The following is a 260,178-nucleotide window of genomic DNA, read 5'->3' as shown; positions in this document are numbered from 1 at the left end:
CCTTTTGTAAAAAGCCATGCTGCATAAATTTACTCCATATTTGTGGAGGCAAAGATTTATTTTTTCATATTTATGCTGTGTTTATCTAATTGAAACACTGAAGTTACCTGTTTAAGAAATAGCAGTCTGACAGAGCTAAAAAAAAAAAAAAAAAAATTACAAGGCCCATGACATAATATTTATGCATGAGAACAGTACAGAAAAATTATTATTAGCAACTGTTTAAACAATATAAGTACTGTGTATACTTCATCTCTCTTCTTTGTGTTGTTAGAACACTTGAACACCTGTAAGGGGATTTTCACCTAGAGGACCTACAGGACCTGTGTGGGAATTTCCTGACACCCATAACACAGGTTACATGAAAGCGCGCGCACACACACACACACACACACACACACACACACACACACACACACACACACACACACACACACACACACACACACACACACACCTGTATTCTTGTTTTTCCTCATTACAGGAAGCTAATGCTAATGATTGTTTTGTCCCTGATCGCCTCTGTCTGTTTGCAGCCGTGCAGACAGGGTTTACTGGAGTCTTAACCCACAGACACCATCAGCCATACTGTCTCCACACTTCTACTCCTGATTAACTTTCTATGTAGTCATCACTTCAAGCACTAATTAACCACTGCAGCTGTAATAGCTAAATAAATAGGCAACAGATGCACAAGAGTTGGTTCAGTTATGCAGCTGCTCATCAGACACTGATAACAGTGATTTCAACTCTGTCTTTTTGGTTGCTGTGCTGACAGAACATAGAATCATCACATGTTTTGCAAATGGTCTCTGTTGCTACTTTTCAGACTTTGCAAAAAATCTGTTTTACTGTAACAGGACAAAGCAAAAAGCTATGTGACTTGGATATCAGTCTACAGTAAAAAAAAAAAAAAGATGGGTGTGAATATCACTGGACAAGCAGTAGTGGAGGAGGTGGAGAAAAACAGAAAGCCTTAAGGCAGCCAGACAGTACTTAAGTGTGTTTTCTTAGTTTTATGGCACTTTTGACTCATAAACACTTGAACACTTGGCTTGTTTTCTTGGGACAGACAGGCGTGTACTCGGGTGCAGCAAGCCTCCCTGTCTGTAGTATCTTTTAGTGACCTTGTCATTTGCTATTCTCAGTTAGTAAGCATTCTGCCATAGCATATTTTTTTATCTGTTTGTGAGGGTGGATTTGTATAATTTTGGATGACATACACTATCAGCTGGTGATCAGTGGTTAGAATAGCCTCCCACTGTGCTAACAAGACTGAGTGAATTGTTAACTGGTCTGGTCTGTCTTTAAGCCAGACTGTCCACAGAAAAGGACTAGAAGCCATACAGCCTCGACTTGTAATTACCCCATGGAGGGCAATAGTTCTCTTTCCCTCCATCTCTTCGGGGCCCCTTTGAAGACACTCCATAGGGAGCTGGTTGTAATCAGGACACATGACTCATTGATTATTTCTTTGCGGTCTTCCAGGAACACAGCACAAGGAGTGGACAAATCCTGGGGGGAGGGAAGCCCCCTCAGACTGTGTAGACACTGCAGATAGACTGGAGGTAAAGATGCAGGATGGACAGTATGGCTTGGGCCTTAGGCACAAATTAGATCCTATCAGCAGCTGAATGTGAATTTATTTACGTGGCTATTCATTACTGATTCACACAAGGATGTGGAATCATGTGTCCAGAAAGCCCATGACTGCAGGTTTTCTCTCCAGCCACACTGATAAGTACAACACTAGCCAGGGAGAGAAGGTACTAACTGCTGCAGATTGTAATAAATCTATATAGTTGCATGTCCCTAAAGAATGTGATGTGCTCATCTCTCTTTACCACATTTCTTACATCATTTTCCAGTATTTTAACTGACAATGGTTGTGTGACAGAGCAAACATTTTTAATTTTTTAAAGCTAAAGAGCTCCACAAAGCTTCAAGAAATTCTTAGATGATACTTCAGTTAACATTTAGAGCGACATCTCTGGTAAACAGACGGGCAAACTCAGTAGATCATAAAAATGGCCGTAAAAGATGTCTTTTGATGTTTCTCGGCTCGCAGCCTGGACACCTGTGGGGTTGAACCCGGTGACTGGCTGTCCTATGTGAACATGGCGAACACGGGTAACTGGGTCATTACACAGCAAGAAATAAAGCTTGAGGTAATGCTTAAGGCAGTGGAAATTTGTTTTAATTGCTCTGTGCATGAAAAAGTGATTAGTGTGATGCGGTGCAGGGTAGTTAGTGTAAGTGGAGATTTACCAAAAGTCTCACAGTCCATTCATTTCATGTTTTGTTAAAATTAAAAAAAAAAAATGTTAAAAATGAATTTGATCATTTGCTTGTGCAACATATCCGCTGAAAACCTACTATCATCACAGCGCCCAGCGATACTGTTTCAGTTAGCTGTCATAAGTGATATATGCTGTGTGGTTTCTATTTGTATTGGATTGTCCTTTGCCAGTCAAGCATTGTGGATGTCTGTAGCTGATCCACTCTCCTGCCTTCTCTGAGAGAGCGTTAGTGATGTGGGGTGTGTCATTCCGGCCTGTGCTGATTGCAAAACAAGAATCAAGGGAGCGTGAAGCTGCAGACAAGCTACATACACACCCATTTCATTGTTGATGACCACACCGGAACAACTTAGAGGCCTGCGGCAAAGAAAGTCAATCAAGGACTGCAGACTTGTAGAGGCTCATTGATCATTTTGTGTCTTTATCTCGACAGATATGAGAACCTTATGTAGTGCAGATGGCATGTTGGCACACTTTCTCTACTTGTTTGTTCTCATTCATTTCGTGCTCTCTGGATGATACCATGCAACCTTTCAAAGTCAGATTTTCTGGGTAAAAACGAACCACACATAAGACAGCTGTCATCACACAGATAGTTCTGTACGCTCGACTTGTGCATTTTGTGCGTTTGCAGCATTTCTGCCAAGAGGCAAACATTTAAATGTCTATAATTCTTTATTTGCCCGTGTTTAGCATCTTCCTGCCTCCCACCCTTTATAAAGAGAATGGTCTGAATAATCTCCTTTGCGGGGTAGGCTAGGCTTATTTGCCAGTTGACATTTGGTGAAAGGGTGTTAGATGAAAAAAAGCACTTCACACCATGGGGTAGTACCCTCGCACCAAAGCTCATTCAGACATGTTGTGTTTGTGTGTAAAGAGGAGCTCGTTTTACCGCTCTCTTCTCGGAGCTGTGGTAAGTGTGTTGATCCTTGTCCAGAGACTCTTCTTTTTGTGCAAATAAATAAATATAGGTTGAATAAATTTGCCTGCTTCCCTCTTTTCATTGTTTTGACAGCATAATGGATGTAATTGCATGCTGATAACCGGTTTTTCGGACTTGTTATCTTTGCATTATCATTAGAGTAGTACCAGTTAATTACATTACTCACCCTATAATTACTTTAGTGGGACAAGATGAGGGCAATTGTGCAAGACTGGTACAGGTCAGGTTCATTTTCAGAAGTTAAAATCTGTATCTGTATCGAAAGGGAAAGACTTAAAAGTTTTGGGAATTGATAAATTAACATGATTTATTTATTTTTTTATATTATGCTGAAGGAAAGTGTGCTTATTCATCCTCCAGTTCAGGCACATTTACATATACTGATGGCAAATCAAGTCAAATCAGGAATTCAACTACTCCTAAGCTATTACTGTATGGCCAGGGGCTAATAAAGATAATAATCCTTTAAAGATTCAACAATGCTCAATAACGGCTGGCCAATTTTAAAGATTCACCCACTGCAGGACTGATGAGCCTTTCACAGCCTTGATTTTGCGTGCACCCTTTACTTTATCTACACCAGAAAGAAAGTTTTGCCTGCACTCAGTTCACACAGCGAACACTTTTCATACCACTTTGAACAATAAAGCAGAACGAGGTCAAGTCCAGTAAGGCTGAACAACATGATAGGAAAGACAGGCCCTGGACAGTGATAAAGTAATGGGTCAGAATTTAAGCCCCTCATTAGGCAGGAGGCTCATTCAGGGATGAAGGAAACTGCAGGGGGTTGCAATGTTAGATTTACTATAAAGAAATGGCAGAGTGCTCAGAATGTGTAGTGAAGTATGAGTCAGCTGACTTCTCTTTGAACTTACTCTGTTTCTCTTTCTCTTCAGTAACTATGCATCTCTTTATTTTCCTCTTCTGGCTCGGCTTTTATGCATTATATCAAACAGAGACGTCAACATTTTTACTCTCACCTGGTGGACCTTTGCTGGATCTGATTCCCTTCTTTTCCTCCCAACTTCTCCTGCCTGTGTTAGCATGCTAACATTTTATTAATGCAAAGTACAGCAAAGGAGCCTGAATATCATTAGTTTTAAAATATTACTATTATATAAATGTATTGGAACTGCAATATATTGATGAACTTTGGAGGATCGCAAAGGTTAGTGCATTTCCTTCATCCTCAGGGTGACAATGACTGAACCTGTAATCAGTCGAGTAGTTGTTGAAACATCTCACTCAAAACCAAGACAAGTCGAGTCGAGTCAAGTTCCTTTTCTTTATGTGGCACATTTAAAAAAACAAGAGTTGACCCGAAGTGAATTCCTGCTGAGACAAACACATTAACATTCCAGTTCTCCAAAAACCAGAGTACAAAACACAAAGACTCACATAAACAACACGACTGAAACTAAAAGCAAAGCCAAAATTACAATATTAATAAAAATGTGAACAGTAAATAAAACAGTAAAAAAAAAGTCAAAATGAGTCAAATGAAAATAAAAATATAACAACAGAAAGCAAAACCATGCGGCTAATGACTATAAGCAAGTGAAAATGGGTCTTTAGAACTGATTTGAACAGGTCCTTGTAGGGGTATAGCAGACTTTTCCAGGGCTTTGGAGCAAAAACAGAGAAAGCATGAATATCTGTACAAAATATTATTACAACCCAGTGCACTGAACCACCATTAGACAGACTACACCTGCAGGCTGCAGCGCTAGCTTGGCTAAAATGGATCCAAATGATCACGTCGGTTTCTCCAGCTCCAGAGTGTGTCTGTGTCTGCGCTGAAGTCAAATACTGATTTAAAATGCAGAAAGAAAAACAAACAAATAAAAAAAATAAAAAAACACTAGAGGAAAATATGCCACATTAATACAAGTAATTAGAACAGTAATCTTTCAACATTCGAACAATCAGTGCTCTCCAGTGAAATCAGCTCCACAGTGCTGACTCCTGCATGTGTTAGGAAACAGCCCCTACAGTAAAGAGCTTTTGTCAGCAGGGCAGCAGCTTGCTCTGTCATTATGCAACACCAGCACACATCACTTCTTAACTGAGCTGTTTACATTAGGTGATTGATGACAATTATTCCCCTGACACCTCTCCAGCAGGTTCAGAGGTGCATTTACTGTAGTCCATTACTGGTGCATATGCATTCCTAGTTAAGAGGGAACACTGTCTGAGGAAACACACACACGGATGTGCCGCTTAGACTTCCAGCCCTGATTGTAGATGGCTATTTTTGCTGATGTCAAGTTAAAACAAGGTCAGATTACTGCCCTCTGACCCTTACTTAGAATCTCCTATAAATACAACCCGATTTCCTGGTTGCCAAATCCACTTATGGCACAGAGATGTCTTGTCTTCTGTGTCAGAATGTGCCATATGTTGACGTCCTGCCCACTGATGAGATGTAAGGAATGATGAGGATGGCGAATAAGAAAAGAGAAGGTGTCTGCCATTAGCACTCTACCCAGTCTGATGGCAAAGTGATGCAACAGCTCAATTCTTACACTATTGTCACCTCAGATTAGCTTCCCTTCTGTGCCTGTGTGTTTTTCCTCCACAGAGGATCCACAGACTTCACTGCTGCTGCTGTGGTGACCAGCATCCTGTGTCCCACTGCAGGACTGCCCAAGACGCTCGGTAAACACAGGAAACACAAAGCCCCTAAATACATCCCTACTGTGTTTGGAGGACTGCCATGACAACACATAGTGGATCTCCTGGAGAGCTGGGGTGTTTGTTAGGTGGATACACACTGAGATATGCCCAAGCGTTGCCCTTCTGTGCTGGGGCATGTAGCCTTGGGTTATGTGCTGTCTGTCATTCCAAGAAGCTCTCTGGCTGCAGGGACACGGGTTTGTTTGAGACAGGAATCCATTCTTGGCTCTCACACATGCTTAACTCTACTGGAATGTTGGGATAAAAATCTCAGCCCTAATCTGCTCCTTGAATCTTTATGCTGGAGTTATGAGATATAGCTAGGGTTCCTCAGCCGTGCACTATAAAAGGTCAGAGCAGGTATGGTCTGACCTTTTATAGTGCATGGCTGAGGATCGCCAGACAGCTTTAGATTAGCCCCTCTCTCTGCAGAAACAACTGTCAAGGCTAATGTGCTCTGTAAGCACGAGTCAGCTGGAGGATCAAAGCTGGACCTTCTTTCCCAAATGGTCCCTGCCTTATTGTCGTCTCCCCCCCCCCCCCCCCCCCCCCCCCATCTCTTTTCTTTAAGGTTTGATCGCTTTCCTCACTAAACAGCAGGAAATCCAAATCTGCGCGCACATCCTGCAGAGGATGTCTTTGCTATCATCGATCTCACTGAGGAAGGATACGCTTTTGGTGCAGCTTGTAAAATGCAGTGAAAGGGGATAGGCATTGATCAAACTAAAGCACACCCAGCACCAATCAATAAAATAGATGGGCGAGGGAGCCACGAGTGTTAGGGCATGAAATTAAACTGAATGAGGTCTGAAGGCTGCTGGAGAGCAGTCTGACAGGAGCCACTAAGGCTGTGCGTCACCCTGTCTGTCATCGTTTACCTTATTTATTTAATGACTGTGGCATTTGTTAGGTGGCGCCAAAAGGTAGCGTGACTACCTAAGCCTACCTGAGGCCATAGTATGCAGAGTTCCCACAGAATATACTGTAATTGTTGTTTTGACATGGAACTCCCCACCACCTAAACGTACAAGAACCACAGACCTATATTGTTTAAAATGAACATTTCTGCAAAAGGAAAAATGCTTTTGGTCTCAGTTTGTTTAATGTGTTTGAATGCTTTGCCACCCAAACACTTGCTGTACTTCGCATGAACAAAGTGACACATGGTTCATTGGACTTAAAAACTCCATTTTTCTGCTTTTAGAAAAAAGAAATCATATAATGTACATTTTTATGAGTCACCCTGACATGTTGCTACTGATTCATCTGTTGGATTTGTGCCATTAGTCAAGCCGTATCACTGCCAAATATTCATAAGGATAAATGAAATTACACAGGATTTCAAGGATGCTTTGATGTTCTTCAGCATCTTCATGTAAAAACACCTTCAAAAGCTCCAAGGGAGTTATGGTTTTGATACAGGTGAACCCCAGCTGCTCTTATTGTAATGAATGACACAAAAAAAGATAAGGGATCTTACTTGCATTCCTCCTTTCCTTCATGTGCAAATCCCTCAACAAACTGGCATAGTGTGTCCCCCTGGGTTGTCCTGTTCAAAGGAACTGTGGGGTCAATCTTGCCAGGTCAATCTCAGAGTGCCAGAGTTTACCCCAAACTATCCCCCCATCCCTCTAAAAACACAAGGGCCCCCAGATAGACTATCATCCTTCCTTACATCGCAGGCCTGTGTTGATTTACTGCCTTAGTACACACCCCATATAAACATATCATCCTCATGTCATCATCCAGGCCTGCTTCACAGAGCTGCAGACCAGATTTGGATGAATTATCTGCTTCTCTGCAGTTAACACCATGAAACATTAGTCATAACCAATACGTATCCTTCAAAAGTCCCTTCATCTTTGCCACCAGAGCATAAATCAAACACTAATCCTGGTTTTATCTGAAAGCACATTCACTCTCAGGTGTTAATGTTTATCTTAAGAGCCATAAAGGGAAGTTCATTTGCCACCCTTTTAACATATTTATGCCAGGAAGCGGTGGCGCTAACAGCCCAAAGCCTTTTCACATGTTGCCTTTCACTGTGAAAAAAAACAGTTAAAATTAAGACAATTCATGAAATCATTTTTCCTTTATTTTGAGAGATCCTTTTAGAGTACCTCCCACCCCATTTCCTCTTGTAATTCTTCCCTTCAACTTTCCCTGATCCCACAGTAAAAAGGGGTTAAGGCCAGCCCTCCCCCATCAGTTGCTTTTGTGTCATGTTTCAAAGACCCATTCCTCAGTACAACATAAATAAATTACACTCTCGTGCATTCAGACAAACTTTTGCCCTCTTGAGCTTGAAATGATTTGTTTTCATGTTAAGTGTTGACATAAACGCGTAAACTGTCCATCTCTTATGGCTATACCTGCGCGTGCATTTTTACGGGTTAAAACAAAGCCTAATTTGTTTTCTTTACCAGCCTATAAACTAAACCACGAGAGATATTCTAACCTGTGTGCCATCTCTGTGTTTCCTGAAGGTGAAGTGACTTGATACCACATGGTCTGTTCCCTGCATGACCCCTGACCCCAGCGATGAGAGCGGGGCCTGTCCAAATCAGCTCAGTGACAAGACCTCAGGGTGTCCTGCAGTTTGTTAGTGGAGCCAGATGAAATTACATTTGTCTGCGCCACAATTTTTTTGTTTATTTGCATTTTGCCTTGAGACATGCTGGGAAAAAAAAAAAAAGAAAAACAAACAAAAGCACATAAAGGAAGTTCTGAGTTAGGGTGTGTAAAGAAAAGCGCCTTATTATTTCCCGCAGTTTCTTTAGTGTTGGATCTTTTCCACTGCACCTGCGAGCTGGGACCTGTCTCACATGGGGGGGTGTGCGAGCTAACCACTGTACCTTGGAGACAGAGGCAAACAAACGAAACAGCAAGATACTGACCCCAAGGAAATGCGGCATTTTCCACCATAACAAGCAGTTTCCCCCAGCTGAATCAAATTTAATTGGATGGTCTCAGATGCTTTTGAGAAAGTAAAGTGTGTGTTGTTTTTATTTCCACACTGATTGTGCTTTTCCTATTTTTACATTTTTTTTTTAAATTGCTTAAATGAATGAGGAGCATATGAAGGGGGGGGGGGGTCATAAAACTGTGACAAACAAACAGTTTAGTGCTCATAAAATTAACTGAATATTGACTTGCTTAAAACATGCCGGCTGAGCCCATCTTTAACTGGAACATGTGGGCTGGAAAGAGACAAATGGGAGTCCTTGCTCAAAGTCTAAAATATTTTTACAGGTGTCAGGCTAGAGTCCATTAGGTTTGGAGCTGTAGAAGGCCACGGCTTTCAAGTGGTCAGTTGCGAACACTCCCAATGGGTTTATGGCATCTTGTGGAAGGAGAGCAGTCACATGTGAAGGACAGACAAACAGTGTAGAGGTGATAGCTAGAGATATCTAGAGGACAAAGATAAAATGCCTGCAGCTTGGTGGCTGAAGGAATAAATACATTCTTTCAATAGAAATATGATTTGTATGCACTGATGTGCCTGAAGTCTGTATTCACAGAAGAATTGATATGTTGGTAGGTGAGAGTCTTGTTAGTAGCCATATGGGAGCAGTAAGGAGGGTGATGGGGCGTGAGGGAGGTACCTGTTGGGTCTCATGTACTCCTGTCACTCTGATCTTATCAGGGGGCCAGACCAAGAGGAGGACCAGCTGTCACTCTCCCCACTCTTTTGATGTCCTCCTTCAGAGCTCTCACACAACACTTCAGAGGAGTCGAGGCTTGTTTTTGTTCATGATGAGAATTGGTGGCTTTGTTGATGAGCCAGTTGACAAACCCAGCAGTAGGGGGAAAAAAAAAAATGCAAGATAAAGCAAGCTAGTTACTGCTCTCTGAGGATATATGAGGCCCGGGTGGTTCACTTTAGTAGTTTAGAGCCTGAGGCTTGACAAAAGAGAAGCAATTCCTCGAGCTGACGCAGGACATCCTGCTCATAAAAACGCCAGGACATCCTCACAGAGGCACTGAAACTGATAAAACAAAAACAAAAAGGGGAAACATTACCAAATTCTTCACATGTACACATGCCATTTTCCATAATGAGCCTATGACTTTTTTTTTTTTAATTGCACACTTTAAGTAGAATCCCAGTAAGTTACAGGGAGACTACTCAAGCTGGACTCTTTTTTATAAAGTTTGAGATTCAGCCAGCACCAACACGTTTGAGCTAAATAAACATAAACTGACAGGTTTCAAGCATTACCGGATTAAAAGTCAATTTTCCATATCCCACTGATTTATATATTCTCAGCTGTTTTTAGTTGCGAGTGCATGTTTGCCTCTTGCTTTCCTCATTCCCTACTTCAACATTTTAACCATTAATATATTAATAAAATAACAGCAGTTTTTAGCCAAGCAGGGAAGGCATTTTGTCTGCCTGCTTAGTTAAAAAAATGATCCGATACAAAACTGAAAGTAACAAAGTTTTGTGCAGACATTTGTCGTCTTCGCAGATGAACCCGATTATTTACATTTACAAGAAATTTCTCTGTTGAATTACAGTAAACGTCAGTAAAGTAAGGGAAGTAATACTGTTAGATTTGGCAGCACAAAAATCTTATTTTGCAGTGAAATCTACAACAACAGTTTGTTTTTGTGTAAAAAAAAGAATAGAAAAAAGAGGGCTGTGCTACACAGATTATGGTAAAACACTGTGGCCCACTTTAACCTCACAAATAATTTATTACTGTAAAATGTAATTACATACGCATATGCACCCCAAATTAAATTTCTATTCTTGAGCAATGACAAGATATCAACTTTTATCCCAATTCCCTGACACCATACGCCTTACAGTTATGGGAATACTGCTGTACCCTAGAGATGAGCGCTGGGCGGACATGATTAATTTCAACAGCTTCTGGTCATGGTGGCCCGCTGGGCACTGCTCTCTGTCACACAATAACTGGAAGCCACAGCAGTCAAAGTCCGAACACAGCAATACTGAAATACAATAACAGTCACAACACTTCTAAATTATTGAATTGAAACATGTACAATATTCTTACTATCTATGCTCACCAAGATTAAAAAAAAAAAAATCGCTGCAGTAAACGGCAAACTTTACAAAATTCTCGGATCAAAAGTTTTCCACTTGCACATTCTTCAGTTTGAGTTTTGTGGTTTAGATTAAAATGTCTCAGCAACACCTGGATGGATTGCCTTGAAGTTTGGTACAGATGTTAATTTCCCCCATTCAGATGTAATTTTAATAACTGAAATAACTTTAATCTCCTGGCTTTTACTTTTAGCACATCCATTCAAAACTGTAATTTGTTTGGTTAATGACCAAATACCTGAAAACTAATAACTGTGTTAACTGCAAAAATTTGTCATATATTATCATTAATATTTTGCTCACGTGTACTCTCACAAATCTCTACCTTTCTGATATGTATATTATTCTATCTTTACATCATTTGGTAACACAGTGTGTGATGTAGTGCACTGTAGTCTAATTATGTGGCAATGGTTTCTTCATGTAAAAAATAAGAAGACCTGATAATGTTGGCTTCAAAAGCTAGAACCCCACGACTCCTTCACTCGCATGCACAGTCTTTGTCTCAGACAATTGCTTGGCAGGAGTGAACATACTGACAAAGCCCTCGGTTACTGTGAGTGCGTGTCCTCCACACACTGCGAACTTTTGAACCAGCTCTTGACCACAGCTTGAAGGGAGTAGAGACAATGGTTAGTAAACATGCTGGAATGAATGAAGGGATTAGGTATTAAATGACAGGATGTGCTTAAAGAGGAACAGGTGGTAGCTGAGAAAGGGCCAGCTAAGTCTAGCAGGAGTGGAACATCATGCATCTCCCTGTGGCTTTTTCTCCATTTTCTTCATTTTCATGCTCTGTCTCTACTGCTCTCCATCTTTCACACTTTTCTCTGGTTGCTCATCTCTTCCTGTTCATATCCCTGCTTTTCTAAAGCACTGTCTCTCCGTTCTCTATCTCTATTGTCCACTTCCACACAACCAGAGAAGCCTGCTCCTTAACTCAAGTCACCGTCTATTGACATTCATTAGATTGGACATTCCGGTCCAGCCCCATTCATATGTACAGTAAGCAAAGGGACAAAAGCCTCCCCACATACTACAGAGCCCAACCCCCATGCAAAGTATTGCAGAGGTGCTGGATGAATCAGTGGTTTTACTAAAAGCAAAGAGGCTACATTTAAAAACCCAATTAACTTTGGAACTCGCCACAAAATATCTGGTGACATTTCATTATGCAACCCACAATTTCCACTAAGATGTCACGCTGATCAGCTGTATCATTGCATTTTGCACTTTTGCATCATCTAACATTATTCTCTGTGTCAATTCAATTTTATTTATATGGTGCCAAATCACAACAAACAGTCACCTGTATCAATTTTCAAATCTAATCTGTGACATAATTTTCAGCTGATTTTAAGTTCTCATAGCAGCCAAACGTGCAATCGTCCTTCAGAATTCGGCCCATCATACTTTTGACTAAGTATGGCTGTAACGTGGCTATGGCTATTCTCATGAGTAAATCTGATTTGGCGCCGTTATCTAGCATGTTAAACTAAAGCTAATCCTTCTTGTTTTCTTGCAGGATCCTGGAAAATCGTGTGACCCCCCGTGGGCTTCCGGGGTTGCATTTTGGGTAGGAGAGGAAAGCTCCTCTCATCGGGGTGGTAATGAGTTTCTGAGCTCACATTTGTCAACATAGTAAATCCACATCTTGTGTCTGAAGCCCAGCTCCCTCTCACACGAGTCAAGCAACACAGTCTCAAATAAATCCTGTAAAAAAATATAAAAGACTACAGGATAGAAATACACAGGGAAGAAATGAAGTAAAAGATAAGCAGTGCAAATGAAAAAAGGAGTATTACATGCTCTAAGGAACATACTGGAATAAATGTGATGAAGAGATAAAACAGATGGGGTATTTTGCGCTGTGAACACAGATTGGGAAGGGATAGTGTGGACTGGGTTTTGGGATTACCTCATGCATGCATTAAAAAGGGAACCCCTCCTCCATGCGTGACCCAATGTGAACCAAGCCAAAATGTAATTACACTAGTACCTGTCTGTGGCACGCCCTAGGTTGTTCTCTTTCTGCTCTCAGTCACGTTTGTTTGCAATGTTTGCCTCGTTTCACAGACATTACATTTGTTACAAAATTGTATATAATTGTAGTATAAAAAAAAAAAAAAATCTGAATTTGAAGTTTTTTGTGATCTCTTCTTTGGAACATTACAGAGATGGAGATGTGAATGGACTATTAATCAGATGAGATGCATGTTAGGAGAAGAAAGAAGACATGCAGTTACTTAATGTGTAATAAGATCAGTGTAACTGCCAAAGGCAGCTCAGTGGCATGCGTTCTCTGCACCGTTTACCTGTCCCAGTACTGAGAGTAGATCAGCATTACACATGCATGCACCTATTTATATCTCCCTGAACACTGACAAGCCTGTCCTGTGTGTGTGTATGAGGAACGCTAATCTGCTATTTTAACTTTTCTACTTACTTTAAGTACCAGCATCGCTTTGATACTATTTCTATCGAGACTTTGACAAAAGGATGTTATTAAAAAAACTAAACTAAAACACCTTTGTACACACCCTTTACTGGCAGGTGTGGTTCAGGATGACCTTAATTAAATGTGATCATTTGTCCATGTGTTCACACGTGTATATGATGTTAGAGTCAGGGCAGAGTCGCTGTAATGAGATCCCACACGACATCTGCAGTCCTTCAGTATGACTTGACCCCTCTCCACTGGGACTTCTTCTCCTATGCGTACTCAACTTTAAACCCTATAAAATATCGTGTGTAGACCCTGTTTGCAGGTGTTTCCCTGTACACCTGCTGCTCACCTTGCTGCTTTCAATTTAACTCACAGTGGTTTCATCACCTCTGTGAATTATTTCCACCCAGTATCGAAGTATAATATGTATTCACAGTTAAGATACTGATTCTGCAAAACTACGCTGTGTATTTATTTTGAAAGTACAAGCGCTTGCAGGAAGGGGGCTTGCAGCACACAGCCTGTCAAGATCCTGAGTCGTTTAGTTTGGGACTTTTTGATTCTTAGTTTATTGTAGTTTTTGCAGTTTTCAGTTTTGTTCATTTCCTTAGTGTTTCAATTTTGAGTGTTTAGCTTAGTATCACTGTGTTTATTGTATTGTGTGTGCCTGCCCTTCCTGTGTTGTCAGGTCTGCGTTTCTGTGTGTCGTTACTTACTGTTTTATTTTGCCAGTCCCTTGTATCGTGTGTGTTATGTTCAGTTTTGTTTCCTCTTGTCTTGTTAGTTTGACTCTGGTCGCCTGTGTCTTCTTTTCCCCAGCTGTGTCCTCTTTCTCTAATGATCGCTTGGTGTGTGTGTGTGTGTGTGTGTGTGTGTGTGTGTGTGTGTGTGTGTGTGTGTGTGTGTGTGTGTGTGTGTGTGTGTGTGTGTGTGTGTTTAAGCCCTCAGTTTTCCTCAGTTCCTTGTCGCATCCTCCCTCACGGTTGTGTGTTTCTCAGGTGCATGTCTCCACTTTGTGCCTGCCTCTGTGTATGATTTGGTTTATATTTGCAGTTTAGCAGCCAATAAAGCTGAGATTTTGAAATTAGCTTTTGCCTCTGGAACCCTGCATTTGGGTCCACAGTCTGCCTGCCACACAACCAACTCATGACACAGCCAGGCCTGCCCTCTTGCCACAGACTCAAACAGTGAGTTAAAAGAAAGTAACCAGCTGACATGTTGGCCAGGGAGAAACACAATAAAGAAAGCCCAGAGACGGCAAGCAGAAAACATGACCCCTGACCTCTTTATTATGAGGAGATGCTCCCTCAGAGATGAGCTGGCCCTACAGCTGGAAAGGTCAGCGAACACACAAGGTCAAGCCGACGCGATCCCGCAATACTCAACATCAAAGACAAGTCCAGCTCCTGTCATGCTCTCTCTGAGCTGGGCTGAAAACAACAGCGTTAATCCCACTGACCACTTGCTGATACTCTTACAAAGAGGACAGAGGTTATTTGGATGTGCAAACCCTAATAAGCTTGTCTGATTGTTGCAACTTTCTGAACTTAAAGTGCTTACTTTGATCAGCATGTTTTTGTGGTAAATGAATAGAAGAAACGTGCTGCTGCTCTTTATCGAGCATTTTCTTTTTCTTAAAGTGTATTTTTCTCTCTGAAGGTAAAGTGAATATTTTTAGTTAAAGGAGAATCAGAGTCTTACTAAATAAATGATTCATGAGCTAAAATAACCATCGTCATAAGGAGTGGATTTGCAGGCAATACATCAAAGTAAAATTTGAAAATGTTTGTCAGGCCTGTAAGCTTCTTAGTTGTGAACTTTAAGGTCACAGTGGCCTCCTGATGGGAGAAAACATTATCAAATATGACCACAGTAGAGAGGGCTGATGTTTGGAAATGCTGCCTACCTTCAATCGTGCCCTTTTACTCACCCCGCCTCTGAAAGAATTTTAATGGAAAGATACTGAGGCAGGTTTTAGAAATGAGATTATTGGGCAACTTTGTGCAGCTGCCCTCTGCCTAAGCTTCTCATGACAGCACAGAAATGAGGAGCCTCTTATCATCTGTCATTACTTCTAAATCCCATGTGCCCCTTGCTATATACACCAACTGCTTCAAGGCTGCACGTCTCTCCACAGAAACCTGAACCTCTGCAGCTACCATCATCTAAATGCCTGTTTGTGAAATTCCAGGAGTGGGAGTGTGTGTTTTTGTATTTCATTGCAAGTATTTACTTACATTTAAACGAATGCGGCTGATGGGTTTCACCCTGTAATTAAACATGACCGGCCGGTTTGATTGTTGGAGCTGCGACTTATTAAACCAACAGCTGGGCAGAATCAGGAAAGCAGATAAGGAGCTATCTATGCTAAACCGGGTGGCCACAGTGGGATGTATGTGAGGATTAAGTGGAGACTTTTCCAACATGATGATAAAGAGCCAGCAGAAGAAGAAGGAAGTTGCTAGATAAGACACTGGCAACACTCTTTGCTCACTGGTTAATTTTAATACCGCAGCTAGAACTAATAGGCTAATGGTGCACACTTGGTGGTATTGTTAGTTGTGTAAATATATGAGAAAAAAATAAGATGCAAAATCTCCCGGTGTACATTAAATATCAGTTTATTCGAATAAGATAAAGCTGGACAAGCAAAGTGAATGTAATACAGAAAATAAATGAGATTTATTTATTGAGTACAGGCAGTTACATGAGTGGGAAATGAAATTGTTCGATGCAGCCACAAGCTATGAGAAAATTTAATTACAGCAATATGTATTTAAAAAAATTAAGTCTAAGAGTGATATTTTTATACATGCTTTTTTACATTTTCAGGTTCAACCATTGTTTTTACTTATGTTTTTCTCCTTGTAACTAAGCAGTCAGTGCACAAATGCAATCCAGCTTGAATTATGGGTTTTCTTACAAAAGACTACATTAGATCTTAACAATTTTGGGAGGCATTTCCTACAGCTCTCTGTGTTTTCCACAGGAATTCTCATTGTGCCTGGGGGAACTCTTCTACACCAGGGTCATGACCTTTAAGGAGGCTGGCTGGAACCGACGAATTTTCTTCTTCAGGGCTCTGGAAGCTTTGATGCGGCAGGTTGTGGGCTCGGGGCGGGGTGGGAGCAGCTTGAGGGGCCTTCCAGCTGCGGTGGGTCCCAGTGCAGCCTCAGCCCACACCATAACTCCCTCCTCTTCATGGCTGTCTGCCTGGTCTCCCTCACACAGGGACAGGCTGCTGTCAGAGTCTGAGAAGGATTGGAAGCTTTGGCTGGACTCGCTATCTCCAAAGCGATTGGTGGTGTTATCACTCATCTCTCCCTCGCTGCTTTCAGCAATGGTGGAGTGAAACAATGATGCGCATTCAGCTGAATACTCAGAATCACATCTGGGAGGATAGTGACTGGTCACATGAAAGGGTGCTGGAGGGTATTTGGCATTAAGACTGTGGAGGAAGGAACTAGAAGACATGGAAGACTGGAAGGGGCGTGGAGGTCTTATCCACTGGCCTGGCTTGGCACTCATACTCCGGACCATCTGCATGCTCCCCGGTGCCAGAACATGGGGCTCTTTTGACCTCAGACGCTGAACACACGAGCCCTGGAACATGTCCACATCAGAGGGCCATTTGGCAGTCATCTGCCGTTTCTTCCTCTGCTCTACAGGCTGCTCATACTGCAGGCTTTGCAGTCTGGGGCTTTTGCTGGACTTCATAACAGCATGGCCGGGATGAGGCTTTGGGTGGGCCTTGTGGGTGCACATGACTCCAGGACTGTGGAGGCTGGAGTCGGAGCCTGAACCCTGTCTGTGTTGCTCTGTGTGACAGGTGGTATTTTTCTGGATCACTTTTCCTTTTCCTGCTCTTCTCTGCTCTCCCTTTTTTCCGGTGCTCATCTCTCTGGTCCTCTCACAGAAGGAGTCACAGTTTTGGAGCCTCACAGCTCGAGGTTTCTCATTGGTTTTTCGTTTCAGTTTCACAGCTTTGGTTTTACGGTCTGCCTGCCTAACCTTGACCTTCTGAGATCCAGCAGGGACAAATTTGGCATGGACAAACTCAGGTGAAGCTGTGTGACTACAGTGAACCTCAAAGCCTTGACTCTCCTCTGTGCTGGAGCTATTGGCCATCACTGGTCTTTGCCTGTGACCCTTCTTATCTTGTGGCCTTGACTCTGGATTATCGCCACATCGTTTGTCAGAAAGGTTCTTTGCTACACTGCCACACTCTCCTTGTGGTTTATAATTTTTCTTCAGTGATGAATAGGTGACCTCATCAGAGCTGTACTCCTTCATAGCAGCAGGAGAGGAGTACTGCTGTGGCACCTGTGGGCCTCTCACGGACTGTTTGTGGTCTGAGTTATCAGCTAGCTCTTGGCTAGAGTATGTCATACAGTATCTCTTCTGGGTGCTATCTAGTGGGATGATGTTTGTGGTCTTAGCTGGAGGAGGCTGCAGCAGAGGCACCTCTTTCTGAGATGCTTCAGAAAACACACTTTTAACTTCAGTGGGATTCCTGCAATAGTCACTGTGTTTCTCCAGAGTTTGAGTTTCTGTGTCACTCTGAATTTTGCTCAGACTACGTTGGAGAAGGTTGCCAATGTAGTGTGTCAATGTCTTGGTCTCATAACTCATTTCAAGGATATTGTAGGTGTTTAATGGGGGGCGTTGGCCCTCTAGTAGTCCATGCATGCTTGTTTCACCCCCGTAGGAAAAGATCGGGCTCTGGAGAGCCACAGCGTGCAGGGGGCTGGGGTAGTGGTACTTTTCAGTCCCAGTGCGGGACTCCAGATTGCGCTGAAACTTGGGGTCCACTGTGGAGGTCTTAAGGTTTGGGCACATTGGAGGTTTCCTTGCATCCACAGATTTGTAGTAGCCTGGAACCTGAGCCAGCATTCTATCAAGATCACCTGATGAAAACAAAAACAGTTATTAACTTTTCACAGTCCTGGCTCATTTTACAACAAGAAAGACTACCTTAATAAAAAATTGAGCGATGCCATTACCAGTTGACACAGGTCTCGGCCGTGCCTGTTCAGTGCCTGCGGTGCTTGCTCGGATCCTGCTGCTGCCCAAATGGAGGCCCGTGCCCCGTGGAGGGTTAGGCTGGGTAGTGCTCTCATCAGCAGAACGTCGGCGAGATACATTAACTTGTGGTGGAGGGCTTAGGTGACAATTAGGTGGGCTCATGGGAGTGAGAAGGAGGCTTGTTTGAGAAGATGAGAGGCTCTCGCTGTACACAGAATTGCAGGAGTTGGACAGGGAGCAAGAGCCGGCATCACTGAGCTCATAGAAACCTTGAAAGAGAAGGAGCAATTGTATGAGTATCTTCTCCATATTTAAGGTTCTGTGGAATAGGTTGGGTGTATGCTTTAATATAGTATGCTGCCACACCAGAACTTGGCCTGCTGTCACTCTCCAGCTGCTCCGTGGAGGCCTTGCTCACATCCAGCTTCAGCTCACTGATCTGCTGGTCCAGCTGTTGCAAGTGAGTCTTCAGGCCTACGTCCTGTTTCCGAAGACGAGACTGAAAAACAGGCGACACGTACAATTTTGGTCAAGACCCCAAAGTGTGAGTGGTACAACCTACAACAAAGGGCATGTCTTATCAGATTTCCTCAGAAAGGTAGGACTTCAAGATTTGGAAGTTGCACAGTAATGCTCTCCATGCAAACACACTATCACAAAGAATTTCTTTATGCAAGTCTGTGAAAGGGGAAATTGGTCATAAAGGTCAAAATACATGTCAGTAATGCTATAATTCCATTAAGATTAGGTATGTTATTTAGATAAAAGAAGCTCTAATGTAGTGCCATCAGAAAAAACAAAAGCGACTCAGCTGTGGCTGATGATTAACCCCAGCAGGACATGGGGGAGCATGGAAGAAGCAGTGGTGGGTAACTCATTTCTCCCCCACAGCGAGGGGCTGGCCATTGTGTAAACTACTACAGGAGGAAAGCTTGGGGGTTGGGGCACTGCTTACTTTGCAGCTTGTGTAGGGTATTTACTGTTACAGTGGTTCTTAAGTCTTTTGGGTCAGTGCCTGCAAATGCACTCTTTCATGAATGCAATATTCTCTTGTGAGATTATGTTAGATCATTTGGTTTCTATTTAACCATTTTTAGAAAACTGTTAGTTGCTATCAGCACAACACAATTTAAACCTTATGTTGTCGGATGCATTTGAGCAGTATGTAAAGCGTGGCACCCTAATCCCTGCACTTCCTCTAAATGCCTATAAGAGCAGCATGCATAGAAAACAGTTTGTCATGGAAAACTCCGCAGAGCCTGCTGTCTCTACAACTCCTCTGAGGAAGGAGACTCTCACCGATTCTTATTCACAGCAAAATTTCCATTTTTTATTTCCTAGCATTAGTGGTTAATGATTGAGGTTTGACCCCCTGCAGTCCGCGTGCACTAAGTGCGCGCATACACACAACTCAAAAAAGTCCTCCGGGTCCTGCAGTGAACCTTGATTTATGACACCCATCCTACTTCCTACCCCCAGCTGAGGGAATAAAAGTGTATCTGGTAATAATTGAAGGCGGGTTGCGCATGAGCATCAGCTGAGGGAAACATTCACACAGACGATTTTATTCTATAAAAATGACTGTTTATGAAAAAAAAAAAAAAAAGTAAATGTGAGCCCAAAGCAGCTCTGTAACACTAAATGAGAACTGCAATAAAACATCACAGCATCAAATTGAAATTGTTGTGTAACCATAATGTCATAAATTATTCCTATTTATGGCTTACGAATTAAATTATTTCTTACCAGCTGCTGCTTCAAAGCTGTCAGGGTCGCCTCCAGTCGCTGCTCCTCGGCCCCCATGAGCCTTGGATCCTCTGGGTCTGCGTTGACTGAAGTAACCGGTTCCTCTCGGTCCACTCTCAGCGCCCAGTTCACCATATCGCTCTGTCTGTCCCTGAGAAGCTGCAGCTCCTGCAGCCCTGCCAGCGCAGCCTGCAATCTCTCCCCGACCCTGCTGCGGTCCGCTACGGCTGCCGCGCTCATCATCCCCGTACAAGAGCCCTTCCTGCTCAGCATGCTGAATGAAGAGCGCCACCCGGGCTCATCCAGAAACACAGAGCTCTTAAGGAAACCTCCTCGCAGGAAAACCGCTTCCCTTCTGTTGTTGTCCTGTTTGGATTTTAAACTACCTGTTAGAATAAATTTTGAGTACAGAATCAAGACTGAGCTCCTCCCACAGACCAAACGGCCCTCCTCCTTATTGGCTGGCACCTTGGTCCCAATGAACATCTGGTTCTAATCCTCCCCATTCAAGTCCTCACTGAAGCTGCCCAGGCATGCGCAAAGTTCATTTGCCTGATACCACAAAATACGAGCACTTTATTTTTCTGTTTCCCTCATTCTTCTGTTGTTATGAATCTCTCCAGTAGCAGGCTACACAAAGAACCGGGATCATCATTGTGAACATCTGCAAGTGATTTCAAGGAAAACAGATGTGTGAATAAATACGGCAAGTCTTCCTGTAGTCATCAACCCCACCCCCCCGCCTCCCCTCCCCTCCCCTCCCCAAGGGAAAAAAAGAAGCATTTAATCCTGTCAGAGGCATGAAATTCAACAGATTCCAGGCAGGAAGTCCATATAATTTCTACAAAGACTAATTTTGTAGCTGTAATTTCAAGCGAAGCTTTAAATTGGGTAGAGACTGTTAAAAAATACTTTTTTTTTTTTTTTAAAGTCTTCTTCAGTGAAATAAAAACCGTCAATCTGTAACTTCTAAAGAGACTTGTTCAGTATCAGTTTTCTGTTTTGGGAACGGAGACCTGCAAAAAAAAAAAAAATACAAAAAAAGACTTTCCTGGAAATATGGACACATGAAAGATAAACAGCTCCCTCATGTGGTTGAATAGAATCATACAGTTTATTAACATGCGCATGGACGCTGGGTAAGGGGATGGGGCGGGTGGGAGTCCCGTGATCTCGGTTTGAGCCATATACACCTGCCTTTTTTAAGCCAGCTACCTATATGATGAATTAAGAAAATAGCCAGTCCAACTTTAGGTCTTTAGAAATTAAACAGCATTTTATTATGGTATCATAAGTCCTATTCACAGAAAAGTTAAGAACCATCTCGGCAGGAAATGCTGCAATAATGCACCTTGGAATGACTTTTGTTGTGCATTGATGATATAGAAATAATATTCAATTGAAATGATTTGAATGGCAGGGGCCTGAAAGATAGCCAGATACAAATATTTTTAATAGTTGTTCTCCTTAAAGCCAAGTGAGTAGAGTCAAAGACTAGACAAGTCAACATATTTGAATGTTGTACCCTATCTGATAAACGAATCAAGCTACAAAGGTGACATTTGCAGTTATGGCATAAAGAAAGTGGACCCTCTTTCAATATGTTACACCCAGTGACGTGCAGTCAGGGGAGGCAGGTGAGGCACGGCCTCACCTGTCATCGTGGAAATATAAAATTAAAAAATAAATTAAATGGTTATATTCATTCAGTGATTTGTATTTTAAAGTTCTTTTCCATTTAACTACACCATTTTTAGATTAGTTTTTTCAAAATCGCTGAATTTTCGCATTTGCCGGTCAAATACTAAGAGACGAACGGTGAGGCACCAGCCCGGCGAGCCGCACCACGGATTGCGCAATCCGTGGTGCGGCTCAGTATAGTCATTGCCAATGACTACTAACTGTGCTGGCATGCTATGCAGTGAGACCGGATTACTTTCCCTTGCATGTGGCTATTAAAATGTTCTAACACTTTTACTATATGAACTAAATTTCTATATTTTAGCTGGTGTATATAATGCACAGTTTTTTTTTGTTGTTTTTTTCATTAACAACTGTATGTGTGTGTAATGCATTCTTGTGTTGAGCGATCATGAAACTGCTGCGAAGAGACACTAGGTGAGGCACGCAGTTCTCGTGCCTCATGGTAGGGGGCGCTGGTGATCCCAGGGACTCTACGACTCCTCGGCGGCAAGCTACCATAAACAGTTTAGCAAGGCCAGTTAGTTTTTCCTGTTGCTTGGCCTTATGTTCAACATGGAAGATTACATAACTCAACTGAAAGAATTTTCTAAACTGGACTTTCAATCGAAGTAGAAGATAATAATTAAAGGAAGACCAACACCGGAGCTAAAAGGTTTGCTTCAGACTATGTTAATGTTAAACAAAACAACTGTTGCCAATCAAATGGTGAATAAGCTATATGTTTGTAAATCTGATGTGATGACGTCAGTGCCTCACCAGTCACGACCCTCACCGCACGTCACTGGTTACACCTTTATTTAACAAAAACTAAGCCCAAATGCAGAAGCAGTGTGTGAGTACACCTCATGGTTCACTAGCTTGTAAAACCACCTTTAACAGCAATAACTTAAAGTAACCATTTTTGGTCTTCATTCACACAAGCACTGAATTTTTTCTATCTAACCTTCACAGTCCAATGAATGCATCAGAGAGCAACTTACTATGGAGTGCAGAGTAGAGCAGCCAGGGATTGAACCACCAGCCTTCTAAATAGTAGATGACATGCTCTTCCTCCTGAGCTACAACTATCCCTAAATACTTTGCTAAATACTTTGGGCTACAGATGACTGCAAGGTGCTCAGGTCCTGTGGCTGCAAAAAAAATCCTAAATCATCACCCCTCCACCATCGTGCTGACAGTTGGTATGAGGTGTTTGTGCTGATGTCCCGTGAAACATGTCACTGTGCATTGTAGCCAAACATCTCCACTTTGGTCTTTTTTGTCCAAAGGACATTGTTCCACAAGTCTTGTGGTTTGTTCAGATGGAACTGTGCAAATCTAAACTATGCTGCCATGTTTTTTGTTTTGTTTTGTTTTGTTTTTTTAGAAAAAAAAAAAAAGAGACTTTCTCCTGGTGACCCTTCCAAACAAGCCACACTTGTTCAGTCTTTTTTAATTGTACTGTCCTGAACGTTAACATTTAACATGCTAACCGAGGCCTGTAGATTCAGAGATGGAGCTCTTTGCAGTTTCTTCGACCTTAGGGCGAATTTGCTGGGAAAATTGGCAACCACCTTGAATGTTTTCCACTTGTGAATAATCTTCCTCACTGCAGAATGCTGGAATTAGGATTTTTGGAAATGGCTCTATAACTCTTCTCAGACTGATGGGTAGCAACAATTGCTTCTTTAAGCTCATTGCTGATGCCTTTCCTCCGTGGTACCCACTTACCCTCTTAAGTCCTATGGAAGCCGTGAGCGTGTACTTATTATTACACACACCGCTTCTTTATGTGTTAAATAAATAATGACACTGTAATTTGTCATGTTTAGTAGTTCATCTAAGGTTGTATGTACATAATTTTAAGACCAGCTAAGGCCCATATGATTTTTACTATTACACAAATCGAAATCTTGTCCAGCAGCATTCACAAGCAGAATCATGATCTGGATCCTCTATTGTGCCAAACACATTTGCTTTGCCAAGAGGAGCTCTATAAACTCTCTATAGGCTCCTCTTCTTAGTTTTTTTTTTTAACCTTTTTTGTTTTCTTTTTCTTCATAAAACATACTTGATAATGAGGGTAAGAAGCTGCAACAGCACCGCTGAAGAGTGGCATGTTTTCTTTTTTACAGTGACTGTATCTATTATTGTACAGGGTCCTGAGTGAGGGAAGCTAAAGGTACAGTAAAAAGTCACACTATCTTCTGCTAACAAAATAAGCCTCAGTATGATAGCAAAATATAATGAGGGCAGCTAATTAGTTCTTGGCCTTTGCGCTCTCATTTAACCATTAATTGCTCCATAAAGTCTTTAGTGTTCCTCTTTTAAAATTAAATGCAACAAATGTTGGTAGACTCACAACACTATGACTCATAGAACAAACATTTGAGCTTTTTTCCAACTCAGCTGCTGTTTCTCTAACTTAGAAAAGTGACGCACTTGTTCTCATTGTCAGTTATCTGATAAGAAATAAATGAGGGAAAACGATTGAGCCATCGTCTCATGCTGCGGGGGGCATCTGTAGACCGTTCACCTCCAATCATGGCAAAAATTAAGTGCACCCTGTTTCACTTCTATGATTTTACATGTCAGGTCATAATAGAAATCATCTGGTCCTTAAAATTAGGTAAATACAGCCTGAAATGAAGCACAACACATGAGATATCACACACTATCATTATTTATTTAACAAAAATTCTGCCAAAATCCAGAAGCAGGGTGGGAAAAACTAAATACCCCCTCACTGCCTCCATGGGAATTAAGAGAATTAAGAGGGTACGTAACAGTCAGGTGCTGATAATCAAATGCACTTGATTAACTCATCATCAGCAAGTGTGAGCACCTTTATCAAGGCAGACACTTTGGCAGTTTTGGTCTGGAGCACTGAGGTGTTAACACAATGCCAAGGAGGAAAGACATCAGCTGTGATATTAAAGAAACAGTTGTTGCTGCCCATCAGTCTGGGGCGGGTTCAAAGGCCTTTTCCAAACAAATTTAAGTCCATCATTCTGCAGTGAAGACGATTATTCACAAGTGGAAAACATTCAAGACAGCAGCCAGTCTTTGCATTGATGTTGCTAAAGGTGCTTCTGTGAGCCACTGAAACACGGGGTGTACTTAGTTTTTCACACACTGCTTCTGCTGTTTGGTTTAGTTTTTGTTAAATTATTAACGACACAGTGTAACATGTCATGAGCTGCTGTTCATAAACTAATTTTAAACGATCAACAATTAGACACTAGAGGGTGGTGTTACACAGTTTCTCAATTTTGTGAGACTTCTTTTGACACTGTGATATATTGTTGGTGGATACTGCTTTACGTTTTACGGACGCGCCGTTATCTCTCGCACCTGGAATTCTGATCCTGGGTGCAAAATAAAGCCATGTCACTCCTTCACTATGTAGCAGATCATGAAACGTGAAGATCTTTTTTTTAGATACAAAGCTAAAATTGTTTGTTTACCCACCTGTGATTGCACAAACACATCCACATCACTTTGTTAGCCCACTTTGGTAGGCCCCCCTCATCAAGATGCTCACATTATAGCAAATATACAGTGCATTGTGAAGCCCACTCCTGACAGGGATAGCGTCATGTCCTTGTGATGGTGCTGGCATAAAACACTGCATTGTGATGCCTGGATGTCCCTATGCCCCCATCGCCTTCAAAGCACTTCCTTCAATGTGACATCACTTGGGGTACTGCTCCATAAAGGTGCCCTCTCTTGAGCAGTCAAGTGTGTGCCTGGTTTCTTATCCTCATCCACCCCGACTCCTCAAAAACCTATTTAACCACTTTTGCCAGGCTCTCTTTGTGTGGCGTCTTTTTTGTGTGCTGCATTTATCAGCATATTTTCCATCCTCCCTCTTTTTCCACTCACTTAAGGTATGATAAAGCAGACAAAAGCACATGGGCAGGGATTCCTTTCACGGTATCTGCGACACTTCTTGAAAACAGCCACAGAAGGAGCGTTTTGTGCGTGCTCAGGTAGATTACAGAAGCAAACAGTGGAAGATGCTGCCACAAACAGGATGCGCCGGATGGAAGTCAGAGGGGTAAACATGAGGTGTTGTCATATGTGGGACAAGGTGAGAGAAGGAGCACAGGAGTGAATGTGTTGTCAGCTCTGCGTACATGGAAAAAAAAAAAAAAAGCAAAGCTTTTCACATGTAGGCATTTTGACCTTTCAACTTCAAAGGAAGAAAATCTGATATCACACACAAGACACTCGCTTAGAAAGAAGCAGAATTCCTCTGAAGGGAGTTGCTGATTTTAAGTTATTTCCTGGGTTCGTGTATTTCTGTGCACTGTTGATCTTGTCAGGGGATCCCCATGCAGGTTCACTAATTGAAAATCCAGGTAACAAAGGCACAGATAGTGACTTTCAGAGATCAAAGTGGCCTCTCGTGTCTGACAACAGGACCTCCCTTGCTTTGCCACCTCCGCAACACCGCAGCACAGGTATTACTCATTGCACTGAATGAATGCGCCTCGTAGAATCTCACACACCGAAATCTGCTTTGTCACGTTAATACGCGGCCGCTCACCACTCGTCTTCCTCCACTTGAGTTACTTAGAGTTATTATGGCATTAGATTTTATGTCCAAGTGAGTTTTACTGGCAAAGTCAGTGCATCTGTTCTTTATCTGCAGCTTCTCACACAGATACATGGTTTTAAAAGAAAGACTGGCGGTGAAATTGCTCTCTGTGGTTTTGTATGTTATGAAACTGTTGACTTACTTTTAATGCCTCAAGTGATTTTCAATCTAAAGAGATCCAACTCTATCTCACCCGTGAGACATGTCAGAGATTCCAGCAGGCTGCCTGGGAATAGTTTGCTCTTAAAGTCCCAAAACAGAAAGCAGAACTGACATTTGTTGATCCAATTTCTGTTACTGACCACACTCATAACAGTTCCCAGGGATTTTTCTTTCTTTTTTTTTACAAGGTATTTGAGATATGTGCTGGTTGCGCCTACACTTACTGTCAAGCTGACTTGAGAGCAAAGATCAGACAGTCACTACGCAATCCACCATATCAGCTTCCAATTCATTGCCAGTGGAGCAGATCCAGGACTTTTTCTCCTGATGAAATCCCAGATTAGAATTTAGCTTTTTAGGTGCGAGTTAACCATGATAAAAAATGTTGAATGGCTTGTCTAATATTGTTAGAATTCTCCTTTGGGTTACTTTCATTATTCAATAGGGACATTTATTTAAATAATAAAGAGGGATATTCATTAAAATGATCATAAAAGAGGGTTCCTCAGGTAGGCCAGTTAAATCTCGAGAAGCTTATATAAGGTTTGTAAAGTTGTAATAGTTTAAGAAGACCCAGTGGATAATATAATTTTGAAGGGTACAAAACAAATTTTTTGGGCACATGGGCCTATCTCCAGCGGTGGAGCGGATTGGCTGTATCGCCCTCTATAATCTTGTCCACTGTGTGTTGAGCTAACTCTTTAGACTTTCATTTGATTTGCCCTCTGAGTGCAGAAACCCTGCACATGAGAGAGACCTTTATGCTGTAGGCTCGCAAAATTATCTCCTCATCAAATTTTATTTGGGTTGAGCAAATTTTTGTTTATTCAGCAAGTGAAGGAGACTGGCTTCCACGCTGTACTCCTGCAAATCATAAAGACATCAGCCTAAATTAACTGATTTAGTATTGCCTTACCTTTGAATGCAGCGTGCTGCTTTCAGCCAAGTTCCACTAGATGGTCTATACCTCTTGTGTGACAAGCTGGGAGAGCTGTTTGGAAAAAGTCTTTTTTCCCCCCTTATGTATCCTCAACGGGATTTGTCAAGGGGCACAGTGTGTTAGGTACAATCGGCACAAATGTGATGTGAATTTTTTTTTTAAAATCATAAAAAAAAAAATCATATTTATATGTTTACACCTGCTTCACCCTCACATATTTTATAGAGATTTGAGATAACTTATGTGTGTACAGTATACATGTCTGTTTGGGCTTCAGAAGGAGAAAAACAGAATGAACAAGACGTTAGCCTGAAAGACATCATTTACCTGGGGACGGTTACATTTCATGAATGTAAAAGTGTCAGAGCCCGTACAAGGGACACTTATCATAGAGAGTCTCAAATGGCCTGTATCTTTTCATATTCATGGAGTCATACATCTGAGCAGTGGAAGGCTTGGACATCGTACTTAGCTAACCCCGTCTGCAGTGCCCTGGAGACCCATGCTACTTCACAGACTGCAGCACAGGGAATAAACTGAATTCCACATCTGCTAATAAAAGGGAGAATTTTATTATTGATAATTAGATTGAAATTAAACAGTTTCAGATAGACCACCAATTTCCTTGCTGTCATCTCAGCATTGTTTCTACTCAAAGATGGCAGTAAACATAAACTGTATATAAAAGACAGATGCAGCCTCCGGGTCTGGAAAGTGATATGAATGCAGAAGTGACTTGAACTTTCAATCTTTCTACAGGCCAGCAGGGGGGCAACTCCTCCAGCAGTGGAAAAAAAAAGAAAAAGAAAGAAGTTATAGAAGTCTATGGTGAAAAGGCCTTACAATGCCTCAGTAATGAGTCTCTCAATTGCTAGTTTCAAGTCTTATTTAATAGAGCCTGATGTTCATTTAGTGTCACAGTCTGTGAAAGCAGACCATGTGGCCTGTGTGGAGGGTGAGGATTCAACTGCAGGACTCAGAGGCAGGAAGATGGAGTTAAACAGAATGCAAGCCTTTATTGTGGCTGATTAAGCAAATGAATAAAACAAGGCGGGTTACATAACTAAAGAAAAACCAAACTGAGGAACAACTAGCTAAGGAACAGACACAGCCACGAGACTGAAGACTGAGACAATAAACACACACAAACCAGGTAATCAGGGAGAGTGAGGCAGCTGGGGAGGATGAGGCACAGGTGAACAGAATCACAACAAATGACACTCAAAGCAAAGCACACAGACTGGCGCACAGAATAAAACAGGAAGTGATAACAAAACGGGGACGACACAGACGAGACTTAAACGCAGAGGCTTGACACAAAGGGGAGGAAAAACTCTAACACAACTGGGAAACCTGACTAAGAACACATAAGAACACAAGAAACAGTAACAAAACTTCCATCCATCCATCCATTTTCTTCCGCTTATCCGGGGCCGGGTCGCGGGGGCAGAAGCCTAAGCAGAGAAGCCCAAGCTTCCCTCTCCCCAGCCACCTCCTCCAGCTCATCCGGAGGGACCCCAAGGCGTTCCCAGGCCAGCCGAGATACATAATCTCTCCAGCGTGTCCTGGGTCTACCACGGGGCCTCTTCCCGGTGGGACATGCCCGGAACACCTCACCCAGGAGGCGGCCAGGAGGCATCCTAATCAGATGCCCGAGCCACCTCAACTGGCTCCTTTCGATGTGGAGGAGTAACAAAACTTCAAAACCCCCAAAACACGAAACACTGGGCTAAAGGCCCAGGACCAGGACAATTTAGTAAATTATGGTCCCATTTACAGAAAAACAGAAGATAAAGCAGGGTGTTATTTCGGGCATGACAACCTTGTGATTAACAAGTTGCTATGATCTGAGTGTGCAGTGTTCCTTGGTTTCTCAGTCAGATCCATCACCTGAATTTACATCAGAAAGATTACAACAAAATCCTTAAAATAAGGCTTCACAACAGGAGTAAACAAATCAAAAGGTGATGACATGGTGTCAGGTGCATTTTCTTTTTGTCAACAAAGTTTATTGTACAGCAGTGGCTAAAACAGCAACTTGGTCCTCTTGTCCAACTCTTGTCCAGAATAAAATGTACCAACAACGTTTAATTAGAAACGTCTCAGAGTGATGCTGAAAAGCTAATTCATGCAATTATTACTTCTAGGCTCAACTACTGTAATTCATTATTATCAGGCAGTCCTAAAAGCTCCCTGAAAAGCTTTCAGCTGATCCAAAATGCTGCAGCTAAGTACTGACAGGGACTAGAAAGAGAGAGCAGATTTCTCCCATATTTGCTTCTCTTCATTGGCTCCCTGTTGAATCTAGAATAGAATTTAAAATCTTTCTCCTCAAATACAAGGTCTTGAATAATCAGGCCCCGTCTTATCTTAAAGGCCTCATAGTATCATATCACCCCAAGAGAGCACTTCACTCAGACTGCTGGCTTACTTGTGGTTCCTAGGATTCTTAAGAGTAAAATGGGAGGCAGAGCCTTCAGCTTTCAGGCCTCTCTCTTTGGATTCAGGACACAGACACCCTCTCTACAGTTAACATTAGGCTTAAAACTTTCCTTTTTGATAAAGCTTATAGTTAGGGCTGGATCAGGTAACCCTGAACCATCCCTTAGTTATGCTGCAATAGGCTTAGGCTGAAGGGGGGGGGGGTTCCCATGATGCACTGAGTGTTTCTTTTTCACTCACCTCTTTTCACTCGCTATGTGTTTAAACACCACTCTGCATTTAATCAATAGTTATTAATCTCAGGACAAAAGACATGCTGTGGAAGAGAGCCAGTCTCCCTCACCCCCATCCGGTCACGGCAGATGGCTGCAACTTCCTGATCCTGGTTCTGCCGGAGGTTTCTTCCTTTTAAAAGGGAGTTTTTCCTTCCCACTGTCACCAAATGCTTGCTCATAGGGAGTTGTTTTGATTGTTGGATTTTCTCTGCATTATTGTATAAAGAGCCTTGAGATGACTGTTTGTTGTGATTTGGCACTATATAAATAAAAAGAAAGAAAGAAAGAAAGAAAGAAAGAAAGGGTGCTTGTCATTAAAATTGCAACAGATGTTTATGTAGTGAGTTGATGTTTATGTATGTTACTGACTGAAAACTGACTGTGTAGTTACAAATGTACTGGAGCCCAACCGATTTATTAGTATTATTGCCCGATATTATCCAATTGCCAATTTATCAGTATCAGCATTTATAATGGCTGATGAATGAAAATTAAAAAAGGGAAATAATAGAAAGTAGAAACACCCTTCAACCATGATATGAGTGTTGATGTTGTCCACCAGAGGGCACTCTGTAACTTTAACAACATCAACATCGTGTTAGGAATGCCGAAAACACAACTTTAAACCAAAAAATCTGTATCAATCCTAAAAATCCTATTTTGGTTGGACTCTAAAATGAATATTTGAAGCAGTTTTATGAACAAATTTAGAACAGATTCTGACTAAAACAAACCTCTATCTTTAGTCAGAATATCAGCCACATTAGCAGCAAATTTGAAAGATTATGTTCTGTTAAGACATCCAGACAGTCTAGGAAAATAGCTGCGGGGGACTGATAGCAACAAGAAATTACTACCTATGGGTAACACAATAAGCCAAGAGTCACAAAAGTTCCTATAGAGCTATTTTCCACTGTAAACTGTCTGCAAGTTGTTCCAAGTTGTTTGAGTTGTCCACATTGGTTAGAGTAGGGTTTCACTGTTTTTGCTTGGCTTTTGAATGTAATCTGTCTGTGATTCCATGCAGTATACAGTGATTCATTTAGTGTATGAAGCTGTAATGACTGGGGGCTGCACAGATGATAGGAAAAGAGCAGTGCAGACCAGCTAATTTAAGAAACTAGAAATGAATGCGAGCTACTTACATTTTGAAGTCATAAACTTACTTCAGAATTATAAATTGTGAATTTTGAATGGCAGCGAACCATTTTAATCTGTATGAAATTGACTTTTCTTGCAATGTGTGAAGTTGCACAACACTGACCATGACACACATTTGTGATTTTGAGTTAAAAAATGCTAAATTAAATTGATGATACTTGTGAAAAGTGTAAATACAGTCCTCTATCCACCATCTCTCTATCACACAAGAGCTCATGTAGGGAGGAAGTTTGTTTTCCAGCCAGCTTCTGTTATCACCTTCCAGTGAAGAGAAGTTCTGTTGTCAAAGAGAACTACGTGTCATTTGTTGTGTCCTTTGTCCTGCATTCACTGTTTATGTATGTTTATCACGATGGTGGCAGGGACATAGAAGCCTCTTTTAGCTACAACAACTAAATCTCCTCTCCTCCTTTAGGGGGGACGGAGCATGTTGCTTCTTGTACACAGGAACACCAGCAGACACTGCTTTAGACATCCGCTAAGCCATCACAATGAAGTTGCAAGACAAACTCGGGAGAACCAAACTTGCCTCATCTTAACCTCCCACATGTCCGATCGGCATCTGATTTTGGCATCAAATCTGGGTGAGATGAGTTTGTGCTGAGGTCTGTTGTTGGGTTGATAGGAAAATAACCACAGGCTATACAGGCTGAGTGCTGAAATGCTGCAGCATGCAGGTGTGCAGTTTTAAGGGGCCTCTTTGTGTAGAATCCCCTTCTGTGGGAAGTGTGACAGAATTGCTTGCGCCCCTAGGCTAACGTTACAATATATCTGTCCACACAAAATTGTCAAATTCATCAAATGTGCCCCCAACTACCCCCAACTGCCCCACTCCCCTTCCCCTTGTACACAAACAGAAAAATGTGAGTCTGTGTTTCAGCTCTCTGCTTTTGAGACATGAGAACCTTGCTGTTCACAATGACAAATCGATGTGCTGTGTGATTTGTAACCGCAACCCCCAATAAATCAGCTAAAACCGAGGCAAACTGCGGCTCTCTCCTTGATTGTAGTCAACAGGAAAACAGCAGACTCAGGTGATCCTGTGCCCCACAGACACGCAGACTCCTCAGTGTGAGCCTGGATGTGAGAAAATTACACTTGATAGGTGGACGAACTGAGGTGGATATCGGCGCAAGCAGGCTCAATCAAAATAATACATCACGGCACATTAATTGAGGAGATCAAATCTAAAACCCCAGCCTGACCCCAAAACACTTGATCCTAAACCCTTTCCCTCCTCTGGTGTGCTAATCCTCCCAGAGCCCTCCATGGGAACTCATGTGGCCCAGAGGAGATGGACCAGAGCCCAATGAGGCTGACAGCACCAACACAGCTGGCCTGTTGAATCAAGGGTTGGGACTGGGACCCGCTTTGGATGTTCTTTCACACAAGTGATGATTGCCAAGGAGAATCAAAACCTCTGCTGCCCCATGCCCACCATGCACTGGCCCCTTCAGAAACCACACTCCATAGTTAACATTATGTGCTAGCTAGTGATCTGATGGCCACGAGAGGCATACGTGAGTGTGTTTCATTAGACAAGGGACCACACAAGACTGTTGTTCGGTATTTCCATAAACATTCGAAATAAAAGGCAAGATCTATCAAGAGCACCAGATTAAAGTTTGATTTAGCACAAACAAAGGCTCAGGGCTGCTTTCCCAGAGCCATCATAGAGTGAAAGTCCACTGAAAAATGTACCTTTTGTTTTTGAGGTGTTTGCCTGCAACCTCTGCAACTTGCATGTCTTTAAAATTATGAGCAGACTTTTACTGAGGCCCGTACAGGGAGGACAGAACCATTCTAGAGCATCTTGTTTCCCAGGACTTTAATTTTATTGTATTCTCATTCCAGAAGCCAACTCGCAAACACTAAATCAACAAATTTGTCTGCCATTTAAGGTACAACGAATCTAACAAACAGAGCTCAGCAAAGTAAGAAAAACAATCGCTGTGATTCGCTCTGAGGTGGAGCAATTATGTTTCCCTCCTATCAGGAAAACAGTAAGGATTAGCAGTGTTTGTAACAAGATAATGTGCAGCAAATGTTTGAAAATTCCTCAGCATTGCTCCTCACATATCTAAAGAATGAGCGCTCTAAACTGTACCGGCAGACCGTTACTCAGACCTTATATGCTGAATGATATCCTCCTTTGACCAGGGCTTGACACCTAATATAGAGGAAGCCAAAGGTCAAACTGTGGAGCACATGGAGCCATTTATAAAATGTCAGAGATCGGTTGTTGGAGGCTGTGGGAAAGTATTATCTGTTGGATGGCTTAAATGCTCCATCCTGGCTTGTCCTTTCTGCTCTGAAGATTCGGCTCACATTATGTTCATGGAAGCTGGGAGGAAAACAAAATCAAGGCCATTCTGGTGTAGCAGGCAGACATGAAAGATGCTGGAGCTGCACTTTTTTTTTATACTTATTACATATTAGTAATTAATTTAGTTTATTTATTGTTCATGTATTTCTCCTGACAAGGCCTAGAAATCATTAGATCCTTCTAGTATCGCGTATCAGGGAGCATATTTAAAATGGAACAGCCAGGCAACTATTTAAATAAGTGTTCAAGCTCTGAATTAATTTATCACTGTGTTTGGTTGGCAAATAGATTTTGATGGAGTGGCTGATAGCACAGACGTGTTCCTGGACGAGGCCGAGTGCTGAGTTCTCCAGCTTCTCGAGCCAAGAGCTAAAACACGCGAGTAGAAAAGGAAAATTTGGGGCAGAAATAAAAAAAACTCCATCCCTGACATTTTCTTGTGGTGAAAAAGTTGTGAACTACAGGGGAGAAGCAGGGGCCAAGGTGCCATAATATAGCCCTTCTCTCCAAGGCCAGGTCTGACGCAGGGAGTCCGACGCTGTGCAGGTTGGGACAGAGCAGGTCTGTGTGGTGAGCCAACCACAGAAACTCTGTCACCTCTCTGTGCCGCATGGAAACCCCTGTGTGCCGTCGCTGACAGCATCCCACAACAGCCACATATTGATTCTGGTGATTTGTGAAGCATCAGCTGCATTTTGTTTCCTGCATAAAGGTACTTAACAAAAGCTCCTGGTTTAAGAAACTGTACTGTACTCACCTGATTAGCTGAAACATCTGGAAAACATATATTCCTGGGTTCAAATCCACCTTGGCCTGGGCCTTTGTGTTTGGAGTTTGCATGTTCTCCCCGTGTCTGCTTTAGGTACTCCGGTTTCCTCCCACAGTCCAAAGACATGCAATTAGTGGGGTTGGGTTAATTGGGGATTCTAAAGTGCCCATAGGTCTGAGTGGTTGTCTGTCTTTCTGTGTTAGCCCTGCAACAGGCTGGTGACCTATACAGGCTGTACCCTGCCTCTCACCCTATGATAGGTGGGATAGGCTACAAAACAGAAAGCAGAACTGACATTTGTTGATCCAATTTCTGCTACTGACCACACTCACAGCTAATTATGTCTGGAAACTGAGGAGACCACTCGCTGAACTCTTGGAAGAGGTTGCTTAACAGACCTGGGTCTTTGTCATAATTTTTGCTTTATGATACATCAAATGCTGTCAACTGGTGAAAGGTCTGCAGGCAATGCCATGCTGCTGTAATGGTTGCAGTATGCAGTTTAGCATTATCTTGCTGAAACCCTTCACTAGATGATTGATAATGACTTTCCAGATGTGCCAGATGCCAAATCCATAGCCCTCCCAATGCCATCAGAGATGCAGGCTTTTGAACTGAGCACTGATAACAAGCTGGATGGTTCCTCTCTTCTTTATTCTGGTGGATGGAGCATCCGTGTTTTACAAAAAGAATTTCAAGTTTCAATTTGTCTGACCACAGAACTGTTTTCCACTTTGTCTCAGACCATTTTAAATGAGCTTTGGCCCAGAGAAGACAGCAGTGTTTCTGGATCTTGTTCACATATGGCGTCTTCTTTGCATGATAGAGCTTTAACCTGCATTTGTGGATGGCACGGTGACCTGTGCTCACAGACAGTGATTTCTGGACGTGTTGCTGGAAGTATGGTGCAGGTGGCCTTTGTTTGTGTCTGACCTGTGGCTTTTTATTGTGTCTTCCCCATCTCTTTCTCCCTGCACTTTCCTATCTGTCTTCACTGTTCACTATCCAAAAAAGGCCAAAAAAATTAGACACTGTTCATTTCTTTCTAAGTGAGCAACCTTACAAATTCAGCAGGGGCTCAAATACCCAATCATGCTACTGACCTGTTGCCATGTAACCTTATTAGTTGCACAATGTTCCTCCAGCTGTTTCTTTTTAGTGCTACTTTCTTCTGTCCTTTTGTTCCACCATCCCACTTTTTCGAGATGTATTGCTGCAATTAAACTCAAAATGAGCTAATATTTTTCTTAAAATGGTAGACTTTCTCACTTTAAACATTTAATATATTTTCTGTGTTCTATTGTGAATAAAATATGGGTTTATGAGATTTGCAAATTGTTGCATTCTGTTTTTATGTAAATTTCACACAGTGTCCCAACTTTTTCTCTACAGAAAGCCATCTGTAAAACTTGGTGGAGGTTCTGTCATGGTTTGGAGCTGCATTTCAGCCACTGGTTTTGGGGAACTCGTCAAAACTGATGAACGTAGAAAATTACTGTTCAATTTTGATCCACCACGCAATACCATCTGGAAAGCATCTGATTGGCATCAGCTTCATTTTTCAGCATGATAATTCCAAAACACACTGCCAGTGCAGTAAAAGCATACCTGGACAGAAAAACACACAATGAAACACTATCAGTCATGGATTGGCCTCCCCAGAGCCCGAACCTCAACATTACTGAAGCAGCGTGGGATCATCTTGACAGAGAACGGAACAAAAAGCAGCCAACATCCAAAGAAGAGCTTCGAATGTGCTTCAAGAAACCTGGAGAACTATTCCTGAAGACCACTTATAGAAATGGCAAGAAAGCTGCATCAGAGAGTTCAGGCTGTGTTGAAGAATAAATGTGGTCACATCAAATATTAACGTTCAAGCTCATTAGAATTGTAAAAATTCCACATATGTATTGCCACTTATGTTTTGCACATGTTTCAGTAAATGGCTGTACCTATCTCCCATTGTCCTAGCAAAGTACAAAGGATCTAGGGGTGGCTCAAGACACAATTTGCACAGTGTAAATTCATAACCAGCTAATATTGAGATTTTATATAGAAAAGATCAGGGTCAAAATGGACCTGAATAAAATCTGGAGTTTGAAAATCTAAGTTAGATGTCAGTTATAATGGATGTTTGGCTATTTTAGAAAAACTTAAAATTATATACAGTTTTTATACAAAACATGTCGCTGAAAATAACTGAAAATGCATGAAAAAAACACCCAATGTCCAAAGAAAAACTTTGAATGATCTTTAGAAAAAATGCCATACATTTCTGTTTATGACCAATTCCAAACTTGCCATCAAGTCTAAACGAGTGTTTCTCAAGCTCTGGGGCGTGCCCCACTGGTGGGGCGCAAAAGACGTGGGAGAAAAATCATGCGGAACAAATGTTGTATATCGGATCAATTCTCATGATAGAACAAGGACCATTAGGAGGTACGTTAGCACAGCGACTAGTGAAACTTTCCACCATCACGGTCTGCTGTGTATATAGAGCCGTCGCCACCGCTTCTCCATTGAGGGGGGACCGCGCTTCGTGTGAAAAGATTTCATCCGGTGAAGTTGGGCATGATGGGAAAAGTTTGAGAACCACTAACCTAAACTAACTTTTAATGTTAGTGCTAATTAGCAAATGTTAGCAAACCAAGATAGGGAACATGGGAAATATAATACATTAAAAACATCAAATATGTTAGCACTGTTATTATAGACATTTTAGCATTCAAATGTTAGCATTATCTCAGCGTTTATTCAGGAGTAGTCAAAATACAAATTGATCAATTTCTAGCCTATATAACAAGATTGATGTTTTTTTTTTTTTTTAATAAATGCCTGGTGTTGTAAATGTACCACAAGAAATGATTGTTAAAGGCAGCCTTCACACAGAGGGAGAGAGCGTGTTTTGTGGTGATAGAATCTGTCTCCGCTTCCGACAGCATGGCGGAGATCCTGTGAGGTCCAGCTCACGTCAGATCCTCCTGCCAGTTAAAACTGCATTTACTGATTAGTTCTTATCAGTCCTCTGTGTGATACGAATGTGCACGGCAAAAGGCCAGAGTATCTCTTTGAGTATCTGAGCTATGTAAACTCACCACTGCTGGTCATGGCGCAACAATTCCTTCCCCCACAGATCTGCTCCAAGAGACAATGGCAAAGGTAAAGAACAACATGACTCTATTTTGCAGGATGACTCACAGATATTGTCATCGCGGCGATGAGACGAAGAGGAAAGTGCCAGGGTGCCATGTGTTTATCGTGGCTGCTCATCTCTCGCCCAGCTCCGTGAAGATGCATGAAAGGTTGATGATAATTTAGTGTGATCAAAAATATGGGTAAAGATTGCTTCATTACCTGACAGCAGGTTCTAAGAAATGTATGCTCCTGTTGCAACTCGATAAAATTTATTAACCCTGATTTTGTGTTAGATAAGCTGAGCACAGACTACAGCTGTGTGAAATGGTCCATGCAGATTATTCTGGCCCAGAGCACTTTGCAATATCACAACGACTTTCACCACAGTTTAAACTCTAGTGCTGTGTTTGTGTTTAAGCTACATTTATGGGGTTGGGCTTGTTGACTCTATGCCGCGCTGCTCAAAGTTACCAACATGCCACACACTCCGTGCCCCGTGGCACTGAATGGTTACATCACTCAGTTACACTGACTTGGCTCTAACAGAGAGATGTTATTTTAAAAGTGAGTTTATGTGCGTGGAAGAGATATCCATGACTACAATCAAGAGCATGCAATGGGGGCTTTGCATATGGGAATATGGGCTTGTGTTGCCTGCGGCTGAATGGAGTCTGGAAGGTAGGTCGCAGTGGGTAAAATGAAGAAGTAAATTTAAAATCTAATGAAAAAGTATTAATGATATGCAAAGAAAAATATCAGGATTGGAAGCAGTGCGGCGAGCCACACACAACTAAGTCACATATAAAAAGCCAATAAAAACTTCATGCAAAATCAGGCATGAACACTTTCTTGTGCCACCAAGTAATCCTTTCACTTAGTGATGGCTTGGAGTTTTAGAAGGCACCGAAGGCCAAGTCGCGTCAAGCCATCAACTCCTTTCGCCAGCTCGTCCCCACTGTTTGTGATTAATGACTACAGCTTGTACATGACCTAACACAGTGAGGAGCCTCTCGAGCACTGACCAACACTGAACACTACAGGGTTTCACTCACTTTAGATCATGGTGAATACAGCCATAACCCTGTTTCCTGTAAACACGTGCACACTCTTGATATCCTGTCTGTAAGAACTCATAAACTGTATGTTTGAATTTAGTGCAGACTTTGAACTACAGCATGGAATAACACACCTTTGGTTGCTGCCTTGTTTTCTGGTTTTGATTTCAGCTGTATTTTTTTTTTAATTTTTGCCAGATAGTCATCAGAGTTGCAACATAACCTACATGTTGATATTTTCATGGAGAAAAACCTTCATTTTGCTGGGCTCAAACCCAGCATGGCAACAACTCCACGTGCAGGTGCCAACTGTGAACGTCACACCACATTTTATTGACAGCTACAATGATTGCGTTTCATATATACTGTAATTACCACAGTCAAAATATTGTCTCAAGGCATGAGAAATGCTAAGGAGTGAGAATCTAAACAAAATACACACACAGCCAAGGGTTTTAATTTTTTTTTTTTTTTTTTGTGAAACATCCTGTTTCCTTCCACTGCAAATGTTGGCTTTTCAGTGAATTTCAGTGAAACCTGCGCCATGCCACTCATTTTGGAATTGTTCATGTGGAATCATTTTAAGATGACAAATTACTGAGGGACAGATATGGAGACAGTGAGATAACAGAGTGGTGGTATGAGAGTGTGGGAAGGGAAGACAAAGTGAGAGTGGGTAGTGCCTTGCGTTCTTTGGAGTGCATGTAGACTCTTTGTGCAGAGGAGGGAAGTCTGAGCTCTGAATTATCTGCATTGTTTAAAGTCCCCATCCTTCTTGTGTCTTGGCAGCCAGCGGCCAGGGTGTCCATGTTGGTGATTGTACATGAAACATTCCCCGCTGGGTTCAGGACGGGGTTCCTCTTGACTCGTCGTCCGTCAATGCATAAAGCTTTGTCTCGGCTGTGGAGAAGCCAGTTCTTTTGTTAATGGTGAGGTGGGCAGTAAATTATCAGGATGCTCACTCACCGTTGAAAGCTCCATCACCTCCCTTTATGCCTGTCTCCATAATCCACCTCTTGTGAACATCTGCACTGATGGCCCACAGTCTCATGTCAGAACTATTGTGCACCACACACAGCTGTGGCTGAAGCATCTGTCTTCACCTCAGTGACATTACAGACAAACTAAAAAAGATAATCTCTAAAAAAACAAAAAAAAAAAACCGTGCATGTTTTTTTTAACCAGTGATTCAGAACCAGCCTCTTTCTGCTCTGCTGAAACTGAAGGCAAACTTGGACAGAATCAACCAAAAGCCATTTAGACGCAGACAAACGCCTCATTAAAAAAATATATTCGTTGGAAAGTTGCTGAGCAGGCACGTTATTTAAAAAAAATATGCACATTCACACCTGGGCGCGTTCCTGTACAAACATTGCCATTGCTCAGCAGAATTTCCCTGCCTTGCTCAATTGCATCTCAAAGAGGAAGTCACTGAGAAGTATTCCTCTCTGCAGTGAAGCTGGAGATGCGCTGAATATTTTGGTAAGACGTGCTCTCCCGAAGCCTGTATCTGCGGTGTGTCTGAGTCTCACTCTTAATTTGCATGTGTTTATGTGGCTAATTCTTCATAATGCTTTTTGGAGAGGAGTGAAAAGCTCTCCTCAGGGAGTGAACAGGCCCAGGTAGCCCTCACATCTGAAGAGTGGCCTAATGGGAAAGCAAACACAGTGATTACCAAGGCCCCTTTACAAGGAGCAGCCTGCAGTGAGAGTGCAGTGCTGCACCTGAACAAGCATGTGTGTGTGTGTGTGTGTGTGTGATTCCATGTTCATGTAGTGTATGTAGTTGGAGCTGACTGAACCTTGTGGCTTCCGTCATTTAGTTTGAGCATGACTGCGAAAGTACATTATTTATGATCAACCACAGTCCTGCCAACACTGTCACATTTCTTCAAGGAAACCTTTTTAGCATTTTATGATATAGTTTTGTTTATTTCATTGTGTGAAAATTGCGATTGTCCTGGATCCTCCTAGATTACTTTTGTTTCATATTTAAAGGATATTCATATATGTAACTGAGATGAATGCAGTCACATAAAATAAATGTGACATCAGTATCAGGACTGCACATTTTAAAAGCCTTGTGTGTTAGCATTTTGGTAGTTGCCTTAAGTCTGTTGTTTTTTTATAATCCTGTAATGACTACATTTGGATGAGATTGTGGAGTTATCAACTAGCAAGCTTGATTAGAAAGCTGCATCAATAAACTTAATGGGTCTATGGGGATCGACTCGCCTGTGGAGCGAGCCTCAAGGGGCAACTCCAGGAATGGAAATTTTCAGCTTCTTCTTCTTTTTAGCTCCCAAAGTTCCCACGCTTGAAGAAAATGCATAAACCTGACTCGCTTAACCCTTTAACGCAAAGTGCACCATATTTGATACACGATGTTTCTGAGTTTTTGAGACTTCTACATCATCAATTTAACCCCCCCCAAAGGAAAAAAAAAAGCTTAAATAAATTGCACAATACATTTTTTTTTACAACACATTTAAAAAAAAAAAAAATACAGAAAATATGATACAAATTAAAACTCATACATAAAAATGAATATTTAATGAATACTCAGTTTATATTGCATATGATTTATGCAACATCCTAAATCCTAAATGGACAGGCCTGACCTTTCACCTCACGTTTGATGACCTTTGGTTAAAAATGACACTTTAAAGGGGAACAAAAATCGAAGTACTTGTGCACGTGGTGGTGACATGGTGGTGTGATATTGCAGCATTTAGCTTCAGCTCCATTCAGATTCCTGGCCATGCAGGTGAAAGTGCAGGATAGAGAATGTTATCCCTCCTCTCTCTCCCCCCTGCCATCTCTACTGCCATCGACGCAGGCAAAAAAATATCATAAGGAAACTCTAAAATATTATCATCATCAAGTGCAATCTAAATAAGATGAAAGAACTAAAAAAAAAGTAGCTCACATACAGTAGAAAATACGAATTTGGGCACAGTATGTTTACAGATAGTAGATAATATTAAGTACAACAAATCTTTTTATATTAAAGCTTATAAATGTGGCAGACTCATTCAATTACTAACAAGTAAAAAGACTAACGAATGATGATGAGCCAATACATACCAACACTGGTGACAGTTCTTTGTATTATACACACATATGATGGAAATTATAAACACACATAACTCAAACAAATAGAAATGTGGCCCTGGATGTAATTACCACCAGAAAAAAAAGTTTTTCATAAACCACTTGTGTACTTTAATAAATATTTTAAACATATACTATAACACATATTTATCTTCTATTTACACTTTTCCTCTTTTTTTTTTTAACGATTCCCAGCATGGAAGCCTGGTGGTGCGGTGTGCCATGTCTCCTCGTGGACTGAGGCTGGTGCATATAGAGGGGCTTTCTTTAAAAGCACACGGGCCCTCTTCACTCTGTATTGACTTAGTAAATTACTTGGGATGTCAGGGCCCAACCACAACTTATCCTCGGGGTGGGGTGCAGGAGGAGTGGGGGTTGGGGCAGCGTGGCTGTGGAAAACAAGGGAGTGTGAGAGAGATGGAGAGAAATCATTGTAGAGGGCTGGAGGGCAAAAATGAAACACTTAATGAGACAACTAGGAGCTAAAGTGTGTATTTAGGAACAGAAGGCGTGACTAAAAACCAACAAAACAAATTTCTCTGCAACACAGAATATTAAGCGTGTGCACATTACACTATATATAAGAGATAAGATAAGATAGTGTTTATTTGTCACATGCACAGTTATACACAGTACAATGCACAGTGAAATGTATTTTGTACCTGCAACCTTATATACACACACATATAAATAAGAAGAATAAAAATAAAAAAAAAGTAATTCACACTATACACTATACTCTATATACTATACACTATACACACTTTTTAAATTATAATATTTACACTGTGCAATAATGGTCCAGTTAGGGCTCAGAGTTGAGCAGACGGATGGCTTGTGGGTAAAAACTCTTCTTCAACCTTTCAGTCTTAGTCCTCAGGCAGCGGTAACGCCGGCCTGATGGGAGCAGGGAGAAGAGAGAGTGTCCGGGGTGGCTGGGCTGTTTTAGGATCTTCATGGCCCTCAGCCTGCACTGCTTGGTGTAAATGTCCTGCAGGTTGGGGAGGGTGGTTCTGATGGTCCGTTCAGCTGAACGAACCACCCTTTTTAGGGCCATGAATATATATATATATATATATATATATATATATATATATATATATATATATATATATATATATATATATATATATATATATATATATATATATATATATATATATATATATATATATATAGTGGTTAGCACTGCTACCTCACAGTTAGAATACCATCTGGAAGGCCTGAGCTTGCCCCATTGTTCAGGAACATCTTCAACTCCTCACTGGAGGCTTGCCACGTGCCTGTCTGCTTTAAAACCGCTACCATTGTTCCTGTCCCCAAGAAGCCAAGGATCACTGGACTAAATGACTACAGACCTGTGGCACTGACTTCTGTGGTCATGAAGTCATTTGAGCGTCTGGTGCTGTCCCACCTCAAGTCCCTCACAGCCCCCCTTCTGGACCCCCTGAAGTTTGCCTACAGAGCCAACAGGTCTGTGGACGATGCCATCAACCTGACTCTGCACTTCATCCTACAGCATCTGGACTCCCAGGGAACCTACACCAGGATCCTGTTTGTGGACTTCAGCTCTGCCTTCAACACCATCATCCCTGATCTCCTCCAAGACAAGCTGTCCCAGATGAACGTGCCTGATCACATCTGCAGGTGGATCATTGACTTCCTGATGAACAGGAAGCAGCACGTGAGGCTGGGGAAGAATGTCTCGGACTCCCGGACCATCAGCACTGGCACTCCTCAGGGCTGTGTCCTCTCTCCTCTGCTCTTCTCCCTGTACACCAACTGCTGCACCTCTGACCACCAGTCTGTCAAGCTTATTAAGTTTGCAGATGACACGACTCTCATCGGACTCATCTCAGACGGGGACGAGTCGGCCTACAGGATGGAGGTCAAACGTCTGGCGTCCTGGTGCAGCCACAATAACCTGGTACTGAACGCCCAGAAGACAGTGGAGATTATAGTGGACTTTAGGAAGCACACAGCCCCTCTACCCTCCATCATCCTGACTGACACCCCCATCACCACAGTGGACTCATTTCGCTTCCTGGGAACTACCATCACCCAGGACCTCAAGTGGGAGCCCACCATCACCTCTGTCTTCAAAAAGGCCCAGCAGAGGATGTACTTCCTGCAGCAGTTGAAGAAATTCAACTTGCCAGCAAGGACCATGGTGCAGTTCTATACTGCCATCATTGAGTCCATCCTCACCTCCTCCATCACTGTGTGGTACGCTGGAGCCACCACTAGGGACAAACAGAGACTACAGCGCGTTGTGCACTCTGCTGAGAAGGTGATTGGCTGTAACCTCCCATCTCTCCAGGACCTGTACACCTCCAGGACACTGGGGCGTGCAGGTCGGATCACAGCCGACCACTCTCACCCTGGGCACAGACTTTTTGACCCTCTCCCCTCAGGCAGGAGGCTACGGTCCATACGGACCAGAACCTCCCGCCATAAGAACAGTTTCTTCCCCTCTGCTGTTGGACTCATGAACAATAACCCTAAGACTGTTACCACCACCCTCCACAAACACTGATGACCCTATGTTTATGCACCTGTCTGATTGCACTGATGTACATATTACTGGAATATAGTTTACATTCTTTTATCTTTTAATTAGTCTTAGTTCTAATATCTCTGTATATTTGCAATTTGTATACTTGTATATTGTCTTATAGTTTTTATACTTATTTGTTTTTTCTGTAAGCACGAAGTACCGCAGCAATTTCCTAATGCTGTGAACCTGTTCACCCATATGGCAATAAAAACCTTCTGATTCTGATTCTGATTCTGATTCTGGGTTTGATTCCACCTTGGCCCAGGCCCCTCCCTCTCTCTCTGTGTGGAGTTTGCATGTTCGCCCTGTGTCTGCGTAGGCTTTCTGCAGGTACTCCGGTTTCCTCCCACAGTCCAAAGACATGCACTTACTGGGGTTAGGTTAATTGTAAATCGCTCATAGGTGTGAATGTGAGTGTGGATGTTGTCTGTCTCTCTGTGTTGGCCCTGCGACAGGCTGGCGACCTGTACAGGGTGTACCCTGCCTCTCACCCCATGTCAGCTGGGATAGGCTCCAGCCCCCCCCCCGCGACCCTGAACAGGATAAGCGGAAGTGAATGGATGGATGGACATTACACACTATTTGACCAGTTAACTGATAGTGTGTTGATTTTTGGACACAAGCTATTTCACAAAATTAATTTTGTGTAGTGTTTGAAGGTGCACAAAAATCTTTTTTTAATAGGGGCCAAATAACACAAAATATGCATACTGGTACTCTTTAATCACATCATTACATTCACAAAATAAGTCCTATGTTAACAGAAAGAGGCACAGCACCTTTATTTCCTGTCTTGTAATGGGTCATTTTTAGAGTGCTGAACTTCTTGTGCAGCCATCAAGGTGGATGGAGGCGGTCAGTCAAAGAGGATCTGGCAGGACACGCTGCTGATGCTCTGCATGCTGGGTGCCTGGAGCTGTCTGTAGTCTGTACTCAGGTGAGCAGGCTGCACACCTGTGGCCGCTTTATCCTGTTTGCTTTGACACCTCGTATGCTGTCTCCTTCAACAACATATCTGTCATCTTCACCATCGACCTCACTCCCACCTACACACACACACACACACACACACACACACACTGTTTATCTGATATATGTGGTTAACTTGGAAAATACCAGTTATGCCTCATCACTGATTATTTTCTTGTTGGTTTTGGCAGAAAAAAAATATAAAAAAGATTCATTCCAGATATATTTTACCTCAAGCAAACTTCTGTGACAGTATAATTTCTTTTCTCACAGCGTAGTGTGCTGCTCTGCATAAAATGTGTTGAATTATGGACTGAAACAGGCTTTCTGTTTGATAATGGCCCGCTTCCATCAACACTTGAGCTGAGTCCTATGATCCGTTCCCTTACACTTCACTGGCTTCTTACATTTTTTTTTCCTTTTCCTAACTTTTTTTTTCAAGATCACATTTTCTCCTTCATCTGTCCACAGATCACGCTAAGCCTTTGATAGAGATGGCGGTAGAGGGGGCATGGGAGCGACGGGGGTGGAGGGTGATGTGCGATTGTGGGTCGGGGTGTCAGTGGCTCCCCAGGACCCACTATGAAAGGATGTGTCTGAATCCCTGGCCAAGTGAAGACCAAAAAAAAAAAAAAAAGCTCTCAAAGAAGAAGAAAGAAGGGCTTTGTGTGTAACCATCTAGCCATGATTGTGCTACAATCAGCGTTTCTAATTTGTCATAACATGTTTTGCTATTTGTTGACATCCCTCATCCACCTTTACAGAGAAGTTTCAGCATTTGGCCACACCCTATTTGGATCACAATAAAATGCTGAAACTATTCTTAAGATTTAAGTCGACATGTCAATTTAACCTTGTCATCATGTGTTTATCCCTTACAAGAGAAAAATATGATCATTTATGTATGCAGATGAAAAAAAAATGATTGGAAATTGATTGCAATACTCTATATCACAGTATCAGGTGCAATAAATCTGCTGTTAAGTGCACTGCAAATATGTACATACAGTACATATGGTATGAATATGATTTTAACAGGAAAACATTAAACGTGCAATATGCAGATTTTTTTGAAGAAAAAGAAAAGAAACTTGATAAAGACATGAAGTGTCACTGTGGGATCATAAAACACTGGCTGGTCTCAGGTGACCTGAAAGGTCTGAATGGTTCATAGTAGCAGATCAGGTATTTTGGCTGTAAATCATTTAGTCTAAAGCAGTTGTAGCATTTTTTAAATAAATGTTATGATGGATGGTGGTAGTCAGTGACGTGCAGTCAGGGGAGGCAGGTGAGGCACGGCCTCACCTGTCATCGTGGAAATATAAAATTAAAAAATAAATTAAATGGTTATATTCATTCAGTGATTTGTATTTTAAAGTTCTTTTCCATTTAACTACACCATTTTTAGATTAGTTTTTTCAAAATCGCTGAATTTTTGCATTTGCCGGTCAAATACTAAGAGACGAACGGTGAGGCACCAGCCCGGCGAGCCGCACCACGGATTGCGCAATCCGTGGTTCGGCTCAGTATAGTCATTGCCAATGACTACTAACTGTGCTGGCATGCTATGCAGTGAGACCGGATTACTTTCCCTTTGCATGTGGCAATTAAAATGTTCTAACACTTTTACTATATGAACTAAATTTCTATATTTTAGCTGGTGTATATAATGCACAGTTTTTTTTGTTGTTTTTTTCATTAACAACTGTATGTGTGTAATGCATTCTTGTGTTGAGCGATCATGAAACTGCTGCGAAGAGACACTAGGTGAGGCACGCAGTTCTCGTGCCTCATGGTAGGGGGCGCTGGTGATCCCAGGGACTCTACGACTTCTCGGCGGCAAGCTACCATAAACAGTTAGCAAGGCCAGTTAGTTTTTCCTGTTGCTTGGCCTTATGTTCAACATGGAAGATTACATAACTCAACTGAAAGAATTTTCTAAACTGGACTTTCAATCGAAGCAGAAGATAATAATTAAAGGAAGACCAACACCGGAGCTAAAAGGTTTGCTTCAGACTATGTTAATGTTAAACAAAACAACTGTTGCCAATCAAATGGTGAATAAGCTATATGTTTGTAAATCTGATGTGATGACGTCAGTGCCTCACCAGTCACGACCCTCACCGCACGTCACTGGTGGTAGTGATGGATGAGTGTGGGGTTCTGAATCAGCTGCAGTCTTCTGATCTTTCAGAGATCCGTGACGACACCTGCACAGCACAACTAAAGATGAATGAATGGAGATTTTTTTTTTTTGACTCGCTGTGTTTTTGTCTTCAGCTTTCTGTCTAAAACTTCACCAGCCCTGCACAGAGCAACAGTATTTCTTCATCTAATCCCAGTCCCATTCTCTGGCCTACAGATCTGAAGCAGCTTCACTAGAATGTCTGCTCTGATATAAACATTCAAAACTAATGCCATAAAAGCAGCCCTCTGACACTGGATATTCACATAACCTGACTTCTAAGTTTTCCAGCGGCTAGAGGGGAGGGAAGGCAGCAACAAGAACCTCTTTCAGGGGCATTTCAGCGTGGATTACAGCGGCTGACTGCTCCCCACGTTTGAACAATGTGACCACGAGGCCTTCATGATTTGTAGCTTTGCTGGATTCTTCAGTTCTAATAAATCATTAAATCACCTTATTCTCTATTGAAAAAACAAGGAGGTAGAAAGATTAAACCAGCACGAGAACCATATGTAGACATAAGGAGGAAAAAAGGGTGTACAGAAAGCGATACGCTCAGTGTGTCACTCATAAATATTAAATTCAGGATTTATGTTCTTGTAGAATTTAACTTCAGTCCAAATTTATAAAGCAGTCTTTTAATAGACAGCTCTGTACTTCGGTTACAAACATGGAGTTAGTCAGAGCATGCAGGATTAATGAGGGAAAGAATCATGAGACATGTTTACCGTTGGCCTGTCGAGTCGCTTTCCTGTTGCCTCTGGCTTGTTTGTGAGTCGTGTGATTTAGTGATCTATTAATCTACCTCTATGTTATTCTGGATGTGTGCATTGAGTGACTGGTGGAGGGTTTATGTGAGGTGTACCTCCTCCATCCTGGACTTGTTTAAAGCTAGAGCTCAGACTCTCAGACAGGGAAAGTACAAAGCCTTGCCTGGTGGTCTGCACATATGCCTAGATGATCTGCCCAAAACAGCCTGGATGGTGGTGTGGCAAAGACACACCTGCTTTGTCAACACCATCTTCCTCACTACTGCGGCCAACTGAAAATCCATCCTGTATAATTGCAAAGACTGTAAGGCACCATAGATTTGAAGTAGATTTGATATGATACTGAATACTGGAGTTTGAGCCATGTGTGGAGATCCTTTGTTTCCTGCTGTTTGCGATTAACAAGTGAAGGTATAAAGGAATTGGATTAGCATTTAGATATTTATTTATTGGGGGAAATTTGAGAGTTGTATCACAAGAAGGAGTTTAGGTTATTTTTTAAGATGAAGACAAATTATGGAATTACAAAGAGACTAAAGCTGTCATTTACAGTCATGTGAAAAAGAAACTTTTCACAGGACCTTTATGCAGCCCTGTGAAAAACTAAGTACACTTCATGATTCAATAGCTTGCAGAGCCATCTTTAACAGCAATAATTTCAAGTAATTGGTTTCTCTTTGACTTTATCGGTCTCTCACATCGCCGTGCAGGAATTTTGACCCACTCTTCTTAACAAGCCTTTGGAGCTTGAAAAAAAAAAAAACCAGACTGGACCACTTTTTGTTTCTTGAAGATGTTTCACCTCTCATCCCAAAGGCTTCTTCAGCTCTCAAACCAAAAGGTGGAGAGACCCATTTAAACCCCAGTGGGCGTCATCCCCTGGAGGTGGTGGTGACCCACTTTTGCTAACGTGCATAATCACATGCACCAAGGTGTGAAAGACGGTGTGGGTCATTACAATCAAAATTGGTTTTGGGTGAAACCAATGTGGCACTTTGCCCCCTTCTATGAAGTGACCTGTTGAGATCACCTGAAGAAAGGTGTGAATGGGGGTTGAGGCGCCTGAGGAGGGAGCTCAGGACAGCATTGCAGACTGGGGAAAGTTGGTGGTGTAGTCCACCTCCTCTGTTACCTGATGATTGTTCACAGTGGACATAGATTCTCTCTTGCCGATCCAAAATGTGAACATGTGCATCCTCGAAAGAGTGACCTTTGACCTTTAGATGCAGATGTACAGCTGAGTCTTGTCCTGTGGAGGTGGCTCTTCTATGTTGAGCCATGTGTTTGTGAGAGAAGCGGGCGGGCTTCTCAAATGTTGAGGTCCGAGCAGTCTTCACGGCACTGGACAGCAAACACTGTGCTGTTTATCTTGTGTTTGGGAGTTTTGTCCTCGCCATGGACCAGCTTTTGCCTTAGACTGTGACTAGGTTTGAAGTATACTGGGATGTCATGCTTGGAGAATATTCTTCTGAGTTTCTCTGACAAGCCCGCCACATAAGGGATGACAATGTTATTCTGCTTGTCATTCTCAGTCTGTCTTCTTCTTTACAACATTTCTTCAGTTCTTTGAGGTTTGCAGATATTCATTTATGCACAGCTCTCTTAGGGTCCCACCGCAGTTTTTCAGTCAGGTTGAGGTCTAGACTTTGGGCCATTGCAGCACCTTGAGTCTTTCCTATTTCAGCCATCCCGCTGTAGGTTTGTTGCTGTGCTTTGGATCATCGTCCAGTTGAATGACGCAGTTTTGGCCAAGTTTTAGCTGTCAAACAGACGGCCTCGCTTTTGACTTTGCTTGACAGTTGGGATTGTGCTGATATGCTGTGTTTGGGTTTCACCAAACATGGCGCTTTGCATTGTGGCCAAACATCTCCACTTTGTTCTCATATGTCCAAAGGACATTGCTCTAGAAGTCTTGCTGTTTGTTCAGATGCAACTTTGCAAACCTGAGTTGCCCTGTAATATTCTTTTTACAGAGGAGATGCTTTCTCCTGGCAACCCTTCCAAACCATCCATACTTGTTCAGTCTTTTTCTAATTGTGCTCTTATGAACTTTAACATGCAAACTGAGGCCTTTAGAGTCTGAGATGGAGCTCTTCGGTTTTTGCAATTTCTCTGAGCGTTGCACAGTCTGACCTTGGGGTAAATTACGTCCATTCCTGGGAACATTGTGACATTGTGTCAGCACATACATGAGTATTTCTGGCTAGCAAACTGCCAAAATGTCTACAATGAATAAAATGATGAAAGATTAAATTGGTACACTGACACTGAAAGCTGTGCAGCCCTATTAGAATAATAAAAGCACTGTACACTGTACTTACAGTGTAAATCCCTTGAGCAGAAGTTAATAACAAATATATGAATTCCATTTAAAAAAATAAATTCCCATTTTTTTTTTATTTTAAGTGGAAGTACAAATCTTTTACACTTCGCCCACATCCAGTGTTTATTTTCTTCACCAACTAACAAACCAGAAGTCTGTGATGTTCCTCTAAACCTGCTACCCAAATAACAAAGTGACCCCTGGTTCATCACCTTTGACCTCACAGTCCCACCACCTGAGCGTTGTCCCCCCAGCATTCACCTGATGTTTGGATAGACTACCTGGTTCTCGAAACAGGGGAGGCATGACAGGGCAGGTCACCAGAGAGAGAGCAAAACAAAGAGTCAGATTTCACAGACCCTCTATCAATCAAACATCTTAGAAGCACAGTCCCACTACCTTCAGGAATCCCACTGGCTTCAAAGGGAAATGTGTGAGGGATTTTTCCTCGCTTCTGAACACGGGATTGTTGCAGATCTGCAGCAGTGTTTATTGTCCTTTGTTGTAACATCCTCAGGCACAACCTGAGGATGTTACTAAAACCCTTTTGTATTTACCCATATGGTAATAATACAACATTGAAATAATGCAGCAAAAAAAAAAAAAAAAATCCTTTGTTTCCCATATTTGCAAAGTAATACTCAAAGCTGCGCAGCAAGCAGGGGCAAGATCTCGTACATTCCCAAACACAAATTAAGGCTTGACAAATGAATTCACTTACGCTGTTGTGTGTGTTGCTAGATGCCAAGTCTGCTTTGTATACAGCTTGATGAAATGACTGGACTGAGACAAATGGGCATTGTTTTTGTGTGAACAGCAACCCAGAGGTTTGGGTTGATTTTTTAGATTTGTCACAGAATAAGCTCAGGAAGGTGACTATAAGCATTTACGCTCTGATTCCTGAATTGTTTGTGAAGTGTGTAAACCTCTGCCTCTATGTCCTTGATTGTTTTTAACTGTGTCTTTATTAATGGTTGGGACAGATACCTGTTTTCAGGTGCTCTATAGGCTGATGCGTGGTGTGCTTTAAAATGCTCCGAAGTGGAGTTTACTGATTATACTCATAAGGAAGTTTTTTTTCCTCCTTACCACCTTAGGCGCCCCGTCTCCTTCACACATCCACCCACCTCCCGCCTCGCTTTTGCCGTGCACCTGTCTGGTGCAGGCAGCTGTGGGTGGGCGGGCCTTAGCTGTCAGTGGAACATTCCAGAGGAGAAGTCACCCCGTTAATCCCTTGGGTTTAGGCCAGACAGCTCCCCACCTCCTTCCCTCCCACCTTCATTACCTCCAGTACCCTCCATTGCCTCCCTCTCTCAGTCTCCCACCGTTGTCCTTTGCACACGGTTCCCCCTCTCAGCCCCGGTCAGGCTCAAATGGAGTACTGTTTTATCAAAGGTGGACACTGTGAGAATGAGATTAGAGGACGAGTACCCCCCACATGCACACCAACTCTCTTCAGCTCCCAGGCCCAGAGGTTTTAATCCCCCGAAATATTCAAGAGTGGAAGAAAATATCATGTCCAGATCTGTAGGCTTATTTTTTTGGGAAGGAAAGAGGCTTAACGGACACAAAACCTACAGTTCCAATGACTGTGCATTTTAAGTTTTTACGAAATATTACTATGACATTATCAATTTGGAATCAATAATTTATGATTTGAACACACATTTTCAGATATCTGCTGTCCATTCCCTCTGTTCTCCGAATGTGTGCCTGTGTGTGCAATTAGTGGGTGTCTGTAGGTGTGAAGACCATGTGTATCAGTCTCGTCTTTTGTCTAGTGGAATTTTCAGTCTAATTGCCCATATCACTCTCTCAGTATCACAGCCCCCCCCCCCCCCCCCCCCCCCCCCCCCCCCCCCCTTAAAACAAGAGTCTCTTTATCACCCTGGGAAATTCTGATGTCAGGCCAGATCCTGAACTTGGCAGCCTCCCCGTTCAGCTGGAACACATAAATGAGAAAAGCATCACAATTCACCCTAAAAGCACAGAAGATGACGTTCCTTTCAGTTCTCCTTCGACTCTGCCGGCACTCTATCTCTAGCAGAACATTTTATCTCGCTCGGTCGGCTGTTTGGAAGGGGTGACTAATGCTGTATCTGTCCATGTCAAGCGAGGAAGGCTGAAATAGCTGCGCAGCAGTTCTGGACCGCAGCAGCAGCAGTTATATTTTGGTGCAGCAAGTTTATGGGCTACAGATGACTGATTGAAGCAGAAACTTCATTGCATCATTTTCATTTTTAGCTGATTAAATAAAGCCACATTAAATGTTTTGCAAACCAGTCTGGTGTGTGTATAAGAAGTATGACAGAAAGCTGCAAGAAGGGGAAAGAGACGGTCTGTCTTTGTATGAAGCTCATATTTACCTGGAAGACGTGATCGCATCTGAACTGTAACAAGAAAGCAAACAACCACTAAAAAAAGCTGCATTAATTACTTCACTTCAACAAAGAGAATAATTCTGAGGGGAGATAAAGTGTAAAAAGGCCCCTTGTGTGAGTTCACCTGGTCCTTTACAATGCTGCTTATTTTTCTTTTTGCACCCCATCCATTAAAAAGTCACACCTCCTCAAGCAATTCATTTTCTGTGTAATGTCAAACTATGTCCTGTTATATTGGCTGGACTGCTGGGGTGTTTGGGCCGTGCTTGGGGAAACAGTAAGAGAGAGGCTCCCAGGGTGCACGCTGTCCTCATGCTATTTACCCACAGACCAGAACCCCTCTGAAGGCCAGGGGGAAGCCATGGCTCGGCCAGAGGCTATTAAAGCCCTGATGGCTTTTGACAGTAATTTCTTCATGAGTCCACAGCCCGCAGGGCCTGCCAGCAGTGAGATCGGGTGCCTCCTTTTGCCCATTAAAGCACACAAACTGCGCCCACAAATCACGCTCAATGGTATCTCTGTACTCAGGGAGTGTGTTTGTGCATATGTGAGAGAGAGAGAAGAGAGGAAGCACGACTAAAGGAGAGGGGGAAGGGGGGGGGGGGGGTGCTCGGCAATCGTGAGGTCCTGGTAACTGGGCCAAAAGGTTTGGATGCTTTTCTTCAGCTACTCCATCAGTTCAGGCATACGTCCAAGCCATCAGGGAAACATATTCGGAAAACCACACCTTGACATGAAACCAAATCATAAACTGTGTTTACATGCATCTAAGCCCAGGGGAGTAGAAATTACACATGACAAGGCTTTAGCATTGTGTTGGGTAGAGGATTGAGCTTCAGTAGCAGACATCTGGCTCGCTATAGGTTGATGAATTTGCTGGTACACCTGTAACCAGCATGGTGATATTAACAGATCACATGGATGTTCGGGGAAAGCAAATGTTTTTGTGGGCACGGTGCTAACATCACCTTCAGGTTGACAGGCCAGGAACATGGTTGGAAATTGGGTATTTTGTGAATTTATAATTAGTAGACTTTATTATGGAGCAACACAGGTGGCTGGAGCCAATTAAAGAGAGGGGATTTCTGGATTTATAGACAGGTTTGGTTGGATCTTTGTTTCTGGGAAACAAAAGCTTACATATCCTCGCTGCTTTAGGTTTGTTGATCCAGATATAACTTTTCCTTTGCTGTGGATGGAGAAGGGTCTTAAAAAGGCCATAGGTTATCCATAGCTAATCCGCTGTCAGTCATAATCTCTCCTCTGGTTCCCCTGTGGTGTTAAAACCAGACTATTGGATTGGATTATATCAAAGAAAGGAGACCGGTGTGTTAATCATAAATTAGAGGCTAAACCTGAGTGAGCAGGTCAGCCTGAGGTCAGTCCCTGAGCCCTATGGGGGGGAATGCATGTGTGAAAAGCCGCAACATAATAAATAATGAGATGGGAACAATGTACAGTAGTGTGAAGTGTCACGGCTGGTCTGAGCTGAGTGCTGCTTCTTAACAAAGAATCTATTCAAACTTTATTTTGACTGTTCAAGTTTAGATTGACGGTACACATTTAAATGTACCCTATGGAAGTATACACATGCGCGTACACACACACACACACACACACACACACACAAAAGCTCATATAATGCCCTTCTAATGGGCACTCACACTGTACACAGCCGAGAGTGGTCCATTTATCTGTCTTCAGTCAATATGAGAAAACTCTAAAATAAGTACCATCCATTTTTTTCAAGTCTCAAATGTTGCCTTGGGGGAATTGGCAAACTGTCTTTAAATGGAATGATATATGACCTCTGCTATGTATGACTAATACTTGGCTCTTAAACACTGTGTCAACAAGGTGTTCTATTAAAGACGCAGCAAGAAAAGAGAAAATGGCAAAGACATTACAAGATTTATATAATGAGAGAAAACACATAAGACTAATTGGATTAGTGAGAACCAAAGACATTTGCTGGCCTAATTCATCTTCTTTGACACATTAGGCAGACCCAAGGAACAAAAATATATAAAAGAGTTCTTTATTTCTAATAATCATGAATACATGTGAACATGTTGGATGTTTTTACGATGTATGTTCCAAACATTCTTGCAAACTGCTTTACAAAGTACAGGAAAAGATGAAACAGGTCAGTATGTGAGAGAAGGTAAGGTTATTGTAGCCGTGTAAGAAACTATCCACTTAACCAATTTAATGTCATCAACACAAGAAGAAAAGTAAACTGGGGAAACGGGCACAGAAACGTAACATCAAACATGAAAACTTAGACAACTTTCAAAAGTACACTTTTTAGACACAAAAGGACACATACATTGTATGTGTTAAATATTTTTTTGTTTTGTCAGGACATAAAAAGCTACCTACATCATTCACAGATTCAGCAGTCTGTTGTTTAAATACCTCATTTCTACAAAGTGAATTTACATTTTTTTTTTTTAAAGTACAAAGTGCAAATACTATGGTTTCCGTTTGCCGATTGGTGAGGGCGGATTCTCCACACGAGAGGTGAAATCTTTGTTGCAGGGCTTAGCCTTGCTTCTTTGAAGGATTCTGAGGAGAGGAAATTGAAATGACTTCACTTGGACACATGGCTTTGTTTCAAAAATATACATTTCAACAACTGCTACAGTCAACACTAACAGATAAAATAACATTTCAATTAAACTGTGGACTTTAAACTTACTAGTTTACTGGTTAAGCCTTCTCCTGGTATGGACCCTTTAGGACACAAAGAGTGACATAAGTTTCAAGTAATATGAGGAATACTGAAGGTCAGTGCTGAAGAAATGCTTGCCTCCACAGAGCACAAACCCCTCCGAGCTGCTACACTTCTTATGCTGTCTGTGCAAGAGCCACAGTTGTAGTTGTTGTAGATTTATTATACAAATAACTTTTGAAACATTGACCTTGATTTAAACCAGATGTACACCAAAGCAGGCTTCTCATGTTTAGCCGGTGAGCATCAATTTTTCCAGCTGAACTGACAACTGCTGCTAGTGGACTGTATTAGCTGTAGGTAGCTGCCTGCTAGCTATCTAATTATGGCTTCTATCTTTGGTTTTTAAAAGTGAAAATGCAAAGCTCCATCCAAAAAAGTCAGGATTTTACCTGCCAATTGTGCATCACTTGGATAAACCCCCAAATTTTTCATAGGGTCTTATTTAAGAGGCAGTAATAATAATATTTAGGGGGCAGGGGTTTAGCAAATAGCCAACTGTCAGAAAACCAAACAAAAATCCTGTAACTCAGATTTTCTCTCTGACCGCTGTAATTATCAGATTTTATCCATTAATAATAAAATTTGAGTTTACCTTCTTCCTTGGTCACCCCAAGACATCCCATCAACTCCTGCAGAGACAGTGCCTTGTCATTGCTGATGTCGCAGTACTCTACGAACTTCTTAACACACTTCTTTGGCTTGGACTTCTTGCGCAGGAAGCGTTTGAAAGGCTTGATCTCCTTCTTTCCAATGTCCCCACTGGAGTTTTTGTCCAGCTGACTGAAATACCAGTGGACAACCCTCTCCTCCAGTGTGTGACTGGGGTCCGGCTCAGCCACCCTAAAGGTCAAGTATCAATCAGATTACCAGCCAGTAATCACATCTCCCTTCATAAAGCAACCTGAGACAAGTCCAATCGCTTGCTTTTGAGGTCAACAACTTCCCTTAGTTTTCAGTGCATTCAGAATTGTTGAGTGGCATACATTTGTGCATTTGCGGTAAATGACTGAACCCACTGATATCCCATAACTAATCATAACACAAACATACCCACTTTGAAATGTCATACCTTCCTGCAGATGCTGGATCTGTGACAGCGTGCACCATGTCTGTCGACAGCGCGTCAAGAACACTTGTCAGGAACTCTGTTTTCTTAGCCCCGGGACAGCCTGGAAAATCAACCACAGATACGTGAATGTGTGAAAGCAGGAATTATGCAGTTCTTATGCAAGTGAGCGCGCAAACAAAGAGATTGTCAGGTTAAAAAAAAGCTTCACAACAATGTGAAATGCTGTCGTCATAGGTGGCCTAATAAATGTTTGGGGAGGGACGCCATCTAACAGCCAGCGTAGTTTTAATGTGCACATCACATAAAAACAGCAAGAGGAGAAATGAAACCCGGGACTCTTGCTCTCATAAAGTATCAGACCTCCCCTCAGCTTGAGGAGCAGAGGAAACATGTCGGTCATTCTGGAGGCCTCTTTCAGGTATAGGCATAAAGGATGTTGCTAAATATTTTATGTTTAGACATGATACATACAGCACCTAGGACACCCCTGAGGTAGAAAAATAACCAAACATATTTAGGATTTTAAAGGCATTCATACAGAGACCAACAGACAAAACTTAAAACCTGATCTTCAGTGTGTGATTGGGTTACTTGATTAAATGACTGACAGAGAAGGGTGACATAATAAGACTGTAAACCTATGAGGTGAAATCTGTCATTAACCACCCAATAGAAACTAACACTAAAATGTTACTACATGCAGACTGATGGGGAAATAAATTAAAATGAAGAAAAACAGTGGCGGAATGACCTTAAAGACAGTAATTGTCTGTGTGCCCATTTTAAGGTTGAGGAGACCAAAGTTATTCCTTTAGAGCTGAAGGCTACAGAGACCTGAGGGATTCCTGAATTCCGAACTCTTCTCTGCTTTCTCACAATCTGCTTTCCCTGTGCTAATGTGCCGTTGGAGAAGAAGAAATTCTCCAAAGTTTGCTGCTCTTTTTATGGCCCAGGCCTGCGGGGCCTGATTCTCCTGTGTTGGAGATAATAGTATGCTTTGTGTCTTGAACAGGTGGCGACCAGCATCGCCATAAACATGCAGCCTCCATTCCACCTTTCAGGGCTTTAGCAGCTTGCACCAAGCTCAGGGTTGAAAAATTCACACCCAAACTGTTCCACAGTCTCCTTCACACGTTAAACAGACTTGTACTTAACTTTTAGTAGGCTCTCCCTGGCTCTCACCCAGTAAAATATCTGACCCACCTGTTAATCACCAAAATGGTGCCTTGTGGAGCTTCTTGTGGTAAATTAGTCTAGACAGTCAAATAAATGAACCGTCAGAAGGAGAAGTGTTTTTATCTGGCTTCTACATGAACAGAGATTTGTGGGATGCAGTCGGACTTGTTTGAGACTCGGTGTTTTTCATGGAGAGCACCCGCGCTCTCGGTAATGCTGCAGGAATCTTAGCACGACTGCAATTCATTCAAAAGGGAAGCCATCAGGTAATGCTTCAGTCGTTTCCTCTTAGCAGCAATGGCTTCTCTATGGGGGTGGGACAGATCGGCTTCTGTAATGTCTGCACACTGTTTAGCTGAAGGGAAGGACACGAATGTGCCTGCTGTCATTTGAAGGAAATTGTGTCTGGCCATTTTCCGTTCATGTCAAGGCTCATGTCTGCTGTCTTATTCCATAATAATTAGAATTATGTAATACCAAAGTTTGACAGATGTGGGACAGAATCAAGTTGAGAAAGCCTTCATAATTTTTTTTTTTTTTCTTTTTGAAAAGCAAAGAGCTGCTCCACCATTCATGGCCCTCCATATATCTGCTGCCTGTAAAAAAGTTGGCCTGTAAGTGCATGTTTACATGTGTGTGCCTGTGTGTTACTGTCAGTAAGAAGCAATGTTTTTCTATGGAGCCACATGGGGCAGAGCCCTGTCAGCACTCGCAGCCGCAGCTCCCAGTGCCTGCCCCAATGCTGTCCCATGAGCCTGCTGTGGGGATAGAGTTAGCCAAATACTCAGCTTTACTTTCCTGGCCCTTCCAGGGCAAGTTGCTCCTTTCTCACATCTCGCCCCATAAACCTCTCAACACCAGTGCTTCAACAGCAAATGGGTTGCAGCAATGTGAAGGCAACGTTTATAATTATACCTGGTTTGTACAGTAACAGGGTTTATAGCCATTGACGCAATTGCTCATAAAGAAAACAAGATGCTACTTTTTTCTTTTTTTCAGCATCCCAGTATACTTTATAGTGGGAGAGCTGGCTGATAAGGTGCAGATTTCTTTGAAAGGTTTAAAAGGACATCTATATCTCTGCCATCTAACACGCTGCGTTAGGTGAGCGTATGGCTGAATAAATATATTGCGTTCTGTTCATTCAGAAAATTCAGGTGTTTAGTTAGTCTTCAGGTCTTTCTCATGGGTTGGGAGCAAAGATGAGTAGCATTTCCTGGTCTACCAAAGCATTTATCTGTGGCTGTCTATCTGTTTTGTATAACTGTACAAGAGTCCTTGATGCTTGAGCAGAGACAGAGCGCTGGTCTCCTGCTAAACGCAGCACCTGTGAGCAGAGACCTCAGCTCTGGCCTGGCACACTGTTACATAAACAGTCGTGGATAGGACAGGAACAGTGGTGGCTCTGTTCATACGCTGCTGGATTATTAACATATTTACCAAACTACCAAAAAAAAAAAAAAATTGCAATTTTGCCAAGCACCATTCAACTTAAAACTGTGATTTGGTTGTAGGCTTACAGCTGAAAGCTGTAACTCAACTTCACCTATGATTGGTTTCATGACAGGTACAAGTTGTGCAGCTACATGATGAGTACAAAAGTGAATGCAGGCGAATGAAAGCTAGATCATATTTTAAAATGGTTCAGTTATCCCAGTGTGGGTTCCACTGGTCAGGATGAATGTAACTTCTGTCAAAGAGCAGGAAGACCATTATAAGAGCCACATGTATACAACAAGTTTTTATTATAACTTGATTTTTTTTTTTTTTTAATTTTGGGTTGACTATCTCCTGTGCTTTAGGAAAACTGGATGTGAGACAGTTTTCCTAACTGTACTAGCCTAAAAAAAAAGTCTTTTAAATTACACGGTAAAATACAGCTGCATTTCCCTTCCAAAGTGACACATGTAAGTCAGATACCTTTGGCAGGATACTGAGCCCTTATCCTTTGTCACAAAGACTGATTCTGTTCAGGCTCCCCACCACAGAAAGTTGTTAGTCACGGTCTTTCTTCCAGCATGAAGAGAAAGTCAGCAAGAACCAAATTATGGTTTACTTTGTTCACATATAGCAATAATTTAGCTTTTGTTGTGTGGGTGTCCAGGCTTGAATACACAGGGAAAGACTTTTATTAACTTGTCATCACTAATGTTTTTAAAATGTAAAGAGTAAAACCTAAATTATTTTCTAAAAGCTATGAATGGATGATCCATGTTCATTTTTTTTTAATTCTTTCTCTAATAATCATATTTCTGTTTTTGTATCAGAGTGTTGCGTAGGACCCTGTTACACTGCACATCTCCTGGGAATATTCCTGATTAAGTGTTTCTAGTTACAGTCTCACCTGTAACTAAGCCCACCCCGTGACCTCCATCCCACAAGTGATCTTCTGCCCTCAATTTAGTTATCTACACTGTTATCAATCCCATGATCACCGCCTATCTCTGGCATCCTATTATCCATTATCTCCTGCTCACCTTCCTGCTGTTTCACCTCTTTGCTTTCATCCCACTGCACTCCATCTCACATGTCAGTTGAAGATTAATTCTCCCGCACTGCATCTCTGTCTCCCTGCTTATTGACCAGTGAAGGGCAGTATCTGGCAATCCTCAACTCTTTAACAAGCATTTCCTTGACCAACAGCACCAAGGATGGCAACACACACACTTAAATTGTTATCACAACCTTGGGATCGAGGCAGCAGTTACAGGCCGACTGCTGAGGAACGTGAGCGTGTGGTCTGAACACAGAGAAAAAACAGAGACTGATTCCAGTTTTGAAAGATTTACCTTGGAGATGTCTGCTTTTATAATGGTCCTTAGGTTTAGCTGGGTGGGCTCTAGCATTGCCATCGCATTTTGGCTGTTCATACCTGTAACAGAAAATGCATCACGTAAAAAACAAACAAAAAAAAACAACCAAAAAAAAAAAACGGGTGAAAGAGATTACCAATAACAGTAAAGCTATCTTTACTGTAAAGTCAGGGAGGGCTCTTATGCTTTCCAATTACCCTGTGCAGTTAAATCTTAGGGATAGAAATTGTTTTGTGGCAAATCCAGTGACTGTGAAACACATCCAAAGAGGGGGGAAGGATTTGGAGCTGGTATGAGGACATAAATGGGAAGGGAAGGCAAGAAAGAGAGAGATAGAAGAGTGGGAGACAGGGAGCGTGGGACACAAGGAAGCTTTCACAGTCTCCCTCGGAGAGACGGCAGAGCCCCGATTGCTGCTGTGCAACTGGGCCAAAAGCTGGCCTTGGACAAGGAAGAAAATCCATGCTTCCATATGTGTGCTAATGTGCTGTCTGGCACTCTGCCTAGAGCCTTGTTAATCTGATACCCAGCCATGCTGCTCAATAAGACTGTACCAGCTCTCCAGTCTGCCAGGCTGACTGACCTCTGACCTGCCACTCACCAGACCACCGAGTCACTCTGCGTCATCAGCAAAAGAGATGTCCGTGTGCATGCTTAGACATGCAGTGTCTAAGCAAGTCTGAGAAAACGGAAAATGTGTTTATTTCTACTAAAATACTTTTCAGTATTTCCAAAGTTTGCATGTGTTGCAGGCCTGCAGATGTTCAGACCTGTGGTAAGAAAATTTAACCAAGGTCACCTAGATGATAATTTAAGCAAGGTCACCTAGATGGGCAGATTCTCTTTCTTGTGATCTCTCTGCTTGGTTTGGCTAATGATCACTTACCTGCTTTGTGTAATGACTTTTTAGTTTGTTCTTCACACAGAACTAGGCAATAAATGCCAAGAATATTTGTAAAGGCTAATTAAGTACGTACATAAACCTCCAAATATCCATATAACATGAGTTTTGTTTTTTTTTTTTTTTTTTTTTTGTAGGTGGTTTGTTGCCTACCTTGTAGAGGTCCCAGGTATGGGCCGTCCAGTATCCACAAGGACACACCAGCAGTAGCCAGTAGAGGGGTGGCACTGGACAGGCTTGTAAAGTCCCTCTTGGGCACAGTCTGGTACGAATACAGCATCATTCTTGTGCTGCCTCGCCTCTTCCTGGGCAGACAGCTTCTCCTGATCACATGATGAGGCTGGAAAGAGGGGTTAGAGGTTATACAGGAATCAGCAAAGGCATTAGCATATTGGTCACAAGAACACACACACGTGCATACAGCCTATAACCTGAGCATTCATTTAGGCGGTCTGGGTTGTGTGACTTGGCAAATACACACTCCACAGAGGCACATTCGATATGAACAAGAGGGTATGTTTGAAGTTTAAATTTGGAGTTACTCCTAACCAGATCTGGCAAACACATTTGGAATTATAATACATGCACTATGGTTGAATTAATTTCTGTATAAAAGCAAAACACATGCAGCTGCTCTTTCATTCCATTCTAACCATTGCTGCAAATCCCTGAGGAGGAAGAGAAGGAGGAGGAAGACAAAGGGGTGGAGGACGAGTGCTTGGAGACAGGGTGTGTAGACTGCTATATCAGCCCCCCATGGCACTGTTTACGGACATTAACGGGCTAATGACTAAGTACAGCTCCCTATGCCCCAAGTTAAGTAAATATTTGGACACTCAACTGCCCTTTGTGGATGTGTGTGACAGCGAGAGAAACAGACAGGACAAAGGCAGCACCGTGGTCAGTTGGGCCTATGCTGTCAAACACCCACACAGACTGACACATAGCTGTAGGATACTGTAAAGTACCAGAGACCTACATGTTTGCATGTTCAAAAAGTGTGTGTTCCTGCCTTTTATCCATACATATGGAAAATGAAGTGGTCTTGATGGGATTTTGCAGAGCCTCAGCAGGATCTAATCAGACTTTTTTTTTCTGAACAGTGGCTGTATTAAACTGAGGAATTGAAGGAGAGCTCTTCTGGCCATGAGGGATTTTTATCTCTTCCTCTTTTTGGTGCTTGCCTTAAGGCACACAAGCTTCTGCAGGATTATGGATATCCCTTTTCTTTGTTTATTTTCATTAGAGATCTTTACCCACACAAAAGAGACCAAATGAAATGCCTCCCCGCTTTCTCAACCAACTTTCTTCGCTCCAGTTCCTCCGTATGGGCTCTCTTTGTTGGGGCGGGAGTTTTTTTTTTCACCCCAATACCCCAAAGAGCATGTGGTAATCAAAACCATCAATGCTGCATTTCTCAAGCTTTTTATTGGTTGTAAATTATGATAATGGGATTCACACACAAATGCGCACAAGCACAGATGAGGGTTCTCATCTCGAGGCTAGCCTAAAATACTATTGTGTTACATGAAAAGCAAGATATTTTCAAGGCAACTGATGAAGAAGATTAACACGCGTGTTTGTAAAGGGAGAGCGGGATGGACCAGCCTGATCAATAGAAGATCCTATGTCTGTGCCATGTGAGGATAATTACAGAAATGCTGCATAAGAGGAACCGCAGAGAAGCAGATCCTCAAAGCCTGACGCACTCCAACACCAAGATGTATTGGTTTCACAACCCACCATCTGTCCTTAAAAGACAGGAACAGCCTCAAACCATGATTGCTCACACAAGCTGGAAAAACACAGCGGGCTTTTAGTTGAGGTTTGCAAACACCCGCTCGCCATCATTAAATAAAAAGGGGTCTTTGAAACTCACATGGTGCTCTGGTTCTATTGTTCTGTCGACTGCGAACCTGCTCCGTCCACAGAGTGGGGTACTGGGAATTGCTATCTGAAAGAAAGCACCAAGGCAGCTTCATTAGCTTCAGTCGAACACATGCTCGTAAATCAGCTGAACCAAAGCTGGTGGTTCCAAAACTCACAGACTGTAAAATGCACATGAAGGTTATCATATCTCAAACTGCTGCAGTGGATGCGGATAATAAACTGCATATGACACCAAAGAAGGGTAGGCAGACTATAATCTATTACTTATCAAATGATCACATTAGCATGAAGTCATAAAACGTTACTTTGTTTGAAATATATAAACTAGTAATAAAAGTGCTCAAATGCAGCTGCTTTCCATCCCCACCGATGTGATACTGTCATGGATATGTGGAAAGCAGTTTTTCTACATATATAAATACAATGTTATAAATATTCTCCAGCTACATACTTGCTGGCTGACATGGCCTTATATGATGACTCCTAGGATATAGTGACCAGGTGGCTGATGTTAACTGACAAATTCAATATTGCTGTAAATGGTAGATTGTTTGGACTATACTTTAGCATTAAATATCACTTGAGGCCTCAATGGCCACTATTATAGAAAATATATAACAGAAAAAACACAATTTATGCAGTTTCCTTTGTGCTTTAATCATATCTAAATATTACAAAAAAAAATGTTTTACTATAAAGTTTTCCCCAGTGACCTTTTTGAGCATGATGCTGTAACTGCCTCGGACGGACTCTTCTGTCCTTTTAAGGATGTTTTTCTTTTGAGTCAGTGAGCGGTATGTCAGTAAACACCGGCGCAGTATCAAACTTTTTTTTTTTTACTCACAGTCTGATGAATAACAGCTCACCTTCTTCGTGTTCAGGAGGCTGAGGATCAATCACTAGCCCAGTGTCATCTGCATTTAGAATGGAGAATATTTGCAAGGAGACTACAATTACGAGAGTAAGCTAGATTAGAGGACACTTAAATTATGAGAGATTTGCACGTTGCCCGGTCAAGAGGGATGAAGACAGAGTTAGGGGTGAGAAAAATGACAAACAGAGGCCGCACGTGTGTTGAAACTGGAAAGATGTGACTTGCAATAAGAGGAAAGAAAAGCTAGAAACATAGTGGTCACATATTCCGATGGTGTCACGTCATGCAACAGAGGGAGATCACAGCGCTGCAGAGGACAGATTGATTATAGTAAATTAGGAGAGAATTAGGACTAATTATCTCTGATGTTCTTCTCCAATCTTTCATTTCCTGTACTTGGATTATGAAAGCTGTGTGAAGGTGGGAGAGACAGAAGAGAGTTAAAATGCAGTAGCCAAGTTTCAGATGAACCAATTAACAGTGGGAGAAGTGAGCATGTTTGTCTGGTCTCCGTTTGTTTGATTTGTGGCAGGATAGAGACAGGGATGGAGGTTTTGGAGCGCTTCGGGTGAAACCATGGCTGTAGGTGTGGTTAACCTCAGAATTGGTCACTCCTCCTGCTTAAAGTAAAGCCTCATTAATGTGTGAGTCAGAGAATCTCTAATGGTTGGCTCCACAAACAGGGATTAAGCTCAGACCCCTTTTCTTTAACAATGACTTTCCATGGCAAAGTCAAATATGGTTATGCCAGCCATTCATCTTCTGAAACACGTAAGGTGGATAAAAATACATAGAGTCAGTGTGCAGTGTAAATAACTGAGACGGACATGTTATTACTCTGCTCACTTCAAGGATGGAAATGCCATTTCAAAAAGTGTATTTATGATTTGGATTTACGATAAACCACTAATGGCCTATCTTTACTTTGTGGCCTTTTACATGACTGTAACACCTCTTTAAGCATGTGCCAGGAAACCCCCGTGCTATTTGTGGTCATACTGCATTAGTTTTACTGCTGTTTGTCAGTCGTCAGCTGCATATGATTCCAGCATGTGAATTTGTTAAGTCGAGCAGCAGAAATGGCTTTATTGCAAAATGTTAAGTGCATATCTTTAGCTACTTTATGAAAATAAAAATGCTGCAAAGGCAGCTGTGAAATGCGTTGGTACCGATGGGCTTCTGCTGAATCAAAATATTGATGCAATCACTGCTATTTTGAGCGCTGGCACACCACAAACCTACAGTTTATTCTGCTTTTCACCACCCTGTTTATCCAACCCGTTCAGATTGAACCACAACCAACCCCTCCACCTCTTTTCCTCCCTCTTTCCTTCTCCCACAATCCCACCTCCTCTCTCAAATTTTGCATTCCCACTTGATCTATGTGTAATGACTTGGCCGGGCTCAGACAGATGCTATACCCAAGACTGTTTACACAGCGAGAGAGAGGCACAGGCATAAATGTCACACTGACAGGAATAACCCATGTGACAAACACAAGTGGATGTACACACACTTTCTTTCTCTCATGCAGACATGCACAGTCACATACAATCACATAAGGGATCGATCTGAATCAACCCAGACTGCACTCTTTGTGAGTCCTCAAATCACATCAGTGAAACAAATTGTTTCTTAAAAGATGAGAAGAAGATATACAATTTCTGGAGCGAAGTCACGGGAAAGCTTGGTGGTTCTATATCTGGAAGAGGGAAGATGCTTGATGAGAGACACACAGAAAGTAGATTGGAGTGTGAACATTTTGGAAGTATCTTATGACACTGTGGCTGAAAAAAGAACCAAAATGATGAGAGATAACGTTATAAAGTCAGTGAAGAAGAAATTAAGATAAGCCATTCGTCCTCCAGTCTGGCTGCTCCTGCTTGCCTGGTAAAAACAGGCACTTATAGGCACCAAAGCTTACCACACAGTCTAACTCAGACTGCTTTTATATCAGCCTTCAGGCAGCTCGAACTTTCTTGAATTGACAAAATATTAGCGAGGCAAGCCTAAACAGGCAACCTGTCTTGAACATCTCTGACACAGATGAAGACAAATACAGATACAAAGGAACACACACACACATTCCCCATGCCAGCTGTGATAGGTACATACATGCACATGAACAAACACAAAAGCAAACATGCATTGCCAAGGAGCCAATGTGCCTCTGAGCACGAACCTTTCTTGAATTCTCACCTGATTTACCTGGCTCTCTTGTGGTTGTCTTCTCCTGCTTTGGTCCTGACAAGCAACAGGCTCAAATTAATTAAAAATTCCTGACCATACTCCTGATTTTTCATTTTTGACAAAGGACAGCAGAATAGAAATCTTTTGCATACTTCAAGAATAAAATAGCAACTAGGTTGAAGAAAGGACACCCCCCCCCTTAAAACTAACATGCTGCAAGTCAATTGACATGTATTTTATGAAGTGTTTAAACTTGATATACACAGCTGTGATGGAAGTACACCTGGCAGTTGCAGCAGAAACACTGCTGCTGCTAATATGGCTACTGCTACCTCTGCAGCCTTCTTGTTACTGAGACAGCAACAAACTACAAGGCAGCCCCAGAGACGGAAAGGGAAACCATATGGCATTAGTTATTTGATTGTTTGGCAGATGCTACCCTCTAAGAGCATTTACATTCCTTACACTTGAACTTTGTTTCTCAATTCTGCAGCCCAGATTTTCTGCTAGGCTTATTTAAACTAATGCCCTGTGCCTTGAGCAACACTCCGTCCTCGGGTGGCCCTCAAACCTTCTGGCCGTCTGTCCACTCGCTGACCACTTTCCCACAGGACTGAATGTTACACCCCCCACAAACATAAAATACCATTCTTTGCTGTGTTGACTTTGATTTATCATCATTGCTACACTGAATTACCTAAACCAAATGTCACATGTCAAGCTTATTACAAAATAAGATGCCAAGAGCTGAGAACTGCAAATATTGAAAGACTTGGGTTTTACTGACCTTGGCATCGAGGTTTCTTATTGGCCACTGCTGAGCCACTGATTGGCCGGCCGTTGGGGGTGACACACCAGCAGTATCCAGTGTAGCTATGGCACTGAACCTGCAATCAAAACAGCATGCACACACAGAGTCAGTACAAGCTACACGTGGAAATCCATCTGTTAGAATGAAATTTAAAGGAACAGTTATACTTGTGCCGAAGAAATGAGAGGTTTTAGCAAAAAAAGGTTGACTGTTGGTATGGTTTTCAGCTTAGGCCTTTGCAGTAAAGTTACTCAGAATTCAAAACATATAATTTATGAAGCGTTTTTTGTTACCTCGCTGTACGTGCCATCGGGGTTGCAAACGGGCACAAAGACCTGTGGGAAAAGCTTCTTGGCCTGCTGTTCTGTATACTTCTTCTCTGCTACACATCTGGATGTATCTGAGGAACATCACAAATCAGCAAAATCACTAAACATGCTATTTTCTTATGGTCCGCAACTATGTAACCAACATACTTAAAAAGTCAGAAGAAGATGTTGAATTTCACAAATGATGAAGAATAGAAGAAAAATGTAGGGAGAGAGCAGCGGCGGAGGGGAAACAATTCAAGACATTTCGGAAGCGGCAGATACTTGTGTGGCTGGGAATAGAACCAACACCCCCAGTGTTATTAGGACAAGTCAGGCAAGCCTGCACACCGCCTGGTGGTAAAGCCATTACTGAGCGAGACAGCTCATGCTGCTCTTGTAGAACATTCCAGTCACCCAAGAAAAGGGCTGATGCACAGGGAAAACCTGACCCTTCCTTAATGTCTGAGTCTGTCTCACTCTCCTCTAAAAACCTCGACCGTCTGAGAGGTTCAGCCCAGGCCGTCCCCTCAAACTCAGCAACTTTTCACCCAGGTGTGCCTCCAGTCTTTTCACATCTCTCAGCTGGAAACATGGTCCATCCCATCCTTCCACAGCTGCTTTATCTCACCTGGCCAGCAGCACCAGCTGTGCAAATTCTCAGGACACGTTGGACATGGATGAGCCTGATGGTAACTCAGTGTGATGCAGTAGCTGCCACACAGCGCTCGTCTGGCTGCTCTTCAAATCATATTAAAACAATAATTCATGCTAAGTTTAAAAGCATTCACCAGTTTGGTTGCAGTCTTATTGCTTGCATAGCTTATAGTAGATTAGCCATTTGACACATGCAGGGGGGAAGTGCACTGCTTTCTCTTAATTTAGTGCGTGTGTGTATGTGTGTTTCATTGACAATGGTGAGGAGCAAGATGCTGGATGTTCGGGAGTGAGGAAAACTGTGAATTGAAGAGATCTAAAGTTAGCTGCAGTGGAAAAACCCAAAACCCATCATCCTTCTCTAGGGGGCTCTGACCAAAAAGCTGACTGGAAAAAATGACAGGACACTTGAATCATCGTAGCACAGTGATAGAAAACAAATGTGGTGCCACACTCACCATCCGCACAATCCCATCTCTGTGCTTTTAGGCCAGGCTAGACCTCTGGTTTATTTCGGGTGCTGTTGCTGTGTCTGTACCCCCCACCCCACACACACACCCCACTTCACCCCCACATCCAGAAGCGGGGAGTTCAAACTCTTATAGACTCGATGTTATTGACGCATACAATACGACTTTCATGGACTCCTCGTCCCTTTCAGCTTCCTGGCTGGAATCCTCTATTCTGTGTCTCGGCGCTGTCCGCCACATCCAGATGTCCGCTTGGAGACGTTGCCATGGAAACCCAGCACGGGCATAAAATCGTGCAATGCTTTTCCATCATATGACACTTCTTTTTAAGCAAATTTTTTTGCTTACATTCCCTGAATCAGTGGTCTAATGTAATGTGGTAAGAATGGGACATTGTCCCCAGTCTACAGAGCGATGCACTACCAGTATAGGGTTAGCTAGTAGGGCAGGGGTGAGAGGGTTTGGGGCTGAAGCATTGGGGTGTATGGGTTGTTCTTCCTTCCAACAATGACTAACAGTGAGAGAGTCTGTGAGCTGCCTGACCTCAGAGGCTCTCCTTCCCTTTTGCCATTCATCCCCCTGTCCTCGACGAGTCACATATATGAAACTTTCCATTAAGTACGATGAAAAGCTTTATTGAGGTTTGTCAGATAATTACGCGTATTAATTTCCCTTCACTGAGCTAAAGACATTTCATATAAATGAGGGAATCATTGGTCCCGTGATGCTATTTCTTATATGGACACAATTTCCTCTGTAATCCAATTAATTTAAAATTTGACATATTAATGACACGTCCCTAATCACACACATGGTGGTAAATTATAAAACCAGCCAGGCAGCAGTGAACCCCCACTCCTACAGTGTCAAACCCACTTGTCCTCCCACCACTCAAAGAATCAATTATGCTGAAATGAATTTAACCCACAAGTTTCTACTGTGACCCCCCCCCCCCGTGCATTTGAGAGCATCAGGCGGCGATGAAGCGCGACTCATGACCTGACCTTTGCATGGCCCTCTGCTGACCTCCAGCTGGGGGTCACGGCACTTGGCTCGTTGGAACTCGCAGCGAGATGTGAAGGTCCTGCCATCGGAGGCGCACAGGGACTTGCGAGTAGCTCCGGTGCAATCCATGTTGCAATCGTTATCCTGATCCACCCGCAGGAACTGAAGAAGTGAGAAGGTAGGAGATAAGCAGAGGAAATCAGTTGCTAAATGAGCCATTTCTGGGAATAAGCGTACTCTGCACTGTAATCTCCACAACAAAGGGTAGGATTCTTGAGGAATTTAGGAAGCCTAGGACCTGGTGCTGGTGGAGGGAAAATGCATTTTTGTGAAAACAAGCTATGACACAAGAAAGACTATAATTAACAATCGAGTACAAGAAAACACTGATAAACAGTACAATGCACAGACACAAAGATGAGGCTGTGTTGCTCCAAGCCTGCGAGGGTGCAGCTATGATTTGTCTTTGTCTAAAGGGCTGAAGAAGACTTGACTGACACTTCCTCTTTTCTTTGTCTGTGCCAACACCTGCACAGGTATTCACCTGGAATCACTGCTAAGGATGTTTTACTCAGCCATGAAAAGAGAAACAAGGACGGAGAGTCCTGGCTGAACGCATCGGATCACCTGTGTCAATGCCGCCATTGTATTTGCCACCATGGTATGAAACTCCCTCGCCAGGCCACACAATGGGGCCGTGGTGGTGGTGGTGGTAAGGGGGGGGTGGGGGGGTGGCAACAAGCTGTGACTGCTACAATGAATGAAAAGACAGTGAATGAGTACCTGAATAAACTAGATGTCAGTGAGTTTTGTGTGGCTACAGTGTGAGCGGTAATATTTGCATGATTCATTCACTTTGGTGGAATAATGACCCGGACAGACTCAAAACAAAAAACAAACAAACTTGCTACTCGTGCAGATGCAGGTGCAGTTTTGGTCGGTCCTATCCACAGAGAAATACCTCTGTGAACCTTTTTCTTCTCCAATAATTCTCCTAGTTTTCCTTTTTCTTTGTAAAGTGTTTGCTCAGTTTTCAGCACATCCAAAAAACATCCAAAAATCTCTTTATGTTATGGCAGACAGACAGGCATGAACTTTCATCCACTCCCACTTATCAATCAGTGGCAAAAACCAGAAAAGAAAACGTGCACTTCCATAAGGAGGGTGTGATGATCCCCAGTGGAAAAATTTGTTGTGTCTGACACCTTACAAATATACTGGGGAGTGGGAGGCCCACCCCTCCCTCCCCTTATCCTCTGTATTCTGACAGACAGAGCTGCAGGGCTGCATGCACCTGGAAGAGGGTTGACAGGGAAGGTAAAGTTGCCCTGGGCCAGTGGGGGGAGATACAGATACACTCTGTCAACCATGCTCATAAATCTCCCATTGGGGAGATCAGAGATGGTAGGCCCGTTCAAACGCATTAGAACAAGGAGCTGCGACGGGGTTGATGAGTATTTTGGAGTGAATGAAATTTTTCAGCAGATAAGTATAACGCTGCCATGAGGAGGACAAGTAGCTTTAAAAACTGTCCCAACACAGTAACGATGAACTGATTTCTGGGGCTACATTCATGTAGATTCTGTTGTTCTGAAAATGAGGAAGATTACTCTTCTTCATCTGGATGAAGGATTGGCATATTAAGGACATAATCCGTAATGACATGATACAGTTATATTACTTTAGATTAAAGGGTTACAAGCTCAAAAAGTTAGCAGCCCATCTGACATTTGTGATGTTAAGACAGAATTGGGAAAATGATCAATGATATGTTTGCTCCCTCTGAGCTCTATACTTTATATTTATTTACTTTGTTCTCTTAATAAATACAAGATCTTAGGTGTCCTGCTCCTGCCAGCTGCTTGAAATGTTTGCATCATTGCATTTAACTGGTACAAATCGGCACAGTCCTCCCTCTTCCTCTTCTCTCCACTGCTAACTGCCTTCACACACAGGTTAGGAAGGACATGCTTCTTCAGCAGTCACCCACGACTCCCAAGCCAGTAACTACACCGATAGTGTCTGAACACATCCAGCCCTGCTCGGTGGTGACGGGGCCAGCACTTGCCACAGCCAATGTACTCACACTACACCGGCATCAGCCACTGCCAGCCAGCAGACTGACATCGCAAACAGAGTCATTCAGCAGCCCAGCATCCTGCTAGAAGTCCACTCTACAGCACACACAGCAGAGTGCCAAGCACCAGCAAGTTTACAATAAAGCTCCAAGAACGCAGCATGGAAAAACACAGTTAGCTATGAAATCAGCCACCCATGAAATCAACCACCCAGATTCACTATCAGAGATACGAATATTTATTTCAAAGTCACAGCTGGCCACGCTGAAGGTAGGATAAATAAATAAGATGTGAATGTGAAGGAGGAGAAGAAGCTTCAGAGACTAATGGTGTTTCCTTCTGTGTACACCTAATTGTGGTTAGCTCTCTGCTGCAGATCTTTGTGTGTTTTTGCCTGTGGTGATGGATGGCTGAGGCTGAGGCAGAGCCCCGACACTCCCCTGATGTCTCATTCCAGCCTCTCCAAGTCGACACCATCATCATGCACAGGAACATGGTGGAGAGTGATGGATGGCCTCTGCTTCAGCTACATGCGGCACAGACTTCCACACTGAATTATCATAAAAGGAGACTCGTACAAGTCTGAACACGTATTTTGACTCAAATCAATTTATTGCTCAAATCCTTTTCTTGTCTACTTGCAGGCATCTGGCGCTCGCTTTCTCTGTTTATCTTTCTCTTTATTTGGCCCTTATTCATGATTTTTTTCTTTTGTTCTCTGTGTGATCTCTCTTGGAAGATGCTTTTTGCATCTGCTCAAATAATACAGGAGGTTGGCAAAGGAACAAGAGACATGCAAGAGAAGGCGAGACAGGCGGAGGGTAAGGGAAATTTTTTTTTTTTCCAAGATCAACCAGCATACAAATCAAATCCTATTACCTCCCCCTGGCTCGACGGCATTGTGGGATTGAATGGAGTATGGAGGAGGCGAACCTCCAGCAGAGAGCGCATTGTAGGCTGATAAGAGCCTTCTGGGCTGGGAGGCCCCTGCTTCCAGTGCCTTGAGAGGCCCCTCACACCACAGCCTCACAGGGTCAATGGGGGCCCCAGCTGAGAGCTATGGCAAATGTGTTAAATGCCCTTGCCGGGGAGTTTCCTGCGTGGATGCTAGGATGCAAAGGGGATCATTAGTTTCCAGCGTGGTGGAAAGGGAATAAAGTGTCAGGCTTTAACCAGCCTACTAACTCAATCAAAGGAAAAGGCATTTAATTGCTTTAAAAGATGTTTAAAAGAAATGGGGGGTGTGGCAAAAGGCCAGTGGTAGTCATGTGAAAATGAAAACTGCCTCTTTGGGCAGGTGCAAAATTTTAGGAAAGCACAGGGGACAATAGGGCACTAAAATCTCTAAGAAAAGATTTTAAAAAGTGGCAGCCACTATTCTGTGTGCCCTCATCTTCTCACACACTATTTTATATTTCCATAAACAATGGAAACAATCAGCCTCATGAATAACCTGGGCAACTGCCTGTTTGACCTCAAACATGCACAAAATATTACATTAGGGCATTTTCTTTAAAGCAGTAATGGCCTCTCCTGTATCTGTTAGACAATAAGCAAACAGAACTCACGTAGTTCTGTAAAAGAAAACCCAGTGGTCCATATGCTATTCCACTAAAGACAGTCAAATAAACCAGTGTGGAGAGGCATGAAACACAATATGAAACAAAATTACACTGAAGCGTGCAATGAAGCAGAGACATTTCTCATTCTTACAGTCCTGTCCAGAGCACAGCAGATAATGTGTCATATCCAAACACACCACAAACACAGCTATACCTGTGTAACCTTCTCATTAACTGCCAGGTAAATAGACTCAAGCATGTCACACACAGAGAAATACTCCTCACACACATTATGTGTAGCCTTGGTGTGTATGTGTGCGTGCGTGTGTGTGTGTGTGTGTGCGTGCGTGCGTGCGTGCTCGTGTTCATATGTGTATCAATTCAGTGAAGCATCCACTCAGTACAACACTTTCTCCCACATTCCACAACTCCACAGTGCCGTCAGGGAGAAAGGATCTCCGACCCTTCACCTGAAGGTTAACAACTCATGGCCATTTGTTTCCAATTGGATACTGAGGCATCTTCTCCAGAACCATAAATACTGGTGCTGGGAGAGGTGGTTGTCACATCAGCCTCTAAATCAAGAGGGGGAGCCTCTGACAATGCACATTCCACTCCCTATTAAACGTCCTTTAGCAGTGTACCTGCACTTGATCATGGCCATGAAATTCACCCAAAGGTGCACTTTCTGTCAGAGTTTAATGTAAAATGGAGAGGATGCTGCTGCCCTGCTGCTGTAAACAATGCCATGCGCTTTAATGCAGAAGACCCCAGCAGCTCAGCTTCTGAAGCGCTACTGGAACAACAAGCAAAAACCAGAGAGGCAGCTGAGCCGAGAAGCTGGCAGGCAGGTTACAGCAGTAAAACCAAACTGCAAAGGTACTGCTGCACACCAGTCGACTCCTTTCAAACCTATAGCCTTCCCTTACCATGACAGACACACTGTGCCAACACTCTGAAAAGCTGTCGCAAAACATTCAACTAATACAACCCACTTCTTTTAGTTTGAGATTACCTATAGAGGCTAAGCAAACTGTATGTAAAAATAGAGTAGTAAATGACTTCAAATACTTCTTTATACTGATTCAATATTTCATGATTTTAGATTAAAAAACTCACAAGAAGCTCGACTGCTTTAGAACTACCTCTCTTATATTAAAAGACATATGTTTTCAAGATTGTGATCTTTGTAAGGCATAGAAAACACAAGCACATCCTTCCCCCCTTTTAAAGAATCTTTTAATGAATGACATTCATTCAGGGAGTTAAGTGCCTCTTCATACCTTGAGAGCGGAGAACTTTTGAGCGCGTCCAGCGCACAGTAGGCAGAGGAAGACCAGCAGCGGACAGATGCGCATCTTGACGCAGCGTGGTAATAAACTCTCCAAATTACGCACGGTCCAAAATTATGTTGGCAGGACTTCACCTGGGTGCAAAACTGTCTATAGAAGAAGTCAAAAATAGTTTAAAATCCGCACCAGTCCTTCTGAAAAAATCAGTGGGGGTTCGGTGGTGTATTTCACGTCGTTTCCTTGGTTTCGTCTGCCAACCCGTTTGTGTAGACACTCTCCTTATTTCTGGCAGTGCGATAAACCCCCCCTTGTCCCTGACCTTTTCCCCTCCCTCGGTGTCTCTTTCTCCCTCTCTTTAACTCAACTTCGTTTCTCCACACCCCTTTCTGCCACACTTGATTTTGTGGACTAGGTCCCTTATCGGATGCAGGCGGTTCCCCAGCCGGTAGTCAGTCAGGTAGGCGTAGGTTTTCGCGGACTCCGTCAGCTGCTGGTAGGTGAGCCAAACACGCCAGGTATTCTTCTCTTTCACCTCGTTCGCCTTCAAAAGCACAAGTCAGAAAGTCTTGCCAGGATGCTCAACCGGCAAATAGAAAAAGAGGAAGGGGTCAGACAGGCTTCTGTCTGCTGGTTGAGTCAGGAAGAAAAAAAAAAAATCTGTCTGCCCTTAAATGTTCTGGCTGGTGGACACACGCACAATCACATACATTCTGATTATTAAAATTCTCAAAAAATAAAGTAAGACAGGTCCTTCAGTTTCTCACAATACACAGAAAACAGGGGTAGCCTAAAATCTTAACCATTCTTATAAAAGTAAAATAATAGAACATGTTCCGTTGATCACACATTGTAGACAATGTAGCACATTTATTGGTGAAATGGTATTAAGCCATTCACAGCGCTATAACTAGATATGAACATGAGTCCGCGGCCGTTGGAGGAGTTTTTCTTTCATAACGCAGAGCGGCTCATTACGACTATAACGCCACCTAATGGTAGTCGACAATCATCACAGACTGCCCGAAACACCCCATACGGTCTAATCACTGCCGAAGATTTTGTCATTCCGCACATCTATTATGACTTTGTGAAAATTCAGCGTACGGCACTAACCCACACTCTGGGTTTATACTGCGTTAATCCTAAGAGGCACTGGCTTTTTAAACATAGATAGATAGATAGATAGATAGATAGATAGATAGATAGATAGATAGATAGATAGATAGATAGATAGATAGATAGATAGATAGATAGATAGATAGATAGATAGATAGATAGATAGATAGATAGATAGATAGATAGATAGATAGATTTGTTTATTTATTTTTGTTTATCTTATTTTTTTCAAGATCTGCACCCGGAGCCCTTGAGCAGAAAGGCCTCTTTACATAAAGGCTCCACTTATTTACCAAATAACCAAATTTGGTCAAAACTGGTGTATCCTAATGAGTAGCATTATTCATCCTTACACTGCATTATAATAAGTACAAAGCACAGAGGTAACAAATACATATATTCCAGTTGGGTATACAAGTTTCACTGAAACTGAGCAGAGCCACTGTTAATACTGGTAGCCGTAGCTATCCATGTTCAGCCGAGCATGCATCATTCAGAATAGAAAGAATAGAAACAACAGTGAGGCTCATCAAACTCATTAATGAAACCCTGGTATGAAGAGACCCACCTTGCTCTTGCTCTCAGAGTTTTGCCTTTTTATTTTGTTTGTTTTGTTTTCTGTTTTTTGTTTCACTAAGCGAAATTTTAGAAAAAAAGGCGTGAAAAGAAAACGTTATTCATCAGGCTATTTTTAATTCACCGTTTCCTTATATCTGTTTTGTTCAAAAATACCTTTTGAACAGGTCATTAAATTTGAGAATCGACGTTTTGCTCCGTCAAAAAGAAAACTCAATTTCCCATAGTGCTCCAATAACACTGCGTATCACTCATACGTCACAGCTCCTTCCTTCCGCTTCTCTTCGTCTCTCCAGCGCCAGCTGCGTGGTTTAGCGGCGGTAGCTAACCGAGCACACACTCTCTTTTCACTCCAGCATCTAAGGAGCTTTGACTAATAGTTAATACCATGTCATACCACGAAGAAGAAGAAGTAAGTGCATATTTGTTTTTCCAGACATACGTACGCTGTTACTACAATAACAATGGCATACTAGTTAACTGTAGCCGGTTAGCTAGGTAGCTGTAGCTAGCTTGATTCCACCGGCACAGTACAACAGTGGCTTAAATGAGCCAGCGTGATATTAAATACCAGTTAACCCCTGTTTTAAGAAAAAGCAATTATAACACGTAGCTAACTGCCTGCAATGTTTTGTATTTATTTTTCAGCGGTTGATATGATCGATCAGGTGATCGCTTCTCGTTGTTAACGTTGCATCACTAACAAAAGTCTCGCTGCTTTGTTTTCTTACAGTACGATCCTTACGCCTACACAAACGACTACGACCTGCACACTGGTTCGTATACACATAACAATCCCTTTTATAAAAATATGCCATCTCTTATCATACATAAACTCCTTGTTTATAGTCAGTATGAAACACACAAACTAAAAAAAGTACACAAATAACTCTTAGAGCAGATTAAAGTATATTCTTGTCATTCTCCCATATCCTTGTAGGTGACCCTAAAGCAGACCTGGCGTATGAGAGGCAGTATGAGCAGCAGACCTACCATGTCATCCCAGAGGTGATCAAGAACTTCCTGCAGTATTTCCACAAAACCATCTCTGACTTGATTGACCAGAAGGTTTATGAGCTGCAGTCCAACCGGGTGTCCAGTGAGAGCATTGAGCAGAAGATCTATGAGATCCAGGATGTCTATGAGAACAGGTAAACTTAACTCTGTGTGCATAACTCTCACACCATGTGCGCATGATCAGTGGGTTGACTTTCTCACTTTTGTACCCGTTCAGCTGGAACAAGTTGACTGACCGTTTCTTCAAGACTTCTCCCTGGCCAGAGGCTGAGGCCATCGCATCACTTGTTGGCAATGGTGAGAGTGTCTTCCATTACCTGTTCTGCTTTTGGTTTTGCACAGACAAAAATATATAAACTTGCACCTCTTAAGATTATTATTATTTATTTTATATATTTAAGATCTGAGTTTAGGTTTAAGGCCTTAGTGGAGATGTTTTATGTTGTTTTTGTTATGTTTTCCAGATGCTGTGTTTCTCATTCTCTATAAGGAACTCTATTACAGACACATCTACGCCAAAGTCAGCGTGAGTAGCTGCTAAATGTGAACAGTCGTCAGGTCTTTTTGATTACTGTGTGGAAACTTCTCCAGAATTTGGTTGAATGAATAATATTCTGTATAATCAGGGTGGACCAACTTTGGACCAGAGGTTTGAGTCCTACTACAATTACTGCAACCTCTTCAACTACATTCTCAGTAAGTAGCACAAGCGGTCCTCACATTTTTCTCTTGCCTGTTGGTATTAGTGTAAAAACAGCAGCCATATGACAACGTTGTTGACTCTAAACAGATGCTGATGGCCCGGCCCCCTTGGAGCTGCCAAACCAGTGGCTCTGGGACATCATTGATGAGTTTATCTACCAGGTACGTCGCATGCTTTTTAGAATGCAATAACGATCAATAAGACACAAATATAAGTTATCAAAATAAAGAGATGGGCTGGTAGTGCCATCATTGCTTTAAGCTCCAGATGGGTGGCATATTAAACAAGACATTCACACTTTAAGGATTACTTTGTTTAGTTCTTACACAAATAGCCCACATGACAAGAAAGTATATTTAAAATCTACTAACTGATATCTGGGAATTACACTCTTCCACCCTCAGTTCCAGTCATTCAGTCAGTACCGCTGTAAGACAGCCAAAAAGTCAGAGGAGGAAATTGAATTCCTGAGGAGCAACCCGAAGATCTGGAACGTCCACAGTGTCCTCAATGTTCTCCACTCCCTGGTCGACAAGAGCAACATCAACCGTCAACTTGAGGTCTACACCAGTGGAGGTAAAGAAGAATGTGTTCAAGATATTTATAGAAAGGAGAGAGTATCCAGAGAAATGTAATGATTTTAAAATCTTGCATTATGTCAGTTTAAGGCTTTAAAATTCAGAAGTGTGCAGACTGTAAACATGTTATGTGTTCTTGTAATGCAGGAGACCCAGAGAGCGTGGCTGGAGAATATGGACGTCACTCCCTGTACAAGATGTTGGGTTACTTCAGCTTGGTCGGGCTCCTAAGGCTTCACTCTCTGCTCGGTGATTATTACCAGGCCATAAAAGTCCTGGAGAACATTGAGCTCAACAAGAAGGTGAGACCTTATGCAGAGAGCCACAGGCTGTACACCCACTAATGATGATTAGTGTTGGGACAGAGTATCAAAAGTTCTCCTGCAGCATCGAGTGGCACCTTCGGTCAAATAGTTAACTTTAGACTTTTGAGTTGAAATTAACTTTATATTGAAATAACCTTTGTAGCAAGAAATGGAAAAGTCTGTTGATCTGTTGAAATGACATATTTAAAAAAAATAAACTTGTTTTATTTTGTTTCCTGTCTTTCAGAGTATGTACTCACGTGTTCCCGAGTGCCAGATCACCACCTATTACTATGTGGGTTTTGCCTACCTTATGATGAGGCGCTACCAGGATGCCATTCGAGTTTTTGCCAATATCCTGCTTTATATCCAGAGAACAAGAAACATGTTCCAGAGGTCAACGTATAAATATGAGATGGTTAGTAATAGCAGGATTCTTCCACCTGTCTGTGTACAGGACGTGGTCAGAAAACTGCAGACCACAGTAACTGGGATGTGTTGATTCGCTTTAAAATGCTGTGACACATGAATAATAAACAGGCACTCTCATAACATTGTTTGTTACAGTGTTATGTTTGGAATACATGCAGTAATACCTGGATGATGTTTTCTTTAGATTAACAAACAAAACGAGCAGATGCACGGCCTGCTGGCTATCGCTCTGACCATGTACCCGATGCGCATTGACGAGAGCATCCACACCCAGCTGAGGGAGAAGTATGGAGACAAGATGCTGCGCATGCAAAAAGGGTAAGACCTGCACTCATCTTGTTTTGCCACATTCTTCCTTCAGTTGTGTGCCAGTCTTTTTCTGATGTTTATGATTTTGTATTTATAGCAAAATGTGGAACTTTGCTTGTGGGCTTTTTGTGCCATCAATAGTGTATGACATCAGCAGGGGTTGTGTCCGTAGCCTCTATAGGTTTTGTGACACAAATGTTTCCTTTTCCATCTCAAGAGATCTGCAGGTGTTCGAGGAGCTGTTCAGCTTCGCCTGTCCCAAGTTTTTGTCACCTGTAGTGCCAAACTACGACAACGTCCACCCCAACTACCACAAAGAACCTTTTCAACAGCAGTTGAAGGTCTTTGCTGAGGAGGTGCAGCAGCAGGCTCAGCTCTCCACCATTCGAAGGTCAGCCTGCGCGTGTGTGTAAAATCTGGAATAAAGCATAAAGATATTCTGAATGTAGTTTTTCTTTTTAAAATCTCAGATTCTCCTTCAGCCTTTTTGCTATACGCAGTTTAAATTCTTCATAGAAACAGTACACTAGTGTCTGGGTGCCTGTATTCATCTCTGTTGCAATGTGTCATTGAAGCTTCTTGAAGCTGTACACCACCATGCCAGTAGCCAAGCTGGCTGGATTCCTGGACATGACAGAGCAGGAGTTTCGTATTCAGCTGCTCGTCTTCAAACACAAGATGAAGAATCTGGTGTGGACCAGTGGCATCTCAGCCCTGGACGGGGAGTTCCAGTCTGCTTCTGAGGTCGACTTTTACATTGACAAGGTGAACAGAAGTGCCTTCTATGCTGCAGTTTAAATGGCATGTCAGAGGGCTGGATGGCTCTGTTAGTTTGGGTAAAATGAACCAGTGTTTATGTGGCTTGTTGTACTTTGTATTTGATGGCATTTCTTTCCCCATATTCTTTCCACAGGACATGATCCACATTGCCGACACTAAAGTCGCTCGTCGGTATGGAGACTTTTTCATCAGACAGATCCACAAGTTTGAGGAGGTAAGTAATCATCCATCATGCCTCTGAATTGGAAAATATGTAATGTTTGAGTTGCTAACTATTGCTAGATGTCATGGTTTTGTGTAAAAATTCCATCGCTCTATTTTGGAGAGGAAAAAGTTTGGAAATTAAACAGTTGTCCCCAATGTTAAAATGAAAACCATCACCTGCTTTAATTTGCTTTGCACTGAAAAGATTTTGATTACAGGACTAATCGTCACTTCGTGTGTGTCTGAAAACGAAATCCTTTTATCACCCTACAGCTGAACAGGACTCTGAAGAAGATGTCAACCACTGGTACCACTGTGACATCATCAGGAACCGCTACAGGCCGATGAGTGAAGATCGACCTGGTGGACAAAATCTTCTACCACCTCCTTCCAGTTTTTTGAGAGCTATTATTGAGAAAACTTTTCTATGTAATCTAATAACAATAAAGGGATGGAGTGGAGTGCTTAAAGTCGTGACTTCTCTTTCCTTCTGAACTGGTGTACTCTTAAAAACCACTAGAAGGCAGTATTTCGCCACCGACCACAGTAGCAAAGTCTTTTGGTAGCTCCAAGGCGTTACACAATTCAGTATTATTCTGGTATTTTCTCTTTAATTCCCACTTAAGCTTTTGTTTGTGAGTAGAGCAGAAGTCAGCTGTGAGGTAACTGGAGGTCAAACATTTAGGGTCATTAATGTTGTTCAGATTCCCAGGCTTTTTGTTCCTCCTTGAGCGCATCAGTTGCTGTTATCACAACATTTACTGAGGTCAGAGGCCGTTGCATAAGTCTTTTTATTACCACAGATCATCCCACAACATTTCCCAACACAGATCTCAGGGCTGGTGATAAAAATGACAAAGAAATAAAAACTTACAAAATGGGAATATAAAAAATTAATTTTTTTTTTTAAAACACACCACTCATCAGAAACAGCATTAGTTATCCTGCAAAGGAAAACGACAACATGTCAACATAGCACAAAATACACATACTCCAAACATCCAAAGTTGTTCCCTACCGATTTTGGTAAGCCAGCATTTTAATTCTTCAAAAATATCTTTTAATTCCATCACATTTTCTAGAAAATAAAAAAATAAAGAAACATTGCTCATTTGAGCATGACTTTTACTCCCTCAGGTGGCAGTGTAAAGTCTCTGTGGGCACAATGCCTTCTTTATATCTATAAAAGTGGGATAATTCATATTTTTCCCCTTCTGTAAGTCTTTATCGAGGCTTTAACTGCTTTTTCTCATAAAGGATTTTTCTCTCCCTGTAGTCCCAGTCCCAGATTAACAGTCATCCTTCATCTACCATCTTCAACATTTGAGAAGTCTTCCAATTATGCAGGGATGAGACTTAACACAGTTATGCTCAAAATAGTGAGCTGGACCAGGGTCTGAATGACCTTTTTGTAACCATCAAAAAGAGGTCAGGCCCTGCATCCTTTAGTGTCAGCTCTATGAGCATCACTGGGATAATACAGAAGTTCCTCCGTATGCTTTAAATGTCCATCAATGAATTCCCAACAACAATATCTAATATCTCATTCAACACTGACACAGGCATCTTTCAAGAAAGGAAAAATATCAGAGTAATAAAGAATTGTGTCATTTTCTCAGCGTCCCATTGACGGCCATCCGCTGGTCTGAGTGTGAAGCTTCATCTCTTCTTCTTTTTTTTTTTTTTTTTTTTTTTTTTTTTTTAGTGTGTGTTTGTGGTGGTGTGAGTGTCTGCAGTCCAGGTATGACTTCAAAAAGATTAGCGAGAATGAGGCACCTTATGACGATTTTAAGGTTGTGGTTCAACAAGCTTCTCCCACAGGGAGGCTTAGTCCCTCTTTTCCACTCAGCTCTTCAAATGAAAGTTGATGACACCAGCTGTTTTTTGTCTCGCTGAAGAATTATTACGTTTTTAATAAACTATCTCTCGACATACCCAACATGGGACCATTTCCAATGTAAGATCTTCTAAAACTGACCCAGAAAACTGCATTAGTCTTTTTTCAGGATGTCTCACTGATGCACTGACATTGGCTGATGATGTTCCCTAGACTACACACACTCCTCCTCCAGTCCTTCCCAAACTTACCGGGGTAACGGTGTGGAGGCACAAGACACACACATGAGTCACGGTTGCGCTCAGACCAGCGAGGCCTCGGCTAGTCATAACTCTGTGATCTCCAGCGGACTCTGAGACAGGGTTTCTCCATCCTTGTGGCGGTGCATCGGGGTGGACTTTGCTGACTCTGTGCGGGCGTTGCGCTCAGAATACAAAACCCCATCAGCGTTCAGTGCCTCCAGAGAACGTGCCAGGGCCCGCTGGTCATCCTCAGGCAGGCTGTTGAGGTCAGACGTCAGGAGTGTGCCCGTGCTGCCGTGGACCACATGCACACCTTCAGGCCCTTTCAGCTCCACAGGAAGCTTGTGCTTGAAACGAAGAGTGCCACGACCTCCACCCATGCCCAGATGCTCGTCATCCTCGTCATCCAAATCACTCTGGATCAGCTGTTAAAGGAGGACAGAAGAGGAGAGGGAGAATGAATGAATGAAGCTGCTCATTAGTAATGCTGAAATTACTGAAATTCAAATGCATTAGCTGTGACAAGGTTCTGGAAAGAGGTAAATCAGCAGAATGAAACATTTCAGAAGATAAATGAGTAGATCACTGGAAGAAAAAGGCTTAGAAATGTCCTGAGACAATTGATCAGCAAATTTCTAGCGCAAACTCTGGTTGACCCGAAGTCAGTTTGCAGTACAAGAGAAAGCAGAAGCAGTAAGAAGGTGTCACGTCAGCGCAGCAAACAAGATGTCAGAAAGAGAACTGAAAGAAATAGAAGATCATTTTCCAGCTGTGGCAGACAGGAACACCGTCAGCAGGTACAGATAGATCATCCGCTATTTTTAGCCCACCTCAGTGACAGATGAGAGATCTTGCTCGGTTGTGGATGCCGTGACAAGCCGTGCTGCAAAGAGCTTTTTCAGTCTCAGGTAGTCGTCCAGGACCACATTGAGCAGGGAACCCTGACAGGATGGCAGTTATGATCAAACAAAGTCTGTAACACCATCCGCCTTCACACACCCTCACTGCCACAGGAGAGATACATAAGAATCCAGAGCAGGAAGACTTAGCCCCAAAACACATTAACAGCCCATATTAAAGTCCTCAGGCTCTCTCTCTTTTCTCTCTATTTTCTTCTTAGGACCCCCTCCGCTTCAAGAATGGAGGAAGTCTTGAGTTCTTGACCATGAACCTGCATCCCACTTCAAGATGGATGGAGGAAAAAAACAAAAGACACTTCAGTAATTCCATGTGTGTGCATTACTAGGTCTCCTGGTCTCACCTTGATAGGCCCCTCCCTCATGATGTGGCCCAGTTTAGCAATGTTGTCGTACTCCTGAATTGCTGCTCTCAAGTAACGATCATCCTCAGGTTTAGCTTGAGGCTCTCGACCAAACGTGCCCTGTGTGGACCACAGGCAAATGCTTAAATAGTAAAAAAGTTATGAGAGAGTAGTTCATGGTAAAAGATACAAACTGAGGATTGCTATATTCTGTATCTCTGATGGGTTTTAATAGCCATAGTAAAATTCTATCTATTAAGCTCCTTGCAGTGTTGTTGAGAAATATGAATGAATGTTGGTACTGACATGAGTGCGCGCAGGGCTGTTCCACAGGTCAGTTATCTCGCTCAGGTTCTCAGGCAGGTCATCCTCATGGTCCGCCTGAGCAGCCAGCTCCAGGTTGCGACAGAATGGGTCCAGCCACACCGGATTAGCCCTGCAGAGGCATTACGTACATCGGTGGGAGGTTACATAAAGGGTCTTGCTTACTTAAAGGCATCAAAAGAGGCTGCAAATGAAAATGTTTCATTCAGACAAATTTCCTGATCTATGGAGAAAGGAAAGAAATGAGGGGATTGTTTTCTCCTTTTCTCAGAACTTTTGGGTCTACAGACAAACTCAGGACACCTCATTATGGTGCAAGCAATTAAACAAGTCATCTCAGGGCACTTAACTATGATTTCTGCCACTCTTATATCTGTAAGCTAAATATAAAGTTTCACATAAAGACATTGGCTCCCCTATGTTAAGTTCTACATTTCTCCATTTAGGTATGGTTCTCACTTTATTCTGATAGTTTGTTGGCTCTAGTGCCTTGTGTTTACTTCCCCTACTACTTCTACTTGTCCTCTGCTGCAGTGTCTGTTAACCTCCCCTGTGCGTTTCCATCTAGTTTTGGGTTCTGGTTACTTTTCTGATGGACTTTGCTTTATGGACTTTTCATCAGCCAAAATAAATACAGTGATAAACAAATATACTTATTAACAAATAAACAGTTAGTGTTTCTTCAAGCATCCCTGCCAAAAATTGGACTTGCAGAACAACAACCAAGATCAAGATGATGAGAACGTCTTGTAAATATTGTTTGCCAGGAAAGTGTAATAATAAGGCTATTATCTCACCCCTCAAAAGAGTACTTGTTAGTGTTGGGCATGTCCAGGATATCCATTAGACCCTGGTTTCCTGTATGATAGGGGAAAGTTTGATGTAATAGAAAAACAGCTTTGCGTTAGCTGACATTTTGTGCTTTACATCAGGAGACAGCAAAGCCTGATTAACAGATAAAGGGACCGTCCCATCAGTGAATTTACTTCTCACCTGTTGATCCTGCAACAATTGCTTTTAACTTCCTCTCGTGTCTGCAGCAGACAAAAACACCCATTATGAGAAGATAAACATGTTGATTAGCTGCTCATGTTGACTGACAGCTTAAAATGGGTTGCGTGACCCAGCAGGTTTCAGATAACTTAAATGATCTACATCAATACAAATTTCTTACACTCTCCGATAGTGCCAGTTCATTGTGACAAACAAAATTCCTGCAAAGCACAGCAGCACAGCCAAGATGATGATGACCAGCTGTGAAAGAGGAAAAGAAAGAGAGCTTAAAAGCACCGAAAACTAGATAACATCTGCAGCAGTCTGTAGGCTTCCAGAGGTTACAGCTTTGCGCACCTGCAGAGTGGTGATGTCGTCGGGCAGTTTGTCACCAACAGCAGGTTGAATGTCCACAACGTTGTATGTCCTGAACAGGTTTCTCAGCTGCTCTTTATTTTCATCGATCACCTGGATAACTCTGCAAAGCAGGAAAAACAGGAACTCGGTTCAGTGCAGTGCTTATGCATGAGAGATGTCTGGCCTTATTGCACTGGCCTCATTAGGCGCAACATATGCGGCTCAAATAAGCAATACACAACCTTTCAACATCTAGGATGGTGTTGGTCTGACTGTTGACAACGTGGATGAGCATATCAGTCTGAACATAGTTCACTTTGCCCTTCTTGTCCACATGAAACTGAAAAAAAAAAAGAGAAAATATGTCAAATATTTACACAGTGCAAACAAATGCAAGCATTTCTCCAAGAAAGCCTGACCTGTATGTCGTCTAAGTTGACAATAGCGCCAGTGATGTTGGACAGCAGGCTGATGAACTCTTCCTGGTTTTTACGAACCAAATCCGGAATCTCATTGAAGACTATCTTGACCCTCTGGTCGTCCCGGAGAATATAGATATGCACATTAGTGGTTGTGGAGTGCCCAGCAATATCACACGCCAAAATCTCAAGCCAGAAGTAGCCTGGGTTAAAGGCCGTGAAAAGATCATAAGTGCGGATGATTCCATCTGTCAAACCTGTGGAAACGAAGGATGTTGTAGTTTCTGTTTTGTTTCGCTCAATAGCAAAACAAACTTTTAAAACTCTGCATATGGAAGTACAACCGAAACCATATGGAGAAGATTTGAAAATTGCCACTTGTTTAAGTGACTTTCTCTGTGTGGGAAACTGGCAACAGGAAGCAAAGTATTCACGTGTGAGGACTCGGTTTCTATTTGTTAAGTCAGCTTTAATAAAGCCAGTTCAATTCCTGTAATTTTCATACTGTTTCTCTCTCCCACAGTTGTCAGTGTTGCAGGGAGACTGCACTTTCACTGGACAAGGCTCGCATGCCCCAGGAATACATTTTGGTATGTCTGGTATGTTGAGCTAATGCCTGTAAAATGTGCTTCAAAACAGCCGGAACACTGAAATTAGGGACACTCACCAATGGTGAACACAGTGCCAACATCCTCACTGCCGTTGCTTTGTGAGTGGAAGTAGCGTATTGTAACAATGTGGTACTGCACCATGCTGTTGTTGCCTATATCATTATCTATAGCCACAACCTTGATAAGCTCTGAGCCCACTTTGGCATTTGCTACAACTCCTGAAACAAGAAAGAAAATAATGAAGTAAAAAAACTGCAAGTTTAATGTCAGCTACACACAGACCATGATACACATACACGCAAGAAAACACATCACCTGCAGTGTAATTTGCTTTCATGAAGCGTGGTGTCTGGTCATTGATGTCTTCCAATTCAATGCGAACTTCCAGCAGACTGGGGTCTTGAGCCGGATCCAGAGCTTTGGCCCGTAATGACCTCTGACCCCTGGGAGGAGTCCAGCTCTTGTTGCTGGAAGCCTTGATTATGATGTAGTAGACTGGGATCTCCTCCCGGTCCAGATCCTTGCACACTTTCAACTCTCCCTCTGTACTCAAGTTAAAGTTTCCATCACTGTTTCCCCCTTCAGGAAGAGACAGAAAAGAAGGAACCAGCTTTAAACAGAGAACAAAGACAGCTGGATCTATACAAATGTCTTCATTATTCTCAAGCTTGTGAAGTACAAAGGCATTCATATGACCATACAATGGAGACAGAATAAATTGGGAGGAACTTGTTTACACTCTTCTTAAATCCAAGACCTTACTTTGGCTAGACTGACACTAATTATTTAACTAACTGGGGGGGAAGAAAAAAAAAAATCATAATTAACAACAAAAAAACATTCCTTGTGCATGAGGGACGATGAATGACCTGCAATAAAATAGTAGACCATTGCATTGGAGCCCTCATCGGCATCCACGGCTCTGGTTACGTTCCCCACAGTGGATCCTGGAGGGGAGTGCTCAGGCACTGTCAGCTTCTGGTAAGGCAAGCCGCCACGCTGCAGTGTGCACACACACACAGACCATGAGAAAAATATTACACACAAACACTTATATACAGCTAGCCCCATTATGTTGCATTTCTATATCTGTATACCCACAGGCGGTTTGAGGAAGACAGGTTCATTGTCGTCAATGTCCGACAGCGCCACCTGCAGAGGCTGTGTGGTCTCATAAGGCACTGGCTGGCCCATGTCACGGGCCACAATAATAAGCTGAGATAATAGTGTACAGCGGTTAGAGTCGCAGACATACAATTACACTGATTGCAAACATAAGCACACACAGATGACTCACGCTAAAGAGGGCCTGTTTCTCTCGGTCCAGTTTTGTAGCAGTAGTGATGAGTCCTGTCACGTTATTGATGCTAAAGTTTTCCCAGTCTTTGTTACCTGGTCCCGTATCCAAGAAGGAATAGTAGACTTCTCCATTGAGCCCTTCATCAGAGTCTGTAGCATGCACCTCATACACTGAAAGTCCTGGAGGTTTCTCCTATATAGAGAGCAAAGACCAGCAGTGAGTGCTTGTGTGACATGAACTAACTAAACTACCGATATTAGGCCTACATATATTACTAGAAATTACTAGAGGTTTCTCTGTTGTGGTTTGCAGTCTCTATATCTAGCAGCTGGCAGATAAACAGTCCTAAAAAGACCACAACCAAACCACATGGTTTCTTTTTTTAATTAGAGCCACATGTGATACGAATACATTCTATTATCAAAGTCTTTAAAAAGCAATAAAGGTATAAGTTACATTCAGCTAGTTACAATAAACCACTGACTCATTGCTTTAGCATCATAGTACTTAGTAGTACTAGATTTAAAAATCAGCACACATACATGCCTGCACATTTTCTACTAACATAAAGGAATGACATCATTTGAAAAAATGCTGTAATTGCACAAAGAAGACAAGCACGCCAGGGGTGGGAAGTAACGAAGTACAAATACTTTGTTACTGCACTTAAGTAGATTTTTCAGATATCTGCACTTTCAAAACAAATTGAGGTATTGAGGTGTTATTCAAAGGTTGCACGAAAATACTTGGAATTTTAGTGCAGGGTAAACAGGTCAGCTCGCTGTACTGTGGTGAATTTAAGGTAAAGCTCTGTGTCGGACTGGTGCAGAGTGGCTGGGGTGTTCATGGTCAGTGTTAGTTCACATCAAGTGTAGCAGAGCTGATTCATTCACTGAATTCAACCAACTGTATACTGTCAGTATGAAGACAATATAAACAGCATACTGTCAGTGTAGGGGATGGAAATCAGTCCAGATAGCTCCTGAAATACTTGGTTACATCTTGTTGAATTCAATTGAGTAAATCCACAACGAGCAGTAAACCTCAGAGAAGCAGTACAGGTCCGCTGATCACTGCCTGCACACAAAGAAAATCTACTAGAGGTCACAATAGAAATTATTGTGAGTTGTGATTCTTTTCCCCACTCTGAGCCACTATAATCAATCTTAGTGTTCACTTGCTGAATCCCACTGTAACCCTTGACTGTACTTATTATTCTGGTTAGGTGGGGAGGCAAAGTAAAAAAAGTTTGTATTTCCATGTACTCATTTTATTATTACATTAACATAGCACAAGGTTCAATTAGCTTTGCACAAAAATAGCTGGTAGAAATGTCCCCCAGTGGGCTTCTTTCTTACTCTGAGTACATTTCAGAGCCTGTACTTTTTCACTTTTACTTGAGTTAAGCAGTTGAATCAGTACTTCAGCTTTTAACAGAGCATTTTTTTTAACACAGGTATCTGTACTTCTACTTAAGTAAAGAATGTCTGTACTTTTGCCACCTCTGAAGCACACAAACACATACCGACAATGGCCACCTAAAGAGGGCTCTGAATGCAGATTCTACCTCTAGGATATTAATGATGGTTCCATTGGCTGGCCTGACAAACACAGGTCTGTTGTCATTGACATCAATGACTGTGATGATCAGGTTTGCAGTGCCCCACAGGGGAGGACGTCCCTGGTCTGTAGCCACCACAGTGAAGTTGAAGCGTTCCGATGACTGAAGCAGACGCCGAGAACGCACCAGTCCTGTGTTCGGATCCAGAGAGAATGCATCTAAAAAGCCACAGTGAAGACAAAGTTGGAATACTATTCTTTCCACCAGCAGTAGAAAACTTTCAAGTAAGACAGTAAATGTAAATTCAGCGAGTAGTTCATTCAAAAGATTTTAGTCATGTGACCCTATTGAAGCTTTTACTGTATTTTGTATGTTCATACCTGCATGGGGTCCCAGCATTCTGTACAGTACCACACCATTCGATCCTTCATCCAGGTCAGTAGCCTTTATTGTTATCACAGAACTACCACTGGGCTCATTCTCAAACACACTGGTGTTGTACACTTGCTCTGAGAAGCGTGGACGATAATCGTTGATATCAAGAACAATCACCAGGACCTGATTTGACACGTTATATCACAGAAGGATACATAGTGAAGCCCAAGGCAGTAATATCTGCAGAGCTTAGCTAATCCCTTAAATACATTTGTCTAAAAAAAAAAAAAAAAAAGAATTTAATCTCTAAAATACTGAGATCAGCACCTGCATTTAAATTTATAGATTCAAAGATGTTTATAATATTGTTTGGTTATGAACGCAAACCCTCAGCCACAAAGATCTGTGCCACTATAGCCTTGGATTTCTACCTGGACAGAGTTCTCTCGTCTTTTGTTCGGGCTGCCGCCGGGATTGTCTCGGGCCACAGCTGTTAAAGTGTAGCGATCCTTTATCTCTCTGTCTAGAGGGGACTGGATGTAGATCTCTCCCTATCACAGAAGAGAAACAACGATGAAGAAAGAAGTACAAGTGTTGACTGGGAGAGACGGTTCTATCATAATATTTAATTGAGCCTGTGTTTATGACAGAAATGCAGCACTGAGGTCAAATATGTAGAGCAGACAGTGTTTAGGTTGGGTTTCCCGGTAGTTATGCTGCTTAGTCCTGCCAGCAGAGATAACACAGTAAAACACTCCTCAACACTCATCAAATGTTTATTTTTTCCCCCAAATCCCACGTTTTTAGTGAACTGTAGTTCAGAAGGTTATGGCATGCTTTGCTTTAACCTTTCTCCTAAAATCTCACACAGTGGAATTGTACATTTACTCTAACTACTCTAAGATGTTCTTCTATACTTCAAGTAGTTACAAATAAATATTAAAGGCACTGTGATTTTTGGATTTTCCAAGAAATGTCAAAACAAAACTCAAATTACAACAAAAATACAGTAAATATGAGAGCATTGTGTAGCTGCCTTTATGTCAGATCTGGCTGTGCTGGTATAACTTACAGTGGATGGTCTGATTGCAAACTTGCCCTCCCCGTCAACCAGGCTGTACTCAAGCACAGCAAAGAGTCCAGAATCAGAATCTGTGGCCTGGACCCGAACTATGGTGGTGCCCAAGGCCACGTTCTCAAACACTTGCTCCTACAAATAAGAACAAAAAGAAAAGCACTCATACAGTACGTTCCTCGAGGACACTGCGGAGAAAACTAATCTTTACACCTTGGTGGCAGTTGTGCTGGCGATTTAATTTCATGAATTTTGTGTGCACTGTTAATAACTCATTCATAATTTAATAATCATTATTTCCCTGTTTGGTGTGTATTGTTCTTTTCAGCCTCATGGTGTGCTGGCACTTGCCAAAACATAGGTGTAAATAATGACACTAATAACTGACATTCCCGAGGCTGTCCTCCATGTTATTAGTTTCATCTGTATGTCTCCTGCAAAGACAGGCAAAAATGTTCTATGTAGGGTCTTAAAATTTCCACAAATCTCAAATTTAAGTGGTAACCACCTAGAATGGACACATTTTTAAGCAACAAATCTGCTCGAGTGAAGTTCCTGTCTAATACCTGATAGGATAGTTGCACAAAGACAGGGTTGTTGTCATTGACATCCACGATGTGCAGATAAACTGGCAGCTCAGCAAACCTGGGAGGAGTGCCGTTGTCCCGAGCACGAATTGTAAAATTCAGCCATTGTACCTGCTCGAAATCCACCGTCTGGTTGGCTACGATCTTACCTAAAAAAAGTTATAACAGTCAGGATTCCTGTACTATAGCTTCTGCTTTTATTTTACACCTGTGTGACAACAACGAAAGAAAGGTATTGTGCAAACACAATTCCAAAAAGGTTAAATGTAAATCAAAAACAGAATGCAATGATCTGTAAACCCATTCTGTTTGCATTTTGTTTTTTAAGTAACAGTTTACTGCTTCTTAAATGAATGCATGCAGCCAACAGCAGCCCACCAACGGAAGGGTCCTCTAGTCTAACGTATCCTCCTCGGGGCAGGTGGAGTAGTTCGTAGGTGACCTGGCCATTGGGACCCTTATCTGGATCTACAGCTGACACTGACAACAGTGTTGTGCCTGGCTGAGCTCCTTCTAAAATCGTCTCCGTGAAGTTAGTCACTCCAAAGGGCCGGAAACGAGGAGCATTGTCATTTACATCCAACACGTTGATGGTTAATCTTGCTATAGGGGAGATCATGATATGAGAGATAAGTGGAAACAACTCAGAACATCCCTTAGCACTTATATGAAACTGAAGGTTAAACAGTGACTTACCATTGGGAACACTGCCTGACTTGTCAATGACATGACTGGCATTGTCATGTACAGACACAATGATCTCAAATGTAGCTACCAGCTCTCTGTTGAGAGGGTTGCGTACAAATACTGCACCTGAAAGTTCACATAAAAAGACACAAAAGCAATGAGACCTGATACATCCGGTGTCCGTCATCATTAGTCAAAGTAGAGCTTTTTAAATCATAATATATGATGTGGTAGAAATACATGTCTGACCTGTGTGTAAATCAATCCCAAAGGACTCCTGCAGTCCATCCACTGGCTTGTTCCCATCATCCTTTGCCTCCACTGAAATAATGTAATACTCCAGCCGTGGCTGCAGATCGGGATCCTCTGCGGTCAGTGTGGCTACCACCACACCGGGTGGAGTGGACTCATTGACGTTTATCATGGTTACAGGCTGTATAAAACGTGGCCGGGAGTCATTGACATCATCCAGGATAACTGTAAGGGTGGCTGTGCCTGACATTGGGGGCGTGCCACGATCAGTTGCTATGATGACAAGACGGTAGGACTCACGCTCCTCTCTGTCAAGGGTGGCGTTGCCAACTAAGACAGCACCAGACAACGCTTCGACCACAAAGCGGTCCTCAGCGCCACTTTCCAACCGGTAAGTCAGCCATCCATTAGAGCCAGAGTCAGCATCAGTGGCAGACAGCTGAGTCACCACCACACCTGAATGAGACAAAGTAATGACTGGAGAGCAAATACACATGAATACACACACATTGTGACCAGGCATTGCTATCCTCAACACAAAAACCCTTAAACCTTATGCAGTGGAGAAGGCAGACTTTTGTTCCACTGCTCTCACCCCACTCCCTGACACAGATCATAGAACCAAAGCAATATACGCACCAGCGGGTCTGTTCTCAGGCAGTCGAACGCTGAAACTGGATGGGCTGAAGACAGGAGGATTGTCGTTTTGATCCAGGATCGTTACAGTAAGGGGTACACTGTTGTTTAAACCTCCTATGTCCTCCCCAACCAGAAACAGCTCTACACGAGGTTCCTGAAACGCCTCACGATCCAACTCCGCCCTCTGACGCACGAGTATCACACCTGGAGGGAGATACAGAGGCATTACCGTTACATCACAGTTTTTAAAAAAAAGACACTTTCCTTTCTTGTTACTGGAGAGTAACAATGTTACCAGTATCAGCATCTACTGTAAAGAGGTCCACCCTCGGTCCCAGCAGGCGGTACTTCACCACAGCATTACGCCCAATGTCTTTATCCTCAGCCAGAACTGGCCCGTTTAAAACTGTTACAGTGCTTCCTACAAGACAGGGAAAGATGACAGGAATGAGGAAAAACTGTTCTCCCAAATCTAGGCAATCAGTGGACAAAAGAAAAGTCATTCTAACTGACACGCATCAAAAGCTATGTACATAAAACTCTTTTTTCTCTTCTTTAAAACAGGGTTAGGGTTTGGGGAAGGGGTTAGGGCTGTCACTGATGCTGACTTCAGTCTCACAGGGTTAAAAAATAACTTTGATCTTAAGTTTTAACAGCGTACAGTATTTGGTTACAGTCTGGTTTCTGTCCTTTGAACAAATTCATTTTGTGTCGCTCTAAAGAGTATTTATAATGCAACACCATTTGCAGCTCCTTATCTCAAAATTCAACTCACAATCTTAAAAAAAAAAAAAAAAGCCTTTACTTAACACGAGCTGAATGTAAACAGAGGCAGGAAGTGGTTAGACGGTGTTGCAGACCATGTTTCAGGACGCTGCTCTGCTGTGCAGTTACAGGTTGCAAAGGTAGACCAATCACACACACACACACACACACACACACACACACACACACACACACACCACACACACACACACAACACACACACACACACACACACACACACGGATGCTACCTGCAGCAGAGTTTTCTGTGATTTCAGCCCTGTAGCTGGTCATGGTAAACACAGGTCTGTTGTCATTCTCATCCAAATGGTGATACCAAGAAGTCTGAATCCTGGCGGTGTGGGACAAAAGATTCATGAAAAGAAAACAATTAGAAGACTGTGTGACACAGCAAGGAAGAGACAAATATAGGTCAGTCACCATGCACACTAATACAGGGACATCAGTAGTCACATCAGATTTTGCACTACTTCTGTGCACAAACTAATAGACTGCACTCAGGCTGTTAGTGGTTAGCTCATTTGCAGCTTAGCAAGAACAGTTTCACACCTTTTCCCACAGACACATGCTGTTTTTAAAGAAAAATTTACAGTTGCAGTTCAACTATTATAATACTCCTGCTTTAAGTAAATAGCACACATATGGCCAATAGAGCAAGATGCAGGATTTAAAGTAGCCAAAAGAAAACAAAACAGGTCAGACATCTGTATAAAGAGAAGTGTCCTATAGCTCTTGACGTCAGAATTTTGAAATAATCAAAGATAAACTTCACTTGAAATCATGCATCACTGTACTCAGAGAAAGACATGAGAAAGGGAAGTTTCTTTCTCTGTTTATAGCAAGAAAAAAAAAGAAATAAGATATAAATAAAGGGTGCAAAAGACTTTATATTGAAAGTTTTGTTTTATTAGTGTTTTTCCTTTATATCAATCCATCCTTTGTGCATTATGTGACATTTACATAATGGACAAAGTGCAAAGGATGTACAGTCAATTCACCCCAGAGAAAGAACATGAAAGCGCACACACACACACACACACACACACACACACACACACACACACACACACACACACACACACACACACACGCACGTAGGACTCATTCACATTATGGTAAGTGCTTTTTTTTAAAACAACTATTTTGTGGATGAACTTGTGCCAAACTAAAATCATGCTCACTGTTGGATTCCTGAGAAGATGAAGTGCAAAGACACAGTACTTTATATTGCTGGCAGATGGGTTCATTGGACTCTCTGCGAGACTGTCAACGTGGTAACGTGAACGCTTGCACTAAATGTACCCAGGAGCGTGAGCTTACCCTGCGAGCGATGCGGGGATTCTCAGGGTTGTCTTGGACGGTGATGGTGAGCGTGTATTCTGGCACTCGCTCTCTGTCCAGTGGTCTGTTGACCTGGACCACACCCGTCTATGTGATACAAAGAGGAAGAAAAGGCCTATATTACTACTGCATATTTTTACTCTTTTCTAAAGAAGAAAAATGTGCACCCTATCACCATAAGCTGTTTATTTATAGTCCATACACAGCTCTAGTATCTAGTCGGACTGCAGATTAAAGGGAGCTGGAACACTCGCATAAGCTGATAAACTGATGTGTGACTAAATCTAGAAGCTGCAAGTCACAAAGATCTTTTTCCAGCTTAAACCCCATCATCCAGTTCTCTCACTGTGTCATTGATGTAGAAGGCTCCATCCTGGTTGCCAGCAGTGATGTTATAAGTGAGCAGTGCGTTGCGGCCGCTGTCTGCATCTTGTGCTCGGACTCTGGCTACAGACGTGTGTATTGGCGCGCCTTCACTCACGCTTGTGTTGTAAGGCAGGTTAAGGAGGACTGGGTTGTTATCATTGATATCAAGGACATAAACCCCTACCACCACCTGAAAAGAATAGAGCCAATCAGTACAGTGCAGTAGTACAGTTTGTGACAGTGGTATGATTTGTGAGCATTTAAGGTAATATATAGTGTACTACAAGGGGTTAGTGTATACAGAAGCCAAGTAACAATACAGAACTAAAGCTAACAATAACCTGACTGCTAAACAGATAGGGCAGAGTGTGTGGCTGCTTGTGTGTAAAAATGTGGCCCACCGAGCTGTTGCGAGATGGTTTTCCCAGATCTCGGGCTGTGACAGTGATGTTATAGAAGGCAGTGGTCTCTCTGTCTAGCTCTACGTCCTTCCTCACCCGAAGCTCACCATCCACTGGGGAAACCACGAACTCATCTGACAGAGAAACACACGTAAGAGTGTGGAGATGCGTATCAGTGCAGAAGGGGGGGAGTTTCGAGGCTCCTCATGCAATGCTCCCTAAAGGTTCTCTACAACTTCTCTAAAGGTGAAGAAAGTCCCAGACCTTCACAGAAATGTCCTGCCTCAGTTGTGAAAATGCTGCAATTTCAACGTTTGGGTTTAGCAAAGAACATCCCATTCTGGTTTCTTAATGTTCGCATTACAATGTTGCAAGGACATTGGAGACGTTCCAGGAAGTGTTACAAGGTGGTGCTGTTCACACCAGTTGCGATGTTCTCAGAGACATTTCTAGCTGTGTGTCAAGAATTTCATAATAGTTTACTGTCACTGCAGAAAATCAGTTTGATACAAACTCTGGAAATCTCCATCGGTGATACTGTACTCCACTTTGCCGTTGTCCCCAGAGTCTTCATCACTCGCTCTGAGAGTCCACACCCGAGGTCCTGGCTGACCTTCAGTCACCTCAAAGGGTCCCTCATAGGCTCTGGGAAAAGTGGGTGTCACATCATTTACATCCATGACGGTCACCAGCACCTGAGGAGGAAAGGAGGAGAGAACTGCCATACTCATCAAATGACAGCTGGTAGACAAACTAACGAGATCCTCGATAAAATGCAGAATGTATGTCGGATGTATGTTGTCATTACTGTAGTGCTAGATGTCAGGCGAAGAGCAGGTATTGGGCACTGGTCTGTAGCTGTGACCACTAGTGAATAATGTCCTTTGCTGATCTCAAAGTCCAGCTCCTTCACAGCAGTAATTGTCCCCTATAAACACACAGCATTAACAGAAGGCCAACTTTTTCCACGGCTGCTTGAAACTCTTCAGCATAGCAGCTTTCATGCCTCACCGTGACGCTGTTGATGTTAAAAGTCTGCATCAGGTTGCCTGAAGCGATGGCATACCGCAAGGTGCCGTTCAGACCCTCGTCTGGGTCAATGGCCGTTACAGTGGCGATGGTGACGCCCACCGTCTTCGGCCCCTCGTTCAGCTCTGTGACGTAGTCCATGTTGCGGAACACTGGGGCATTATCGTTCTCATCCACAATGCGAACGTAGATGGTGGTCGAGGTCTGCATTACACGCAAAGAGACATGCAAAAATGTTTACAGCTGCGTCCACTTTTTATGGTTATTTTATTTATGTTAGTGATTCACTTCTGGCAACCAGGCCTGCAAGAGAGTCCTAATACGAATTCAGAGTTCATTTGTCATCACAGAATTGAAATAATCTATTATGATTTATAATCATATTGAAGTGCAAAGATCAACCCCAAAGCAGGAATCTAAGAAGAGAAAACATTTGTGATGGCCATTTGTGACATGTGATATTCAAGGTTCATTTAATGTGGGCGAACAAGGCAAAAACAAAACAGCAGCATAGTTTGCTGAAAAAGTATCTGTTCAGAACCAAAACTGAAATCGTGTCAATAAGTGAGCCATAAAGACCGCCCTGAACCCCTTATTTCTTGTCATACTGTGGGGAAAAAAAGCATAAACATGAAACATAAGGAAAGATCCAGACACATGAGCAGTACTAAAGGTATCACTGTGTGAAATAAAAGGCCAAGTAAATTCCTGCTCCACTAGTTAAGCCTGCCAGTTCCCCGACCAGCGCAGTGAAAAGAAGGAGCAACTGACCTGGCCCTTTAGGCTGCGGGCGTTGTAGAATATAAACTGATTACATTCTGTGGCGGATGGGGGGGTGGGGGGCATCGCTCTAATTTTACAATACTGCAATAACAAAACACACCGGCTGAAAAGCCAAATATCACTACAGCTTCATTTACTGTAAATATGTTTTTGCCAAATTGTAAAAAACAAACAAAAACCTCAGTAATACTGTCAAAGTCCAAAGGTAATGTGCACTGATTTTCACAGGAGGGATTTGTTGTAGTAATAGTAGTAGTAGTAGTAGTAGTAGTGGTGTATTGTTACCAAATTTATATGTTCTTTTTATATCTGCGAAAACCCCCTTGTGGTGAAATATACACTACACTCCAAAATATAGCTTTTGGAGTGTAGACTCTGGCACAGATATTTCTATACTCACTGAAATACAAGTAAAGATTCCACTGAAGTTAAAGTACATAAGTATCAGCAGTCACAGCAGATATTATTGGCCTCTCACAGATATCTTTGTGGATTGTCTGATGTGCACCAGATTGAAAACATTTGCTAATAGAACATAATGCAGAAACAAAAAAGAAAAAAGGATGCATAGGGTAATTTAGAAATAGTATCAACACAGTTTTTTTAACAGCACACTCAACACATGTAGCAGATTAGCATCACAGCTGAGCGGTCAGTGGTGTGGAGTCAACCTACGCCTTGATGGTACTTTGCTAATTATTGTGTGAAATGCACTTCTGGCAAGTTGATAAATGATGACTGGATCAGTTAGCAGCAGATAAGCCAATATAGATATAGAAGCCTGCAGCTTGTAGATGTACAGTCATTTAGATTCTAGATTGCACACACCCCACCCCCCTCCCACCCCCGAAAAAAAAATGTAATGATACAACATTTTAAATTTTGAAAAAAAGTTATACATACATAGAAAAAACTTTGGGCTAAAAATCTATAACAATATCGGCCTCAGTCGCTGTGGTTCTAAGAGCGATGAGTGGGTGGGGCACAAACTGAGAGAGAGAGAGAGAGAGAGAGAGAGAGAGAGAGAGAGAGAGAGAGAGAGAGAGAGGAGAGAGAGAGAGAGAGAGAGAGAGAGACAATGAGGAGGAGCGACGCGACTGTCACGCTGTTTTTACGCTGCAGAACTCAGAAGGCTCAAGACAAGGGGCTGCAAACCTCCCCTTGTGTTTTGGAACAAAGTTGAGACAAGTTGCCTAGGTTTAGGCTGAATGGGAAAAGTTAAACAAATCTGCTTGTAGATACAGTTTATACTCAAAACATTTTTTTCTTTATATCTGGACAGCAATGGAACGGGTCTTCCTCCGTCGGACATCAGTTTGGGGAAGAAAGTCGTCTTTTGGTTGTTCTTGCTTTACATAGCTGGAGGTAAGCACAAAAATCTCTCTCACATCCATCCTTTTTAAGACTCGCTTAACTGGCTCGTCCGGGCGTGCTTGAACTTGTCAGTTGCGTTTTACTGAGTAACGAATTGATCACAAATGGGAACGTCTGTTTTTAACCACGCAAGGTCAGCTGTCACACACTAGGGGGTTTAAAAAAAAAAAAAAAAAGGCTTCTAGATGGAAAAAACAGCTGAGCTTAATGTGTTACTCGCATCCTACGTTTGAGAGCAATCTGACAGGCCTGATCTAAACTCCCTGTGATATTAGAAAACTTCGGTATTTCGTATTTTAATCTAATTGTTTGTTAATTGTACGCTTCCGCACAGCTATACTGTAAGCCCGTCATTATTCTTGTGACGCACACGCTTAAAGTTTTACAGAGTTGGTTTGTTGCTGTTTTGAGACAGAACATCTGGCGTGGAGCTGTTTAAACCCCCGCCAATGGGATGTAGCCCAGTGGGGGTGTAAATCCACCTTAACTCGGCCACTCTCAGACTGCCGAGTCAAAAAATGCGCCCAGAAACTTGAAAAACAAATGTAACGAACACGAAAAGAATCACCAGCAACAACACAACAAAGTGATGATCTGAAAGCATATGAGGAACACACTTATCGGCTACGTGCGCCACGCAATGCAAGAGCTACACATGCAACAATTTATCCACTTCATTAGTCCACTCTGTCGGTTTCTTGGAATTTCTTGGGAATTCACCATGGCGCTGTAATCAAATGCAGACTTCTTTTTATAAAACCGACTTTTGGTATTGCCTGAAGTTTTAGGCAACTTGCGCTGGAGAAGAGATGCAGCTGTTGCCTCTGGGGCTCGGGGTGCTTCACTTCAAACGCGGCTTAAAACTGGGAGAGGTTATCAGTTTTCGCCTTTAGGATTTAGATAAGCTCACCCAAAGGCAAATTAATGTTGACCTAAACTTTAGGCTTGAACTCCATATTATTTATAGTATTTTGTCTGTAGGTACTCGGATATTAAACCAAGACTGAGATATAACATTTTATATGTTTCTGAATGGTTTGACTGCAGCACAGTGAAACTGAGATCATTGCCTCCTCTCACTTCTGTTATGTCTTCCTCACTAGATTTCCTTCCTTTCAGTCTATGTTGAAAACAGCTGCTTGTCCCACTGCCAATAGTGGGTGTCGTCGCCATAAAATATAACTGGAACGAAACAGAGCAATAATCAGTGCCTGTTTTCCAACCAGTGAGTCAAAAACAGGCAGTTATGTGCAATAAATGCGACTGCTCACTCTGTCTCTGCCTCCTTCCTCCTCATGTTGTGGCAGGGGTGGTGTCCTAAACGAGTAAGTCTTCACATGTGCAGTAATAAGGTGAAGATGTAGGAGGAGGGGGGAGGCCCTTCTTTGTTTTCATGCATTTCTGGTCATTGGATTTTTTTTTAAAGTTCTGTACATTTGTAGTGAAATCATGACATGAATCACCAAGACCAGTGGCCTTCATGCTGCTGGGTAGGGGCTTTCTCTCACAAGGGTGTTTCTCTGAACAGCCCCAAGGATGCAGCAGTGACCACTGCTGATGGATCCTTGACTCTGCTTTTAATCGCAGCAACAGAAACTTGAACCTGATATGACCTGAGATATTAGGACATTTAACTGTACCAGAAACAGTGGAATAAAAAAAAAACCAGGAAGGTAAGGTTAAAGGTAAAGGAGGAAGCGAGTTTACAATAATGAAGATAGTTTTTTTTTAAAAAAATGATGTAATAACTGTACTTTTATCATTTTGAAAGAGAAAAAGGGCCCACATCTACTTTCAAATGAGAGTTCACTTTCATTTGTAACATGAGGAAACATTCTTGCAATTATGTTGTAAAAATGCTTACAAAACTGGCATTGCACAACCATCTTACACACTATTTATAATGTCAAGAAGCAGAAGAGGAAGATGGATTAAATAGGGCACATGGTATTAGGGAAATGTTACAAATAAGTTCACAAAGTACCAAAAGGCACATTAAATAATTGCAACAAAATGTAAATCCCTGAACGTTGACCTGCAGCTGTGACCCACAACCACTTCCTTTTGTGATAGGCAAAGAGGGTGAACACCATATTTAAAAGCCTTCCTGTTGCTGAAAGGTGCATCTGTTTGCCATTTCATGCCAGGAGCTTCAACTGAAACTCTGGAGAGGAGCTAATCTCCTGCTGGTTTCATTAACACCCTGTAATGGGCTGGATAATCATTACCATTGCAGTAGGTGCGAAAGGGGTGGGCTCAGTATGCAGTTTGACAACATCAGATTTTTCTGTAGGCCTCAGGAGGTTCTGTACCATGACGTAGTGTCACACACTCTCGCTGCAGAGTTTTCCAAATCATCAAACTTGGGAGAATTTTGGCAGTATTTATATGTTTAATTAATGCTCCACGTCTGAACGAAAGAAAGCTGTCAGTGGCAACATGTCCTAAACAGGTGGCATTCTGCCTTAATACAAAGGAGGGCCTGTTTCTGGGCCCTTGGGGGGCTATCAGGATCTTGAGAACAGAGATCAGAGCAGGAAACTTATATGTATAAACGAGCCAAAAACATGTCTGTCGTATAAAAGAAAAGAAAGAAATCCTGACTGTTCCAGACACATGGCATAGCTTGCTGGTTTGGAAACCACATCAAGACGGCTCAGGTAGTGCTGATTCTGCAAACACCACCCACTCGGCATCTAAAAAAACTGCTAAAGGAACTCGTATTCATTTCCTCCAAAAACCCATTTACAGATCACAGGACTGTCAGTGTCAATGTGCACATTCTAAGCTTAGCTTAATGTTTAGCTATATTTACAACAAATGCTCTCTGTACTCTCTCCTTAGATATGCTTCACTTCTGTAAAATAAGAGCTGTCAAAATGAAACCAGGGAGGAAGGTAGGGTGGGTGTGAAATGGTAGAGGTGAAGGGCTTCCCCTCCTATTGTCCCACTAGGAAGGCAGGAACAGTTTAATCACCTTCCCATGTCTTCCTATTGCTTTTCCCAGCACACAATGGCTAGTGCAGTGTTCAGCCCTGAATACAGAATCGTGGCATGGACCTAACATTGTGTGACACACACACACACACACAAAACGCACACATACTGTACAAGCAACTAAGCCAGCTAATGAAAGAGGAAAGGTGACCAGCTGTTCAGCTGTATTTAATAGCCATCTGAGTCTAACTCAGCTGGTTTGCATGGTGCATCTTCTCCTTTCAGCAAAGCAGCAGTGCCAGTGCACAAAAACAGCCAGGAAATATAGTTCAATACGTTCTAGTCATATTGAAACCAAAAGTTTCAATATGACAACGTGAAACTTTCAACTAGAGCCTAAAAGTTCAAACGTGTGTGTTTTCAGTGGTTCCCCCGAAACTTAGGTAATTAGTTTGGAAATTTAAATAAAACATTAAGATGAAATGATACATTAAAAACTGAATAAAAAAAAAAATGGGGGTTTTTAAATTTCCATTTATCTGAGCTATTTTTGAGCTAGAGTGTATCTTATTTTCATAATTAGCATGGAAAGACTTTAAATAAAGCGGGTGTCTGTCTAAGAAAGCTGAGAATAGAAAGAGAACAGTCAAATCGTTAGAACAGGTCACAGCAAATCTGTGCAAACACAAAGATTAGTGACCTTTTTTTTTTTGGCTGGCCACAGAGAATTTTCAGGTTTGAAATTATTATTTGAATAATCAAGTCATTGTGTACGTAATCTGTATATTGGCTAATTTATTGTCTTATATGGTAGGAAAGCAAAAACAATAGAGATGCCACTTTGTGAGCTACATAATAATGACAGGCATTTTACACAGTTTAGTCACAGCTCTTCATTTGCAGATTAATGCCGAACAAGCGAATAGTGAGATTCAATCAGCAAGTACAATCATCTCTGGTGCTATAATTACTTTCACTGTGGGCAGAGGTGCGACCTGGTTGAGGTTTGCACCCCATAAAGAATCACAAGGCAACAGCTGAAGCATTTCAAGCTCGGTTTTATCTAATAAAGAGCAAAGGAGGAGTGGGAAAGTTTTCATGGGCCAGAACTCAGGAAGGAAGTCCACTCCTCAAATTTTCTGATAAACTCCACCCCATGTCAGACACACATACACACACACACACACACACACACGCGCGCGCACACACTTACTGTAAAATCTTTCCATGGTGTCACTATAAAAGGTTCACATATGTGGGCATGCTCTTCTTTCTCTGCAGTCCACCCACACGTACTTGCACGCAGCCTTCCAGACATTATTGCAGCAGAATGAGTGTTTTACACATTCATTGTCTGAGTGTCTTTGCCAGATTATGTTGTGTCTGCATTAAGGTGAGGTTTAGAGAGTGGCGTCACACTGCTTAGCCCGAGGATGTCTTTATTTTGTCCTGTTTTTGCGACGCAACAATCACTCGAAGCACACATTTTATGTTAATCTATTCATGCATTCTACTGCAGCACTGAAGAATTCACAACAGGATGTGGCTGAAGACAAAGTGAGAGAGGAGAGGGTTTATGCAATATGTAGAGTATGGCCTCACAACTGCGTAGCTGGTTTCCTGAATGTACATAGAAAGGTATGTGCAGATGAGCTCTGAGAGTGAGCATGTTTTTGAGAATGAAACAGCGGTTTCAGAACAGCTGCTATGTAACAATAACATAAAGCAAACATAACATTTAAAGCTGATAAAGCTGATAAATGGAACATCAATAAACAGTGCCGTTTCTACACTGTCCCCATCCTAATAGATGACGAGATGTCAGAGAAGTGCCTGCATATATTTCTGTAGCTCGCAAAGAGGAACGACAAATCTAACTCCCCCAGGACGTTAGTGCATTTGTTCAAGCCAGCAAACTATGCATGACTTTTAACCACAGCTTAAATGTAGAAAATAGGAAACAACTGTGCATAAAAACCTAGGAAGCCTGCAAAAACGGGCCGCAGGAGTGGTTGGACTTCAGCTTTAAGTCCACGTTAAGTTTGGCAGGTGATAAAATTACTGCCTTCACTGTGGTTACTTGCGTAATGACTCACTAGACCTGGCACGAACTCAGCTAAACTTTTATATGCAAGTAATTTCAACAGACCTGTCATTTATTTTCTATATTAATTTTAAATAGCTCAAAATATATTATTATTGAAATGTCACTGTAGGGTTTTATCCTTTACTCTTTAAATTTTCATATGTGACATTTCATGCAGTTTGTACCCTGGAAAAAGCAGCTGCTAAACCACCTGTGACTCATATTTTAACTTCCTTCTTTACTCTGGTTTTTTTCTGTGTCATCTGTAGCAGATAACTATAGGGAATTTGTGTGATCTGAACAGAGCAGTCAGAAAAATAACAAGCATGGCTAATTTTGCTTTGACCTTGTGAGTCTGTGCGTGTCACCATGGCAAAATATGGTGCTGGGAGACACCTACTGCAGAAGGAACAACCACAAAGGTGTGGTTTTGACTACTTTTGAGTTTTTCAGGGGGTTTTGAGACAAAGTAATTTGAATAATGATTTTTTTTTTTTTCCCCCCACTGAGCACTTTTTCAAAACTATATCACAAAGTGTTTTGCTTGTGTAACAAAAAAAACATTCTTTTTGTTTTTAAATGTTTAATTCATTTTAAATCACATATAAAACATATCTGGTGTACAGTGTTTTTGAAGATGCAAATGGTCTCATTTGCATCACTGTTGTTGTTGTTGTTGGGACCCTATTAAAAGATGGTCTCTGGTTTCAGTAGCAATGCTAATAATAGCCACACCCTCACGTTAGCACGCTTAAACTGAAGCGTTTGTGCAGATACATAGCCAGGGAGGAAGCACTGTCTGAAAGGAAGTTACCTATGTTACCCTACTTACTTCCATTTTTGTTTTTTCTCTCTAGCCAAAGGTGAGATGCACCACTCCCACTCCACAATAGTTGCTTCTGCGCCCCACCAGTACTACACCTGTTCTGAAGGTGCAACTGCTAAAATGGTCTGCACCCAGAAAGGTACCTTGTTAAACCCCAGTGATGCTGTGAAGAGCACTTGGCTTTTCACATCCCACAGTGACCAGCACTGTGTACCAGGGAAAGGCCCACGGAATTATTCGCACCTCAACCACACCTTACCACCAGGAGTGCAGTTCAGACTATCAGAGCACGACCACTGGTTGACTCTGCAGAACGTGAGAGCTTCAGACCAGGGTCGCTACTGCTGTGTGATCCTAGAAGTACAGGTGGATCATAAACATGGTCACATTGTGCAGAAATCCTACAACCACGTCATTCTTCATGTCATACCACGTAAGTGTGCCAAATGTTTGGGTGTGCAGTAAGTTTGTGTTGGGTAAATGGAAGAAATTCAACTAATCAACATGTTTTGCAAGCAGCCAGGGACAACAAGGCTATGTTAGCTTCCCCTGGTCTATGTGATGTTGTGCATGTGCTGAACAGTGAAACTTGATTTAACCAATGTTGCATTTTGACTCAAGTGAGACAAAATCTATTTATGATCTCTTTCCAGGGAGAAATGGAACTCAGAATTGTACCGTGTGGGATCCCACACCAGCTGGAGGTATGAAACCTTATTCAAGCCTTCATAACCAATAAATGTCTGCCCAGTTGTTCCATGATATTATTTAACTCAGTCTCTCTGTCGCTTCCCCAGGCTCTGTGCCAGTGGCCTTGGCTATAACAGCCTGCATCGTGGCTCTGCTCTCCCTGCCTCTTATTCTGGTGCTCGTGTACAAACAGAGGGAGAATTCCCCATCAAGAAGACGTATGTATTACCGATGTGCATGAACACACACACACGCACACACACACACACGCACGCACGCACCCACACGCACACACTCTTTATTTCCATCTACATGCTTTGGGCCACATAAGTCTCTCACACTGGGCTTCCCATAATGTTTGTTCTGACACATGTTTCCTGTCAGTGAGCTCGATTAACTGTATTTCACACAGTAGGAAGCACATTCATGCTCTTTTTGTAGTGTTCCGCTTTGTTTCAATTCACTTACAATGGCCCATTTCCTGTTTCCTCTCTCCCCCAGGTGGACAGGAGCTGGTGAGGATGGACAGGTAAGGGTTCCCACAGGCAGCTGGTCTCAGAGACCAGCTTCAAAACACAGCTGCTCTTAAGAATAATAAGACTGTGTATGCGTTGGCCACAGCATTTGTGACACAATAGCTAGATTCAATCCAGTATCCCCATTAGAATGCAAGAAGTTAAACCATACCATACACATTTTTTTTAATTTGAAAATTATATGTCCTGTATGTGCAAAACATTTTGGAGTATTATTTAATAATAGCCCTTGTTAAATCATAAGTGACAAACATGAAACTCCTACATGTGTCAAGCAGAGTTTTGAAACAGTTTACTGGGTCATATTGAAATTTTCTGATTTGTGATCATACTTCTCTTTCTTGTGTGTCTGTTCGTGCATGTTCAGTGAGACTCAGGGCCACGAGAACCCGGTGTTTCTCGGTGGATCGCCAGAGACAAAGACCCGTACTGTTTCTCAAATCATGACCAGGCAGTCCTCTGAGACAGGTCGCCACCTGTTGTCCGAACCGGGAACACCCTTTTCTCCTCCGGCTCATGGGGACGTATTTTTCCCAGCAGAAGGTAGGCTACACCTCAGATTGCTCACGTTTATTTTGATGCTCAGTTCTTGAAAAGTATGCGTGTCACTGTCTTTATTGCACAAGGACAGAGTTTTGCAAGCATCCTATATCAAAACGCACACGCAGTTTGGTAAAAGACTGACGCAATCAAAGAAGAACCACTTGTTCTTTTCTGTGCTTTTGCTGAAACATCCTGCATTTGGCGGAAAGATGCTCACCTATTTCTAGTGCAAAACTTCACACTCCAAACAACAGCTGGGCTGAGTCTTACATGACTAAGAGAATATATTGTGCACACAACTGAAACCACCACCTCATGCCATCCTCTTCTGAATTCTACTCACAAGTCATTCTCCACCCATCGACACTCTCATTTAACAATAGTGGCCCCTTCAGTTGCTCCTCCTGACTTGGAATAATATTGAAATATTAGTTACGGTTAAGGGGTTCAGTCTTGAGCATTTTTCCACTGATTCCTAGGACACCTGTGCAGACATTCCAAGCATACCTAGCCGGATTGCCCCATTTCCTTATGGCGTGGTTTAAGATGTAAATGGTAAATCGACTAGTTCTTCTATAGCGCTTTTCTACTCAGTATGAGCACTCAAAGCGCTTACACAACATGTTTACATTTACCCATGCACACCCATTCATACAAGCACTTTAAGCTAAGTGCTTTAATTATCTAACATTCACACACATTCATACTCCGACAGTTGCGTCGGAGAGCAACTTGGGGTTAAGTATCTTGCCCAAGGATACATTGGCATGGAGCCTGGAGTAGCCAGGAATCGAACCAGTAGATGACCTGCTCTACCTACTGAGCTACAGCCACATAGGAATAGGAATAGGAATGTGCATAGGAAGAGGGCAAGGACCAGCTTACTGAATATACAGCCTTAAGCAACACACAAGGCTTTAAGCTTTTTAACAAGCCTTACTGAAGCTCAAACAGAAATGAGAAACATAAACATAAGGTAAAATTGTGGCATCCTACCCTGAAATCCCTGAAATATGCTGCAGTTTTGGCCTCTACGATCAAAGAGAATTGTGGGAAAGCCTCTTCCATTGCTTGATGTAATCTCTCTGTTTCCCTTCTGCAAAGAATGTTAAAATTATTGCTAAAACCATCAAAAAGTCTACATAAAAAAATATCTTCTACATTTGTCAAGGAGGATTTTCCTGCCAGAGCTCATTTCCTTCAGTGGTCCACAGATGTTAGGCAGAAATACACAGCTTCTCCTGAGGTCTCACGTTACACGAATCGAGGCCACACTTCAGCTTTCCTACTCATATTTGCCGGCTTGCTGACCTTCAGCTTTGCGGAATTTGACAAGCAGCACTTCCCTGTTATCGTCAGCATGTCGCAACTCAGACCCAAGGCCTCGTTGTTCTGCTTTTTAATGGGTTTCCAGAAAAACAAGTAATTCTGTCGAAGTAATCAGTCTACATGCGTGTCTGTAGTATGCTGAGTGGTAGGCGTTTTTGGAAGAAAAAAAAAAAACACTGTCATTTGACTTTTAAATAGATCTTACATTTTGGGCAGGAAGTTCAAATTTGCATGTTTGAACTCCTGCATATCTGTTTTTCCATAGATACATGAAATGTGCGTGCGTAGGCTGATATCTTGTATGATTTCTGTGATCTCACAGACATGCACTCTCTTTACTTTCAGACGCCATCCCTGAGTCTCCGGAGTTCCTGCAGGTTTAAAGTGGAGCTAAACTTCACTCATCACTCAATCTACTTATCTGGAAACATCCCTGCGACTACCTTCCTCTTCTGCCTGCCTTCAGACCGATGGCCATCTCAGAATAACCCAGGAATTTTGATCTGTGCATTATCTGGACCACAGGAGCGAAATTTGTTTGATTCATAAACCTGCAACAGCTGCAGGCAAAAACTGAACTTTAGCTCGAGACCACTTGTGTTTTGGCTGGGTTTGCACTTCATTTTACATCCAAACACTGGCAGCCGCTTGCAAACCATTAATTAGCATCAGGCACCTCGTTTAGACGAGGCACACTGCTTATAATAGTGTTGGGATTTTTTTTTTTTTACCCTAAAGAGCTCACCTTGCATGATGTCGCTATACTTTGTGTCGGTGTTGCGGTTTCTATGTGCCCGTAAGCCGCCCAACCAAAGATCTGTTTTCGTAAATGTTTAGGGGGTAGCATGTTGTGTAGGTTGATTCAGACCCTAAAGATTGTACATTGTCTGATTTCTGTGTACTTCCTGTGCAACTCTTGTGGTTTCTTTGTGCAGGTAAGGGGGCCAACCAAAGACCTATGTTATAGTAAATGTCTCTGTAAGTTTGCTAACTTCTTTTTTTTAAACTCAACAACTGTGTAAAATAAACTTTCCACCAGAAGTCCATTCCAGTAAACTCTCAATCATCAGAGAAGTGCAAATATTTTTGTGCAAGTTTTTAGTATTTATGGCATTATATTGTTCCTCTGTATTATTTCAGATTGGCCATGCCATCTTTTCTGTTCCTTCTTTGCTACCTCAGTTATGTGCCAGCTCTGCTGCTTTAAATACCCTCCTTCCTTCCTGTACTTTCAGAAATGCAGCACTTCACAGTGGCCTTAAATATTCTCATAAAGTGCTAAAGAATAAAAAAAAAAAGCTGCAGCAACAAAATAAATATATATATTTATTTTGTTACTGCAGAGAGAGAGAGAGAGAGAGAGAGATTTTGATTTTGTACATTTTAATAATTGTTTTTTTTTTTTACTGTTGAATGTAGAAAAATAACAAAAAATAACAAAATCACTGCAAGTACAGCAATGTTTTATAAGTATTTTACTTTTTGTGACTGTGGTAATCTGTACATTAGTATTCATGTTTATTTGTATCTGTGCAATGGGGCTGATAATGATCAAAGATCAAGGGTGATGAGTGGGATTGAGAGGGGAAAAAAAGATGAAGTTCTGATATTATTTGGCTCGTGTATGACTGTAAAACCACTGGTGGGTTTTTTTTTTTTTTTTTTTTTTTTTCACACTGAGGTAAAACATGTACAGCAGGTGTTTGGTGGAAATCCTCTCCAGAACGATGTGTAGCAGGTGTATAGTTAAGGGTATTGTGTACATATGTTTTTCTTTTCTTGTTCTTCTGTGTTCAAGTATGCCTGCTAGTGTGTGTGTGTTTTTAAATTTGTGATCACGAGTGTGTGAGTGCATGTTGACATGAGTCCAGGAGGCTTGCATATTGCAGTGAAAGCGTGTTTGTTCTGTTACATCTGAATTGTGGTCTAAGTGGCTTTTATAATAAAGTGAATCTCTTAAAACTTAAAGCCTTCTGTCTCTCGAATCATTGTTCCTTTCAAATGGCAGGTCTCCAAAACTATTAAATTACAAGGACATACTGCTCTTGCTGTCTGGGGAGCCATCACAGATAGAACAAGGTTGTTCCACTTGTGTGCTTCTAAGATGGGGCACACCAGAGGGAGGCTGGCATTGAGGAGAGAAAGTGATAAAACAAGCTTAGCATCTTGTTTCATGAGAAAAGACAGAGCCAGATGAAAAGTGACAATCCCCGGCGATGGCCATTGTTCTCTTTCCAGCTTTTTCTGCAGGCTTACATCAACTATTTGCACAAAGAGTAACATTATTACAGGTGTGCATCCATGTCTAGACAAGTAAATTTATAGCCTGACAGTCTGCCACATGACAGTGTGTATTTGTGACTCATGTAGCACAGTACATAATTCCTTCTAAGCATGTGGACAGTTTTCTAAACAGGAACAGGAGAAATGTAATTGTTTCCTTTTGACCAATGAGGTGTTTTCAGTCAGTTAGCAAAGAAGCGCCATACTGGATTTACTGTGTGCGCTATCTGAAACGTGTCGGCCTTCTTATGTTTCATATTCTTCCCGTTCCTTATTTAGGTCAGGCAGATAACCAAGGATTAAGCAGAGTTCAAGAATGAACCCAACTCTTGCACTGGCGTGTTAGTTGGACAGTGACTGACCAACAGAGGGCTCTGCATAAGACGTGATGCTGAATCCTCTTAAGTACCTCTTTCTGTTCAACAGCATTATTAGACTTTATTCATAACTTCAGACACACTTGAAACTCAATTCAATTATATTTTCAATCTCTTATTTAAACATTTCTTATGCATAATACTGTAAGTGTGTTATCTGAGAGCTTAAATACATTATTAGTACACTGAAAAGAATCCACTTTCAGTATAATATATGAAACTATAGAAGGTAGACAATTTTTTTCTTTGACTCGAATAAAATGTAATGCCATGAATTCAGCGTCACTCTCAGTAATTTGAAAGTAGTCAAAAAAATGTAGGAATTGATATTAATAAGATATATTTGCAGCACTTTTGCAATGACACGCTTACTGCTGTGGCTTACCGACAGAGGTGGAGTGCCATCGTCTTCAACGGTGACGGTGAGTCGGTACTCGGCCTGGCGCTCTCGATCAGGAGGGGCTGGCCGTGTCACCATCTCTCCGGTCACTCGGTCCATGCGGAAGGTCAAGTCCTGGTTTCCAGCAGTGAGGTAGTAAAACAGCATGGCATTGGGACCGATGTCTCGGTCTGTGGCCGTCACATGGAGGACTGATGTACCTCCTCCAACGTTCTGAAAAATGCATCAGAAAAGAAACCTTGTTAAATGATGGATTGTCTGTGGTAACATTAAAATTCAACTTCACAGCCGAATACTGAAATCTTCTGTATAAACTCACATCGCCTACTTGCTTAGCTTCTGTTTAAGAGCACGAACCTCTGCAACATTCATGAGTGGATAAAAAGATGGTGTGTTGAGCGCATCCATACCTCGCTTACGCTGACGTTGTAGCCCCTCTGGCTCTCAATAACAGGTGCATTATCGTTAACATCCAGGATGTTGATGGTGAGTGAGTGATCTGTTTGTCTGGGAGGTGAGCCGTTGTCAGTGGCACGAACCTGTAACAATACAGGTGAACTGGGCACTACAGGATCACAGTGTCAAACAATGTCTACTTGGTTTTAAAAGTTAAAAAGTATGGCACGTGATGAGACTGTGAAAGAGAAACAGGTATCTGGTGAAAACTGTCATACAGTAACTGTAGTGGATTTCTGCCTGACCTTCAGTAGATAGCGGTCTACAGACTCTCTGTCCAGAGGAGCATTGACATAAACCTCCCCATAAGTGTTGTTCACCGTCTTGATCATGAAGACATCTTTCATGTTGCCCGCCACCAGAGTGAAATTGACCTGGCAACGAGTCAGAATGAGAGAAAGAATCGAAGGGGGGGCAGACAGTGACTGACTGAATGTCAGACGGCTTTTCTGTAATCAAAAAGTTACACATGTGGGTGTGGGTATTTTTTAATTGTGCTTTCTTTGCATTGAGAAAGTAAATTAAGAAATTAGCGGTGAGAGAGAAGATGACTTGCACAGCTTGCACAGCAGGTAGTAGGAAAAAGAAAAAATGTGACGTTGGCAGCTCAGGTTGGCAACTGAGACGTCAAAATCTGAGCGAGCTGATGTGAAACTGAAGTATGCTCAAGCTGACTTCTCGTAATGCGTTCTGCGAAGTGAATATTCATAGTACTACAGGAGACACAAACTAAAATAAGTGAAATGTAAGTTATAAATGTCACATTCGCTGTTGAAATGCCCAGAAAACATGCTTACTTGATTCAGCACGAGCTATTTAAAAACTGAAAAGTAAATCAGCATATTTGTACCCTGAGTATTGCTGAGTGCAGTGAAAACAAAAGGTTTAAGTGTTAGTGCCACACATAAGATCTATTTTTTTTTATTTCTGGTTTTTTCCTTTTTAAATCCATCTTTATTCATTTTTCCTGCTCCTCACCAGCCCGTTTAATCCAGCATCTCTGTCCTTTCCCAGAACTACTGCCACCTTTTTCCCCATGGGTGTGTTTTCGGGGATGCTGACCGAAGTATCAGATGTGATGTCAAACTCCGGGCTGTTGTCATTCTCATCCAGAATGGTGATGGACACCTGTACAGAGGTACAATCAAGTTAAACTGCAGATTAGCAAAGTAATACTTACCTTTAATATTAAACAAACACAACTAGAAAAACATAATAATCACCCTACATGGTGAACACATTTAAATAATGCTGTACTTAACATTCAGGACACCACAAAAAGAACATAAAGTCTTACCTTCTGCAGTTCCAATGAGAGATGCAATTAATAAAAGAGGAAGGCCATTAAGATTTCTGCACCAGAATAGACACAAACACATGCAGTAATAAATCCACAAGGCACACTAATAAGAAGGTTAGGCCTGAAACAACAACATTCACAATAAAGGGACATACCACAGTGGAGTCCTTTTTAGGTCCCCCATCATCAGCAACAACAGTCAAGGTGTACATATCCCCCCTTTCTCTGTCCAGCAGGCCCGTCACTGTGATGCGGCCCTGAAACAACACACACATACGCAGATACCTTAACCCACATGTGGATTCCATACAAGACGGAGCTCCCGGTGGGACAGTGAACAAGCACAGGAACACAAGAAAACTAACAAGTATCATACAAATCACATTTTTCATCTATCAAAGGAATCAAATGACTTCAAAGCACACACGCACTTTGATCAGCTTATAGTCACACAGTAACACGACTGTTGGCCTAAATCACAGGGGGAGAGGTGTTACTGAATCACACTGCGGTTAATGGATGAAACATATTTGACAGAGGGTGGGTGTAGCCTTTGAAGTACACAAAAAAAGAGGCCTACACATTGTGTTCAACTGAGTGATCACCATTCCTCCACCTCCCCGCCCTCTCCCTCACCGTGATGCTGTCTATCTTGAAGAGGGCCAGCGCTGCGGGCGACGTGTCGGGGTCGAAGCGGTACGTCAGCTGGTTCAAGTTGTCGGCAGACTTTGCCTGCACCTGAACCACCTCCGTCCCCGTGGCGATGTTCTCTCCCGAAGCGAAGCCTCGTAACCCGCGGAGAAGAAGGCCACCGCCTCATCCAGCTCATTAAGTAACGTGACATAGACGGTGCAGAAGCCTCGGTGGAACGGCGGAGCTTGGTCGGTGGCTGAGACGTTCATGAGATAGGAAGTCTTGGTCTCATAGTCCAGGTAGTCCACAGTGGTAACCAGACCAGTGCTTACATCCACCTCAAACTTGCGGTCTGAGCCGGATACAATGGCATAGGCAACAGCTCCACCATCACCTAAACAGAAAGAGCGGAGGTGGTAGGAAAAAAGTGCCAGTAAAGAAAAAAACTTGTAATAAAGCTGTGTTTTTTTCCCCCACATACTGTTACTAAGAATAACAACTTTAAACTTTGCAACTTTGTTACAGTGAAGCTATAGTTACACGATGCAACCAGCTTCCTTGATTCTGTTTTTTATGCTTTCTGGGCTATTCAGTGTTCTTTTCAGTTTCAGGCCTGATCTAATGTTTTGGAAAGCGTATGTCACGGCACAAGATGCGTCAGAAGGTGTCTAAGCAACATTTACCCGACGGGAAGTGAATAAGGGGAAGTTTGTACCATGGAGCAGAAGTAGAGATTTAAATGCCGGTTGCAATGTTTTGTACACACCAGAGTTACAAAACCAGAAAAAAAAAAGAATAAAGAAGAGATCATTTTTTCCTCTTTGGAGAGGAACTCGCTAGTGGTTTATCGATCTTCAAACTCGTGGTAGTGCAAGCTGAGCAGCTTTTGTTTTGTGTTAGATGGAGAAATCCTGATGCTCTTTAAAAAGAACTGAAATCAAACCCTCGCTTTCCCTCTTTTGGGTCATTTAAAATTGGACCTACCGGTATCAGGGTCTGTGGCACGCACCACGATCACAGAGGTGCCAACGCCAGCGGTCTCCCTCAGGCCCAGGCGGTTATACTGTTGCTGGGTAAACACGGGAACCTCATCATTGGCATCGTCAACATATATGATCACCTGAGGAGAAGACATTAGGAGAAGAAAAACTTTGTGTAATAGTCTGTTGGGAAGGGTTTAGTCATTCTATTAACTCATCCAGGAATTAGATCACAAAATCTGAGTCCAGTATGAAGAGGCTGAATTGGTTGAATAAATATATCAAATAGCCACATTTTACTTTATGCTGCATCTAAAAGACAATAAATTCACATAATGCACATAATGTATATTCTTCACTGGTTGTGGTTACTCTGCTTCTGCTACCCTCCTCTTTCTCACCCTCACTGAGCTCCTCATGCTGCCCTCATCACTGTTGTAGGCCTCCACTTCCAGCATATGGGAGCTGCTGGTTTCTCTGTTCAGAGCCCTGAGGCCTCTTGTCACCAGTCCGGTCTGTCTGTCTATACTGAACAGATTGTTGCTGTTCCCTGCATGCATCACAAATACAAGCACACAGACAGAGAGAGACAGCGAGAGGGTGTGAAGGTGAGACGAAGCCAAGAGACTTCAACAAAAATGCACATTTAAAACATTAAATCTGGTCCCTGAGTTGACTTAAGTCCACTACAGGCATCTGCCAAGTGGGTCATTTCAGTTTGCTGACATGGCAAATTAATTTGTTTAAAGAGCTTGACTCTTTGGCAAGACCTGACTCACACACACGCAGAGGAAATAAGAGGAATGATCAAATCAGTGAATCCTGTCAATTTTACTGAGTCTACATTTTTCTAAATAACTCATCTTTACAAAGCTGCCATCACATATTCTTTGTTTGGTCCGCTATGCTTTCACTACATGAGCAGGTGCAGAGGCCTGCTAAAGGACTGCAACACTTACCAGTGAGGATCCTGTACAGAACTCTCCCATTCTCTCCCTGGTCTGCATCTGTTGCTTGAACCTTTACAGACAAAAAAAAAAAACAAAAAAACAAGAGGTCTGTGTTTTCTTAAAACATCTGCACAGGAACACTGAACTGAACCAAATGCTAAATGTCATGTAAAACAAACCAGCCGGCTCCGGGAAAGGAAACACCTCTGCCATCGTTTTCACTTTAAAAGTGGCACTGCTAATACACACACTTTTTTTTTTTTTAATGTAATCTAATATTGATTATTGCAACTTCATGTACGAGCTACCATTATTCATAACTACCACCATGACTTGAATAGCTGGTTTTGGTTACCAGTAAGTTTGAGGTTGTGTGTGTTTTTAGTGTCTTTATCCCATATAGTTCACTGATCACGTTTCATATGAATGTTTTAAAACTATGTTTCTTTAACTGTGTTCGGTAAAAACAGAGGGGCAAATCAGTACACTGTCCCATTCGCTGCACATTGCCTGGTGCCCAGTGTCTTGTTGCCACAACAACCTCTTTGTAGCTCGGCAGCAATAAACTCTCTCTGTGTGTCACAGGCAGATGGCCAGAAGCACCCGAAAACCCAATCCCAGCACAGTCAGCATGACTCCGCAGTGTACACAGATAAATAGTGAAACATATTGGGCTGCTGGTGAATGGGCCGTGTCATATGACTGACTTCTGAATCCAGAGCGGCACAGAGTCGCTGGCACTGGAAGAGGCTGGCTTCATGTCACACCGTGCTCCTCTGTGAATGTGGCAAAATCTGTGCAGGTGCCTACAAAAGTGCATATTCAGCTGCATACAGAGAAACACTCATTCAAGCATATTTACATGTGCAGTCAGGTGCACACAAATAGTCAGAGCCACACTCTCGCAGCCTCTGTCTTGCCCTGCGTGTCCTCCTTTGCTCGCTCTCACTCCCTCTGTGAAGAGGGGCCCAACTTCAGTCTCATTAGTTTTATAAAGAGATGTAGAGAGGAGAGGAGAAAGGGGAGGTGAGGGGAGGGGGAGAGGGGAGGAAAAAGTGGCTGGGGGTCAGATTGGTGAGTGATGAATAGGGCACTACACAGAGGAATGCACCACTTAGTCCATAAAAGGGGGTGTATGAAAGTGCAAGACTACGTTGCGGAGCCAGATGTTGGAAGTGTAATCATGTGGAGTAGGTACACAGTTTTTTTTTTAATACTACTCTGTGTGACTGACAAAATATATTATTGTCTTTGGCTCCCTGTCATTAAGGTAACTGAGACATATTAATTCTGTGATGCTGTTCCTGAGATTTTACCCCCTTTTCATCCCCGTTCCCCTCTTCCTCCCCAGCATTTCCCCCTCTGTTCCTGGGAAAGCAGTAGTTTCAGGGGGGGGGAGAAACAAGAGCGTGGAGCTACAGAGTGTGGAGCTACAAAACAGATCTGACCTCAGTTACTGGAACGAAGCAAGGTTCTGTTTTAAAGTCCCCCAAAGTGTCGGTGTGAGTATATATTTTCAAGAGGTTTTAATTGCTAAGAATTATAACGGTGAACATAATCAAATTCTTGAAATATCGGAGTTGTTATAGTGCTAGAAATTTTATTCCTGCTACAAATTATTAGAGAAATTGTGTGCAAAACTGATCAGATTTTGCAAATGTGAATTAGATAGACAAAGTGTGCTAATAAAGAAGTTAAGTGTTTTTTTTTTCGGTTTCAAAAGTAGCTGAGTAGTCAGATCTGGAGGAGCAACAATGTGGGGTGAAACAGAGGGAGAGTACCTTACAGCTAAGCTGCCGAGCTTAAGAACAGCGTGCCTAATCACGAATATGTGCAAGCTACAGTATGTGTGGGTGAGAGAGAAAGTTTGTGTTTGAATAGCTCTGGGTGTGTGTGTGTGTGTGTGTGTGTGTGCGTGTGGCGTATGTGCTTGGAGGCGCTGACTAATGAACTGACTCTCTAACGAGCCATCCTGCTCCACTGGCCTTTTCACAGCTTTCCTGGCATTTGGTCTTAAAAATAATTTCACGTCCCAATGTGTTTCCCTTAAACCGATAAGCCATGCTTTGTCTCCACTGAATTAAGGACGATGACATTTACAAATGTTACCCTGCTGAAGATGGGAGGGAGTGAAGGGGGTGGGTAATTGGAGACTGGGGTAGAAGAGGTGGGTGCCTTGCATTTTACAAGGGGCATTTTAATAAACCCAATTTGTTTTACATTGAAGAAAGCCTGTCAAGCATTGACTGTTTTGTAGTCCTTGATTTAATAGCTACATAATTGCCGCAAATGCCAAACAGTCTGCGTTTGGTTGTGTATGCAGGCATTTCTATGCATATTTGTGCATGTGTGACTATGTGTATTATCAGCTCTTGAGTGTATGATCCTAATTAAGCAAAAATATGAGAACAGGCCTAAAAAAAACAAACAACTCAGCATAGTTAGGCTTCACTAGTGAGGCAAAACACAGCATGTCAAGAGAGCTATTGTGATACTTTGATAGAAGCTGACTACACACACACCAGTCTCAAACATAGCCAAATACACTAAAAACAATACACACAAAATCTCTCAAATAAGCCAACACTAACCTCCTGACTAATGTTTCTCCTTCCAGAAGCGAGACAATATGAACACCACTAATCCAGGCTCCAACGTCACCTTCGCCTCTAGCACAGAAAACGTCACCCTGACCACCCTGACAACCACCACCACCACCTCCTCTGCCCCCATCCGACAGCCCCCATCTTATTTTTCAGACATGCATGACCCAGAATTCACCATCATAGTGGTGCTGGCGCTGTCGCTGCTGCTGGCAGGGTTTGCGGCCTTCCTGGCCGTGTGCCGCCCCTCTGAACAGGACGGGGACTCTGAGGCGAGCTGTGCGCCGGGGGAGAGCTTGACTCGTAGAAGGAGGTCGTCCAGCGAGCCCCAGCTCAAGGTGTGGAAGAGGCTGGGCTCGTATCGGCGTTCGTACAATCTCTCCTTCAGACGGCCGCCTCATCGCAGGCCGCACGAGCGCGAGAGCACACGTGCTCCCCAGTCTCCACCTAGGCAGACAACACAGCCAGAGGCCAGTGCGGAGCCCCACCTCACTATGCCTTGTCTGTTTGACTATGTTACCGAAATCTGACTTGAGGACCACCTGAATGATGGTTGACTGTTCCCTAGATGTGACACAGTGTATATTTCATGGTTGGTGCAGCAAACATCACTAATACCAGGAGAGGGTGAAGAGTGCATATTTAGTATTTGTTTTAACCTTCTTTGAATGCTAGGTGGATGAGCTTTGGTACAAAATGCAGGTATTTAAAAATTAGGTAATCAAAAAGTCATCGCAGCAGAGCAATGCATTTTTGTTACCGGTCATTTGTTCCTCTACATCATTGCTCTGTGCTATATTCATGAGAGAAAATGACTAAATTTGATTACAGTGAACAAAAATTCAGTGCAGAGACACCAAAACTATGACCTCAAGGCTAAACTTAGTCTTTAAATGACAGAGTCTTAGGTTAGTCTGCTACTATAGATTCACTCAAATTTAAAGTCTGGGGCCAAGCATCACTACCCAGCATCACACTGCTTCTTGCTCTGATGCACTGAAACCCATTCATCTGGAAATTCACATGCATTAAGATAAACACCATCACACTAGTCTCACATTATGGGGGGAACTCCCAGTATTGACAAGAAAAATGCAACCCAGGCCAAAAAGAGACCGCTCTGTAACTCATTCAGTGTGTTTTAAGTAAATAAATTGAGTTTTGAATTTGCTAAAATTGACATTTCTGTCAGGATGTGTTTTGCAGTGTGTGTGTGTGTGTGTGTGTGTTTTACCTGAAGGATGCTTGTTCCTTGGGGAACACTTTCCAGTATGCTGGTCTCGTAACTGTTCTGGAGGAAGATGGGCCTATTGTCATTAACGTCCTGCACTTCAGCAAATACAGTGGCTGTGCCTGTCTGTCTGCTGCCAGCCGGGCCGTTGTCTATGTGCAAAAAACAGACACGTTTACAAATGCATCACTTAAAGACATAACATAAATTTCAGACATTAGGACAACACACACAAACGGTGTTTGAAGGCTGCACCGCACCATATGTTACACTAAATAATCTAATAATCCTAAAAATAAATAACTAAAACAAAGCGGGATCCGAAAGGAGATTTTTATAAAGACTGAATATAGTTGGCTCATTAAAAATTGGGTCATTTTCAGCTGAATGAGGACAATGCACGTTAACTCTGTTCTCTTGCACAGTTTTACATTATCTCTGCTTCTTCTCCCCTCGCTTGTGTCTCTGGCCTCCTCAGCAGATAAACTACCCCCACTGAATGGTTTCCAAAACAGGAAAACCTCTGAGTTTTTGTTCTTTCTTTCAGACAGGAACAAAGGCAGTTGAGCAATAGTCTGAAATCACTGCAGATATGCAGACAGGTTTTTTTTGTTTTGTTTTTTTAACACCATTATCATACACAAGGAAACAAGAGCAGCTTTGAAGATAAACTACGTTATTATAGATAAACCACATCATTATAACAAATATAAACACAGAGCATGTAAAAATGAGAAAGATTAAAGATAACATTTTTGCATCGCTGGAAAAACAATGTTATGAAATTTGTGACACACCTATAGCCTCTATGATCAGAGTGTATGCTGCCTGAGTCTCTCTGTCCAGACCAACCACAGTCCGAACAACACCGTCTCTGAAGCCCACGCTAAATTTACCATCTTGATTACCATCTAAAAATAGAAAAAGTCACATTTTAGAATTAATTTAATTAATTTGTGCGTAACATTCATTCATTCATTCATTCGTTGAGTATGAGCTAAAGGACACATGCAAGAGGAGCTCAGCACATACACAAGCTCTCACACATATGGATGGATGGAAGGTACGGATGGTATACGAAGTCCCCGTAACTTTAAAACACCGTAACCCACAGACACAGAAAAACACTTCCCACTGTGACCTCTGACCTGTGATGAAGTAGCTAAGTTCAGCGTTGAGACCTGCGTCGTTGTCAGAGCAGCTGAGGCGCGTTACAATGTAGTCTCTAGGGACACTCTCCTTCAGGGAAACATTGTACACGCGAGGGTTGAAGGTGGGCGTCTCATCATTTACATCCAGAACTGACACACGCGCCATACAGACAGAAAGACACGAGGACACACGGATACATGTGCATGAGGACAAATAAGGCAGCAGAGGGAGGGTGGGGGGTGGGGGGTGCAGTGGCTAGTAACATTTTTTTGCCTTTCTTGCTCAGGTGTGCTTTTCTGTGACTATTTCCTCTGATTCAGACTCATCTGATCCATTTGGGAAATGGCTGCAGTTTTTCCAATCTTCTTCAATCACATCCAGAGCAATCAGATCCCCCTATTTGGGTGTTTTCAAATCCCACCAGCAGGTGGCAGCATTTTACTCAGCAGATGCATGAGAAAGCAGTGGTCGGCTATTTATCATAATGAAGCAACTCTTTGTTATTAAAAACAAACAATCATTTCTGTTTTTTTAACTTCCACATTTTGGTAATTTCAGAGAAAGCAAAGATAAATGAAACCTGAATCTCTCACCTACGACAGTGAGGGTTGATGTAGAGGTGCGAGGGAACCGTCCTGCATCATATGCAATAATCCTCAACTGGTACTGCCCAATCTTCTCACGATCCAGGACTGCCGAAGAGGTGAGCGCACCAGTGGAGGTGTTCAGGTGGAAGTCGAGGCGAGGCATACCCATCTGTAATGCCAGTGTAATCAAACCATTCTTATCCTCATCAGGGTCCTCCACCTGGACCTACAGAAGAAAGAGATGGGAAGTGATATAGAGGAAGGGGGAGACGGAGAAAAGAGAGAACACAGGTTACTCAAGGGGTAACAGACAGCAGATGGTGATAAAATATGCTTAAATGATGTTTATTTTAAGTGAATTAAATTGATTATGCAGTGTTGCACAAGTTATTTTGTAGTCATGTTTTTAAAAAAAATGAGAGAGAAAATCTTTTGGGCCTTTGTGTTTCTGTCTGCCATCACCGAAATGTTTTAATATAAGCCTCCCTGAAATGTTTGATAGCACTTACTGATGCAAACCCAATTCCAAAAAAGTCGGCATGCCGCGTAACACGTACATAAAAACAGAATTGAAGGATTTTTAAATCTCATAAATACATATTTTATTCACAGTAGAACGCAGAAAACATCAAATGCTTAAACTGAGAAAATGAAACATTTTAAGAAAAATATTAGCTCATCTGCAATTTGATGGTAGCAACAGGATTCCAGCTGCTCAACAGTCCTGGGTCTTCTTTGTCATATATTTTATTTTGTGCTTAACTGGTGAAAAGTGTGGAGCGCAGGCAGGCCAATCAGGCTCTTCTTTTCCAAAGCCATGCTGTTGTAATAGATGCAGTATGCAGTTTAGCATCGTCTTGCTAAAATATGCAAAGCCTTCCCTAAAAAAAGACGTCGCCTGGATTGGGAGCGAATGTTGCTCTAAAACCTTTCAGCAGTGGTGGTGCCTTTCCAGATGTGCAAGCTGCCAATTCCTTAGGCAGTAACGCAGCGTGAAACATGTTGCTGCTACCAACTTTAAAAAGAGCTAATATTTTTCATGAAATAGTAAAACGCCTCATTTAAAAAGTCTGATATGCTCCTCGTGTTCCACTGTGAATGTGAAATTAGGTTTATGAAATTTAAAAATCATTGCCTTCTGTTTTTATTTACATTTTCCCAACTTTTTTGGAACTGAGTTTTTTAATCCAAGGACACCACTATGCTACCCCCCTAAATATCGAACTCATTCTTTTGTAAGATGCCATTGTACATAGCTATAGTCTTTTATCTTACCCTGAAAAATGAGGATCCAATGGGAAGTCCCTCGGGAACTTCAGCCACAGATGGCAGGTTAAGGAATTTTGGGTCGTTGTCATTGAGATCCAGCAGGTTGACAAATACTGTGGCACTTACTGATGCACGCAGTGGAGGAGTGCCACCTAAAGAGGGCGCCAAAGGGATATATAAAACGCGCACACACACACACACACACACACACACACACACACACACACACACACACACACACACACACACACACACACACACACACACACACACAAACACACACACACACACACCGTGTCTCATGGTCAAAGGAGTTTATTAGCTACAGTAAAGAGTTTCATGGTCAACATAAAACTTTAGGAACGAGGCTCGGTGAAAGTGGCTCATTGCTGACAGCTGAACGCTATGGAGTGATAATTACACGTAACAATTTAAGCTTGCTTCTGGATCCACTTTAATGAACAGGACAAATTTACTCAGCAAAAGGCAAACACAAACGCGAACTAAAGTCCTACCATAACACACTACTCACGGTCGACAGCTGAGACGACGATAGTCCTCATAAGTACCGTGTCCCTGGGGTTTGAGCTTTCCCTGTCCAGCGTTAACCCACTGGTGCGGATCTTCCCTGTGCTGCTGTTGATGGTGTAGAAAGGATTTTCTGGATTGATACTGTATACCACTGTTCCATTTTCCCCATTGTCAGGATCCACTGCCAACACCTGGAAAGAGAAATGAGAAAACCCAGTTCATTTTTCAGCTTCCTCAAAACCGCGTCCTATACCCTGTTTATTAAAAAAAAAAGTTAAGCTGGGAGATTTACTTAACAAAAACAACTTAAAGCTGTGGGGGTGATCTACGACAGAGAATTGTGGGAAAAAAGAAAGGAGGAATAAGGGAAATAATCAAGAGAAAGAAAAAAGAATTACAGCAGCTGTACTGGAAATAAGAACATCCCCATCCCAGCCCCTGAGCATCTTCCTGTACGATTCCTTTCAACTTTTCTAACACATCAGTCAGCTAAAAGAAAAATAGTAACGTCTCATTTTATGACACAGAGTGGCGATGGATGATGAATGTATGAAGCCGGGAGCCCGGCTAAAGCACAGGCTGATTTTTAAAGAGCTGATCAATTATTCAGAGCGCTGACTAAAAATGCTGGAAACTGGTTAATTGGTCATTAGAGGAACAAAGGTTTTGCAGGTATTTAATTATTAAGGGACATGGTAGGCAGGCATCTCAGAGCCTCATTGATTAGCAACTGCACAGACAAAGGCAGGTGATATAAGATGTGGAGAAGTAGCTGGCTGGGGCCAGTTGAACTAATCAATTCTGGCCTGAGCAGAGCACATTAAAAGATGGAGAGCAAATATATTAGCCTTCTCTATTGAACTGTGGCCCTTGTCTGACTGCAGAGTGGCAGAAAAGGGAATATTGTTTTGAAAGGCGATCTTCGAGGAGGCTTACAGAGTGTTTGTGTGTGTGCGTGTGTGTACACTCTGAATGTAAGGGGCTGCGGCACTGATGGTGGGGTGCTCTGAGATTTGAGTGGGCTGATCCTTGCACTGGACACAGCGGCCAAATTCATCGGCTCACTGGACACCTCCAGGAGGACTCAGCAGGTGGCCTCTTGTCACCATGGAAACACTGGCTGGACCAGGGCTACATTGGGGCCAATTATGGGACTGTAAGCCTGGATGGTCAGATTTATTGAAAAATGGTCAGAGGAGCAACTGTGTCTGTCCACTGAGCGCATAGAGTCACATACAGCATGCAGCGTGTTGCTGGATGCACCATGAAAGAACTCAACTGAGGAATAACTACAGGAGATTAGGAAAAAGTGGCTACATTTTAGAAGTGCAAAGCTTGTATCTTCCATTTATTTTTCCTCACCATTTCTTCATTTTGCTTTTTTTTGGCTGCAAGATGGGTTCTTGCTTCTTTCTCTGCCTAGAAGCTGAATAATTTGCTATGCGTATGACTGCGGGCTACATTTTAATTAGCAATTGGACTCCCTTAATTACGTTCACTGACGCCTCTTTAATTAATGGACAATCAGGGCTTAATTAACAACAACACATTGCCAAAGACACCAGCAGGACAATGAGAGTTTGGGATAATAGAGGAGTTTACTTTGTGATGACCTACAAGGTGATGGCCATTCGTCCATCGATGGCAGAGCCATCTTTTAAATACAGTTTTTCAGTTAATGTAAAGAAATTTATGCATAATTCAGTCTTCACACTTTGATCAGCCTGTTCTGAGAGTAGGTATTGTTATTAAAAACACACCTTTTGCATATATTTGCAAGATCGGATTAATCAAATTAAGCTGCAGACTAAACCGATCAGACAAGTTAAAAGTTGGGCTAGGTGCACTCACAGAGATAACGTCAGTGTTGATAGGACTCATCTCTACCACGTTGGCATCATATGGCTCATCTCGCCACATTGGGGCGTTGTCATTGATGTCCAGAATGGTGATGTTCACCTAAATTCAGTGGGATTAAAAATATTTTTCATTAATTGACCACACTGATACAATATAATGAATTTTTAAAAAGTATAAAAGAAGTCTGGTCATCCGGGTTTACCATCCAAAAATTCAATTAATAGTCCCTCGTAGCTTTAATATTACAGAAAGCAGTGCCTCTGAAATGTTTTTTAACAATGATACTATAAAGCAAAAATACGCTGAGAATTTGTTCAGATCAAATTATTGGTTGAGTGATGTAAAGTCGTTACCGTGGCGATTCCAGTCTTCTGTTGCGGGCCCACGCCTCCGTCCACTGCTCTGACGATCAGGATGTACTCTGACTTCAGTTCACGGTCGAGAAACGCTGTGGTGGTGATCTCTCCTGAAACACACGCGGCATCGATAACAAGTGCCCAAAAATGGCAAAAGAAAAACAACAGCGAGGACAAAACCGTCATTAAAACAGAATTTCTCACGTCAGAACGAACGTCGGGTTTGAGCACTGCATAGACGCATGCACAGTGTGCATAGAAACAAAGTAAAGGGCTAAAACAAAAAAGAAAAAGGTTGTGCAGTCATTTCCAGGATGATCTTAAAGCCAAATCTAAATTGTTTTAAATTAAAAACAAAACAGACCTTAAAAAATGTCTTTGCATTACAAGATATTCCTGAATTTCACAAACATCCCTTACACACAAACACAACACAGACGCGCGCACCTGAGCGTGAGTTGAGACGGAACTGAGAGGAGCCCTCCAGGGAGTAGATGAGTGAGGCCTGGCCAAACTCCCGCGAGGCGTCCAAATCAGTAGCATTCACAAGCAGCACAGTAGCCCCTGCAGAGGAGGGGGTGGGGGTGGGGGGGTGGGGAGGACATGAAGAAAGTTACAACTCACAGAAGTGAGAGACAGCATCATGGGGAAAACTTGGGAAGTCTAGGAAAAAGGAAAGACAGGCAGGGCTAGATGAGCAGCAGAGACAGACTGAAATGGCATATACAGAGCTAATGTCTTCACCGCCCCCATCCACAACTCCACTGATGGCATGACAGTGAGGGGGTTTATGGATTAGTGGATTATCAGCTTGTTTGGCACAGCCCATACTTGGCACAGACTTGATCAATACCCTGGCAGGCAGAGGGGATGAGAGGCTAGCCAGAGCCGTAGGGCTAGCCCTGAGCTCAGCCTTGCAACCCAAGCCTCAGGCCTTCAGCTCAGGGCCAAACACTTTAGACATAGTCTCCTAAACCTCAGCCCTGGCCCAAGGAGCTCAGCTATGCACGCCTTCAAAATCGGGCCCGAGAAATAAAAACTGGCCAGCATCTGGCAGAGCTCAAGAGAGAGAACAAGGCGGTCAAATATCTCATTTCCCTCTAGCGACTGGAAACTAATCTATTGTCTGGGATGAAAGAGTCTTCTGAATGCATGCATGAGAATGAATATAGCATTCAGTGATTTCCCTTGAATAGTCAATATCCTATTCTGACTGAGAATTTAAAAACATTATGCAAAATCAAAACAAATAAGACAGTAAAGGCCAGAGGAAGGAAATAAAATAAAACATAAAAAAAAGACATACCCCCAAGAAAGCAGAGCTATTTGTTGAATATGCTAATAGTAAGGCAATCGAAGTAAGAGGTGACTGTATATGCAACACACGGTGTTTGTTTGGAGTGTTTAAGTGCTGTGTTGGCTGCGCCAACCAGAAAATGTATTCCGGCAACTAAACTGTAACCCCAAATGTATAAAATGACTCACCGGCAATAATGTTCTCTGGGATTCTGATGATGTAGGACTGCCTGCTGAACTCGGGTGGGTTGTCATTTTCATCCTGGGGGAGGTATAAACATCAACAACAGCTTGAGTCGATGCGCTAAACAATGAGAAAATGCTAATGTTGCTTCAAAAAGAAGAGTTACTCAAACAGTCATCACACATTAACACTGAGATTAGCAAATTTTTGAATTAGGACACTGAGAAGCACAGACACTGGTAGAATCTCTTTGAAGATGGCTAGTAAGCTGAAAGACCCCTTTATTTCATGACTTCAAACACTGCACTTTATCAGGACGGCTGCTGCTGCTTTTGTGGTCCGATCAGATACTATTTTGAAACCAGCATGTAAAGAAAACTATAACTGTTCTACCAGGCAATGCAACGTATTCTCTGCTTTAGGAGCGCAAGAGTGAGAAAAAAATGAATGGCTGGACAAGAAGCAGATTGATGCACAAGCTGAGGTGGAAATGAAAAAAAAAAAGAAGTTATTTTTGCAGCAATACACGGGAAAATAGTTAAAACATCATTATTACTAATGCCACTGCCTGATTAAAAGAATAATCATTGGCTACAACATGGTACAGCTTCTGCTGAAAAACAGACTTTGTAAGAGTATTTACATTTCCTCACAACCTCCCACTCACTGAATTAGACTATTTCACACCAACACATCCAGTTGTGTGGCTATTCACAGAGAGTTTCCCCACTGTGTGAGCCGCTGAGAAATGTTAACTCTTTAACAACAGTCACTGGCACTATTATCTATTTGGTCTCTGTGCTACACTGGTGCAAAGCATTGTGTGTGTGTGATGCTGCCAGCCACTGATAAACCCCTGTGGTGTGAGTCACGACACTGTGGAGGACAGCGAGAGAGAGAGAGAGAGCGAGAGAGAGAGAGAGCGAGAGAGAGAGAGAGAGAGAGAGAGAGAGAGAGAGAGAGAGAAAGAGAGAGAGAGAGAGAGAGAGACAGAGAGAGAGAGAGAGAGAGAAAGAGAGAGAGAGAGAGAGAGAGAGAGAGCGAGAGAGAGAGAGAGCGAGAGAGAGAGAGAGAGAGAGAGAGAGAGAGAGAGCGATAGAGAGAGAAAGAGAGAGAGAGCGAGAGAGAGAGAGAGAGAGAGAGAGAGTTTTGAGAGAGAGCGAGAGAGAGAGCGAGCGAGACTATAATGAATTTGGCACAGCTCTCTCAGTTGGTTTACACAATATTTCTCCCTCTTGTAGGATGTGTATAGATATGATTACTGTCCGTGCACATCAAAGTATATAACAACTGGATTCAACCATTCTGCTACCATTTTTTCTTTTATAAACAAAAGGTTTCGTGTATAACGGATGTCTATCATGGGAAATGAGCTTAAAAGCCAATAGAGAGACTGTTTATTAGTTTGCGCTGCTCATTATATTTTTACGGCCATATTAATAACACCTGAACAAAGGTCAATATTCAGATTTTTTTTAAGTTAATAAAAAGTAGCAACATGTTATACCTGCACACTGTGCTTTGGATCATGTGAGGATTTGGACACAGATTACACATCTTGGGAACATGAGTCATCTCGAACATGCGAGCATGATGTCCTCACTGCCTTTAATGAAGTTATTTGAAAAAAATAAATTGTCTCATTCTGTGGTTTAGAATGCTGCATACCTGGCTCAAAGCTCCAGCATCCCAGGTAACTCAAAAAGCCAAAGCATTATGGATATTAATGAATTAAATGAAACCATATAGGTGGAAATTACCAGCATCACAGTGTGGGCTTTCTTACGAAACAAAAGAGAACTTTTAACGTGCACATTTGCAGGAAAACTGTGAAGCACTATCTTGTAGAATCATAACCCAGAACCTTGTGCAGAGTGTCTTCTTTCCTCAACTCTTTAATGTATTAAAACATCTGTGATGCAGCGCGAGCGTGAGTAGACAGCTGTGACTTTTTCTAGTGCCTCAAAATAAGACATTCAGCGATAAGACTGACAAGCGAACTGGAGGCTCAGATAGCTGCACAGACTGCGATAGAGCTGCAAACAAAGTTGCAGTGAGACACGAGTTAAAAGGATTCGGAAGGTAAACAGTGGAGGAATGCTGAAACCAATATGCAAGTCAGAAACATGAAACAATCCACCAGATGAGGCTGGTGACACCTGTCACAAACTGGATCAACATGGATTTTGGAAGTATAACAAAGCTCTGCGTTCACTCACTGAACATGATGTCAGAGCTCAATGGGTCTTATTTTTATTTTTTAGAGAATCTCATCTGATCGATAAATAGAGGTTTGCAAAGGTTTGGCAAAAGTGCCTTTAAACGTGGGGAGACATTTTAGTTGCCCAATTATCAATTTTTTTATTAATTACAGGTGCACTAACATTTATTCATAACACTTTATGTAACTGTTATCCATCAATAAATGCAATTTCTATGTCAGTTAATCTTAATAATGAAAACAGAGCTTAAAGGCCACTAGCATACTAGCAGCATACTAGTAATTTCAAAGTGTTTTAAAAGTATGACTTTCTAAGTGTTTAGAATCCTGTAAGTCCCATGAGATGATGGATCATGATAACTCGCAAATGCACGTTTGCGCTGACAGATTTAGAATCACTAACCTCAGTGACCTCAGTGACCTCAGTGCGAGCGCTCTAGTTGCATTGAAATGAAGCTCAGGCGTAAGTTCGATAAGGAAGAGCTGTAATCACTCATCTGCCTTCTTTCCCAGGTGTTTGGCTGCTTGTCTATTTCTTACATCACTTCCACTTTTCCCACGCTGTCAAACTTAATGCTGACTTCAACGCTTCTAGTCCAATCATCTTCCCGCCCGCCTTCTCTGAGCCAATCGGCCTCCGCTCCACGTACTTTACATATCACTGCTCATCTGTCATTCTCCCTTTCAGACTCCTTCGTCTAATCGTCAGATAACTGATTGCATTCCTTATCAATAAATCATGTTCAATTCCTCCGAATGAGCTCTCCTTATTGAACTGTCTGAGTCCTCTGAGACCTTACCCTTCAGGTTTTGATTCTGAGAACATTTAACAAACCCTCGAACTCAGAGCCATTAAACTTCAAATCACATCTGCTGGCAGATTCATTGTAAATCTGTTTGCAAGAACAACATTCAAATATGCTGCACATCCTGGGAAAAGCTGCCATCCCATCGGTGATACATAGGAACATTTGCTCAGTTAAAGCAAGACTAAAAAGTTGCTCTATGCTCATGTACAGTGCATAGCGAGACATGACAGTTGTTACTTAAGGTCATAAGCCTTTTCATCTGTGAGAACGTGCAAAGCACCAGATGGCAGAAAATGTTCACAGCTTGAATAAGATTGCATACTTGTCATGTTTATATTTGGGTTATGCTGGTGGAAAACGTACTGAAGATTAAACCAAGTCAAAAACTATGTACTCACGAAATACTGCTCTGTGTTTGCATTTGCTGACAGCTGTCAGCAAAACCTGTAGGAGGTACTGAGTAATTGTGGCGATGTGTCATTAAGGCGGGATGAGTCAAACATTTGCGTTGCTGTTGTTGTTGTGCGTGTGTGTTATACTTACAATCACCTCCACCGTGACAGGGACTGTGCTGTTGAGGGGTGGATTTCCCCCATCTTTGGCCATCACTGTTAGATAGATAATGCCCTTGGGAACCTTCTCGTAGTCCAGAGGCCTGATCACACTAATCACTGGAGGAAGGAGGGAGGGAGCAACATGCAGCAACATCACATCTTAGTAAAATTGTGGATCAAATAATTATTATAATCCCAAATTATACAAGCAAAAACTTTTGTATAAACAATTCTTCAAAGTATAATCTGATAAAACTCATATGCTCAACTACATTTGCTCTCCTGAAGGTAAGCGTACCTGCGTAGCCTTCCACCATGATGATAGTGAAGTAATCAGGGAAGGCTGATGCTGAACTGATGGTGTAGGTCAAGAAGTTGTTGGGAGGGGAATCTTCATCTGTAGCCTGTGAGTGGGCAGAAGGGGTGTGACAGTGGATGATGGCAGTGACTTTAACATATGGCTCAGTAGCCCTTTTAGCACACTAATTCCATCTTAAAGGTGGCAAGTGTAATGCTGCAATAGTGCGATAGCATGTGGAATCAGAGGTGTGTTTATTGCACAGTAACCTTGGCTTTCTAGAGCTGCCTTTTACACATACAGTCCATTACTACTGTACCTCTACTGCCGGCTTTAAGACGGTACGTCAAAGCACTCCTAAATGCAGATAAAACTGAGGTTACTGTACTCGGCCCTATGAATCTTAGAAACATGGTGTCTAACCAGATCTTTACTCTGGATGGCATTACTTTGGCCTCCAATAACACTGTGAGGAATCTTGGAGTCATTTTTGACCAGAATATGTCCTTGAATGCACATATTAAACAAATATGTAGGACTGCTTTCTTGCATTTGTGCGATATTTCTAAAATTACAAACATCCTGTCTCAGAGTGATGCTGAAAAGTTAATTCATGCATTTATTACTGCTTTATACTGCTGGACTATTGTAATTCATTATTATCAGACTGTCCTAAAAGCTCCCTGAAAAGCCTTCAGCTGATCCAAAATGCTGCAGCTAGAGTACTGACAGGGACTAGAAAGAGAGAGCATATTTCTCCCATATTGGCTTCTCTTCATTGGCTCCCTGTTAAATCTAGAATAGAATTTAAAATACTTCTCCTCACATACAAGGTCTTGAATCTTATCTTAAAGACCTCATAGTCCCGTATCACCCCAATAGAGCACTTCACTCTCAGACTGCTGGCTTACTTGTAGTTCCTAGGATACTTAAGAGTAGAATGGGAGGCAGAGACTTCAGCTTTCAGGTTCCTCTTCTGTGGAACCAGCTCCCAGTTTGGATTTGGGAGACAGACACCCTCTCTATTTTTAAGATTAGGCTTAAAACTTTCCTTTATGATTAAGCTTATAGTTAGGGCTGGATCAGGTGACCCTGAACCACCCCTTAGTTATGCTGCTATAGGCCTAGGCTGCTGGGGGGTTCCCATAATGCACTTTTTCATTTCATTCACCTTATTTACTTTGGTTATACTCCACTCTGCATTTAATCATTAATTATTATTAATCTCTGGCTCTCTTCCTCAGCACGTCTTTTCTCTCCCCTCAGCCCAACCAGTTGTGGCAGATGGCTGCCCCTCCCTGAGCCTGGTTCTGCTGGAGGTTTCTTCCTGTTAAAAGGGAGTTTTTCCTTCCCACTGTCGCCAAGTGCTGCTCATAGGGGGACGTCTGATTGTTGGGGTTTTCTCTGTATTATTGTAGGGTCTTTACCTTACCATATAAAGCACCTTGAAATGACTGTTGTTGTGACTTGGCAATATATATAAATAAAATTGAACTGAGTTTTCCTTCTTGCCTTTCATATAGAATAGTGAGGTGTAATAATGGTGGGTGGGGCTTTCCCACTTTGAACAGGGTATGTAAAAGAGGCTATCGACAGCGGAAGTCTCACAGAGTGCGACGGGACAGATGTTGCATTAGACAGTGATAATATTTATAACTATATGTCTGCACAGCATGGGTGTTTTTGAGTTTGTGCGTATGTGTGCAGCCAGGAAGCTGTCAGTCAGGGTTGGAATGTTATTGGACAGATTAAAGCTGATTCTGGCTATTAGCGGTGCAGGCGTCAATACTGGATGAACACCAACCGAGCCTAGACAAGCCAAGCAGGCAGAGGACAGATGAAGCCATACTTTGCAGGTCTAATCCACAGCAACAACAACAACAACAATGACGACACCCCCTCATTATTCTTGAGTTGGCAGGAACTTAAACATGAGTCCTCCGGCTGTGAGGGGAGTCTACTGGGCCTCACTGGCATCATTAGAGGCTGGACAGGCTGTCAAAAACACTCACTTGTTTCCTTCCATAACACAAATCTCTGCTCTTTGATTTAATGCCAGAGTGTTGAGTAAGCAATACCTTTCTTCCCCCACAACTTACTAAGCTGTGGCTTTCTCTTCCAGACTGTCTTCCTATATCAAATTTCAACAAATAGTTTTGCATTACCACTCAAAGGGAAGAGGAGCTGGGGGCAGCAAATCAAACAGATGAGTGGCAAAGGAAGCAAAGAATAAGGAGTGTAGAGAAAATGAAAAAAGATTTAGCTAGAAAGCATAAGCGCAGTAGTAGGAGGCACAAATCTCCAAGGCAAAAAGCAAACAACACAAGAGCCTCTCTTTGCTTTGTCTCTCAAAACACCCTCTTCTATTTCAGAGTTCTCCCTTTTTCCTCCTTCTCTCCCTCTTTTCCTGGAGCACCGCGTCTGCGCACATTTATTTGTGTGTGTACAAGAGGTTCCAGGGCAAACTGCTGACACACAAAATTATGCGAGTGGCTTCCCCCTTCCTCCTGAGGCGCCGTATTAATATCAGCAGCGTTTAAGGTTAGCTCAGACTAATCAAACACGGTGAGCCAAGCACTGAGCCCAGCCATCAACTCGGTTCCCACAATGCAAAAGCAAACTGCTATAGTGCAACCGTGGCAGCGTAAGCCACAAGGGATGTAATAGTCTTTCTCTTGTGGGTGCAATCAAAGCAAACGCTGACCCACTGGTGACCACTCTGCCTGTGCACCTCTGCCTTATGTGTGGCAGTGACTGATGGCCAACACACCAAGCTGACCTGTTCTTTTTGGATACAGTGCAGACAAACATATTACTGCATGATTACAGTGACAGAGAAGAAACACAGAAGAAAGACGAGAAGGGCAGCAAAGCCAAAAGCCTTTGGGGGGGGTCAGATTTCTGGTGGAATTTGAGTGAAATTCGGTATAGCAGGTGTAGTTTTTATGTGAATGCGCTAGCGCAACTGAACATAAGGGATTATTGTATGTCCCAAATTGTGAGTCACTGCGTCTCTGTGCTCAGTGTGTGGAATTTCATTTCAAATCAATAATAAATAAAACATTATTTTTTATCTTACAATATAGTTTGTTTACTGCACCCAAACAAACTGTTGCTATGCGGCACTTCAATACCATTATGGATGTTGATTTTAGTCTAGAGTATTAATATTTAAAACCAGCAGTGGTCACAGGTGTATGTTTATGGGGTATTTTACAGCAGCTATAAACAGGACACTTTTACGATACTGTCTTGTACCGGGAGTGTCACTTTGGCTACATATTGTACAGTAAGCATGGTTTTAAACTCCTCAGCTCTTTGTGTGGGTCTGCCTCTTTGACCTTATGTGTTTTTAATCACCCTGATCCGTGCCACTGGCTGGACAGTCTGTTCGTTTTCTCTCAGTGAGCCCGAATACGCCTCCTTTTGGAAGAGTGGTGCGTTGTCGTTGACGTCCAATACATTGACGCGGATCCTCCCTGTAGTCTCCTCCCCACCGCCGTCCCTCGCCAGCACGGTCAACGTGAAGCGACGCATTAACTCATAGTCAAGACCGGCCTTCAGAACCACCCAACCCGTCTCTTCGTCAATTGAAAACCTGCAAGAGAAAAACAACTGAGGTTAGAGACCTATTCTTTCCAGTGTACCACACTACCTTTATTTTGTAAGATTAATATGGTCAGCTCTGGCTGTGACAACAGAAAACCCCCCACCACTATCCCACAAACCAGCCATTATCACAGGAAATTTACATCTTTGGGTTACAGCTCCTAAGGGTCCAATTAATTCTAGCAAGCCCCCCCCTCCCATGAAACTAGAGGTCCACAGAATAATTAGAAAATGCCACAGCTCTGGGTGGGAGCCCAGAGGATCCATGCAACTGCTATGCAAATCTTTTGTTTGTGAAAGGCAGCCAATCAGAAGAAAGGTAGCTAAAACAGTATGCGCTGATGGGCTGCAACAAGACCCAGTATAACACAAATAAAGGTGATTTTGAACTGTCATGCAAAGCCACTCTAGTGGGGTCTAAGAATAAACATATAGAGTTATAAGCATAAGTCCCCTTTAACATAAATCCCCTCTTTGTATTACAGCAAAAAATAATTTTGTTAAAGAAAAACATATAGCTACACTAATTGTGCTCTTTTGATACACTGGAGATAATTAATGAATGAATTATGTGAATGTTTGTTTTTCTAGGTGTGCAATTCAGTGTTTTTGCGGTCTGAAGAGAGCAGACGTTAAGATAAGCGCCAGACATTGTTGTAGCTCAGCTGTCTCTGGTGAAGCTATGTGCCAGAAACAGTGCGGTACAATTGTTAACAAGGGGCCAAATAAATGAAAAATTAATGTGCTTGTGTGTTTTTTTGTGGACTGATTGACTATGTGTGTGGGTGAATGTGTGTAGCTGTATCTTACTGGTCTGGCTCATCACTGAAGTAGTACCGCACAATCCCAAAAGTGCCGTCATCTCCGTCTGTGGCCTAGACAGAAAAAAAAAAACACACGCATTTAAAATTATGTCTAATTGTTTATTTACTTCCCAGTAAAGTTTTCCACTATGTTCAGTTTCTGTTTGTAACCTTTTGATTTTCATCCTGACTTTTTTTTTTCTTTTGCTTCTCATCTACTTTAACTTTTGAGTCACTTTCAATTTCAAGCATCATTTGGCTAAACTATTTTCATGTGGAAAAAAAACCCCAACAACTTTTGATCAAGTTTTGTGTCATCTGTCTGTGTACCTTGATATTCCGCTTTGCAGCCTTTTCCAAGGCTACAGCAAAAAAACAAACAACAAACAGATATTCCTGACCACGGCATATTCATCCTTCAGCTTTAAGGACGGCATTTTTATTCCCTTTCATGATAATGTATCTGTTATTCCTCCTCATACACTTGTGCCTGTCTGTGCTGAAGTGTGTAGCTGCGTAAGATCACGTGTTTGCTCCTTTTCCTAAATTTCTCACTGTAACAGCTGTCTATGACTGTATGATAAAACATGAAAGCAATGCTTCACGCTCCAAAGGTGTTGATTGGATTAAGTCTGATGGGAGGAGTGATACATTTTCCTCACCCTCGTGACCCCTCCGTTGCCTTAAAAGCAGCAACAATCGCTGTCATAAGTTTTGCAGATAAAAGGGGTGTCAAAAGAAATACCATATAAAGAGCAACACTTTTAAAAATCTTGTACTTAATGAAATGCCACATTAAAACAATCTGTCTTTACAAACACATACACACACACACACGCTTGTGTACACATGAACCGGCGTGTACACAGGGTGTTGCGTTGGTGCTGATGGATCACGGCTGGAGAGGGTGTTGTAATAGAGTTTCACTTGAGTGCCTCTGCAGTCAGTTGAAGGGCCAGACTCAAACGTGTCTGCAGCCTCCTCTGTCAACCACAGCGCTGGTCTCTGTGATTCAGTGATGCCCTGATACCGACCTTATTATGTGGACCTCTGTGGACATGTGTGAGTCCAGAGTACATGCTTTTTTTTTTTAAATGCAGCTATGACATGTCCTTGTGACTGCAGATAGAACAACAGCTGCATCTATCAGTATGTTTTTCACTTCCTTCTAAAAATTACCCTAAGCCGTTTAGCTCAAGCTTGTAATTTCACAGAGCTTCGAGTACATTGTCCTGGATGGCAAATCGATGTTTCTTTTTAATGTCCAAATGGCCCTTTCTCAGTTGTCAAGTGTAATGGAGCACATCCTGCTGAACAAGTAGAGAGTGGGATGCTAAATACGTATGAAGTGTTTGGAAATCCAGTCAGGTTCAAATATTAACCTTTGAGTTTTCATCTATTGAGTCTCAATGACCTCATCATTTAATGCCGCTCAGCTGGTTCTTCCCCCCTCACGGTCTTTGCATTCCAACCCATTCTTTTTTCTCCGCTATCTTCCCTATTTCCTCCTGTCTTTTCCTCGCTTTTCTCTCTGCATCCCAGCGCCTCTTGTGCCTCCACGTTCTCCCCTCTCCTCTACGTATCTCCCTTAGCACACCCTTGCCCCTCAGTGCCTCCCTCCCCTCGTTGCTCCCAGGTGAGTGACAGGCCCATAAGTGCTCCAATGATAGCGGCAGGGGTGTTAGCGTGACAGCTATCGAGGCAGTGACAGGAGCCTGGGAGCTAATGTCGCTTCTGCCTCTGCAGTCGAACCGCTCTCGCTACGACAGACAGACAGGGACGGAGCGAGAGACAGGCAGAGAGAGAGGCAGACAACATCCACTCCCCTCCAATCATTCACCAGCATGCTTCCTTTCTTCAGCCAAACAATCAAAATGGCCCAGTCACTTTGCCAACTGTGTGTCAAAGACTTTCAACTTTAGACACAGAAGGCCCTCAGCAGATGGACGGTAGAGACTGGTTGGCGCAGGGATTTGCAGTCACTTAACATCTTGGGAATCCAAATCATTGACACCAGGGTATTATGCATTTGCCCCTCGTTGCCATGGCAGCTTAAACTTCTTTTTTAGTCAGGCAGTTGGAGGTGATGGAAAAGTTGAGGTGGGGCGCACAGGGAGAGAGTGAGTGTAGGATTTAATGAGGAAAGAAATGACATGGAAATAAAGCTGGGCAATGTGCCTTACTAATGTGACTAAAATCCTAGCAGACAATTACAACCACCACTTAAAGTGCAGTGATGGCTCACATGGATAAATAGTTTTCATGCTAATGGATTCATGAAACACGACTTTTTAGGGACCTACCAAAGTGGAAAAAGAAAGAAAGAAACAAAACAACCAAAAAAACCTCCAAACCTATAAGGGAGGCATTCTGGTAAGTAACTGCTACTGTATGTACCAGAAACAGCACAGGTTTATTACTATTGTGCTCTCTTGTATTAGTGTCAGGATACAGACCATATGGCAGATGCACTGATAAATATCGGGCCCAGACTGTAATAGTGCTAAGGAGCAGGGCACTGAGGTATCAGAGTCAGCATCCTGATCAGAGGCCAAACTAAACTGTTAAGAAGTTTCTGCACAAAGAGTCACAGTGCTGCTGATTGCCACTATAAACTCTGCAAACCCTAGGGTCCTCAGGCAGTAACTACAAAGGAGAAATTAGTTCTCAGTTGACCAGTTTGGTTAAATGATGTGTTTCTTCACATCAGAGAGGCAAAGCCACTAGGCAAACACAGTTCTGTGTGTGTGTGTGTGTGTGAATGTGTGTGTGAGCGCATACCTGTGTACTTACCTTTGTATAGTGTATTGGATAGTGTGTATGTGCGTGCATATGTTTGTGAACATGTGAAAAGGATACACATGGACAGAGATTCATAGGTTCTTTCAGTTTTGAGGTAAAAATGCACCTGAACCATTTACAGTATAAACAGCTATTATTACACTCAATTGCTTTCAAGAGAAAACGGAAATGAGAGCTTCCCCTCAAGGATGGCAGAGCGACAAGGGTAGTCTGCGTGCGTATGTGTGTAAGCTGGGGCTGGGATTGGGGGGGGTTGGGGTGGGGGGTGTGCAGGACCATTTTCCTTAGCGAGGAGGTTAAAGCTGCCCAGGCTTCTCTATCTTGAGTGAGCTAAAATTTGAATTGATTGGCTACCAAAATTGCTTTTTCTGCAGGAGCTTTGGAGGCATGGAAAAGGAAACCAATTACTGCCTGTCAAAGCATGCTGTCAAAATAGAGATGACCCCCAGTCCCAACACAGAAAACCCCCTCTGTCTCAGTGTTGCACACCTAAACACAATCACGAAGCAGTGATAGCAAACGTGGACCCACATATGCACATAAACAGTAAAAGTGTCCAGTTTGTGACAGTCACTATGGGGGGAGACATAGATACAGTCACGGTTCCTCAGTTTGGGTTCTTCTGCTCAGGTAAGGTTTTCTTATGTGGGTTCCTTTACTGACCATGGCAAGATCATAGATCAACATTCATAAGTGCAGCAGAAGTAAGGTGGACAGAACAATTAAATTTAATCAAACACCCCATCATTATTTTGAATACACAAATCAGCATCCCATACACAAGCTTGTGTAAACATCTGTATTTTTTTAAGCAGTAAAAATAAATGATATATAAACTAGAAGGACACTCAGAAGAGCGCACCCCAAATTGTCATGTGCCAAAACTACGCTGCAGTAGATTCCACCTGTCATACGCTGTCATACTCCAACATAAATTACACAAAGACTAGACATGTATTTTATTGGCTTACTGTCAAGTATGATTTTATATTTTTATTAAAAAATGACATCAGCAGATAATGGTGTATGTAGCCTGGGTATATTTTACTCAGTTTATGTACCCTAATGACATCATCAAGAAGAAAAACAAACATTTGCCAAGATATGAACTATGTGTATGTTATTTTTGGATAGGGCTTGTAGTTCACTTTGCATTATTGTGAGTATTTTAATTTAAAATAGAAAGAGACAATGAGTTATCAACAGTAACTGTTTATACCAAATTTCATCGCAATAGATGAAAAATTCACTGATATATCAATTTTAAAATTTTGGCAATAATAAGATAGGGATGTTTTTTTTTTTTATATTTCAGAAAACTTTTGGTGACTTTGACCTTTGACCACATAAATTTAATCATTGAATTCAGTCACTTCCATGGCCACAGATGTATAAACCAAGCACCTAGGCATGCAGACTGCTTCTACAAACATTTGCGAAAGAATGGGTCGCTCTCAGGAGCTCAGTGAATTTCAGCGTGGTACCGTGATAGGATGCTACCTGTGCAACAAGTCCAGTTGTGAAATTTCCTCACTAATAAATATTCCACAGTCACCTGTTAGCGGTATTATAACAAAGTGGAAGTGATTGTGAACAACAGCAACTCGGCCATGAAGTGGTAGGCCACGTAAAATCACAGAGTGGGTCAGCAGATGCTGAGGTGCATAGTGCGCAGAGATCTCCAACTTTCTGCAGAGTCAATCACTACAGACCTCCAAACTTCATGTGGCCTTCAGATTAGCTCAAGAACAGTGCGCAGAGAGCTTCATGGAATGGGTTTCTATGGTTGAGCAGCTGCATCCAAACCTTACATCACCAAGCACAATGCAAAGCGTGGTGTGAAGCACGCCGCCACTGGATGGCCAGGCCTTCTTATCCAACATCAGCGTCTGACCTCACAAATGTGCTTCTGGAAGAATGGTCAAAAATTCCCCAAAACACACTAAAGTTTGTGGAAAGCCTTCCCAGAAGAGTTGAAGCTGTTAAAGCTGCAAAGGATGGGCCGACATCATATTAAACCCTCTGGATTAAGAATGGGATGCCACTTAAGTATGCGTGTGACAAGCAAATACTTATGGCAACATAATGTATCCGCCTCAAAATATACTCCATTAAATAATTTCCGGCACAACAGCTCTGCTTGCTAATCATCATAAATGATAAACAAATTTACAAACCAGCAGGACAATACTGCTTTCAAATAGTGTATACATGACACATGCTCATATCTACTGATATATATTTTTTGTTGTTGTTGTTTTTGACATTGTTCTTGTTTTCCATACTGGCAGTGACGAGCTCTCTTGCTAAAGTCATTCCAGTTTAGGAAATCCACAGTCCACATTATGCCAATCCAAGCTTTACCTAAAGCTAATAGGTTAACACAGGCTTTAATAATCTGGGTTAATCAGATCAAATTGATATTTTATATTTTTTTGTTTCCTTAGACAGTGTTTCCTGTGTTGTGCTTTGGTGGAGTAATGTAAGGGAATTTACATTAAAAGGGGAACACCAAATTGATTTGTTCAACTTCAAATTCTGAGCTTTATAATAGCTTTGTGGACGTGGCGTATGCATTGAGTATGCACTGCAAATTTTGTCTCTACAATCTGAATTGTGCTATAACGATACTGCAGACAGGAGAAACAATTACATCCAACTAAAGCTGTTTCAATGCACGTATTTATGCATAATTATTTTTAATTAAAATTGTTTTACATTACATACAAATGTAAACCCATCCTTTAGGAATCCTCTGAAGAGTGAGGATTTAAATAATGGAGGATTTGAGTTTGTAAATTAGCTTCAACATGTCTGACAGGGGACATGTCATCAAGTCAGAGCACAACTGAAGATATGTGAAAAAGGGAATTAAATAATTTAACACTTTTTTTTTTAATGGTGCAGACTTTCGCTCAAGTCTCTGTTTCTATGCCCAGAAACTAACGCGGGACTGTACGGAGCCTATTTGTGTCTCTGAGCAGTTCTGCAGAGCAGCAGCCTGGAAAAAAAACCCAGAGAAACTCTGATACCACGTTGGGGCTATTCAGACATGTGTCCAATTAATGATCACATATCCTGAACATCCACTGACTCAACACTCCTGTGACTGAGCTAATGAGTGAATTTTATACATTCTCCTTCATTTTCATATCGGACACATGAAGCTGTGCGGTAAGACACAAAAACTCAAACCCCTGCGGCAACGCTGAAATGAAATATAGCACCTCGGCTTGCACGAGGACCAGCCGCTTCCCTCTCTCTCCAGCTGTGACCCGGAGCATCTGCTTGGGGTTGATGGGGGCTGTGTGTGTGTGTATGTGTGTGTTTTTATGGTGGACACTTTAGCGCAATGAAGATGGTGAGTGTACATTTACGACTGCTTTATTTCTTCAAGCCATTAACAAGCAGGTGGGGGTGCTCAAAGCAACCGCTGCCTGCCGACAGGATTGAACTGCCTGTTTCTATTATCTCCTGACCACCCAGATAACAGCAAGACAACGGGAACGAGAAAGAGATAAAAATTTAACACTTTTCTAACAGCGACTCCAACAAAGAGGAGGGGATGTTTTCACAGCATCCTGTGACAGCTTGAAAGATAAATTTTGTCTTTGCATGAATACATAGCCGCTTCATCATTTTCCACATGTGAACCTCTGGAAAAGAAGCCTCTGATATTGAGAAGAAAAGAGGGGAGCAAGACAGAGCAGGAGAGATGACTAGTGTGGGCATAAGCTATAGGCAGAGTTTGAGCTGCCAGTGAAGAGGCTTAATGCAGAGCTCTCAATGGCTGGCAGCTTCACTTTGCCAGCAGGTCTTGGTCCTCCCCTTCTCTGTCTCCCTATCTTCCTCTGGCCTCAATGATGAAGGAATGAGATTAGCACAAGAACAGGGTGGATGTGGAGAACGATATAGAGCAAAGAAAACTCCGCAAAGGCGCTGAACACAAAGGACAAAGCAAAAATGTGTGGACGTACACGTGTCTGTAGTTATGTATTAACGCAGCAGGGCTGAGGTCAACAAATTATACGACGATAATGGCAGCAGCGGAAAAAATACAAAAAATGTTTTCAGTGGTGTTTCAGTTAAATGTAAACTGAGTATCATAGAATTTAAGTAAAGAAATATGAGCTTTAGAAAAGTATAATAAACACACCTCATTATTTTCATGTTTTATTGTATGGTTAATGTACTGATTAACGGTAATTGTAACTGAAAAAATACATAATATAAAAGCTCGCACTTGTCATTTTAACGCCTCCTTTGACCGTTCACTGAAATGTACAAAAAATGCTTCCAGATTTTAAATAAATACCGTCTGGATAGAAATTAGCCAACATATAAATCAAATTAGACCAAGATGCTGACAGTGTACCAACTCTCGGAAAGCTCCCACTTTTCACAACTCTAAGCTTCTGTGTGTTCGTCCTCGGCCGCACGCTCCCATTCACAGCCCATTTCACAATGTCAGAACACCCATGATGAGGGCCCCATTATTAACAGATACTCTGTATGAGCCAGCAGTAGCAGGAGAGAGTTGGGCTTCACCTCTTTTATTACAATAATGAATTATAATTGCTGTTGTGACTATTACCCTATAAACGGCTGTCTAAACAGTAGCGGTGGGTTCATCTGCCGCTCTGTAATTTATAACCACCTACTTGAAGCATTTATCATTGTGCCTTAGCCTTAAAATGCAGAGCATCTGCACAGAGCCTGTGAAACACACATATGAGAAGGGTGGAGGGAAGAAAGCTGGATTTGATATATTTTACAGTACCAATACCAGCTGTAAGTGGAAAGAAGGGGAAGGTAAACTTCAGCATGCATAATATGCATATTTTCAGTGCTCGGTGGATAGAAAGTGCGAGCGCTAGAGAGTGTCATCCAAGCAGAAACAGGCAAAGAACCACAGAGCGAATCAGAGCAACACCTGAAAACCATTAGCAATCTAATGGTAAAACAGAGAAAGAGGAAAAACAACAAGAACTAAGGGCATACAATAAATAAGAAATGAAAGAAGGCAGATCTGCTGAAACCTAAGGAGAGAAAAAAAAAATCACAGTGATTCACTGATACGAGCAGCTGCTCAGTTTCCCCAGGGTACGGAACAGACAGAAGAAGAGAGTGAGAGAGAAAAAAAGACACAGACAAAAGAGTAAATCACAATAAATATTTATAATGATAAGTAATGCTGCAGACCATAAATATTAAAGAGCCACTGCTTTTGCGCATGTGTGTGTGTGTGTGCGACTTTGTTTGTGTATCAGTGCGTGCTGGTATGTTAAGCATAAGTGTCCACAGGGATGCAGGAGCGGACACTGAGTAATGCATTTACTAACATTGTACATAAGCTGTGATCAGATGAGCTATGAATATTAACCCAAAAAAGCATTTCAATTGCATTATCAGATCGCCTGTTTGGCACTTTTTTTTTCTTTTTTAAAACAACTGGGAACCAACATGCATAATTTCAATTAGCATAGGCATAAAGCATTACCCAACCTCTTTACATACAAGCCACTTTCACCACAGTATTAATGTGCTGCTCAACTGCAGAAGCATTCTCATGCTTAGTAAAAAAAACAGCAGTGCACCAAGCTCTTGAAAATATCTTTCTTCAATATGGGAGAAGCTACCATCAGTCTCTAATAACATCTAATCTGTGATAAAATGGCAGGGGGTAAATCTTAATTGGATGATCCTCTCTGTTATTGTTGTTACTACGTTGCAGATCCAGACTGCAGCATGAGTAATCTCTCATTTTATTGAAATAACAAAAATGTTCTGAAATCAAATTAGCATTTTTGTTAACCAATCAAAGAGCAAATTCACCTGTAATACTAATCCAGACGTCACAACTGAGCCTTCAAAAATACTTTTTTTCCCATTTCTGTATAAAGATATTACCTTATTGTTTTCAATCAACAAGGAGGAAATAAACATTATGGCTTCACTGTTTGAAGCCATAAGGTTATGATCTGTGCTAGAATATCTAACACATATTCGGGTAGATTCAGATACAAAGACTGTGTAGATCAGTGAATTTTTGAGAAACGTGCTTATTTATGTCCTTCCTTAGAATGATGTAATTTAGAGGGTTGATCACTCAGCCTGATCAGTTTTAAGGTACAAGTACAGTCATGTGAATACAAAACTACACCATCTTTCACTTCTAGGTTTTTATGCATCCAAAGCAGTTTGTGAAAAACTAAGTACACCCTTACTGCTTCCATAGGAATTCAGAAGGCATGTAGCAGCCAGATGCTGCTAGTCAAACACACTCAATTAACTGATCATCAGACTGTGAACACCTCTATAAAAGCAGAGGTTTGGGCATTTTCTGGTCTGGAGCATTAAGGTGCATGTCAACACAATACTAAGGAGAAAAGACATCAGCAATGATCTTAGAGAAGCAATGTTTGCCGACCTTCAGTCTGGGATGGGTATAAGGCCATTTCCAAACAATTTGAAGTCCATCATTCTGCACAAATGCAAAACATTCAAGACAGTTGAGAAACCAGCCCAGCAGTGGTGGTGGTGGTGAAGGAGGATGATTTGAGCTCGTTTTGCAGCCACAGGACCTCAGCACCTTGCAATCATTGAGTTAACCACAAACTCCTGTATACCAAAGTTCTAGAGTCAAATGTGAGGTCATCTATCCAACAGCTAAAGCTTGGCACAAATTGTGCCATTCAAGGACTCTAAGCACAGCAGCAAATCTACAACAGAACGGCTGAAAAAGAAAAGAATCAAGGTGCTGCAATGGCCCAGTCGAAGTCCGCTAACTTAAGAGAGCTGTGCATAAACGAATGCCTTCCAAAACTCAACGAACTGGAGCAACGTTGCAAAGAAGAGTGGCCCGCAATTCCTCCACAACAATGTGCAAGACTGATAAAGTCATAAAGAAAATGATTACTTCAAGTTACTGCTGCTACAAGGGTGTAATTAGTTTCTCGTGCGCTGCTTCTGCATTTTGGCTTCGGTTATGTTAAATAAATAATGGCACAGTGTAATATGTCACATGTAGTTGTTCATCTGAAGCTATGTTTAAGTAATTTTAGAACGTGGTAACGACCGGATGAGGTTTTTTTTATTAGAATTGAAAGAGGATGTATTTTCTAATACGTGATTAGCTCACCTTATCTTAAAGTCTGGAAGCAGAGAGGAACTATTTGCTTGGTTCTGGCCAAGGTAGAAATAATACAAACCAACAATACAATAAACAATCTTGTCTAATGTTTATTTACACATTAACAGTAATAAATAAAAAAAAAAAACTACATGTATGTTTTGTTTCAGTGGTTTCTATCACAGTGCATGTGGATGCATGTCCGTGTGTGTGTGACTCACCAGGCTACACCAATTAAGAACGAAAGAGTTATCCTTCTGTTTGGTACCAAAATATAATTTTACCACCATCTGTTGTATTTTACAGCCACCTGACAGAGAGCACTGTGAGTTGGGTCCTGTGTGGTTCTAGTGTAATACTGGGGGTACACCTCCAGCAGACAGTCTGAACTGCTGCAAAACACTGAAGTGAGACAAGCATGCAGAGTATCAGAAAAAAATGACAGTGTGCCTGCCATAAAAGCAAATCAAGTAACAATTAGCAGCACAGTTACAAAGAGCTATAAAATAAAATTGTTAAGTCGACTTAAGTAGACATGTAATAATGGAAACACTTGCGGAGGTCTTTAAGCATTAATTTATTCACAACTATTGTTCCGTCTCAGTATGATTTTTTGTGCCTTGGAAATCAAGATAATTTGACCTTAAGAGTCAGGTGATGGACAAGGTAGGTTATTATTTTACCTGTTGCAGGCTGACTTGAGTAGATTTTGAAGTGTTCTAACCCAGGCTACTTTTGAATTCTTGCACTTTAAAATTTATGCTCTTTTGATCCATTACATTTACAAAAGGATCATCAGCTCATTTATTGAACATTCTGAACCAGAAACAGCACTTTGATGGATTTAACACCTTCTTGTGTTTCACTTTAGACTTCATTGCGTGTTTTATACAATTCATGCACTGCTAGATCCAAAATAAACACATTATTATTCACACAAACACACGTGACAAAGACAAAGCTTGTTTGATCAGACTGCAGCAAAAGAATTAAATAAAAAATAAATAAACGCTGTTATTTTCACCGGATTATAACCATTGTAACTTACTGTCTAAATTACTAATTAACTAAATTATGACAAACCTACATAGGTAAACAAGTGTACACAAACATAGCAAATGTTAATCTAATGGAGGAACAAACACACAATAATTAATGACTCTGGTTTTAGGCATCATATGCTGGAGAGTGGTGTGTGTATATTCCATGCATATATACACTGACTAGCCAAAAAATTACAGGAGAAAAGCACCAACAGGTCGGGGGAATAATCTCTGATCACTTTCTTGGGGAAACTTTAAGTCCTGAGGTCCATTTTACTTTGACACATATCATTCACCTAACATAGTGTTGCAGACCAAGTAAACACAGTGGGACTCCCCATCCTCCCTTATGCTCCCAGCCACTGACCTGAGTGCCTTGAGTTGGTTCAGGTCCAAATCCACAGGATGTAGAGCAAACACACCTGATCACTGGAGCCCCACTGCACAACCCACAAGACCCAAAGGGTCAAGCTCCGAACCTTCAATACATGGAAGCAGGACCTCTGCAAGTGATGTCATGGTATGTCTGGCACAAGGAAAATGGCAGGAGATTCTTTGGGTTCTGTGGGCTGCAGGGTAGGCCTTCTGTGGATAGGGAATGTTCTTGAAGCTGCTGCTTTGTTTGGATCAAAAATCCTTTCTATTCCCATATAAACCAGGAAAGGATCAATAAATCTGCAGATTACCACATGTTTTTTTCAAACATAGCCTCATATGACAATAGGTCATATGCAGTTATAACATAACCTCATAATAGGTTATATCTCAGATTTTACACTGTTTTCAGTTAGTTGTGAAAACCATTCAGCAGTTGGGGGGCAGGTTGCTGAAGGCCAATCAGCAGCTGCAAATGTGGAGCTACAGGTGGGAGAGCTGATTAATGCCTGTAGATATTACAATTAGCCTAACAGAGAGGAGCCTGGGAACTGCCAGAGCAAGACGCCAGAGGAGAAGCTGTGCTGCCATGAACGCCTGCTGGACATCGCTCACCAAAAAGAGACCTAACACTAGTTGTTATGGCCAAGTTTAGTGTTTGGTGTTTACTGGAGCCTCGCCCAGCTCTGTGAGTAACCTGTTCCATTTCTCTGTGAAGCACCTATACTAGTGTTGGGATAGCATTGTTTTCAGCAGCCTTGTTTTATCAAAAGTACTGCAGAGTCTTGTGTTCTGCCTAGAGCTGCCGGCAGAGGGGATCATGAGGAGGTACTGGGAGGGAGTCGCTTTGTTGAGGAAGGAGGATGATGTGTTACCATTTTAACTCATGGGAATCACATGGACCCAGTATCTTGGGAGAAGTATCCCTTACTGGCCACAGCATGGAGCTGCTACAGTAGAACTGTAGCCCCCACTACAACAAAACAACATTACTCAGAATCCTATGGGCCTCCTTATATTACATTATACCACATCTTCATTTTTAAGGAGACAAAAATCTTTCACTTTGGGCTACTCATAATTACTGATGAACAAGCCCTTAGCTCAAACACTTTTTTAGTCTTTTGTTTCTTTTGTCCAAAGCTTGGGTCTCTGGAAGACTCAATAATGGTTTGTGGTTGGTTTCCAGTGAGGAAGTTCTAAATTGCTCACAGGTCCAGACTCTCTTTCACCACACTGTAAACACTTAAAAAAAACAAGGTAACTCGTTGCCTTGATTTTTTTAAGTAATGAGCATCAGTTGAATAAGTGCAGTGGACTATGTTCAGTGTACTTGAGGCCCTTTTGGAATGGAATGAAAGATTTAAGTTGAACGTACTAAGGTCAGAGTTTCAGTAACTGAAGATACTTAGTTTAAGCAATCATTGACCACCCATTTATTTAACTCAGCTTGTTAAGTAAGCACTACTCCATTACCAATTGAACTAAATTGTATGTTCTTATTGACCAAACTTATCTTTTATAGTTCAGACATAAGGCAAGACAAAGGGTACACCCCCTACAGATTGCTAGCCTAACACAGAGAGAGAGAGCCAGCCAACCATTCACACCTGTGGGCAATTTAGAGTGACCAATTAACCTAACCCCATGTGTTCAGATCCACACAGACATGGGGAGAACATGCAAACTCTGCACAGCAAGAGGCCCGGGCGAAGGTGGATTCAAACCCAGATTATTAGATAGTTATTCTAGCTGTGAGGCAGCAGTGCTAACCACCACGCCATCATGCTGCCTGTAGCAACGATCTTTTTTACGATGCTGAACTGTGTCTGTTTAAATTTGTAGCTAAACATGATAAAACTCAGCCCTGCTGAACATTGGTACATTAACATTTACAAATAACATGTGTCCATGGAACAATGAAAAACTGTACAAGTAGAGAACCAGAGGGTGAACAAAAACAACAAACACCTACTATTTCAATCTCCACACAGCGAGAAGCCTGGAGCCAAGGTGGAATCGAACCTAGACCGTTTAGGTGTCATTCTAGCTGTAAGGCAGCACTGCTAACCACCATGCCACCGTGCTCGTTTTAAGCCTAACTGTTAAAATCGGTATCAACTAGATTTTTAGCGGGTGCAAAACCTGATGATATTAAGTTGAACTCAAACACATAAATACAATAAGATAGACCATCAAAAAGTACAGTCTACTCAGCATTAATAAGTAATGTTGCGAAATGACAGATATTTGAGTAATATGAACTCACTTTATTTCAGTAGGAGCTGTTGATTGGACTTAAAAACACAATTACAATAAAAAAGGACATGAAACAGTTCAGCTTACTCAGAATTAACAAGTAATGTTCACATTCTAGGCAATTTTAAGTAATATGAACTCAATATTTTTAAGTCCAATCAAAATCTGGGTTTACAGTGCACCTGAACATCACCTGAGCATTCAAGTGGTGAGAGAACATGTGAAGCCTTGTAAGTAAGTAAATCTTTATTTATTTAGCATCTTTCAAGATAAATATCACAACAAAAATGCTAGAACATCAAAACAAAACATTTCCTGAAAACACATTCACAGACTGCAGGCTCAGAGGGAGAGAGGCCTCCATAGGTGACAGTCATACAGCTCCACTCATACAGCGAAACTCGACCTAAGTTTGGCTCATAGAGGGCCAAGACAGGTGTGTGACAGCTCCTCTCTCAGCTCACACAAGGCTTTGTATTGACTTGCACCCAGAAACACTGCTTCTTCTTTGACGGGTCTTCTTAGGGTTTTATCTTTCTCAGCGAGCTGCAAGATAAACTTTGCCGGTTGGTTCACGCATATTCGTTAGTTCAGGCATTTCTCTGCCTGCTGCTATCTTGCCTGGGTTTGGCTTGACCTTTGACACCTTTGAACACAGTATTGAATACACAGTCAGGAATGACAGTCAGATTAATACCAGTGACAATTTTAAACGTGACAGTCTTGTCCTTTAGCTTTAGATTCACAGTCCATGAATCTTCTTTTCCCGTTATGGTGCCAAGGAATATGCTGTGATCTTCTTCCTGCACCTCACACACAACTCTTAATGAGGTACACACTCTTTTGTAATGCTGCAGAAATTGGTACATTGACCCGTATGCTGGACACTTTGGGGTGTGAAGGACTTTTCTCACATTTGTAGCATTTAGACAGTCTGGTCTCAACACATCCTTGGTTGGGCTTATTTCCATTATTTAGTTTCTTCTTTTTGTGAAGCTTTTTGTTTCTGCTCATAACTCTATCTACTGAGCATGTCTCTCTTTTTTCCCACAGTATCCCCACGCAAGCCGCTCTGCTGTTGTTTCCCTGCTTCAGTCTGTCTTGCCATCTGGATTATTCTGGTTAGTGTGAGAGCCTTATTCAACTGCATGCGCTCCGACAGCCGTACATCTGTGAGTTTTATCACCAGCCTGTCTCTGCTTAGTTCATTGTGAAGCGCGCCATAATTGCAATGTTCTGCTGATGTATATAAGGCAGTAACAATGGGTCCACAGTTTCATTTTCTCCCTGTTTTCTCATGTTAAAGGGTGCTCTTTCATACATCACATTTTTCTTGCCAGTGAAAAAGCTGTGGAATCCATCCCTCACCACAGCATACTGTCCGTCTGACAAATTCAGTCCTTCCTCTTGCCATCTGCTTCATCACCCATGCAGTACATGAGAGTGTTTACCTTGTTGACTTCCAATGCTGTGTGGAGATTACTAGTTTGCCGGAAGTGTTCAGACTGTCTTATCCATTTCCCCCATTTGTAAAGTTTGCCAAGGTCAAAAGGCTGTGGTGGCTAAATGCTAAATGTTGCACTTGGCCTGGGAATGGAGCCTTGCCCTCACCCTGAAGCTGCCCGCTCCTACCTCCGCTGTCGGCACGCACTCTTTTTTCCTCACCCAGGCTTTTCATGTTGTGTTCCCATTTTAACTCATGGGAAATCAGACACATTATCTTGGCAGAAGTACCCATTACTGTCCACAAATACAGGCCCTACTACAACACAGACAACATCACCCAGAATCCTCTGGGCCTCCTTACATTACTAACATAACCATTCCACCACAGAGGACTGCTCGCTGGCTCGATATGGGAGTGGGAAAGGACCGGGAAGGGCCTGTTGGTCTGAAGTCTTTAACAGAGTAACAAAGACTGGAATGTGCAGTAAGCGCTTGCTCCTTGGACTGGAGTAGTTTATTTTATTTCATTGTATTACGGTATCTGTGTGCAGTGTTTTCTTAAATATTTTTTTACTTACAAGTTCAGTTTGTTTCCCTTTGGAATTTTAATGCTCAATTGTTTTATTAGCTCTTAGTCATTTTCATCTACGTTACCCTGTTTAAAAACAAACAAACAAAAAAAATACCCCCAGATTGTTCTTCTTATATTATTGCGAGAGAAAATAAAATAGTTAATATTAATATTGGTGCTCCTGTATCTGTCTTTGGGCTATGTTACACTACTCTCCTCTGTGGAACCAAAACAAAAACTAATAACTTAAATGCAAAGTTTCTAGGCTCTTTTAAACCTAGTACTTTTGCTAATAAAGTAACCAGAAAACTGCCACTAAGCCCTGGTCACATGGGCATTTTTCTGGCGCTGTCGGCCAGATGTTTGAGAGCAGTCATCGGTGGCCAGAGATCTCAGAGATGATGATGCCAGTGTGTTCCAGTACAACTAGAGTTCCTAAATGTAAGGGGACAGATAACGATATAGGCGTGGAAGAAACAGATTTAAGGAGGTTAGTTTTCAAGAAGCTAACACTTGTGTAATCTGGTTGCCAAGTTAAAGGTTCTGTTTGGAGGTATCAGAATTGGAAATAAAAGAATGCAAATGTTGCTGACTCACTAGTCTAGTTTTAAACAGGTGTGTACATATACTGCATGAGATTTATGTCACAGAATTCTTAATGGGCATTGTCCAACAATAGAGTTTCATCAGAAGAGTTGATCCACAAGGATTGCTGGATGTGGGGATCTTGTTTGATGCTGTGCAGCAGTGCATGAGAAGGCGAGAACCCCAGAAGAACAACAGTCAGTGACCTGGTGACTCTGTATAAAAGTATATATGCTAGGTTGGACATGGAGATGGAGGTTAATAAGGTTAACTTCTGATTAATGCCTAGAGATATTATGTGGCAGTGTGTTTGTGAGGATTACAGTTGCCACTGTTGCTTTAAGTTAAGACACAGGAGGGAGTGTGAGGGGCCAGCTTCCAAAACTTTGTTTTGCTTATGGGCTGGCCAGATAGAAGATGCCCACAATAATTAGATCTACGACTGTAAGGCTCAGGTGTTGCCTTTGAAATCTGAACGAGTGTAGCTGGAGAACAGAAATAGGTGAGGCTAGGGTGGGCTACATTTAGGTTGGGACCCAGAGCCCATGCTGAGGTGTAACAGGTTGACACTGAAGTGGTCAGAGAATGAAAAAACACCGCACAGAAACTTCCTGAAATTCTGTATTGCCCCAGTGGCTGAATCCTCACAGCAGTCTGAGACAAATTCTGGGGCAGGGACTGGAGCATTTTATTGTTTCTGCCCTACCCCTTGATTTATAGCATGTAGGGGAACCTCTGTGGGGTTAGGACAACCACCTGCCCGGCACAGATGAAGTTTAAGGTGTCAGGGACTGTCACCATTAAAGTGCGGGGGGATGTCACAAGGCAGAATATTTGGGTTGATGTGTTTTGCATGTTTAGTTTGTTGCTTGTAGAGTTTTTGGCATGGCTTTGGTTTTATTTGTTTCAGATATCTTGATTTTAACTGATGTGTATATAGTAGTTTTAATATTCTGCAGTGTGCAACCTGCTGAATTTAATGACTGAATAATTAACCTGACTGAGCGGTGTGACTGAATTCAGCCAAAGCTGGGGGCAGGTTACTGAGGGCTAATCAGTAGCTGTAATGTGGAGCTACAGGTGGGACAGCTGATTAATGCCTGGAGATATTATCAGTAGCCTAACAGAGAGGAGCCTGAGGAATGCCAGAGCAAGATGCCAGAGTAGTAGCTGTGCTGCCATGGCCGCCTTGCTGCTACTGCCAATTGGACCAAAAAGAGACCCAACACTAGCTGCTACAGCCTACTTCATCAATTACTGGGAAGAGGTTGGAGCCTGTGAGTAACCTGTTCCATTTCTTTGTGAAGCAGCTACACTAGTGTTGGAACAGGAATTCCAGAGGGGTGTTCAGGATTAGAAGCAACTGTGTCAGCGGCAGAGTTGTTGCCATTTAACCCAGTATCTTGGCAGAAGTGTCCATTTCATTGCCCACAACTGTAGGCCCCGCTACAACACAAACAGCCTTACCCGGAATCCTCTGGGCCTTCTTACATTACATCACAGTCCATCACAGAGGACTGCTCGCTGGCTGTGGTTCAGCTGTTTCATACGGGAATGGGAAAGGATTGGGGCTTTGTAAACAGCCTGTTGGTCTGAAATCTTGGACTGGACTGTGCAGTAACCGCCTGCTCCTTGGACTGGTGTAGTTTATTTTATTTAATTATATTAAGGTACAATTATTTTTTTTAGTAATATTTATTTTCCTCACATGTTAAGCTTGTTTTCCTTTGGATTTTAGTGCTGCTTTATTGGTGCTTAGTCATTTTTACAATCTTTTAACAGATTGTTGTTTTTTTTATTATTGTGAGGGAAATTAAAATACATTTTTTACTAAAACATCCTTGGTCCAGTCTCTGACCTCAGGCTAGGTTGCATTTATCTCTAACTTATTATCGAAAACAGAAATTAGAGAGTTGCCCCATAGCCTCGGCCTCACAGAGCGACAGAGCAGCAACTTCACTGTAGATCCAGAATTTGTAAGATGACGAAAACAAGAGTGGTACCAGCCTCAGACTATGTGTAGAAATCTCTAAATATGAAGATGTATAGCTCACTAGAGGTTTTAGATAAGTTGTGCAGTGGGGATATTAAAGTCTGGAGTTGTCTGCCTTTTCCTGTAGTTGGACACCTGCACCAAATGGATTCCACCCTTGCCAAGGACAAGCACTCCTTCCTTTCTGTAGACAGGCTACACCATCTGCATCTTTGTGGAGAAAATTTCATACTGCAGCACAAAAAAACAACCCAAACACAAAAACCTTTGCGAGCACCATCTGTAGACCAGAGGGTTAAGGAGAGGGTTAAGGAGTGACATCAACCCCACTAAACATTTGGTAAACATTTGTCCACATTTAACTTGGATTTAGATTAATACTCAAAACTGTAAACCCCACTGTATTAATACTAAATACTGTATATACTGTACACTTTAGGTGTGTGTGTGTGTGTGTATATTTCTCAGTCTCAAAACCAATCTAGAATTGTGTATGAAACATCTCTTTAAAATATGTGTTTCGTCTCCATCTCAGAGGACTAATGCATGTGTCAGCACGTGTTAGTGTGTGCTTGAGAGCAGGTCAGACAATCAAAGCCTTCATCTAACAGGGTACACGAGTGCTATCAGCCATGGCAGTGTATATTCCTCACTGAAGCGGTCACATCTCATTCTGTTTACAGCACATTCACTCTCTACAGCCAGATATCAGGATTCCACAGCAAACCACGAGGCCAACCCCAGCTAGACTTACTGGGCATTAGACATCTCTGCAATCTCCATTTCATGAGCACCCAGTCTATAAACACTATTGATTTTCACACTGTGCTTTTTGGCACTTGTATCTAGTGGATTGTGGGCATCCATCGCAGGAATGGCTAGCATTGAATAATAATGCAGACTTATGAAAAGACAGCTGGAGATTTTTTTTCCCCCTCATCTGGATAAAGTGTTTGGCCATTGGTGCCAAGTAGTGAGACCCTGAGACCAGGAGGTGGAGTGGCTACAAAGCCCTTCCTACTGTGGGAAACTAAATAACAGCTGATAGCAGCGGGGGAAATAAATAATGCAACCTATATTTTTTAAATAATTTTTAAACTCAATCCTTAAATTGCTTTTTTTTTTTTTTTGTATGGAGCCATGTCATTATTATTGACATCTGTAATTTTAATATAATATGAAAAGCAATACACCTTAAGCTCCTCTGATAACAGCAGTCCAATTTGAAGTGACATGTCTGCAATATATTTCAATTTGTTAAAGAGCAAATAAGTTTGGTTTAATATGAAAGTTTAAATCTGACTGTAAGCAGCAGTCTGAGGGCAACCACAGGAAAACTTTATCCTGCCACAACAATGATCTGCATTTAAACACTCAGCAGGCAGCTGCACTGCTGTACTTCCCCTAAATGACTGTACTGTAAGTCATTTGTTTAACTGTGACCCAGCACAACAGATGAGTTGGTAAGTGAGGTGAGTAAGTTTTTCATTTGTTTTTCCTGCTTCAGGCTGCCTTGCTTGAGTCACCATAAATCCTTACTCATATGGTGAAGTCTCAAGAGAGTACTGGGTCACGTGGGCCAAACAAACACTTCCAAGATTTCATCCCCAATAAAGCAAGCCCTGTAAAAGTTACTAGTACAAGCCGGGTTTTATTGTAATCTGTTTGGAGTGCTGTTAAGTTTCTCTCCTGGAATAAAACCCCACTCTGTGAGTAATTTATCACGTTCTCAGCTGTGTAAACACGGCGCAGCGGTTCGCTCGGAAACTCACCAGGATACGCAGCAGCGATGTACCAGGTGGTGTGTTTTCAGGAAGGCTGATGTTGTACAGGGGTCTGCTGAAGATGGGCCGGTTATCATTCTCATTGATTAGTTCAATAAAGACGCGGGCAAATCCCACATGCTCCGAAATGGACTCATTTGCAAAAAGCTGAGAGAGAACAAGGAATAGAAAGAATGAATGCACACAGACACAGACCTGCGTAAATGCTGCCTCAGATATTAAAAATGATTAAAGAAGAGACGATACATTTCTATGCATTCTCTTCCTGGCATTCTAAAAATTAAAATCAGAATTTGCTACTGCAATAATTTGTTTAGGATTTTGGATTATACTTATAGTGCAGTACCCTCTGATTCTATAAACAACTCAGGGCTGAACCGAGGTGACAAAATACCAATTTCACTGTTCAAACAGCTGCACTGTTTAGAAAGAGATATTACTCCAGTCTAACTGTGCCTCGTGTCCAAACAAATCAAAACAAGTTTCAAGAAACATAATAAACTAACATTCAGTTTTGTTTTTCAGAGCTCTGAAAAACTGGCCTGGTCCAGAGTTTATTTAAGGGCAGTGTTACGGTCTACATTTGATCATGAAAGGAATTATTACTGCTAATATTACGCGTTGGATGTCTTTACCAAACTGATCTGTTGGACATTTTCATTGACTTTAAATATCTTTAAGCTACTAAGGCCCTTTTGTAATGGATATTAGCGAAAAACAAACAAGCTATGCTTTGTTGAGGTGATGCAGGCTCAAGTGTACCTATAGTGTTTCTACAGGGTACAACTACTAAAACTAAGTTGAAAAACTCACTGAAAAGCTGTAGCTGCGAATATATTCGTAGTCGAGTGGCATGGCAACCCTCATTCTGATGTCGGCACGCCCTTGCACCGCTGTGGGGGAGATGGTGAAGTATTCTGAATTGTTTCCTGTCAGAAACACTTGGAACATGCTGTTCACCCCCTGCCACAGGAAGGATAGGAGAGAGGACAGAATAACAGCAAGAAAATTGTGTTTTTAACAGAGTACAGTCAGGTGGCAATATATGGTGAGTCTAAACCACCAGTGGCAAATGCACACCATACAATCTGTTATTGTATATTTAGCAAGTCGCAAAACTCACAGTTAATTTCAGGGAAAAAAACACAGACCGACCGGACACCAAACTTCAGGTCTGTACAAACACACTTATTTTTCATGCATTTATGGCTTTAGAACCCAGAACGGTCTATGCCAAAAGCCTGAACAAGCCTGGTAGTGTAAAGTAATAACATGACTCAGAAGTGATTGGAAAAACATGGACAATAATGTCATAATTTTATGATATTAATAGTGGTCCCATTAAAATATTTTTCTGTTTCTGCTGCAAGATGAAGATGTCAGATGTAAGATGTATGATAAACTTGTAGGTCTCCTAAAGATTAATGCATTCCTGACCTGAAGGGCTTTTCCAAACATGTTCTAATATGTCACAAACAGTGTCTGCTAATATCTCTCAAACCTATTTCTGAAAAAGTACGATCTCACTGAACAATTTCTGATGCATAAAACGCAAATTATCAACACACTTTTTTTTTTTGCCCCAAATACTCGTCCAGCAGACCTCTGGGCTATGAGGGGAACCCCCCCCCCACCACCACACACACACACACACACACACACACACACACACACACACTCAGGAGAGCCACACACATCTTGGGGTGGCCAGTCAACCAGCAAAATATTCCCCCTTAGTGATGCTGGTGGCTTTTCTGCCTGTGGTGATAATGCTGTGTGGACTGTTATTGATCAATTAATAAATCCAGTGGACTTTTTGTCACAAATGGACTCATTTATGAACATGCTACAGGTGAGTATTTATCTACATGTATCAGCACTAAACCACAGTAAATCAAATAATGGACACAGTGGGACATCTTAGAATTCTGGTTAGATTAGATTAGAACTTGTATCAGAGCTAACAAGGTAGCCAGAAAAGAACATCAGCCACTCAGTAAATCTATTTTATGGGCAGCTGTGTGTGTGTGTGTGTGTGTGTGTGTGTGTGTGTGTGTGTGTGTGTGTGTGTGTGTGTGTGTGTGTGTGTGATTTAAACAAATGTTCTATATTTTGGTTTTATTAGTCTTCACAACAGATTGCTATATTTTTAATTTTGGGGGTTTTCCTTTTCTAATTTCCAGTGTTTGTTTGGTTCAGTTTAATTTATATTGTTTGAAATTTTTTTGGTTTCAGTTTAGATTTTATTATTTTTATTGTTCTTAATTATTATACATTACAGACAATTTGTCAGTGGTATATTTTTCAGACATTCAGAAAAGATATTGCAATACATTATGATCATACATACATATATCCCATGTATCAATAAACAAATGCATGAAAGCCTCATCAGCCATGCAGTGATATGAAAATTGATCAAATGGACAAAGACTAAAACGAAAGACATTTCCAATATTTTATTTGACTAAAAGATCCGACACAAGGATCATATCATAGTCAGTACCACAGATTGATTGCTTCTTCATCTGTAAAACTCAGGTCACAATGTTTGACATCACACAACTTAAGTGATACACAGACTTTATTCCCCATTCATTTTCCACAGAGCTGTATAAAGTAAGTCTGACTGGATGATTACCTAGCCAATGAAGAAAACCATCTGCGTTACGCACGCTGTCTGTTTTATGTGAGAGGAAAAGAGGTTGACGTGATCCCTGATGACAACCATGACTATCTACCTCAATCCAGCTACATTTCTCTGTGTTTGCTTTCTAGCTCAGTGCAGCATAAGTTGCCAAGACAATGTTTATGATTATGTAGATTATGTGAACATGAAGTCTGATTTAGAAATACTATGGACTGTGTCACTGCTGTTGAGCGTATAGAAAATGTAAATATGTAATTTGGAACAATGGAGGGAAAAAAACTCATCTTCCCCTTAATTCTTTTTCTGCAGATGCATTATGGGTAAATATAAACCAATGACAGTCGATATCTGAAATACTTGTGGCTCTCTTGAGCCGGGGAATAAAAGATCTCTAGATCCCTCCTGTCTTGATGTATAAAGCTTCAGGGCAGCCAATCATGTAGCCATTGTGGCAGACAGAGGAAGACGGGTGGGGTGGTCAATTGGCATTATGTTGCCAGTTGAAATAGCCCCCTTGTTTTTGTTTTTGTCTCGGGGAGAACCATTGTGGCTGATGACTCCTATTTAAAAGACCATCCAATATGCAGGGATGTCACCTCAAACTGCCCATAAACGTAATTGCCCGTCCATTTGCTTCTGCCTTTAGAAGCCCCCAATAAAAGCATCCTGTCAGATGCAACTGCCACAAAGTTTAGTGACAAGCTCTAGCAGCAAAAAGTTTTAAAGATGCTAGCCAAGAAGAAGAAGAGGATATGAAGGCAGCGACAGGCAGAGAGGTAACTACCACTTGTGTCATAGTCTAAGAAAAGAAATGTCTGCCTATAATCCCTTACACATGGAGGGAGTGAGATTACAGAGCAGGTGTAGTGGAGTGTGAATGAGTTTGTGTGTGTCGGCAATGACATGCAGGTTTAAAAGATCAAAAAAGCAATAAAAAACTGCAAGACAAAAAACACCTCACAGGCTTTACTCCTTGCAATAGATGTACTTGTGGCTCTATCACAGCAGAGTAACAATGCAGGACTGGTAGAGTTTAAAATTCCTCCAAATACATTTTCTGCATTTTCTCTTTATATTGTTTCATGTAAGGCTTTGGTTTTTTTTAGCTCTTATTGATGCCTTTTGCTTTGTTGCATGATGATGACTTTACAGGGATCTGTGGCAGCTAATGCACTGGTTCTGGTAAGTACTTTTGAATGCAGCATCTACGGTGAATCTAGTAAATTAAAACTGTCTCAGAGCTATCCCCCCCCATTTACAATAAGCAATCTTAGCCTAGACATGTTAGGTGTCTGGAAGCCTCCTCTGAGTGAGTGCTGTTATGGGTAGTGGTAAAATGTTGGGTGCTAACCTACAGAGAGACCTCTTATCACATGCCAGGTGTCTGGGTCGTCACCCCACCTGCGTGCAGCAACACGCTTGCAGTGCTCTTTACTCTGCCTGCTGCTGGAACACCGGCAGAAGCAAACACACCATCCCTAGAATGGATAAACAGACCTGCTGCTAAATATTCCTGCTATCTCTCCTTTCAAGTGCTGTATTTCTCTCCTGACTGTTTTCTTCCTGCTCCACCAATTACTACGACTTAGGATTTTACTCCAGCACTGACTACTTTCTGCTCAATCTTTTTTCCTCCTCTCCTCTCCTCTCCTCTCCTCTCCTCTCCTCTCCTCTCCTCTCCTCTCCTCTCCTCTCCTCTCCTCTCTTCTCCGTAAGTCTGTTTCTCTTTATTCTCTACCTTCTTTTCTATCCACTTGACTTGCAGTTATCTGTCAAATTCCACCCTGGCGGCTGCTGCGCCTGAATCAATCAGAGTTGACTAGCTTTCGGCTTATCTGCACCCTAGGTGATTGATTTTCCTCGTTAGGTATAATTTGATGCTCTATCCCATCTCTTCCAGAGCAAATTAAATTGTAGTCGAGTCCAATGCATTGGTGTGAACGAGCATGTGCATATGTGAGAGAGGGAGAAAGAAAACGAGTGAGGCAGAGTGGCAGAGCAAGCCTAAAATGTTTGACTTCTCTGTATGTTTTGGTGTCTGAGTATATGTGACTGTGTCACCACAGTAGGCTGATAGATACAGTTAATGGAAAGTGGCGGGCAAACTAAAGGAGGCTGTAGTATACTCCTGCTGACAATACACACACACACACCAGGGTTATAATAGTTTTGGATTTTACATTATAGTTTAGTTTTAGTTAGTTTTTACTTTTTTTTTCTCTAATTCAGTTAGTTTTAATTAGTTTTCAGAGTGGTTTTTCTCGTTTTTATTAGTTTTTATTTTTGGTTTCATGCTTAGTTTTAGTTAGTTTCAGTTAGTTTCAGTATTAGTTTTAGTATTTTCATACCTAATCAGGTGCAAGATTCAAGGCGCAAAAGTGACTATTGTGTAATGACAAAAAGATACCATTTAAATAAATATATTCAACAACCAACTGTTCACAAGACATGCTAAATGTGTGTAATATTAAGGACACACATAACATCAACAGGGAGAAACAAAGAAAAACATGAACTCCCAAACTCAATAAATTCTACAATAAACTCCACAATAAAGTTCAGCATCAGTGCAGCAGATTAATAACAGCTACATGTGGTGTTTGACAAAAACAAACTCTTTGAAGGAGTCAAAGCTCAAATCCAGCTGCATCCTGATGTTCTCACCACCTGAAGCTGCTTCTGTTTTGGAGCTAGCTTGTTAGATGCTGCTAATTAAACCTGCAGGGTCTTTGCGGCCTCTGTACACAACCTACAGAAGTTGTCGACCTCATGTCCGCATTTATGCTTGTGTAGCTGGATTGTGAGTGTTAATTACCTTATGGTCGTGTGCAGGTGTTTGTACTCAAAGAACCTCCATACGGGACTCTGCCGCTTTCTCTGCAGACCGCAGCCATTACTTTGCGGACCAGCACATGCGCACGCACATGCGCACGCACTCACACAGTTGTCCTGTGGCGCTCCCAGCTTAAACTCGGAGAGCGGAAAAAATGATTTCATATCAATCCACAAGGCTTAAAAAAAAAACAAAACAAGTAAATGAAAGTCAGTTTATCGATAATTTCAGTTAGTTTTAGTTAGTTTTGTAAACTCACAATTCAGTTTTAATTAGTTATCGTTTTTTTCCTTTTAATTATAGTTTTTATTTATTTCAGTTAACGACAATGTTTTTTCAATTTCAGTTTTCGTTATTTCGTTCGTTTTCGTTAACTATAATAACCCTGACACACACACACGCACACACACACACACACACACACACACAGCTGCCGAGAAAATAGATTTACTGAGTGGCTGATGTTCTTTTTTGGCTACCTTGTTAGCTCTGAAGTTCTAATCTAATCTAACCAAAATTACAAAGTACATCTGACTAATAACTTTATTTGAACTATCACTCCTTCATGTTCCAATCATGGTTTTACTGATTTCAAAATTTTCAGTTTTTTACTTTTTCATGTTTCCCAAAATTTCAAAAACTTCTAGATGAACATGCAAAAAACAGACCTCATTTATCCATCTTTGTTTATTTTCTATGACGTCCCACTGTGTCCATTATTTAAATTACTGTGGTTTAGTACTGATTTATGTAGATAAATACTCACCTGTAGCATGTTCATAAATGATTCCATTTGTGATCAATAATAGTCCACACAGCATTATCACCACAGGCAGAAAAGCCACCAGCATCACTAAGGACGAATATTTTGCTGGTTGACTGGCCACCCCTAAATGTGTGTGGCTCTCCTGAGTGGGGGTTTTCCCCTTACAGCCCAGAGGTCTGCTGGACGAGTATTTGGGGCAAAAAAAAAAAAGTGTGTTGATTATTTGCATTTTATGCATCAGAAATTGTTCAATGAGATACTACAGTACTTTTTCAGAAATAGCTTTGAGAGATATTAGCAGACACTGAAGTTGTCTGGAAATACTGGAAAGTCTGGTTGTTCTTGATGACATCGTTGCTTGGCTGTTTTTGTGTGCCAGGTTAGCTTTTTTTTCATGCTCTGCCACATTGGTGTGATCTGATCTGATGAAGTCTTGAGTTGAGGACAAAAACATGCTTTGTGACCACTAAATTCTAATCAACTCATCACTGAGAATATTTGAATATTTGCACCAGATTTAATGAAGAAATTTACTTCAGATGTTCCAGAAATTCATTCTTGAGTCTGATCAAAAGTTCTTGCTGATGAGAACAGGCTGGACAGACAAGTCAAAAACATATCCAGCTCCAGCTGTTGCTAGCACTGAGGCATACAAATGTTGTGAATACTGCAGGCCATTAAGATGTGATCTACCCACCTCGTCCTTGTCTTCTGCCTGGATGAAGAGGGGTAGGGCGAAGCCCACCTGTGCCAGTTCAGTGATGCGGACCCGATATTCAGAACTGTTGAACTTTGGGGCGTTGTCATTCTTGTCAATTAACAGGATGGTGAAGGTGGTCCTCACTGTTGCCGTAGTTGGACTGCGATCATCATTCAGCTCTGTGGCCTAAGAGGGAGCAACAGCAGGAAGTGGCCATCACCGACAGAAAGAGAGAGGGACGCAGAAAGAAAGAGAGAGAGATGCATTTGATTGGACTGAAAATGTCATTCTGGATGGAGGCGGTCAGCGCGCAATCTCACTCGGTATTTACAGCTGTTCATTTATTGGATCAAAAGGTGGACAGACAGCCTAAAAGCAATCATAGAAATAGGCTCAAAGTGAGGCCAAGAGAAGGCCAGCACATGTACATCCACACATACACAGACATACGCATGAACACACAATGAGATTTGGGAGAAAGAAGTCCAATTGAGAGGACACAATTACACACACTGTGTTTTTGCCTGCCTCAGTTATTGAGGATGGGTGCCCTCTGAAATGAAAAAAATAGGAGGGAAAGATAGAAATGGGCAGCCGGTGTCTTTTATTTGTGGAGGAGTGTCACAGGCAAGAGGAGAAGAGGCAGAAACAACATGCTAGTCTCTGGGCGATCAGATCGTTTAGCTTCTTTCATAACAGTGCTCCAGGATAATTTGACCTCCACCTCCACGTGCTCAGCACTATCTAAGCTGCCTGAAGTTGAGAAATTAGTTGTATTACTATGGCACACCCCAATCAATAGCAGCACCAGCTAAGAAAGCATGAGCAGAGGAGAGAAAATTTAGAAGGGAAAAAAAAATCCATATCTTATAAATACATTTTTAGGTGACATTTTTTCTCTTTCAGACTTTTTTGCTCATTCTGGTTACTAATTATTGATTTCAATTAAAAAGACAGACTGAGTCTGGAATATATTAGCCAGAATCTCTTTTGTACTAAACCTCAGAGCCAGATGTATCTCAATGGTCTCTAATATAAAAAAATGTCACGCAATCTGCTTTTTATTAACAATTATTGCAGTTAAACCGGTGAATACGTGAGTGGTAAACAAGCTGTTTGCTATTTAAAGGCCATTTATCTTAAGGTGTAACAGATTTCACTTGACAAGCTATCAAGATCAAGAATGTAACATTGTAGCTACGCCAGGAAAAAAAAAAAGACGTCTTTGTTCACAAATCCTTTCACTTTCAGTAGCACTTGGAAATCCATTTCATGCACCCGCACACCCTGTGGGAACTGCTTGGTGTACAAAAGTGTAAAAGAAGAAATAATGACAACAAAAGTGGAAGAGTGGACAAGGTGGGAAGTGAGAGGGAAGGACTGACGTGCTAAAAAGCCGAGCGACATAGACTTTTGGCTCAGCGGAGGGACACACACCTGTTTCAAACAAAAGAAAAAGGAGAAAAAATGGTGGAAGAAAGAAGACCTCAGCATCAAGGAGGACTCTAAATAGTCTTCCTCTTTCTTGTTCTCCACTCCCCTTATTCTAATAGCTGCTCATTCAACACAATTCTCTAAAGCGGACATTATCACAGAATAACAAGCATGAATATCTTCACTAATGAGCCCAATAAAAGTACTCGAGTTTGTCTGGGTCACATTTGTGCAGCACCATACTGACAAAGCATCAAGCATATATGTTACTACGGGATCTCATATGTAGTCAGTCCTATATAGTGCAGCTACAGACTGTATATGCAGTCTGAGAGGTCTTTTTAGTAGGTCTTTGGACACTATAGAAACTCAGACACTGCAGTGAAACAGCCTTTTGTTCCTACGACAATCCCTCCACCCCAGAACTTCCCCCACATTCAACAGCTCACCCTGACAGTCAGAGTGAATCCTGCCGAGTAGAGGGGGTTTCTCTGTCCAGCTGGCCATTCACTGTCAGCGATCCACTGATGTAGTCCAGGGCAAAAACACTGTTTGTGTTTCCTAGAGCGAGAGAGAGAGAGAGAGGAGAGAGAGAGAAGGAGAGAAGAGAGAGAGAAAGGAGGAGAGAGAGAGGCAGAGAGAGAGAGAGCGGGATAGATCCCGGAGAGAGGATGAGATGGAAGAGAGCGAGAGAGAGGAGAGAGAGAGAGAGAGGGAGAGAGATGGAGAGAGGAGAGAGAGAGGGGGGGAGGAGAGAGAGAGAGAGAGAGAGAGAGAGAGAGGAGGGAGAGAGAGAGAGAGGAGAGAGAGAGAGAGAGAGAGAGAGGGAGAGAGAGAGAGGCAGACCAAAGAAAGTCAGAGAGAAAAACAAAACTGGCATAGAGATAATTCAACATGTCTCCTGGGATACAACAGGAATCCTCTGGAAGGGAAGGAGGCGGATGAGCTATGTGCAAGTCTGCATTTCATGTAATATGGATACTGTTTTCACTGTACTGTCTTTTATCTCTGCACCTCCCTTAGGCTGACCGACCTCCTCCAGCCTGTCCACAAGCTGCTTCACCTGAACTCCTTTTGTTTCTGTCACCTCCCGTCCCTCGCCTCCCAACGCCTCTTCAGTTCTTCATTACTTTATTGAGTTCAGCTGTAATTAAGTCACTGATCAAACCATGGCAAAAACCCAAGAACCACAAGCACCGTGGCTCATGACCAAAAGATCCCTTTTTTTGATACATTTTATATACTGTATATAAAAATACAAGAAACACATATATGGTGAAAGGAAGATGTATTTTAGAACATTACAGATAACATAACAGATTCATTAAAGCATACACATCATAACTTTACACAACATTAGGCCATTTGTCATGACCACATTCTGCTCAACCTCACTGAAGCGCGGGGCGTCGTATATAAAATTACCAAAAATAGTCACTTGCCCTATAAAGGGTTAAACTGGAATATATTAGGCATCCAATACTGATTGACTTCAGTCACGAGTTGATAAATTGCATTAACTTTGTCATACTCTATGCACTCCTTCAGAGAGGAGCATTTCAAATTATGAACGCTGCACTGTTCTCATTAACAAGTTCGAGTGCGCCTGGTGTTATCTATTCACTTCAATTAAACAGGTTAAAATATTAGACTGAGGCCCACTTGAGTCCTCTACTAATATTTTCTTATTCCCTCTCTTCCTTTTCATATTACCATCCTTCTTGTTAACTTTCACACCTCTCTTACACTTTTCTGTGACACTTTCTCTTTCTGCCTCTCTCAGGCATCCTGCTAATTACACCCAGCAGATGGAGAATGCAAACAAAAATACACCCAATGGCCCTCACCTCTTCACTCTTAATGTTCTCTTGCTCCAACCATGCACTGCCTGGTATCTCACTCTGAAAAATCAGATGTTCGGGTCTCGCTCACAACAGCTAATGCCTTTACACCTTCAGTGTGATTCCTGGTGCCTGTGATGTGTTATGTGAGACGTGAATAGCCCTTTTGAAATCATTAGTAAGTAACACTTTATACATGTGAATGTTATAACAGCAGTCTGTTCATCTAAAGGCGAACAATGGACACCAGACTAAATGAGATCAATGAATGAGTGAGTGTGAGGCACACCTAGAACTAATTCAATTGCACCTGCTTAACACAGAGCGCTCTTAGCAGTGGACGGCACAGCAAGTCATCTGTGCAGATTAAACAGGATAACGTCAGGATGAAAACATCAAAACACACGAGAGAATGATCAAAAGCAATCCAATAAATGCTGGAACAGATAAAGTATAATCCAACTGCAGCACCTTCAAAAACATCTGAAAAAAGTTGGCAATGCACATTCACACACAGTACTGCTCTGTGCTGTAGCCCACACGATGAGCTAGGAAATGAAAAGAGTTGAAATTCTTAAGGAAAACAAAGCACTGCTGAGGCCCCTGTTATCCCCTTTTAGCCCTCTTTTGGATTTTATTTCAAAATGTCACCATCAGTGCATTGTATATACTGTATATCATTATCATATCAGTAATATTCTGAATGAGAATTAATTTAACTACAACCATCACAGATGCTCGAACACAAATTATTGTGAAACCTTGTAGTTCAGTTTTGATTTTTTGAGGGCGCCATGAGGCACAGATCAAAATGAGTCTGGATGCAACTAAACTAGAATCATCAAAGCAACAAACCCGTGACTGAAGGATTGACTAAAACCTGCCTCAGAAATCTTATAAGGTCCATCATGATAACACTGATATATCACTTCCAATATGGCACAAGTCTGAACTGCCTGCTGTCACATTAAAGACAGATACGCACAAGTCCGTCCGTGTCTCCGGTTTCAAATTGAATATATTTGTTATCTGCATCAGCGTTAAGACATTGTTTAAGACGCACTTTTGCTGTTTCAACACAGAGAACCGATCGCTCTGTCGCTGCACCTGTGTGGATGGTCGCAAGCACCTGGCGCAGAGCGCACACTTGCAGGGACTCTGCTCTTGGTGGCAATGGCAGTGAGAACTAAACATTTACAGGTGTGGTTACACTTCACTAGAGTTGATACTGACAAGTCTTTTGCACATACGGCAGGGTGTTTTGTGGCACTCCACATCAGTGTCGTGGGTATGTATGAATGAAGCCCTGAGAAATATTCATGTAAACGTAACCTATCTCTAAAAGACATCGCTACATGCTGAGAGAAAAAGCTTTTTATTGGCCACACAACAAGGTCAGGTGGCAAGTGTCTGAACCAGAGGGCCGAGAGCAAATGAAACATGAGCTCTTGAATTTGTTTGGGTCCTAGGCAAACATAACCTGAGCTTTGGCACGTTGTTTTACATAGGCAAATTACAAACATACCATTTACTAACAGAAAATCACTAATTTATCACTTAAAATTACACACAGTTCAGTTAAAATTGAACAGATCTGTCTGAAATAATCTAAATTGTGAGGGTCTATCTAGCAGTTCTTTTAGCTAATCCCCCGGCTTTGTCCTAATATTATAAGTCAGTCATGGTTTTTGCAGCTTACCAGCTGTTACTGCAATTTACTCTGCAACAGCCTTCATTTAAAACAAGAGTTTGATGTGAATATAAAGTACTTTACATTCTGAGACATGAGTCAGAATTCCTTTCTTGAATTACTTGTTGATTAGCTTTTGTGTGCTAATACAGTGTTTCCTACTCGCTTGCACATCTAACTTATATTCACTATGTGCGATGACAAAAAAAACCCCAAAACCAAATGCAACACGCCCCCAAATACACATTCTCTGAATTCATGTGTGTTTTCACAATACTTTTTTCTGAAATCCTACATTCATGTATAAGGACACTCTGAACCTTGAGCTACACTTTGACGGGATTAAGAAACATTCTCTTTCAGATAGGTTAGAGTAATAGCTGAGGTCTAGACTCCAGAGAAACACGTTGAGATGGTAAGTCTATAGTGTACAGCGGCTAGAGGTCAACAGATTAACCCACGCCTGTGTTCCCCACTCCCCAGTCGGCACTCTATTATTGCCCTGTATCTAGCCTGGAATGGAAGGGAGGGAAGCTAGAGAAAAACGAACATAGAGGGGGCACCGAGGAGAGGGGGCAGGCTAGCAAAGACAGCAAAGCTCCTGGGTAATTGCCCTGGACTGAGGCCAAAAGGTGGCGAATAGGACGTAGAAGGCACAAAAATGGCTGCTGATCATATCTAGCCTCCATAATGAATTTAGTTATGTGACTGATGACCGGTGATTCCAGAAATATGTATAATGGAACTTACTTACTCTACCTTAAAATATGAAGATGCTGACAAGCATCTTTATTAAGACCATCATTAAAAATATCCTTCAGCTTGAAGAGTTCAGTTACCATCCAGTGAAATCGAATGATCTGACCTAAACAACTTGGCTAAGATTAGCTCACTGGTAATATCACAATGAAATACCAACAAGAACTTAGAGGAAATCACCATAATGCTTAAAAGAAAAGACCATCAGTACGAAACATACTGTTTGTTTTGTGGCTCTGTAATGTTACATTACTTACTCCTTTAGTCCTGATGGAAAAGATTAATAATTTCTATGGCTACAAAATTGATTTCCCACATGAATGTGAACAAGAATTATTTGGGGGCATTTGCTAAAATGACAGATGCTCTCATTTTTCTTTGGGCGACAGTCGTAATAGGTGTGAAACACTGAAAATGAACACTATCAGAAGCAGGAAGACAATGAAACACAGGATCAATAACATCGAATCTTCTCTTGCAAAAAGATGACCACATGTAATCAATGTTATAATCCTGCAGTAACTGCTAGGGCCAAGTATCTTATTAGGAAAACTAGTGTGTTGTTGTAAGAGTGTACATGGGGAAAAAAAAAACCAACAACAAAAAAAAACTGCCCGTTTGTGTTACGCACCAGTGGCACTAGGCTGACACAACATTCATTGCAACATTTCTTCTTGCCTGATGGGAGAGTCAGGCGAGTTGATGTTGACAGCAATTGTTAGAGGTGGTGGGAGGGCAACGTGCATCAGGGACTTAGACCCACTCAGTGTGGGCATCTTGCCTCTAAATTGCTTTGTCAGCTTCAGTGGCTTGACTAGAATGCCAATCTTCTCCAACAGCTGCCCCTTGCCCGGACGACTGGGCGCTCACCTGGCCAAGCAGCTATCGTGCATACACAAACACACAAATTGACAAAAAAGCACTAGAGTGCTGTGCTGTAATGTACATTTGCAAGATAACAGCAGGCTACTGGTTGTACTCTCTGCATGCATCCTTTAAGGGGCTTTGACTCATTGCTTCAGGTTCAATTGACGGGGCTTTACACCTCAGCACTGTTGTGTTGTGCTTGACCAGAGAGACAGGCTGAAATTACACATTGTGACTCAGAGGTCCCACTGAGAAAGAAAATATAATCATAATCTAATTGCTGATGGAAAGTGTTCTGCTAGGATACAGTGATTAGACCCCCAGTGCGTGAAAATTGCTGTACACAGATACACATACACCCAAATTAAGCACCAATAACAATAAAGTCTTTCTTTGTTTGAATTTTGAAATTCATATTTGTTGGTTGAATTTGTATTTCTAATATTTAAGTGTTTCAGTGTGTGTGTGTGTGTCTGTGTGTGTGTTTCAGAGTGCGTTTGGTACTAACCAGGAGAGTTTGACTCTATGATGTGAGACTCCAGGGGATTAGCCATGCTCTCACATTACCAACAGTACTGGACTGGAAAATGAGAAAGCATGGCATGATTTTGTCTAGAGTGGGCCTGCACACCCAAATTCATTCACTCACGCACACACACCTCAAGAAATGCCCACAGGCATTAAGACACACACACAAACTCTCACAAGCAGCTCTTATTTTCTAGGAATTTATAATGTGTTCAATAGCTTCAATAGCTAGTGCTACAATTACAAAATAAAAGAAATCCAAATAATTTGCCACTTTTGAAGAATCTCAGCATTAGCTAAGAATAGGGGAAAAACACAAGTGTAGATTTCATATTATGTATTGACAAACACATTTACACTCTTGCATCATTAACAATGAAGTGAAGGCTTATTTCCTGAGAACAGTTTGGTTATTGAAATTCACTCAAAGGAGTGAGTCCAGACAGAAAGGGGAAAAAAACGGGCCGGCGAATCTCAGCAACTTAGTGTTCTAAGTTGCAAAAGTGAAAACAGTACATGTGTAGTTATTATGGGAGGATTGCCCCGGAGAGCAAAAGAAATAAGGGATCTGATCTGATGAGTTCAATGGGGTGTGCGGCGAGTGGATGACAATGACTTTCTTCAAGAAACAAGGTTTTGAGGACAGCTGAAACACGAGTTCTCCGAGTGTAATCGCCATGACTAAGCTAGTGACAACTGTTTTCTCTAGTTTGTGACAACACCATGGGGGCGCTGGAACATTCTAGTAATGTGATATGGCAAGCAGCCAGTGCTCAGAGGCTTGGGGCTAAGATTTAGTGTACTTTGCTAAATGTACACAAATTAGTGTCACTTTTAAGGATTACGCCTACAGGCAAATCATGTTAATGATGAGGTTTTAGTTATTGTCTTCAAACTACACTCATTTCAAAAATCTAAACGAACAGCTTCTCACATACACTGATTTGCTCATGCACGTGCTCGTCTGTGCGTTCACACAAACCCGTTAGTGTGTGACAGCTACCAGGGCATATGTATGTGCTTCTGTGTGTGTGATGTGAAGTGATAATGCCATTGGCAGACAAGCCGCATTTCATGAATACCAAATGAATTAGCGTCATCAAAAGTTTTTTCTTCAAAACTGAGTCAAGGACGAGTATTGTATGACAATATGTGGCAGATGAAATCGACTTCTATTTGTCCTCAGAGGTTGACACAGCTAGGAAGATGCACGTCAGCTTTCTTTGTGTTATACATTTAGGAGCTCCCATTGATCAGTGGCCCCCCCGACATCATCGCTGAGGCTCTATCAAGCTCTAAAGTGTTTAGTGCGATTTAAGCTTCTGAGTCAAATCTATGCTGTAGCTGCGTTGTAACTGCAGCGTGACTCACGTCGTAACCTGATGTGCACCTCCATAGAAATGTAACTACCTGTCACACACTGTAATTTGCCCATTCATTACCATTGCTTCCTCCTATGCATTTCCAGCTACTTTTCCAATTTTACTGGAAGAGAGCGGATCACTGACATGGATCGAAGAGAGAAACTTCATTGCCAACATTGTTTGACAGTGGCACTGCAGAGCAACCCAGTATATGTATAAATGCTGACAACAGCGTTGGCCACTTGCGTAGGCTATGTTAGAGGCTCTGCACTGATTCAGAGCACAAGCATAAATTAAGCTTTTCTTTCAAGGCTATCTCTACCTTTAGACAAATCCTGTCTGCTTCTCCAACAACCAGTGGGAGGATTGCTGGGAAAAAAAAACAGCAGTTTTTTTCTAGTGGAGATCTTTGCCATTGCAGTACTTATCGACTTGATTTTACAGCAGGCACTTGCAACCACTTATCTTTAAACAGACTGAGTTTAACTAAATGGATCTAATGGGATTTAAGAAAAAAAAAAAAAAAGCAACGGCAACATTTTTTTTTTTTTGCTTCAATCAAAAGAACCAGGACATGATCCCACACCTGCTTGGCACTCACCAACATGGTCAGCTATGTTCAGTGACCAGATCAGACCAATCTGGTGGCAGTACTGCCTCTAATTTTAAGGCAGCTTCTCCTATCTCAGTGTTTTGGTGACAGCTAAGTAAAATTAAGAAGAAATCCAACAAGAGAAGCATAGTTTACCTCAACCCAGCTGGCCAAGAACAACATTGTTGGTTTGGCAAAGTTATAAATAATTGAAGACACACAGCCATGATCGGAGGTGTGTGGGTGGAATGGGAGTCTGTCCAACTGCATTTTGGACAGAGCATAAATCCTGCTTTATTACCTATTTATTAAGAGCAAACTGCATTAAAACCTTCTGTGTGCTTCCTCTAGTGACTGTAGCTGCAGATGCCACTGCCTAACCTAACCTTAAAGCAACACAATTCTCATCCTAGTCACAGATAAATGTATCAATCCACAATCTTCAGGTCTCATGAAAAATAATTAGGCTCACAGCTATTGATTCCTGGATTTGGTCTGTCAGCCCAACATGTCACAGTCTCTTTTCAACTGAGTATTGAACTGGCAGTGTGGTCTTATCTCTAATGTGTGCATATGAAGTGTATTTGTAGCAGCATGTTTGTGAGAATTCTTGTCTCTGCCTCTAAGTATAGACTGATTTACCCTATTATCTGTTTTTTTTGTTTTTTTTTGCAGTGTTCTAGACAATACAAAGTCAGTTTTTGCACAGAGTACAAAACAGCAGCTGGCTGGAAGACAGCAGAAAAGGAAATTGAGTTTGACATCTGGAAATCCAATTGTTCACAAGGCAGTAGGTTAGGATATCACTTCTTAAAGCCAGCAGTTTCCTCTTTATCGCAAGGATAAATGAACAGAACACCAACTAATGTAATGTAACAATGCTAAAATACACCTTTTTTAATAATGATAATAATGACCAGTAACTGAGACCAAGAGTAGAAAAGAATTTGAACAGCTTTGCAGTTTCTGTGGTCTGGCCAGGTGCAGAGGCTGCTGCCTTTGAGTAGGGCTGTTGCCGTGCGGCGTGTTCATGGTCTGCAGCCACGTCCTGCTGGGTTGCACTTGTCAGAGTAACGTCCACATGAATGTGAGGATCCACGGTATGGCGGCAGAATTTGCATTGTAAGGAGACCATCAGTATTATTGACTTCTCGTGTCAGTCATTTTAATGCTGTGGCTGATCGCACCATAACAAAGTGAGGCCTGGACTTGGTTGTGATTGCACTTGATTGCTTCACTCTACTAGACACCACTAGACTTCACTAGTCTTGGGATTGTGTTGCAATCAGCGTCCCGCAGACTATCTGCCTTCCCTGAGAGATTACATAGCATCGGGCTGTGGAGAGCCTCAGAGCGTCTAATTGAAAACCCAGAGAAATCCCTGTGATGCGGCAGTGACAATAAGAGCTCCCTATAGAATAACAGGTATTAGGCTTGTCCATATTACAGCATGTCAGCTGATACAAGTTAGGCAGCAGTGGCATAGAATCAGAGCATCAGGGTGTAGCAGTACTGAGGGATAAAGATATGTGTGGAAAGACAGACAAGGGGAAATAATCGCCTTTACAACTTATCAGTCTGTCCAGGCAGGAAATGGCATGGCCGTACTTGTTTCACCTGTACGCCAAGGGCAGGCTAGAGGCTGTCCCCCTAAGACTCACTGCACTGGACAGTGGACAGGGGTTTCTGTCTCCCTCCTGAGGAAGGGGCAGAACGGGTGCGCATGTGGTGCCAGAAACAAACGAGGCCACGCCGTGTCTGTGTCTGTGCAATATGTGGTCTTACTCTTCATGCTCTGACAAACTTCAAAATACTGAATGAAGTTATGATCTTGTAGGAATGTACTTTAGTTGCTGCAAATTAAATAACATCTGAGCTGCAGTTTCTCAGCCTCTGAGAACGTTGCAGTGAGAAAGGAAGAACGGTCTAAAAGGAAAGAAAAGTGTAGAGATGGAAGGAGCTTAGAGTGGGATTAGTTGTGCTTGCATGTGACAAAAGAGATAGAACCAAGCACACAAAGATAAACAAGAGGCTGATATGAAAGGCTTGGGGGATGTCCTTTCGTTCTGTGAGACGCTAGGCTGACTTTTATTCTGCTTATTCTTACACTATCATTACAGCGCAGAGGAGAGGCTACAGAAACTTTACACAAGCTTAACTCTTATCCTAACAGACAGCAATATTTTTGGACAAGACACACTTGCCTCTAACTCTCTGTAATAGAAATCACAGACAGCAAGATAGAAAGTTCTTTTTATAAGGTAAAGTGTGTTCAGTAGGTCAATACTACTGTAGGTATTTCTTAAGATTAATACTCTGCTATAATTTCCTTTTCTTCCTTATTTCTCTGTCCCTATGTCTGTATCTGACTGTAAGTGTGATGTGGGTTATCTGTCCATGCATACATGTGTGCAGAGAGCCACACATGAGGACGTATTGTGTAGACATTGTGTTAAAATTAGTCCATATGGGCTTTGGAGCTTTAATTCTATAGATCATCGGCGGTGTTATTGAGACTGACGAGTGTCGCCCTCAGGGATGAGTTTCATTTTATCTTTTAGAAAGATTGATCTGACAAATCTTTGCAAACATGTAGGAACTGGGTTTAAAGTTGAGATCATGCTAGTGTTAGAGGAGAACTTTCATGGGAACAGGTAATCTGATATTCCAGACAGTAACTGCAGTTGTAGCAACCAGTGAAACAAGACTGAGCTCACAGATATTTGATTCCCCAGACATCTGATATCCATCCAACATCCATCCTGAGGTCAGGTGTGTTTGGGCAGAAACACCTGAAGTGCAAGCGACCCCAACTGGGTCCTTTTGATGCAGAGGGAGCCGCATGTGGATCTACTCTTAGCCCTTCCCGAATGACTGAGCTTGTCACCAATTAAACTCTGAGCCAATTATTAGACCTTTTTTTTCTTAAAAAAAGACACCAAGTGCTTTTTACTTTCAGTTTTCAGCAGGAGTGTGTTTGAATTTTATTACAGGATGTGTGATTAAATAAGTAGGAGGAGGTAGCTAGCTTAGCTACCTTCATTACAAGAGCAGCCCCATAACTTTTATGTGATCAATAAGGATTTGCTGCACAGTTTTCCCAAATAAAAAGCCTTGCAGAAATAACAAATACAATAATCACAAAAAGGCATGCTGGACTGATTTAATTTCAGTTCAGAATGCCTCTCAGCAATAAGGAGCATATTACTACAACATGAATGAACTATTGTTTTTTAATCCAGTTTGCAGGCGCATCCTATGGTCAATGCTACTTTTAAGCTGTTTTGATGATGATGCTGCATGTCCCATTTAAGATATGCAGGAGTCAACATCATTAAGGAGTAAATGCATAAAATAAGGAAGAGAAACTTGTGTATTTGCAGCAATTCTAGCACCACTGACAATGATGAGCGTTAAGTCATTACACCACACCACATTTTAACAATTACATAGCGAGATAGAAGACAATAAGTTCTAGCTGTAAGGAGCATACATGAATATGTTTGTTTGTTTAGGGCAGCAGCCACTATGTGCATGTAATAAAGTCTTTATTTTCATTACCAGTAACTAATTCTTCATTGTTGGAGCATTTTGGATCAGAAAAAAACACTGAGATGTTTAGAGCAGGAAAAAAATCCTATGGTTAGTTCAGTAGTGGACTATTCCTAAAGTGATATATAATGACTCCAGCGGGTCAGAGGTCCAACAACAGGGATAAGTCTCACTCTGTGGACCAGGGATTTACCACCAGAACCCCTACCCTGAATCTCCTTCATCAAAGCATAAAATAACAACTGCAACATTGCGGGCAGAGTGCTGCTGTGATGCTATCTCGTGTACACATTAAATCCCAGATACACGCTCTGATTGGAGGAGGGAGAGGAAATCCTCATCTTGAGTCCCACAATCATTAGCGTGAATCACAGCTGCAATTAAAACCTCGTTTATCTTAATTACTGAACTAATGAGACGAGTCCCGCCGGAGTGAGCCGCAGTCTCAGAGGACACTTGGGGTAAGGAGCGGGAAGGCAAGAGAGGAGTCATGCAGAGTCACACTTATGTCTGCAAACAAGCACGCCCTCACACTAATCTGAGCAGATAGACAGCGGCACATGTGTAAGCGTGCATGTACAAGCGCGCACATATAAAGAAATACAAACACATGTGCATACAAAATGCATCCTCTGACAACCTTACCCTCCCACCTTTATCTTCTACCTCTATATCACCCTTCAACTTCCATTATCTATCAAACTTATAATGATTTTATCAAGCCTACAGACTCCATCTCCATAAGGGCTTAGTGCGGTGCTATAACTCTTGATTTTGCAGCGACCGGGAATACATCGCACCACCTAATTAATGTCTTTTTAATGCTTTTCTCCTCTAGAGCTTAACTCAGCCAAGCTCAACTTTGCAACAAGCACAACATACACAACAATACAACATGTGGCAGCAGACGGTAAGTAAGACTGAGTAGGTGTGTGCACTGAATGGGAGCAGAGGGTTTATGGTGAGCTCAATAAAGAAGTGGGCTGCGTAGTGGCCTCTCTGTCCTGAGCATGCAGCAATCAAGTGCACACATAGATTAAAGCGCACACACTCACAAATAATGCATGACCGCGCACATGCGTGGACAAAGGGTCAAATTCCTTCGTTCAGCTGTGAGGCCGTGCAGTGACTCAGCAGATGGTAGAAGAATGAATATCTTCATCACCACAAATTCCCATGGTGTGCCAAGCTTATCAAGCAGTGCCAGCTCTTATCAGCCAGCTGGCAATAGTGGAGGCACCGATGCCCCTCCATCCTGGCCATTCTGGGCTCAACAGGGGCCAAGCAGAGTTTAAAGGATACAGTCCACAGACGGTTGTAATCCTCCCAATGGGTGTTTATTTTTACCACGCAGATCAATGTTTCAGTCCTGAAGGATCTTCGAGCGATTATTCGTCCTTCAGGACTGAAACACTGATTGCGGTTGAAATAAACACCCTGCGGGGGTATTAAAGAAGTGTTACAGCAGCGGGATGGACAACAGAGTCAAAAGTGATTGTGTGCTTTATCCTAATAAAAATATGGAGTGCTTCATCTCTCTCCTGATTATTTGTTGACCAGAAGAAACAGAAGGATCACAATGAAAACCATCCAGCTGGACAACAGGTACATTCTGTGATTATAATGCACACAAACAGCACAATTGGTCCAATTAGCCAGATCTGAGTCATAATTTAAATTGAATATTTCCCTCTCACAGAAGATGGTCCAGAATAATTTATAACAAATGGTGCTGTCAAAATGATCGCACTCATTTTTGTGATTCATTTGTAATATTTGATACATTAGAAAGAAAAATTAACACAGTTGGCACAGTTGGGTCTATACACAAGTTATGCAGGGTTCTGCAAATTACACAGGTGCCCTACCTCCCCTGTGTCAAAACAGGTGTCAGTGTTAACGTGCTTCAATGAGAAGAAAAGAAAAAAAAAACTCTGCTGAGGGTAAACTGCTGGAACAGTAATCAGGTAAACTTGTTTTCCGTCATTTCCAAATATGATGTCAGCAAATAACAATAACATTAAGTTAATGTGCAGGCAGCTCTTGATTTATCTGTGTCTGGCTTGCATCCACTTGCATGGGTTGTGCTGTTCTGGGATTATAGTTCTGTGTCTGTACTGCAGATTAGGCAACTATGTTGCACATGAAAATCAATCTGTTTGCATGTGCACAATGTGTGAATTCCAACAATAAACTCTACAGGCATTTGTCCAGGAGAAATGGAAAGATGGACTCACACTGACTACTCATTTGGAGAAAAGTTTAAATGTTGATTAGTTGGGCACACTAGGCAATATGATTACACATCTCTCAATAAATATTACCCATCCAAGCCACTGTGCAAAAGTCTTGAGCTACTCCTTATTTCTTTATCTTTTGCTAGGAAAATTGGACACAAGCATGGGAATACAGCATATAAGGTAAAAACAGTTTGTACAAGTCAATATTTGATATGACCACCTGTATTCTTTAATACAGCAGGCCCTGTTAAAGAATAAATCCATGGCTGATAGTGTTTCATTGTGTGTTATGCTTTTACTGCATTGGCAGTGTGTTTGTGATCACTGTCATACTGAAAAATAAAGCTGTTGCCAATCAGACTCTTTCAAAATCTGATCGTATTTTTCAGCATTCATAATTCCATTATTTGACAAGATCGCCAACACCACTGGCTGAAATGACACCCAAAACCATGACAGAGCCTCCACCATGCTTTACAGCTGGCTGTAGACACTCACTGCTGCACCTCTCTCCTGTGTAATCGGGCATATATCAGCCTTTTCTTCCTGTTTCCCTTCTTTAAAAATGGCCCTTTTGAGAGGAACCCTGCCACTGAGACCATTTCTGATGAGGCTTCAGCGATGGATCAAATGAAGACCCAGATGCACCTTCTTGCTCCAGCCTCTGACGGGGACGGTCGCATTCTATCTCTCTCCCTGCCCTCCCTATCTTTCCTGCTTGCTGCTTGCTGTGAGAGCGTCTCTTGCACACTGTTCGAATAAGAATAAGATTGAGAGCAATATGGATTTGGCAAACTGGGCCTTCAAGACCATTGATCGAATTTTTTCCACTATGAGATCTGGGAAAGGGGAGCCTGCGTGTCCGAGTGGAACAGACCCGGTTGGATACGTCATCGATTCTTGGAGCTCGTGGAGACCTGTGTGCTTCTCGGCCCTCGAGGTGGAAGACGTGGAAGACGCTTACATATTTGGCTATCTGGTAGCGGTATCTTTTCTGTTTGGGCTCGGAGGATATCTGATTTACCGAGAAATCAAGAAAACCTGGACGGCAGTTCGACATCTGCAGAGGCTGCCGACCCAGGTGGATGGGCTGACCAGAACCGTACAGACTCAGACTCAAAGCCTGATGAACCTGAGCCGTAGACTTGGGGAGTAGCAGGTGAGAGGGGTTCAATCTGGAGATAAGGTACGGTTCTGCACAGTGAGGACGGTAACTAATGAATTTGGATTATTGGATTTATTGAATGGTTTCCCAGTGAGACTGAAGGCTGTTGAAAAAAACAAGCAGCCTGTTCCAAAACAACATCTGCATTATCAGAATCGGCTCCCTAGCCGGCCTTGGCTGGCAATCATATCTCTCCAGAGCTATGCGTAACGGCCGCACTCCCCTGACCCTACCCACCATACTGCTATCCCGGCTTTATATGTGCAATATGCTTTTTGCTGAGGTGTTTTTTGGAACCTCGTAAGGTGTTCTTTATGAACACAGTATGAGATGATTTTTTTGAACCTAACTATCCCAATGTATCTCTTTCTGTCTTTCTGCTAAAGGTAGCGCCGTTGAGAAACGGCTGCATGACCTCAGACATCTGTCCCCCCTGTCTGTGTTATGTTTATGTTTGGATGGATGTTCTGTTAACTGCAATTTCCCCATTTGTGGGACTAATAAAGGCATTCTTGATTCTTGATTGATTCTTGATCTCTCAGGTCTTGTGTCTGGTCTTTGCTGGACATGACTTTGAGATACTGTTCATCTGCTGTAGATAGTTTTTAGGTCTGCCTCCATGTGTCCAGTTTCCTCAGATTTTTTAAAGACACGCTGCACACCATGATGAGATATGCCAAGTTTTTGGCACGTAGCTCTTTGGGAATCAACTTTTTGGTGCAAAAATCCTATTTTATGCCTGTCAGACGGTGTTATCTTTAGCATTTTCATAGATTCAACTAAAGAATTTGGAACAAATGATGTGTTTTTGTTTCTGGAAGTAACAAAGTACATCAAGATGCAATACAAAATTGGTTCTTTGCTAATTTGTCTGTCATGCGTAGACACTGGTTCATCCCTTAGGTGCCTTTTTTATGCTTAAATGATTAATCTGTCAGTGTTAAGTGGTTTAACAAAAAATAGTCCCCTGAAAATGCTCAAGTATAAGTACTGTGGACTGAGAATAAGAGAAAAATCAGCCAATGTCCAAATAAAACTTTGAAAGACTTCCAGAAAGCCTGAGGAACTATTGCTCATGAACATTTTAAAGGCTTACAAGAAGGTCTGGCTCCTTGGAAGCCGAAATGAGGGGTGACTCAAGACTTTTGCACATTATTTCAAGTATGGCTTATTTATATTTATACTAATATTCCCTTTCACTTATTCCACTTAGAAGAAATTAAACAAATTCTATATTAATTTCCATTATTTTTTCTTTCTCTACGAGAACATCCTCAATCTTGAAAAGAAAAAGCAATTTAGCGCCGTTAATCACAGCAAATCTTTAATACGTTTTTTCTTTTAAACCGATTAAAAGCTGTAGTGATAAAATAACAGCACCCTTAGAAAAGACAGTTATTTACTAAGCGGGGGGGGGGGGGGGGGGGGGGGGGGGGGGATTAGGATATTGTCATCATTAGCTGTCTGAGTGTGCTTCCTGCATTGTAATCTAAGTGGAGATAAAACTGCAAAGGTTGTAAACATGACAGGCTGAATCATTCTGAGTGTTGACTTAATCTAGTTATAGTCCTATACCAGGGTGCATTTAAAGTTGATCCTGTTACATAGTCAGTCGATATTACTCTTATTGTAGCTTCTCCCAGATATCCATCTACTCCTTTAAGTTTAAGACAAGCTTAGCAGTTTTACAGGATTACAAAACACGCTAAACATTGAGCCAGTTTTACAGAGCAAAGCGGTGCTGTGGCGCATAAAGATTAAGGCACAAAGTTACAAAGTACATGCAAAAGTTAATACGTGACACTTTTGCCACATCCCATCAGTATTCATAACAATAATTATTTCATGAAATTGTAACGTTAAATTGAATTCTTCATAATATAGTTTATATAATAGAGTTCTCACGTCATTCCACGTGTCAGTAACAGAACACCCGTCTATCAGAGTCAATCCTAGATGTGGATCACCACCAAAGTTTAACTTTGGGCAAACCTTGCCCCAGGGTCAATCTGTCCACCAACTTTCACGAAGTCTGTTCAGTTTGTGAGATATCTTCCTGGCAGACAGACAGACAAAGTAACTGGCAGGCCATAAACATCATATCTGGCAGAAGTAAGAAAACTGAGTATTTAATGCAGGATCACTGCTTCATCCTTATCAGCACCATACAAGCTGTACAACTCTAAAGTAAAGCTCTCCGATATAGTTACAACAACACAAGTTTGGGACTTTTTTTTTGAAGCATGCTTGTATGGTGGTCATTGTTTTGTGCACTTTATCTAAAATCTAAAAAAAAAAATATATAATATATTTTTCTTTTTTTTTAAAAAAAAAGAGCAAACGGAGACCCCAGCAATAGAAAATCATGACCATCCTTCTCTTCTGCCAAAGGTAAAATTTGTCACGCTGACAATCATAATCCTGTTTTGATGGCATGAGCCAACTTGTGAATGATAACACAAAATGAAGGCGACTTCTGCATAACGAACCAAAACAGTGATTAATAAATGCTTACAGCCAAGCCTATTCTCCAATTCTGACGGCGCTCCTCTCTGCTGTTATTGACTGCTTTGCTTGATGAGACTCGTCTATTATTACTGCGGAATTATGATAAGAGCTGATCGATTCCCTTCTCTGTGCCGTGGATGTCAGATTGATTATGTGACTCAGACCTGAGATGATGGTGTAGCCGATTCCTCTTGGTCGACCAAGATCCTGGTCAATGGCTGTTATCTTCCGCACCTCGTATCCCTGCAGAGTCACACACGCACACACACACACAAACATAACCTGTAAGCAGCATGAAATCTTCACAGTTTACAGTTAGCAGTTATTGCTAAATAAAATAAAACTACATTTCTCTTTTTGGCCTTCAAAATCAGGACCGGATGCCCGTTTTATGCCAGTGAATCAGATCTCTGTAGCCAAACATCAGCTACAAAATATTCGTAGTCATATCAAGACTGTAAATGTCCACTTTCTCTCACAAAGACATGCCACATCAAATTTTTAAAGCATAGCTATTGTATTTCCAATTCTCCTTGTATCTCCTCAATGAATCGGGACAAAGCAAAGTGGAGGCAAATCGCAAACAATTTTCTTTATGTGTTTATTAGCATTTCATTGGGGTTTATTCCTCCTTTCATTGTTTCGAAAGTTCCCCTGCTGCATCAGTGACTCTGCTACTCAACAAAACCACAGTATGACAGCTGGAAAAAAAAGAAGAAGCTAAACGAAGACGAAAGCTATTTGAAAAGTCTTTGATCCGCTGAGCTTTCTCAGCCTTCTTGCCTCAATCAGACACAGCAGTGGTACTTAAAAACCCCTGTGCTGCAGTGTGAGATTGAGAGACCCTCCCTACTTCCTTCCTCCTCTCCTCCCCACCTCCCTCCCTCCCTCCCTCCCATCTCAGCCCTCTCACTCACACCGAGCAGGCTGCCTCCCATTGATCCTGCAAATTGTGTCTAAGACGTGTTTATGCTCCATTTCTGCCAAAGCATCTCCTGTCATTGACCAATTACAGCAGAATCAATTACAAGCCTTTTAGAGAGAGTGATTCACACCAATCACAAACTGAGAGGGAAACGCACACACACACATGCACGCACATGCACACACACACACGTATGCACGCACACAAATGAGAAAGATGCAGGGACATACTAAGAGAGGAATAAGAGACGGAGAAAGTGAGCGGGGAGAAGTGATGCTGAAGTAATATGAGCAATATTCTCGAGCTGTCCACACAAGTGCGATATGTTCAATCAAGCGTCAAAGATACAATCCCTCCCCTCCTGCACATGCATGCAGACACACACTAACACGTACACACCAAACCTCTTCTCTCTCTTTTCATCCTTTCATTTCTAGCTATACAGTGCATTACCCCCCTACCCATCCTCCTCTCCTTCTCCTCATTGAGTTGACAGCCAAATTGCGTTTGTCCTAGAAGGGGCTTAAACGTCAGTCCAAGCACAGATTCACGGCTATAACAGCTAAAAACCCTGCCCTGTGATTTCATCTGAAAAAAGAAAAAAAAAAACATTTCTTCTACTCCTTTGTCATACTTTTCCCTGGATGACTGCTTGATTGTCTCAAGAATAAAAGAAAGACAGAAACAGAGAAACAAACAGGCCCTGAGAGAGGCAGAGGTAGAAACAGAGTGTGCGCACTTACACCTTTGAGAAATGACCTATGACAGGGACCCAAGTTTGATATCTCTACGTGTAAATGTCAAGGGCCTTGAGAACAGTTGACACTCATTCCGTCACTGTACGCCCTCGGCTTATCACTACCAAACACTGCATAATGGAAATGACATGGAATACCGCATGAGGTCATTCAAGGTGTGCCTGAGTACAAGTGTGGTTCTACTGCTGGCTTGTATTTATGTGTCGTGCTGTAAGCCCTGCTGTAATCCTGACTGTATCTGTAGTAGGGTCAAGAGTAATAGATTTCTGATTTTGGCTGTGCATCTGCCGTGACCTTCTCTTACATTGTACCTGTAATAGGATTAGACACTGCCCCCTACTGTTAGAGGCAAGAGATGAAGCACTCCAAGGCAGCATTACTGAGGATTAAAGCTTCCCAGCGACTGTGATACGGAATCCACTTACTAATGTTAACTTTTATAATCCAAAGTAATTGCACTCTCTTTAAAATCTTTCCTCTTATTCCATCATCTAACTTTATACCTTGCTTCCTCTTCTCTCCAGTTTTCTCATTCCACCCCATCTTCCCATACCCTCACACCTCCCCCTGTCGTTCTTCCTCTTCCTCCTGTTGTGACCTTCCTGGTGACAGTTGATGAATCAGAGAGTCCGGGAGACACCAGGCTTCGCCTCTGTCATGCCCCGTTAATATGCATGCAAATGTAGCACTTGACATTTCTACTACAGCACGTTCGGGCTGGGAACGAGGGATGTGCGGGTTGTTGTGTGAGTTGGGGGGCTGATTTGGGTGAGAGACTTTGGAGGAGGAGACAGAACTGATAGAGTGAGAAACAGAAATCAGGATGGACAGTGTTATGCCCCTGTGTGTAATTCTCTCTCTGCAAGTGGAAACATCAGTAGCTGGACCATTAGCCACCTGGGAACTGTTTAAGGGCTGAGCCGGGAGAGTGAACATAATGGTGTACAGGGAAACAGATACTCATTATAAACCTACTTAAAACTGAAACAAAGCTAAGGTCATTGTGATGCCTTACTGTACTTCATGTTATACCCAGACTTCATATACATGCAACAGTATGAGCACACAAGAGCATAAATCCTGTAGCCCCAGTGACCTTTGCCAGAGGCCTCACATCTGAGAAGCAGGATTGTAAATCTATAACAGTAATTATCATCTCCAAACACCACAGTGCTGTTACCCTTGGTCGCAGGGGGGCTGGAGCCTATCTCAGCTGCCAAAGGATGAGAGGCAGGGTACACCCTGGACAGGGCTAACACACAGAGACAGACAACCATTCACACTCACATTTACACCTATGGGCAATTTAGAATCACCAATTAACCTAACCCCACTAACTGCACGTCTTCTACTGTGGGAGGAAGCCAGAGTACCTGCAAAGAACCCATGCAAACCCAACCAGGCAAACTCCACAGAGAAAGGCCCCGGCCAGATGGTGGACCTTCTTGCTGTGAGACAACAGTGCTAACTACCAGTGCTAATAATCACACAGTACAGCAGCATGGACATAAGAGCTGGAGATAAGAAATGAGGTAAAAGATAAGTGGAGCATGCCGGTATCAGAGCAGCAGAGAAAGAAAGAAGGGAAAGATGCAAAAGTTTCACAAAAACCTGCAGGAAGAGGATACACACTGTGGTGGTGAGATGCCAGGTGGGATTGCATTACTGACCAGGGGAACATCCTCCTGTATGTTGGTACTGTAGGGCAGATTGGTGAAAATGGGATCCATGTCTTGGACATCAGTGATGGTGATAGCCAAGCTGGCAAGCCGGGACAAAGGTCTTATTTTGTCTTGATCCTGCCAGAAACCAAAAAAAGCACAGTACACATTTAATAGCACTAATTTAGCTTTGCAAACATAGACAAAATTTTCACACTGTATTGTCTGTGTGCTGACCGTAGCGTTGACAGTGAGCTGGTAGGCTGACGTTGTCTCATAATCCAGAGGACTGGTCACAGTGACAGTGCCTCGGGCGCTATCAATAGCAAAGAAGGAGGAAGGTGGCTGAAAGGAGAAGAGAACACTGCCCCCGGTGCCTTGGTCTGGATCTGAGGCGTTCACCACAAATATGGCTCTGCCCACTGCTGTGTTCTGAAAGACACATTAAAGGAGACACACAGAGAAGTGACTACAGGCAAAGAATAATCTAAGTGTAGTGTAGGAAGATATTGCCTTCTATAACTACAGTTAGAAAAAAAAAAAAGAATACTAGTGCTTCAGTAGGTGCACAACCTTTATGTTGTGTACAGAGAAGCTTTATTAACTGTATTAATAAAGCATTATTTTAGAAAACAGTCTAGTTGTGACTGTGATTGATCCCCTGCAGCCAAATCATGACATCTAATAAGAATGTATTCATAGTCAATCTGCTTCAAACACTTGTTGGACTGGCCAACGGGTTGACTCAGCAACTTGTCAGTAGCCCCAATGACAAATGGTGGTGGACACACCAATATTGGTAGAGACATATTGGATAAAAATGGACAAAAGAGGAAAAGATCAAACATGTGAACTGAGCTGTCGCTGGGTGCTTGCCTAACACGATGCATAAACAAACTACAGTACCAAGCTGGGCTGTAAGTCTAAGAAGCAACGCTGATGATAATGAGACAAATGTTTGAGCCCAACCGCAAATGTTGTACTAAAAAGACTCATTCAGACTTTTTCTGGAAAGTTTGAAAGAAGATGAGACCACGGCCCTATTTCAGTCTGGCAGTCCTGCAAACAGAGCCTGAACTGATGGGAGAGGGAAACGATAATGGCGGCATTTGTTTTGAGTTGTCCATGAAGATGGAGTGAACAGGCTTTATTTCTGCCACGCAAGACAAATTTATGGCAGATTAGGCAGAATAAAACACCCCTGTTTACAAGAGAAAGAGCAACCTTTTGACTTACCTTGATAAAGCAAATTGTTGTTACAATAATGCATCTCCTGTTGTCCTACAACACTGTCAGAAAGTATTTGTTGCACCTTGTTGTCTGTAAACATATGCATTGCTGTGTTGCCCACAAAAATGGTCAGAAAAGCTGCACAATGCCATACCAGAGGGTCATGTGTGGAAAAAAAAGGAAAAAGAGGAGGTTGTATTAAAAAAAACTGAGTTTCCAGGTATTGAGGAACATCTTCGTTAATTGGAATTTTATCTTAAAATAGGCACATGCACAATTAATAAGAAATGAGAATGCCTACAGATACGTGTGTGTGTGTGTGTGTGTGTGTGTGTGTGTGTGTGTGTGTGTGTGTGTGTGTGTGTGTGTGTGTGACTCTGCAGGGATACGAGGTGCGGAAGATAACAGCCATTGACCAGGATCTTGGTCGACCAAGAGGAATCAGCTACACCATCGTGTGTGTGTGTGTGTGTGTGTGTGTGCGTGTGTGTGTGTGTGTGTGTGTGTGTGTGTGTGTGTGTGTGAAGGAGAATGGGAAGTATCCTGATGCGCTACTAAAAAAGAAACAAAAAAAAGTCTTAACACTTGCACAAGGCACCTACTCTCTCCTGTTGCTTGCCACACCTGTAGACGCAGACCATAGTGTGTGTGTGGTCTTGTCTCCTGCAGGGGGGGAGGGTGTGACCACATGGGGAGGTCATGTTGTCAAACTGAGCTGGGCCCTGAGCCAGAACTAAAGTGACACAGTAAGAGAGCAGTTGACCCCGCAGTCTGTCTGCACTGGTGTCAGGGGAGTGTAGAAGTCTGTTTGCATGTGCATGTGTAAATAGGCTGTGCTACGGTGTGTCAGAGTGTGTAACTGTGTGTGCCTGGATTACTAGGGGAGTACGTTTCTTTACACAGTAGGAACAGAACCAGACCTTGCGTGGACGTATGTGTGTATGCAATTGTAATTTGTGTAATGAAATGTGTGTGTTTTGCTCTCTTGCAGCGGTCTCTACACAAACATACACAGTGTTGGACACTGGTCTGTCTAACTGCATTAAGCTAGATCAGCATATGTAACAGTAACAGAGCAGGTTTTTCATTCCTAGAATTCTCATTTTGCTGTCTAATGTACGCAGACAGGGTTGCAGATAATTTCTGAGACTTATGAAGTGAAAATTAATGTAATTCAAAATTTTAAAAAAGCAAATCTGAAAGTTGTGAATGCTCAGATGTTATTGTAGGCCTCGGGTTAACATTATGTTTCGTTCAGTGCAGTTGCTGTGACTGGAGGGAATAACACTGTGGCTATGCGAGTGAAAAAGGAAGAGTAGAAAACCCCACTTCTTGTTGAAAAAATGAAAACCCTCAGAACAATAACCAGTCTTGACAACTTTCAGTCACTTTCCCCATGCTCTGCTCTTTTTGGTCCCTGAGAAGCTCTAATGCATCACTGTGAGTGCAACCTAACTGACAATTGCCGAGTGAAGGAACAGAGTTACTAATCCACTCCCCCACAACAATAACTGCATTTGAATAAACATCTAAGCTGCACTTCTCAGATATATTTAATATGTTTGTCAAGTTGTCTGCTTATGAGAAAATTGGAAACACCTCTAAAGGTACCCCACAGCCTGCAGCACGACACCAGAGCGCAGGAACAAATTAATAGGATGGAAATATACGAAATCAAACTCTAGGTGAATTAATTAAATATTGTGGCATGTTTGTGTGTGTGTGTGCGGCATGAATGCTGACATTATCAATTCCCCTTTGATGTCAATGAGGCAGTTTGATGGTTAAATGTTGGCTGAATGTGTGTGTGTGTGTGTGTGTGTGTGTCTTTTTGGAAAGAGTGTTAGGATGAGATCTGAAAGTGTGTGTGTGTGTGTGGATAAAGTATGTGATCTGATGTATCCTTTTCTTCCCCTCAAGCATGCCAGGTTCTATCTCTCTTTGCGCAGCAACCTGTGAAACAATAACTCATAAACACCGCCAGGGTCAAACGCCACAAGGTTCAGTAAATAACGCCACGCACCCCGTATATGTAAACACACACACACACACACACACACACGCCAGCGCCAGTTTTGATCTCTCACATTTGACAGACGCGTAGCGTTCAAAGCACTTCAAGCAACAGCAGTTCAAAGCTTTGCTGAGACGCACAGATGACCAACTCTCAACAGAACGCGTCAATGTGCCAGTGTGGCGCTTCACAGGTTAGCAGGCTCGGCTGCGTGCAGGTGAAGCTCGTGTCGGAGCTGCTATTCGATTCTGGAATCGCTCCCCGAAAACAGAATATGAGCATTACCCAGTCACATTATTCAGTCTTATCTTCCTGCTTCCCTTTAGTCTCTGAAGGTCAAACCGCTCAGTTTGCATAAACGGTGCATTTTAATACTAAGAGCAAAACAATAAAGCAACCTATTTAAAGAGTTGCCTTGGATCGTCAGATCCTCTTGATGGATTTCTCTGCAGTCCATCACTACAGAGCACTATGGCCTGTAATGTGCTCTAAGCAGCCATTACACAATATTGTCTTCTAGGACTTTTCTGCCTTCCAGTTGGTCTCAGCGCCCTTCCTATGAGGCTATTGATTGGACCTGTGTGAAGTCAATGTGGGCGACCAGGCGCAAAATGCAAGGCAGTGAATAATTCTGTTTTTATTAACCTAAGAGGCTATGTGATCATTTCTCCATAAAAGAGACAGATAATAAAAGAGAAGGAACAAAGACTGGCAACTAAACTGGATACTAGTGAATGCTAGTGGAGAACCATGTATGTGTCACTACCTATACCTTCAGAAAAGCAAAAGCCAATTGGTTTGTCATGGCACATATTCCTGCATATACACCTTGACAGTGCTTTGCAGCGTTTGAATAAATGGAGCTATTTCCTTGGGAAGAAGAATGTTAAGTGGAGAGATGGTTGAAGAGGGATGAAGACAGTTCCCTGCTGTGTCTTATCTGAAGTGCACTGTGGGAATCACTCTCTTCTCCCTCTGAGAGCCACTACTTATGAAAGGAGGAGGAACATACTGCAGAGACATATAGAGAGACAGAGATGGAGGAACTTTCTGTTTTGGTACACTATTCAGATCATAACTGAGAGCCGATTCCAATTTTGTCTCGTAATACCGCTGAAATACATTTAAAAAAATTAACATATAAAAAAAATGTCAAATGCAATTGCAGTGATATTTAATTTCTGGCATTTAAAGTTGAGAATTTTAATGGCTACCTAAGAGAAATAGTACACAAATGCATTACTGTAATGTTTCCCAAATTATACAGTACCTACAAAAACAGAGCAAAAAAAAAAATCCCCTTAAATTTCTATAGTCAACAAATTTCAAGATAAAATTCTGCTTCTGATAAACTGATGAAACTTTCCATAAGCACTGTGCGCATTTTTCTCAAAAGGAAGAAATCAGGAAACATTTTTCTGACTTGGCGCCTCAGTAAAAGTTTAAGAAAGACAAATGACCAAGAACTTCAATAATGACACTGAGATTCTCCACAGACAGATAGATGGCTGGACAGCTGTCTGTGCAGAGTTACGTCAATTAGGCTGTAGAAGCGTGGTGAGGAGGAAGTCGTGCCAGTTGTCAGACAGCAACGGATCAGACAAAAGATAATCTATGCCATAGATACAGTATATGACATCATAATAAGCCTGGATGAGGCACATGCGGCTCATCCAGGCTTAATCTGCGGCTCTGTGCGGCTCGCGAAAGTAAATTATAAGTATCCAATTGAAGTGCATTTTATTTTTGTCAGTTCGGTTTTTGTTGTAGTTTTAAAATTGGAACATTATTGTGATCTTGAAATATTAAAATAAAATCATTTTATTTATTTTCGTTTCTCAATATATGCGTCACTCGCTAGTCACTTCCGCTAGTATTTGCGGCTCTCACTGTTTTGTTTTCCGTGGAAACCGGGTTCAAATGGCTCTTTCCAGATTACAGGTTGTCGACCTGTGACTTAGAAGGAAGAATTAGCAATATTAAAGGGACGCCTAGAAAGCCCAATTAATAAACCTAAAACAGTGCCATGAAAACTTATTATAGCGGTTCGTGTTAACTCTGCAAGGACAAAAGAATGAAGAAGAAGGTCATAAATGTGACACAAAAAGCCGACTGAAGGAGTCAGGGAGCATCGACTGTGAGGAAAGTGAGAGAAGAGAAAGACAGCGAGAATACAGCGGAGAAAATCAAAATGAAGGCCTGTCACTAACAACCATGAGACATTTCTAATAAAGAAGGGGGTCCCCATTCGCTTTTAACTTCACCTCTACTTTATAGTATGGTGTGCTTGCCCTGCTTCCTCTACTACTTGTCTCCTGTGGGCAAAATTTCAGGTTCTACATGACAGGGAGACTTCGGGGACCGCAGAGAGTGGAAGCTGGACAGACCAGGACTGCACGGCGCAGCTTCGCTGTCGGACCTTAACGGGGCTTGAATCCCCTGAGGGCCGGACCTGTGAGGATTCCAGTGGTTAAATGTCAGTTTTCTCCTCTAGGAGTCCTTGAGGGAGTATTCCCTACAATGAGATTATACTCTGTCCAGCAGTAATTTACTTTAATTCATTAATGTGCCACTCTCAGTACAGAGCCAAATTAATTCACACTGTTGTGTAAACGCAAATTATGCTCTTCAATTGAACAAGCTAAAAGCCCCAAATTACTGTATTATTTGTTCAATTAATTATGCAAATAATTAAACACAACTCTTGCAATGTAGACGGAAGTACGGTGCTGATGAAAGAGGAGAAAAATATATAAAATATATAAAAATAAACATTTAAAGAATTTCATGTAACACGTCTTCGAAGACCAAGGATTTGATATTTTACACATCTCACATTGGTAGCTTGTCGCCGCTGCTCATTAAAAGACTGCAAAAGCAATACTTTGCACTTTGCGTCTCTCTAAGGAAATGTAGATCGGGCTCCATCAGCCCCTGAATTTATGCCATAATGCGTGTATTTTCTGAACTAGATAAACAAGGTTCCATCACAGCTGGTTAGTATTCTTCTAGTATTCTACTTAGTACATATTGGATATGTTTAATACATTTTCTGACAAATTCTAAGTTAATTTGTCTCCTAAAAATAACCTGAAGCCCTTGTTACTACTTTGGATTCATGCCACCGTGCCTCTCCATCCTTAAGTACTTCATTTTCTCGGGATTTGCTTATCTGTGATATTTATAGCAACACAGAAACTGCATTGATTTCACTACTAGGAACATAGTGAGCTTTTCTAGCCAAACAGCCTAGAGATCAGCGGCGATAAGCAGAAAAAGGCTGCTCTTCGAAATACTTTTAAATGTTTTATTGATTGGGCCTGTGTCAGCTTGAGCTGATTTGCCTATTTATTTAACATGTTTGGGTGGCAGAAGCTTTGCAGTTCGTGATGGCACGGTTCTACGATGGCATACGAGCTGCACAGCTGGTCTTCAGCTGTCTCATGTTTGTGTTTATGAGACTGCGGTAATGTTTCTGAGCAGAGCACCTGAACACTGTGAAAGGCCGTCACATCTAAGCGAAGTGTAAACACTGTTGATAAAAAATTTGGATGAAAGGGATATTTTATAATAATTATAATTTGTAAATCAACCTCAACAGTTGATTTTGACATTAAAATATAGAATAAAACTAGATCCTAGCAGACAAAAGGCCAGAACAAGTATGAACCTTTGGGCATACTTTCAAATATTTAAAAAGAAAGAAAAGAATGTGACAAATGGATTGCTAGTGACCAACTAACTGACTGAATTTGTAATGTTTTGGACCTGCTGCTATTGGCCAGAAAGCCATCTGTGACCTGTGATCCAGCAAGTAATGCCAGTTAAAAATGCTTTCTACTGCCATAAAAGTCATGCTAACTTTTTTTTTTTAACCCAACCTAGTAAAGCTCATGACCAACCTACAGACTTCTAAGCACAATGTTTTGTTCTTATTTTGTCAGAAATGTTAAAGACATGGTGATTTGAAGGGGCATTGCCTGAGCTGTGGCTCCCTGCTGCTCACAGCTCCAGAGGTCCAACTGTTCACTACAATAGAGCCATGATTACACCTACACTGCTCAGAAGGTTTCCAGTTCCTCCCCAGCTGTCTGCTCGCCGCTTGCAACGCAGCAGGCATGTGATTGTACCAGCTCAGCTCGCCCTTTCACTTCCTGCCTCTTACAGCCTCTGTCCCTCCATCACTGCCTCCCACATGTGGCACCTTGTCACACTACCCCGGCATTATTCTGACCCATGTGAGGGAATGTTTTTCAAATAAGAAGAAACTACACGGCAGACAGATGTTCACTAAAATCAGGATAAATGACTTGACAAGGCAAAATGTCTACGTTTTTTGATTAGCTGATTTCTGTTGATCCTAACAGCTTAAAACCTATTTTAAATTAATGATCCGATTTTCCAGGTAAGACCAAATACAGCATCATTGCTGCGTTACCAGGAAGATTAAACTGATGAAGTATTAAATTGACTTTTTAAGTTTTGAAAACAGCTTACTGAGTCTAATAAGCTGCTAGACTACACTGAGAGTAGTACTGATATTTTCTTGATTATAACAAATAAGGGACTGAGGCACTCTATTTAGTGTTTATTACAGTTTTTACTTAATTTCATTACTTGAACTCATCCATTACTGCTTCTATGTGTTAATAAAGAAAAAAGAAGCAACGTGCTAACAAATGATCTCAGCATGCTGATCATTTAATATCACCGAACAGTAATTGTTGTAGAGTAAAGCAGCCCATCAGCTTTTTAAAAAAATCAATATGAATATTTTGCATTGAAATCTGATATTTTCTTAATTGAAAACAAATCACCAAAATAATGAGGAATTCACAGAGAGGGGAAAACATTCCCCGTTAAAGCAGGTGACACAAAGTGCTTCACAGCTCAGTAAAATAATGTGAGAGCAGTACATTAGACCAGACTTTAGGCAAGCTGTTTTAAAGTCATTTAGGGGGCAGTTTGAGAACAGTGGGAGTATTTTGTAACGTAACATTTCTCATTGTTTTCTTTGCTCCATCTCTTCCTCGCATCTTAGCTAATCCCTACAAGGATGTGAAAGAGAGGCAAGCGAGGAAGAGATTCAGGGAAGAGACATGTAAACAGAGGAACTAAAGTAAAAAAATCAAAATTAATTGTTCCTAAATAGCTTGAAATTTAAGGAAGCGCAATTTAAAGAGCCCTTTATTGGTCAGTTACCATCTCCATCACAATCTCCCGATCCACTGTATCCCAAAGGTACTCTACTGGATTGAAGGAGCCATGAGAAGATAGGTACACTGTGGTCATAAAGGGATGGGCATGATCAGGAATAATACTCGGGCTTCCTGTGCTGTTTAAATGATGCTCAGTTGATACTAAGGAGCCCAAAGCGTTCCAAGAAAATATCCGCCACACTTACAGTATGATGTTGTTTACACCAAATTCTGACCCTACTTGCATTAGGAAGTTGAACAGGTATACCTAATAAAGTGGCCAGTGAGTGCATAACGTTAAAAGTCAAAGACGTACTGACAAAATACAGATATGAACGGCACAATTACACTCTAGATATGTAACAAAGATTTGCATATAAACAGGTGAGGCCATAGTGCTGGTAATAATTCCACAGTATGCAGTTTTGGCGGAGATGCTGAAGCAGGTGAATCACAAGAGCCCTTAAATTAATCATCGCAGTGACACACAAAACCATATTTCACATTTGAAATTAGCTTATCAATAATTCACTGGTATTGAAACAAGATAAAGTGTCCTTCATCTGCGAGGTTTCAACAGCAAATGAGGAAAATTATCCAAAAATGATTTATACCCCATTGAAGAGCCAGAGTACGGTTTATCTTACGTTAAAACTTTGGGGTTTTGTGTTTGTGTGACTAATGTTGGTTCAGCTATGACTTAAGTTCACATTAGTTATTTGATAGCCATGTTGTGCCAAATTGCTGAACCTTTTATTTATAGTGGAGTCCAATTAGAGCCCAGAAACATGTCCAGAATCCTGAGACTGAAACACTTCTAACAAACATCAAGAAGCCTTAGCTTGTGGCTGCACATACATTATTTATTGCAGAGAAACTCACTGTATGAGGCCTGTGATGGAACCATGTGGCAAAACAAGCCCATGTCTCAAGGGGGGTAATAACAAGTTTAAATACTGTATGTCAAAGCAGTAACATTTACAAACCAATGAAACAGCCATTCTCATGAAAAAATATGTCTGTAATTGCAATTCCACTCATGGTAAATGTTGTGACAGAGGTTCCTTCATGGCCTGTGATTTCCCAGGGGAACTGAGCAGTAGTACATACCTGTGGTAATGCAATGGAGACTGGACTTGGGGCTGAAGTGGAAATGGGAAACCCACCTCATAAAACCCCTTAACCTTAGGAGGCCCACTTGTAAAGCTTATGTGGCTGATACCATCATTTCAGCCCGAGCGTTGAGTGTTGACTGAATGCGTGAGTGACAGCCTGCAGTCTACTGATAGGCGTACCTGTCTGCAGTTTAACGCCAATTGCAGGTATGAAGCTTTCTTTGGGTATAATTGTTGTTAGTGAGCTGAACTCTGAACACGAGGGATGGAGGCTGTGCAAGCACACAGTGTGCTTTGTTCACAATTCACTGAATTAGCAGTGATACGCCCGTATTCATCTGAGTGTGCTTTGTCAAGTAGAAGTGGAAATGAAATTTGCCCAAAAGAAAATTGTAGTTTTTCTCAGTTGCTTTGGATCAGTTTTCAAATTGTTTTGAATTTTCCAAACAACATGTGAGAGCCATTGAAACAGTGCATTTTTAAGGCATTTCGTAAATGCAACTGTCTAGAGTTTGAACATCTGTTGGTTGTATATGTGCAATTTAGATTCTTAAACCCTCTGAAATACACTACCGTTATTTCACTGTGTAACTCCACACCTGCAAAATCAGCTAATAATAATCTAATCCAATCATCAAAATCTACCTAAAGGTCTACTCTAGGAATACAAATACAGATTAATATGGCAAGTTTGGTTAAGCCAACAAAAATCCAACTATTTTGGGCCAGAGGAGCTCCCAGCCATTTGGAGTGCCTTTTAAAGGTTCAAGCATCAAGTGTAATTGAGGAGGGGACGGAGACCCCAGCTCTCATTTCGAGTACAGGTTGTTGGGCAAGTGGAAAAATATTTAATATTTAATAGTTGCTACTTTTTCTGCAGTATTGATTACAAACTGAGAGGCCTCAGTTTGTACGACTGAGGGGAACCCTGTCTGATGTGGTGGTTAGCAATACTGGGGCACCACAGGGGACAGTCCTGTCTCCATTCCTGTTTACCCAGTACACCTCAGATTACCAGTACAACAGTGAAAAATGCCACCTGCAGAAGTTCTCTGATGACACCGCAGTGGTTGGCTGGCATCAGTGCCAGAGATGCCAGCAGGATCAACAAATTGATTTGCAAGGCTGGAACCATCGAAGGTCAGAATTTGGAGGCGTTTGAGTCGGTGAGGGACAGGAGGTCACTGAACAAACTGCTCTCCATCATGGACGACCCATCTAAACCCACTCCACACTAATGAGCTCCTTCTCCCTCAGACTGATCCAACCTCACTGCCATGAAGAATGCTTCAGGAAGTCATTCCTACTGTTCTCTATAAAACTGCATAATACCTCTTATTTCTACAGAAAGAAGAGGTGTTACATTAGTGGACAAAATTTGGCCAAATGGTGGTGTCCATTAGAGGCACGCAGTCGTGGAACACACTTCCAGCTTATATCAGGAACTGTGGCACCTACTCTAGCTTTAAAAACTCTTTGAAACATTGGTTGAAAACTAACTGGAAGATAACTTTGTCTATCTTGTTAGGGCTTCCTAACTTTACTGTAATTTTATGTTGTTTGTGTTATGCATTATATAGGTGATGTTTGTATTATTCTCTGCTCTTCATTTTGTTGGATGTTTTCTGTTCTTACCTGCCTTAGGACAACGGATGAAAACTAGCTTTTGTGCTAACTCCAGCGTATTTACATTGATTAATATGCACTGTCCTAATAGAAAGAAAGAAAGAAAGAAAGAAAGGCACGTGCACAGACATATTTGACTGAAGGTGCTCAAGGCCAAAAAAAAGGGCACCATCACCAAAATTATTCATAAAATAAAAAGAATAGAGTAGGATATTTAACTTATATATTTTTTTGTTAACACAATCAATACACATCTAATTTCAAAATCTAGATTTCAAATGAAAAAAATGTAACAAAACTAGCAAACGTGTTTAATGTGTAAAACTGTCTTTTCAAAGCCTTGTCTCGCAGTTTGTCTCCGTCCCCCTTCTTTAAACATGACAATAAACTGCTGAACAAGGTTTTGAAATCACCTATTTCATGACTCATGACTACAAAACGTGTAGGCTGTGTGTTATACGTGACACCTACGTGCCCCCCCCCCCCCCCTTTTTTTAAGGAAACGTTTCTGCCAGGAGCCACGTAATGATTTAATGTAAAGTGTTGTGCTTAATTTTGCACCAAACAACGTCAGAGATTGCACAAACACTGTCATTACCTGCGGGTCAGAGGAAAAGTGTGCAGCAGCGGTTTGGCCTGGCTCTCAGCACTGCATGACTGATAACTGGAGGAGGAGAGAGGGGCAAGGCTGGAGCCCGGATAAGATCGGGGTCAGAATTCAAATAAATGCCCGTCAGATATTAAATCACTTTTTTTGGGGTGGGGTGGGGTGGGGGGCACAGTGGGTATTTTTTTATTTTTAAATATGAATGAATGAAGAAAAAAAACTGGGCACTTTTCTCATCCAGGGCAAAAGGGCAGGTGCTTGAGTTCCACTACGGGTCTATCTGTGCACATGCCAGCTACTGGATATCCTTCTGGCTAGTCCACTATTTTACCAGGTGTAAATCATGAATACAAGTATTATAAGACATATTGCAATATCTGAAAACTTTGACCACTCCGGTTTCTACAGCCTCAAAGGAATTTATCATTTTGGTGGCAATGAGATATTCATTGAAGCATAAACTTGTTTTGAAAGCCTTTTGCAGGATATCTCAAGTGTTTTGCTGCATGTATGAACAGTTTTGGAAACAAACTATCTATCTATCTATCTATCTATCTATCTATCTATCTATCTATCTATCTATCTATCTATCTATCTGAGTCCCCTTCTAAGGCTGGGCCACAGTTAATCAGTGCCAAATTACTTGATTAAATATTTCTAGCAGATGGGAGTGGTCTTGTCTATGATGACGGCACACCTATCAAGAGGGCCTGACATGTCAGTGACTGTTACTGCAGTACTGCACTGTTAAAATGATGTGTCAGATACTGTGGCCGTCACAGTCAATCAGATCTCAACCCAAATCAACTGTTTTAGGGTGTCAGTAGATGCAGCTGGATGACAAATTAAAGCAAAAATCAGCATAATGAGGGGTTGTGCGGCCACACGCTGTCAGAAAAGGCTCAAACTCTCTGGATTAAACACATTTAAGGCTGAAATGAATCGACACCAAGTGACCCACAATATTTTTAAATGCTTGCCTCTCAAACAGTTGTCAGTCATTTTATTTTATTTTTTTCCATTTACAGTTAGCCTGTCCTCTCCAATTCATTTGACCTCTGGTACCCAATGAATTTCTCTTAAACTAGTCAGTAATGCCTAATACAATGCAGTAATGTGGTGCAAGTCTTTGTGTACTGTACAGGAACTGATGTGAAAAAAAAATGTCTTACATTATAACCTCCTTTTATTCCATCTTGTTCTCGCACCGCTTTCCCCTCGCTCCACTCTACGGCCCGTCTGCGATTTTCTGGAGAAGCACTCAGCCGAACAAAATGATTCCACACCAACAGACAGTGAGAGGAGCCACTTTTGAAAGGCAAAGACAGCCTTCGAATGTGCGTGTGTGTGTGAGAGAGAGTGTGAGTGTAAAGCATTCATTATATAATGTCTTCCTCTAATTTCCATTTAGATCCTACAATTTCTTTTGCTCGTATTTTGCAATTTTATCATGTACTAATTTTTTTTTAATGGCCTGTTAATTGAAAAGGCTAATATGTCTTTGGGTTTGGGATACAACATTTAAAATAATAGAGGCTGAAATCAGGATTTGTTCAGGGTAAGGTTTGAGGTACAAAGTAAGGTTAAAGTAAGAGGATTATGAGATCGGGAATCAGTGCAGCCAATGGACAATCTGTGTTTGTATGTATAGGTTGGCTATTTTCTCTGCAAGAGAAAAGACAACATATTTATCTCCTTATCAGTCTTCTCCCCAAACCACCTAGCCCCCTGTCAAAGCTCATGGCTGACTGCCTCCAAAGAGCTGGAGCTGTTTGTTTAAATGTAAAGGTAATCAGGCCCAGCATGCTGCAGGAATCCACAGAGCCAGAGAGAGACAGATGGGTGGATCCCAGGGGAAGGGTACAAGGACAGGCCACATCACATCAGCCAGCTCTGCAACCTTTTTTCTACCAGTTATGGAAAGTTATCCATATCAATTTAGAGTACTAAAGGTTTAACTCATTTTTCCTACCTGATTTGAAGCAGTTACCTGTAGCTGTGCTCTAAACTGTTGCTCCTTGGCGGTAGGAAACCTCCTTTTGCAGACACAACTTCAAATTCAAATGCAAAAGTTTGTAGATGTCATGCATGTTTTAAAACCGACCCTGAGGAGTCTTATAAGGGAAGCTTAGTGCACAAAACATTCAGTCAGCAGCTACTTTAGCTGGCACTGAAGATTTTGCCAGTTAAAACGACTCATAACAGGCCATATTATTTAACATAAGTTATTGTTTTCATGACTGTGCAAGCTGTGCAAAGGTTTGTGTGTGGACTGGTGAGTGTGACTTGCAGTGTAACGTCTTTTCTCTATTTTCTTGTGTTTTCTATGACTTGATCAGATTTTGGCTCACTCTTCTTTACAGCATTGTTTTCAGTTCTTTGAGGTTTGCAGGCATTCATTTATGCACAGCTCTCTTATGGTACACAACAGACAAAATAGTTGAGCAATTGCTGAAATTCTGCCTCTTTGTTCAAAAGCACACATCAGAGCATAATGCATTTCTGTTATTTGCCAGGCTGCAAATAGACCTTATACGTCTAAATTCTTCCCTAATTGCTTAGATTAGAAAGTTTTTCTTTTTAGCATAGTGCATGTTTAATGATTTTAAAAGGCGATTAATTCATGTTTTATGAATACGCATAGATCCCTACTAATGGCTTTCCAGTCCAAGGCTGCCATCACAGTATAAGAGGCATAAGCAAAAGGAATTAACATCACAGTGTCCAGGTTATATTATAATATTACTATGGAGAATAGCAAAACCTATCAAGAAAGCAAAGTGTGCTTCATTTGCTTCATGCAAAAATTTTTTGTTAAGATATACTGAAAAGTCAAATTGACATGAATCAGTGACTGCCTGATTACCAGTGACTACTTAATGGACAACAGTGAGATGATGAATCCTGCTTCCTTTTTCTCTTACTGAACATCTTGTTCTCATACACAATTTTCCCGTCCTTCTCAATTTCTTTTTTTTTTTTTAAGAAGTCATTTTTTAAAATAGAATTAAATGCAAATTAGAGTAGCGCTGATTATCATATAAACGGCTGTTGCCTAGGGGGCAAGACACTCTGGCTTTATTTATTTATTTTGTCATATTCTTCACAGTTCCCCATAAAACTCTGACTTTAATCAGTCTGCACTTTCTTTTAAAGACATAGGGGAATTTGGGACTAGTTGAAGGGAGGCGTGTATTTCTGTGTATGTGTGGGCAGCCTGTATTTGTGCTTCTGTGTGTGCATATGAGAGTTATGTGACCAAGAGCAGAGCGTACACCTGTACAGCTTCATTAGCATCACGCGGACTGGTGCTGCACGCTGTTCGATTAGCTGTGCGCTCTTGTTGCTGAGCATTCTTAATGTTTTACTTTTCACAGTGAGAGCAATCACCTGTAAAGGCACACAGCTGGAACAATAACGCAAAGCCCCCATAATCCGATACTGAACGACCATTGTACATAGTGATGCAGAGGCTTTTTATGGCAGCTGGATTATGTTTGCAATCACTCACCAGTGCAAGTGATCTGATTTGAATTCACCGGGAGTGAGGGAAACACTGTAAATGGGTAATTACCCAGAACTAACATAAAGGGGAGAGATGAAGTGAAGCAGTGGGAGGGGATTTAGACAAAGTCCCGCAAAGTAGGGAATCTGTATAACCTAAAACTGGAACCTGACCTCCAAAAGGGCTGCCTATGTTCGATGCCAAGACTTGGCGTCTTTTGTTAAACCTGTGAGGGCGACATTTCACTTGAAAAACTGCAGCATCTAATCTGTTAAAAAAATACATGCTCAAAATTTGATTTGCGGTGGTAATTTGGGGTTTTGAGGTACATTTCAGGGGTTTAAAATTTTAGATGGGTTTGACGCTACCAGTCAGAGTCAGAGTGGTCTGGCCACTGCTCCAGTTTCTTCTTAGCCTCATGATGAAAGTCTGCTTAATTTGCTCTCACATATGATCGGTGGTTGATATACTTGTGTTGTCAACGCTGAAATTTCAGTATTTAAGTGAAATGCTAGCTTTATGTTCCTCGCTGGGCTCAGAAAAGTTAATAGGTCTTCTGGTCAACTAACAACAGTCTATATACCTGTTTTGATCTCATCCACTTGTCACCATTTCTCTGCCTCTGGCACAGAGAGCTGACATCCCCACAACATTAAAACATTTCAACAGAGTGCAGAGACACAGGTTGGACTAATTGGCAACCCGTAGCTCTGACTGAGTGTCTGCATGCTTGTCTAAAAGTGGCAATGCTGATAGGCTGGAAATGTGTCTAGTCTATGACTTTCTAAGTGTGTTGTAGGACAGGCCCCAGCAATGGTGATAAGCAGTTTAGAGAAAGGATGGCGTGATGGACAGGCTTTTCTATGTTTGACAAACTCATGTCTCATCAAAGGAATCTTCTACAATTCTAAAACCTCACTTTTTTCTATTTATATTTCTTGTTTTTATCCAGGATATTAGTGACCTTGCATCTCAATTTCCACGGTCTTAATCATCTAGCTGTGTGGCCTGTGTGCACCTGTTCTTTTACAGTGGAACATTTTGGTTTTAAAGTAATATTTAAATCATCAGAACTGGACTTTCCCGTGCATGTGCAGCAGAGCCAAGTATTTAGGGCCGATGACCAAGAGAAGCTGCACTTTACACATGACGTTACCGGACGAACTTTGATGCCAGGGATGCTGTTGAGGCCATCTCATCTCAACAGTACATGGGATTTGATGCACTCTGTGCTATTCAAAAGATACCCTGCTCTCTCTCCCCGCAGTGTTTCTTTACTCGCTCCCTGTTTCCCAGTGTGCTCCTGAGTTCAAGCTTTTTGTGTGTTTTTACTTCACTGTGAACTCTGTAGTCCTGAATCGCTCCATTCTGCAGTCTGGTCCTATAGGTACACTACACTCTATATCCACAACTCCTTCTATCTGTAGCCTCGGGCATGGGGTACCATGAGGGCATAAGGGGCTCTACTTCCTTGAGTCTTAATGTCTCAGGTGTCTCTTTGCACACACCCACTCACACAGACACATGCGTCTACATGCTTCCTTTCCAATGCATAATTCACAGACTTCAAGCAACTGCAGACATTTCTGTCTACGTATAAGGAGACCATTCTTCTCCTCCTTCTCCTGCACTATGAACCCCAGTACCCTTTAATTTTCATGCATTATTCCAGGATTTTAAAAGGCCAATGGTTACTGCCCAAAGGAAAGCTTTGATATTCAGCAGGGACCAAACAAGCACAGTATAAACCCCTCCTGTATGTTCTTTGGATTAGATGGGTATTCTTATCAGCTAAGGGACTTTAGCAGGCCTAAGGTATGTCATAAAAAAAAAAAAAAAAGAGACGAAAATCAGAGATGTGTATTCAAGATTTTTAAATCCAACAACTTCCGGTAAGATTGGATTTATTGATATATGTGTAAAGAATAAGAGACAGAAAAGGTGGCAAACAGATGCGTCTGGTAGAAATGATTTAGAATTAAATAAGAAAATAACCATGTCTAATTTCTGCCTCTGTGCCACCTCTGTTAGTCAGCTGATAAACACAGAAAGTCAACACAGAAGCACATCTGCATGTCACGCCTTTTTTGTCTGGTAGTGACTTAAGCTACTCAGAATAAAATAAAATTTTTAATGTATCCCGATCAACAGATCCAGCTAGCTGCTATGGCCCATTTTATCAGTATAAAGACAAACAGGGATATTTTAAATTTGGTGAGTTGTCTTATAGAACTATCAACGGGGCTGCAGTATATTTCCTGATTTCTCTATATACAGCACTTGTGAGCGTAAAGAATAAGACAGATGTATGGTGGTACATCAGCAGCGTGCTGCAAAGTAAGCACAGCAGTGATCTCGCAATCGCACCTTCTGTTTATCAGCCTGAATAGAAAGGAATGGAATCGATGTAAATAGATGAAACTAAATGTAAATGTCAAATACAGGAAGACAAACAGATCTGAACAGACCGACAGCCAGTACACAGAAACCGCTGCACTGCTGGGGTCTGTTTGCAATCACTTCATGTAGCTCTGCAGCACAGAAGAGTGGGACAGAGAGATAATGGAGCAAAGGAAGGTACTGCATGTAGGAAGACATAAGTGAGAAGGACATAAATGAGATAAAAACACTTCTACTGCCTCTTTATTACAGCAAAAATGTAACCGAGAATTACTATGTGGGCTTTGTGTATATTACATGATGATAGCTAATTAAAAAGCATGGCAAATCTAATAACACTAGTACAGACTGGCAACACATATAATCATCTCCTTTTTAAAGAGGATCATTAGATGAAAATTGGTACTTCCTAGAAGAAAGCAAATTTATTTCCATCACCTCATTTCCCTCCTCTCTCCGTCTTTATCTCAATTAGTAAAATGTGATATTGTCAGATTAAATTACATCTTGTTGATGAGACATGACACTGTTGTGGAGTGCTCAGCAAGTGGAGTGTCACAGTCTTTGACTGTCTCAGTCCCCTTTGCTCATTCAGCATTTCATAACAGCATTTTATCATTTCATTTGTAGGAAATCTTATATTAAGCAATCTTATTACCTCTGTCCTGCCAAAAAAAAAAAAAAAGATTTAGGCAGAGTCTCAGTTTCCCTCCCCACATGTGCTTTTTCCTCTTTCTTCTCTCCTCATTTAACAAACCTTTTCTATAAGTTAGGTCCTGGCAGGGCACCGAGAGGAGAAAGGAGGAGGAAAGCAGTGGGTGTATGCACAGTTCAGTTATATATCAAAGCACTTATTCTGGGGCTACCACAGAATGTGGAGACAAGCAGGGGGAGGGGGGCTCACGACAATGGGGGTTTCACTAAAATGAAGAGGAACCTTGGTGACTGGTGCTATTATCAGTGCTCATTGGGGAGTATAAGAGGGAAAGACTTGCTTATAACACATAATGTCTAAATGAAATATGCCAAAGATTGTTATCTGAAAGACTGTCTGAGCTGTCATTCAGTCCATTGACTTTAAATAGAGCAAAGAAAAACAACTGCAGTTACAGAATAACAAATTCTTTATGAACAAAGTGAGGCCGCCACATGTACAGTAGATCTGTACATTATCCTTTGTTCATTAAAATCGAGCCAATGGATTAAAAAACAATCAAACAAACAATTTTTTACTGTAATCACTAGAAAAAAATAATAAATCTGAAATGTGTAAACACTAAACGATCACAGAAACAGCACACGGCCATAGTAAGATAGTGAATTTTGACAGAAAATAAGAAAACATGTGAACGGTGGATTCAAAGATTAAATCATAAATCCTGAAGAGGAAACGAGAGCTGCTGTAAACCACTAAGCATATGCTTATTTTACACCATATAATGAATATTCCTTTTCAAAGCCTTGCTAGTGGCGGATGTGAAATGCAAAAATTTGAGAGCGGTAAAATTAAAACCACTTTATCGCCTCCAGGAGGAACGATATTCAGGGCAAATCTCTCGCAGCGATATTCAGTTCAAAACTTCAAGAGCATTTGATCAAATGATGCTGCAAAAGATTAAACAAAATGAGTAACATTTAGTTACATTAGAAAAATACCATCCCTCAATCCTTTCAGCTACCGGGGCCGGTTTGCTCAGTAAGAGGAAGTGACAGACATGATGATGCTCGACATACGTGAGTGACTGGTATGAAAACCTGAAAATGCAGCAGATATTTGACAAAAGTGGGCTGTAAGCTGGAGCTTAAACATCTGTTTGTCACTTTAATTAGTCTGAAGTTGTTTTTCACTGCTGAATGTACGTCCGCTGCAGCGAAGCTCTCATAAACTTAAAGTTTAAATCAGGAAGTAGAAACAAAACAAACAAAAAAAAAGCAAAATCTTGCTTGTGGTTAACAAAACGTAGGTGATTAGAAACACTTAGCCCTATTATTATATTTTTTATAGTGGACTGTGCATAAGACATCAAGAAGGAGGAGACTATAGACAATATTTCTAAACCATGTATCTAATTCAGGGTCGCATAGGGGCACATAAAGCCTATCCTAGCTGACACCAGCCAATCACAGGGCTACTTTGTATGCGAGTTAAATTTAGATTTAACAGGGAACCAGGTAAGAGAAATGAATATAGGATAAATATGATCTCTCTCTCTAATCTCTGTTAGATCAGTTTTTGGATCAGTTGAAGACTTTTTAGTTCCCTTCTCCTTTCCCCTGTACCTCTCTATAATACATATTTTTTTCTTTAGACTCTCTATCCTTACCATTTCAATGGTAAAAGTGACAGCCAACACAGACTTGCAAAAATTGGAAAGGTTATAAAAGGGAGGGGGGGGCAGATGAGTAGGGAGGGAGGGGCATTTGGAAATACAAAAGACATGAAGGTGTTACTTGTAGCTGAACAAATGTTGTCCACACATTCATTTCTTCAGAGCTCTGCATTTATACCTGTTGTATAATAAGCCCCTTTTCAGACACGGGATACATAACATCGGTGTGGTAAAGTGACACCATTCTGTGATTCAGAAATACAGACGAGTGACAAAAAGAAAGAAAAAACTTATGTGGCTGTTGTATGCTCTGGGGGACATGGTTTTGGCTCACTTGTCCCCTTACAGGGAACGTTTTTCCAGGGTGACAATCTTCCCAACCGTGGGGTACAGGGATGAAAATGATGTAAATCATATGCTGTGGCCGCTGCAGTCCCCAGAACTCAAGCCTACTGAACACTTATCGGAGATTTTCTACATATATACATATTCATTTTTACACACACGCACACACACACGCACACACACACACACACACACACACACACACACACACACACACACACACACACACACACACACACACACACACACAGTTTCAGAGAGGTGCAGTGAAGCTCGTGTGGCTGCACATGATGGCCAAACAAAGTCTGTAGGTGACTTTCACGGTAATCTGTCTCTCAGTTTCATTCGCAGGCGGTGACGGAGAGCCTTTGAACGGTACATCAATGATGTGATTGCATTAAGTCAAAATTTTCTTACTGCACGATGGGCAAAAGTCTCTATTTTTTTCATGTTAGTGCGGCTTAGCCTACTCTCCAAAATAATCAAGTTTTTTAGCAGGCTGAACAACTCAAATGTATGAAAGACAAACTGATAACAAACATCAGTCCTCACTGCGCACAAAAATGTCCCACTATACATCAGAATGACGTAATCTTGTGCACCTATCCTTTAATATTGTGGTGCGTTGAAAGTGATAGGTAAACATTATCAGGCCAGATCAGGTGGTACTTAAGGAAAAGGTGCTCATTCATACATGTAGCCAACACATACAGATGCTGTCATTTTAAAGCAAAGGAGTGCATGTAGCTACGATAGCTAGCACTCCAGCTTTCTCTGCCTCCTATACACATATGAACATTAACACGAGCAGCCACAAAATGTGGAGGGACTGACAACATGCGCAACTGTTTTTTATGTTGGCAAAACTCGTCAGAATTCACAGTTCTGCCAGCAGAGCGTTAGAGAGAAGGAGAGTGCCAGAGGCAGGGTGGGGGTGGGCACAGAGAGGTGGGAACCACAGACTTGAAAGAAAGGGAGAGAGGGAACGACAGGTTGATTTATTCAAAGAGTGAGGAGTGGGTGAATCAAACTTTAATGGCTTTTGGGAGTGCACACCGTTCTCTCTCTCCCTTCAATCTTGCCCCTTTCCAGGCTTTCCTCGTGCGCTCTCACCTTACTTCCTTTACTTTCCTCTTTTTTCTCCCGCTGTCGAACTCGGCCCTTTTTTCTCTCTCCGAAATACACTTTCTGATGGTCACTCGCAAACACGAGCCCTCCCTTTTTCTTTTTTTTTGACAGACAAATTCTCCACCCATCTCTGCGTAGCACACAAATCAAGGGGCTCTTCATGCTCAGCGGGATAAAGTAAATGACAGAAAGATAAAGAGAGGAAGAGGAGGCGATTTACCTTCACGAATGGCAGAGTACGTGATGCCCCGGCAGTATGTGTTGTGTTAACCCCTGGACTGGAAAGGATGCGGGGAAAAATTGTTGTACAAGCCCAACAATCTCTTTGACAACTGGCTTAAGCAGCTATTTGCCCAGAAAGGCTCACTGAAGTCTAAAAATTAATCATCAGAAAAGAGAAGGACTTATTCCCCTCAGAATGAGCTCTCAGACACGAAGCTAAGCTTGCACACAGCAACGTTTCTGAAAACTGTGGGCTCATAACAAGGGAGAGGACGTCACATTTAGGATATCCAAAACAGAATTTCAAATTTTGAAAGATCTCAGCTTTCCACTTGCCATACCCAGCCACATAACTGACCTGTTGCCTATTAGCTTAATTAGTTCTGAGATTTTCAAGCTGTCTTTGTACTATTCTCAGTAAAGGCTTTAAGTAGTTGGAAATCATTTTCTGTTTTTATCTACATTTCAAAACAGCGTCCCAACTTTTTGGGAAATGGGGACGTACAGCTTTCCCCTCGGATTAGATTCTAAGCACCAAAACTGTAGAAAGTGGAAAGTTATAAATGGTGCCTGAGGTGAGTAAAATATTGACTGCTTCCAATTTAACCTTCTCACTTTATCCATTTTTTTCTCTTTCTTCATAAATCCCTCCATCCCTCCCTATGGGGCTCAGGGTCTTAGTGTCAAGCAGAATTCTCTTTGAGGCCTGCGCCTGTCAACCAGCCACCACTCAGCTCTGCACCCACTAGATTCAATTACACCATAGGAGAGACCAGGAGAGATGATACTAATATAATTATGGGCTAAATCCAATTTTTAGAAGGTAAAGAGAGAGCAGGGGGGAGAAGGAGAAAGAGAGCAGATTAGTGATTGTATGTGTTTGTATATTTCAATAGAAATACATTCCACTACAAGCACGACTTTTGTTTTATGTTCCCAGACAACCTTGCAAATGCAAAGACATAAGTCATCCATATACTGTATTTGCTTTTGCGCAAAGAAATTTTTTTTTCTTGCCTGATAAACAAATTACCTTCAGATGCTGCAACCTGCTAAGATACAGGGCAAAAGGTGATAAAATAGTAGAGATTGAATTTCAGCTTTCAGAAGTGAACAAAGGCAGAGAAGAAAGGAATCTAACAGATTTGTCTATGTTCTACCTGACAGTGACAGAGGGCACATCAAATAGCAGGTGCCTCTGCTTTGCTGCCAAAGCCTACATCAAGCACTAAACAGCTCATTCGCAGGCATAATGGGAGCTCTCAAACACCCTCTGCCAATATTATCTAAAATATGAGTGCATTTGCCTCTGTGTTTGTGTGTTTAGCATGTGAAATGCCATCACGCTATCCATTTCAAAACTGCTGGAGAAAGTAGTGACCAACAACTGAAGGCTAAAACAATGCAGGTTTGAATTTCTCACTACTGTAAAACTAAAGCAAAATTATCTAAAAGGTAAAAAGCCACTGATTAATCAAACATATAAGAAAACAGACAAATTTCTAACAATGAGTCCTAATATGACATTTCTATACAAAGAAAAAGAAAAAAAAAACAGGCTTAGCAACTTCAGACCAGAATTTAGGGTATTTCTTTCTTCAAATGTCTGACTTTCACCTGAGGGGTTTCCACCTTGGGCTGTTCTGTTTTATATCATCAGCCATAGTTCATCAGAGATTACTGTAGGTTAGAGAGGGACACTGAGATATGGCTGATAGAAAATAGAGGCTGAGGAGGGATTTGCTCACTTGCCTGACATACCTGAGAGACAGTAAACAGATAAAGTTTGGGTATCTATCACTAGGAGCCTCTTGCCTGTCTGCCTGTTTGCCAATGCATTTAATCCATCTATGCACCGCATTACAGCGCTGGTCAGAAGTCGGCTATACAATTTTGTGTGCATCATTACTGTGTTACCCCAGACAGGACTCCACTGGACTGCGTATCTACTGTAGGGAGGGGTGAATGAGAGTATTGACAAGAGGATGATAAAGATGTGCTATCTGAATTCTGCAATGCTGTAAACAGACGGACTCAACCAAAATAAAATGTACATTTTAATATAGTTACACCTTGCAGAGGTCATTTATTTGTGTGAAGTGTACGTATGTATGTGTGCATGACCAAAAAAGTCCCTAAGATGGACAAAACTGCAGAGAATGAGGATCAAAAGAACATAAATTACTACAAGAAGAAGGAAACTGTGTTTAGGAACCAGCACAGATTATGGAGCGGCAGGGGGGGGGGGGGGGTGGCACACACTGGGCACACTTAACAGAAGTGATTTCTGGTGGTGTTTGATATTGTTACAGTGGCACTGATTGACTCGCAGTGGGTGAGTGCAAGGGTCAGGCAGCTGGGGTGAAGAGTGAGTGTGTGTGTGTGTGAGTGTGTGTGTATTGGGAAGGTTGGTCTTTAAGTAACGGATGGGCTCCAAATTGCTCAATTGGCATGTACGTGCCGCACAGACACACACTCAGCAAAACATTTTGAGTTTGTCAGCAGTGGGTTTCCATTATGGAGGACTACTCACATTTCCTAAACTTGAGTTTAGGGAATGTGACAAATACTTCTCAGCGTGTTGCACATTCACTCTGCCTTCTCATCCAATAATGGATTTACATTGTAGCCCATCTGCTGTTCTATAAAAACATTATTTTAGGTAATAGTTGTCGTTCTTTGTATCCAGTCTTTGCTGCTGGCTGCCTAACTGTGTGGATGCTGTAAATCTGGCAAGCTCATTAGCACTGACAGAGGGAATGCTAGCAGCCCACCTGCTCCCCTTCACCCTCTTTATGGCTCTACAAATTAAAATGACATTTACACACACTCTCTGCTACTCTGCTTCCTGCACTGCTCACCTTGCCACTCACATTTCTTCATCTGGACAATACTGTTGCGTCTCACTTCATAATGCCTCCTATCCTAACTCTGCAAAACCCCACGAGTATCTTTGTGTTGTGTTTAAGAACCTTGTTGTTTTTGGCCTTTTATTTCTGCCTTGCGTTCTCTGCCACTTGTGGTAAATCTCATCATTTGAATCCTTTGTTTGTCACTTCTGCTTCGTTACTTCTGCCACTCTTTCATCCTCCACATCCATCACCGTTTCCCATCTTCTTTTTTGATGTGCTGATGCCACTTTAACCCCCAGCCACTGTGGCATGTCCAGTGAGTGACAGCGTGATGAAGTGATGTTGCAGCATGTTTGCTTTGCCCGCTAAAGGTCGGCTAGGGTCGCAGAAGTAATGAGGCCATAAAAATGCAGGTAACTAAAGATGCTGAGAAATAAGATAAGGTGGAGAAAAAGGGTAGAGGAAGGGGAATGAGGGTAAAATGAGAAAGAGACTAACTGGAAATGAATGAAAACAGTTCCCAAAACTGGCAAAAGATTTAAGTGGAAAAGAGAGAGGCTTAATAAAGAGCTCCGTGCGTACAGATTGGACTGTGTGCTGCATTGTGATTGCAACACAGTCGTGAAAATGTGAATTAAATTGCAGCATCTCATTTTGTCAAGCAAAGTACACAATCTAGTTCACTGAGATGTGTGCTGAAACAGATTGCACTCGCATTAGTCTCACAATGCACTTACAAGCACACGCACATTTTATTTTGAGTAAGTGATGGCTCACAGTTACAGGCTTACACTATTTCCAATGTAAAGAAATGCCGGTGAAAACTCTGATGTATGTACTGCCTGGGAGTACACAGGAGCCTGATGTATTTCCACATTCTGTCGCCTCAAACAAATAAGCTTAAATTTTTTTTAATCAATAGGATGCCAGGATTGACAGCAGCAGTAATTTAGTAAGTGATGCAAGGGAACTAACAGTATGTGAGTGACTGAGGGTCAAACACAGCCCTGCTTAATGGCTTTTCTCGAGGCTAAACTGAATCCTATTGTTTGTAGAGCTTGAAAAGTCTGCATGTGGACTATAAGTGAGTCCCACACAACTTAGCGGTGGTTCAATGCAATGGCCTGAGAGAATCTTCCCTGGTGGGTGATCTAAACAGCCTCGTCTAAACAGTCCTTATTTCTCCCATTTATTTGCCTGACTTTATGGATTGGGAGAGAAAAAGCCAGTGGCTTTGAAGATTTGGTGAAGACTCAGAAAGGGGTATGTGCTCAGTATAAACACAACAAGACATGTGGATGTGTATGTGTGTGTGTGTGTGTGTGTGAGTGTGTGGATTTCAGCCCCTGTTTGAAGTCCTCCACTCCACTCAGGCAATTACTTCATATCAAGGATTAGATGAGGGAGAGGGCATAGAGGAGACACAAAGATGGAAAGAAGTGAGAGCTGAGAAGGAAGGTAGATTCAGTGGGAGGACGGAGAAAGGAAAGGAGAATAGAAATTGAGGTTTACGCTGGAGAAAGTATTTTTCTTCCCTATAAAGGAGGCTGTACACATTCTCTAAACATTAGCTGGAAGACAACTCCTGAAATCGTGGGAAGATCACAAGGTGCAGCGAAACACAGCTATTTCCAGCACAGCAAAGACCAGAATGCACTATGAATAGGAGACGATCACCATAAATCAGATGTAGCCACCATGCAGTTACAACTGTTGCAACAGTCGTGACAAAGGTCTGCGCTGGAATTTTAAGAAACACACCAAGAAAACGTAAATAAAATTCACCTCAATGTTTTTCAAGTTTTCATCAGTTTCTGAGGAAAGTGTTCTCTGGATTGTCACGAGTTTTTCTGTTTCTGTTTCTATGATGAGTGGCTAAAATCACAGTGTCGCAGTAATAGATAAATAAACTTTTGGCATCCTTACCTCTGGGATGCTGACAGTGTATGGCTGCCCGTGGAAGTTTGGGGCATTGTCGTTCACATCTCCAATCTGGATGTTAACTGTGTCTTTGACCACCTGGAGAAAGAAACACCTTGGTCAAACGGTTCCAAAGCCAGCGCCACACATTTCCTGACAAAGAACTCAAGTCGATGTAAATGTGCCTTATGACATAGAGCCGCGATTCAGAGTCAAAGAAAACAGCGCAAGTGTTTGATAGATTACCCGCTGGGGAGAGTAGGTTGAATGTCACTATGTTTCAGCAACTATATTGTGTTGAGTTGGACAGGTGTCATGCGAGAAAGAGAGAAATGAGGGTAAGTGTAAGAGTGAGAGACTGAAAAAGAGACAGACTGCAAGGCCTGTATGTGATATGAGGTCAGGCTATATCCAGGATGTCAGCGTGTGAAGAAATGTGTCACAACTATGAACACAGTGCAAATCTGTCTCTCACCTCTTGATTGTCACTCACGTAGAATTCGACCTGCATCTCTGACTTGGTCTGGTGGAGACAGAGATACATATCAGCACAAAATCTGCATAGACATGTAACGCAAAGGAGCAGAACAGAAATGCAGAGACAGAAAAGAAACGGGAGCTACACAAACCGCTCTGAACTCAATATCCTTTGTGCTTTCCTCCTCACACTGTTTTGCACTTTTTGGGACTCTTTCATCATTTGATAATTTACACTACGTATCCTATTTTCAAAATTGCTCTGCATGCCACTTCTTGTACCCAGTGCATTTGCTTTGGTAATGTATGAGCGTGTGTGCAGCAGTTAGCTTGTGTGTGTGTGTGGGTGCGTTTGGTGTTTGTACCTCACGGTCGAGTTGCTGTCGAAGCCAGACCACACCAGTGTCTCTGTTCACAGAAAAATACCTCATGGCCTCTTCTCCCGAAACCCCATACATGAGGGGTTCCCCTTCATGATCAACTGCGTTCAGTTGGGCCACTGATGAACCTGTCAGCGAGAGAGCCAAAGATCAGAAGTCCCGCAGAGTCAAAGAACAGGGTGTCAACATACATTGATTGACAGGGGCCTACATGCATGTGTAAGCATTGGATGAAAAAGGAAGTAAGGTAATAAGGAAGATAACAAATAGACCTGCAATAAAGACAAAAAAAGTTAACAAGGTTTCCTGATTTTGACAGAAACTTTTACTTTTACTTCTCACCAACTCTATAATCAAGGAAACTTACTGATAAAGAGAGAAACACAACAACTAAATGTTGCAAAGAATGACAACTTAACACTCCGAATGTCCTGTTAATATAAAGGATAAAGATAACTTGAAAACATACAAAGACACAGCGCGTAGAAATGCAGTAGCGTGCTGCAGCAGAGGGTTTTTAACTGGAGCTGCAGCAGCTCACAGGCTTCATTCATCACAAAGAGCCCAGAAAGGTGGCTAATCAAAGCCAGAGGTGGTGTGCTATCATGCAGGCTAATCCACCATGCAGGACAGATGTATCATGAAGGGTAAGCTTGTGGTAAAGAGCCGCACAGGAGATGGTATCAAGACCTCTGACCTGGTCGGCAAGGCTCATTACCCTCCAGGGTAAAACTGCCTGAGTACAGCACTGTAACGGGCTGAAGGTGAGGTTATGTTATCAGTAACACACACTGGATTGACATGCGTAGGAATATATGCCACATTATTCACTGATTCCAACATAAGCATGTGGGAAGGATTAGAAGCTTTCTACTTGCTGAACTGTAGTTTTGGGGAGGTCAGCTCAAACAGCTAGCAGCAACTCCTTCATTCTCTCACTCTCCCTGCTTCCACTGATTGTCATCACACACCCAAATCTCAGAGACAACTTTTCCACACTGAAGTCTAAAACATACTGTACATAAAATACTTTAAGATACCAGGCACTGTCACTTCAAAAGTTCCTGGTTTGAACTTCCTCTCTTCCTTCCTTTCTGCCCTGTGCCTGCATGGTTTTCCTCTGGTTTCCTCCCATAGACTTTATGAGAGTTTTTATCTGGTGATCTTTGTCTGTCTCTGTTCCCTCCCTCTCAACCTGTGATAGCTGGGATGGGCTCCAGCACCCTCATGACTAGCTGGATAAATGCTTCGGGAAATGGATGGATGGACTATACCAAGAAGAGCCCAGTAAAGCCAGTGTACTCCAAGCGATGGTCCTAAGCCCAGATAAATGGGGACGGTTGCGTTAAGAAGAGCATCTGAAACAAACATGTGGATCATCAAAAAATGAGATCAGTCAGGGGCTGGGTTAACAACAACTGGCTCCAGTGCTACTGCGGGCCGAAAACAAAGGCAGATAAAGGAGGATACTAGGGATAGAATGAGATGGAAGCAGATGATCCACTGTGGTGACCACTAAAAGGACCAGCTGAAAGAAGAAGACTATAGCAAGAAGGCTGAAGTCTTGGCCTTGTAACTGGTCATGTTTTCTTAAAGGTTTGTTCAAGTTGCAAAAAAAAAGACTCTTTGTAAATTCAAAAATTAGATAATTAATCTTAAATGTCCAGGTAGAATCACCTCACACAAACTCATTCAAATCAATCTGGAGTGTAATTTTATTTGACTGGCCTCCGGGGATATACGCTGAGGTCAGCATTCAGCTGCTGTAAGAACAGGTTTTTGAACACGAGTGCATGGACAGAAGAGAAAGTAAACAGATCACATAATAATTGCATGTATAGACACATACACTTGCCCCCCCCCCCCCCCCCCCCCCTCTCTGGAGGTACTTGGCAGGACAACAGAAGTGAAGCCAAACTAAATCAAACCTGTCACTTGTGCACCAAACTGCTTAATACAGTGACCAATTAGGCTTCACAATCACACACCCCTCTCATTTTATTAATACACCCCATTTTCCTATGAAAGGGTGGCAAAAATGACTAATTAATATAACGATTTATGAACCCCTCTCATTGCAGTCTAATGAGATTTATGCAAATTCAGCTGCTTTCAATATGAGTTATAATTTGGTTGAAGACGGTGCAAATTAAGCATTTTACCCCATAGTCATCAATAATAACTGTTTTTTTTTTCCTCCTCCTTTTGGCCCTCTCGACTGTGAACGAATTGTCTGCTCCATGTGGGGGGGGGGACATACACTTGAGTGAAGGATAACAAATGTTCATTTCAGACTATATATGAGAGACAGTCTTGTGGAAGATTAAGTCTTACTGCTGAGAAGAAAGATGAGCTAAGACCAACTTACTGAGAGCACGAGCTGGATTCTCGGCTCGGATTAAAGCGAGTAAGTGCTGCACTGGATGCAAATATATCGTTTCACCGAATACGTGTGTCGTATACTACTGCAGTAAATAAAGATTTACATAAAGTTTTAGTACATGATATAATTAAATTGCTTCAGATCTTCTTTGCACGCTCCTGTGGGTCAGTTTTGTTTTATTAACAGGTTTATTTTATTTTTTTACCTTGCCTAAGGTTATAGACATTAACAGAGCAAAATGGGTATCCTTAGGTAAAACCAGCAGGATCTACATCATTTATTTTGTCCTCAAGTCTGGAAATTTCTGAGGTATTAAGATAATATATTTTCATTAAAGACAGTCAGCACAAATTAAGTCAGAAAAAAAGATTTAGACAGACATTTCAATACACTTATGATATGTTTATTAAATCTCAGATTCTGCTGAGGTTCAGGCTCATTTAACCTCAGATGAACTGTAGAAAATGGATCATTGTAACACCTTTTTTTTTTAAGATACGTTTTTGAAACCTTGTGTGATTTTTTCTGTTTAAAGTTAGATTCAGGTTGTGTTGGGGTAACATTAGGATTCATTTTTAGGATAGTGGGTAAAGACAAGGGTACAAACTACTTTGGGTCATTCTGGTTAGAGCACTCCTGTAAAATCTGTGTGGGGCACGGGGGTGTTATCAGCTATGCTGTGGGGACTTTACTTACAAATTGTTTTGTTTTGGGTTTTTTTGCGTGGGCCAAAAGCAAATTCTCATAACGTGAAATTAAATTTAAGGTAAAGGCATATTTGAAGGTTAGATTCTGGTTGAAGTTGGGTTAGTAGCAGTTACAGTTTAGGTTGGTGTAAGTCTCCAGAAAATGAATGTAAGTCAGTGTAATGTCCTCTAAAGTCACAGATACACAGCAGTGTTGGGGTGTGTGTATGTGTGCGTGTGTGTGTGTGTAGTGTAGGTATCCCTCTAATGCTTATCTGTAACACTGTGACACCACGCCCTTTCCCCTGACAAATGATGCTATTTAGCAGCAAGTGATGCCAGTATTACTGTTATGAATGATACAGTGCGCATTAATATTACCCCTCCCCACCCCTTCTAGTCTGCAACACTGAATTCCTGAAAAAAAAAGCAATGGGCTAGAGGAACCATCTCTCTGCTTCACCTTTCTGTCTTCAGTCGTCCTCTGAACCTCTTACTTTCTCAGCGAATCTCCACTTTTGCTGCACATTTGTAAAGTGAAACAAGAACAACCAAGTCAGAGCCCTTCCTCATTCTCAGGGGAGCAACAACTGCCACCCTGAACCCAGTCGAGCAGTTCTATGTGTAAATCTAATTAAACAGTGAGGGAAAGCAAAGGTGAAAGCAAAACAATGCAAAACACACAGTTTCCAAGCAGGACATGAGCTGCAGTCTCCTGGCAAGCTCTCTTGCCTCCATCCTACCCTGCTGCGACCGGTGCATCAAGACCGGTGTCTCTGAAGGGACACCTTGTGCATATCTCTGTGACACCAGCTGCTTCTGACAGCATAGGAAACACAGTAAAGGAAGGTAAGCACACAAAGACATCTGGGGACTGAATTCAAACACTTAGTTACCACACTGTCTTGTTAGATGTGCAGATAAAGTATCTGATATGGGTTTAATTAGCTTCTAAAGACCCCAGACCAGACTCAGATTACTCATTCAAGCTGTGGAGGCTCCAAAAAAAAAAACGCTGAACATATGCAAAAGAACACTTTAATAAAATGCTTTCCACCAGCCTACAGAATCACACAGGATACATACATGATCTAACTGCCAAGCTACTTCAGGGGAAAGTCAAAGAAAATAGTGAAAGCATTTAGGTTTAAACGTTTGGACTGGAGAAGTGTGTTTGTGCAGCATAAGGAAGTAGAGAAAAATGAAAGTAAATGCTGACAAAAGGGAGGAGGAGGACGGACACTGATGTTTCTTAGAGGGAATAACAAATTCACTCCATTAATGTAAACACATTTCCAAAAGTATGAGTTCCTCATGAAGACAAAGCATTGTTGCTTCACTGTGACAGGACTGAAAATCACACTAGCATTAAAACATACAAAAAAAACCCCATATGAAGCCTGGAGAGGCAGAAGAGGAAGAGGAGGAGGGAAAAAAGCAGCAAGGAAGACTTGCTAACCTATAGAGAGCAACACCTGCATGTTTTACTGAGCCCCAACCTTTTAGAAAAGGCAAGGGGGCCCGTGGGGGGAGCTAAATCAGCCGCTGGAGGACATCAATCCCTGCTGGATCAATAAGAGTCGTGCGCGTTAGGCGGGGACTAGCCTCGGCCCTGCCCTGGGGCCTCGGGCTTGAGAAAGAGAAGGGGCTGTAGGCCAAAGCCCTGTTTATTATGTTGGTGACATCTCTAGACCTCTCGTTCATCTGAGTTCTGATTCACTGGGACAGGCACTGTCAGCACTGCAATTTCAGGCATACTGTGAATTATAGCTTTAAATTTTATGGAGCACAGAGGCTTAATGGATATATGGGCAATGTTCAGCTGTCTGCCAGCAGGGGCGAACAAAAAAACAAAAAAAAAGGAAAAGAAAAAAAGGATGAAGCCACCTCAAACTATGTGAGACTGACTGACTGTGCGAGATGGTGCTGGAGAGAATCTTGATCTTTACCTGCTCTTTATAAATACTTGATGGGTTGTCTTGAGGCAGGGCCAGTAAGACTGAAGTCATGCAATCAGTTGGCTGATGAGTCAGAATGATGCCACTCATGTTACCGCACTGTCTATCCGCTGACAAAGAGAGCCTTCAAACACATCAGCAACGCCAAGCTGAAGCCACGCTGCCTCACATCAATCACTCCCATCAAAAATTCACACAGGCAAACACTGTCATAAGATAACCAGCAGAATGAGCTAATTTTATACTGTGCACTTCTACCTTTAAGTACAGCATTTGCCACTTCAGAGGCTACCATGTGAACAATATATATATATATATATATATATATATATATATATATATATATATATATATATATATATATATATATATATATATATATATATATATATATATATATATATATATATATATATATATATATGTGTGTGTGTGTGTGATTATGAGAGTGTGACTCTAAGCTATAGTGCTGTACACCTTTCAGCATCACAGATAGCATGCACACAGCTGGAACCACAAACAAATGCACAAAATCATATGTAAATTATATGCCATTACAGCACACTGCAAGAATACAAACACTTATATCATGAAAAGAGAGAGCGCAACCTGAAAAAAGCAACAGGGGATCATATAATCTTGTTCCATATATTTCTATAGTAGCTTCATTATTCATTTACTCTTCGATCCTAAACAAGCTTATATTAGTTTTGGTGATGTTGTGTATTTTTTCGTGACACTCACACAACAATCTGACGTGTGCACAGTCTGAGTGTTTATGCTGTCAGACATGTTGGTGCTGAAATGTGGCTAGAGACAAAATGCAACATGATTCTGCCAAGTGTCCGCATGTGAGCTGGGAGTCACTGCTTTAAATCACAAAACACTTCACACGCACGTGGAGGATTTCCTTCTTCACTTTGGTCTACAAATTCACATCTACAGTCTGCATTTACTGAAATGAAGACAATGAAGACTGTAACAGATCAGACACTGAGACTCTAAAATGTTGAAAACATACAGTGTTTGACAAAGGTAAGGTTTATGCCACAGCTGCCCTAAATTAACAGTATTGGTAATTACCAAAATCATTTATTATATTTCTGTAAAGGTTAATCCACCAGTATAGGTAAGCTCTTTGACTGAAATATTTTTAATGATAAAATATAATTATTGTTGCTATGCATGAATTTTCACTTTTCCTGTATTACAAAAAAAAAAAAAAAAAAAAAAAAACAGGAAAGCCCCCAGAAAATTACATTATTATTTTTTGATTAAGATGTCAAATTACATTTATTTACTTGCATTCCTGAACAGAAAAGCTTGCTTTACTGGTTCAATGTGTTGCTTAATTTCTGGTTTTTCAGAGAAGTCCAGCGTCCCCACTCAAGTAACAAGTTTCTGACTGATTTCAGAAATATTTGTGTTGTCCTGCTTTTACGACAGGTGGTTTAATAAATTTGTCATATAGGTCGTATAGGTGCTGAATTTCTGTTTGGAGCTGCTTTCCTTATGAATTTATTCCATACCTGGAGCATGAGACAGCAGCAGGATATATGTGGGCATTTCTGAAACAAGGGGGCCGCACATTATTAATTCATTAGTTATAATAAATGATCAATGGCACTCAGGATGAAACAAAATAACTTTGCGCACTTTTCTACACCTCAGACACGTGAGCTGCAATGTGAGGACCTCACAAAAGGTCCTGACAGTTGCATAAAACAGAAACAGAAATGGACTCTCAGCACCAAGCAGAATGCACTTCTCAGTCAAAACTCTCGGCAGTCGTAGCAATGTACAACCTTAACTCTGTCAGTCAATTTGGCTCATATGAAACACTTGGAGAGTAATTTATGAGTCAGATTCCATCAGGGGATTTAAGCAGTTTCAGACTCATCCTTTTAAGAGACCTCTTGGGGGCACATGCATTAAGTTACACCCTTGCCACCAGTCAAAAACACAGCAAATGAATCTTTCTTCTATTCCTTTAGAAATAAGATGGAAATGAGTTCAAATCAACTCATTGCTGCTTTCTATGCCCACAGTGTTGTGTGCTGTGTTAATGTCTACAGATACAGGCTGCCTCAGGGAAGCCAGTTGGACTTAGAAGTAAACTAAACAGATCTACCTGGAATGACAATGGTGTGCTGGCCAGAAAATAAGTGCTTGAACCTCCATTTCCATATAAAGAGAGAAGTATGTGTTCAGGAGGCATCTTTAATAGCTGAAAAAAGGATGCATGCTGTTAGTTTATATCCCCTGTAGGATGAAAATAACCACGGACACTGACAGTAAACACCCCCCACCCCCCCAGGGTGGTCAGCGAAACAGCTAACAATAAAAAGATTGGGGGAAAAAAAGAGGAAATGGCTCAGCAATAATGATTCCAAGTCTTTATGTCTCAAATAAACAAATGCAACTCATTTGTAAATTGAAAACTGCAGAGGGCTACAGTTTTCATGTTGAATAGTGGACACAAATCACAGCTGGAGTCCTTTAAAGGATATTCTTTTTGTCTGCTGCTGCTGCTGCAAAAAAGATAATTTATCCCACAAAAATGTTTTTAGAAGTTCATCAGAGACATTTGCCATATTCCATTTGATTTTCCTCTCAGTCACCTCTTCTCTCTTTTCCTTTCTCCCGTGTGCACTCGCGTATTTACGTGCAAGCCTGCGCACACGTGTTGGCGACATCAATAACTGTGATGTGGAATAATGCCAAAGACAAATAGTGCTTTGGGTCTGGCTTGAAGTGACTCCTGTGTTTCAACAACATACACCATAAGAGTCCTTGGGAGGCTGTGTATTAATCCAACAGATTTATGACTAAATCTGTCACGGATGAGAGGACACCCTCTGCCTTTTCCTTAGCCATTCCTGAGAGAAATACACACCTCCCAAACTGCACACTCGACATCTGCGTGCACAACTGTACATACTCAGAAACACAAGATAAATGTGTTTATGAGCTATGAAAATATGGAAGTACTCACATTAACACACATTTCCTGAGGGTCCCCTGGTTTAAGTTATAAATGAAATGTGTTTTAGACAAAAGAAAAGAAACAGTGAGCTTTTATTAGTGTGAACGTGAGTGTGAGTACAGGCTGACATATGTACTGTGCAGGTGTACGGCTGTCTTCTGTAGAAAGCAGTTAGAGAGCCTAAACAGGAGGAGAAATGCACTGAAAATAAATGATTTAGCTACCCGTAGCTTAAAATAAAAATTCTTCCTTGCTCCGCTGTAACCTTGTAAAAAAGAAAAAGAAAGTCAAAGTGGTGTGTTTGTTTCCTGTTCAGAATCCACAAAAGGAGGCGTCAAGGTTTTTTTAAGAATCTGTACAGTGATTTATGTCATAAGAAACTGAACTCTGAATCCTTTCAAGTATATTCTAAAGACAAAAAGAAACAATTCACATAAAACAACACATTAGAAACTTCTGCAAATATTTTTTGAAGTTGACTTTTCTAACCAGATAGGAATTATTTGTTGCCTCGCATTTAAGATAAGAGCGACCGCGCGCCGCTGAGGAAGACGAGGCATACGATTGGCTGTCCAGCCCAGGATTGGCTTTCTAATACACCCAAATGCTGAAGTGATGAAAACACTGACTGACAAGGCTGTGACTAACCAATCACACTGAGAAAGTTGGAGGACAGTGAAGGACATTAGTGGACAGTCATCCCACGCATTGGTGAAGGGGGACAGACCTGTCACTGCAAATTCACACGCAGCTCCATTCAGGCTCTGATCACACAGCAAAGCTCTTTGCTCTTGATATTTTCTGTTCCATCCCATCACAGTCTCGCTGTTCCCCCCCACTCTCTCTCTCGCTTTCGTTTTTTGTCATCCTCTCGTCACGCTTCGTCCTGCTTGTGGAGGCCAGACAGAGGGACACAGGCGGTGCTGATAGGAGTGGACAGGTGGCTGTGTGCTGCTAAGGCTACTGGAGTGACGGCTCAGCCAGCCTGGCCTGTCGTTGTCACAAAAGCAAATGCCTGGCCAAAACACACACGTCCTCCCCAAACCGCACCGCTCCCGCCAATATGCCAAAATGTCCATCAACAGTGGCACTTTGTGAAGAATGCCCAATTCTTTCCTTTCCCTTCTGTATTCACATCCTGCTCTTTTCATCCAGTTTTGCTGCTAAGCTCGATTTTTAATCCAGTTCTTATTCTGTTATTTACCTCTCTCTTCTCTCCCTACGTGCCCTCGCTCCCACACTGGCCCTCTGCTGACCCCACCAGGACTGACTATTACCTCAGAGTAAGCTAAATCATGGTCGGGTAATGGAACATGCCACCTTCACCGTGAAGCCGCACACACATAAACACATTCACACTAAAACAAAAGCTTCTCCCTTTTGACCTTTTCTCTTTTCTCTCCCCTTTACATGTTTATCATTTGTCCCCTGTACTGCTGAAATATAAGGTTGATGTTGTTTCAGTCAGCCCTACAACTGTGGATGGAGATGTTGTGGAAAGGCAGGAGCCAGGGTCAAGAATGAGGCTGTGGCAACAGAGAGATGACCTAAAGCTCTTGTTTTCACTGGTATAGAACACTTAACACAATAAAAAATATATATCTATGTACACTATATCTATATACACAGTATATCTGTGAACATCTATGAACAACAACCAAGTCATTATTTATTTAACCTAGCAGTGTGTGAAAAAACAAGTATACCCCATCACTCAGAAGAACCACCTTTAGCAACAGTAACTTGTAGTAATTGTTGTCTCTGTTACTTTGAATCATTGTGGAGGAATTTTGGCCCTCCTCTTTAAGTTGTTTCAGACATTCATTTCCACATGCACAGCTCTCTTAAGTACGGCAGCAGCATTTCAATCGGTTTGAGTTTGGCTGGGCCTTTGTTCTTTTCTCTTTTTTTTTTTTTTTTCGGTCATTCTGTTGTAAATTTGCTGCTGTGTTTGGGGTCCTTGTTCTGTTGCATGACCTTTCAACCTTTCAGCCTTTCAACCAAGCTTTAGCTGTTGGACAGTTGGCCTCACATTTGACTTTAAAATACTTTGGTATACAGAGGAGCTCATGGTCGACTCAGTGACTGCAGGGTGTTTACTGTAAGTCCTGTGGCTGCAAAACAAGCCCAAAGCTCCACCCCTGCACCACTGTGCTTCACAGTTGGTGTGACGTATTTGCGCCGATACGCTGTGTCTGGTTTTCTCCCAACGTGGTGCTGTGCATTATGCCCTAACATCTCCACTTTGTTCTCATCTGTCCACAAGTTTTGTGGTTTGTTTAGATGTAACTTTGCAAACCTAAGTTGTGCTGCTTTTTTTTTTTTTTCTTTACAGAGAAGAGGCTTTCTCCTGGCAACCCTTCAAAGCAAACCATACTTGTTCAGTCTTTTTCAAACTGTACTGTCACGAACTTTAACATTTAACATGAGGCAACATTCAGCTGAGCTGCATCTCAGCCTCTACAGGCCTGTTTGCAATTGCTCTGTGTATTGCATAGTCTGACCTTAGAATTTCCTAGGGCGTCCACTCGTAGGAAGATTTGCAACTGTCTTGTACTCCACTTGTGAATCATCTTTTTACTGTAGAATGATGGACTTCAAATTGTTTGGAAATTGACATATCCCTTTCCAGATTGATGGGCAGCAACAATTGCTTCTTTAAGATAATTGCTGATGTCTTTCCTCCTTGGGATTGTGTTAACACACACCTGAATGCTCCAAACCAGCACACTATCAAAGCTTCTGCTCCTGCAGAGGTGCTCACACATGCTGGAGATTTTTGGGTTTTTTTATGTCATTTTTTGTTGTTGATGTATGTAACAGGTCTCTCTTGTAAATGAGACAATGAGTCTCAAGAGATTTTCCTGTATAAATAAATAAAGGATTTATTATCAATTAATCAAACACATTTGATGAGCAGTACCTGGCTGCTACTTACCGCCATAATTCATTTGGGACCAATAAAGATGTGCTTAGTTTTTCATACATTGCTTCTGCATTTTGGCTAAATTTTTGTCTAATAAATGTTGCAATATGTCATGTGTTGGCGTCTATCTATCTATCTATCTATGCATGTGTGTTAAAAAGCCAGTATTAACACAGTATAAACCCAGAGTGTGGGTTAGTGCCGTACACTGAATTTTCACAAATGCAACAGTCAGAATAGGTGTGCAGACAGTGACTGGACCATATGCGGTGCAGCAGTCTGTGACGATCGTCGACTACAGTTAGGTGGTGTTATAGTCGTAATGGGCCGCTCTGCGTTATGAAATAAAGACTGAGCACTGTGAATGTCTTAATACCATTTCACCAATAAATGTACTACATTGTGTTCAATGTGTGATCAAAGGAACATGTTCTATATTTTACTTTCATAACAATTCTGAGATTTTAGGACACCCCTGTCTTTTTATGTATTGTGTGAAACTGAAGCAAGGAACTGCATCAATTTTGAAGGGTATTTCAGTGGTGTAAGACCATCTTGCAGACTAAGATAGGTTTCACTGAAAAAGATACATGTGCCTGGAAAGCTTTCAAAATGCCCTCCTTTAAACATTTATAAAATACTTCTCAAGCTACTCGAGCACTTCAAGTAATTTGTGAATATAGTACAACTTTTAATAGTACAAGAATCCAGATCAGGAGAAACACTGTGTGTCCAAAGACAAGACTATATTCAAAAGAGTGCTTACATAAAACAGTGATGAAGAAAAGGTAACATGTGTGTTACCCGTGTTAGAGTATTAACACTACATGCCTTTATTCAATTCAATTTAGTTTTATTTATATAGCGCCAAATCACAACAGTCACCTCAAGGTGCTTTATATTGTGAGGTAAAGACTAAAATAATTACAGCAAAAACCCAACAGTCAAAACGACCCCCTATGAGCAAGAATTTGGAAACAGTGGGGAGGAAAAACTCCCTTTTAACAAGAAGAAACCTCCGACAGGGAGGGACAGTCATCTGCTGCTACCGGTTGGGGCTGAGGGGAGCGACAGGACAAAAGACATGCTGTGGAAAAGAGCCAGAGATTAATGATAACTATTGATTAAATGCAGAGTGTATAGAGGGTATAAACAGAGTAAAAAGAGGTGAATGAAAAGAAACACTCATGGGAAACCCCCAGCAGCCTAGGTCTATTGCAGCGTAACTAAAGGTCACCTGACCCAGCCCTAACTATAAGTTTGATCATAAAGGAAAGTTTTAAGTCTAATCTGTCATGGCCGGGGAGGAAACGGACGAGGAAGGACCAACATGAAGGACTCCAGAAGCAAACACAACTTAAAAGGGGATTTATTTCACCGGGGAAACACAAATACAAAAACCTTGGAAGGGAGGCACAGGGAGACGACGGGCAGGCGCAGGGAACACAGGAACATGCGGGCACAAAACATCAACGACGCGACAAGGAGCATGGGAAACACAAGACTTAAATACACAGAGGGGCTGATGAGGGAAGAGGAAACAGGTGGGCACACAGGTGATTATGATTACCCTAACGGGGGGGAAAACAAAACTGAAGACAAGGAACAGACGACCATCAAAGTAAAACAGGAAGCCAGAAGGGGGAGACAAAGACGCAGACGCAGACTAGACACCAGGAAAACATGTGGAACAAGATGACAACATAGAAACCGAGAAAATAACAAACACCAAGAAAACATAACACTGGGCCACCGGCCCAGGACATGACATAATCTTAAAAACAGAGAGGGTGTCTGTCTCCCCAATCCAAAGTGGGAGCTGGTTCCACAGAAGAGGGGCCTGAAAGCTGAAGGCTCTGCCTCCCATTCTACTCTTGAGTATCCGAGGAACCACAAGTAAGTCAGCAGTCTGAGACCGAAGCTTTTTTAAAGCTTTTTCAGGACAGCTACTGGTTTCTCAGTGACGTCTTTACTTGGCTTATGTGGGTTATTTTTTTCAGAAAGCCAACTGTCCTCCAGTTTTATAAAAAGCAGCTTAATGGAGACGTGTCCATGAAAATAATAATAGTGATAATAGTGAAGATAAGAAAATATAATGAAGCATTCACTTCAGTTTCTATTAACAAATGTTAGGTTGAACTAAAAGTAACAGTGGAAATGGCACAAAGTGTCCCAGCTTGTCTAAGGAGTAAAACCTGCTGAAATGCTTCAGACATTTTTCAGCCAGTTCTCAAGTATCAGAGACTGTATCTCATAAAAGCAAGCATAAAAACAACAATACTTTCACATTGCAAAATGCAACATTTTTATTTTGGGGGGGAATTAGCATTAACACTGACCTTCCATGCTGCTGAGTGTCGAGTTCCCACCAACAAGCGGATATAGATTATAGCATTACACAATTTCTAATTTATTGCTGGAAGCTATAAAATGATTTAGTTGTGGCTGGCAACTTTGGTGATCTCCACCTCACCAGACAGGTGTACTGTAACAGTTGCAAAACTACACCCTGCTCTGGATGCAACCCTAGCATGTCTGATCCCACAGTCAGCTCCAGATCATCTAGGTATAGCTGACTAACTAGCCAAGTCAATGCCAGCTGGACTTTGGCTGGGCAGAGGTACAACTACGGCTCTATCTTCAGTATCTCTTTCCAGCTTGCTCTCTCTCTCCCACTGTCTCTCTCATGTCCATCTGCTGTGAACCCCTCTTGCTCTCATTGCGTCCTATGCCAGTATCTATTCCCATTTCTCCATGTGTATATCACTTTCACATCCACTTTTTCCTTCACCGCCTTATTGCTCCAGCCTGCCTCTTTCCTTCCATAAATCCTTCATTCTCTCCTTTTCATTTTTCCTTCAATATTCCTCCAGCACTTTTCCCCCATAAATTTTTTCCACTTTTCTTATTTTTCTTCCTCATCACATTCCCCATCTGAACTCCTACTGTTTTTCGATGTGAGACAGGTAATGGCTGGAAAAATAGAGGTCGAGAGAAGAGAAGACATGCACATAGAAAATAAGGGAGACGGGATGGTCACTGTCGGAAAAGCCTGGCTGAAAATATATTAAGCTGACCAGTACAGGACTGCAATGCAGACACACCAGAGCCTTAACTGTGTGTAGGTGTGTGTGAGTGCCCGTGTATGACAAAGAAAGAGTATGAGTGTCTTGAAGGGGATGGTGTGTGTGTGTGTGTGTGTGTGTGTGTGTGTGTGTGTGTGTGTGTGTGTGTGTGTGTGTGTGTGTGTGTGTGTGTGTGTGTGTGTGTTTGAATGCATATGTCCAGACTGTTTGCTACACTGCAGATTTTTTTTCTATCCCATAACACGCCACAGTTGTTTTATGGATTATAAATGAACTCATTATCTGTACCGCTCATTAGCTTTAGGTCCTAATTAGCCAAAATTAATATTGTTTCCCGACAAAGACATTGGCACTGGCAAATTGGCAATTGACCTCTTTGGTCAATCTGGAGAAAGGGACATAGTGACGAGGGGAAGCATAAAAAACAGGCGAGATCGGGGCAATGACAGATGCTCCGGTTTATCGGTTTTGGACGCACGTGTCCTGTTGTCCTCTCTTGCACTCACCAACAAAGCAGCGTCTCCTTCAGCAAGCTGCACTGTCGTCACTATCATCCAAGAACTGTGACAGGTGTGGGTTAAAAAGTGAATAGTCTAGATGCAGTACAAACAACCTCATCTTGTGTATGGTAAGTGTGCGAATTTGTGCAGGCGTGGAAGCAGGTATGTTACATATCCAGTGACTGACAGCAGAAAAGCTCAGAATCTGTACGGAAAACTGAGTTCTCACTGGAGACACAACGCCACACAGAGGGAGACAAACAGGAGAGAGTAACGCGCGTGCGCATGCGCATGCACGCACACACACACACACACACACACACACACACACGGACACAAAACAGGAACGTGGGCTAAACAGAAAGGCAGAGAAGAGAAGCTTGCCTAGTTCCTTAAAAAAAAAAAGTGATCCGCACTCCTAAGTAGGCCTGGTGTCACATCCTCTCGGCTGTGAGATAAAAGAGAGGAGGTCTATTATACTGCAGTCACTCAAGCTCACCATTGCACCAACGTGAAAAACCACACAAACGTTATTGAATACACACACAAACACACTCCCGTGCCCTCTTGGCCTTTTACCGAGCTGGCAGCAAACACGCACATATTTAAAAGACAAATACTTAAGTGCCGCCACTAAAGTGATGATGTATGGATGTGCTCCGAGAAAGGCTGGAGTGGTTTTACAGTGAATTTTAATATACTGAGAACATAATCAGACCAAAAATGAAAACAGAGTAAACAGAAGAAAGCCGATTTAAGTCGGGGATTGGTCCACAAAATGGGGGACAGAGTGCAGGCACCCCACATGTCAATTAATTCCATCTGGCACCAGCACAATGGCCTTTATGAGAACAAATGTCAGCTTTCAAGACAAGGACGAGATAACCTTTCTTCATAGAATGCACACCAGCCTCTGACGACCAACGGTGATATTACACTGCAGTCGGCTGGGTATAGGCTCATCCAGAGTGTCATCCAAACAACGGTTTGGCAAATATGTTGCTCCAGAAATGATCGTATTTTGGGGTAAGTAAAGCAAGAGAAAATGTAGTGTTGTTACTGTCACAATTTGCAGTATATACACATTTTCTAGAAAAAAAAAAAAGGACCGCATAAAGAAGCCGGGGGGGGGGGGGGGGGGGGGGGGGGTGCAGAACATGCTGATTAAAGTGCACTAAACACAAGTTCATTGTCTCAGCTGGAACTCAGTTTGTTCTATTATACTCGAGTAATATTCAGAAAATTATGCCAACCCAGTTAAGAGATTTTTTATATATATTAAAAATCATCTCCAGTGGTATTTGAGACCTTCTGAGTTTCAAAGACCATTAAGAGTTTTCCATGACATTTAATTTCTCTCCCTTTTTTCCTGAACTTACATCTTCTTTGTAATTAAAAAGGCCTTTTTCTGCATGCGCAAAAAGAGCCAAAGTGTATCAGCATTTGAGTCACGACGCTAACTGCCACATGCATGTCCATCTTCAAAGGAGCAAAGACAGACAGCAACAGATACAAACACACACACACACACACAGAAAGAAATGCACACACATATGCATTCCTCCTCCTCAGCTTCCCTGCACTGGAGCAGAGAGAGGTGGTCGCTGATGTGAAACATCAATTTCCAGGTTAGCTGCTCTGCGTGGCTCAGGCAGGTATCAGCCGTGACCCACCTGGGCCAGATAAGCAGCTGCGAGAAGCTGATCCGCCATCCAGCAATGCACCCCTCACTACAGGAGAATGGGGTAACATGGGCACACATACAAGCACACACACACACACACACTCAAATGAGTAAGTAAACAAAATAGTAAAGCCTGAACTATTAAGTACATTTGAGGGGGGAAAAAATTAAAACAACCAAATGCACCCAAAAATAAAACACACACATAAATGCATAATTGCTGATCAGGTAGAGAGAGGGTACATCCTCTTGATACCACTGGGATTAAGCTGGATTTAAACCATGAGGTATTCCAGATAGCAGTCCTACATAAAAATTCGCACACACACAAATGCAGTCAACAGACTGAACTTTATAATGACGCTGATAATTTGGGGTAATGATTCATATCTGTGATGTTTCTGAAGGCTCCCCTCTCACACTAAATCAAGTCAACAATAAATAAGTGTCTTGCCCAGCGACACAAATTAGTGTGTCACAGATTTCATTTAAACCTAAATTTCATTTGGAGGCTAAATATGTATATCACCGCGTGAGAGCCCAACTTCGATTAGTCAGCTAATCTAACAACTGCCACCATCACGGTGAGGCCTGTCAGCTCGGCGCTGGGCGCATTGGCAGCGCTGCTCAACCTGGTGTCGCAGCACATTCCCACAGACAATTTCAATTAACTTTTACAACCCTGAGAAATATCTCACAAACAGCCGACAGTTATTCACACTTCCCCCACCTTTGTATGTTTTGCTCTATTCTTACACTCTGTCTGGTCATAAGAATGAATGAAGCAGGCCACAATATAGAAGCACAGAAGCAGTGTGTTTTTAAAGGAGGCAAGGAGATAAAGAGAGATCACTACAGCCTGAAGTGTCTAAGAGCGCAACTCTGAGGAATTACTACTAAACAACTCTAAACAAGATGACTCAAAAGATGACAACAAACACACATTATCTATCTATCTATCTATCTATCTATCTATCTATCTATCTATCTATCTATCTATCTATCTATCTATCTATCTATCTATCTATCTATCTATCTATCTATCTATCTAGATAGATAGATAGATAGATAGATAGATAGATATGTACCAGGGTGTGCATCCAGTAAAGGTCCCCAGGATAGACCCCCATGAAGCCCCCCATGTAATGTTGGCAGGTGTAATAAACTTGGATGACAACTAGAGATTGACGAGGTACAACACAAATGCTACGGCAAGGGGGAACCAGGACGAGAGGTTCCCCACACTCTGAGACAGGGTACCAAACCCCAATAATAACAGCTATTATGCTGAATACCAGAGCAGCTGACCTGAAAGATGAGATCATGGCTAAGATGGAAACCTGGACCCCTGGAAGCCGAGTATCAAGACTCTCTCTATAGCGAGAGAGAGAGGAATGCCAACAACATCATAAGCAGTTAATCAGGCAATGAAATGAAATGGAAAAATCAACACTGAGTTTGATAAGTCTTACTAGTTTTGAAAGGTTAAAACCTGAATAACTTTTGTTATTTGTGAAATTTAAATGCAGAATAAAAAGAAACCAATCTGGGTCTGGATCCCACATGAGAGTCTGGACACTGCTGCTACATGGAAGCAAACACAAACACTTTTCCTTTTAGCAAGAAAAACCGATGGATGTTTAAAATATCTTAAAGAAAACTTGCAATGATTTTTTTTAGTTTCAAAAGCACACTTTCTAAAACTTAAAGCCTTTTATTTCTTGTGACACTATTTTACAGCAGAACATAATAAATGTGCCTTAAATCAAATTGTTGTTCAGGATTATACTCATGCTAAGTGGGTTGACTAAGGTGAAGGGTGTCACTGTGGCTACCGCTTTTATGCTACTTATATTTTATTCTAATAATATTGCCTCACGCGACACTTTACAGAAGGAGATGCTGGAGTTGTACCTTTGCTACATTTTAATGTTGGCAGGTGTAACAAACAGTTACCTTTAAGATGATCATGTTAAAACATTCCAGCATCTTAACATATAATAGGCAAATAATCCCAAAGTGGTTTAATAGCCGTTATATTTCCAAACTGAGCAAGAGACAGAATTCAGTGCAGGCAGGAACGCAGTGATAAAACTCAGCTGCCAAGAAAGAAAGAAGATGAGTGAAAAATTAAGCATGTTCAGGATGCTCAGCACAAACTCAGAGGCAAAGCTGCAATGACAGCCTGAGTGTTAAGACTCTGCATGGGCTATAATAACACTAACATATCACGTGCTCGGTAAGTGCAGACGATATAGCACAGCACAGCGTCATGATGGATGGTGTGTTTGCAGACACCGCTGAACCATGGACCCCATTATTTCCTGGGGGAGGAGGGGGGCAAAGCACCACCAGGGAGAGATAAGGGATGATTGACTAAACCAAAACAGAGGTCCCTCTTGGATGGCAGTCTGCTGGCATTATTGGTAAGCCATTGTGGGAGTCAGTGCAACAGCTCAATGACAGCAGAGAGCTCTCATAAGTAGTAAAAAGATCAAGCGCACCCCCTCCCTAAACTGAGGTAGGCGAAGACTCTTCATGTGGAGAGGAAAAACTTCTAGTCATTAAGAATATCTCCCGGACATGTTAGGACTCATCTCCTGCCGAGATCGGATGGTTCAAACCTCAGCAGGAAGGAGTACTTCACATCTGCAGCTGGTAGATAGGATTTATAAAACCAAGACGCACATGCACAGCCAGAGACACAGTCACTGTCGCACACAAAGCACATCCACCAACTCAAACTCACAAACAGTGACAGATACAAAAGCAGTTGCCAGAGATTCAAAAAGAACACAGACATTGCATTCTGATTTGGCTAAATGAGGACGCAACGTGGGAGTAAAAACAGACCAATGTGCTGCCCTGCTAGCAGTAACAATAACAAACATCTAGAGCATGCATCCTGCAGAGAGACAGTCCCAGATACCAGTCAACATCCTAAAAACACTAAATCAACTCTCAGTGGAACTCCATCTTTTTCCTCCTGACAGAACCCTAATTACCCTTTCTTTCTTTCTTTTCTTTTTTTTTAATCACCACTCATCTTTCTTTATTTCCCCTTTTATGTTTCCTGTTTCTGCTCCAAATTACTTTGTCCACAGACCCAAAACACAGGCAAAATGTTCCTGGATGTGTTCCAGTCCTATGTAAAACACTCCACTGTGTTGAAGTAATTTCCGATACTTAATGTGTCAAAAAAAATTAAGGGTTTACACTCGCTCTGAATGCTTTGGAATATGCTTCCTGATGAAAAAGTAAAACATTTAGGGACACTTTCAAGCCTTTGGATGAAAACAGCAATTTCTTTTGTTTGTTTATCTATGTTTAAATGCCAAAAAATGTGACACCTGCTTTTTTGATTTAATGTTTGGTTGATGATGCTCTTTGCACCACCTTGAAAATGTAAAAACAAATTAAAATAATTGAGGAATTTCTTCCAAGCAGGGGACAAAACCTTAAGTTCAGTATTCTTCAACAGTATTATTATTTTGGGGGGGTTTTTTTGCAGATAAATGTTAAAACATGTTACATGTGTTGGATTCCTGCTTGATAAAAATAGACACAGAGTGGTTTGGTGGACAGTAACTGTAAAATAAAAGAACAATAACTAATCACAAAGAGTCTTTTACAGAATGGTAAATTTTGAGAATTATATTATTACATCTACTGTATGTGGGCAGGAGGAGCAGGTGTTCTTGTACTTACAATACTAATTATTCAGTTCAAATCAATACATTTACTTTGTTTTTTTTTAACTACAGCATGTGTTGTTAAGCACTCACCAGCCCCCCCACCCCCCCACCCCCCACTTGTCTACTTACTTAGCAGTGACTACTAACCACAGTAAATAATTTGTTACTTTTAATACTGCACTTTTTTTAAATAAAGGAAATCCTCATGAATGAAAATGTTCAAGAGTAAAAGGAGAACTAGCAAACACTACCACAGTGTAATTGGAACCAATGTAAACTGAGCCTGAGAGAAAACAAATTACATGTATTGCTGATTGATGCAGAAGCTCAGAGCCAAAGGTGGGGGAGTGTGAACCTGGGTCTCAGTCGGTGGTTCACACTAGGAGTGTCAGCCAGGTACAGAGGCTTTTCTCTCCAAGCAGGTGATACTCTGGCCAATTATTTGATCAGCAGCAGAGAAAAAAAAAAAAAAAAGTCCTCATCTCCAGCCAGGTGCAACAAATGGGGAATTAGATATGATTTCCAAATGCCTCTCGATGAGGAGAAAAGCCTCAAAGGAGCATTCGTGTTTCTTTAGTCATTTTCTGAACATTAAAATCAGTCATGGCTGCTTCCAAAGAGATTTCCACTGGTGCAGGAATATGGTTCAAAACAATGTAATACTATACTGAAATTATGTTATTTTGAAGGTAGCACAACTGACCTTGGAGTCTGACGTCTTTCTAACAAATCTTAACAAATGATAGTCATTTCCATCCTTGACTGAACACTGATACTTCATCCACAATGCAGCAAGATCTTCAACAAGGATAACTTCAGAATTTGCAATAATGTAACATTGAGTAAGATAACTGACATATCTGTAATATACTTATTATCAAAGTTGTCTGTGCTGGTTCAAACACCTGCTTTCAGATATCAGATAAAGACAACTCACTGGTCCAGTCAAAATTAAAAAGCATTTACATTAGGACATCATCAAGCCACAATAGCCAGCGACAATGATAAATACGGCTTTTTCAATGCATGCAGGCAAGCTGACAGAGTCCATCTACTGAATTAGAAAGCTGTAAAAGAGACAGTGTCCAGAAAACAGATAGCTGACAAGCCACAGTTAATGCAGAGCGTGCTTGGCAGCTGACAGTGGGGAATTGGCTGGGGAGAGTACACAGACATTATCAACACATTTAGGGGGAGACTTTAATAAGTTCTTCCTTGGGGCTACCTCTTGCTCTTTAATTATTATTGAATTGGGTGCGCCACAGAGCTAATTAAAAGTGCAAGGTATTTACTGTGGCAGTCGAAGAGTGTGAGGGAGCAGAGGAGAGCGAGAGAAAAACGGGAGAGCGAAGAAGTTCTGACAGAATGTTGTTATTTTAATTGTTTTAATAGTGTCCTAGTAATGGGATATCCAGCTATTATTCTACATCTTTCATGCAGGACTAATAGAAAGAAAAAAAAATAGAGCCATGCTTTGGGAGTCATTTAGCTTTTTCTATGTAAGAAGAGAAAATACACGGCATAATATGAAAATCTAGTTGGGCTATTATAAAACTTGTAATACTGCTTTTTGAAGTCGTGTGTCGGTTATGTGATCTATCATTTCTGTAATTTTTTATTTTTTGCTATTTTTTTCAGTTTAGAGTGATGATCAATGCGGTTAACTTACAATAACTCAAAGGGCTGTTTCATCAATCCCTAAACTCGTGCAATCAGTACAGTCAGACGCTCATCTCCTTGTTCTCTTGGACCTCTGAGGTTTCTCGCTTTCTCAATAAAAAAGAAACGATTTTGAACAAATATAAAAAAAAAAAAAACGTATCCCGCATAAACGATCACAGGTTTTAATGACATTATAGCCCAAGCCAAATTTTTAAACAGAACGAGGCAGAAAAGCCTTGTGCTTAATTGGCATAAACTACAAGACACGCGCACAAACCTTCCCAGCAGAGTGTGGAAGTTTCTTATTTTCGACAAATGTTGTGTTTCCACAAGTTAATTACTTAGTAGAGAGCTTAATCTGCCGAATCAGGGCAAAGTGGATTAGGAGATGAGAGCGTTTAATCAAAGTGTTCTCTCTGTCTAATTACACATCCCATTTCTTGACACAACACACACTGTTATCTGCCGCTGCATTTAAACATCAGCTCTTCTGTTTAGCTGCCCTCGCCTCCAACAGTGAATGATCCCACAGCCTGGATGGGACCAAAAAAAAAAAATCACTGAATGTGAACACATGCAGGCTCAGACTGAACGGAGATGCACACATGAGCGCGCAGACGTGCAGAGACTGAACATAAATACGGAGAGGATTTGGTTCCAAACAAAATATAAAAATATTTGTTATCTGAGGCGTCGCTGTATCACCGCAGCTTACAGCAGACCACTAATGCAGCCTAATCACGCAGCACAAGCTTTGCTTATAACACGGGGGCCAAAGATTTCCACTGGGGTCTTCTCTCACTCGTGTTTTTAACTCAGATTGCTGTACTTGTGCGCATGAAAAACAATGGAAACTTAACTCAAAATAATCTCTATGAGGAGATATCTGCACATGAATATCTAGGAAAGGGATGGGATTTTTGATATCAGAAGATTTCTGGTTTCTCTTTGCTTGTAGTCTGATTTCTGCTGACCAATCATGCCTGAGCAGGCTTTGGTTGTGTGCATCATATAACCGCTGTCTATGCTCTGACCTCAATTTTTGCTTCCTAATAGCTTTTTTTTTTTTTTTATTTTTATCTATTAACAATGATCAGGAGGAATATCTGACTCAGATACTCACTGGCTACACTGGAAGCCCCCCCACATGTTGGTTGATGCCTCCAGAGTCTGTAGACCAGCCGGTACCTTATGAGACAGTATAAAGTATATGCCACTTGTGTGAGTTCACACTGTCTCAGAGCCTGCTCCCACTGTGTTACATGTGCATCTACAGCACACATCTGTGCAGCATCTTTCAAATACCTTGTGCCAGTTCCCAAATCAAATCTCTTGCTGCTGAGAGGGGGAAAGAAGTGAGTGAAATATCCATGTTTGGATGTGTTCCCTCATCTCCCTGATAAATATTATACTGAATGTGTTTCTGCATGCTGTACAGAGGCACGAGGCTACTGACTAAGAGAACATCCGCTGAATAGACAAGGCCAAAAAAATGGTGTTTGTGTAGGTGTCTGCACAGGCATGTGCAGCAATTTTACTAGAAGGTCTGTTTTTCTTATGTCTGCTACACAGTATAAATTAGCCTAATTCTTGGTGTCACTTCAGACAACCTGTTCACATGAACTGCAGTTACACCACCACAATGGCTTAATCCAACAACCTCCATAATAACTGACTATAACCATTCAGAGGGACTGTGGAAACCTGATCATTGTGCTCAAGTTGAGCAGTTTGGCTTCCAGTCAGCCAGACAGGTGCTCATTTATGTTCATCAAATTTGTGAGAAAATAATTGTCTGATGAAGTGCAGAAGAGCATATTAAGTTTTGAATGTGATTAAATCGCCTCCACTGCGCACTAAAAGGCCAATTTAACAATTCTTTATTCTTCGCACAATCTTGAGATGAGATAATTTGCTTTTTTTTTTTCTTATTCTGGCCTTTTGTTCAAATTAAAAGCACAAGTAATGTCAATTCTGTGCAGCGGCAATGAAACTGCTGCTGAAAGTGCTGCTGTACACCTACACCTGTAGGTGTTTGGCTTGAAAAAGAATCTTAAGCTGTTATTCACTAGGTCACATCCTTTTCTCACATAACACACACATTTGACATCTGACTCATGGGCTTGCGTGGTTGTGTGTTCACGTGTTTATGAATTGGAAGGCCTCCTAGATGAGGACATCTGCTGAGCTAATAAACAATAATCTTGACAAATTGTCACTGTCTGATCATTCAAGCCGGCCTCACAATCACACTACTGAATAAGCCATTACAGCCCGGGCCAAGGACATGACTGACAGCTCTCTAGACCAATGGAGGGTGTTGCTGAACCAAAGCCCAGCTGCTTGAGAGGATGACAATAATTCATGACCAGAGAGCAACTGGAATGTGGAATGGAGTAGTTAGGGAAATCTGCAATGCCACCCACTCATATCTCTATGCCCTTCACTGGTTAGAACAGCAGCCGACTTTATGAAGAGATGGCCTTCTGCCAGAAATGACTGTCCTTTTGGAAAAAGATGGCAAACCAGGCAACTATGAGGGCCATGGTGTTTGAGGTCATGATGATGTAGATTTACTGTAGACCCTGTGGGATACAGTCGCCTTTCCTGGCTGTAGCACAAAACATTTAATAGAAATGATGATACTGGAGATGATGCTGACAGCTTGATGGTCCATTATAAAAATGCAAGACGAGAGAGAGGGAGAGAGCGAAAACTATGCCCGTGACATGTAACCACTCACAGAAAACAGCTCTCAGGGCGTCGACATAAGTGAACGATTTAAGACTCAGACTAGGAGTGTTGACAGACTGGTAGAGTGTAAAGGTCATGTGATAAAAAAACAAACTTCTAGAAAATCAATCCACTATAAAGGATTTTAATTCCAAGCCACTGACACCCTCAGAGATGATGAAAAGCCTGACATCTTCAAATTGCCCTGTCAATCACCACAACCAGCAAAAATGACAATAAATAAATAAATATGGGGTATAACAGATCCAAAGGAACTGGGCTCAACTTAGTATCTGGTGTTAGTATCCCGCAACACAAGTGGGACTTGTTATAATCAAGCTTCTAATCACATGACAAAGCCTTTCAGGCATCGGCATCCCAGGTTTCCTTTGTGCAAGCTAAACATTATAGAGACAACCAGACTCATACATATGCACACGTGATGATACCCGAGATCCATTTCCATCACTGTCAGCGTTTGTTGTGACATCCCTCTCTACTCGCTTTTTCTTTTGCAGTTTATGTTCAAGGATAGAGAGGACAGAACATAACTGTGCAGCAAATAAGGTGACAGAGCACAAACAAAGACAGACTTTCTTTAGACCTTGCAGATACATCACATGCAACTCCTCGGCTATTCAGATACTCACCAACAGGCGTGTCTTCGTAGATAAGAAGGTACGTCGAGAAGAAGTAGTTCTGGAAACGAGGTGGTTGGTTGGTGCCTTTGGGGAAGAGAAAAGAAAGTAATTAAAGATTCATACTGAAACTATCTATTGTCATTTATGCTTCTGTTGTTTAAGCCAAATATACAGCGCTTAACTAATTTATTGGACAACCTGTCATTAAAAAAACAAAAAAAAACAAACTACAATTATTTTAGAAATCTGTCAAAAGCAAAGCTGAAAATGAGTGAATTCTCTGAACTGAATTCACGTTTTTATACCCAAATTTCAGCCAGCATGCCGGACTTCTCTGAGAAGTCAGAAATCAATCATAACATTCAACCTCTAAAAGTAAATAACTGTAATTTGGCATCTTAGTCACCCATAAAATGGGTGAAGAGCTGCCTCTTTAAAAAACAGGTGATTTTTTTTTTTATTATCCTTTTTTACCTTCTATAAAAAAAAAGTCCACTGTAGCATTCTCTTTAATCTCTTCTCTTTGTTTTAATTTTTCATGTCAAATACTCAAATTTAAGAAACAGAAAAACCATCTGCAAAGACAAGAGCAGTAAGATCTCTGTATGGGAGGGAATATTCACAAACGGCACAGGTTAAACGGGCCTGCTAGAGGGTTAATGGTCTCCCGTGTTTGGACAGTGTGCTGTAATGTCAAAAGGCAGAGCAATACAAGCTGTTTTTTTAGAGGGGGGAAGATCAGGGAACAAAGCTGATGGTCTTTGATCAGCTGAACACGCCGGCAGACCACAGAGACGGTGAAGCAAAAGAAAGGGGAGGCCAACTTGTTTGAAGTGAGAGTGCTTGATAGAGTGAATGGGTGCTTTGAAAGTGCGAGCTTTTTGTTCAGTCATGTGTCCTTCTGTGCGGAAGAAGATGCTCATCTCTGGCTTGCCTCCGGCTCTTAAGTGCCAAGAACACGGAGCGTGCTTGACAGGGTTTGAAGATGGCGACGATGAGGGTTAATAAGCTCCTGTCCGTACCTGCGGCTTAATTACCGCGAGCCACTGTATCAGGCTTGGGTAGCGTAATGCGGATAGATTGCAGCTACAAAATAATCACAGCGATGATCATCAATCCAATTTGCTGGATCAGGGAGGTAATGCTCAAGAGGAGCACAAGGTCAGTGTGCTAATGGGGTAGTTAGAGGAGGTAAGAGAAAGAGAGGGACAGAAACGGAGAGGAGAAGAGAAGAGAGAGGAAGCAACACAAAGAAAACACAAAGGTGTGAGGTGATAGTGAGAGGTGAGAGGCTGGAGGACTCCAGAGAAAGAAAGCCTTGATAAACTCATTGAGCTTGATGGAAAGAGGTTGTGACATTCCCCTTAATAACTTTCCACGCTGCTTCAGCGCTGCGTGTGATTGGATGTGTCTCCTGCCTGTCACTGCGAGACAGTTACCATGACGGTCTACAACAACGGAGCTCTCTCTCCCTCACTATATCTGCCCCTCGCTCGCCCTCATACTCAGCAAGGAGGTACACCGGGATTTTTTTTTTTTTTTTTTGTGGCGCTTATGGCTTAACTATAATAATGGGAGACATTATGCAAGAAACAGTGGAGGAGAGCAGAAAGCAGGAAAGCATGAGCAAGGGAATGAGAATGAGGGGAAAAAAAGGGAAATAAAAATAGGATTGAAAAGGTGTACAAGCCAAAAAAAAAAGGTGTGGGAAAGAATTTAGTGTAGAGAACAGAGAGGAATGCAGAACTATTTCTTATTCACACAAAATAGCATAAATTAGCATATTCCTATTTTCCCTAGTAACTGATATAGATCCTGCAAAACTATATTTATTCATGTTTTATTTGACTAACAAAGGTAGGTTTACCATTAAATGTTGATGCCACATTTATTTAAGTTTTTTATTCAAGTAAGTTTGACCGATTTAACACCTTTTGAATAATTCAGCTTCAAGTTCACACCGTTCTACACATTCACAAAAAAAAACAAAAAAGAAACAGCTGCCAAGTAAAAACACAATTTGCTACTTTTTTTTTTTATCCACGTCATAAATCAAACTGAAATGCATGCACTGTTGCAGGGATTTGCAGTAACTGTATAAAATATGCAGCACAAAGACGTTTTCCCTAATAACCAACACTCAACAAAATGAAAGTCTAGTCTGTGGATTTACAGATCCTTATTCTTCACAGTCAGGACTTACCTTCACAGAAAGAGTGGAGCAAGAGGAAGGGAAGGAGGAGCTTGGCAACTGCCATCCTGTTGCCTAAACCCACACTCCTTGATATCACCTGCACGCGATAAAAGACAAACACAGAACAGAGACACATTAATTTGGTACCTGAGTACACATGCTGCTGTTTCTGATGACCCCAATGAAGCCCACAAGCTGAAATGTGTCTGTCAGATAACACAGTTGTCCTGTGTACTACAAATGCCCAAACACGATTTCACCTTGTTTAATTCTAAGTCATAAAAATACATAAATAAATGTGCTATCCATACTTAAATCAGGTGTTTGTGTAGTGCGCACATTACTTAATAACCACAATCAGGGTGCTGAACTTGTCCATCAGACAGTCAACAAACACACATGTGGAGGTTGCAGCTTCACTTGATCAACTAATGTATGAGACCAATATTCATGACAAATAGTAAAACAACACACGGAGATTTTTACAGCGCCTTCATGGTCGGGATGCTCCTTTAGACGTGTTTACAATTAATTGGCTCGTAGAAAAATCAGTAAATAAACATTAACATTCATTAGCTGCAAATTAATTCATACCTTTATCTGTAAGCATCTCTCTTAAACCTAAAGACATTGTGATAAACGCTTTAATAAACCTTTACCCTGCTTTACACTGTCAAATTCATTGCAGTGAAATTCTTTCTACTGTCATGCCTTTATTCCAGCGGGGCCTCAAAGGTCGCCAGACTCATTTGGCGTCAATTTAATTTTGGAGGGTTATCTTTTCCAAATTCTCCTTCTCCCTGAAGCCCACCGTGCCACTGCTCATGGTAAAAATGATGCAAAGATGGTGCTGCTTGTCCTTCAGGTATCTTATAGCAAAGAATGGCAAATCACCTTGAGGCACCAGCGTGAGAGGCACAAATATACAACACAAATGCCGCTGTGGTGCTGTTAAAGGTATGCTGCACGCGGTGGATTCAATTCAGACAAGGCGGCTAAAATTTACAGGTGACTGAGAAAGAAATGCAAAGTAAAGAATAGGCTGTCATTGCTTATTGCATAAATATGTCTGGGAGTGCATTTGTATGTATGTGTGCATGTGTTTATATTAGCTGTGCATGCGTGTCACTGTCAGGGGGCACATTTGTTTTCATTTGGATTCTAGTTTCCTCGGCATCATTACATTTCAGTTCCTGTAACAATGCAACCTGCATGGCTGTGGCCATAAGTTGTTTCCTTCATCGTTTCCATTTTTCCATTTTATTTCCTTTAATTCATCTTTCTGGGGCCTTGCACACCTGGTTTTCCGGGGAGGTCTTGCTTCGAACTCGTCACACACTGACATTTAGACAAGAGCCCTCACTGCCACATCTCAACACACTGGGTATTGTGAAAGGAGGTTTCCATGAGCCATGATAACCAAACTGCATAAACCTTATTAAACACTAACTGGAAACAAAAAGTAGGGATATTAGCTATTTGGTGATATATTAGGCGCTGGCATTTCTAATGTCCAATAAATGAAAATTTAATAAGTAAAGAAGAAATGGGAGATACACCCTTCAATCACAAGTTTGGTGACTTATACCATCTTAAACGATGAAGTAGTAGGAAAACTGACAAAAGTTTGCATTAGGAGGGAGGTAAGGGCGGTGGTAGTATATTTTATATCAAATAAATTATGCTAATGGGCTGCCCAATCCATTAAAATGTGATGCCAAGAGTTCCTCACCACCAGTATATGGAGAGTTGGGACAAAGAGCAGCTATTTGACAACAGATGATGCCAGCAGAGACAATCTGTCAAACTTGGTAGGTACAACACAGCCTGACTTAATGGTGAAATGTTTCTTCTTGATGCTTCAGGCTGCTCAGTCTGAATTAGGACTATCAGTAAAGTCCATTCCTAGATGCCTACTCCAGAAAGATAAATAAAAAAATGTACACAGAAAAGTGAGCAAACTCTTTCAGTCTATTTTTTTGTCTCCTGTTTTCAAATCCCTATAAAAACTTTTTCTATATGTCTGCTTTATGAAACAGGATCAAGTCATATTCTACTGATTCTGTGACAAATGCTCGAAAACAAAAAATAATGCATCTTTGTAAAAAAAAATAAATGAAAATCACAATTGTGAAAGATATAATTGAATCACTATACCATCATTTTTATTTCCCATATCCTAGATATTAATATAAGAAGTTGTGTTGTCCACAGCATATCAACAGTTCATTACAGATCCTTACTCACTCTTCCTCCAAATGCTGAGGGACATTTCTGAGATGACAAATGGGTGACTGTGACTGACAGATACTGGTTAAGACCGACGGATCTAAAAGGGCTCGAACCGCAGCAGCATCTCTGCTGCGATATGAATGCAGGTGAATTGATTATTAAACATTCTCACAAATACACATTCCCAAAAAGTTGCAGGTGGACAGTACTGTAGCTGAAGGAGTAGGGAATCTCACACATCTACCTGCCTTCTGCCTTATTTATGTGTATAATTTGGATTGTGGCTGTTACTCTAGGCTGCTATCACAGCCTGCCTGAAGCATAAGCAAACTAAGCAGCTGCTAAGTACTGCTTTGAGCAAATGACAAAGTTATTCATAATAACTGAACTGTAAAAATTCAGTAAAAAGTTAAAAACCATGCATGATTTAAATTTGGCAATCTTCAAAGCAGTGATCTTGTGCAGCAGCACACTGTTTTTACTCCTCCATTCAATGCTAGGAATGCTGCCTGTTAAATCTGTGACCCCTTTACTTAATTTTCATTTTGGTGAAGAGACAAAAGTTGCCGGGAGCCAAATCCGATGAGTAGACTCGGTGGTGAGCAATGCCTCTGTTGGCCCAGCCAAAAAAAAAATTTACACATAAACACACTGGTATGATGGTATGCAACACAGTTCAGGTTGGTTCCAGAAAAATGTTCTGCCTCAGACACCTCAGGACATGGTATGACTCTGTGATAACAGTCTGACCCTCGGGGGGCAAATTCATGGCGTGCAATCCTCAAAAACAAGCATGCTCTTGGTCATGCTCCTGACTTAATGCATGTTCTTTGGTCTCTGAGCCTGCAGGCTTTTACCACTGTAAAGACTGCTGTGGAGTCCCCAAGTCATAGCCAGTGATGCCTTTTGGGCAGTGTGCTCACCAGGGGCTTCAGGAGCAGATAACAGATACCGGGTCCCAGAATTCCTGTTCTGTGTACTGGTTATGGTTTATGAAAGACGATAAAGTTTCAATGGTTAGCTGTACTCACAGCACTAATAATAATACATCATTTCTGAATTTTTAGGCTTTTTTTTTTAAGTTAATATAGCTGAGATACTGCCATCAGCATGTGCTGAGGTACATTCAGCTGTTCCTGCACCTTGCGGCGCTCTCATTATCTGAGCCAGTTGTGAGAGAATCTGCCGTTTATGGAGCAGCAGATGCCAAAAGCCAGATCAGCTTTTGCTTTCTCCTTCTATAGTGAATAACGGCCATTTCAGATCTCCGGTGGTTATGACAATATTGGCCCAATTGTTAGAAGAGACGTATAAGATTTAACTCTGTCTGATGTTCCCGCCTCTGCCAGCGCATCCGCCTGTACCTGCAGTGTGATTCTTTAGTGTGGTTTTGAAACATTTTGCCTTTCAGTTTCAAACTCTCAAAAATATTTTGGACTATCACAGACATGTTACACATTTAAACATGCCTGACAACATGTCATAGTCAAAGCAATAAAGTGACTTTCAAATATTTATGGCTAATCTTCTTCATTCAACTGTAGAGATTCCATCTTTCACCGCTCATATGTACTTGGTATTTTTTTCTTTTTTTTTGCAAAAGCTTTGATGATAAACAGGGCTGAGCAATTAACAGAAAACGAATCAAATTCATCATTCAGAACATCTAATTAATGTAATCTTGCCCATTTGGGGGTTTTTGTTTGCTTATTTGTTTTTAAATTCTGTTAATATTTTGCGAATCATGTACTGTCCTCTTCAAAGCCTACTACTGTGTGTATTTTCATGTGACTCTACCCCCGTCTGGTTTGTAACATCATGGAGGAAAAGTCAAACACAAGGCAAACTGCACAATTCAAGCAGTTTGTACCAAATAAAAATGCTGTATCCATTGTTTGGACACAAACAGGAAGTGTTCCAGTGTCTGTGTTATCCCCTCCTGTGTCAAGTCTTCTTTCAGGTGTCTTTGTCTTCCCTGTTAGTTGCTTCCATGTCTAGTTCATGTGTCGTAGTCTGGATGTCCGTGTTTTGGTGTTTCCTCTGTGAACCTGCTTCCCCGTGTTGTGTCAAGTCTGTTTGTGTGTTTCCGTTGGTCTCTTCCTGTTTTAGTTTGACAGTTTCCTGTTTTGCTTCTGTGATTACGTTCAGCTGTGCTTCCCACTTGTTGGCTGCTCCCTCATCATCCCTCTGTGTCTATCTTGTCTGCGTTTTCCCCTTGTTGCGTCCTCGTTGGCGTTCCCTGCTGTGCACCCTTATGTTTATGTTTTTATTAATGCCCATGTTCAAGTTTCTAGTTTCTAGTTTCATGTTTCTTTGAACACTGAACATTGCTGGACTCGGACACTTAGTGAATAAACTCTCATACGATATGAAAATGTAATCAAACTGTTTATCAGTTGAAAAGTGTGATTTTTAGGATACTCGAGCCTAACATTAGCCTAATATTAGCTAATAACCAGCTGTTGTTTAGCCACCCATTGTCAAGAGACAGGAGGGTTGCATGTTGAATCTGCTGACAATAAGCAATTGAGACAATATCAGGAATGAATACATGTTTATGCACATTAGAGCCCTGACTTCAGTTCAGGAGATGAGGAGGAAGAGGATGAGGTGGAAATAAGGGAGGAAAGAAAGCAGTGGTGGAAGAGGAAGATGAAAAAGAGGAGAAGAAAGTCATAAAAAAGATGATGAAAATATACATGTCCAAATTTAAATGGGCATATACAGTTTGAAAGAGCTATTTGTGACCTTTAAATGAATCCTCTGGAGTCTAGCTTTTAGACTACTTTTGATTTTATCTTTATATTTCACCTTAAAAACTTTTTACCTTGCCTCATTTAGTATCATTTTTTTCAGCACAACCTCACTTGCGTGACTATACAGTTTTTTTGTTTGTTTGTTTGTTTTGTTGTTTGTTTTACCACACTGAAACTAAAATCACACAAAAAACATCAAGTCCATGGTGGGGCAACATGGCAACTTCCACAAATTGGCGCTCGCTCCTATGTATTTTTAATGGATTAATTCTAAGTTTATGAGAATGCATCAATTTGCTGGACAACGTGATAGCACACTAATCAATGTATATTTATGAGTACAACATTATTTTTCTATTCAATAACCAAGAAAAAATTCAATAACTGTACCATTAAAGGTATAAAGAAGAGTATGAGGAGTTCAATATCTAAATATCTAGCAAGCCAAATTGCCTTAAATATAGCATATTTCTAACCCCTAGTGTTATGTTTTAGTGCTGCTTGAAATATTATAGAAAATGGGATGGTAATTAGAGCCGTTAAGTTTTTAACTCTGGCTACTGTGTGACCATGTGCAGTTCAATGTGCATACAGTATATACCACTGCAATCACTTCACAGTAGGGGGGAGTGGGAAGGTGGAGGGCTGCAATCAAACTCTGTGTAACTCCCCAGGAGCACTGGCCATGGTCACCTGTCTTACACACTCCAAACTTGAAGCCAGTTCTTTGATGACAGACTTTTTGCAAACGATAGTTAAACTAGAGGATATTTCTAAGGATATTTAAGGAATAATTGTCCACAAACCAAAACTTTTTTTTTTTTAAATATTGTATAATCAAAGACACAGATTAAATATTAGCATTTTATGGGTTGTTCAAATGATCATAAATGAAAATGAAACTAATTTAATAATGAAGGAACTAAACTGATGCATACAATTAAGATTTTAATGTTTCATATATATATATATATATATACATGCAAACGATATATATATATATATATATATATATATATATATATATATATATATATATATATATATATATTATCTAGGTTTTTTTAAGAACCCAAATAAAGTATGTCAACTTGTTGGAATTAAAAAAAAAAATCATATGCTATCACTTACAGAACAGATAAATCAAATTAAATGAAACCAGGGGCCATTGAACTCAAGATGGGTCAATTAAACTGCAAATGATAAGGCTGAGCAGGGGGGTGGTCTTTAAACCAAGCTGGGTCCTGCTCCAACACTGTCCCACTCCACTGGCAATGCTGTCACCATCTATCAATTCCTCACCACCCACACCCCCAATTTCTGTCAGAGCTCCTGCTCATCTTCTTCTTTCTCCTATTTCTCACATATCCTGCACCAGTCTCTCGCACTCCCCAAGCTTGTCGTTTTCGGACTGCTTTTTCCATGTTTTTCACTTTTTAGTCATCTCATTTTTCTGTTCATTGTGTTATCTACATTGGCTCATGTCGCTTCTCTTCTGACTTACCACGCAACTTGGCTGGTCTGACTGAATATGTATCATGAAGCAAAGCATGGAAAACCACATGAAAATTAAATTTTTAGAAAAAAGTTGAGTTAATATGATTTTTTTTAGGAAAAATAAGCAGTTTGCTCATGCTTTTTTTTTGTCAACATTATATTGGATCTGTTTTTATTTCATATCCATTAATGGCTGATAAAATCATGTTTTTTTGGGACTTGAACTTTTCTCTGATTCTGAAATGGGGCAGTCCAGAAAAAAGTTTGAGAACAGCTGTGCTAAGCTTTGACAGAAAATTGTCTTCTCCTGAAATTATACATCAGCAACAACAAATGCATGTTTTTTTGTTTTTTTCAGGGCAAAGCTCTTTTTATTTGTGGGTAAGTACATCTTATCAAAACTACACTTCAAAAGCTAAAAGATAACCTTGGACTGTTCTTGAGTTTTGTTTGTTGTGGTTAGGGGAGCTCTTCTTTACCTGTAAATGTTGGATCACCAGTTTCTCACAGTTATGCAGAAAGCCATTAAAATCCAACAGTCAACTGTCTATTTATTATTTAGGGAAACAATTTTTTTACAAATGTCCTGGTGGCAAAGTTTAGGGTAGCTGAGATCCAGGTCTATGTAATGATTTGCAGCCCTATAGTTTATCTGACAGTAATGTATGTTTTAAGGCACCATAAAGTCAAGAGTAATATCTGGACCCAATGTGCTCTGCCCAAAGAGGCCTGCCTTCCCACATGGTATCTCCTGGCTTACAGCACTCGATATTATTGATTACATGGCAATTGTGTCTGACTCGCTTTAATCTCAAAGGCACCCTTTTCAGAGGAGAGTGTTGGACCTCAGCAGGCAGCCAAATCTGGGTTATTACAGCAAATCAATGAGTGATTTCTGCCTGCCCTTGGTCCTCATAAAAAAGCCATCACTCATTAGCACAGTGATCACAGACAGATTAGCAGACATTTGGCTTTGTCAGGGAGGAGGGAGGGACAGCACCGCTCTGATGAGCTGAGTAATGTCTTCCTTCCCGCCCTCCTGATCTCTTCATCTCCAATATGACATGACTTTCTGAAACCCTTACTCAGCAAACCTCACTTACATGACAAGAGCGCAGTGTAAACAGGACGGCATTTGGATTGCAGAGCATGCAGCGCTTTCTGAGAAGAATGGTAATCAAACTGGCACCGATCCCTGATTATGAGTGAACTGTTGAATCAGTATGAAACTATTCCAACTATTCTCACTTTCATTAAAATATTTCAAAGTCTTGAGAAAAGAGATTCATGACAAGAGTCAATGATATGTCCTGGACACCAACACATGTCTTGCAGCTATGGCTGCATGTCTTGCAGCCATGCAGCCATAGCTGGGTAGTAGCCATTGCTGGGTACTACGTAGTACCCAGCATATTTTATTCAAACTAAGATTTTCAGTCACAATACTGCAGAACACATAGTCCTTTGCAAGGGACCAGAAGAGATTTACAGTACTTACCAAATTTATGAGACCACCACCCAGTGTAAAGTTTATGCCACTGGTGCCCTAAATTAACAGTATAGGTAATTACCAAAATCATTTTTTATTGTTCTGTGATGGTTAATCTACCATTATACATAAGCTCTTCAATCAAAATTACATTTTTAATTCTAAAATATTGTTACTGTCATTATCCATGAATTTGCAAAGTTTTACAAAATAGCAGAAAAATAGTAAAGCACATTATTATTTCCTGATTAAGAATTACAAATTACAGTTATTTACTTGCAACCCTGAGCAGAAAAATTGGTTTTAGTGATTGCCTTGATTAATTTCTGACTTCTCAGAGAAGTCCAGTGTGTCGACTCAAATTTGGGCATGAAATTTAAATTGAATTTTAAATTCATTTTGCCTAATAAATAATTATGAAATGTTTCTGTTTTAAACAAGTTTTTTTTTTTTTACTGATTTCTAAAACATTTGTGTTTCCTGTTTTGATGACAGGTGGTCTAAATACATTTGTTAAGCACTGTGCACCCACACCAGCAATGCAACTTCAGTCTTCTAATAACCATATGAGGCGTCCTTCATCTGTATGCAAACCAAACTCCAAAAACCACATAACACAAACCTGAAGAAACTGGAGAAAACACAACATAAGCAACTTCCATCTCAGAAGAACTGAAGCAGGTCCCTGCTGATTGGCTTGTTCAGAAAGCAGTAGGAGTGAAACCTCCCTTCAATAAAAGATCACTAACTCCCCACTAGAAGATATGAGGGGGGGGACTGTTGATCATATGCCAAGACAACAGTGTTCTTCCAATGGAGATGCCTGCATTTTCTTTGATCCTGCATGGACTGACAGTAGTGCATTGCAAAACACGGCAGGGGAGAGGGAGCAGCTTACAGAACCTGAGGAGGTGGTAATTATCCAGAACAGGAAGGGAGCACTGAAAGGCGCAACATTACAGCAGCCTGTAGCAAAATGCTTGAGAAGGCACAACTAATACACCCTGTCCTGTGTTGACCAACACCACGGCGTGTGAAAAGTGAGTCACTGTCAGCACTGGCTTTAACACTTTAAAATGTATAATAAGGTATTATTGCTCCTAAAGTCAGTGATCACATTACAGTTACTAAGCAATTATGTTGTTACCTGCATGACTTAATTGTCTGTCCTCGGTATGCTCAAGTAACAGGAGATAACAATAACAACAAGGTTTCAAGGACGTTAGACCAGGGATAGTAAAAGAGTGGGAAAAATGTGTAGTGTTAAAAAGACACATCCGGTCAAACATTTCACAACTAAGTTAAGTTAATTAGTAAGACAATTAGATATTAGAAAAGAGCGTCCCAGAGAGAACGTGTCTTTAAGAAGTAAGGTAATAAAAAATTAAATACTTTATTTATCCCCACAATTTGAGAAACTACTGAAAAAGTAAAGGTGGGAGGGGTTTACTACTCTGAAAACTGTTTTGTCAAATTCAGTTCAATTTTATTTATATAGCACCAAATCACAACAAACAGTCGCCCCAAGGTGCTTTATATTGTAAGGTAAAGACCCTACAATAATTACAGAGAAAGCCCAACAGTCAAAACGACCCCTTATGAGCAGCACTTGGTGACAGTGGGAAGGAAAAACTCCCTTTTAACAGGAAGAAACCTCCAGCAGAACCAGGCTCAGGGAGGGGAGGAGGGGAGGGAGACAAGACAAACAGCACACAGGACAAAAGACACACTGTGGAAGACAGTCAGAGATTAATAATAATGATTAAATGCAGGATGGGGTATAAACACAGATAAAATGAAAAGAGGTGAATGGGAAAGAAACACTCCAGTGCATCACGGGAACCCCCCAGCAGCAGGCCTACTGCAGCATAACTATAAGCTTGTTCAAAAAGGAAAGTTTTAAGCCTAATCTTAAAAACAGAGAGGGTGTCTGTCTCCCAAATCCAAGCTGGGAGCTCGTTCCACAGAAGAGGGGCCTGAAAGCTGAATCTGCCTCCCATTCTACTCTCAAGTATCCTACAGTAGGAACCACAAGTAAGCCAGCAGTCTGAGAGCAAAGTGCTCTGTTGGGGTGATACAGTACTATGAGGTCTTTAAGAGAAGATGGACCCTGATTATTTAAAACCTTGTAAGTGAGAAGAATCATTTTAAATTCTATTTTGGATTTAACAGGGAGCCAATGAAGAGAAGCCAATATGGGAGAAATCTGCTCTCTCTTTCTAGTCCCTGTCAGTACTCTAGCTGCAGCATTTTGGATCAGCTGAAGGCTAACCCTTAAAAACAGCCTGATAGTAAAACAGTTCAATAATTACAGAATAAGAGTGTTAAGGCCAAAAACCAATAGAGGTGCCCTCAGAAGGCACGGTCTTGAAAAGTCTAGTCTAGTCAAACAATTTTTATTTACTTCTATGTAAATTGTAGTTGTATATGTCTGCTTTTATGTTTGTTTTTACGTAACTCTGTATATCGCTGTCTTGGCCAGGACTCCCTTATAAAAGAGATTTTAGATCTCGATGGGATCTTCCTGGTAAAATAAAGGTTAGATAAAAATAAAATAAATTTAAAAAGAGGCAAATGTCATGGTCCTAGTCCGGTGGCCCAGTGTTTCATGTTCCTTTTGTGTGGTTCTGTTTTTGCTGCGGTTTCTAGGTTGTTCTGGTTTCCCTGTGTTCTTGTCTTTCCGTGTTCTTGTGTGCTGGTGTCTGTTATCCCTCCTGCTTCCCCATCTTATGTCAGCCTGTGTTGTAGTCGTGTTCTGGTTAGTTGTGTTTAGATTCCCTCTGTGTGTCAGTCTCCTTAGGTGTCACGTCTGCGTGTACCGTGTTAGGTTACTTCCTGTTTTATTTTGGTATGTCTTTGGTCCTTGTGCTTTAGGTTTGGTTCTCCTTCCTGTGTTTCCCTCCCAGCCGTTTCCCATTTGCCCAATACCTGCTGTGTATATATACTCTGTTTCCACTTTGTTCTTGTTGTGACATCATCGTAGTGTTGCCCCTCTTGTGTGCTTCCCCTCTGTAACTAAGTTTTGCTGCTGGTGTGCCCAGGCTGTTCCCTGAGTTTTCCCAGTAATAAAAGCTGAGATCCTGTGATTACGTCTGCCTCCAGTGTCCATGACAGCAAAGTTCTGTAGCGAAAATCAATGCACGGGTTCAAGGTTACTCTGAAAAACCCGTGACGACAATTTATCGCTGCATCTACAAATGACAGTTAAAACTCCACCATGCAAAGCAAAGAAAGACATATAAACAACCTTCTCTGAGTCTGAGCTCATCTAAGATGGACTGAAGATAGCTGAAGCTGTGTTCTAACCAATCACAATTCTAATACTTCGGGGAAATCATGGAGGCTGTGGGCTAAACAGGAGAGGGACCATCTTGCTTATCATCAGCGTACAGTTCAAAAATCAACACCTGTGATAGTATGGGCATGTGTTACTGCATCCAGTATGGTTAACTTGCACATTTGTGGATATGCAAGTCTTTGGGGGATTAGTGCTTAAGCGAAGATGATATATGATGATGGTATACTTAAGGTATAAAACTGCAAATGGCTCTGAAAGAATCACTTTTAGATTAATTTGCTACAAAAAGTGATCTATATTCAGAGCAGTGAAAAACAAACACAAAATGATGCACAGAAAAAAAAAACAATCATAATGGATTTCTGTGAAAAAAAGAAGAAGATAAACATTACAGCCAGTTGTCTCATAAGATTTTCATTTCAAACACCGGAGCCAGACGACCATATCTGCTGCCGCCACCTCCTTTTTCCTAAGTGCAGACTGACAACGCAATCTTAACGTTCATATTTTAGACTTTTTGTAGAAAGTATGTGGTGTGAACACAATGATATACTAGGTGACTTTTTCCTCTCATCCATCTACTGCTAACAAAAGTGCTGATCAATATACTGTCATGCCCTTGTTGTTCTCAACTCCGCTCTGATTTTATTCAGTCAAGATGTTTGTATCTCCACTCCTGTCAGCCATAGATAGCCTATAACAGCTTTTATGAATCTTTTCCTTGGTTTACACACTAACCAGAGAAATAACACACTATCCATTTCAATTCAGCACTAACCTGTGACTTTTCTTTCTTCCACACTCGGATTCTGAACTGATTGTTTCCTTCCCAAAGTTTGATGTCAGTCATAAAAAAGCCTGTTTCTTCACCAGGCTTTTTTTTTTTTTTTTTTTTTTTAAACTTGGCCTTCATGCGCTGCAATGAGCTTGGTAAAGCTGTCCCAGCAGAGGCCTGCGTGTATATCAGACAACATAAACACAGACAGCTGTGTCACAGGGGCAGCTGATAGTCTGTAGAGACTCATTCATCTCCTTTTGTCTCTCTTTGTTAGGATACAGTCGCGCCACTATGCCAGCACTTGACTGTCTATTCTGTTTGAAAGATCAAAACACAACATTTAGCAGCTCCTCTCCAACACCGATGACCTTTGCATCTCAACAATTCACCTCTCTCCTCACTGAGTCCTGCCTCCCATCCCCCATCCCATCTTTTCCATTCTGTTTCACCCCGACTTCCAGGGATAAATACCAGGCATAAATACCACCAACGAGGATTTGTCACAGAGCTGCCATTAAATTGCTGTTTTGTTTGTTTTACATGGCATGGTTTATTTCCAGGGGAGAATGCATTTCAATGTGGTAAATGCTACTGGCTTAGATATGAATCCCCAGTGTTTTCACTACGATGAATAAAAAGCTTCAATCTATTCCTTAGGGAAATTCCAATTTCCAAATTCCTTCATAATGGTTTCACACTTACACAATAAAGAATCAATACAGGGATTAGTAGCAATAGAGCAGAACAGGATTATTGTGGATTTCTGGGTTTAAAACCAACTCTTTTAGCCATCATCTTCCCCTAAGAGGGCACTGTCCCTGATCAGATATGATCAAGTATGAGCCTTTTGTACACCATTACAGAGAAAAGCATGAATTCACATCCATAAGGATGCCAGCACCTGTAAAACAACTGGCTGAGCAATATCGCCTTCTCTTCCCTCTCCTCTTCTCCAGCCTGTTTTCTTCAGTTCTGCCTGACTGCCTGCGCTGATTTAATGACCACACATAGTTGGACCAGGAGGGAGGCGGGTGTAGAAATTGGAAAAGTGGGAAACATGCAATGGCTATAATCAGAAGGAATGTTGTGTAGTTACCAAAACTGAAAGGGAAAAGACTGAAAACCTTTAATCGGCGAGCTTTGTGCTGAGAGCCGTCATATGGAGATCACCGTGTTTCATATGTATGTGTAATGTACACATACAGCAATTTAAATAATCTGTTAAACTCAGTCCTGATTTCTAGAAATGCACTAATGCAAAATAGATAAACATACAAATAACCAGAACAAAAATTTGAGCCATCACTTAATTGTTCCTCGAGAGCAGGTATACAGGCTGTTCAGATGCTTTTATACCTGATAATTAACACCAGCCCTTTCCCAGTGGCTCCACTCACAATTTCCACAGATTACCTGAGCTGCAGCAATTATGCCAGCACCATGGAGCAAAATGACTTGCCTCATTTTAATATCTATCGCTTTTCCACACTCTTCATTATCTTCCCACCTTTTCCTCTTACACAAGTTTACCTTTCTTAAATTTGACAGTACAACAATTTTTTCTTGTCCTTATACTTTGCTCTGCTTCCTGCCTGAGACCTCATACAACAGTCCAGTACACTCACCATATCTGCAATTCATTCCTCTATCCCTCATATTGGGTTTCATGTGAGCTGGTCAGTCAGATATGGACTCATCATTTCAGTATTTTTTTTCCTTCCTTCGCGTATTCTAAACTTAGAGAATGACAGTGCCTCCAAAAGGGCAACTGTCAGAGGTGTGCGTTCCTCACATAATGCATGAAAAACTGAAACAGCTTCTCTCCAGGTTATCACAGCCATAATATAAAACATGAGATTCTTTGAACACATTCTAACAAAGGTTTTAAAGGCTTATGAAAAAGGCATATGCCATTTTTATGGTATGTTTTATCTTTATAGCAGGAGACACAATAGCAGGACAACAACATTTGCACTTACAGTATACACTAGTGAGCATGAGTGAAAACCCTGAGGCCAAAATCCCAGAGTAGTGGATTACAATAAAAGTAGTGACACTATGCCCTCAGTTCTCAGAGGCAATCTTGATGAATCTTGATGACTGTTTTAATTTCATTAATCCTCATTATAACCGACTGCAGCTGTTTAATCTGACAGGCTATAGGCAACACAATATTACTGCATATTATTATATTAGCACTGATCCCAAGTGACCAATTGCTGCTGGAGCTTACACACACACACACACACACACACACACACACACACACACACACACACACGAAGTTACATTAACATAAATTCTCAAAGTCGCAGCAGCCGTGTTCAGGTGACACATGAATAAGTAAGGGGGCACCGGGACGCTTCCCAGCAGGCACCTCTAGAGCCTGCCAGGGCTACCTGAGATAACACCGTACACCTGACACCTCTGCGTAAGAATGCCTGCTACCTCACATGTACGGACTCTTTAGTTACTCTGACAAAATAATATTTGATGATACAACAGCAACAGTTGGAGAGAGAGCCATTACAGAAAACGACATAAGTTGAATGAACCCTCTCAGATGCTTTTTTTTTTTTTAATGTGCAAAATTTCTATAAAATTTTGCGCATTAAAATATTAATTACGCCAGCAGTCAGCTACTTCCAAAACTCTTCTGTGCGGAAATTGAAAACACACTGCCTAACCATATGCCAAAGTAGGAGACCCATTGGTGAGCATAAAAAGTCATGAATTGCGGCACATGGGATGGAAGTGTTACAGCAGATCATGCACAACATTTTTCTTTAATATGAAAACCTTTTTTTTCCCCTGTTGCAGTCATGCCTCTATCTCTGCTTTGTGTCCACAAACTCATAACTGTATGATCGTGTCATTATCATGTTGTCCTACCTTCCTCGTCCGTGTCCGTCGCTGGCTGGGCGCCTTTAGACTCGATTGCCTGTCCTGCTGTGATGCGTTACCAAGTATCTGCTCCCCTCTCTCTCTCTCTCGCTCTCACTCTCTCTCTCTCTCTCCTTAGCTTTACTCTGTCACCACCAACGCCCCGATTATTGCAAATTTCAATTCTCACTGTTCAAAATTGCCACTGCAAACCCACCAAACGCAACATAAATCTACTGTTCTCTGAAGCTCCCATAATATCCGGTATTTTACCCACCGCTCTAAAGCCAGGGTAGCACTCCAACAGGCACCGCACCATAACTTTTAAATATTTATTCATTTATTTATTCTTCGATTTTTCGCTTAACCTCTTGAGCACAAATTCTTTCCATATGCCACAACATGACTTGTGTACTTTCTTTCCATGTGGCGTTAACTGATTGCAGCTTCTTTAGCAAAAGTGAACGTGAGGAATGGCCCAGCTGCTGCGTTTAGGTTAATGACAAATGTAAAACAGATACGGTGACGAATCATCTGCGAGCTTCACCAAAGGCGAAGCTGACTTGAGTGCGACTAAACGGATCTGTTTATGAGCCTTCGACATGAGCTGATGTATTGCGGAGATTAAATTTCATATCCATTAGTTAATCACGGAGATCGCGGATAAGAGAATAGTCACTGCGATACCACCACCTAGCGTGCATTGTAAGAATTACAAAGCAACGACCTCTGACACCTGTACGTGAGAACATTACTGCGTTTCTCTCTGTAATAATATAGAGATTTTGGCCTTAGAATAATAAGTACTCTAACATGAAATCAGTTTTGTTATAGATTTGCTATTTAAATGTGCTCTATCTACTTTTTTTTATAAGTTTATCTGTAAAGCACTTTGACTGAATGGATTTTGCTATAAATTGTAAATAAATGTTTGCATTTTTTCAACGATCTTCGAAACTCTGTAACTGAAGCTGTGAGAAATAAGTGATTTGTTTCAACTTTTAAAAAAAAATATATAAATTATATTAGCCAAGAGCACCAATAACCTTCTTTTGCTGCCAGCTTTTTATTCCTCAGCCAGTGGTATATAAAACAGCTGCCTCCAGCATGAGCTGTAGCAGTCACTGCAACATGACACTGTATAAGGACTATAACAAAGAACCATACTGTCTCTGTACTACAGTATGATACAGTACTGCACAAGTACAGTACTGTAAAAAAAAAAAGAAGTTTTCAACCATCCCCCATTTCTTTATAGTTTGCATCGAAGGAGCCGGACTTTGTACATTTTTAAAGTGGTCTTGAGCGATAGTTCTCCAGCTTTCTGAAGGTGTTTCAGAGTTTTTCTTTGCTGCTTTTTCACTCATTTTCAGTCCAGTCTTTACTTAACACTCGCCTGTGAGCAGAGGTGGGAAGTAACGAAGTACAAATACTTTGTTACTGTACTTTGTTTTCAGGGACCTGTACTTTACTTGAGCATTTATTTTTCTGACAACTTTTTACTTTTACTTCGTACAGTTTTACACAGATGTGTGTGTACTTCCTGCTCCTTACATTTTTAAAGCAGACTCGTTACTTTAGGTTTAAGACATTTTTGAGGGAAGTCTTTATTTCCGGTCACTGCGCTTTCAAAAGTCAAGCTGATCTGAGCCTTAAGGGAGGAACAGTAACACATAAAGGGGCAATCCTGTTGGCATATCCATCCCCGGGGTTTATTGTGTATCACTTATACTGCTGTGCTCAGGGGTTACAGTAGCCAGGCTGAGTGCAGTAAGTCCCTAAGTGGCCAGTCTGCAAACCTACTGTAAAGCTTGCTCACAGCTTCACTCACATTGGAGCCACTGTCAACATACAACAGCACAGGGGGTGGCATAGCTGCCTGTACCTCTCAATCAGACCAGATGCCATGGCATCCAGGTCTGGTCCCTCCTGCACTGTTAAGACACTGGGTAGATCTAGCCAACTTCGTTTCCAACCGATGTCACCCAGAGAGCTGTGCCCCAGCCAGCTTTTTTGTGATCTGAAATTGGACAATATTGATGTCTTTGAAAAATACACACAAAAAAATACCTTTAAAAAAAGAAGCTCCTCATCAAAAACGCTGATTAAATACACATTTATTGCTGAATGAACTCAGGGGAAGCACAGATATACAGAATATATCTGTAGCACAGACGGACCATCGGAGAGAATGATACACGAGTAAGTCAAATGCTGATATGACATCATTACTCAATATCTAGAATGACCTAAACCGAGAAATAAAAAAAAAGGCAAAGCACAAAATGAAAAACAAAAATAAAATAAACCACACACACACACACACACACACACACACAACAAACATTCGGTGTAGTTTTGAGATGCAGAGACAAAGAAAGAAGCAGCTTCTGTTAGAGCTCAGCTGCTTACAAATACAACCCCAACATTTGTAGTAAGTCTCATTTATACTGACCTTACAGAGATAGTAGGAAAAAAAACAAATCATCATCAATCAAATCACTGAAACCATCAGAATAACAAATGTAGATCTATATGCAAAGACAAGAGTACAGGGCTGGACACTAGTAAGTCTGAATGGAAACATGGAAATGTTAGTTAAGCTGAGATTTTAGGAACTGGAAAAGATGAATAACTTGGACCGACACATTCAGAGATTTCAGGACAGCTCAGAGGTCTAAAAATTAATACATATAAAAACTAAAATCACTGTGACACAGAGCACAGCAGTGCTAAACAGCTGTCTTAATACCATAATGACAGATCTATATGTAGTACAAATACACCAAAGTGTGCCCTTCTCTGTCAGTCATACAAGTTACTGCATATTTTTCACTGTGGTTTCAAAAGCAGCCGCAAAACCTGCTTTTTCTTTTAAACCTGATCCCATAATATGTGGGCAAAGGACAGCAGTTATGGTTTGCCTTTAATAAATGGGGTAGCTCATAGTGTTGCAGTGCAGTTTTCATTTTTAAAATATTTTGATTAGTCGATGTGTTTCTCGATCCAGTGTGGTGTTTTAGTGCACACCTATTCATTCAGTGCTCACAGACAGCTGTGCGTTAAACCTAATTCCTTCATAACAATTCAAGAAGAAACATGATGAACATATTTTCCTGTTAAAGACGAGTATGACAAGAAGAGCTGGACCTCATCCACCATATCTGTTACACTCTTGTGCACAAGATTAAGCTTTAGAGAGAAAAAAAACATCCTCAGTGATTAATGGAACTGACAATAAACTACCTACATGATGGTGTCTACATAAATGTTAACAGTGAAGAGGGCCTGACAGAGGGCTGAGCGGTGAGATGTTAATTGATATTACTCATAAAACTAAAAAAAAAGACAAAAAATTAGTAGCCATGTGAACTAAGCCCTAATTTAAAGAAACTTGCATGAAAAAGTAAACACAGCCTGTAGTCCTCCTGCAGCAGCCATGCAGGGGTTTCTTTCCCCTTCTGGAGGCAGCATCAGTAGCAGCATTCCAACTGCAGTCCCAACAAAGGTTTAGACTTGGAAACTAAGATCGTTATCAGTGCAGTGTGCCGAGACATGATTTCTCTTTTTCCACAGCTTAAGGGGTGTATCAAGCACAACAGGTGTTTTAAGGAAAAACAGGCAGAACATCAGTCCCCTAACAAGATGAGGCAAAGACTTCATTTGTGTATTAATGTCTTTTTTCCATTGGTCCACAGAAAGTAACTGGGGTGTGCCTCAGTTGTGTCAGGGTACAAAGATGTTGCTACCCTTTCGATGCCAGAGTCTCTCTGCAGTAGGTACGCATAAGATATGGCCTCATGAAGCCCAGCAAAGGAAATGTGAGAGTCTTTCTGCGGCACTCCATTTGTAGTACACAGGGCACTTGTGCTTAGGTTAGTGGAAGGTCCCTGATGGAGGCTGAGATGCTCTAGAGAACCATGGGTTCAATTCCTCAATCAATTCACTCATTCAGTGCTCTCCTCAACTAATACTTGGCTTTCTTCCTTTTTCCTCGTCCCGTGAAGACCCCTGGCCATTGTCATGCCCACTGCCAGCAGCCTCATCTGAATTGTAGCTCTTGTAGTACATGAGCGATGTACTGCAGGGTGGAGGGGACAGACAGAACCTGGGTTTCAGTCTCACAGAGAAAACGCATCCAAAGTAAGCTGCTAAACATGATTACCAGTGTAAAATGGTAGCATGGATCATCTGGAAACTAAAAACAGTAATATCCTATAAAAACACGACTATCTTTTAACCTTGTGTTTGTGAGCTCTGAAATGACGATCAGAACTACAAATGTAAACATGGATGTTGCAGCTGAAAAATCTGGAGGAAAGAAAAAGGAGAGAATTGTTTTACTGGCACTTGTGCCCCATAAATAAAACTGGGCATGTGTTAAGACAACCGTGGCCTCTAGATGGAGCCCTCTTCTTACCCAAGCAAACAGTGGAGGCAAACAGAAGCCAAATGAGACGGATAGTAGAAGCAGCCATCACTTGGTTGATGACTCCAGAATGGATTTACTTGTCCAGTTTTGATGGCAGATAGGCGTACTGTAGTACATGTTGTATCTGTCTGCAAGGTGTTTTAGCAGCATATACTTTAGCCCTGCACAGAGAACAGAGGCAAGACAGTCAGTGAAGGTCTGTTGATAAGCCACTGTAGGAAGAATAGAATCACTGTACACGTCCTCTACCTGTTTATCCTGCAGTAATTGAATGAGCAAACTATGATAAAGTGAAATAGGAGTAAGTTAGCAGGGCTATTAAAGAGCACAAGTCACCTAAAGGGCCTGTGATTGTGCTGTAGGTCACGACCAGTGAAGACACACATCATCCCCAGCATAAGCTGCCCCAAAGTGGAACTCATAGGCTACAAAGAGACAATAAACAACTTCAAACATTTTCTCTCTGATTAGCAATCTACCTATGAAAATTTGCATTAGTCAGAGGCCACACTAAACCTTCTGACATTCCTGCAGAGCGAGCCAGGCAGAGGCGGATCATGTACATAAGTAAACCAGGAATCCTCAGCAGGTCCACGGCGTTACCAATGAATGCAGATGCTATGACACAGTTTACAAAGAAGGCTTCATTGTCAGGAAGGAAAAGACACCTAAAGAGCAAAAGAATAAAATAAAGTAAAACCTCAGTGTCACAAATACTAACATAAGACATGTTCAACTTTGAAAATGATTGCAGAAGCCAGTTCTACCCCCTGCTGGACAGATCGGAGAGATGAGGACATGTTTATGCAATGAAACAGGTGAATTCCTGCGCTTCTGTATCAGGATAGAGGCTTGTGATGGCTTGAACTCAAACGCTGACTAAGAAATAAATTTAAAAAAAGGATAGATATGCATATAGATTACAATTTAACTGACAGCATTCAAATATGGGCACTCGCATTTAAGCCTTTTTCTTGTTCCATCCCTACTTTTACTTTTACATTTAAGCTTTTTCTTGCATACCAAACAGTATGACAGACTAGGTGCTCTGTAAAGCCTTAGTAAATCGTTTCATTTAATAAGACAAGTTGCAAGACTAAAGCCTTTGTAATGGGTGAATTATTGGTGCTATTGCAACAGTTTGAATTCCGTTCTCATTATGACACCAACAGAAAACAGCTGGCACCACAATATAGATGCGATGTCAGTTTGTCATTGTGTTTGCCAATCCTTTAACATTAGCGCCATCTGAATATTTGGGATACACTCTACAATGTGTTTTTGCCCTCAGCTACATTCAGGCCCCCCTCTCTCTTCAAAGCCAGTCCAACATTAACATCTGGACAACAGAGTGAGTAAATTTTCCAGCTGTGTTCTGTTAAGGAAGCCCAGGATCCAGACCGACCTCTGCGCATGTCCGTCCTCAGTTTCTGGGCTGAGAGTTGAACTCCTGGCACATGTTGTGGATGATTTTGGGTACAAATTTGTAGAGGCTGACAAACTCGTCCACGAAGGATTGCTCCTTGTCAGGGTCCGTGGCGATGTACTCCAGCTCATCCTGGGCTGCCCAGGCGATGCAAATGGAGTCGGCAATCACACCTGGATTGGGAGAAGGGAGAGAAGATCACACACACACACACACACACACACACACACACACACGGATAACGTGTTTTTCACATGTTGGAGGGTTTGGCATTTCATTTTCTGCATCCTGGTGAACTTTGTCACCAAATGTAGTTTAACATCTCAGATGTGTTTCAGCAGTATTTCTGCTTGTATTAAAAACAGCTCTTTCTTCTGGCTTCTCCATCACTCCATCACACTGTGTGTGTGTGTGCGTGTGTGTGCGTGCGTGCGTGCGTAGCCCCAGATCATTCACATTGTTGTGTCTTGGTATCATGGATGTGACGCTGCTGTTTTTGTACTGTGAATTATTGATTATTTATTGATTTATTAGCCCATCACCCATTATCACCTCTACCTCCCACCCACAGGCTTGGACGGCCATGCTGTGGGTGGGAGGGGGGTCCAGAACCAAACCTCCGCTGCCGCCTTTTTTTTCATGTATTAATAATACCTCTCTGCTGTGCACGTCGACCCACAACAAACTGCCCTTTTTATGGCAGGCCGTTTTAACATAAAATCCGATTCACCTCACTTACATTCCAGATATCTGAAATTGATTTATGACTAGGCGTATTAGTAAATTCAGATATCTCTGATTATGTTTTGACTAGACAAAATACCTATTTGAGATAATTCTAATTACATTCTGACTAGTCGAAATGACGTCAGATTTAC

At 41.6% G+C, this 260,178-nt stretch overlaps 6 protein-coding genes across 8 annotated transcripts; 3 read left to right on the top strand and 3 right to left on the bottom strand.

Moving 5' to 3' along the window:
- Positions 1-16,087: 16,087 nt before the first annotated feature.
- dact2 (dishevelled-binding antagonist of beta-catenin 2) lies at positions 16,088-20,777 on the bottom strand. The gene is made up of 4 exons (XM_030748138.1): positions 20,214-20,777; positions 18,834-18,966; positions 18,446-18,736; positions 16,088-18,349 (listed from the first exon to the last, which is right to left on the bottom strand). The coding sequence occupies exons 1-4, from the start codon at positions 20,697-20,699 to the stop codon at positions 16,461-16,463; spliced, it is 2,799 nt and encodes a 932-aa protein (XP_030603998.1). The 5' UTR covers positions 20,700-20,777; the 3' UTR covers positions 16,088-16,460.
- Positions 20,778-55,104: 34,327 nt separating this feature from the next.
- On the bottom strand, positions 55,105-75,478 carry smoc2 (SPARC related modular calcium binding 2). 3 transcript variants are annotated; one of them, XM_030748079.1, is made up of 13 exons: positions 74,887-75,478; positions 69,963-70,125; positions 67,817-67,923; positions 67,500-67,599; positions 66,722-66,766; positions 64,515-64,595; positions 63,638-63,712; positions 61,912-62,098; positions 60,834-60,916; positions 56,869-56,968; positions 56,392-56,639; positions 55,764-55,798; positions 55,105-55,630 (listed from the first exon to the last, which is right to left on the bottom strand). In XM_030748079.1, exons 1-13 carry the CDS (start codon positions 74,959-74,961, stop codon positions 55,607-55,609), a joined length of 1,323 nt encoding a protein of 440 aa, XP_030603939.1. In that variant the 5' UTR covers positions 74,962-75,478; the 3' UTR covers positions 55,105-55,606. The 3 variants fall into 3 exon arrangements, with proteins under 3 accessions (XP_030603939.1, XP_030603941.1, XP_030603940.1); XM_030748081.1 differs by having other exon boundaries at positions 64,515-64,562; positions 66,731-66,766; XM_030748080.1 differs by having other exon boundaries at positions 64,515-64,562; positions 74,887-75,475.
- Positions 75,479-76,854: 1,376 nt separating this feature from the next.
- eif3s6ip (eukaryotic translation initiation factor 3, subunit 6 interacting protein) lies at positions 76,855-81,385 on the top strand. Its single transcript, XM_030747887.1, has 15 exons — positions 76,855-76,999; positions 77,321-77,363; positions 77,528-77,738; positions 77,822-77,901; positions 78,069-78,130; positions 78,231-78,300; positions 78,395-78,468; positions 78,712-78,883; positions 79,033-79,187; positions 79,438-79,608; positions 79,807-79,940; positions 80,149-80,322; positions 80,507-80,696; positions 80,845-80,925; positions 81,189-81,385. Exons 1-15 carry the CDS (start codon positions 76,976-76,978, stop codon positions 81,261-81,263), a joined length of 1,716 nt encoding a protein of 571 aa, XP_030603747.1. The 5' UTR covers positions 76,855-76,975; the 3' UTR covers positions 81,264-81,385.
- Positions 81,386-82,639: 1,254 nt separating this feature from the next.
- cdh23 (cadherin-related 23) lies at positions 82,640-253,581 on the bottom strand. Its single transcript, XM_030747862.1, is given in 72 exon segments — positions 82,640-83,419; positions 83,825-83,935; positions 84,256-84,375; positions 84,562-84,691; positions 85,377-85,437; positions 85,573-85,613; positions 85,754-85,833; positions 85,930-86,050; positions 86,172-86,269; positions 86,349-86,605; positions 87,016-87,177; positions 87,275-87,538; positions 87,829-87,958; positions 88,061-88,174; positions 88,257-88,451; positions 89,827-90,038; positions 90,201-90,378; positions 90,627-90,746; positions 91,268-91,405; positions 91,837-92,006; positions 92,236-92,460; positions 92,554-92,670; positions 92,794-93,252; positions 93,436-93,639; positions 93,731-93,856; positions 94,451-94,544; positions 94,923-94,943; positions 95,541-95,648; positions 95,908-96,117; positions 96,329-96,462; positions 96,843-97,023; positions 97,137-97,256; positions 97,340-97,561; positions 111,507-111,734; positions 111,932-112,060; positions 112,223-112,351; positions 112,956-113,105; positions 113,275-113,277; positions 113,433-113,534; positions 113,914-114,048; positions 114,051-114,304; positions 114,895-115,030; positions 115,292-115,433; positions 115,846-115,910; positions 119,678-119,826; positions 120,472-120,585; positions 120,823-120,975; positions 121,420-121,639; positions 122,689-122,834; positions 123,215-123,404; positions 125,065-125,172; positions 125,427-125,539; positions 125,877-125,993; positions 126,915-126,987; positions 130,483-130,610; positions 130,792-130,897; positions 134,152-134,389; positions 135,211-135,275; positions 155,182-155,340; positions 156,007-156,156; positions 162,140-162,328; positions 164,026-164,066; positions 164,069-164,137; positions 180,847-180,925; positions 184,036-184,164; positions 184,264-184,458; positions 210,525-210,617; positions 210,994-211,041; positions 211,361-211,503; positions 236,325-236,399; positions 238,519-238,606; positions 253,452-253,581. Coding segments are annotated over 71 exon segments (10,083 nt in total). The 5' UTR covers positions 238,574-238,606; positions 253,452-253,581; the 3' UTR covers positions 82,640-83,077.
- vsir (V-set immunoregulatory receptor) lies at positions 99,263-109,778 on the top strand. Its single transcript, XM_030747863.1, is given in 8 exon segments — positions 99,263-99,458; positions 99,461-99,505; positions 105,395-105,796; positions 106,017-106,067; positions 106,161-106,271; positions 106,555-106,582; positions 106,957-107,132; positions 108,807-109,778. Coding segments are annotated over 8 exon segments (885 nt in total). The 5' UTR covers positions 99,263-99,424; the 3' UTR covers positions 108,845-109,778.
- Positions 117,235-119,594, top strand: LOC115793101 (uncharacterized protein C10orf105). Its single transcript, XM_030747865.1, has 2 exons — positions 117,235-117,340; positions 118,458-119,594. Exon 2 carries the CDS (start codon positions 118,470-118,472, stop codon positions 118,971-118,973), a length of 504 nt encoding a protein of 167 aa, XP_030603725.1. The 5' UTR covers positions 117,235-117,340; positions 118,458-118,469; the 3' UTR covers positions 118,974-119,594.
- Positions 253,582-260,178: the final 6,597 nt, after the last annotated feature.

Source organism: Archocentrus centrarchus, chromosome 15, assembly GCF_007364275.1.
Source record: "Archocentrus centrarchus isolate MPI-CPG fArcCen1 chromosome 15, fArcCen1, whole genome shotgun sequence".
Classification (NCBI taxonomy): domain Eukaryota; kingdom Metazoa; phylum Chordata; class Actinopteri; order Cichliformes; family Cichlidae; genus Archocentrus; species Archocentrus centrarchus.
Note: the sequence above shows the minus strand (reverse complement) of the source record. Positions and strands in the feature narration are given on the sequence as shown.

Excerpts from the sequence above, each read along its gene's own strand:
- LOC115793101 (XM_030747865.1), top strand. The coding sequence starts at position 118,470 with ATGAACACCACTAATCCAGGCTCCAACGTCACCTTCGCCTCTAGCACA.
- eif3s6ip (XM_030747887.1), top strand. The coding sequence starts at position 76,976 with ATGTCATACCACGAAGAAGAAGAA. Across the intron at positions 77,364-77,527 it reads CGACTACGACCTGCACACTG|GTGACCCTAAAGCAGACCTG; the intron begins GTTCGTATACAC and ends ATATCCTTGTAG. Across the intron at positions 79,941-80,148 it reads ATGCTGCGCATGCAAAAAGG|AGATCTGCAGGTGTTCGAGG; the intron begins GTAAGACCTGCA and ends TTCCATCTCAAG.
- dact2 (XM_030748138.1), bottom strand. The coding sequence starts at position 20,699 with ATGTTCATTGGGACCAAGGTGCCAGCCAATAAGGAGGAGGGCCGTTTG. Across the intron at positions 18,967-20,213 it reads CAGCTTTGAAGCAGCAGCTG|TCTCGTCTTCGGAAACAGGA; the intron begins GTAAGAAATAAT and ends CCTGTTTTTCAG. Across the intron at positions 18,737-18,833 it reads TGACAGCAGGCCAAGTTCTG|GTTTCTATGAGCTCAGTGAT; the intron begins GTGTGGCAGCAT and ends TTCTCTTTCAAG.
- smoc2 (XM_030748079.1), bottom strand. The coding sequence starts at position 74,961 with ATGCGCATCTGTCCGCTGCTGGTCTTCCTCTGCCTACTGTGCGCTGGA. Across the intron at positions 56,969-60,833 it reads TAAAAGCAGACATCTCCAAG|GCTGTCCCGGGGCTAAGAAA; the intron begins GTAAATCTTTCA and ends TTGATTTTCCAG. Across the intron at positions 56,640-56,868 it reads GATCCAGCATCTGCAGGAAG|GGTGGCTGAGCCGGACCCCA; the intron begins GTATGACATTTC and ends CTTGACCTTTAG.